The sequence below is a fragment of the Anguilla rostrata genome, chromosome 8, assembly GCF_018555375.3.
Source record: "Anguilla rostrata isolate EN2019 chromosome 8, ASM1855537v3, whole genome shotgun sequence".
In the NCBI taxonomy this organism is placed as follows: domain Eukaryota; kingdom Metazoa; phylum Chordata; class Actinopteri; order Anguilliformes; family Anguillidae; genus Anguilla; species Anguilla rostrata.
Window position 1 is genome coordinate 38,396,580 of NC_057940.1, and position 288,358 is coordinate 38,684,937.

The 288,358-nt window shown below is 47.0% G+C and overlaps 3 protein-coding genes across 5 annotated transcripts; 1 reads left to right on the top strand and 2 right to left on the bottom strand.

Annotated features, from left to right (window-relative positions):
• Positions 1 to 500: 500 nt before the first annotated feature.
• Positions 501 to 19,391, bottom strand: mylipa (myosin regulatory light chain interacting protein a). The gene is made up of 7 exons (XM_064348184.1): positions 19,136 to 19,391; positions 17,694 to 17,884; positions 8,583 to 8,768; positions 6,294 to 6,491; positions 5,664 to 5,828; positions 4,423 to 4,831; positions 501 to 2,046 (listed from the first exon to the last, which is right to left on the bottom strand). The coding sequence occupies exons 1-7, from the start codon at positions 19,220 to 19,222 to the stop codon at positions 1,867 to 1,869; spliced, it is 1,416 nt and encodes a 471-aa protein (XP_064204254.1). The 5' UTR covers positions 19,223 to 19,391; the 3' UTR covers positions 501 to 1,866.
• Positions 19,392 to 32,113: 12,722 nt separating this feature from the next.
• LOC135261677 (dysbindin-A-like) lies at positions 32,114 to 101,497 on the top strand. 2 transcript variants are annotated; one of them, XM_064348188.1, is made up of 10 exons: positions 32,114 to 32,352; positions 33,408 to 33,437; positions 33,786 to 33,836; positions 38,686 to 38,746; positions 45,050 to 45,182; positions 52,378 to 52,510; positions 59,803 to 59,825; positions 93,456 to 93,611; positions 98,364 to 98,498; positions 99,041 to 101,497. In XM_064348188.1, exons 1-10 carry the CDS (start codon positions 32,297 to 32,299, stop codon positions 99,292 to 99,294), a joined length of 1,032 nt encoding a protein of 343 aa, XP_064204258.1. In that variant the 5' UTR covers positions 32,114 to 32,296; the 3' UTR covers positions 99,295 to 101,497. The 2 variants fall into 2 exon arrangements, with proteins under 2 accessions (XP_064204258.1, XP_064204257.1); XM_064348187.1 differs by having other exon boundaries at positions 32,116 to 32,352; positions 98,355 to 98,498.
• jarid2b (jumonji and AT-rich interaction domain containing 2b) lies at positions 101,409 to 237,272 on the bottom strand. 2 transcript variants are annotated; one of them, XM_064348185.1, is made up of 19 exons: positions 236,710 to 237,272; positions 169,479 to 169,614; positions 161,851 to 161,980; positions 143,097 to 143,266; positions 135,327 to 135,350; positions 132,986 to 133,162; positions 127,796 to 127,974; positions 121,300 to 122,476; positions 117,323 to 117,840; positions 114,380 to 114,472; positions 113,741 to 113,859; positions 112,724 to 112,794; positions 111,471 to 111,585; positions 109,415 to 109,520; positions 108,260 to 108,442; positions 105,889 to 106,019; positions 105,228 to 105,411; positions 104,159 to 104,266; positions 101,409 to 103,580 (listed from the first exon to the last, which is right to left on the bottom strand). In XM_064348185.1, the coding sequence occupies exons 1-19, from the start codon at positions 236,752 to 236,754 to the stop codon at positions 103,386 to 103,388; spliced, it is 3,861 nt and encodes a 1,286-aa protein (XP_064204255.1). In that variant the 5' UTR covers positions 236,755 to 237,272; the 3' UTR covers positions 101,409 to 103,385. The 2 variants fall into 2 exon arrangements, with proteins under 2 accessions (XP_064204255.1, XP_064204256.1); XM_064348186.1 differs by lacking the exon at positions 135,327 to 135,350.
• Between the last annotated feature and the right edge of the window lie 51,086 nt (positions 237,273 to 288,358).

Sequence of the window (288,358 nt, forward strand, 5' to 3'; positions counted from 1 at the left end):
GGACAAAGCAGGGACAGGGCCAGGAAATAAAGGAGTGCATTCATCACTCCGGCATTTCCTCTGAAGACGTGGCAGCAGCCGAGGCCGTTCCAAACCTCCCCCGACCCCTGGCACCGACGTCCTCGGCGTGCACTTCAATAAAATCCATTTCAAAACAAAGGTTCCCATCTGCCGATTACCCGCTCTCAGACCGCTGACCAGATGCATTTAGATAGCACAACACAACGAAATCAACCTGCGGTGCATTTATTGTATGTTGTTCCAGATAAATGCCAACGCAACGCACTTTGGATTTACCACGTGGAACCCATTTTCTCCATGCCCACTCGCCAAACCCTAATGGCGTGTGTGCCATCGCACGTTTAGCTTATGACCTCAATCCATCTCTCCCCAGCCACCCGTGAACTCCTCAGCATGAGGGAGCCAGAGGAAGTGAGTGAAAGGGAAGGCCAATCAGTGCACAGCCACACTGTAAACAAATAAATGTGACGCCAGCCATATTTGTTTTTATTTTAAAAAAACATCCTTTATTGATACGTTCTTGTCAAAGAAATATAAAATATCTTAAGTTATTTCTACATTTACAGAGCATAGGTTTCGCTTTCAACAGAAAAAACCCTAGTTGCCTAGTTATACAAATAGGAAAAAAACATCCCCTGCAGTAACAGTGCTGAAACTTGTCATTAAAAAATCCTATTATTTTACTTTTTTAGACAAATAGCTGTGCAAAGAACAAGAATGCATACAGAACACATTGTGTTGCTACATTAAGGCAAACCCTATGGATAATACACTTGGGAACCTTTGTGGTAAAGTGACAGTGTTGATTTTTTAAATATAGTTTTCCTACCCACCCAAAACTCTTGCTTTCCACGAAAGCTAATATTGCACTGGCAGATCGTCTAGTACTCTTAAAGAACACACTAGCTGATCTCATTAAAGTAAAAGTGGCTTAAAAAGCACGAACTGATAGGTGGGGCATTAAGGTCTAATCACTAATTGTCCAAATTAGGGTAATTATGTACATACAAATCCAACTGCTTTCATGTCAGACTTGTGTATATGATCAAAAAGGACAACAGCCTCTCAGACCATTTCAAGCTTTCACCCCTCTACCAGATACTGAAGCCAACTCATAGAGAAACCTCTGACTTGCTGAAGAAAGTTTATTCATGCATTATGGGTTATTTTTGTCAGCTGGTGGGAGTGTCTGTCAGCCATTTACGCCTTTGGAGAGTTGGAGACATTTCCAGAATGCTCAGATCTGCGTGTGAGCAAACAGCCGCCACAGAAATAATGACACATCCCTCATCTTTTCGTGATTTAGTGCTAGACCATGTTTGTGCTCTCTTGCCCAAAAAATACCTTATCATTGGCAAAAAACCAACACACATACAATTAAAAGAACATACCATGTTCCATGTTAAACTGTAAATGAGTTTGGGATGAGAAAACACGATTAAAAGAAAGCTAAAAATGTGAAATGAGTAAAGGAGTATGAATATGGGTTTTTACGTAATAAAATACAGCATCGTTTTCCTCCCCGTACAAAAGTTTCAGGCTTCGTGCCAAAAATAGTTATGCAGAAAAATATGGAGGGAAAACAACGACAAACACACAAACGAATCCCTACTGCTAATGCTCACACCAGGTCAACTGATACGTTTATATATATATATATTAAAAAATTACTGGTATACTGAAATTAAATAAAAAATGAAAGAAAACACATACTCATTGGCTTTTTAAAAAGAATTTCGCAACGACGGATCGAAAGTCCTATCGGAGTAGCAAGTAAGCGACACGGAACACGGACGGACGGACGGACGGACGAAGACGGATACAATCCGGGAGGAGCGGGCTCCTTTACGTCTGACACATCTTCTCATTGGCGGGGTAGTCCTTGGTGTGGCAGTTGCTGGGGGCCGTGGGCCGGTGGATGGGCGAGGGGGCGCTGTCCGTCGCCGCCAGGCTCAGCAGGCTGGCGCAGGTGGGCAGGTAGACGTGCTGCACGTGCTCCACCTCCGACCGGCACACGGGACACAACTGCGGAGGGAAACACGCGAGGTTTAGCGGGATGCTCCACGGATAACCTTCACATTTACACAGAAGCATTTACAGGGACTGTTTCAGGGAGGCTTCCCTGAAAATTCTCAGCAGATCTCTTTCCGTTTTAACACGGACAGACAAACATAAATATGACATTTCGTGGAATAAGCATTTGAAAGAAGGCGTTTGGGTTGAATGTACGCATTAAATCGACGCCCGTTATGAAGCTTAAGTGCTGAAAAGCTCATAATTTGTTTTATTCTTTTCTCATAGAATCGTGAATCTTGAACAGCCAATACAATTTCACGCTTTTTTGTCATTGCTAAGCTTCTCTCGATAGCAGCCCGAACACAACCACCACAACTGAACTGCAAAGGGAGGGCTGTCGACTACCCGACTGCTGGCTGCACAGAAAGCCCGCCTGTTAAAATTCTCTTTTTGGATCAGGTAAGCACAGGCTAAGTCCCCCTGAGCTAAATAACCTTAAAATCTCATCTGCTGACAAAGTCGGCCGCACTGCATAATTCACGAGGACCTCCGGTTCCGAGCCCTCGCGCAGGCAGTGAAACGTGTAATGCAGGAAGTAATCGTGGGCATCAAACGCGCGACACTGATATTTTCCCCTCCCCCCCCTCCCCCCCGCGCTGACTCGTGCGATAAGAAATCTCATTTTTCACTGTGAAATCACTGGCAAATCGCTTGAATGGGTTAATTCTCCGGTTTTGAATTTTCCACCTGAAGCAATTTAGCAGAATATTACGCGCTACTTTGGGGATCAGGGGACCACTGCGGTTCCAGCAGAGCTCCATAAAGAGAGTTGATTTGCTGGAGTTGGCCGGGAACTGCGAAGAGGTGCAAGAGTGCGGGAGGTGGCGTAGGCTGTTGCTATGATACCAGGGTCGGCGCTGTTTGAGGTTCCTGAAATGGCAAATGAATCTGCTCCAGCGCGAGCAGGATGCAAAACCACTTACAGTGCCCGTCGAGCGCTACAAACAATTGTCTTCGTACGGATTTTAGATCAAGTCGAAATAGCAAAACTAATATGGCCTATACTTAAAACCACAGAGAATGTATGACTTACAACTGACAAACAATGACATTTATGTATAACTCAAAATAAGCCAGTGTTTTTTCCATTAGAGTAAACACTGGGTAACAAGAACCAGATGTATGTAGGACATAAGTTTTTAATTCTTCAATGAGGAAAATAATGGATAGGAAAAGTTTCACAGCGGTACACACAACACACACGCTGTTAGCGAACGGAAACCACCCGCAGTCTCGCTCCACGTTCTCAATCGCTCCCAGGCCTCCACAGTCCCAGGGTGCTCGCTGTCTAATCTAGAAGAGCCAGACGATCGCTCCCCTCTCTCGTTCGTTAACTGACCCCGCGGGAGCGTTCTCTCATTTGCGAACGGCGGGGGGTCACGAAGGCGTCCGCGTCGGTCGCCGGGACAACCGAGCTGTTCTCTCTCGCCGTTTAGCGCGGAGCTGGAGGCCAGGCGGAGCCGTGGCTGAGGGGGCCTCAGGACGGAGGGCCGCGTGATTCGCGCTGCGTGTTCCCGCGCGGCTGCCGCCCAGTTAAGCAGCAGAAAAACGTCTGCAAGACGGCGAAGCACGACAACAGCGGCGCGCGAACTTTTGTTTTCGTTCCGCACCACTTTTTAAACCAATGTTTAATCTGCCGTATCAGAAAGATTTCAGTTGCGCAATGCGGCTTGCTTATCCGCGCCGTAGTCAATATGTCTGTCAGCAAAAGCTTTCCTCTCCCGCTGTTTTTTCCATTGTATGTCAGATAGTCGGCCCCGCCCTTTTGTTCTGTACATAAACACCTGCCTTTCCCCGCATAGCTCAAATACTGCGCTGGCCTCCCGCTGCCCTTGGCAGACGAGCTCCACTATGACCGCCATTTTACACAGCAGCTCGAGCTGGAGCAGAAAGAAATATGTAAGAGCTGGCGGCGTAACAGCAAATGCTGCACTACTGCTTCGTAGGAACGACATAAACAGAGGGCAGAAACACTCCTGATCTGGTTTTTTTTTTTTAAACGGTTTCCTGGTTTGCATTTTTGAACTCTAAGATGTTGGTCCAAATCTGTTCCTCTTTTAAATATTTTTGTATATTCAATGCACCTAAAACCTATTGTAACTGAACCTGTTAACCAAGGAAGTCATACTCTAGTCTTAGAGCACCGCAGTCTGCAGGTTTTTTTTGTGTGGCTACTTTCACCTTGGAAACAGTGCGTGGACTCTTTAGCCAATCAGCGACTTCAATCGGCTCGACGCACCAAAGAGCAGCAGAAACCGCTGCGCTCCAGGGCCCGAACCCGAGACCCCGTGCTCTAAAACGGACTCTCCAGTAGAGGGCGCTCACCTGTAGCTGGGCGGCGCAGGTCCGGCAGCAGACCATGTGACCGCAGGGGCAGAAGGCGGAGTCGATCTCCTCCTCGCAGCACAGCACGCACAGGAGCGCCTCCCGCAGCTTCTGCAGCTTCTCCTGCAGGGCGAGGCTCTGCCGGCAGCTGCCGCAGTCCTGCCGCCCGTCCGACGCCCGGAGGGGCGAGCGCGAGGGCGAGCGTTCGCCCGCGCGCGTCATCAGGTCCACCACGCCCGCGTTGTAGAGCGCCCGCCGGGCGTGGTCGTACACCTCCTTGGACGTGCGGCGGATGTCGAAGACGTACTTCTTGCCCAGGTTGATGTTCTCGTTGAGGAACAGCGAGGCCAGGTGGCCCTTGAAGTCGCGGCTGTACTGCATCATGACCGCGTTCGTCACCGTGTCGCACCTGGGGCGGTCGCAGAGAACGCACTCGGTTAGACTGGGGTCGCCATGGTTTAAAAATCAAACGCTGTCCTCTCAGCCACTGCGTTCAGCACTGTACTTAGTTCTGTGAATGCGTACAAGATAGACCCAGTCAAAACAGCTTGCACTTGGTGAATGTGTGACTAAATTTTCTGATCAAAGACATTCATTAACGCTAATACGTCCCCAGCAAGGCCGCTGCAGATGTGAGATTGTAACAAATTCTCCGCTTTGCGGTTTACGATTTTACGGCCCAAAAAGCGGACCCGTCTCCTTCAGAACACGCAAGCCATCTGTTCCTCAAGGCTAAAAAACAGCCGCAGCTGCTTTAATCAATCTCTTTAAAGGCAGCTTCTCTTTTAAAAAAAAACTCAATCAAAACCGTGATTATGTCAAACCGCTTTCCACGATAAAAAACATCCTCAGAAAGCCATCGAATAAATATAAGCCTGTGGCCATCTCGAGTGAGCATATTCCACCTGACCCACAACAGGGGACACATCAGAGGGAGAGAGAACTTAAAACCTGCATTATTGGCAATTACTGCGCGAGTTCCAGGGAACAATACGCGAGCAAAGTGCTCCCCGGTGGCATTCGGAAAAGCTTTGTGCCAGGAGTGGCAAACTCCATGCACGACTGGTTTGGGGAATTATCTAACGCATAAAGCCGCAGGATCAATTCACGACAAAAGGCCATTAACAACTGCTTTTCTTCCAACTGCACTTTTTTTATTTTATTCATCACCTCAGAAAAAATTAGGTTCCACGTGGACACGTTCCCCAGCCACACACAGGTACGAGCGGACGGACCCTCACCTGTAGAAGGCGTGCGTCTCCGTGATCGCCCGGTACAGTCCGCTGGCTGCTCGGGTGCTGATCAGCTTGAAGAACAGCACCACGCTGTCTCCGGTTTCCTTTGTGATGGTCAGGTACACACTCTTTCCCGATTGGGTTGCTATTTGTATAATTGGATACGAAATCCTTGAATAAAAAGAACATAGGTTTTGTCAGTGAATGCATGAAATTGAGCCATGGTGCGTGCTAACAAAACATCTCAAATTAAATGATATTGAATTTTAATAAAATGGCAAGGCTTAATCTCTCTATTCTTAACAGTACAGATTCAACCTTGTCAACTTTGTCTTTCAGTAGTAAAAGATTTTAACATGGCTGCCCCAGTTGTATCATCAAAGCAGATGGAATTAGCACTCCACTGCATAGAACTCTGAGCAGTTTCAGGTCTTACTAGAAGCACGTTAGCGTAGACACCTGTTGGTGACCTCCACGTGGCCTCCTTTGCCAGTATGATTCAGCATAGCGAGCGTGCATTGCGCATACTATGCATGCTGCACATTGTGCATACCATGCGTGCTGCATAGCCGCAAGGCTCCAGGGCTGCATAGCACGCTTTGTTGTCCTTGCCGCGTGGAGCCGCGCCCTGCTTACCTGTTCACCAGGGTGAAGTCCTGCTTGCAGATGGCGATGCCCTCGGGCCCCACGCCGACCGCCAGCCGCTGGCCCTCGGCGTCTCGGGTCCAGTGCCACTCCACGCCGTAGTGCTCCAGGGAGGACACCAGCTGCAGGGCCTGGTACTCCACCGAGGCCTGGCTCAGCCCCTCCAGCTCCTTGTGTTTCGCGATGATGCTGCCGACGGGAAAACAAACACGCGCGGTTCGTCAGTCCGGATGCAAACGCTGCACAGAACCCGTGTTTCACGATGCACACGCTCTGCCGGGATTGGCCCACGTGTTCATGCGAGGCCCCCCGGCCAATCGCGGGACAGGACATGCTGAGCGCATATAAAAGCAGCAAAAAAGCCAAAATTGCAAGGTTGTCTCAGCCCCCCCCCCACACACAGGTGCCTGGAATTTCCTCATCCACCCACCGCCCCGAGGCCCAGCTATCTGACAGATGGTGCTAGTCACTCATACAGCGCTCAGTGGTTTTACAGGGCCGCGGTGCTCTGTGTTTACAGGCATTCTGTAGCCTCTCCAATGCTCAGCGGATTTTTTAATACAGTTGTTAGTGTGGATGAAAGAACAGAATGAAAATATACCATTCAGGAATGGTAAAAAAAAAAAAAAAAGCACAGAAAGGTGTGAGAAAGACAGAAACAGAGACAGACAGTGAGAAAGAGCTCAAAGGGGAGAGAGAGCGTTAGAGAGGGGGGGAGGAGAGGGAGAGGTAGAGAAAGAGGGCGAGGGGGACAGCTCTTTTCCAAACTCCTTCCGACCTAATGAGGGGATTTTCAGATCTTCTGAAACTCGCCTGAAAATCCATTAATTGGATGGAAAAAGTAGCGCACCCAGTTACCAAATCTAATTTCAGCAAATGCTTCCTCAAGCTGCACTGTGGCAGGAACAGAAAAACAAATCTGGTGACCTGACCCACCGTAGTATCATGAGAAGCCAGAGTCTGGATAATGCCTGAACTTTCCTTTCAAATGTCAACCAACCGCGCTACCCTTTCTTCGTGGAAAACAAATTACGTTTGGGAAAACAAATGCCTCAGATCTTATACATGAAAAAAAGGCTAATTTGGCAGGCAGGCTATTAGGCTAAAACTATTATGCAGTAATAGCTTTTTCATAACCATTTATTTTGCATTTGCAACACGGAGTTTATGTACATCAAAATTTATCGTACTGATTGGGTACAGACTGGGTTGCATGCAAGTCACCTTCTGAACCATTTTGTAAGGGAGCTGAATGTGTAGCAACCTCACAGTTAATCTAAAATGAAATGCCTTTAAACCAGTTTTAGAAACAGTGTTTCCTCATGTTAGGGAGCCATACTTAATGTTTTTAAGCTTGTCTATTTTTATTTGTAGTAAAGGTACTGTTCACTTTATGCGTACAATAACACCAAAGGTTAGCCTAACCGAAACAGTAAACAAAATAACCGATCTAACCAATGACTCACTTTAAACAACCGGTCTTTGGTCTAAGCTCATACACCATATCGTCCTCATAATAAATTCCGATTTAACGAGCCTGGCAAATCTTTAAACGTTTTTGGAAGCGAGGTGGCATTTACTTCAAAGTTAGGATGTCAAGGTACGGTAGAAAACAGGCCACCGTTACAAAGTCTCGGCGATAAATGATTGACGCTCCGGGGACATGATGACAGACCGCGGGAGGCGCAACAACATGTTTTGTTGATTCTCGGGAAAAACAAGCGGCCCGTTCCAAGGAGCGCCGGGGAGAGGGAGAGGAGCGAGAGCACCAGCACCGTGCCACACGCTTCGCCGGCTGTCTCCGCTCTCGCTCTGGCTCGCGCGTTCACACAGTCAGTGATGCTATTTTTACTGGGACCATGAGTTCTTGTTTTTAAATGCCAACCTGCCGGTTGCAAAAAAAAAAGAACGGTTTTAGCGTCAGCTAGAAAAACAGATTCAGCCCCGCGGAAGCTTAATTAAGGTGCGTATCGGGCCTCGTCACCTCGACAACAACTGCGCTCGACACTTTTTCGGTTGCTAGACTTTTTAAGGACAAGTGCCAACTGCTTGGCTTCGGACCAAAAGTAAAGCAAGATTTACATATGAAGGCCTAAGAGTCAATGTTGCTGCAATTTGCCTTCATTTTAAAAACAAAACGCTAGAACTAAGCTTCACATGTTCTCAGAACATGGCGCAACAGAAAGAAAAAAACATTTAAAAATAGCTCACTGGCAGGTTTTGAGGAATGCGTGTTCTGAGCGCAGGTCGGAGGTCGACGCAGGCGTTTATTGGTCTTACCTGTTGACAGTGGCGGGGCTGGGCTCCGTCCCGCACAGCTCTGTGTACCAGTACTTGGCTGTGTTCTGGTTGTAGTCCCCGAACTCGGCCTGGGCGAGCAGAGCGCTCAGCTCCTCGGCCTGCTCGGAGCCCATGTGCAGGTGGCCACAGTGGAGGTCCTCCTTGACGTGCGTGAAGAACAGGTGCCTGAGGAGGAGGAGGAGGAGGAGGAGGAAGAGTCACATCCGCTGCTCAGAGCAGGAGTCACGCACAGGGGAACAGGAATCGAAAGTACAGTAGAACAGACGTCCGAGGGGAGGTTCACAGAGCAAGCGTTCGTCTCTCATTTTCTCACACAAACACGCATACACGTACACACACCTGAGGAGAGAGAGTGAAAAAAAGCACCTCTTACACTCCCTTACAAACAGACACATCATCAAAGCATCGGCACTACAAAAGAATACACCAACAACGCAGAAATTTATTATGCCCAAAGATTCATTTTTGTCAGCAGGGGAAAAGAGGGCTTCAACACACAAGTTGAAAAAGGGGCTTTAAAGATTTGCCTCTTTACATAACGGCCTCAGACAGACTTTACAGCGGCTTTCGTCTGCCGGCGTAGGGAGTTCAGCTCTTATCAAAGCGCGGTGTGATGTCGCAGCCAGCGCTGCTGCCGCACTGCCGGGCATTCGTGACCCCGGCAGCGTGCTTCCAAGCGATAAGCCGAGCCTGTGAGCCGCGTGCGATAGCTGCACCGGAGCCAAAATGGCCCCCTTTCCGTTCAGCGACACAAGCACAGGCAAAGAAACGGGGGAAAAAATCCCTAAAGCAACAACAAGGTTCTCATTCTGTCTTTTTGTAAATTGATGGTGGTTTATCTCAATCCTGACTGGGTCAAATCCCTTTGGTTGCCACTCTCTTCTCCTGTGTCAGACCCACCAGTGGAATCAAAGCTATATGATACCGAGTTCCACAATGCTTATGTAATTGCACGTGCAGACCCATATGCGCAATCCCTCTATACCAATTCTTTTCATCAAAAGTTCTTTGTATTTTTACCAAGGCCGACAGGGAGTACAACAGAATATACGTTCCAATGACCTTTGGTATGCACTTACTGTACATCGCTTTGGATAAAAGCGCAAATAAACCTAATGTAATGTAAGACGTCTGGTTAGAAGAGCCATTCAGACATAATCTGATGCAAGAGATGAACATGTGCTTTAAAAGAAAAAGATATTTTCAAGAAAGATACCACTACCCTCAGGAAATCTAACCATAAATTAAACAAAAGACCATAAGTTGACATTCTGTGTACATGTCCACATTTGTTTGGAAATGTCGAATCAAACCATACTATTCTTGCCTGACAGAAACAGTTTGAGACAGATGAATAATGTACTGTACAGGCTCAGGAAAGACAACACACAAAAAAACATCCAGACATGTTAGCCTTAAGCTATCATTGTTCAATACGACAACTGGTGGCCACTTGTCCTGCAAGTGAAACCCACAGAAACTGCCAGAACGTCTCTTGTAAGATGGGCACCCGTCACCCTCCCTCCCTTGCTTGTAGCTCAGTACAAAGAGAAGGCAATGAATCGTGTGTCTTCCACTGTTAGACGGAACATTCTGGAGTCACAGATTGCCCTTTGTTTTTTCTGATCAGACTTCCCCTCAGCCTTGCCAGTAAGCGAAAACTCCCCTCTCAAGTCTACAGCAAGAACTATTAAAGAAAAACTATCAAAGCGAAAACCAAAGGGCAGTGGCGTTTGTTCGTGTTATGCAAATAAACACTTAAATCACACAGCCCATCGCATCCTTCAATCGGGGAACTTTTAGTATCACAAAAGAAAAGTGGAAGTGCAAGGAGGAGGAGATCAGAAGACAACAGTCACAGCTTCAGCAGAGCGAGCCTCGGGCATGACGTGGGTCCCCAGTTCGCATGCCTCTCTTGCAGATCAGATTAGCGGCAACAATGCCCCTTTGTGTCAGTCCCTGCCGCGAGATAAACGAACCCCCGCAGCAAACAGTCGAGCTACCTGGCAGGCGAACGCAGGACACGCCCCAAAGGTTACTATCGGACACTCCACGTCCCCCTGGAGCAAGAACGCACGACGCCAAACAAAACCCTGTTTGTGCGGGCAGTCCGCAACGCTCAAAACGTGAAAATTAACTCGGATTCCCACTAAACAAAAAAAAAAAACATGGCACAATCGTAGAAATGCTCGAGATCTACCGTAATTCGGCTGTGAGGGGGAGGCGCATCGCCACGTTTCCCGGCAGGCCAGCTGACCCGGCCCGAAAGGGCACTGGCAGCAATAAAGCCGGAAGCCAAGCTTTTCATCAAAATGGCGGAGATATTAGCTCCGGGGTGGCGCAGATGCAATTGCCAAGGCCGGGTCACGCACAGCCGCCATCTGGAGGATGTGTGCGGCCTTACCGGTGAACGTTTGGTTCTGGCTGCGTACATACGGTGGCCTGACAGAGGGCCAGGTGCCACCATCACTCTGCCAGGGTTCATAGGTCATCTAACAGTGGTGGTCATGTGGGTGGGGAGTCATTGTGCAAAAGGGGAATACTCAGCGCTTCTCGAGCCTTAGGTCTCTGTTATTCACATACACACACCACCCCCCACCCCGAATACAAAACCGTACGCAGGGCCCACTCAAAGCAGCTGGCCGGCGACTCCATGATGCCTCGGCGTAAGATGATCTGTCCCAGACCAACTGCAGGGGCGGCTTCCCAAGAACACCCAGTCCGGGCCGGGGGAAAGAAACGAAAGAGAAATGAGAGACGAGGTTTATTTTCCCTGCTTTACGACCCGCATCCCTTCCAGGGTGCTGATTTATGGGGATACGGGGAGGGGCCCCGGAATGGTGCGCACGGCTAGCCTGTAAAGAACTCATCGAAAGGGAAATGGAAAAGAGCGAAGGTCTTTCTCGACGAGCCCGTCGAGCGGGGAGAGGGAAACGTCGAGGGCCGCGAAGCTGCACTGCATCGATCAGCAGCGCGAAAGACGAGCTGTACCGACGCGCAGTTTCAACACTTAAATTAATGTCAGGGCAAAACTGTACGAAGAGGTGTGATTCAACCGTGCCTCAAAGCAGAAACAGCTCAAATGATACAACCGCAAATGTTTTGCCAATTTCACAAACTGCGTTATTGAAAAACAGGTTCAGAACATAGGCCTAATACAAACTCGCTTCTCCTCCCAAGCCTGGTCTCTGTACATGTTTTGGCAAGCACGCCTGGTGTTTTATTTTTATTTTATTCTTGCCCGGAGGCAAATGGACCAGATTCGAATGTTCTGTTCCTGACTTTGGCTGCGTGTAAACAGACTCGATGCTGATCAACACAAGATGGCTGGCGGTAAGGCCACTGAACCTCTTTGCTTTTTGCTACCTCTGACAAGACACCCGTATCAGGCCTGGCTGCCCCCAGACAGAGACGCTGGACTCAAAATCCATCTTTTCACATGAAGAGCTCCGTTATAATTCACTTGCGAAGCTCAAACACTTATTGCCATAGGAAATAGGTCACTGCTTTGGACCTGAGAGAAGAGGAGAATGTTCTAGAACTGTTAACCCAACATTTCAGTCACTGTTTCACACACTAGCCTATCCCATTTTCACTTAAGAAAGAGTGAAAATTAAAAAACAAAAACCACAATTTTCCATTCAGAAAGTTGGCATGATGTCAGCCCTCCAGCTGAGAGCAAAATATAGGCCTATAGCTAGCGTATAATAGCTTTCAATGTTCTCATCTGCTTAACAGTTAGAAAATTACTCCTGAAACTCCAGCTTTGTCCTTGTAAAGTGGTACTGGGCCCTGAAGCCATTTTACATTTTATCACCCCCAGGGCTAATGATTTCTGCCAGGAGATAACTTTAATATGCAATCTAGTCCGACCATAATGATTTTCTTTGGACCTGACAGAGACATATAGTCAGAGAGTTATGTGCTTTGCGTCATTTCGCACACATTTTTAGAAGCACGCCTTAAGAACAGACATTAAAGCCGAAGCCCTCACAGTTAACGTTAAAGTGCGGGGGATGAACCGAAAGGACTGATCTTTCTTGATCGTGACCGTTTACCCTCTCGATATCAACAGCTGCCATCGAACCATATCCCCAGACTGCCCGATTTCAGCGATAAACACGAAAAAAGAAAGTTCCTGCGAAATGAAACCCAGAAGTGTCTGCCTAGCGACAGAAACCGCAGGCCAATCAGAACAGGAGTCGTTTTTTTTCGTTGGACACCGGCTCCGGCAGCAACAATGTGGTTTCTGAGCTGACGAGTGACATGGCTTGAGGCTATACACTGAAGGTTATTCTGAGTCAATGACCTGAAGTAACACCAGAGCCTGACGCGGTGGGCACGCCCACTTCCAGCAAACAAGCCTGTCACGCTCTAGCTAATGCTAGAAACAATCGGCATTAACCACTTTGTTTTTTTTTTTGTTGTTTTTTTTCATTCCACGCGATCTGCATTTATCACATGCTCTTGTTTACCACGCTGAAGTCTTTACTAGCCAATTTCCTGGTTTGGCTGTCTGTTCGAAAACAGTGAATGACAGTAACACGAAAACAGTACACACGCCTCAGGCGAACCTCGCTGTGAACCCTAATGGCACGGCAACATCCCTAAAAGAACAGCTGGCAGTTTGAACCCGACACCGCGTAACGAACCGCGTCTGAAAGAAGGACTGGGGCCGTTTGCTGAGAAAGACAAAGCTCGCCGCAGTTACTTAGTTACTTTATAAACAGAAATGTACTGTTGCTTTGAATACTAAGTCTATGCTCCTTTTTGAAACCGAACTGGTTTAGGTTACGTCGCCTATTTTCCGAGCCAAAGCCAGCCGGATTGGCCGCCGCGGCGCTGGCGGCGCGAAGTCAAGCGTGAGTGATCGGCCGCGTCATTAAGACTGCAGAAACGTCAAGGTTAGAACACCGAGACGCTAAAGCGGTCATAAAAGGAAAAGAGAGCTGGCAGTTGCCAAGACCGCCATCGAGGCCTGACACACAAACTGCCGTAATTAACTCACAAACTGGCACCAAAAAGTGACCAGCGATTATTCAGACGCGGAGTGGAAAGTGGAAAAACAATCACAGGGCAAAAGACTACTTTGGGAAGGGAAAAAAAGCTAAAAAGAAAACAGACTGTGAAAAGTGCAACTGCGGTCAGGACACCGAGTGACGGAAATGACCGTCTAATTCCGTAAATCGTTCCAGTTCGAAAAGCGGCTGACAATGGATTCAAGCGGAGCAGAGAAATTGTAATTAGTGAAACCTGTCGTCCCGGCGGCCTGTTCTGCAGTGCCACACAGAGGAGCGGGCCCTTTTGTCTGGCCGCCCGCCCCTCACAAGGAACGGGAATAACTGAATCCCATCATGCCACTCTAAAAATTCACCCCCACTGTCTGATTAGGGAGATGAGTGACAGGGCAAGGTGGGGAAGGGGGGGGGTGGTATTCACTGGTGCAAGCAAGCATGTGCCCATCTACACTAGCTACTAGGACTGTTCCCTCGTCGATTTCTCCTTATGCCTGCAAAGCGTCCTCAGCCTCAAACACACTCTTTTACCTCAGCGAAGTCCCCCCCATTCTAAGTTATAACACGGGGAGAAAAGCAAGCACAAAGCGCCAGGCCCAGGCTGTAAGATGGAGGCCGTCTGCTGTGCTGTGGCAGATTAGTAATTAGAAGCGGGCCTTTTCAGACGTATTCACTGCGGATGGAGGCGGCATTAACCGCGCGCCCTCGCCGGATAACCCCCCCGGCAACCTGACCTGAATTTCAAACGGCCGGCCGGTGACGGGGACGATGACGGGGACGGGACGGGTGATTTTCGCGGCCTTGGCACACGCGCCCGGGCGCAGCGGGGCAGGCCGGCCCGGGGCAACCGCTAGTTTTCTGCCACGTCCCATCCCCCCACCCCCCCCGTGCCGTTCCCCTCCTCGCCCCGTCCCGCCTCCGTGGGCGCTGGGCACGTTCAGGGTACAGCGCTGTGCGCTGGGGCGGGGGGGCTGCGGTGCATGCTGGGAAACGCTGGTGTCTGTCCAACTGGGCAGGGAGACAAACATCCCACAAAGGGGCCCAGGCTGAGCCTGCTCCGAGACTGGGGTTTCAAATCCCCCAAATAACAGGGGAGCAGCTCCAGGCCCATGTTATTACACTTCTCCACTTATAAACACAAAACTATTAACCTCAGAATACTTGTGTGTCTGTGGCATGTTTGGTTAATGCGGAGTTTGGTCTACCGGGCCCAGGCAGTGTAGGAACGCAAGGACTGATTCTGGCGAGACAGAACTGGACCTTTTGAGAGGGTGTGTACCCAAGATTGCACTGCAGGGGGCTGGAACAACTTTGGCCTGGATGCCTGGGAGGTAATGGGATCCAGGAGTGCTTGAATTTCCAGTATGTTTAAACAAATATTTTAAATGACTTTGTGGAGCTGTGTCAGTAAACAGCAATGCACGTGGGCTGTAAGCCAACTGGCCTTGCAGATGAAATGACGCAAACACAGCCCTGCCTGACAAGCGCTCTGAGGTGTTCAGAAGCATGTTTGCAGTGCGGCAGAAAGCATATTGACTTTAGGTCAGGCCCGTTTAATGTTTGCACCACACAGGCTTGCGCAACCCCCCCCCTCCGAAACCCTGCGCAGACCAACGGGGGCTTACGTAACCGTCCGCGCCGACAGAAACCTGTCAGCGCGGCGCTCTGCGTCAGCGCCGCGAGGGCCCGTCCGCGCCCGCGTCAACGTGCCCCGACCCCACGTGCCCGTTCGGGCGCGGGCGAAGGGCTCGCAACGGGGCGCGCTCTTGCCTCGCCAGCCCGGGCTCACTTGGCCCAGCAGCACCCCCACTACACTTTGCTGCACGTCGCTCTGGATAAAGAGCGTCTGCCAAATGACTGACTGACCTCCGGACCCCTTGCTGAGCCACTTTCATTAATGGCCAACAGGTGTGAACAGGAAAGGCACTGAAAGCCCTTTCAAAAGAGAGACTGCAAAAGCCCATCAAGACCGACTTCAGATGGTCCTGTTTCACATTCCTTTGTTCTTGTTCCTGCACAATTACATGTGGAAAAACTATGTAAATATTAATGTGATCACACACATGTAATCACATTAAACTTTGCGTTTTTGACATGCCAATAAGCAGTGTGTGACAGTGTACATTAAATAAAAGTAATCGGTTATGAAATTCCATTACTTTACAAAAAACGAAGCAAAAAAAACTCAAAGCCTGTTATGAACTTAAGTTCCATAGTAAAGTTGTGGTACACTGAAGCCTGCACAGCACAATGGAAAGATTCAGAGCCCAGGTTTCACACGGGTAGTGAAAGTCGCCCTTGGCACACCCTGAGACGCAGGGGCCCCTCACACACAAACCACAGCGTGGCGACCGATAAGAGGGCCTTTCCTCAGGCGGAAGCTTCGCCCCCTCAGCCTTCCAGTCAGGACTGAGTCACAGCCGCCAAACGGCAGAGCCCGCCATTTTTGCCGCTTCTAAACTTTCGTCGACGAAGATCACGCGCCTTCTGAAAGCCCGTTACTCACCGCGAAAGCATTTTTTTAACAGTCAGGCACCAGCGTGCCCTAGCCTTCCTAGCAACTGGATAAAACTGTGGAATTGTGCCTGCATGCTCTCGCATTCGCAAACCGCACTCGAGAACAAAAAGAGCATTATGAAGCGTTAAAAAGGGAGCCATATAAATTAGCTCACTTCGTCTCCTTTGTTTTCCGTCGGCGGGGCCACCTCGACGCGGAATCAATACACTTATCCGAGCGACCGAAATAAGACCGCGGCGGCCTTGGGCCAGCTCTACTTTTAACATTTCATTCCAGAAATGATAAGAACTGGAGAGGCCGGCGGACAAAGCTCTTTTTCCCCGCTCGGCTTTCTTTCCACGCCGGCTCTGAAAAGCGGCGGCTTCGATTGGGCCAGTTTCCGCGACACTGGGCGCGGGCGTCTGGCCTTCGGAGTGAGAGACCGGAGCCTGTTAGCGCGCCCCCCCCCCCCCCCAGAAACGTGCGCGTGCTTAATTAGCAACCCGAGCCTTCGTCCCTCCCAGCCCTTGGCCCTAATTCCCTCCACCATATGCTTATGACCAGTGTTAAGCTCTCAGAGGTCGGAGCCAGACCGGGCGTCCTCCAAAGGAGAACTGGGGAGCGGTCTCCGGTTCCCCTCGCCCTTCCAAATTCACGAACCGAATAAAGGGATGCTATCCGGTAACCGTGCCACTTAAAGAAGTCTTGCTTCGTCTGGCTGTAGGGGCTGTCGCACAAGGGACGTGAAGCAGGGGCCGTTCGACATGAGCTGTTTAGAAAGCGGATCTTAAGCAAATTTAAGCACTGAGCGACAAACCACAAACTCAAATTAACCCATGATAGCGGGGCGTCGCAAACGGTTTAACTGAACTTCATCTCCGTTAAGCTGTCCGTGTGTTGCATGCAGAGGGACAGGATACTGGCAGACTTTTGAGGGGGACTGGGGGAAGCTCTTCGCCCGAGCACAAGAATGGAAAAAGAGTGACAAATCGAGTCTTGCCAGGACCTGATGATAAGTACGAAACAGAGAAAACTCCTAGAACATGTGAAACCGGGAGGCGTAAAAATATCTCACACCCCTGATTAACTGTGTGTGGAACTGGTAAAGACTCCTCTTTGCACAATAGTGATTATGACTCAAAGAATGATTCAAACCGTCTCAAGATGAACAGTAAAAAATGTTTTTTTTTTTAAGCCAAATTACCTCTGAGTAAAGCTAGTAGTTGTAATGTGCCAAGCTCTGAAGCCCTGGGGGGGAGGAGTGTGAAGAGTGAGGTCACGTTTCCTGATGCCTTTCTTATTACAACGAATGACCTACAGTAACACCGAGTGACAGAGGTTACCACAGGGCATTCTGGTGTGTAGTATCATTACAGTGAAACAGGTCGGCTGGTTTGCATTACATTCCTCCCGCCTCTAGGTCCAATTCACCACAACAGAAACTGAAACTGTACGATACTGTATCCAGTGCAGCAGCGTGAATATTTAATTGGGCCCAGATTTCGCCACTGCTGGCCCGCGATCGATCGACGGGTGTGGTAAATCAGGCATTAGCTAGCAGTCAGGCTAGCAACGTACCTCGTCTGCTCCTGGAGTATGAGGTGAGGCTCAACGAAAAACTTGACTCGCAGCCTCAGTCTGCATGGAGTCAGGCTGTCCATCTGCTGGGAGATCCTGTTTCTCAAATTCAGCCATAAGTTCTCTCCTTTGCTGCCAGAGTACTGTAGCCCAAAGTAATCCACTTCTATTATTCCCAACTTCCTACAAACCTGTTGGGGGGGGGGGGGGGTAACAAGAAAAAACATTGAATAACCACTGAAATGTAAATATAGCCTTTAAAAAGTTATTTCATTTTGTGGAAGCATAATTTTATGGACCACAGTAAAAAGTTAATTAAATGTGATAACTGAAATTCAGCTGAAGAGCTTCTAGAACAGTACCATCCACGTCCAGCATGGCTTATGAGTAGGCTACTATCATTCTAAACTAGTAAAACCGACAACAATGTCAAGAGACGTGTTGGCACATCCCTTCCCCTAAAAAGGCTGCATACCCACTCCTCACCAACGACAGGAAGGGGGATATTATGCAACCACGAGTGTGTCTTCATAAGCGGCCAAGATGAATGAAATCTGATGCCATGGCAATTTCACACGTGGGTACTATTTTTTACTTTGAAGTTCTCGTGATGAAAGCGTATTAAATTAAAATGCAAATAGTGCTGAGGATGACAAACGGCATAAAATTGGACGCACGTTGCAATCTCGAATCCGCACGTCATTTAAACAATTTCCTCGCGTGGGCTATAGCATAATGTTGGATTAAGCACGAATCCTCAAACGTTTAATTTGTTATATGCCGCAATTTCCGTTTGCCTTTTACACCACACAAATAAAAGAAATGCAAACTCCCACTTGTAGGTCGTTTCTTGTTGACAAAGCATATGCATTTACCGGGAGTAGGTTGACAAAACATCTGCGGGTGGCGCATATGAACTATAGTAACCTCGCCTATCGCACAAGCGATCTCCACGGCTTCAATGCAAATTAGGCTGCTTTAAGTTTCACTTAACTCTGTGAATATTTTTAGTTGTAATTTTTTTTACATTGCACTCGCAGAATCGTGACATAAATACAAAGTATGTTCTGTTTAATTAAACGAATGTGTGCTGCAGCGATACGAATTATGTTTCACGAGTCACTTCGAGTGTTTCGATTTCGAATGGCAAATTTAAGCAGACTGTACACATTAGGTTAAACGAGATGTCTTTCGAACGCAGTAATGAATAATTACACACACATGCTGATAAACTAGAAGGTTAGAACCCATTTCGATTATTTCATTTGCATGCCAAACTACAATTATTTGTCAAAATTAAAGTTGTGGTCGTGATTCTGACTCAGTATTGCAAAAATAAGAAATTAAAAATGGGCCAATAAAAACGCGTAGCATATCTTATTAATAATAACAAAATAGAACATAATGCTAATAAATGCTAAAAGCAGAAAAGGATGCATCACCTTATTCAGACAGTCTTCGCCGTTTGCCTTCGTATCAACCTCCACCTCCATCACCACCGAATCCGGTCGTGTAACATGGCAAAGCATTTTGGCTTGCAATATCTTTGGTCTGACCTTCCTTTTTGGAAAATAACAAGATAATCTTTCTCTTTCCCCTTTGAATCCCTACATCAAGCCCTCATTCACTTCCTCAGCCTTCCTCTCTGTCCGGTGTTAACTGTCTCCCAGCTGTGTATCAATGAACTAGTAGGCAAGAAATGCCTTCCCTGAAACGCTAGCAGGTAACCAATGACAGCCCGTGTACCATATGGGCTTGAATAAGCAGACCAACGGCAAGTACTGTCTCATACAGGCGAAACCAAACAGAGGTAAAGTGAGCAAGGCTCATGTGGAGCCCCCCTCTGTCTGGTTTTTTTTTACATTGTTTTTACTTGTCGCAGTCGCAGCACTTCTCGTGGAAGATGTTTTGAGGACACTTTGGCTAATTTATTTCAGACAGAAATCTTAGTTCGCTGATTGTTTCTGGAAGAGCATGTAGGGAAACGAGGAGGATATTTTGTTGAAAAGATTTTGTTAGAATTATTTACATTTTTTAAAATATGCAATAGTTCCAAATAGTTTACAAATGTATGTACAGTATGTATATTTTACTTGTCTGCTCCAGGATTGCTATTATTGATTTTTTTCCTGTAAATTATTTGGCCCAATTTGTAAATAATTTATCTTGTCAAATTCAATTCAGATTCAATCCCGGTCATACAATGATACAATTCTTTCACTGAGCCACATTGCGTTCTGGAATAATTTTGAAACATTCTATAATGTATCTCTCTGTCACTAATTATGAATGTGACTTCTGTTTGGCCCAGTGTCACTTGTCATGAATGCTTTGGACCTTAAGAGTGGATGTCCACCTTACTGAATGACATACACTCACAATTTGTGAGAAAGCAACGGCAGGGTTTATGTGAAGTTAATGTAAATATGCCGCCTATGGACCAATTTGAACCATTTAATTTTGCTTGCTACTTGAGTAATTTAGAGTGAGGTGAGTCAAGTGAACCCAGTTACATTTTGCAGAGTTTAGGCTGCGGAACAATCTATGAGGACTTATGAAGACGTTGCTGGCTCTGCCACTTCCTAGCTTTCTGCATCTGAGCTTAAAAGTACTTCCCTTATAGTATGTAGGTAGTTACAGTTAATGGGCTGCTGGATGTGGATTGGCAGTCTTTAAACCAAGGTAATTCACACAGGGGTTATACAACAGTTAGAAACAGTGAATTTATAAAATGCCTTCTTGCAGAGCAAATTAATCAGCAGAACTGCAATAATTCATCATTTGGTAAAGTAAGTCAGTTGGATATCACATTTTTCATAATCATGAAATATTCACGTCATATTTTGCCTGGTCAAATAAATTAAAATCTCAATTTGTGAACCAGACCTACACAAGGGATGACACAAGTAGGCTTGCTTTCACAATCTTTTAAATATTTTTGTACAAAGTATACATTTTCATGAAGATATATTAGGCATCAACGAACCTACATCATATTCCTTCTCTGTGAAGACATTTCATTGTTCAAATAGCTGAACGGCCTTTTTCCAGTCTTGAGCGACTTAATCATTTTAAAGATAGTTGATTACTTGGGTGGGATGGATTACAAGTGACATGCTGTCATAATTAACAGATTTAGTATTGGATTCATTCAAATGAAGGCTAATTTAGCAACTATTATTTTTTAACCATTGCAAATGACACAATAACCAAAGGTTTCTCTGATTAGTATCATTTAGACAGCTAAGCATGTGCAAATTTAAATTTTTTTTTTGAAACATCAACCATAATTTATTGATTTGCTTTGAAAGTCGACACCTGACAAACATGGGCATCGTGTTAATCTCTCCATTGTTGCTACAAGATTGTGTGGCTTTGAACTGCTGCATAAAGTACAACGAGAAATTATTCATTTCTCTTTATGCCTTATTTATGGATGCAAGCAGCTTGTATAGCTTGCTTGCATCAGAAGTTCTAATTAAGATGCACCTGAAGACAGCTTTGAGGCACCCCGGAGTGCCAAGATTTATTTCCGCTCGCTCACTCCCTGATGCCGGATGGGGCTCAGTTCAAATAGGCTTTTTATTTTAAAGTGGACCTCTTTGTGTAATGAGGAATAGGTCACTTTTATAAAGTGACTCTAACCTTTTGCCTGGAATAGTGTAATGGCCCCACGGACAAGTGTTGCCAATTACGCATTGTAATAGCTTAGCATAAAATTGTTCGTTTTTATGTGTCATGGATATCTCATCTACATACCTTTTTTTAAGTGTCTTTAAAAGTGTTTTTAAAGACAAAAATGATATGCGTGGATGCTGCAGCCAAAGGCTATTTTGAGATCCATTAAAGCATACTGACTCATAAGGACAGTGCATGTAAATTATGTAATATAATAAGTTAGAAAGGGTAGGAAGCTTGTTCTTGAAATAAAGAGCAGGGATCCTGTTCATGCTGGTCTTTAAAAGCACTTTAAATTTTAATGCTATCAGATACGTTGCTCCAATTTTTCTCAGAGGACTGTGAAACGTATTTTCATCCTCCACTCTCCACTCTCCATTCCCTGTTCATATCTACGTCTTGTGTCCAGTTCTCTGTTTAATCCAAGCAACTGCTTCCAAATGACCTGACTCGTTCAAAGGGCTGTACTGTCGAAGGGTTTTAGAGGCTCAAGGCCTTGTCATGAATCACGCTTTTGTAGATTATTTCAATTAGTATGAGTGATAGTAACATTGGGTATGATGAGGCAGTCAGACAGAAATTCCTGCTTCATTCAGTCTGTGGAACAGAGGTTCTCTGTTCTATGAGTGCTCGAAATCATCTATTCTTAGACCATTTAACTACATGAGTCGCAAACTCATCTGATCAAATTGCATTGTGCTGACCACTCAAATATAAGAATTAGGTACAGTGTAGCCTCCAAATGGAGGCTACACTGTTTTGTAAACAGCGCATCTGAGATGGATAATGCAAGATCAGGGGGTATCACCCCATACATCCATATTTACATCCAAATGGGGGGACTATGTATAAAAAAGGGCTGTAGTTCCTACATGGTGCAGCTAATATGGGTGTAATTACCCACAAATTAAAGCTGGCAGTTTGCACTTCAAACTCATATTCATTGTCTCATTTCTTGTGCTGGAGTAGAAACCACCCCCCCCCCCCAAAAAAAAAGATTGTATGGCTATCCAAATACTTCCAGACTGCACTGTGCCCTGTTGCATTTTTTAAGACTGTCATCTCATTGGCAGTCTCAGAGATGAATGGACTGGCAGTTTGACGTGGAAGAGCTGAGCCAGCTTGTACACAGTGTCCTCTGCTCCTCATGGGAAGGGCAGCGAGGGTAATCCTCTCATCGTGCTCTGAAAGCGAACAGGACACCGTCTGAGGGGGCCAAGTCAAAACACGGGATCATCTCGCAGAATTCTCATATTGTCCCGCGCAGGCTAGCGTTTGTTTTAAACCAGCCAGATTCTACTGGTGCAGATGACCATATTTGTTGTGTGATACTTGGTGCTGTTATTCCTGTTTATTTTTTGTTGTCCATTTTTCAGTTTGGATTGCACAATCGCAGCTTTAGGCCTGTTTTAGTTGCAGTTATTTAAAAAGACTTCAGTAATTACAGTGTAAAAGAAAAATTACAGGAAGCTACAGTTGTGATGGTTTGAAGTAATACATGTAATCAAGCCTAACTGGGGGGGTTGGAGTAGACATGGTACGGTGAAGAGTGTGGGAGAAGCAAGACTGAAGTAAACTGTGCCACAAGTGAACAAAGAGCAGACATACCCCACCTCTCATTGGACAAGGATCTCAGCATGTGCCAGCCCCTCCCTTTCTCAAACAAACGCTGAAGAAGGAACATGAAGAAGAAGTACTGTCAGCCCAAAATCTCATAGATGCATAGCAACACAGATGCTCTAAAAAAACAATTACCAGATGTTTTTTCTTAGCATTCAAAGTTGAAATTTGAAAGTCTCTACTGTTATTCAAATGAAAACCTTCCAATTGTACGCCTCATTATGAATATTCATGAACGGATGTGAACAAAAACACCCACTGCAAGCCTCCTCATGACTATTTTTATTTTGTGTCATGTCAGCCACACTATTGGAGGAAGTGGCGCTTGATGTGAATCCTGTTTCTCGGAAAGGATGCTTGTGGAATAATAGTATGGGATGTTTTATGTAAGAAAGTGATTATTTTCCTCTTATTGTGTATATAATCATCCCACAGCCAGGCTTATAACAACCATTCCATGTTAACGACTTGCTCTGTTATCATGTAAATAGTCTGCTCAAACTGTTGTTTGGCAATAGGGCAAGCCATTCACTCTCTGGATACAAGTGTCTGCTAAATGCCTGTAATGCCTTACATTACAGGCATTTAGCTGACACTCTCATCCAGAGTGACTTCCACAACTTTTTACTTAACATTTATATTGCATCCATTTATACAGCTGGATATATACTGAAGCAATGCAGGTTAAGTACCTCGCTCAAGGGTACAACAGCAGTGTCCTCCCAGGAATCTAACCTATTACCTTTTGGTTACAAGCCCAGTTCCTTACCCGCTATGTTACACTGCTGCACAAGTAGACAATCCGCATAAATGAAATGTGAGTGGTAGACGAACAAGCTCTTCAAGACCAGTTCCTTTTACTTGTTGCTTATGAAGTGGCCAGAGTACTATGGCCCCCTTTTTTCAAATGGTGATTTTTCAGACATCTTTTAGTTTGTGACTTTGGTCAGCCCTGTTAGACACGTCGACAGGACCCTATCAGCAAGCCGGCTTGTTCTGATCAAAGCACTCTGTCTTATCACGGTTCCTCTCAAGTTCAGTCTGAGGGAATTTTAAATCTGCTTTGTGAAAGTCACAGCCTTCTGAATCAAAGACCTCCTGAGTCTCAGCTATGGCGAGTGCCTCAAAGGGAAGGATTCTCCTTTAATGGCAGAAATAATGGCTGATAGTGAACCTTGGGCAGAAGCAGAGCTAATGCACTTCCATCTCATTATGGTCCCTGTTGAACACATGCAAAGGCATAAGCCTTTGTGTGAATCCAGGGCACACATCAGAATCAATTCTGTATCACAAGATAGCATCCGAAGTTAATTCCCATTTCTCTTATATGTAAGTGTCCTGTTTGAGAATTGGCTGTGTAGGCAGTTCCTGATGGAAAGGCGGTGGTTTCTGCTCCCAGTATTTGAAAAGAATCTAGGCAGTGGAGGAGAACTCCACTGCAGTGCAGAGACTCTACTCAGTAGTGTCTCCTAAATATAGACATAACATCACTAGATTAATTGAAGGTTTTACTTGATTTTAAGCCATAGGCAAGACATAGGGTCTTGGATAGTCATACAGGCTAACCATAGCTGGTTGTTCTCAAACCAATATGACTTCTGCATTGGAATTTGAACAATCATTCTACCTACCTGGCTCTCACATGCCTCATATCACTGCAATAAAGTGTAAAACTATTCTAGTAATTCTATTTCTTTATGCTTGGCTGTACCTTTTGCTGACATGACAGGCTCATTGAAACAAGCTCCTGAAATGGATATCAGAACAGAACAGAAAAGTCACAAACCCAGCGTCAGACCCTCATGACCATTCTCCAATAGCAATCCATCATTTATGACAGAACAGCTTTTAATCTATAAATGTAACAAGGTCTGCAGAACAACTTAGTGAACACGTAGTAAACAATGTACTGCAGTGTTTAATCTCTGTAATACGAGTCCCTGCATAAACCACATAGAGCATTGAATATGACCAGGCCCCCACATAGACCACACAGAATCTGCACTGTTAGGCTTTCACTTGCAGTGGCTTGTTTACCATGGCTAGTGTTCCATCAGATCATCTGGTGTAAGTAATCTGTACAGTACAACCCTCACTAGCGTTACATAATCTTGTTTGTGTCTCAGTGCGGATATATTTGGTGCTGTGCATGCACTGGCATGTGACATGTGACACAAGATGGATGACAGCCGGAACCATCTGTACCCTGTCTTGAAGATCCACTATGCCTGCCCAGGTGGGTAGCTGGTGGGAGAGGCGTACACAAAATCAGGGTTATGCTTCTATATGAGGGGTCAGAGCTTCCCCCTCAGCTGTGCCTATGCCTCTGTAGGGAGAGGAAGATTGACATTATTCGGAGACCACTCTGGTTCTGACAGGAAAACACAAGATCAGCAGATCTCCTCCTCCATGATGTGATGGAGACAAATGCACAAGGTAGTCCTATGAAAAGAAATGGCACTGAGTTTATGCTGAGGAAAGGAAAGGTAGTACAGCAGGCTGACTGTTCCACTGCAATAGCACTTCCAATTTGGATTTGCATGTTCTGATGCACCTAGTTATGTATAGAGTTAGTATATCAATTGTACTTTCAGTTTCAACTTCATTTAGATAGTTTGAGTTGCATTTATAAAACTTAAATCTGTCCTCCACACGTGTATCTGTATACTCTTTAATCCACCTGGAGTGAGGTGATCTGAAAAATACACATAAACATATAAAGTTCTAACTCACAATAGCCCCAGCAAACAGAGAAGAGAAATGTTTAGAAAGATTACACTTGCCTCATGCTTCGCCCATCCTTGTGACAGATGTGACAGATAGCGACATTTTCACTTTACTGTAGGGTAACTGTCCCCCACTGATAACCATCAGTGGCCTGAGTACAATGATCAATATGAAAGGCTATGCCCTAAATGTATCAACAAAGCTTTCCATCAACAGGGCAAAGCTAGAAATGCATATCAGAATATATTTGTCATATACTTGATTCCCAACTTTTTCCCAGAAAGCACTGAAGGCACTCCATGTTCAGACCAGGTTTCTTATATCCAGGAATGATTGTCATGTAAGTAACAGTTCACCCTTTTCTCCCGGAGTGTACTGTTATCTGGGCAAGGCTGCAGGGCCCACAGTAGTGTTTACTGTCCACTGTAATGATGAGTGGCCGGGTAAAAGGTCCATGCTAGGGCTGTGTACGCGCTGTTCAATAACACTCATTAATCTGCTGCAGAGACCTCGGCCACCCGAGCCCCCGTTTATCTCGCTAGGCACCCAGCGCGCCATTTTCTGCTTTTTATCATCCCAGACAGAGAACCTCCACGAATAAATGCCGCACTGCTTGCGAGCGCTACAGAGGGTTTTATACAAAAGAAGGGCCGTGCGCTAGCTGTGTCATCATCTGACTGGGAAAGGGAATCATCAGCTGTGGGACTCATTTGGCCAGGGGTGAGACCGGGGTAAGTAGCCCAGGGTTTTTTTTAGGTTGCTGCTACATTAGATTCTCCCAACATCATGCCAAGCACTCATAAGCTATCAGTCATCATCAGCGAGCGATATGCCTCTCCTCTGAGCTAGCTCTCTAAAATAGTCCAGCCTGGTATTTTTTTAACCTTTGGTACTGATTACATAATATATACAGGTCATAGGTTTTGTTTTTAAATTTAAGAAAGCAGTCCAGATCATGCGTGACTTGGTCTTGAGTACTGCTCATTTTAGCAGCAGGCCGCATAGTTTGCTGAAAACACGGGCAATTTTTGTTTGTTTGATTTAGGCAGCAAACTAGTTATTTAAAAATATCTCTGAACAAGGATTTGCTTACTCAACTGTGACTTAATACAATGTCATTATCAGCTTTTATTTTGCTAACTACCACAGCCATTATTTGTTAGTAGACTGGCATACTCATATCTTTGTACATTGTTTGATTAAAGTTAATTGTCCAAAAACCATAGTCTTGTCACTGCTAATTAACTGGCAAGATTGCATGTCAAAGGCCTAAATCACATCCAACAGGCCTCTGACATGCAACCTTGCCAACTAATGTGGCTGACAGGACTACCCAGTTGGTGTGCTGTATGATGATACAATGGAAATAGCTATAGTGATGCTTTAAACATGCCTCAGACCTAAATTTTGGAAATTTTTTGAGCTGTGGCTTTGGAATCAGCATACCAGTCCAGTTATATACTGGTCTTAGCTCAAAGATCATAGGAATGGATCTTGGTATCAATTTGTTTCTAGTATTAGCAAGGCACTTTATTGGAATTTCAAAAAGAAAGCCTGCATAGTTGGATATGTTTATGTTTTGCAGATTTGTAGATTTTTTTGTTGTAGATTTCTCTGAATCAAATGGTCTGCTATGTAAAAAGCATGAAAATAAACCCTAATATCAAATGAAAATGTCATTTAAAAGTTCACTTCCATTCATTATGGAAATTTAATGAAGAGCATTGACTCCCAAGCGCATAATATAAAATAATATGTAACCTTGATTTAACTACACAGCACAATGTCTCTCACTTCATTGGTATGAAATATGCCTGTATCTTCATGTCTTAAAGACTTACAAGGACATTTGAAATAAATAATTGTTTTTGGATCCTATTCAAGGAATCTCCTCACATTTATCTCCCATATATTTTGTATTTTCGTCATATAAATGCATGTGCCTGCGAAGGAGTCAGCCATGTATTTTAGAGGGTTGTGTTTCGCGGTCCTTTTTGGTTCATAATGTCCCTGTTATGCTACAAGGCGTTCCTGTTCATCATCACCGAACACACAGTGTGTCCTTGGCTTCAGGCTCAGACTTGGAATTAATACAGCAAATTCTCTGCTTACTTTCATAAAGAGGAACATATTCAGGGTGATAAAAATATGACGTACATGGATACTGTGGACCTATCATGTGTTCAGCTCAGTAATATTTCCAGATGAACTGTTTGTATCGAGGAAGAGGAATTTGAATGGTGGAGTTCAGCTCTGCAGTGCTTTCAGATACAGTTTGTATCTGGCAGGGAATGTTTGACAGGATGGTGTTCAGGAAGTTATTCCACCTTTCACCCTCCGGAATCAAATCTGAAAAATGACGTGTGCTGTTTTCTACAAGTCAGGGAGTACTTGCAGTGCAGCAGAAAGAAAACATACTTAGAGGGAACTGTCATGGAAATAGACAGGAAACAAAGTGCCATAGGCAGCGCCACCGGTTTTTCATGCAGAGCACAGAGAGCTGTCTCACCAATCTGTCGCTACCAAACAAGTTATTTTATTTGGGGTAGATCAGAAGTGAGAATGAAAGTGCGATGCTACAGACCAAAAAAAATGTTCACCTAGATGTCAGAATTATTAAAGAAGATTTGTCTCTCTACAGGACTTTTGGTGAAAATGATCAAGTTCCTGAGACTGCAACCATCACTCCAGGCGAAAGATGGCCAGTAAATTAGGGAGCATCTCTGTGTCTCTGCTATAGCACGCTGACATAATACAATTTCACAAGCTAATATGTCTCAGTGTGCTTGGTTGAACTGTGACAGCCTTACTGGAGAATGGGTTGATTAAGGTAACAATGAACATACATACAGTCAGTAAATAAATAAGAGCATATGGATGAGATAGTGTTGACACGCAATTTATCATAAGTTGCAGAACCAGTAGGCTCACCTGTTGTTCAGTTGTCTTTCACATAATACACTAGGCTTATGCAGCATAATTATTCAGTCATTCAAGCATTTATTTATGTCACTGTTCAGTTATTTTAGTCAATTCTCCATTCCGCAACCTTGAGGTGACTGGATCGCCCTTCCTGTTGTGAACGTAGTTCCTGTCTGTACTGGCCCCACTGTGGTGGAACAGACTTCCCGAAGGGGTCAGGGATGCAGAATGATTGGCTATCATCCAATGCAAACTAAAGACCCGCCTCTTTTGCTTGCATCATCATCTCCCCTCCCATCCCCACCACATAGCATTCTCTCCTTTTGTACAAATTTAGAATATGGTATTTTTATGGTTTTAGGTTATATGTTTTGTTATGGATGTACCATGTATGCATTTCTACTCTGGTCCTTGAGTAGCACAGTTAACTTGTGCAGGTGCATTAGTGATGTTGCATCTTTACTCACTGCTCTAGGAATGTTTTTGGCTGGACCGCAACAGCGGGGCCAGCCCTATAAATGCAAATGTCTGTGAGTGACTGACTGACTGAGTGATGAAGTTACACCATTGGTCGGCCGAGTTATGACGTTACACCATTAGTCGGCCGGTCCAGTCATATACTATGTTTTGACCTGGTCTTGTTTAGCCAGGTCTGGTATTATTGTTCATATTAATTAAGTCAATGCTTTTCTGTTTCTCCTATATTGTAAGTTGCTCTGGATAAGGGCACAAGGGCTCAAATACAGGCTTGAAAGCAATTGAATCTACATTTGAAGTACACAGTACAGAAAAACTCATCTGAGTTCATTTAATTAAGAGTCAATGCGTAAAACATGTTTACACAGACAAGTATTTGGAAATAAAATGGATGGTAAACACTGATGTGGTGCTTGTAGAAGACAGAGGGGTTTTAATATACAAACATAATGTGGACCATTGAAGTGTTCAATTTCAGCTGAGAGAACAGATGCATATTGCTGCATAACACTTTGAGTTATAGATTATGATTATGAGTGTCAGGCTTGCCCATAATAATAACCCGTGGAACACAGCGGGAGTGAAGCAGAGAGTGCAATAGGTCTTCCCTGCTGCTGATAAGACGTCTCGTTTATCTTTTCATCATGACAAAAGGCTGCGCTTCACAGAAGGGAACTCTGAGCAAATTGAGTCACTAAATCTCAGGCATTGTAAATGATGCATTGTCAACCTGGAATTAAATGTTAGACATATTACACAGGGGTATTGCGCAAACATGTGCACTGTAGGTACGCTGTGAGTTCGTGTATATTCATGAAGATGCGTACAGCTTAAAGAGAGAGGAAATCTGAAAACTGCATTGAAACCAACAGCGTGTCAATGGAAATTGAATTTGTTCCCATGAAATAAATACGTGCATTGCTGTTTTTGGTATGCTGGTCTACACGAGCTTGTAGGCAGTGGCTATATCATCCCAGGTACCAGAGAATGATGGAAACGTCTGGTCGCACTCTTTGTAGAACTGCAAAATTTGTTCCCATGAAATAAATAAGTGCACTGCTGTTTTTGGTACGCCAATCATGAGCTACATGAGCTTGCAGGCTGTAGTGGCTAAAGCATCCCAGGTACCGGAGAAGGATGCTGTGGAGAGTGACGCGGATTTCTCCTGGCAGGCCGAACGGAATCGCTTGCAAATGAGTAACGGGAGGGCAAGTGAGGTTCAGAGCTCCGGTTGCCAGATGCTTTAATCAGGGCTCGGTAAACACAGCACACAAAGGGGCTCGGGGCGCTCGCCGCAGTCTGAATGATTCATTGGCGCCCGAGCCGGGGGGTGGGGGGGAAGGGGGGGCAGCCGCCACATCGCTCCGCACAGCTGGCAGCGGCGCAGCGCGAGGTCGGGGCTGGTGAGCTACTCAAGGTGCGCTTCAAGGGTGAGAGCAGGAAGTACTCGGAGCTGCAGACCGCAAACAGAGCGCGAGTTCCTCTCTGACATCACTCTGTGTGCGTGTCACCGGCCGGCCTTGCCTGCACCGTGCGCTTCTCAATGATAAAGACAATTCAACAGCAAGAGGAAGAGGAAGAGAACCCAAATATTTTTGTCGTCCATTGTCCACGAAGAAGGCTTTTTTTGAAAATAAAACCATGGTAGTATTGTATTGCATTAAGCACTTAGAAATGCACTGTAATAGATTTGGTGTCTGTCTGGTATGTTCAACTAAGCACTCTCTAGAAATAATTTGCAAGTACTTGGAGACTTCTCAGAAACTTACACTTAAGTACAATTTTGACACGTTTGAAGAGAACAGCCCCGGGCTTGCCTTATTTAATCTGGAACTGTCATCTATATTCCTATTAAGCTTAATCAGTGCATGAATTATGTTGCATTATGTGTGGGAGTTTAAATGCGTCTACTTGTTGGCAAATTGCTTTGGTGAACCACTGTTCATGTATTAATGTGATGCATAATGCATAAAATGTATTAAATAAATCCCGAGATTAAGTCAGAAAATAATGCATAAATTCAAATGAAATAGTCAGTCTGAGTTTTTTTTGAACTGATGAGTGTTTTAGGAAGTCACTTTGAATGCTAAGCTAATTTGTAGTTCTCAGGATGTATTAAATTGTTAAATGACTAAAATGATATGCTTCCCCTGTAAGCATATTTCCTGTTCACTCTGAATTGTTATCAGGGTACACTTATGCTTTGTACTTTTGAGTGCCAGGTTTTGCAGGAAGCCTCTTAACATTGTGATGACTGCTCTGTAATACTGTTCCTATGATGACTCGCTGCTATAATTACATGTGGCCTATTTAATCTTGCCTGTTAGGGGGGGGAACAAAGGGCAAGTGATGGAAGTTGTCACTGACTGAAGTGCTTATTCAGATAGTCAGAAACTAAGCCTACGTTTGTTCAGAAAATTTAAATGTGAACATTTCTAGTCCACATCTTTTTAACACAGATTAAACAGTTATATTCCATCAATTGGGCTAGGATATAGGCTATTTTTCTATTATGTGAGTGGAAGTTTTGGCTATTGTAAAAATATCATGTGTTAGTGCTGAAATCTGTCAATGGGAGCGCCATATTGATCTGTAGAACAAATATCATCATATAATAAAATGTTCCTGACAGGGGAACTGGCCTCTAATTGTAGGCTGTCATTAAGGTTTGGGCTGTAGGCTATTAAAAAAACAGCATTTCAAATTTCAGCCAGAGAAAACATTTGGTTTACTTCTGCAATGGCAAATGAACTGAGTAGCAGAACAGTTTTAAGTAATTTTCATCTCAGATAACGAAAATATGATCTCTTCCAAAGAAGGATATCATCCATAGCACACAATGGCCACCGTCGTGTTTTTGACGGTCATAATTAGGCCAATGTGATACGCAGGAATATTTTGTCAAATATATATCATTTTGGGACAGAAACAACGCACAAATCACAGAAAATGGTAAACACGTGAAGGAAGCAGGAAGTGAACTGATGCTGGCTGCTGACACTGAGCGCGGAATTGAGCTCGGCTTGAAAGGGCTGAACACTTACAGCAAGGCACAGCGTCCACCAGAGAGTATTGAAAAGGAGCTGCCTGGGGACTGGTCGCCAAAGACGGAATAAATCAGTATAGAATAACTGTTTCATATATACTATATACGTGACACGAATAAATAAAATACGGAAATGTTTGAGAATTTCAGAGAAAGATTGCATACGGTGCAGCAAGACTTTTCAACTGGGTTTGTATTTTGTTTCGCAATTAGCCGGGCTTTACTAATCCGTACGTTTGTTAGCGAGCTTGCTAACGTTAACAGAATTGAGACTTTTTTTTCTCGTTATGCATTGCGAAAGATAGTCTAATATGATCACAGCCCAAATGGCAGCTATTTGGTTAACTGTGGAATGATCTCACTACTGGTGATGCGATTTTTGTTGACAGTGACAACTTGTTCTAAAAACTGCCGGGGCATGTTATTTAAATGCTAGATTCGCGCTGGTCTGTATTTCTGTTAAATATTATTTCGGTGGTTCCATCACATACCGAAATTTTGTAAAGGAATTGTCGTTTATGAATAGTATCAGGTGCGACTGGGCTAAAATCATGGAACGACCTTTGTACATATTCCTTGACATTCAGCTGACTGTCATGTGGTTTCAGGAAAGTCACACCCACACAATTAATCGGGCCACCAGCTAGTGGTTACAAAGACAGTATCCTGTTCAGATAGCTATCATCTGCTAGAGTTCCCTTTAACTCCAGGAAGAGTACAACGAATTTAGTTGTAAACAGAAAATAAGGTCATATGGATTTTTTTTTTTAGTTTTAGTGGCCTATTTTAGTTTGACATGTTGTTCAGTTACAGCATCCCGGAGTTAACAGCTCTCCAAACTGAAACTGACACGCCTACTTTTTACATGACGTTATTTTCGTTTTTTTTAATAAAATATGTTTAGGCATTGACTCTGAAGGACCTTAAATGACGTGAAATCCAACAAAAACGATAATTTAAACGGCAAGTTTATTGATACTGGTATTTTTTTCAATCCAATGATATAAAATAATAAATAAATACATAAATAAACACAACGGTTTTAATTAATACATTTTAGAAATATCTTTTTCCAGAGCCCCAACATGACCTCTTTAGATTAAGTTGAAACCAGTTTTGGGACCCGGGCAAAGAAAGTTTTTGGAATTATGCTGTAACTTTAACAGGAACGCTTAACCTAGCTAAAATTTTCTTACGAGCATTATGTTTTTAATTCATGCTTTGCATTATTTTGGCCCTTTCAGGATGAAAACTCTGAGCAACAAATCAAAGAGGTAGGTTATTTGGCTTTCACCAGACAAATTCCATCTTATTCCCCCTCTTCATTTGTTAATTAGCTGTACACCCAAACACTCTTTAATTCCTTTATTGACCTCAAGAACTTTAGCTAAATATACACATTTCTGATCTTATAACATTATTAGGAAAATACCTGTGGAAATTAAACAATGAAAAGCAGAACCTGGAATGGAATTCAGAAATGCATTAGCTCTCCTTAGTGTACCTTAGACATTAGAGACATTAGACATTTTGATGGTTTTAATATGATAACGTTGCATCCTCATTCCATTCCATTTCAAGCCTGTCTGTACTCTTGTGTATCCAATGTTGCTTTACCACAGGAGAGATGGCACTCTCCCAGAGTTCTCTGCAGGTGGGGAGATTCTCAACCGGTAAGGTCATTAAAAAAATTTACCCGGGGACTTTGTAAATCCCAGAAAAAGGGCCTAATTATAAAGATGATTATAAATACTTAATAGATCAATACGTCCTTGAACTTTAGCATTTTGATACAATGATACAATACAAAGTGATACAATAAAAAGTGGAACGCTAACAAATAGCACAGGAACGTGTGGACTTGGAAATAAGATAAACATAAAAATCCTTTAAAGGCAATCATACTCAGGTATGATTTTTTTGACTGTGGTGTGACGTGTGTCTGATCTGCTAGATGAATGGGGCATTGCACTGTTAACATATATAAAAACTAAGGAAGCCTCTCCTCTTCTGTTGGAATGCACTTTTGGAATATCAAGAAGAGCAGCTTTTGCAGATATTGAGGGAACATTGGGGAAGGAAGTTTACTGAAAGGTCAGGGATATATTCTGTTATTAAGCCATTTCATGCTTTAAAAGCAAGTAAAACAGTGCTAAAAATCTATTCTACTACTCACTGGTTATCAGTGCAATTACTTCAGTAATTCTTTTTATTTATTTTTTCATAAACCATGTGCCATGTCATTCTGAAGTTGCAGCTGATCAATGTTTTGTTGCTGTTGTTGTTGTTCTGACCAGTAAAAAGAACATTTGAGTAGTCAGGTCTACTATAGGCATACACAGGGATATCAGGTATTGGTTTCAGCCTACAAAAGCTTAAAACAAATTTATCAGTATCAGCCAGATTCTGATACCCTAAAAAGTAGCCTAATCGTGATAATCTGAACCCCTTATTTATTTTTTTTAATAAAAAATTATTAGGCTCAATGCTCTCTGCTTAATAATAAAATAAGCAGAGTAAGTGAACAGCCCATTCCGTACCATGCATCCCTAGTCTGCTCATAATCAAACACGCTTTAGCCTTTCAGTTACCACCTGTGTGAGAAATGGATAAACTTGCAGTGTTTCAAAGGTGCTAAACAGCAGCTTTGTTTACATTCTTTTTATGAGACTTAGTCACTAGAAAGTATTTAAACGAATCGGTATCTGAAGTAACAGTAAGTTCGTAGCTTCGCATGTGATGTTTAATACCAGTGGCCCCAAATGTGTGGCTTATTATTATTATTTTTTTAAATCTTTGCTTAGCTTGGTTTATCTTGGTTTAGAGAAACTGGTCCAACATTTAGAATTGTGGTGGTCAGTCAAGCCAAAAGAAAAAGACTGTTAAAGTCATTTCTAGAAATATTTAAAGTCAAAAGTTATGCTGGGAAACACAAAGGATCAGATGTATTGGTTTTGTGTCATTTGGGTATCTGTGGTGTTACATACCCACTCTCTTTCAGTCTATTCACATGGGGGTTGCCACATACTGAACTGTAATTGGTCTTGTGGGAGCTATTAGCACCCTGGCCAACAACAGATGCTGTCTTGTTTTAATTTGCAGCCGAGATATAACATGACTTTGTGGATGCAAGAATTTTGAATCACTCCATGATGACTACTTACTTAGCATCAAATAGAAACTGCTGTATTATGTTTATATAATATCTAGATTTATATATTTATTTTTCTAGTAAATACGGGTCAATATCAGATTTGAATGCAGGGACATATCTTGTCTAGGGTAAAGAGCAAATGAACCGGAGTCATATTACAGAGTGCTTCACGTCCCCTTTAAGCTCCGTATTTGTGCTTTGTTTTTTAGAACCCACCCCTTGTTCTGAGCCGCTAACAGTAGCCTGTGTGAAATCGCGGCTGCGGAGCGCGTGTTCCGGCTCGTGGGGTGCTGCCCTGACATGTCCCCGCCTGCCCGAATCCGTCAGGCGACGGGCGTCGCCCGGCCACCTGCGCTCGAAGGAATGCCGGGACATGTCTGGCGCTGGCCGTTCTTGTCGCGACCTGTTTCCCCCCGTCCCCAGCCTCTCTGTCTGCAGGGCCCCGCCGGGCCGGCCTCCTCTCGCCTTTGGACTGCCGCTGCCTGTTCATGCCCGCTCCGCGCGCGGGCGTGTCCTCACACGTCCAGACCTGTTCGCCCCGGTGTTTTCACACCTGCCCGAGTCTCGCGTTCCTCTGTTCTAAATCCTGCCCTTTTATTAAGTGGTTTTTAGGCCTTTTCTATGGCTGAAGCATGAGCTGTCGGGCATATCAATGCAAAGTCAGTTGCTGTGGATTATTAAAAAACGACCTTATCTGTGCCAAAATGGTTGGCTTTTGGCGATGAAAGAAATGGTTGGTAAAGCTGTATGTTCGCGGCCTCATAATCAAGCGTCGCGTACCTTTAACATGCCTGGAGCAGGTGGCTGTTGAGTGGTGGGTTCTGTGAAAGTGCTGTGATGTGTCACACAATTGAGAGCTGAACCCTGACTGTATCAGTACTGACATTGGCTGCCAGAGCCTGCTGGAATTCTTGCTCTTGAGTATAGCAGCGCCCACGGTGTTGAGTCTTAAATTGGTAGGGTTATCCTCTGGTTATTTGGTTGCTTGCCATGTGCGGAAAGTGTGTTTGAAATGTACATCTCTGACACAGGGATCTGGGAGAGATGGAAATAATTCTGGATAACATTAGGAAAATAATGTTAACAAGGGTATATAATTTTTGTCACTGTTTTTGGAACCTACAGGGATCACCTACAGGGTGATGCTTACTCTGACCTTGCAGTTACCCAATGATCCATTTCTAGGTAGATCCGGCAACCTTTGGGTAAAGACAATTTGATGTTCACAAGGCTGTAATAAAACACAATACCTACATGAGTACAAAATTGATGCTTCAGAAGCCTTTAAGAAACAGTTGTGGAGTCATGGAGTATGTTGTGGGGACATGGGGATGTAGAGTGGGGAGTTGGGGATGCAGGGATGTGGAGTTTTGGGAATGTGGGGACGTAGAATTGTGCAGACGCGGGGATGTGGAGTTGTGGAGTTGTGGAGTTGTGAGCGTCCGGACATCTTCTACGCAGCCCCCACTTTTGAGACTAAGCCTTTTTGACTGTGTGATCATTTACTTTATGAATTTTCTGTGTTCTAATAGTCTCATTATGAATATGTTATTAGAATAGCTCCCGTAAGACAGAAACACTCGCGAGTGTCCTTAACCTGACAGCAGACATCGGGGCCCTGTTTGCCTCTCTGGCTGACTGAGTTCAGACGCGCTGTAAACATGAGACCTCTTTGTAATTTGGACTGATCAATTGAAACGGTGATGTTGAGCCCTGGGGGCCACAGTCCTCCATTCCGTGTTCCAGCTTAATTCCGGCGTCTCGCATCGACCAGGTTATACGCTCAGTTAATTTGTTAGTCCTACCTTTCACCCTCACAGCTCATGCGTGGAGTATAGATCAACCGTTTAGATACAGATTAGAATACACAGGAATCCGTTTGAAAAGCGTATGTGGCAAATGCGTCTAAATGAGTATAGATCCACGGACAGCCATTTTTCAGGTACCCCAGTGAGACGGGAAGCCATTTGAGGCCACAATAAGATTGAGATTAATGTTTGAAAAAACTAGCAGATGTCTGTTTGGATTTTGTTTAAAATGATCATTTGGGGGTGTGAATAAACGTCAGATCTTTTTGGAAAAATATGACTTGTCTTACAAAATATCTTTTAACAAATGAGCACATAGAATTTTACATGTACAGTACATTTTGAGTATACAATATAGGTAATAGCCTGTATTGTTTATTTTATACAACATTCTGTGCTTATCTTTATCAAGGGCGTGAATGATTTTGGAGGGCTCTGTAGAACTCCCACAGAGCTAACAGCCAGTGCTAGCACAAGGAGCACTGGGCCACAGGCTACATCACTGCACTGCATAAGTGCCTAAGCTGAAGGCTGAGCATTGCACTCAGGAGCCCCAGGAATGTACTGTACTGTTGGGTGGTGGGGGTGCGGTTCTGTTCTGTCCTAAGCTGCATCATGTGGTCTTTAGAGCGCTTAAGTAAATGATTTGTGTATTGTTCCTAATGGGGCAGAACAACTGCAATCTCTGTCTGTCAATAGTGTGTATTTCCTGCTCTTCAAAATTAATGGATTGCCTACTTGTATGCATCTTGCAAAGGAAACCGCTCGCAAATGTGTGTTTATGCTAACCAAGAGTTTCCAGGTGGCATAGACAGAGAATTATCTGAAGCGTGCGGAGCAGGGCAGAGTGAAAGAATGTAGCATATTATTTGACAGTGTTGAAGTATGAGCAGAGATAACAGACTGAAGTGGATTAATTAGCAGAATAAGCCTTGGCAGACAGAAGATTCTTTGGCTGCTTTGACTTTAAGTGACATAAAACCCTGTTTCCACCTATTTTTGTTATTTTGTTGCAGTCTAAATTATATGTTTTTAATGTAGCTACATTCAATAGAATGTTGAAAGATATTTAATAATGACAAAATAGAACTTCAAACATCAATCCCTCCTGGACAGTCTATATGAGTCAATTAGTGTCTTTTTTACTGAATATTTGAGGAGAAAGTTCTATGTCATTATTTCCACTGTATGAATTTCAGAAATCGCTCCAATACTGTGCTGAATTTGGAGGATGTGTCATCTGAAAAGCAAGGGATTTTACTGCAGTCGAGAGACTAATTAAAAAAAAACACCTGCCAGCAAAAGTGAATGAAACACAGCAGATCTGCAGAATTTCTACCAACAAATAGCCTACCATGCCCATGATATATTTTTGATTATCTTTCATAAGTAAAAAAATCTGCCTTGTGAAAACCATGCATAGTTTCCTTTCTGGTTTATAATCTTCTTGAATCCTTCGGTCATGCTTCGCTGTTCTGTGCAGACGTGTCGAAACTAAAACGAGTGAACGTGTTCGTTTGCGACGGGCTTGGAGTGACACGTTCCTGTTGTGCGTTGCAGGTATGAAGACATGTGGGTGGCCCTGCACGAAGGAGGGAGTGAGTGCGCTAGAGGCGCAGAGGTGGGTGTGCTTTTCACCGCTCGGCTGCAGAGCATGTTTCAACTGTACCGCAAAAATACACCAACGCCAGCCAGAGGAGAGGCATATCTTTCACTGATAGCCACTGACCTGCGGTTGCCTTATAAGAAATGACATTACACAACTTTTTACATAGCATTTACACTGCATCCATTTATACAGCTGGATATATGCTGAAGCAATGCAGGTCAAGTACCTTGCTCAAGGGTACAACGGCAATGTCCGTACCTGGGAATCGAACCTGCAACCTTTAGGTTACAAGACCAGCTCTTTACCCAATATACTACACTGCCGCCCCATATAATAATGCAGTGGCACCCGATGGAGGCCAGATGGGCTAAAACCCACCCCTAAGGTGACGGGACAGAGCCGCTGTTCGAACCCAGGCTCAAGCGTGCACTGTGAGTGCTGTATGTGGTGCTTATGGCTAGCACCTTTACCAACAGGACCACTTGGGGGCTGACTGATTTTCAGTCTCATCCACACTATTGCCTTTCCAGGCCTACTGCAATACTTAGTAAAAACCACCTTCATTTTGTTGCTGATGCCCATATACTGTGCCTATGGTTGGGTAGTGTTGTAGCGTGATTGTACACAGTACAGAACTGGGAGACTTGTTTTGCTGTCTGGTATATAATCTAAGACGTGTTGGTGACAGATTCATCCTGTTGTGAATGTGGCATTTGACAATATTCAGCTTCCCAAGACTGCTCTTGCAGGGCAGATGCCTCCTGGATGAGCAGCTTTAATATGTTACAGAGAAAGACAGATGTGTCTGCCTAACAATGACAAATCAAGGACATTTTCTGTGAAATACAAAAGAAATGCCGGTTTGGAAACAGAATGTTAGATTGAGAAAGTGCAGACGGAGAACAAAACACTGATTAAAAGATATGGAAATTGGAAATAAACAGGCTTTGAGATTGCAAACTACTTTTAATGGGTAAGTAATTATAAAAGGCCTTAAATGAAGCACTGTAATTACACTGGCCCCATCTATAGTTCTAGAGTTTTTGTGCATCGCCTACTGTAAGCTGTAAACTAGTTAAATATAAGAAGTTGAGTCTTTTTAGGCGGCCATGTTGACAGTAAGTTACAGCTTTCTTTGTCAGCTCTTCCCCAAATCGAATGGGATAATACAAATATAAGATGCTGTGATTTCACTTTGGTTCAAGGGTTTGAAGGCTTCATTTGTTGATCAGAGAGATAGCCATTGCAGCAATCTTCTCAACCGAGTGGTTGTCTTGCCGCTACACAACACAATCCTGAAGCGTATACGTGCTGTGATTGGTTGGAGTAATGTGGGCATTGAATGAAATGAATTTCCTGTTTTGTTCTTTGCCACTTCTTCCACTCCCTGTTCGCTAGCTTATAGTACCCTTAATTTATGTCAAGACGTTTTCTAGAGGCTGTTTATTTCTATACTGTTTCTCACAAGTATACACAAGCAACACATTTTAAATCACAATGGCTCACCATATTTGTTGACCTAAGGACAACTTTAATGCTGTTTTATTTTTTTCTGGGGAAGACAAGTAACTAAGGGGAAAAACGGCCTGTTTGCATCAGTGTCTGTATTCAACCCTTTGAAGAGTAGGCTTTTTGGAATAAGTTTTCAAAATTTTAAGTCAGTGTTCTAGAACTCCGTGGCTTGCAGTTACCAGTAATTGTTACTACATAAGCATGAGAATGTTCAGTTAAGAACATTCTAATCACATATTTGAGATCTTATACCTTTTAGACCTTTTAGGGTTAAATGGTGAATTAAGATGGCTTTTGTAAAGATTTGACTTTGTCCTAGAAAGAATCTCAAGGGCCAGCTGGGCTTATGCAACTCTGGTTTGTTTACAGTTTGGGTTCTTTAATTCTGTTGAAAAACAGCCTGTTCTTGGGTTGAGGTTGTGTTTGAGGTGGAGGCGGAGGGGGGGTCGGTAAATCTCTCAACACCCCACTGGGAAACGCTCATCATTATTATCATTTTGACTTTCCAGTTAATTCCAACCTTCTTTTTTCCGAGCAGTTCCCTTATAATTTGGACAGCAGTGCTTTTTATTGGCACCGACGCTGAGGTTACTATCAGTCATGACTGCCTCAGTCCACACCTCCCTCTGTTCCTGTCACACCTGTTCTATTTGTAGTGTCCCGGTTAGGTCATCTCCACTATCGGGATGTCATCTCTTATGTGTGTACTTGAGTACAGTGTATCCAGCCAGCTCTCTGCACGCTCACAGTGCATCGCTAACCAGCTCCAACCAATGAGATGCTCTAAAGCCTCAAAGCGATGACCTGCATAATCATTTTGGCAAACCTGCTGTGTCAGTGAAAAACTCCTGAGCGCTTCCTTATAGACCGCTTCTGGTGGTCGTAGCTTATACTGAAATGCCTTAATCGTGGCATAGATTCATCTGACTCCCATTTTTCCTTATAACTATATTAAGAAAGAGATCATCTATTTTCCTTGGAAGACCCCTCTGCATATTTCCATCACATCTGCATCGCATTGTTTGTAAATGAAAGAGTAAATGTGCGCGTTCCTGCAAGTTCCTGCGCTTCTAACTCTGGGTATAATGTGCAGGAGAAAGCATTAATAAGACATTTTTAAAAGTGGCGTAATTACCACAAAATCCCAGTCCGGACTCTATTGAAATGCTCAGGGCAAGAATGTTACTATCAGAGCTACCAGATAATGAACACATTAATGATAATATCATGCTTCTATTAGTGAGACATTGACCTATTATAAGCTTATGGCTCCCCTGCACCAGATCAGAATATCAATTTTAGATAATGTATCAGGCACGCACATGTTCCTCCATCTCAAATAAGACAGGAGCACAGTCAGACAGCAGGACGTCGCCATGTTCACCACGTTTGCTCTCGCACGGTAAGACAACGACTTGTGAGCGTGTCCTGCATGCCGAGCTGCTGGCCCGGTGCTGCGTTTGTAGTTTAGGGCAGTGCAGCGGAATAGGATTTCGCAGAGAGATAGACATCAGGATCAGTTATATCGATGGCAAGCCGGTCACGGTCACTGATAGTCAATTGCGCCCAGTGGAGGACACACAAGATACAGTATCCCTCCTCAGGAAATGGATCTCATTACTTAGCGTCCCTTGATTTGATAATGGTGCTGCTTATTGTGTGGTAAGTACTCTAACGTTACAGGGCCCGGTTTTTCTGCCTGACAAAGGGAGTAACGGGAGTCAGTTCCCCCAGTTGGAGTTCTGTTCATTTGTTGCGTAATCAAGGCCTGTGGATTCTACCCCCACAGCTCGGTTTTGATGAAGTAGGTGTTTACAGCTGCCCCCGTGCGCGTCGTTCAAGGGCACGACAGCCGTGCCCCATCTGCGGTGCGTACCCGCCCGCGGCTCGGAGGTCAGAGCGCCAGTTTCGCCTCGTTTCGCTGCGCTCTTTGTCGGCTGGCCTGCTCGCGTTTTGCGACCGGAAAAGTGATGCGCGTGACTGAAAGCAGCGCCGGTTCCGGACGCGCGGCAAACCACAGAAAAGGAATCGGTTAGCCGTGCGGTGACCCCCGCGCTCTTTCCCTCAGGGGGAGAAGAGAACGGTTTCGTTTCTGAAATACCATTTTTTTTTGGTTTTCGCGCAGCCGATTGCATCATGCTCCTACGGCCTTTGTTTATTATTTCGTTTTGGAACGAACCGCTTGTCCCCTGGGTCTGTCAGTTGTATTCGGAAAAGGAATTTGTTCATTGAGAAGCAGTGTGTCATGTAAGCGGTACTGCCTAACAATGGCTTCAGCAGCCAACAGGCAGCAAAAGAGGTTGAAGAAATTCAGTTTGGTTCCAGTGTGTAGTCACATGGAGGAGCTGGGTTCTGCCTGAGGTGTTCTACTGTGGATCTGGCTCGTCGCTGGTGGTTTTCTGAGTTAAGCCCCTCCCCCAGACCCCTCCCCTATTGTCTGGTGCACCCAAATTGTTTTGGGATCCTTCAGGGTCAGTCAGGGGTTGCATTCAATTCATTATTGTATGATTGTCCTTACCATTGTTCTGTATTCAAGTTGTTAGTAGGTGTATCTATGAAATCACAAGGAATTTCTGTGGTCTGAATTTTCTTTTTTTTACAACTGAATATTTTGAAGTATTGTCTTAATTTCCAGTTGTGGACGAAGCTATTTATTCTACTGTCTATTATTTTTACTCTATCTATTATGACTCCTACATTGTCTGGTATCAGGGGAAAAGGATTTCAGCTTCCAGTTGGGAAGCAAATTATATCTTCTTTTCTTTTGTAGTTGTAAAATTGCATAAAACCTTGGCACTGAAATGTAGAATAAAACAAGTGATGTTTTTAGACGATGTCCAAAAAGAAAGCTATGAAGATATAGGTGCAATACAAAAAATGAACTTTGAACATGATATCTGTTCTGCACAGTTACAGCACTTGGAATGAACTCTGTGGCTTAATTTTTAAAATGGTTTTAGTTTAGTATCTGTTAAACCGTGAAAGAAAAGATGAATTAGGTACGTGTTATATTCATTCACCACCGCAACATTAGTAATATGAACAACATGCACGATACTGTACTGTTCTAGAGAAATTGTGAAACTCAGAAACAGAACATATTAGTTAGATAAACATCTGGATTTCTGCATATGCACCATCTGTTACTTGTTCTCTGATTAGCAAGTGTTAGTACCTGATGAGTACACTATCTGTCTAAGCCTCTCTTGCACCGTAATTAGAGTCTGTGAATTTTTTCAGTTTGCCTTTCTATTTATAAGTTACGCCTATGAATTTAATTAATTCCTGTAAAGACTCCTGAAGCCGAGGTTATTAGTAGTAAATCTGTCTCTCTTTAAAATGAAATTTTAAATATGTCTCTCGGGATATGTTACTATCCGTTGTCCTAAGCCATTTTCAATTACTCTGTTCAATAAACTGTGGTTGTGTCTGTGTATTCAGCCTGTCAATAGAAGCGGTTGCTGTGAAATGGAAAGACAGGAGTGTGTTTTTGCTGTGTTTCAGAGGACACTGTTTAGAGCTGCATTGTAAAAATATTGGGAAGATCAGCTCAGTATAAATAGGTATCGGATGGTGTTGATCATGGAGTATGAGGTAATTAGAAATTTGCGTGTTTGTCATATGCATTTATGCACAGGATATGCTTATGGTTAGGCTTAGGGTGGCCTGGGTGGAAATACATGCAAGTTAGTTATAGGGAAGTCTTAGAGCAATTTTTGTGGTGCACTGTATAGATGCCCTAATTGCAGATGTGACTGTGGTCCTGTCGGTGTTGGATGGGGACGTGGTGGTGCTCTGTATGGATGCCCTGATTGCAGATGTGACTGTGCTCCTGTAGGTGTTGGATGGAGACGTGGTGGTGCTCTGTATGGATGCCCTGATTGCAGATGTGACTGTGCTCCCGTAGGTGTTGGATGGAGATGGGGTGGTGCTCTGTATGGATGCCCTGATTGCAGATGTGACTGTGCTTCTGTAGGTGATGGATGGAGATGTGGTGGTGCTCTGTATGGATGCCCTGATTGCAGATGTGACTGTGCTCCTGTAGGTGTTGGATGGGGATGTGGTGGTGCTCTGTATGGATGCCCTGATTGCAGATGTGACTGTGCTCCTGTAGGTGTTGGATGGAGATGTGGTGGTGCTCTGTATGGATGCCCTGATTGCAGATGTCACTGTGCTCCTGTAGGTGTTGGATGGAGATGTGGTGGTGCTCTGTATGGATGCCCTGATTGCAGATGTGACTGTGCTCCTGCAGGTGTTGGATGGAGATGGGTGATGCTCTGTATGGATGCCCTGATTGCAGGTGTGACTGTGCTCCTGCAGGTGTTGGATGGAGATGTGGTGGTGCTCTGTATGGATGCCCTGATTGCAGGTGTGACTGTGCTCCTGTAGGTGTTGGATGGAGATGTGGTGGTGCTCTGTATGGATGCCCTGATTGCAGGTGTGACTGTGCTCCTGCAGGTGTTGGATGGAGATGGGGTGATGCTCTGTATGGATGCCCTGATTGCAGGTGTGACTGTGCTCCTGTAGGTGTTGGATGGGGACGTGGTGGTGCTCTGTATGGGTGCCCTGATTGCAGGTGTGACTGTGCTCCTGCAGGTGTTGGATGGAGATGTGGTGGTGCTCTGTATGGATGCCCTGATTGCAGGTGTGACTGTGCTCCTGTAGGTGTTGGATGGAGATGTGGTGGTGCTCTGTATGGATGCCCTGATTGCAGGTGTGACTGTGCTCCTGCAGGTGTTGGATGGAGATGGGGTGGTGCTCTGTATGGATGCCCTGATTGCAGATGTGACTGTGCTCCTGCAGGTGTTGGATGGAGATGTGGCGGTGCTCTTGGCGCACTGGGAGAAGAGGAGGGCGGTGCTGATAGAGCTCCAGGAACAGCTCAGAGAGGTCCCCAACTTTCTCAGCGACCTGGCATCCATCACCTCCCACATTGGTGAGTGTGAACCTCTGACCACCAGGGGGCAGGGGTGAGGGGCACAGATAATGGCTTCAGCCCTCTCGAGCCACTTAGTAGAGGCTCTGGGTTCTGTTGTCGAGTCATCATAAGTTTGAGACTACTACTACTATAGAAATTATATTTCCATTATATTGCTCAAACAATATGTATGGTATAGCTAAGCTTAGGTTCTCTGATAAGGGTGATCCTAATCTAGTGCTATTTATGCATGAATGCAAGTATGGAGTGTGCAGTGTAAGGGTTAAGAACGAAACTAAAACTAACCAGAAAGTCCACAGGCCCATGCTGGCAGGCAGGAGGTTGGCTCACCCGCTCCTCCAGTGTGTTTAAATATAGAAAATGTCTGTATTTAATAATCCGAAAAATAAAGGTTGGAAAAAATAAAAACGTGGGGCCAAAACATTCTGCGATGCTATCTTAACAGGGTGACGTAGACCAAGAGTAAACACTTTACAGCCAACCTTGCCCTGCTGCCAGTGCTATCAAGCTCCATAACTCCTAAAACCATATGTTTATGAGGTTGTGAGTTCACCTTAAAAGAACCCCGGGAAGTACCTATGTAGATCTTAACATAACCAATACCAATGCAAAGAATCCTTGATTTGTTTTCGTGATATTTTAGAATTGTCTGCATATCGGTTTATATATTAACCTTTATTTAGGCAGTGTCCTACTAAGAGCGCCTCTTTTGTTGAGAAGCCCTGCAGGCCACAGAGTTTCAGACTTGCACAAAGACCTTATACATGTAAAGTGTCTGAACAGAATACACAGTTCATTTGCCTCTATATATATCGAGGCAAATGGGCCGAAGACTTCTAATTACTTCATTTTAAAAAGTGTAAGGAAAAAAACATTTGAAATACTGTGCCTCTTTGGCTACTCAGAGTGAGGCCTAGTAGCCTAGCAGTTATGTTCAGTGCATAGTCATTTATCCAATGAACATTATTAGAAAAACTGGTTACGCTGCAAGTTCAGCAATATGTCAAATGGGGGTTTGACTATAAAACCCTGGACAGGTATTAGCCTGGGAGAGAACCTAGCCTGATGTCTACCAGACACCGAGCTGCTGATGTCTTCCGGATTAACTTTAGCTGAGGAGTGCTTAGTCAGCTCTGAGGCATGTAGACTGTATATAGAACCTCTTTGGTGAGTGTACACTGAAGATGTAGTTGTCACAGTGGTTTCCAGAATAGATGAAGTGTCACTGCTTCTGCTAAGTCAGTTGAACTATTCTAGTCGATCTATTTCTACGGGAAGGGTTTGGTTAACCTCAAGTGACCCTCTTGTTATGCGCTAAATTGCCTGGTGCCAAACTCGGCCGGTCTGGTGGGTTGGTTTGGAAAGTACCCGCAAAGTCTGAGCCAGCTGGGCCTGGGGGTTTGTGAATATTTTGGCTCTCTGCAAAGCGGTCTTTATGTCCTGTAATTTTATACTCTAATAATCAAAGCTTACATTGGAATCCAGCACTCTGAACTAATTTCACACATTAATGCAATGGCCCTTTTTGCTGTTTTTGTGTATGTGGTATAGATGCTTCTGGAATTTAAGACTAAACAGAAGCTTGCCTGGTTATCAAAAAAAAAAGCTTGAACGAACCTCGGGGTTCAGACATGCCCGGAAAGGGCTGCCCCCAGCCGCCAATCACCCCGTGGTGTTGGGCCTCGTTTGCGGCCTGAAGAGCCCGCGTGTCCCCCTGCTGACAGGCCAGATGTCCGCCAGGCTGTGGAGCACCAGTGTGAGGGATCCGAGATGGACAGCCGCTGAATAATTGCTATGAATAGCGACCTCTCAGCTTGTCATCGTGATTATCATCATCGCCATCATCATCATCATCATCATAAATCATATGAGAATGTAGTATCATAACAGAGATGTAATTTGCGCACTGGGCATATGAAAATCAGGCTGATATTATTATTATTATTATTATTATTATTATTATTAGATGACTGAAAGATTGAACTGAGTGGACAGCTGGAAATAGGAGTCTGATCATTCTTTCAGCTTCCATTGCTAGACTTTACCTCCTCTGTTATAGCAGTGCCTTGATTTGTGGTTGTTTATTTTTTCATATTTCTGGATATGTACTTAAGCAAAGCCATAGGTTTTGGGCTCCATTGTAACAAGGGGCATGGCTCTTCAACATGACCGTGATCTACGACCTTCAGTCTACATTTCCAGTGATTGTTTGTATTTGAGTATAGCATTGTACTGTTATCTGTAGTTGCTTCATTATTGGAAAGAAAAAAGAATGCGCTACATTCATTTAGCATGGAACTCAAGGGGCATAGTTTCACATTAGACCACTTCTGGCAACCAACATGGGGAAGAGATCAGTCAAGGCCTCAGACAGGGGACGTGATAGCAAATCGGGAGACAGTATGTAACAGGAAATTGAACATTGCATGTTATCTGTCATACAATTGCTCGGCATCCCTGATAAACGAAAGAAAAAGGAACAAAACAAACCCTTTCGCCAGACACTTACGAGAGCCATCTTAGTTAATGTTTACGGATTCCACTCCCTTTTTTAGGTCAGCGAGAACAAGCCTGTTGTTTCATCACGTCGGCCTTGGAGCCGCCGCGGTTCGGTTTGCCTCGCCGTGAGACTCAAGCAGGGTCATCCTTTATTCAAGAGGGGCGAGGGCCGATCGCGCCGTGGAAGATTGTGTTTGCTTCCTCCGCCCCAAAGCCGTCTCTTATTCACAGCAGCTTGGCTCAGCGGAGGTCGGACGGTAGCTCCGCCCCTGACGGTCGCTCGGCGTCTCGCCCGCCTAAGTGGGTACAGTAAACACTCCAAAGTGTTTTCAGAATCTCTGTTCATTTATAGATAATGACTGCAAATTTTGCAGCGCGGTGCGGAAGCAACACTTATGCTTCGTAGCGTGCGTACCATTACCCTTAATGTTAGAGACCTTTGCGATCTTGGAGTTTGCAAAAAGCATCCCTTGTTTTTCAGCCAAACTTTGCCGCAGCATTCTCTGCCGGTTGCCACGCCAGATTTGGAACCACCGTTTGTGACTGTTGAGTCACCCCTCTACCGCACACGCCCAAGCAAGGGTCACTGTAGCTGAAGCGTGTGCTTTAGTTCAGTGTTACCGTATGTGAGCTAGCGGCTTGCTATTTCACTCTCCGCAGGCCTAGCAGTGCTATGGGAAACCTAGCCGTGATCAAAGAAGGCCCGCTCTCACTGAGTGACAGCCGTTAGCACATTAGCGCTAGCTGCACCGTTGGAAAGATTTGACGTAACAGTAACCATCAAGAACTCAAACCCATTCTATCTGCTGGCGGGACAAAGCCAATTGTGCCCGTGCACTATGGGATCCCAGTCATAGCTGGTTAATGACCCGATCCAGACTTGAACATGAACCCAAGCCGCACTTGTGGCAAACGCCTTTGGCCTTACCCACTTTGGACCCCAGCTGTGTGCCTTTTTTAGAAGCTTGGCAAAGGCTGCCTGACCGTTGTAAAATTTATCCGCAGTTACCACACGGTGTCCTTGAGGTGTGGAATGCTCGTGTTTAATGCTGTTTACATAAGATTACGTAAGATTGCATTGTGTGGAACAATCGTAAGATGTAATAAAAACACGTCTGTGAGTCAGAGTAGTAGGTCATTAATACGTGTTCTGCTCTGTGTTCACTTTGCCATGTTGCGTGAGACCTTTCTTTGAATGTGTGCTGCCCCCTTCTGACTGTTCATACTCACTACCGTTTATATACCGGTTTCAGGTTAATTTTGAACTGCACCATGCTGTAGCAGTTTTGAGCCCCTTCACGGCCTGTTCTGCAGAGTGTATATAGTTTCTTAATGACAAAACATTTAAATTCTCATTTGCCTCTAAAACCCTGCCCCCCGCCCCCACCACCCTTATCACACATTATTATGGCATTTTAAGTTGGTTAGTATTCACTCTGTACTCATGGTGCCTTACAGTAATGGCTGAAAGTCAACTGGAGTTGACAGAGCTCCCGAACACTGTGTTCCCCTGAGTCATAATCCCTTCCCCCACGACTGTCTGAAGAGACATTAAATTTTAGAGCACCAGGAGGCGTCATTGTGTTCCGAGCAAATGAGAATGAGCCTGGCTTTATTTGAAACAGACTTGATTCAGGCTAGCAGCGCTGTGCGCTACTCCAGCACGTTTCCTATTGTTTACGCGCCCTGTAGCGACAGCACTGGAGAAGCGAGGGCCTGAACCCCATTGGCCAGGCCCCCCAGGACCCCGGTAATACATGCAGGGAAATTGTGGGGAATATAAAAAGAGGGGGGCTCTTTTGTGTAGCTGGTAATTGGACCCCATTAATCCGTATTACTGACAGGCTAAGCGTCGTCCTTGGCCGTCTCAGCACACAGGGTTTATCTAATCCTTGCTAATAAGCCCGTGTTTCGCCATAGAAACGGTAGTGCACCTAAGTGACAGGCTGACAGGCTTGCTTCCCCCAAGGAATCAGCAGTACCTGTTTTGTGCCACTAGATGGCCACCTGTGAACAGTTCTGGTTTCTTCAGTATTATTGCAGTTTTGCTTAAAATATAGTATATAAAATATATATAACTCTTCTTCAGAGGATGATTAAAACAGACAACAGTGCCATGTTCCCCAGTATTGGAGCTAAGTAGTGCTGTAAACTGTAACGTCAGGTTGATAGTTTAAAAAGCTGTAACTGTAATGAAGGTGGGTATGGATGTCAACGGATCAGGGGATGATTAAAAGATCCCACCTCCCATGTCTGTGGCTGTAAATTGAGAGATTCTAACTATCATTTCTTAGAATTTAATTGCTGCCTGAAGAAGAGAGGTTGGTCTCAAAATGCATCACCAGTACATAGTCAGCAATACAGTTAGCCTCCTTTGCTTCACGGCTAGTCATTCGCTTTGTGCATTAAAAGCCCAATAAATTAAGATTTTTTTCAGCATCTATGTGCTTTCCCAACTTTTGGAACAAACTAAATTCCAAATGGCTACAAATGAGCAAGTGACACACTATTCTCTTATCTACAGTTGACACAATCTGTCTGTTGCAAGAGAAGTCTAATGCAGACACAGTTCTATGGAATTCAACCAAATCTTTCTGTAGAATTCAATAAAATCTTTGTTAATAATCATTTACTGGTCTGGCAGTTGTAGGACTGATTTACTGTTTTTTCATTTAAATTGTTCTATATAACCATATTATGCTGTACAAGAAATTGCTTATTAGGTCAGGTCTGCAATATAACCACTAGGTGGCAGCATGTGCTTGCATTTCCCTCAGACCAATCCTGGAACTAGGTTTTCAATAAGTACAGCTTTTAGTTTTTGAAAGGCTAGCAGATATGTCACATAGTATTTGGCCTAGCAGATCTGATTTCTTCATTTAAACATTCATTTAGTGAAAGACTATGGTACATTCTATGGCAAAGATGTACATCTGCATGATAAAACAATCAAGATACCTAACAAAAGAGTACCTAAAACTCCCAACAATATGTGTGACAAAAAGTCTCATTTGAGCGGTGATTCCCACACCAGCATTCCCGTTAATGTTAATGTCTTCTTCCCATAACACTTATTTTGTAACATGCCAAATTAACTCTGCAAATGTCTGTTGCATAAATGTGATATAATAACCATAAGGGCACACCTGACCTGATAATCTGATATATCACAATATGACCGCTGGTCCACAGTAGTTTGCTGGTGTTTGGTGTGTGGTTAGAGGAGTGCTCTGTTATCCACCAGTATTGCTGTGGGAGCTAATGAAGCCTCTGCAGGTCAGTGCTAGGCCTGACTGACCTGGGATCAGCGGTAAGATGGCACCGTGCCCGCCCAGTATGAAAGCAGCCCTAGAAGGGGCAGCACAAGGGACCTGATTGTGGTGCCCATCAATGGGCTTGTTTTCATGCGGTGGCGCGCTCATGGCAGACTGGGCCCTGCTGACCTGGCAGTGCTAGGCGCGGGCCTGCTTCTGAATGAGGTCGCTTCACGGACACGGCCAGGGGACCGGGAGCTTTCTGCGTCCCCCTGGCCAGCGGCCCGATGCGCCCGACTCTCTCTCCATTAATAATCTGGCTTTGTCACTAGAGGGTGGGGTGCAGTGATTGCAAATGTCTGTGCATTAGGTTTTATATTATGTGTGGAATTTAAAGTTTCTCTCTCTCACACACTCTCTCTCTCTCTTTCTCTCTCTCTCTCCCTCCCTCGCCCTTTCCATCCAACCCGGACACACGCAGTCTTCTGTTTATACTTCAGCCCTCCCGGATTTTAGCGTTTTTGAGTGTTTAACTCATTGATGTGTCACTCGCACAGCCAATCAGTGTTGTTCATGTTGACGGGAGGGAAGAATTCCTTCAGTTTGGCCTGCTGCCATTGGGCCTTTGAAGACACTGTGCAGCGTCGACACTGGCGAGCCGGAGACCACTGCGGTTCCCGTGGATCTCTGATCACTGGGGGAGTGGGAGGACGAGCGAGATCAATGGTCTGAATGTGTTTCCATTTTAGTATCAGAGAGCTCTCACTGTGTCCAGATGAAACTAACAGTACCGGGCTAAAAATTTTACCAGCTCCGTCGCTATTGACTGTAGATATTTAAATAGTAATATACAGATTATGTTGTATATGTTGCTGTTTCTTGTTAAGTGGAATATATGAAGAAACTATAAGAATGATCTTGCATGCTAAATGTTTGCCAGTAAAAAGTGATTTTGAATGGAATAAAATAGGGTTGTATTGGGTTAAACTCAGATTCAAGCACTTTATGGTTTGTGGAGAAATGTTGCAAGTCAAACGCTGTAACTAATCTCCTGTTGAAAACCGCATAAGGAGTATGTGCTTTGCAGGACTGACAGTAATCAGCTTTGGTAATGGAAGGTTATGTTTTGCAGAAACGTGCTTGAAAAAAAAAATCATCCAAGCGAATGTTTACCAGAAATAAAATGTGTTTTAAAACTGATAAAAGGTTCACTGCTGAGCTTCAAAGAGGGCCTTTTCGTTTTTACAATGTGGGTGGGAGAGCTAATTCGTGCCAAAACAGCGAGCCCCAGAAAATGTTTGCCAGATTGAGCTGTGCGGCAGGCGGACCGTGTGAGCCGCTGGCCGGGTCGGAGCTGGGGCGCCGATCGGGTGACCTTTAGCCGCTGACCTCTGACCGATGACCTATGACCCCTGACCCCATGTGCCGCTCTTCTGCAGCGCACATGGAGGCCGACTTCGAGGAGATGGAGAGTCTCCTGATGCATCTGGAGAACCTGTGCGGTCAGTGTGAGCTGCAGCGTGCCAAGCACCACCAGGACGCGCAGCTGGAAGGCTACAAGAAGAAGAAGAGGTAACGTCGCGCCACCTGACGCACGCCTCATCTGCAGGGATTCTGGGAAAGCTTTAACGGCACAGACAGCTGCATTTCAGTGTTATTTTTGCTTCAATCCTAAATCTCTTTCCTGTTAATTTAAAGAACCACACTCTGCGTACAGTGAGGGAGCGTACATTAAAGATTGCTATGTTAAAACTTTTTAACCATATCATAACCACTGAGCTGTGAAATGGCAACTAGTAGATTTTTTTTTTTTTTTTCACTCCTCTTTTGGCTGGATTTGGGATTTGGGATTGGCAGCATACCGCTTGATTGAATGCTATGCTTTCAGCATCTCCTTCTGGAAGTTCTGAGCAGGGCGTGTCCACTGCCCTGATAGATTCGCCCATGACTCCAACGGCCAGTTGTCACACTGCAAGGTTGACTTGAGCCAGTTTATATCACAGCTTTTGCGGGCTCTGCCATTTTGATTATGTACAGGGACGGACAGCAAAATAGCTACAAATGAAAGACATTTGCTAATATTTGGAAGAGCTGAATCGAAATGGTTAATAATGCGCATGTACTAAGCGCTATTTATTTTGGTATGTGACCCTCATTTCAGTAATCAGATTAATTAAGAGGATTACCGTCCGCTGAACGCACGCCATTCACGGCATGCCCCAATAATTGTTTTTGATTTATCTTTGAGCACTTCTGCAATGCCACTGAACGGTAATGAGAGCTGGCACTCATCGTCACTCGTGTGAAACCGCAGTGCTCTTTGTCACCAGGAGAGTTCCTCACAACTGCGTAGACAAGGCACATAGTAGGACAGACACGTTTGCATTCCCATATTAGCATACTCAGTTAAGGGTTGGGAGGAGCCAATCACAGGGGCCAAATGATAACAGAATTCAGAGAGGTTAGGGCTAAAGGTGCCCAGCTGAGAAAGCCGGTGTTAGTTTGTTCTATCAGTCACTCTGTCAATCAAATTTTATTTATATAGCACATTTTACATAGTCTTTAGGTTTAGCACTGCTAGCTGGCACTGTAGAGCTGCGCGTGTTGTTCCTCTGTGAAGGTAATACGAGGTGTAAAGTGAAGGGGAGTAGGTAGAGGAGTGGGTTTGGCTGTAGTATCGATGAAGAGGCACAGGAGCCCCAAGGTTAATCTCCCTAATCCCCTTATTGACTGACTACTGTCGCCAACGTGTCAGTGTGCACTAACCTGTGGGAGAAGGACTCCTGTTCCTTTGCTTCACAGCGGGAGGGAGAGACAGCCCACTGCATTCTAAGCTGCTTATCCCCTCTGTCTCAGTCATTCTTTCATACTTTGGCTCACAGTGACCTCTCTCTCTCTCTCACTCTCGCTCGCTGTGTCTTTCTCCCTTCCTCTCACTGTCTCTTGCTTGCTCCTTTTCTCGCTGTCTCTCACTTGCTTTCTCACTCTCTTGCTTGCTGTTTCTCTCAAGATCTCTCATTTGCTCTTTCTATCCGTTGCTTCCTGTCTTTCTCACTACTTCTCATTTGCCCTCTCTCTCTCCCTCTCTCTCTCTCACACACACACTCTCTCTCTCTCTCTCACACACACTCTCTCTCTCTCTCTCTCTCTCTCTCACACACTCTCTCTCTCTCTCTCCTCTTCCTCCTGGTCACATTGTAATGTAAGGAAGCAGTGACTGATCTGAAAATGTGCAGAATTAAGATGATGTAAACCGAACGCTTAAAGAGGACAGGAGTGGAGCGGGGTGGAGGGGTGTGGAGGAGGCAGCGGCGGTCAGGAGTTTCCCGTGGCTACGCATCAAAGCGTTTCGCTAGCGAAGCCGCGAGCCGCTGTCGGGTCAGGATGAAAAGGCTGCCCCCCCCCCCGGAGGCTATTTGTCAACAGCAGTGAAGGCAGCCACGTTGACTTATCTGATCTGGTTCCCCTTACAATCGCAGGGTCGCGTGCAGAGACCCCCGCCCCCTTTCTTTTTTTAAGCGCTAGCCGTATTTTCCTGGGTTGCCGGGCAGAATCCGCGGTTTAAAAGAGTGCTCCCACTGTCAGGAAACAAGGCTGCAGCTTCAAGCGGTTACTTAGGAGAACTGGGTCGCGCGCTCGCGTTACCGCCGAAAATCAAAGCGGGCCCAGCGCGGCGTAAAACTTACATGTGTAATATTTATATTTGGTTTGCCGAAGGTAAATACAGTCACGGTTCATCCGGCTGCTCTGTGTCAGTTCCCTTCGTGGCGCTTTAATCACAATCAAAGGGCTGGTGCGCTTCGAGAGATTCCCCATTTTTTTGGCAGAAGCGCGCTTTCATCCGAGTCCCACATGTTTACAGGACCGGGGCGCGCGACCCTTTCCGAAGCAGGAACAGCTGCTCTCGGAGTTGGCCGTGCCCACCGTCGGTTTTTACTGTGGACAGTTTGAAAATGTAATCGGGGATGGATGGTAAACAAAGGACTCATCACTTCATTTTGGGTCTGAAGACATGATCTTGTTTATGTCAGAATACGGCACTGAAAAAAGTGTCCGATAATCTATTCTCTTGGGCTAAATTATAATTTATATTATGTCACACAATGTTATCTGTTTGCCTTGCGAGCCGCTGCTTATTTTCAGGTTTTGTACCGAGTCCTTGATCTCGGTTGAAGTTAATTTTTGGTTCTTGCGTGAACGCTTTAAACGTTTGAGGACATTAAGATGCCGAGCTCCAGTTATTTCCTTTGTCACTGAGAGACTCCAGGCTCATGTTGTGTTCTGTGCTTTGAACAGATACGCGGTCTTACAATCCTCTGAAGCTTTTGTGTGTGGTTAAAAAAAGTCAGGAACATCCAATGACCATGTTCCAGTGATGGTCCATTAGTCGTTCTGGCTGCAGATCAATGAAACCACTGTTTCATTGTTTGCATATGTTCATATAATTTTGGGGAAAAAAAGAAAGCTTACACAGCATGTTCAAAGCAAGTGTCCCACCATGTACTGAAACATTTAATCAAGGGGTGTCAAACTCAAGTCCTGGAGGGCCTGCAGGTTTTTGGTGGTTTCTTTTTAATCAGTAGCAAATTCAGGCCTTGGGAACAAGACGTGTGGACTCTTCAGCCAATCAGCGAGTTAAATGTGGACTTTTCAGCCAATCAGTGGGTTAAGCAAATCGCCGTGGCCCAAACACACTGCAAACCAGCAGACACTGAGGCTACACAGGTGGAGTCTTACACCAGTGTGCAGACCACCAAGGGGAGCAACAGCAACATTATTCCCAGGATTCAAACTCACAGCCCCTCTGGCACCAACCAAGCCTAATAGAACTTTATATAGCTGCCTTTTTTCATTTTACTATGATCTTTCCTATTAGTAAAAACACACCACAACTCAGTATTAATCGTGTGATTGTTGTCGACAGCATGATTATTATTATTATTTTTGTAGTAATAAGCCTTGTTTGACCTGCCATCTCTGCGATTTATTAATGTTCTCCCAACAGCCAGCCGCTAGGCAAATATGTTCGTCCCCGCAAATTATTGCAAATTGAGCGAGAGTCACTGAACTGCACGCTCAACTATTACCGTTAATTAAGAGCAAGCTGTATTAGACATGGAAGCAATAAACACGACGACGTTCCGTCAGAGAAGGGAAACGCGTTCCCTCGTTCAGCGCGCTCTCGTTCGTTAGCCCTGAATTATTTTACACCGGTCAACGGGAGGATGTACATTGCTACAATTCCTTTACGTTGTCCTTCTATGACAGTCGAGGTAGAGGATGATGAATTTCATGGTGTGAACTTGATTTGACAGGTCTGAACATGCGTGTGTGGCTTTGGTTTTTTTGTGGGTGAGCTCAGCAGGGACCGACTGTGTTTCTGATGGAGGAAGCGGTTCTGACAGTGGAGTCGCTGTGTGCTCTTTATGTTCGTATTGTGAAGAGCCTCCGTGTATGACTGCCTTTGGGAGACTTAAAGCTAAGGTTAACCAAAAGCCATGAATTCACAATGATACACATCTTTGGGGCACTGATGGCAACAGCATTACCGCAAAGCAATATTAACAATAACTCTGGAGGACTTCCTGTTTAAAACCCTTCCCAAACTTTTTTGTCATTTGTACCGCCGCCCAGCAGGCAGTTTCAGCCAACCTGACTTTTGTACGTCTGTAGAAAGGGCCCTCCTAGCTACATCGGCTACAGGGATATGTAGTGTTCATCCGAGCAACCACAGCCATGTCCGCTTGTTTTTGTATGATGTCTTTAGCTCATTTGCATATCAGTGGAATGCCCACAACATCTTGTTAATGTCTGAACATTGATCGATTTTTTGCTCATGCTGTGTCACATAATTGATAGAACACATGCCTCTAGTATGGCATGAAAATGAAAATATTTAGGATCAGGTTTCGTTTAGCTTTGAGTTAGGTGTAGTGTTAGCTCTACAGGCCTTTTAACAAGTACGCTATAGGCACCCAGTGAAAAATCGGATAAAAAAATGAAAAAGTACATATCATTGGCATGGGGTTAAAGGGGTCGTCGTTTATAATGTATGCATAAAACAACTTGGTTGGAACTTATTACGACTTGGTAATTATTACAACTTGGCTGTAATAAGCATGATTTAATTGTCATCTGCTGTAACTGATAGCACACTGGCTTCATTTAAAACAGCTTACTGCATGGAAATAATACTTGTACATTGGCAATCAACTTTTGAATTTGACAGTTGTCCTCAACTGAATAACTGTCATCTCATTTCATGAGCAGATAAGTATTCTACGCACAAAAACAGTCCCAAAAATTAACCAGTTATTCTTATACATTACATTACATTACATTATAGGCATTTAGCTGACGCTCTTATCCAGAGCGACTTACAACAGTGTAACCAAACTCAGGATCAAGTCCACTTAAGTCCATTGAATAAAATGTAGATAAAAAGCCTTTACTATAGTAGCATACAGTAAGGAGACACAAGATAGTCTGAACCAAAATTTTTTTTTAATTTTTTTTTTATACCTATTGTGACTTCATTTGTTAGCAGTAATATAATTTTTGTATCCTTAGAAAAGTGGGGAGTGCAAAACTATTACATAATACTGGTAGTGTTGAGCATCTGTGAGAGTGTAAACAGCTATGTGAATGGAGTGTAAGAAACAGTACATCACTTTAACAGAACGTGTGAATTGCCTTGCACAGTCATGCCCAAGCACACAAAAACCCCTCTGTTTGCATTTCTTTCTTTTCAAAGTCATGGTAGTTTTTGTTATCCATTCCTTTCTAAAGGCAATGCATCATAAATGGCTGACATTGAACCCATCTAAAACTGAGGTCTGCGATGTCATCTTCACGCTTGTTTCTTATGAATATACTCCCCGTGTGCCATTCGTCTTCATTGGACCTCTCCAGAAAAGTGTGTTTGGGTGACTTGGTGTTATATTGCAGTTTGTTAGAATGAAAATGTTGCTGTTGTTTCACTGTGTGGCAAAAAATATGGTGGAGCAAAATAATAAGGATTCCTCTATTTCAAATTTAGAGGAATGCATAATGTTACTGCCGTTGAAAACCATAAACTAGACTTTTTGGAAACCTTATTTCAAACAGAAAGACTTCTTGTTTTGCTTAGTTTTCCTTATCTGTTACTCTTTTCAGAGCTTAATTGAAAGAATTATTCCTCTGTAGAATGCTAATAAATCATCTTCTCCCATATCTCGCCCACAAACTCATTTCAATTTGAAACGCTAAACTGCCACAGACCATATTGCATTCTTAATGAACAGACATCAGTGCCTCTAGAAATGGATTTAGAACGACAGATGTTACGTGAGTTTCACACCTATCTATTTCCGTTTGTATTTTGTGGCGCGCCATCCTCTTAATAAACCAGTACCGGGGGGTCGCCTGTGTCTGATGCTGGTGCGTGGCAACCCAAACACCTACTCTCCCGATCTCGGTGCTTATCGGAGCGTTCCTGGTATTTATGCTCTCCGAAAAGAGTCGTTACACAAGTAGTCACGATTAAAGTAGGCATGTTGCTATGGAAAAAAAAACTCAACAGCTGGAAAAACAAGCACCTGGCAGGGTTTGACGTGGCTGAGGACTCCAGCCGAGTGCAATCTCCCGTGAATTTATCGCTCTGTTATCTTGCGATCTTGTCAGATCTGTGTTCTTTTTTTTTTTTTGGTAGCTCCTCCGCCCGGCAGTTAGGCCGAGGCTCTGAACAAACAGAGCTGCCTGTTGCGCCCGAGGAGCCCGCGATTCGACGACAGAAAGCGCCCGCGGCACGGGCCGCCGTCGCCTAGCAACAGCCTCCTGCCACCCCTGGAATTAGCCTCTGGGAGGGCTCCGGCGAGCCGGGCTTACTGCGGGCCGGCTTACCTGCCGACCCCCCCCTCGGTCCACTGTCTGCCTTTCCGATTTCTCTCTGATGAGTTGAAGGGAAGTTGAAGTTGTGGGGGGCATTGCTGTGGCGGGCATTGCTTTGAAAAGCCGACCTCACCTTTAGTCTCGCTGCTGTTCACTGTCAGGTGAATTGCACGTTAATTGCTGAAGCTAGTCCACACTGCCTGTTAGGGTCTTCTCCATTCATCCAGTTTATTTTTCCTTTTGTAGAATTTGGTAAAGTACACTGCTTTCTGACTGGGTGGGCGAGTGTGCTGATTGCATGTTGTAATGCATGTTGTGTGTGTGTTCGATGGCCTTCCTTTCACCTGTGTGTCCAAATTCAGCCCTGAGCAAATGCAGTTATGTTAGTACTGCTGCCTGTGAGTGAGGTGGTGAGACATCAGCATAATTCTGTCACAAGAGTGGACAGGCGAGTCTGTCTTGTGTTTGATTGTTTTTAATAAAAATCTGGTCATGGTAGCCTGTGTGAGATCCCAGAAGCTCTGAGCAGCCGAGAAATCATGAATAAGAAATCATTAATAACATTAATAAGGGCTTGAAAGCATTGCATATGTAACAAGGATCCTTAGATTTTGAGGGATCCTAAGATCTGAAGGATCCTTGGATTTTTTTTTTTGTCTATTCCTGATACATGGAGGTTCGGTTTGTAAAATCCACCCCAAACAGAATATTTGATTTGATCTAATTATCCCGTAATTTCATACGAACATCTCTTGTACTGAAAGAAATGCTGGAGGCTCTGATTGTCTATTTGCGCCCTTTAATGATACAGTCATAAGACACGGTGAAGGTAGTGAACTTTGACCTCCCCCATATAATCACCCTCCTCATTCATGTGAGGAAGATTGCGTATTTGCATCTTTAATGCTATCCGTTATTATGCTATTCACTTAGAGCGCATGAATAATTTCTCTCTGGTATGCTAATATTAATACTTTGCCTTGTCTCCTCCGCAGGAAAGATCTGGAACACCTCAAAGGTAAGAGCCCGGCTTAAGCCTCTGTTTGTGCGGGCAGTAATTGGTGGCTGGTGACATTCTGCGCAGCTCTCGCACAGCGAAGAAACCCTTAATCAGCCCGTTCCCTGTCCTGGTAATGAAAGGCTATCGCTAGCATTCGGCTGTGAAGACGCGCGATTGTAGTGCTTGGAGCTGTCTGCTCTCCGCCAGTCTCTGCCTGTCTGCTTGGCTTTAGAAGCTGGACGTCGGCTCAGAAGCAATTGCAAGTGAGCTGTTTCTGTTAGCAGGTACCTTACTGTTTTAGGGTCTACAATGCAGGCCCTGGTTTTCGGAAAACATTTCCGACCAATGGCATGAGCTGACAGGACTGTATTTTCTCCATTAGAAAGCAAGTATGTGTAACACTGCGCTGTAAACTTGATTGGGTGTGTCGTCACCAAATGTAATACCAATCGGAGAAGAATGGAGGCTCCATGCAGTGCGCCAATAGATTCCGTAAATTCGCAATAGTGTCAATAGACTTCATACTTGAGTACTTTGCACATGTTTCAGTGTCAGCCTTTCTTCAGTGTGAACATATGACAATGAAATGACCTATATATACAGTATATATATGTATGTGTATATATATATATATATATATATATATATACACACAGCACCATAATGTTTTGGACAAAGACATGTATTTTCGTCTTGATTTGGCTTTGTACTTCACATTATTACCACTTCGGTTTCACCATGTACAGTAGAAATTGCAGCACTTTTTGTACGTGGCGCCCCTCCATTTCAGGGCACCATAATGTTTGGGACATATTAGTGCTGTGTAAATGAAAGTAGTCATGTTTAGAACTTTGTTGCAATCAAGGAGGGAAAAAGTCTTTGTCCTAAACATTGTGGAGCTCACTGTACACAAAGCAAGTATGTGGACACTGACTCAATGCAGGAATTTCAAATGCTATGCCAGTCATTGAACTTGTTTTAAAATTTTAAAATCGTATGTATATAAATGAGTGGCTTTTCATATTCCTCATTAATTGGTAGGTCTTCATCCTGATGACTTTATATAGCAAAAGAACATTTGAAAGGTGCAAGTTGTCATTGCATAAAGGCTAGTGGGCTGTTCTGTGCAAACCTGCCTCTGAAGCACCTGTTTTAACAACTGCTTCGCTTAATTCATTTGGCTCTGTCTGCGATGCGTGCCAGATGACAACTGGCACACATTTACTGATATTTCCGTCTTATGAAAATGTACTTAATCCAAGCCTCTCTGCTGGGAAATATGCAGAAATTTCCATTTAAATAAACGGGAATGAGATAAACCAAGCTTCAGAAGCATTTTCATTTTGCACAGAATGCCTATTTCCCTATTTGCACAGAGGGATTGTGTTGCGATTTATTGAAGCGCTGATGGTTTGAAATGTGTGCGGAATGATTTCCTTAAATAATTTCAATTAAATGGCTCCCGTTTGATTTCCGTGGTCCAAGTGCAGATTTAAAATGCTTGTGCATTTAGTCAAATACCAGCAGAGTTTGTCAACCTCTAGTGCATGTGGGTTGGAACAGCCCTGAAATGACCACTTTTGGGTTTATAAACCTAGGCTCCTTTTTTGCAATTTGGCTGGATGAAAAAGTAAGGAAGATGGGTTGAAGGTTCAAGATGCAACTATTGAACAGTCAATCAAACTGAGCCACAAAAAGTAGTAAGATGTGTTGAAGGACTGGTGAAAGTTACCACTACAAAGTGTAGGTGGGTTCTGTTTATTTTCTCCTCACACACTATACCCACCCTCTGTACGATAGAGGATGCAGCAGTGGAAACTGCATTCCGTTAACTGCAATGCTATTAAAAAGATACCTCAAAACAGACTTCCGCCCCTTGTCCCACCAACACCGCTAGGTAATAAACATCAATTACACTTATGTGCTGTCTGCAGTGTTTGCGCCCTGCGGACTTCTTTACATTTAAAACCGCAAGAACAGTGACTGCACTTAGACCGGCTTCGCTATGAAACTATGGCTTTAGTTTAATGGCAATTATTTGTAACTAAATTTCAGTTATTTCATATATATATATATATAGTTATTTCAGTCAGGTGTGGATTGGCCATGCAGAAGAGTTGGTTGGTGGCTTTTACTGGCGAGATTGCGCGATTGGTTGTTTAAGCGTGCCGTATTTCACGCACGTCCCCTCTGGCCATTCCACCGCTTTCTGTTTATCTCACATTTTGCCCTCCCTTTATTTCTTCCTCCATCATCCTTCCCGGGTTTTATCCCCCCTCCGTTATTTGCTACCATAGTTACGGAGTTATTTGAGTGCGCTGCTAAATGGAATTTGGAATTACAGTGATGACGCACCATTTGAGAAGATTGCAGCAGGAAGGGAGAGCAGCTGTTGGCAGTCCGACTCTCCGTGATAAAAGCTGCATCCCTTTTACTTCCTGTGCAATTTATAACTCCGGCTTTTGCAGTGAACTGTTTAAGCAAGCAACCCCGCAATAGTATACACATTTTTAGTATACTATAAAACAAGTATGGGTAATTATCCCTAAAAGTTAGATTCTGCTGTTAAGATCAGATAATAGTTCCAAGTTGCTACTAGAGTGGTACCATGTTAGAGAATACTTTTTCCCCTCTGAACTGAATTGAAATCAATGTGACATCCCAAGTCCCGCAGAGTAAATTCTTTTGATGTTGATCAAAGGGTGCTGAATATGTCTTCATTTCTCTGTGAAACAGAACTGATGGATAAGAATGATGGGAACCAGCACTATTGTGCGTGTGTGTTTTCATCGGGTCAAGTGGGTTCCCTGTAAGTTCCCTGTAATGGAAGTGAACTCTTTGGCATGTTCTGCGACGTCTTACTATTGAGGAGAGCTAAATGAATCATCGATTGGCCCTCTGATTGCATGATGCGTCACTGCTGCGGCATGTATTTTTAATTTTCTGTGAGTTCAGCTGCATGGAGGCAGACTGTTTAATGGACCTTGAGACTGTCGTTTTATCTCTGTGGAACAAAAGGGCCGAAATTAAAATGCAGCATGGTACTTCTCTTTAACATCATTATTAGTTTTAAGCTAAGCAAAAAAATTTGATTAATCTGCAACTTGACTATAGCCAGTTCAAGCAAGTGTTAAATTTCAGCTTCAGGTACATTTGCTGGTTACAGAAAAGCATTACACTTACAGTATATGAATTAAAGTCCTATTGTAATTTGCATTAAGATAATGCAGTTATTTTTACTTAAAATTGAAATGTTAATATTACCACTGTGAGTAAATAAGCTTGTCTTGCTGTAGAATGCGGGTAAAACACACATAAGCACACCTAATCTAAATATATTTTGTTCACTGAAGTACTGAGGGCCATGGTCATTTATAAATTAGGGGTTGATGCCCATTTCACTGTCTGTGAGGGAAAAAAAAAAAAAAACTATTATGACAACATGGAAAACTATGAGTGCTCATATTTTCAGTGCCAGTGGAGTATGGATGTGCCTTGTTACATCTGGAAACTGTATTTAATAACTGTATTTAATTTTCAGTATGGGAAGAAATGGCACGGAACAGGCCAGTTGGAATAACATGTACAAATAAAATGTGAGTGACAGGTCTTAGACCTCCTGTGGTGCTAAGAAACAGGCCTTTCGGCATTAACTTAGACAGCCGATGACAGATCTCAGATCGGCAGTGGGGTAAAGAAACAGGCCTTTCGGCATTAACCTAGACAGCCGATGACTGATCTCAGATCAGCAGTGGGCTAAAGAAACCTGCCTTCGGGATGAGGTGCACAGCTGGGAATGTCTGCTCTCAGACCGGCTGTACGAAGAGAAGGATGAGTTCATTCTCCCGTTCCCCGTACCGTACCGAGGGTCGGACGCTCTGCGAGCTTGTTATGATACCAGCGTGTCAGGGAAGTGCTTTGAGGTAAAAGCCTGGTCCCAATGAATAATAAATCACCCATTCAATTCAATAACAGCTTCCCTGCTTATGGGAAATACCCAGCAAAACCCCTACTGTGAGTTGCAATCCCAGGCTATAAATATTAATAGCCAATCGATACAAATCAGGACGGTTTGCCTTTTATAGACGCTGGGTTGCGTTTGGGGAGAAAAAAGAACACGCTGTAGGATTTTTTTTTCTTCTTTTGAGTGTAGGAATCCTCTGAATGAACCCGTCTTTGCTCCTGTGTACGGGACAGCGAATGCCTCCATGCGCTGCCTTCTTTGTTGTGTGGCGGAATATTTAAATGGGATAAGGAGGCCAGGTTTATAAAATAGCTGGAGCAGAAAGGGTTTGCCCCGGAGCGATAGGCTTTGAAATCCCCCGCGATGGCCCTCCCCAAGGACGTTACCCCCCACCCCCCCAGCCCCCCCCCCCTCCCCTCCGCAGACGCGGTGAGCGCAGATGCCGTTTTACGCTCCGTGTCATTCCGATTTTTGGCGCAAATTCTCCGGTGCATTAGCTACACCCTGGATTATGGTCGCGCGGTGGCATTATGATATACGGTACTCTCCTCGTATCATAATACGTATCTGTGGGCAGGGGGAAAATTTGAATATACAGGGGCCCCTTTTGACAAGGGAGGAATTCGATCAAATATTTAGCCGTGCACCGCGTAAGAAGCTTTTCAGAATTTCTGGGTTTAAAGCTGTGCTCTGCTATTATTTATAATTCATCCAGATCGGTTTGCCAGTAAGTAATGTATCTTTGCTTTAGACCTTTCAAAGTTCTCAAAAGGGCAAATGTGCTGAACAATTTCAGTTGGCAAATTCCACAAGGGCTTAATTATAAGAGTTTGAAGTGCATTTAGGAGGAGCGATTCGATAAGAATACGTTCTCAGCTGGCCCAAGCTGAGCTCTTTTATGTGCTGTGTGAGGGGGCTGCTCTGAGCCAGCCATAAATCAAGGCAGTTAAACAATTTTTACCGTAGTTTTTCTTTTGCGATCTGTGCGTTCAGATGGATCGTGACATCATGATGACCAAGTCTTTGTGGATTTATCATTATCGTCAACTATTTGGAATTTTCAACTATTGCTACAAAGCCTTTTTCGGAAAAGTGCTGGACCCTGTGGCCCCTGAAACACTTTGTAATTGCTGTGCAGTCACTACAGCAGTTGTGTGGCATTGAGTAGTTGGTTAGGTACTTTGCCAGTTACCTCATTAGTGAAGTTAAGCAGTTTAGTCTGGTTTTTTTAGTCATTCATGCAGTGTTATTTTGTCCTTCTCCCATAATGTAATTTGTTTTACATTATATACAGGAATATATGAGCGACCTCCACAAAAAAATGCTCTCTGTCCAAATTTCGCCCTGTCTGTGCAATGCGCTTTTTCAGCAGTTCCCTGACATTGCCTGACACTGCATCTCCCATGAGCCTTTGAGGAGCATCACAGAGCCAGCCAACTAAGCACACAAACATCTGATTTATGTTTCTTTATGTTTGCTCTAAATATCTTTGTATGCTTGCTGCTTAACCCGGGAACGTCAGATGTGCGACAACGAATATCAACTAAAAACCAAGGCAGCTGAGGGCTTTCAGGATAAACAGATATTGCTCTTGCTTATCCTCGAGACAACCTTAATTACTCTCTGTGGTGAAGATGGCAGCTTACACTGGTAAACAGTAGGAATGTGTATGTAATAGAATTTATATTCAGTAGATTGTGAGCAGTAATAAATGTCTGTCAGCTTGAGTTGAACAGCTGTGTTTGGCAGTTACAGATATATGATTTTTGTAGATTAAAGGTTTCCATGTACTGACTTGATAGAGTTCTCTAAAAAAAGGATAAATTTATCTGTACATTTTCCTAAACTGTAGCTTGTATGTGAGTGTTAATTGTTGCTAGTTAGAATGCACATTCTTTCCGGAAACAGCTTTGGCTCATGTAAGGCATCGGTTGACCTTTATGGGACAAATAATTTATTTTCAAATAGATTTAATGTATAATGCCCAGATCTTCTCATTTTTGAGAGTGGTATTTGAGATGTCTGTCCAGTATATTATTATTGAGATTGTTTAAAGTTTGTACGATTCATTGTGCTAAGTTTCCCAGTTTAAATAAAATGTTTCAAATCCCCCCCCCCTTTTCAGGGCATCATAATATTTCAGACAAATGTCTTCACAGATGTTCCTGATTAGTCAGGTGTGTTAAATTGCTTCTTTTGTGCAGGTATAAGAGAGCTTTCAGTATCTAGTCTTTATTTCTAGGATTCTGATGGTCTTCAGAGTCTCTTATGAGTGTTTGGCAGCATAAGGACCAGAGTTATGCCAGTGAAAGTCAAGGAAGCCAGTATAATGCTTGGAAATCTGAAGAACAAAAACAAAAACAGTCAGAGACATAGACCAAACCATAGGCTTACCAAAATCTACTGTTTGAAACATCATTAAGAATAGGGAGAGCACTGGTGAGCTTGGTAATTGCAAAGGGCCTGGTAGGCTAAGTCAATTATTGTCCTCCTTGCCCAGCTACACGCTCTTATTAAAAATATTAATTAACTCAGCAGAATATGGTTATTTGCCTTCATTTCAAGTAGACAGAAACAATTTGTTAATTTCCAGACACCAAAGCCCATCCAGTGGAGCCAGGCTAAATGCTCCAGTAAAACACACAAAGGAACATCTGCTTGTTAAACCAATGTCCATCGCGCCTGGACGTCATGTTACTGTGTTTGTATCTTTTGCTCCTTTGCTTTGTGCTAAGGTCACGGCATTGACTGAAACTGCTCAAAGACTGTGTCAGCCTTCAGAGTGCTTTTAGCATCTATACTGCATACATCCCTGCTCATCCAAGATGATAAATCGAAACAAAGCGCATTGAAAACAGAAGGACGTCTCTCAAGAGAACAGTGAGACGTAGCCTACAGGAGTGTCGAAACCTACCAAAGTCAATTTCTTCTGTATCCCTTCTGCGTTTATGCTGGAATATAAGGATGAGTGGAAGCTGCTCGCGTATTTTGCTTTCTGTGCAGTGTTTTTTTGATTGGATTGTATTCCTGTGGAAACTGGCTCTTCCTCCATTGGGAAATAAAGATGCACAGCTGGTTGGAAATTGGACCGATCGTCTCAGAAACCTGCTAATGATCCTGATTTTGGTACATACACTTGCAGTGAGCACGTGGAAGGGGAGGGGCATTAGGGCATTAGCGAAGGCACACTGCACCCCCCCTGCGAGACTCCGCCCAGAGGGGCAGTGATCGAACCTCCTGCTCCTGTAGCCCCCCTCCTTCCCTTGCATCATTTCCCCCAGGCCGTTTGTCATCATCTCTCAGTGTAGAGCCTGAGGGGCTTTCCTGGAAGATTTCGGAGCACCTGTCTCTGGGAGCAAAGGTCAAGGAAAAAAAATAAATTGAGTTTGGTGGGGGTGTGCTGGGAGGAATTATTGAATGCACATAGCCGCACATTGCCCCCTGGTCTCAGTGATGTTAAGCATTATTGGGTGGGACAGGATTACCCGTCAGTGTAATGCACCTATCACATGGAATGGCATTACTGTCGGGCTGGGGCTTGTGTTTGTTTTTGCTCAGTCTGATCGAAGCCCCCCCCCCCCTTCAGCGGGGCCGGTAAGTGGTACGTTCCAGCTACTACTAGCACTGGCTCCCCTGCCAGCATCTCCACAGTGTTGTCGGTCCACAGTCAGCTGCACACCGAGCCCTGAGAGCGCGTGTGTGCGTGCGTGTGTGTGTGCGCGCGAGGCAGCGTGGGGGGAGAGCATCGGCATCGGCACCGGCGAGAGCGCGACTGTGACCGCGTGCGTGTGTGTGTGTGTGCGTGCGTACGTGTGTGTGTGTGTGTGTGTGTGTGTGCGCGCGCGCCTCCGGCTCCTCCTGGGCGCTCCCTCCCCAGCCCTCGGAGGATGAGCGGCGGGCCAGCGCCGCTGTAGACCGGAGCTCCTCTGCGCCTCCTCTCCAGCACGGCTCCGCGCTCCCGTCTGCTCCCCCCTCCCCCCCGTCGGCGCAGGGATGTCTTCTCCGGGATCCGCCGACGGCAGCCAGCAGGAGTCCCGTAGGTCCTCCGCCGCGCCTCCTCTGTGAAATCTACACGTTTACTTTTACTGTTCCTTAAACGCTTTCTCCGAGTTGCGTCTTCGCGTGTTTTTCCGTGCGGAGCGGATTGGTCCGGTTCGTGTGCTGATGGTTCTTTCTGTGAACAGTGGCTGCGGACGGCACGTTAGGTCTGCGCTGTGATCCGGCTCCCTCAGTGGGCAGAGAGTTTTTTTGTTAAGCCCCGGGTGGACTGTGGTGTTGCAGCTTGGCCTTGCCGGCAGTTGTCACAGAAACGGTTGCCGTTGGGATTGAGAGAGACAGGCTGACTCTCGCTCTCCTCCTCTCCTTTGCTTCAAACTGCAGCTGCTCCTGCTGTCTGTGCTGAGCTCGGAAGGTTGTTGCATTAAACTTACAGTACACTAGACTTACCTTGAACTGTACATTAGTGTGATTCTGCTGGAAGTGTATCAATCTATATCAGATGTTGCTTCGGTACTTTGAACAGCTAGTCCTTATGTGTGATGGCAACAACGATGATGGCTGTGATAAAATGATAATGATGATGCTGATGATAATGGTTGTGGATGATAGCGACAGTATCTCTTTGTTTTTATTCTGGTGTGAAAGTTCTGAAGCTAACAGGAGCGATAGCAGGTGCACTAGTGGACGGCCAGGTGCGCGGTCTCTGAAGGTGTGAGATCCTCAGCATGTCCCGGTAGCTCTTTCCTGTTTGGCTGTCCTCCCTTAAAGAGATGAACAGTCAGGGTGTATTAGAACAGGTTCTGATCTGAACAGGGACAACTGACGAACTGCTGTGTCTCTCTCCATCTCGTTCTGCTGCATGGGACCCTGGGATAGGGCGAGATTGTGCGGGGTGCTTGTCGATCAGGCCTGAGGAAGGAGGCTGCCGTTCTGTTGGCCCCCTGAGACCCTGGACGTGATTTACCGCTCCCCCCCCCCCCCTTGTCCCAGCGGAGCTCCTGTTCCCGTTCTCCCCACCCATCCGAGAACTCTCACACAGACTTTTAATTAACTCAATGGACCCTGCGCTCGCCCCAAACAGGGAGAAACAATTAATTCACCCAGGCCAAAAATCAAAGATGGAGGACGTGCCGGCCGTCGGCCTGAGCCGGGTTAAGTAGCAACAGCGAACTGAATTGGCAAAAGTACCGATCGCGTGAGGAGCTGCCTCTGCTTCTCTGGCTGGAAAGGCCAAATATTGAACACTGCTCGTGATCACGTCGAGCGGACGCAGTGAGCTACATTTTGGGTTAAACTCCTCTACATTTTTGTTTTTCTTCTGTTCGCGATCGACGCTCTCAGAGCCGCGGAGGTCAGGATTGACACGGAGACGCGGCGGGATCCCGGTGGGCGGAAGCTCAGGGAACGTTCTGTAAGAGCAGCAGCAGCCCACGCCGAAGACTGACTGCGCAGCGTTCGCCGACCGCGCCGTCGTGCTTCTCGCTCCCGCTCCTCCCGACCCCCGTGGCTCTCTGTGTTCTCAGCGAGCGGGTCGCCAGAAAGATCAGCCTTAACTGAGCCCGCGTTAAATATTAATCGCTATTAAAGCGGACCGGCGCAGGAGCGGTTAGCCTCTGCTCCATGTTAACGAGAGACCGCATCCTACGGGGCACGTCTTCTGGTCACTTTGCGGTGCGGAAGGTCAATGGTGGGCTTTCAGGATGTTGGACGGGTTTGTGAAGTTGCAGGTTTGTGTGAGGTTTTGATTGATTTGATTTTGTTTTTGGGTTACAATATGTATACATTGTACAGCCCGGAGGATAGCATGGTAAAGTGTTCAACACCTGTTTCTAACATCGGTCCCCGATGTTGATATTAAAAAACCGTCAAGGTAACGAGGGTTACCTTGGAGGCCGGAGGGTGTAAGGCAGGGGCACCTTCTGGAAGTGAGAGATGAGAAGGTTCCTGATTATAAATGTGTGGGCTGAAAATTTCTGAGAGAAAAGAGTGTGATATTGAATGTTACTGAACGTATTATTGCCAGATATATTGTTTGAGGCATTAATGGATGCCACATCTTGGGTTCAGTGGGTAGCCCTACAATTGGCAGTTTAGAACAAGACCGTGGAGAGAGGGTGTGCTGCGTTCGCTGTGGAGCAGTGTCATTACACTGAGGCCTGGATCTAGCCTGCAAGCACCCGCCTGCAGTTCATTTGTGAAGTGAATGATGAACTTCAATTAACATATTGGGCAAAACACTTGCTGAAATATTGTATTTGCTAAGCATTAGTCAGGATGCTGCTTCAGAGCTGTTGGATGAAGGAAGTACACCACAGGGGCTGGTTGCTTGCTGCTTAAAAATGCTCCTTCTTGCTGACCTCTGATATGAATTAATAAAAACTGGGAAGCTTTGGGTGAGAATTTATTCTGCATTGTTAACCATAGTTTTCTGCAGCTGACCCGTACGGCCCTGGTAGCTGTGCAGATCTCCCCTCTCCCCGCTGTTATTGATGGCCTCTCGCTCAATGAGCTGCTTGTTACTGAACTTGGGCATGTTGTGTGCACTGGAGCGTACTCCTGACAGACTTGCAGGCGGAGAGTGTCAGTGCACGAAAGAGAGGGGGAGGGGGGGTGTCTGCATGCGCATGAGAGAGGGGGAGGGCTCTGCACGTGCATGAGAGAGAGCTAGTGAGAAAAAGGGACAGAAATGGAGAGTGACAGAGAGAGAAAGAGTGAGAGAGAGAGAGAGGGAGAGAGAGAGAGAGAGAGCTCATCTGCAGTTAATTGGCAGGCTAAGCCTTCCAGACCAGAGGAGGAAACTGCCATGAAAGTTGGGTGCCTGCATGTCAGCGGCACAGCCGTTCATGGGGCAGTAGTGGGGCTGGAGGTTAATTCCATCTGTGACGAAACAAGAAAGAGGACTTTGAGTGACGGCCATTAAGCACTGCAGGAGCAGGTTTCTTTGAGGCTGCTGCCCCGTGCTTTGAGCTCCTAGCCCCGCCCCCCAGGCTCCATTGGGCCGTTAGAAGCTGGCGAGCGGCGCGCTGCTTTTCTGGACCCGTTCCAGAGCGCGGCCGGCCGCCGCTCGATGGGACGCTTTTCCGCGAGCCGAAATGAGATTCGATCCCCATCTCGGGATCGGCTCGCCGCGCATTGATCGCCTCCATCCATCTCTGTTCCGGCAGCTTCTGCTCCTCAGTTCCAGGAGATATCCTCCCGGCCTCAAAGGAAGCTCTGCTGTTGGGTGACATTTTGCATTCAGATGATTTTTGAGGGGAAAGGCGATTGGAAAATCTCAATTGCGATATCTGAACGATCGCTCTCGCTTGCTCCTCTGTCAGGCCAGAGGTTTAGCTCGTTAACGGTAATCAGCGTGCTGAAGCTAACGATCGGCTTGTGCGTTTCTTTTCTTTCTTTCTCGTGTTTGAAAGCGGGAAAGCGGATGCGACAGCCCGTCGGAGGCGTTCCGTCCGAAAGCATCGCGGCCTGTCGGCGCTGGCGTCCCCGCCGAAGCGCGGGCGGTAACGAGATTGCACGCTCGGGCCGATAACGTGACGCGGCGGTGGCAGCCGTGGAGAGATGAGCGCCGTGCCGAACCGCTAGCGGGAACCCTCCGAATCCCCCCGCTGGGGACCAAAGAGGCGCTCCGTGCCCAGGGGATACCATACCTAACCCTAAATAAGAGTCATCTGGCATTAGACCAGTTCACACATTCTCACATCTGCGTGTGGTGATTGGACTGCAGAATTCCTCCATCACTCCTCACATTTATTACTACTGAAAATAAGAAGCTTGTTGACAGTCATGGCCAAAGATTTACCACAGGGTTATTCCTCAGTGAACAACAGCAGTGACAGTATTGTGAATGTGCAGGTATTGGGCAGGGGACCGGTCAACCAAAGAGTGCAGTAAAAAGACCCGCGATGAACCGGCAACAGATCTATTGAGTTTTTCACTACAGCTGGTGTGGGGTTGAGTGTGGCTTTGAAACGGTTCGCTCCTTTTCAAAGCCAGAAGGGCAAAGAGTCCTGTCTTCACAAAAGAAAGGGAGGAGAATGAAACCAGTACGTGTTGGAGGATTGTAAACTCTCGCCTCCCGTGCTGCTTGCCCTTTACGGTCAACGGTCGCGCCACTTACCCCGGAGAGCGCGTCCGCGAACCGCGCGCTTGTTTTTCCGTTAACCGTGTCATCGTGTTTTAATAATTCAGTCACGGCTGGCTCCGCCGCCCTCGTCTTTAATGGCAGCCGTGTGATAGATACGCCCCCCCCCCCCCTCCCCCCCCAACCTGCCCCGTCCGCCAAGAGAGAGCGAGGAGCCGGGACGCGCGCGGTGAGCACCGGCGAAATGATGCGCTACGCCGCCTAATTGCTTCTGAAGTAGCGCTCCTTCAGAGCTCTGCCAGGAGAAGAAGAATAATGGATACGCGAGGGTTAAATTTCACGGTCAGTTTTTTTTTATAACTGACTGCCTGCCTGGTAGAACCTATTTGGCTTTGCCAGAGTTCTGTATTGTAGCCCGTGCGTGTTTGCGGGAAACGATGCGAACGGCTCGCGCCGCGGTCAGCTGATCCAGTCGGAGGGCGCTCTGTTGTAAATCCGCTCACGTTGTCTCGTAAAAGAAAATGAACAGAATTACGTGCTGCCGTTTGCTTCCCATGCTAAGTACAGTACGTAAAAGAGTAAATTAAGGTTTCAGCACATGTAGCTTGGTTGTGAAGACGAGGCTCAAGGTGAGTAAAAAGGTGAGGCTCGATGTAAATACATATTTGAATTTAAACGAACCCATTATCCTGGAGGCGGAGGGCCAACCACGTATCTGCATATTAGCATGTGCTCTGAATTTGGATATATTTCCTTTTTTTTTTTAGCATGTTTTCATTCTTTTTCTTTTTTTCCCCCACAATTTGGAATGCCCAATCCTGACTATAAGTCAGTCCTGTACCAGCCATATCCTCTGTCAGTTTGCATTAGGATGTGTGCCCCCCCCCCCTAAAGTGAGTGCAACCAGCCCCCCCACTGCTGTTCACTATGCAGTCCACCAGCAGAGTTGGGCAGTTAGGGTGACAGAGAAACTAGACAGTTGGTGCAAGCGCAGTGGTTTTGCCCAATTCACCGCAGGGGGTTGCTATTGGCAGAAGACACAGAAAATCCACTTCTGATCTAATCCCTCCCTCCCTCCCGGGGGATAAGACTATTTATGAGTCAGGACGGACTCCTGGCCACAGTCAGCACTGTATTGGCCCAAATTCCCCTCATTCCTTGGCAGCGACACACGATGAGCTGTCGTCCGAGGAGAGTTTCTGCAGTACCGTCCGCATTTAGTTTAGTCCTCTGTGTCTTTGTATCTCGCTGATGGCTGTGATATAAGGGGCTGGAACCACTCCCATCAGTTCTTACCTCATCATCCCCAAAGTGTACTGCTGCTGAACTGGCCTTTTCTATTGAAGAACCGCCTGGCCACAAACCTTTATCTCAAGGGTTTGTGACATCGTGATGTGTGATGTGCTGACCATCCATGCTTAAGAGATGAATATTAATGCGCCTTCTGGTCTTCCCTGTGACACATTCTGACTGGTCTGAAGTGTCATGCATTTTATTTAAATTTCTACTGCAGTAAAATCCCTGTGGGTCAAATTGTTGAATATGGTATCACAGTATTTCCCAAAAAGTATAGAAACGCTATCAGAAGTCTTTAATTCAGTAACCTCTATCAGTAATAGTTTACCACAGATGGATGGGAGGTTGCTCACTGGTGCGCAGTAGGCATGATGTCTGTGTCGCGTGCATTTCTGTGAGTCCAGCTGTATGGATGTGTAAATGAGTGCTTAGAGCTCTGATGGGCCTCGGCCCAGTTGAGAAGCACGTCACCCTGTGCATAATCAAATCTGAAGTGACGTGTGGGCCACAGACCCTCAAAGCGGGCGTCCTATTTTTAAAAACACACTTCCCTTTTCAGGTTGTGTCATGCTTTGGGGCCTCTTGAGTCCGCTTTAATGTGCTTCACAAAACTATGTGGGAACAAACATCTTTTTAAAATGAGAACTTTGAGAACCGGTCAGTGAATGAAGAAATGCACTGCTCACTCTGAATAATTGTGTTTTTTCCGCAAAACAAAATCTATGCATATTGTCCTAGATTCAGTTTCACCCTCTCCTTTTGCACATTACGGTTTCCATTTTCAATCAGTCAATCAATCGACCTGTTTGACACTGTACCAATATTTTGAGCTCAAATGGGCAGCAAGTCATATGGTTAAATAGTAATGTTGGGTGGGGACTGATTGACAGAATGGACACGCTTGGCAATAGCATCCACAAATAAAGTAACAATTCACGCTTTCATCTTGAGTGCGTAAAGCCAGCCGCTGCTTTTCTCCCACTCTGCGTTCCTCTGTCTGGTCTACGTGGTCGTTGCTTTAAGGCGGTGTATTCCACAGCTGGTGCAGACAGGATGAAGGCTCTGACTGACCTGAGGAGTTGCTTTTGCATATTGAGTGCAGGGAGCATCATTCAGACTGAAAACGTCTCTCCCCTGTGCAGTGCTGTGGTCAGTTATTCCCCGCCCAGTGAGACTCGCTTGCTGAAAAATCCAGCTAAAACCAGCTGGGGATCTGAGCTAGTTCAAGAATTGTGTTTTCAACACTTCTATCTGGTCACAGCTGGTCTGTGGCTGGTCAAAGCTGGTTAAAGATGATTAAGCTGGTGGAGCACGCTGGTAGTAAAACTAGCGAGTATAGGATGCTCAGCTAGTGAACAGCTGGTTAACCAGCTAAAAACCAGGCAGAAGTGTTGAAAACAGCCTAGGCTGGTTTAAGCTGGAATTTTCACCCGGGTCACAGTATGGCTCAGTCTTGTGGGTCACTCGTTCCACAGCTAGTGCTTTAGCTGGACGAGCTAACCCAAGAAGTGTGTGTTAGCATTTTTCCATTGTCCTCCAGTGGGTGTGATACTTTATCTGAAAGAAACAGATACTGTTTGCACCTAGACCTTCCTCCCTGGCTGTAATGAATTGTGCAGCTTCAGTGGGTATTCTTACACTGTCAGGCACAGCAGAGTAATTTTCTACAGCTGCCTCAAGACAAACAAATCTTTATTGTTTACAGTAAAATCATTTATTGCCAGGAAAATTGCCTGCAGCAGTATGGGTCATATCGTGTTATCCCATCGATGGTTATTAGGGAGTTTTTTTAATACCGTTTTTTGGTTGTTTTTTTGGTAGCCTTGAGTTTTATTGTTCTCATTTAGTTTGAGGCAGTAGCACTTTTACTGTGAAATTCTGTTGAGATAATGGGCTCGCAGAGCCATCCTGCGAATATTAATGTGTTACATTGTATCAGCCTGCCCATTAAATTTAAGCTGGCATAAATGATTTAGTGGTAGGAGAACCTTTGGTTTGTAAATGCTTTCAGAGTATTGGATTTACGAGTGCTGTAGCCCTCAGCAATAGCCTGTGTAAAATTCAAAGAAATTTGATGGGTTTTTGATAAGAGGAGCGTCTGCTAGATATATACTCTCGCTCCTGTTCTCTCTCCGAAGAAAAGCTCTGCATTTCTCTCTGCCAGTTTGTCTAGTGTTTTTAGAGCAACATTTAGAATACACTGACACATCTCATCAGTAAACCCAGTACCCTGTCCGCTCATTAAGAACAAAGCACACACACACACACACACACACACACACACATATACACGCATACACACACACACACAAACGCACACACAGACACAAACACTCATATGCACACACAGCGCAGCCACACACACACACACACACACACAAACACACAGCTGACATGGCTCTCACACTCACACACGCACACACACACACACATTCAAATATGCCGATCTCCCACAGTGTAGGTCCACGTTCTTTTCACAATGTGTACTGCTGCTCAGTAGACCAACACCCTTTGGTGTTTCTGATGGTATGTGAAGCTCCGTTTGCACTGAGTGATGGTATCTAAATATATTTAGGGGTTCAGAAGGTATTTTATGTTCAGTTGTGCTTTTTGGAGAGGTGTGTATTGCTGATCCCATATCTGACACTGTGCATGTCACTGTTGTCTGCAGTGCTGGCCCCAAACTGATATATCCTCCTAGTCAAACACCGCTTTCTCAGCTTGTTGATGGCCTGTATTGGGGGGGATCCCTCTTTAGTGTCCCCCTTTCTAAATTTGCGCCTCCTCTTACGTTTGCAGCGACCTCCGCAGCCGGCCGCTTCTTTCTTGCGGAGATGAGGTGGTGAAGTCCTCCCCCCCGTGTGTGTGTGTGATCTCGGGGCGCTTGAGTGAATGTGACAGGGAGCCCCGGGCTGTGTTCAGCCCATGTGTAACGCTCTGCTGCTATTCAAAGGGCAGAAGAATTGGGGAGGGGCGGGGGGGGGGGCGGATCCTGCTGACACAAACGCGAGCCGACAGGGGCTTGTGAGCGCCGGTCACTCAGGCCCTATAGCGCATTAGCCTTCTCTCGCTGCGCACGCGTTCACCGCACCGGGAGCAGGTCAGAGCGCGTAACGCGTGGGGACGGGCCTTATTCCCAGAGCGGTCAGGAACGTTTCGGCGGCGCCACGCGTCCGTGTTTGCATCGCGTGTTTCTGTTTCTCGCGTAAGATGCGAGGGATGGGCGAGGCAGTGATGAGAGAGCGGCGTGTCTCTTGAGGTTGTGGTGCGTTTCTCTCTGGGGGTTGGGGTGGGGGTGGGCTCGGGGGGGTGGGGGTGAGGCCTCGGTGCAAAGGCCGAGCGTAGCTGCCGGCCAATCCACGTCACAGCGAGCTGGTCGAGCCAGTCAGGCTCTTTCACCTCCACCAGCCCAGAGGGTGGAGGCCGGCGCCTGTCAACCCTACAGACGCACTAGCGGGAGCACGATCACACGCTCCGCTATCTGCTGGGACGCTGCTCGACTGGCTGAGTTCTGTAATAAAGGCTTTCTCTCTTTTTGTTGATATTCACGCCACATACAGTTCTTCAGAGCACAATGTTCCTTTTCACTGTGCTGTTCTTCAGATTAGCTGTTGCTCCGCCAGGGAACAGCACAGCTGACACAACCAGCACAGGCAGTTTGCAGTCACCCTGTAGGTCTGAGTGGTCACCATTGTGTGAGGTGCAAGATCTCACCTCCCTCCCTTACCCATACTCTGGCCAAAAAAATCTTCAAAACGCAAGCTTGTGTATTTCTTTTGGGTCCAAGATACCTTCACTGTGTCCTTGGTTTTTGATTCGACATAATTTTGATAGTCTATGAGAAAGAATTCTCTTCTGTAATCTTAATCTTAATGTATTTGTCTAATATCTCCCAAAAAGCACAATAGGGAGTGGTTTCTACAGTGTGCTCTGTCAGTCAAAGTTTAACTCAACGCAGGTTTTTCTTTGAGTACATTTCTATCATTGTTTGGGAATTTTGGAGTGAAAATGAGCATTGAGGAACGTCGTAAATGAAGACAGTTATAAGCATGTGTGGGAAATATTTTACACCTATTTTTTCACATTCTATGTGAATGTTTTACACATTTTACCTCTGTTGTTTTGTCACACATATACAGTATTTATGTAGGAGGATACTTACTGAAGCAAAATTGAGGGCCGTAATTAGCATTTTGGCTCTTGCTCAGCATAGTTAATTCACAGTCGTGCTTAATGATGTTATTTGCTAGTCTGGGAAAGTTGTTAGCCAGGTCTGGCACTATTACTCATACCCTAAATCAGGTGAGTGCGCTCGTGTTCTCTTACCTTGTAAATCGATCTGGATGAGAGCATCTGCTAAATGACTGTAATACAATGGAATGTAGCTCAAGCCAAGCCAAATCAAACACACCGTTGATAGTCTTATTGCATCGCCAGACCACATTGCCAGCAGACTAAAGTGGTTAGCATTATTTATGTGTACCGCCTCTGGTTTGTACCGTGTCTGTGTACTTTTGGGCTGCGCATTCAGTTTGTTTTTTTAAAATCATTTTTCAAAATTATTTAATGAATTATTTATCTGGGCAAGACCCAGCGAGAAGAAAAGTGAATTATGCCGTTCTCAGCGGAGGCCTGGATATTCGTGAGTAGCGAAGGCAGCCGGGCGTGCGCGTCAGACGCCAGGCTGCGGCCGTGTCCTCGGCGCGAATTTAATCCGACGTGGAAGCGCGGTGGCCTGGAGCAGCCTGCGTTCTGTCTCAGAGCGGGATCTGTTTATCCGCTCTGAAGCGTCAGCTGCTCGCGGCCTCTGTCTGTCTGAGGCTCGGAGCAGAAGACGCGCGTCGGTTCGAAATGACTGGACGGGGCCCGGAGGTGCTCGGCCGCACGGGGCCCCTGTATTAAATAATGCATCGCTCTGCATGCGTAAGCAGCGTGCCACGCCCTTTCTTTGGGCTGCGGAGAAAGGAGTGTTTAAGAGGCCTGTCCCGTATGATAGAGCGTCGGTGGAGCACATAAACTCTCTGTTCCGTCTGTCAGAAATGTACTTTGCTTCCCTCAGTCTGTCTCTGAGATTTGTGGACAGTCTTCTTTTTCTTTTCTTACGTCTTTCATCGAAAGCAGAGGCTGCCAAGTCCGTAATGTTGAATGCGGTCCAAAAACATGTGACATCCACTGAATGTGCTCTCAAATTTATGTACGAAAGTGCAGGATGGGTAGATTGAGTGCCTTTGTACAAGGTTTAACTTTAAAAAATACCGTCTATTGGTTTTCCACAGTTTGGGCTGTGTCACCTTAATTCAGCCAATGGACACTGACCCTGGGATTTCTATATTTCTAAGAAAAAATGTTCAAATAAAAAGTAAAAAAGATTTGCTTCACAGAACATAGAGTACCTGCTGTGAAACAGAACAGAAATGATGACTTTTTCTGACAAGAGTTGAGGAATGACTGGGATGAGAAATGGATGCTACAACCTTTGGACGTTGCAAGGGTACAGGGCAGACGAGCGGGTTCTGCTTTACCGAGAGCCACTGTTATTTTCTGCTTCGGTTCCCATTTTCCGGTTTGATTTATTCTGTAGACCTCACTGGCCTTCACCCAGAGCCCTGTCCCAGGCAGTTTCTGTAGCGATGGAGATGGCCCCATGCTGGTGTATCAGGGGAGTCTTGGTACGAGTGCAGGCTCATCTAGCACATGTCCTCTTTCCCAGAAACACCAAACACCATAATGACGCTCAGTGCCACCAAGCTGGTACAGGAGGACCCTTTTCATCACCAATGCTCTGTGTGAGACCATGCAGGAGCATCCCCCCCCTCTTGTGCCAGAGATGGTATGCTCCGACCGTGTTCCCCTGTCTCCTGAAATGATTGGCTATGCTCAGACCTGACAGCTTTGATTTTCTCCTCCTTGGGAAATCACAATGGGATTGGCAGGGCTTTGCTGCGGGAGATGAAGAGTGACAGCCCGATGTCCTTATAATGCCGGTAATATGGGAAACAGGAGAACGTGTCTGCGGGTTTTCTGCGCTAAGATGCGCTTAACAAACAGAGCCCAAGTGCTCGTGCTGATCACGCTGTTGATTTGTAAAATATTTATTATTGGATGCATTTTGGAAGATGTGTTCAAATGAAGTTTTTATTGATATGTAAATCATAGTTATATTGGCATTATTTTAGCGGTATATTTACAGTGTTGTGACAAGTACTGGGCTCAGTTAAATGGATTAGTAAGGATGTCTATTTTGAGCCGTTATGTTGTGTGCCTTTGTGTGTGTGACTTTGTGTGTGTGTGTGCGTACATTTGCATGTACATGTAAATGGGTCTGTGCTTGTGCTCGCGTATTTTAATAAGACTACTAGAAAGTATTAGCTGCCCCCAGACACACCTTTTGATATGCCTTATAATCACTGAATCAAATTTTGAATCACGAAGGCAAATTAAAATACAGATCCAGGTGGGTGTCTGTGCCTGCTGTAGAATTTCAATTGATGATATCTCGCAGCTATAAGCCTGTTTTTCAGAAAGTGACAGAGTTCAGTGACACTGATTGATGAGACAGTTTTGTGGAAACCATACACACGTGTGTGTGCAAAACGAATGTAACATCTCAAAGTCATGGATTGTGCCAAAGCAGTGGATTGTATAATTCACTGTTCCGGAATTTGTAGAATTGTATGATTCCAGATGTTCATTGTGTTTATGCATGTAGAGTGAAAGTGTTCTGACAGCCAGGGTTACTCATGATTGCCAGGCCTTGCTAGGGGATTAATGAGTTACTATTGAAATATTCAGGGTTCCGATGTTCCCTGAAAGATCCTTGAAAATGTTTTCATTCCGGCAAGTCATTGAAAAGTGATTGAAAACAGCGAAATAGCCGTGTGTCCTTGGAAGTTTCACAAACGATAAATAAAAAAAAAATCGTCCTGGATCGCTTGCCTGGCGAATTTCATCAACAATCACGTAATGGCACTGTTGCTACCCCTCAGGATTGTACATTAAAGCCTGGTTTGTAAGTCCCCCAGAGTCTTCTATATACATTTATCCTTGAGCTTTATACCTTTTGAAGTGGTCGACTTAATCTGTGCTTGCTGCTAGGGCATCTATTTTTTGAGTTTATATCTTGAAACCTCATTTATAAGTAATGGAAAATCTGCTTTGAGTGGGACTGCTGAATGTCATTTTTCTTGATGGATGTTATTTCTACAGTGTGACTGATCCTTCTAGCTGCTACTCCTCGTGTGTCCTGTTATTAATTTACGGCTGTGTTTCTGTTCTGTGTCCGTTAAAGTGAGATAACTGCCCATTGGCAAACAGGGTCAGGATCCTACCCACGATTCAAACATATGTGGATATCACATTAGTAATGTGTACGGATTCATTGGTTGTCTTCTTTATCCAAGAACAGTCGTCTTTGGAAGATGCCTGTTTGAATATTGGTTCCCAATCAGTGAGCCCCCGTGGTTGTTAAGGTTATATTCCACATTAGAATATGATTAAGCTACATCTATTAATGGGTGGTTCACAATAAATGTTTTTTGGTCATTAAGGGGGTTATAGGTTTGCAAAGCAGGGGAACACGTATGTTTAAGAGGCAGTTTGGGAAAGGAACTGGGACACGGAAATGTCCACTGTCATCGAGTGCTAGAACTTTCAGCATCAGATGTGAATCATTCACTCAGCTGTATCTGTGAATAACAGGCGTAATTTTGAGTTTAATCTAGAGGAAATTACACATAGAAATATTCTGCTGCTGTTGGACATAGTTCTTGTATCGTCCCCTCTGTGGTCTCTTCTTCTTTATGGGAGCAACTTTCCAAAAGACCCTTCTGAAAAACCTTCCAGTGCTGTGGGGAGTATTAAAAAATGTCTGACCTGGATGGATCCCTTTGAATGCAAAAACCTTCTGCTTTTGCCGGAAAGTTCCGGGGTCAGTTTTTATCAGCAGAGGCTACTCCTCTGGAATGTTGATTTTATTTTCCTCAGAATAGTTGATGGGGTAAACAGCAGACAGAGGCAGAGCAGGGCTCTGTTGACTGTTTAATGAGCAAGTCACACGCCCATAGGAGACCAGTGAGCAAGCAAGGGACACTTTAGAAAATCCAGGGTGTTCACATGTAAATGTGGGGAACAAGAATTTAAACCGTGGATTGTAGCACAGGGACCCAGAAAGAGCTACTTTGCTTCGGAAGGTCATTTACTGTTTGTAAGCAAGCCTTTTCGAAAGAAAGATTAATGTATGCACATATTTCCAAATGGGAAGAAAATGTCTCCATATGCTTTAAATGAATGGAGCTTTATTTTATGTCAAGTGGAGCGCCTCACATTGGGCCTCATTCACAAAACATTTCTTAAATTATTCTTGCTTTTGTCCTTAAAAATGTTGCTACGAAAGAACAGTGTGGGATTAATGACACATGTGCAGGCCTTTGTTTTTGTGCATGTCCCTGGTGTATGAGAGGATGAATGCTGGCTGTTTGTAAGTGTTAGGCTATGTGCAATTCTGTTCATGTGATTTGCATGAGGAAAAAGCCATGACCAAATACAGATAAGAAAACAATGCTGAATGCCGAAATGTTCTTGGAAACGTTCTTACATGCAGTTTATGATCAAATGTGATTGTATGCATGTTTCGCGAACAAGGCCCACTGACTGCACTGAAATCAACTGCAGTGTTCTTGTACAACAGAATGTGAAAATGTACGTTGTAGACTCATATGGTACCAACCTAGCACCCTCAAACATCTGATCCTGATCTTAAAAAAATCAATTATGTATGTTTTATGAGTACACAAATCACTCCTGTGATTAATCAATATTTGTTTTTGTTCTGTTACGCATCGCATGGAGTTTCGTGGAGTTCAGGTCGGAGGTCGGTCTGATTTGGAAGCATTGCTGTGTCCATCTGAATGGTGGGGCGAGACTGAGATCTGAATCGGGTGGCCTTGTGTACTCAGACTCCATTCAATCATTCCACCTGCTGGCTTGCATTAGTACCACACGTGTTCCCATCTCAATATACCACCATTCACACCAGCCATTGTTTAACAATTCGCTGCAGATAGTATTACATGAGTATCGTCATCGTTTACACAGTTGTAAATCTGTCAAAAAATGAGTCAGAAATGACGGTGTCACCCTTTTATATCAACGGGCTCATTATTCATTAAGATTTATTAGCTTAGCACAACACTACAGACTTCATACATTCTCAACTGCTGTACGTAACAGTATTATCAAAGCTAATGTACACAGATACATATGTACCCGCTGTCAGTACAAGGAAGGGCAGTCCTGTTTGCGTCTGCCGGGACCCTTTCACAAAGCAGTGGCCTAATAATGAATTCTCTTTAAATTGCTGATTAAGTTTGTCTGGGGACTTGAAACAGAATAAATGATGTTGGATTACATGTGAAGTGCTGAGGGTGATTATGAGATGAAGGATGTGCCAAGTCATTACAGGGCTCTTCCCCTAAGACAGTTTTTGCTTGTGTCTGCAGTAGTGCCGGGCACTTACCCAGTAACAATGCAGTTGGCCATCGCAGATTTGGCCCATGTCCCCTGTAGGGGCGGGACATTTTATGATGTTGTCGACACGATGACAAGCTGATTTGTCGTTACGATTACTTGAGTACTGTTTTTTTTGGGTTCCTAAAGCCCGTTTTACAGTAGCAGACCCATTTAAAGGCGGCATAGAGCATTTTCTCTGGCTTCACACACAACACCGGGGCGGGAATAAGTGAATGAGCTCCTGACTGCTATCGGTCTCCATTTGAATGATTATTAGGCTTTCATAGACTAATAGGCTAAAGACATTGTATGATGTTTGTTTAGTTATTCTGTGAAATTAAGACAAAAAAATATCTGAAAATAGAATAAGCTAGGCTCCATCTTAGAAATCATGGCCGAAGATGGCAAAACATTTGGCCATAGGCCTGCAGGTTTTTGTGTCTCTGGTTGCACTGCACTCAAGGGGACGGAGGTTGATAACAATAAAATATGAGGCATTGTGGAAAATAAATTTGCTAAATAATGGTAACCATCTCTTAAAAACCAAAACAATTAACAAACAGAGAGAGGGTGGCAAGTAGTCTCCCGCACTATGTAACTGGCATATGCAACTTTCTTTGGCTTGAATTAATATTTTCTGAAAGAGATTGGCTATTGATGATTTGCTGGCTATCATATCATATTCTGACATCATTGTGACATTGCTGTGAGCTACTTTCAGACTTTAAAGGCTATAAGCTTACGTCTTGAATAACCTACGAGCAGCTTCCTGATTGAGCTTTGTCTCTCTACAATAGCTTCGGCCTCACTGGTTACCTAGCCTATATAAAAATTCTTGGTTTTAGGTCAGAATGGTCTCACAGCATGCTTGTTATCCCGGCTAGCTAGTTAGCTGACTTAAATGCGGAACATCTATTCTACTATCCAAATAAGGGATGATTCTGATTTGCGAGATGGTTGGCAACTGTAGGATAAATAAAGCTAGCAACAGTAACTAGAAATGTGATTCAACGTTGCCATCAATTGTGAAATTGGACATTGAAAAGGGGAGGGGATGTAAGAACAATTCAAAAGCGAAAGAATAATGTTGCTGTTCATGGGGAGGCACCACCCCTTAATAGGAAAAAAAAATCCTTTACTCATATCAAAATGAAAAAAAAAAGCCTGGACTGGAAGAAGAAAAACTGGACTGGAAGAAGAAAAAAAAAACCTGGACTGGAAGAAAAAAAAAAACTGGACTGGAAGAAAAAAAAACCTGGACTGGAAGGGGAAAAAACCTGGACTGGAAGAAAAAAAAACCTGGACTGGAAGGGGAAAAAACCTGGACTGGAAGCAAAAAAAACTGGACTGGAAGAAAAAAAAAACCTGGACTGAAAAAAAAAAAACATGGACTGGAAGAAAAAAAAAACCTGGACTGCAAGAAAAAAAAACCTGGACTGCAAGAAAAAAAAAAACCTGGACTGGATGAAAAAAATACGGAGCCCCCTAAGGGTCATGGTGGGAATTTTTTTTTTTTTAGCTACTTTTGCGGCCCCTCACAATGATTTAGCATTACCTCGCAACGTTTGACATTCACAACAGTTACACGCAGGCTACTTTTCTGTGCAGCTCTGGTAATTCATCTTGCCCTGGCTCTACATTTTGGACGGTGCAGTGGCATGCGCCCTTTTGTAATGTCTAATGTTGATAAAAACGGAATGTCATCGCTTGCAGTGATTTGTTAACGTCATTTTGTTAACGGTGTTATGTACGGAATAAACATGACGGGCTGTCCCGTTATTGGAAATTATACAACGGCTTGGCTGAATACTCGATTCTGATTGGTCCAAGGGTGGGCATTATTTCTCAGTAAAGGGACACCTCCGCCTTTTAACAGTTCTAAAATCAATGCGCTACAAAATCCAGCATTCTAAAGCAGTTTAAACAGCCATTCTTGATGGCAACGTTGAATCACATTTCTAGTTGCTGTTGCTAGCTTTATTTACGCATCCCGTAAATTGGAATCGTCCCTTATTTGGACAATAGAACAGGCGTTGTGCATTTAACTCGGGACGCATTTTCATCATATATATATCATATATATATATATACATCACATATTCATATATATATATTGTTTTAACAGTTATTATTATGTTATATTGTAAAGATTTTTACAAAGGTAGCCTTGTCCTTTTGTAGGCTTTTTGCTGTGTTCTCTTCCAGACCTTGAGTGGTGGAGATGTAAGGCCTTGAGTCAGCCTGTTTGCAGGTTTGTGTGCCCACGCTGTGTATGTGTGTGTGTGTGTGTGTGTGTGTGTGTGTGTGGGGGGGGTGTGTGTGGGGGGGGTGTGTGTGTGGGTGTGTGTGTGTGGGCGGGGTTTAGGAGCACACTCGTCAGGTCGCATCGCAGTCGAGCGGCCGAGCTGGAACAGAGTAGGCCTCTCGGATGTGGAAGATTCCGGCAAATGCAACTAACGCCTGACTGCAGTGCCTTGAACAAAAACGCTGCATAAAAACTCCTCCACACGTAAACTTGTGTTCATCTCAAGGGGTGGAGGGGGGGAGGTTGTGTTTGGATCTCCTTGCGTTTCAACTGTGGGGTTCACACTGCCTTACATAGAAATGCTTCTTTGATGTGAAGTGCAGCTGCTTTTAAGATATTTTCAGAGCGCATTCACACTTCTTTGTTTTTCACGCAGAGCATGAATGGATGGTTCGATAAATGGTGTGTATGTCTAAGTCAAAGTATGCCTAAAATGGCAAGCCCATCTAAACTACCCAAGTGCGCTTGCAAGTTTGGGCATTGTCTGTTTGAAAAGGGAACTCAGTATGCTCTATTTTTTAAATGTTCTTAATGAACAGAAGAAGGTTTTTACAGTGCAGAAACCACATCAATTGGCTTTTAATGGGGTAGCTGACAAGGGTAACCAGTGAACTTTTTCAAAGATTCAGTCACCATATCTTTCCATTAACATGAGTGGACAGGCGCATACACATTAACTCCCATTAAGACCCATCTACTAGCTGGGAACTTGGCATACCCTGCCATTTCACGCAGTAGCCCACTTACATAATTTGCTTAATGTATAACCATGTTAACATGAGTTATGACTACTCACGTTATATCAGCAGATCGGATACTAGCTTCTACGTTCCCTATTGAGAAGCCATTCTGAGTCCCTGGTTATTTAACCAGGCACAGTGATGTGATCAGGACTGACACTCTGATGACGGATGGTAATAATGAGGGAGACACAGCACGCCTAGGCCCTGAGGCTGTTCCTGACTCATGTGGTACCACCGGCGAAGTTTAATCCACTATCAAACTAAGCATAGCATTGCTGTTAATCAGGCAATGCTCCCAATACAGAAATTGTAGACATTTTAAAAAAAAAGTAGAGGGGCAGTCACTGATTTTCAGCTGGCCAGAAAAGTAAGGTGTCATTTTTTTCTACTGTGGAAAAGCCCAAGCCGCCCATCTGTTGTTGTGTGAATACAGGTAGCACAAAATCTCTTGTGTGAGATTTGTGAATACAGACCGGTTGATTAAATTCATGGAATAATGGCAGCTGCCCCTCATTAAATGACTCACGCGGTGCCATTTTGTTGGTAAGTACTCATCGGTTCTGTTGTCATGCGGCACCTGATAAGTGATTGCCGTTAATCCTGGTGAAATCTCATTTCCAGATGACTGTGGCCATGCCGTGATAATTCTCTGTGTGCTCGGAGCAGTTTTTTTAATACCGTTCTGTGGACGCTATTATTTACTTCATGCAAATTACACAGCCTACAGGCAAACCGCATTTCCCACCGGACGCGTTCTTGTATATATCTACGTGGTCTGAAAACAGTCCGAGCAGAATTTGCTTGAGGTTTGACAGGCATTTTGTAAACAGATCAAGACCTCAATAGGGATGAAGTATATCGGTACCATTTGAAAAGTAAGAATTATGTTGCCTTAGCACAACAGAATGCATTTGCTGAACCTGCCTATCAGATTGACTTGAAAATGATGCACAGTATTGGAACTGCACTTTATTTTCCCAATGAAATGGTCCCTTGCTTTGGCCTGGTCCTGGATGGCTTGCTACTCAGAGAATAAGAGAATGTCCATGCTAGTCTGTGATTTCCTGAAGTGGCCCAGCGCATTCCAAACTGGAGATGAAAGAAAATTGTGATGAAAAGCTGCAAAACACAACCAATTGTTATAAACGTCCTTTCCTATTGTGTGTATTCAGGTGTAGGAGTGGCCCTTTTGTTGTAATAAGCGTGAAAATGAATTGCACATTGTTCACAAAAGCATCCTTTTCTGTTAATTCATGTTCGAATTGAAGTCGATGCTCCCTTACTTCACATCAGCTAGATTTGTCTGTAGCAGCTGTGTCCTGCATTGTTGATAACCTGAAGAAAAATGAAATCGACAGAAAGGGGTGGAGGTGTGGATGCAGTCAGCAATGCCCCTTGAGCAGCAAGTGGCTCCGTGTATAAGGGAATGCGTGCGAGAGAGCTCATTATTTTGCCCCGAAACGTTTCCTCTGACTCTATCATTCCTTCGTGGGGCTAATCATCACACACACAGGCCACGCTCGGCTTGCTGTTCGGACATTGTGTGCGTTGCGTCTGTGCAGTGTTGCGTTTTGTAGCTGAAGCGGGATGTGTTGGGGCCGAGGGGCGGGCTGGTGGGCGTGTGGGCGTGCGAGCTCAGTGCACCACTGTGGGTTTTCCTGTGGGGAGGATGCACGAAGGGCATCACAGAGATCGGCAGGGAAAGGGGGTCTACAGGTACCGTGCCATACCCTGGTAGCCAAGGGCGTTCTTTACGTATGTGCAGGAAGAACTTACACTGCCATCTGTGCCACCTGCAAACTCCTTCATCTGCACATGGTTTGCATTGCATTGCTTCATGAAATCATCTTGCCATCTTCTGGATCCGTGTGGCGATACTGAAACCCCAGAATCCCCCCTACCCTGTTCTGCACGTGCTCTGACTGAACCTGAGTTGATCTGCCTGCTGGGTGACTGTTTCCGCATTGCTGCCAGTCTTTGGGCTGACGGAATGTGAATCATTTGCCGCAGTTGCCATTGTGAGCAAGACTGACCTTCCTTTCCAAGAAAAACAAGTGAAGTGAAGTGAAGACCGATCGCCCCACTGTCCTTGGGGTTGTTGGTATTTCTCTGAAAAATGTTTCTTTTCATTTCGAAAGGAAGGATCTCTGGTTTGTCGCAGCCAACTGTCAGATGTTGACGGAACTCTAATACGACAGAAGCTGGGGAAAATCTATTTGCTGTCAGTGTAAATCTAATCAGTTAATGTTATTGGAGGCTCTCTTATTCCCGTAAGCAGCAGAGCTACATTTTCACCTTGCCTGTAGATATAATCTTTTTTTTTTTATAATGGCATTTAGAGTGAACATTTACTGTTTATGTGCGTTGATTTGTTTTGTTACTTTAGTGATTGTTCATCGCCAGTCACACTTCTTTCGCACAAAAGGTCGGATGTTACATGAAACGGCAGTAAATCAACACCATTATTGTACATTTGACACTGTGAAATCTATGCTGCCGTAGTGAGTGTGTGTGTGTGTGTGTGTGTGTGTGTGTATGTGTGTGCTAGGTCTCAGTTTTATACAGGCAGGGATCTATTGTGTTTTTGTACTGATGGATGAATGGTTTTATAGACGGTTTTTTATTTTTAAATGGGAGGGAACTCAGATGGAAAAATTGAATTGGTTTATGTCCTACAGACATAATACACTCAAGCTTGCATATTTTTAGCATGTTTAAGTATTTAATTGATGAAGATGGGAAACAAATATGGAAGACACTGCGGGCAGTGACCTCTAACTCCACATCAGCCAATCAGGATCAGCATCTTCCCACACAGCCCCTGCAGGGGGATGTATCTATAAGGCTGCAGAGAGAGGTTTACAGTTAAATTGAGTTGGTGAATTAAAGGAGAGTTAAAGGTAGAATTATTTCATTTTGTGGTGGTTCATTGGTTTGTGATATTCCTGTTTACATTATTACCTCCTTTGTTTATGACCCGTTGATCTGAAGTTGGAAGTTGGAGTCATTCTGTTGCAAGGTTTGGTTTACTGGTCCATCTTTCTCACTTCATGTCTGCTTTTTAATTAATTATAATTAGTGAGCTGTTAGTATATGAATATTTATTTTGTTTCTCACCGCCTCTATTGTACTCTTGTTAATTTCTGTTTAATTTTAAAACCAGATGGGTGGTGGTTTTGACGTTTGTTGATTTGTTGATTCCTCCAGTCTACCATTTGATTAACCAGTCTGCAAATTAGGAAATTCAAATGAGTTATTATCTGTAATAAATTAATTATTTATATTTTTAAAATATTTTAATCCGTGTATGTCATTTACTGTTGCTGCTCCCCAATGCATGTCTTTCACCAGGCTAATCCGCTATAACAGGATTATTCCTTTTCGACCGTAGCCTCATTCAGAGCTGCCACACCGCACCTTTGACAAACTCCTGCTTGGCTGAAGGTGCCTTCTCCTCCGTGATGCAGTGTTGTTCGCACTGTCAAACCCCATCAGCGGGGTCCCCTCACACACTGCCGGTGTCACCGGGTGTTAAGCTGACTGCCGCAGAGCAGGTTATATTAACGCTGCGCCTCAGCACTAGGCGTTCAGTTCACCGCAGCAGAGCAGGTTGTGTCAATTCTGTGGCTCCCCAGGAGGTGTTCAGGTGTCAACGCAGCTTGAGTATTGTGACATCGTTTCACTGCTGTGCCTGACTCCTGTTGATTTTCACACCTGTGCGCTGTAGAAAGCTGTACACAAACACACAAACATGCACTCATATAGGAACAGACCCAGGCATGTGTATATGGTTACACACAGTAAAATACTCACATATACACATGGACCTATGGACAAGACACACACACACACAAATACACAAACATGCACTCGTATAGGAACACACTGTAAAATACTCACATATGCACAAGGATCTATGGACAGGGCACACACACACACACACACAAACACACAAAAAACACACATATGCACAAACACGCAAACACACACACACACACACACATACAAGACAATCATACTAACAGCACAACACTCACAGGCATGTGTATATGGTTACACACAGTAAAATACTCACATATGCAGCATGGGCACAACCACCACAGCACAAAAACAACACAACACCACACACACACACACAAACACACAAAAAAACACATACACGTGAACACGCAAACACACACACACACACAAACATGCACTCATATAGGCACACACCCAGGCATGTGTATATGGTTACACACAGTAAAATACTCACATATGCACATGGACCTATGGACAGGACACACACACACACACACACACACACACACAGGTAACAGCGTATGAGAAGAGCCTAGTGATGATCTGTTTGCTTAGCTTCAACAGAACTGTCTTAACAGCCGTTGCGTTGAGTCACAGTTTGTTTCAGACAGCTCATCGCTGTGTGGGATTCACTGGGCCAAGGTGAGATGTACATAGCATACATAATCTGACTCATCACTCTTCCCTTTTCACCTCAGTCAGCGGCACACAGGGCGATTGTCTGTGTGCATATATCTGTGTGCACATGCATCTGCTGTTGCATATATGCATAGCGTAATGTGTGAGTGCGACTGCTGTGTTTGTGCCATCGTTGGATAGCGTTACGCATCGCAGCGATCACTGTAGAAGCGGTTCAGTAGTGTTATCTGGTGAGCTTCTGTGTTTAGGCTGAGCTCTTGTTGTTATCTGGCAACCGCGCTGCTTTCTCACCCAGGGGCTCTAGAATGGGGCTGGTGGTGGTGGGGGGGAAGGGGAAAGGGGGGGCATAATCAAACTGCTGAGGAAGGGGGGGGACACACTCTCTCCGGAGGTCTCCGTGACGATGAAAGGCTCGGTTGGCCTCCCTCGGGAAACCTCGAACCTTTAACTAAATTTAAACGCGGAGAAAACAAAGCGGAGGGGGAAGAAACGGAGGGCGGAGAGAAAGGAAGTCCCCCCTGGGGCCCAAACCTAATAGAGCAGTCTGGGCCTGGCGTTGGGAGCGGGAGTGCGTCGCTCCTCTCAGATGCCTGGCGCAGGAGTGCAGTAGTGCTGGAGGAGGCCTCGGGAGAAATGTCTTTCCCTTTTCAGGTTAGACGCACGCGTCCTCCCCGGAGACGCGACCTTTTAACTTGGTAACAAATGGTTAAAGGCGCTCGCCTACAGATCGCGGGGCCCTTGTGTGCCACTGTTCCTTTCCTTTCCTGCTGCAGTGTGTGATTCAGTGTGTGTGTGTGTGTGTGTGTGTGCATGTGTGTGTATACATGCACACTCTTTTCTAAAGATAGGGCCCCATGTGTTTTATAATGAGGAAACATTACCTGCTACCTGCACAAGTTGCTTTCTCTGGTAACTAAGGCTACAGGATGGCATATGTCTCTTGTGGGCTGGTCCGTGTTTGCGCGTTTTTCAAGGCTGTGGGTCATATTTGTTAATGTTTGTGGAGAGTCAATGGCACAGACAGCGCAGATGACCCCACAAAGGTGCTTGATAGCACCGTGATCTTCATCTTAAACATCTCTGTTTACTGGTTTACGGAGCGATCCTGGAAACCCGACCCCTTAGAGTCTAGTTATCTAGCTGCCCTCAGGCTGTTTTCCTCCAAGCTTGTGTGTGTATGTGTTAAGGGGGAACTAGATTAAAGTCTAGACAAACTAACTGACAATCAGTTACTCCCCCCCTGGTGTTCTATCTCCTCCACTGAACACACTCATCTTTTTGAGAGGCAGGCAGGAAGAAGAAAGCAGGTCAGGAAAGAGAGGAATAGCTCATACAGATATATAGCCAGCACACAGTATCTGAAGCCTTGAGACTATAGTTACATGAAATATGTAGGTCATGCACACCCGTTAAGAGAAATGGTAAAATGTATATGTGCTGGCCTGTCAGATTAGTTGTGTACAGTGCACATGTAAATAGGGCCCATGTAATAATCTTGTTTTATCAGTTTTGTAACTTTTTAAATGTACACAATTTTAGTAGCTCAATACCAATTTGTGGCACAAGGGTCTCTATTGACCTTGTTGCCAAAGCTTGTTAACATGGAATGTTAAGAACAATGGAACATGGACACTACAGGACCATACTGTTGCCACTCAACTGCATGATGATGACTGCAGTCAAATTGCAGTGTTTTCTGTTATTTCATTTCTAAAGGGAGAGATCACATTTCGATTTTTTATCATTTCGGTTTAGTGTAAGTTTTTAAGTTGATGGTCTAGAGCAAGAAAACAGACTTCAGGCGCAGAGCAGCTTCTACAGTGATGTAATGCCACTAGAGGTTGTACGTATCTATATTACGCAATAATTTTAAACTGACTGACATGTTGGTCACCAGTCGGGCCCCTGAGCCGACCAGAGGAGGATGGGTTTCCCCCTTGAGCCTGGTTCCTTCCAAGGTTTCTTCCCATCTGCCACAGGGAGTTTTTCCTTGCCACTGTTGCCTTAGGCTTGCTCCTGTGGGGGTTTAGGCTCCTGGGTTGTCTGTAAAGTGTATTGTGACAACTGCTGTAAAATATGCTATACAAATTAAATTTGATTGATTTATTTATTGATTGATTGATTGATTATTTTTCAAACATTATTTTTGGTCAGGAAAGACCTCTGCGTCTGATGGAAGATGCACTGGAATCATGTTTATGTTTTTGATTCTGAAAAAAAATTCAAATCATTAATGTTTCTAATTCTGAATAAATGCTGTAGAAATTTAAATTATTTATGTTTTTAATTCTGAATAAAGGTTGTAAAAATAACCTGTTTGTATGTACGGCCTCTGGAATTAAAAGCGGTTTTACGTTGGAGATGACTCAAGTTTTGGAACAAAATGTGGAAAGCGACACCTTTCCTTATTCCCCCCCCAAAAAACAGTAAATCCATTCGTCAGCCTCCTGCTGTCTCGCAGGGCTGTTGGGGGGGGCTGGCGCAGTGACTGTGACAGACGATGACACTAATGTGGAGTAATTGAGCCCGGAGTGAGATTTGTGGAAATCCGCACTGGCAGAGCGTGTCCCCAGAGATGCCTCTTCCTCCGTGTCCCACACGCCTCCTGTTCGGCGTCCTGTAAACGAGACTTCTGCTTCTGCGCAGGGTACAGGTGCTGAAATCCCACAGCACAGCACTGTGCTGCTTTACATGTGTTTACATTTAACGTATTTAAATAAAGTAATCCTAGGTGTTTAACCTCTTGTATAGAATAAGGAAGTAATAAAGGGATTATGCTTTTGACAAAGCCATCAGACAAAACCCACATTTCTAAGCTTTTTTTTTTGCATGTACTGTATGGCAGCAGGGGAAGGAACAGCCACATTTACTTAATTATATATTTTTAATAGGTTTATTTATTTTGATATATAAACTTGATTGTCTTCTACCAGGCATTCCACTGAACTGTGTTTTCAAACATATTTTTTCTAAAACATATTTTCTATTTTTTCAATTTTGTAAGCTGCTATGATTCGCTACATAATAATCTTTTACCAGGAAAAGAGGTGTGGGACCCATGTCAGAACCACTAATAATACAGTGATTAGGAAAACAAATATTAATGCATTGCTATTTTAAGATACATATTCTTATTATATGAAATATGACAGGCTACCTTCTGATGAAATATGACAGGCTACCTTCTGTATGATAGCTGATATATAATGCATTCAATATAAATGAACAATGAGTTTTTCCATTTTTAATCATTTTAAAATATATGTCTTTAATTGTTGGCACTCACCATCGCTCCCCGTCTTCCCCCTGGCAGCGGAGCTGGATTCTGAGCATGCTCAGAAGGTTGTGGAGACGGAGCACGCTCAGCAGGTGAAGCTGAAGGAGAGGCAGAAGTTTTTTGAGGAGGCTTTCCAGCAGGACATGGAGCAGTACCTGTCCACGGGGTACCTGCAGATCGCCGAAAGGAGAGGTGAGAGGGAGCCAGCGTGCGGTGTCTTCGCTCTACTGGCGACAGAGCTCACAGTGGCATATACACTGCATTCATAATCGCCATTTTCCTCGTAGTGTCCGTAAGACCGGGAATAACACTTTATTACTTACTGCTCGAGTACTTTCAGTGATTTTTCAGTGGTTTTCCTTTAGGCACTACCAAGTTAAAAATATTCCATCCGTTTAAAAATAATAATAATAATAGCGTGTTCAGTTCATGGATGTCGGAAAATCTAAAAACCCTTGGATGATTCGCTATGGAATGATTCATTTCTCTATTTTAGTAAGCACCCTTCATCTCCCCGAAAATGTCACGCTTGCAAAGAAAGGATGGAGTCTGAGGAGGAAAGATGAGTGCCATCTCACTACTCGAGAACAGTGTCATTTTTTGTGTCGCGGAAGACAAAGTCAATCAAAGTTCTGTCATCAGAGACCGAGCATCCTCGTAGTTCAATTACCACGCATGGGAGAGATGGGGTAGAAACACTGGGCTATTTATGTGAGGTCACAGAGGGCCAGATAATGATTTTTGTAGGTCAGCTGAAAGTCATGTGGTTGTCATGGGAATGGCGATGGCTGCTCTAATAGAATCTGCAGTTCTTCCGTCTGAAGTTAACACAAAGAACGACTGTTGCTGAAACTGTCAGTCAGTCCACCAGAGCCTCAGCCGGTCCACGTTCTCTGGGAAAGGGGTGGTGTTCAGAAACGAACCTTTTCATATTTAAACACCCCCATTTTAGCTGCATAAGCACCACATTTATAAGGTCCTCTGTAAAATGCTGCAAAAAACCAGAGAATGTCCCAGCAGCCAATGGGATTTCGCCTTGCAGACTCAATCCACACTTCTCCGGACCAAACTGCAGGTAGTAGCTTTTTGCAGTTCTTAAATCAGTGTTTATCTGATGGGTCAGGACACAGGATAAGAGATAAGCTTTTTTACAAGTGCTTGCGCTGCATTGTCTAGAACCAGTGACTCTACCTTGACATCTAGGGCCTTCACATTCTCCCTCAATTAGTTCCATAGCTTAGATGGAATGGGTAAAGTCATTTCAAGCATAATAACAAAATCCTCTCCGGCATGTACTTTGTACAGCAGTAGTTCTCAAACTCGGTCCTGGAGTCCCCCTTTTGTGTACTGGTTTTCCAACCACAATTGCAATCCCAGAATGTAAACAAGCTGTTAATGTTTCTCAGTTGGGTGCTTTTTTTAATTTACCCTTTAAAGCCACATTATGTCAGCAATAGCTATGCATGCCATGAAGGATAAAAGTCCCATGTTTACATTGCGCTTATTGTGCTACGGTATATTGCAAACAAGCATATAAAGAAGCAACAGATCTTGTAATTGAGCAAATTGAGTGAGATGAATCAATAGGCTCCTAATTAAGTTGTTGAACACGTGTTTAAGTGCTTTCATCATTTTTCTTTAATCATATTAGCACAATGCAGCTTTGGCTTGTTGTCATTTGCTTTGTCTTGCAATTCTTCTTCATCTATAAAATGGTTAGTATCCACATGTACACCAATTATGAGCCTATTGATAAACCTCTTTATTTCAATCGGTCAAAAAATGTGTTACCTCTTTTTACGTAATTGTTTGTAATATAGCACAATAATGCACATTGTGAACATGCCACATATAGCTATTTCTGGCATAAATGTGACTTTAAGAGGTTAAATAATCCCTCTAAATATGAAAAGCACCTATTTAAGAAAAATTAACAGCTTGTTGTTGCTTGTAAGTTTGGGATAGAAGTTGTGGTTGGAATGAAAACCAGCGCACATAGTAGTCCCCCAGGACCAAGTTTAGGAACCTCTGCTAAACGGTATACGCTTGGCCTAACAGACTGAATCAGTTAGGCGACGATTGGTAAGTATGGCTTTATTTTATGATCTGCCGTACTGTGAGCCATCCTGGCTGTGCACTGATCACATATTGTAAGATCTCCCATTCTTATCTTTTTGCGGCTATATATCTGTGAATATAGTTGGTCTGCTTCTTGGCCTTGGTCATATTTCACACATCTTCATGCAGAGCTGAGATCTTCCTGTGTGTCACTTCATCACTGCTGATGTATTTTATTTATCGGTTCCATATTTTAGTTCTCAGGATTCTGATGGCACTGTTTGAATGCATTTTCACTGAGCTTGCCACAGTGGGCAGTTGCAGGTTGGTCCTAAAACCTTGACAACCCACGTTTAACTTTTCCCCCCAAAGGGAAAAACGTTGACATCCTCTCGACTTTTCTTAGTCCAACAGGACTCCCAAAATGATCTGGGTGTTTTGAAGAGTTTTGACTCACTCAGTGTTCAATTATTATTTTCCACCTAAACAACCTACAAATCACTAAAATGTTTTTGTGGGTTATCAAGTTTTTCAGGACAGTTGTTCCTGAAAAGGCGTTTACATCAATTTCTGCATTTACAGATGTACTGTTATGAAATTGGGCCTTCCATCTCTGGAAAGTTATTTAGGGATATTTTCTTAAAACTGAGCTTAAAACAATTAGTTCATCCATTATGCAATCTTCCTGCTTTTACATTAATAGTTTGCCCTAATAACTAAAGCCTTTTAACTTGACGTTCTAGTCAGCGCAGGGCATTTTAGAAAACAAGAAATTAGTTGAGTGTACATCCCCTTCGCAAAATGTGAACGGTCCCCATAAGGAGGTTTAACTATTCAAAATCCCAGCTTGTCAAAAAAACAAATAAAACCAATTCCTAATGGAACAACCCAGGTACTTTTTAGAAACACCTGAAATATTCAGAATACTGTCGATCTTAGGGTAGTGGGAATAGTTCTCTGTAGTGCCACTGATACGCTCTATCGTAGCCAATAGATGAAAAATCAATAGATTCAACATGTAGTAGGTTCGTATAGCAGCAGATTCATAAGCTGTGTTGGCCGTAGTTTCTCCCAGGCGCTGGACAGGAAGGAAGCCTGCACCACTCATTGCTGATCACCGCCGCAGCCTGCAGAGATCAAACACTCGCCTGCATGACCTCATGCTCACTGACTGAGTTTCAGTGCTGGGCGCCTCACAGTGGCACGGACGCCAGCGATGTTTGCCTTGCGATGGATTGATTCGGCTCCCGCGCGTACAAACAGTTCAGGCCCGCTAAACATCCTGGGGGGTCGCTGTGAGAGGCTCGCGTCACTGTGAGGTGTGTGTGTGTGTGTGTGTGTGTGTGTGGGACGGTGTCTTTGTGGGGACACCACGTGGGGCGAACAGTGGGAAGTCGCCGTTCTCTCCGAAAGGGACATTAACGGTGTCCTCTCTTTCCTTACTGCGCCTCGCTGGCCCCCCCCCCCTGCGCTCACAACACCTGAGGTACGCAGCCTTTAAATAAGTGAACACTAGAAATGACATCGAATGCACACTAATGACCGCAATGGAACTCTAGAGCGAAAATCACAGTTAAGCTTAATTAAAAGTCATGACAAAAATCTGCAAGGGAAAGATTCCAGGAGTTTTAGGAGGAGAAAACTAGTTTTCAGCTGAACAGCAAGACTGAAGGCCAGTTTTTTTTATTTTATTTTTTTTACAAAGGGAACTGGCTGTACTAACACAGATATTATTTTAGACTAACCAGATGGTCAGCTCCATACTCCTGACGCTGAAAGTTCTGTCTTTATTTTATTGAAGCCAAAACATTGAATTTTGAACATTAATTAAGAAGCAAGTACAAATGAATTACCTGAGCCTGGTACCGTGCATCTTCAGAGGATGGCCTGAAGCACCAGAAACTGTTACTAATCCTGTAAAGAAAAAAGGGAGAATGGGGAGAACATAGGAGAGTGCCATCAGCAAGGACCCTAATGTCCACATTGATGTTAGGATCACGGATAATATAGACTAACCAGATGGTCAGCATCTGGTCAGTCTGTATTATCCGTGATCCTAACATCAGTGTGGACATTAGGATCCTTGCTGATGCTACTCTTCCTGAAGGTGTGATGGGAAATTTACATGGGCCAAAGTTTCTAAGATTTTTTTTATTTTTTATTTTGTAACCTCGGAGGAACGGATGGGTACCAACTGACCATCCACCTCACGGAGAGGACAACTGGCAAAGTAGATAAACTTCAGCTGCTCTGGAAAGGCTTTGGCTGAACCTGTGGCCAAGTTACAGATTTAGAGCAGGCTTTGCTTGGTTAATGTATAACTGAGGGAGCTCCAAGCATGTCTGAAAACCTGGGCCACAGGTTGCAATGGCACTCTGAACTTACAGGAAAGTATGACTGATCTAATCCTTTGTGCCATCAGCAATTCTGCGGCCAAACCTTAACCAAAGTTTGGCTTCACAATCGTCTGTAGTCGGCAATTGACCAAAAGTCAGCATATTTTACTAGTTGTTTCAGATTGATTCTTAAAAATGTTATTTTGTGTTGCATATTTCCAATTGTGTTTGAATAAGCTCAGTTGAACTGAATTACTGTACTACACCCGATTACCAGTTCTGGCTAAATACAGTGGCTAAGTTCCTGGATTTTTATCTTTGCCATTGTGGGGCATTGTGGTTAATGGTGTCATGAAAAGGCAGTGATGGTACTACAACCCTGATCCATCCATCCTACTCAGTCTTAATTTCTCCAAAGATCTACACCCAAAAACATCAAAGGCCGGGACCCAATTCCTGGATTTTGATCCTTGCCGTTGTAAGCATTGTGGGTAATGGTATCACGAAAAGGCAGTGACGGTTCTTCTTTTGTCATGGTCAGAGCCAATAGGAAGCATGTCTTCGATGGAGGTGAACGTGGACATGTTGGAGCAGATGGACCTCATGGACATGTCGGACCACGAGGCCCTGGACGTCTTCCTCAACTCCGGGGGAGACGATAACAGCGTAGCCTCACCAATGCTGGGTATGGCTCCTTTCACACACTCAGGAGAGTGAAGCAGCTCTGCTGTCGACTACGTTCAGTCAGTCATTGTTTGTGGATTAAAATCCTTTCATTGATTTGGCATCAGGTTCCCTGTGACTCCAGTTGTGAATTCTTTAACGATACCGTGTTATCGATCGTGAGGGGGTTGTCGCTCTGCGCAGTAGTGGACTGCGTACCTGCAGTTGTCAGCATGTTCAGGTACCAGAAATTGCTGTAATCAGCAGTGACACTCTTCCAAGTCTCAATGAAATCTAACTGCCTTTGACATTTACCTCAGAGCACTTAGTTGGTGTTTCCGTAATGTTAACCATTCCGGAAATAGGCTTGCGCTCAAATAAATCCGATGGGGGAGTCAGTTTTTAAATGGCTTTTTGTGCTTAGCAGAACATGAATTACACAGATTTAATTAAGGAAAGCGGTGGCTAGGATGAACGCTGCTTCGCTGTGCAGAGGTCAGGTGTGGAGTCTTTAACCTCACGCAGTGGCTCATCCTCCCCCCTCCCCCCTCCTCCCCCCTCCAGGCCCGGATTCGGAGCCCTTCCCCGCGGAGATCACGCTGAGGGTGCCCACGCAGGCGGAGCTGAGGCAGAAGCTCTCCTCCCTCTCCTCCACCTGCACCGACTCCGCCAGCCCGGAGACGGAGGGGGGCGAGGAGGCCGAGCCCCCGCTCGTCCAGCCGGACGAGGAGGAGGTCCAGGCCGACGCGGCGCTGGCGGCGCTGCCCGAAGGCCGGCCGCCCAAGGACTCGGACGACAGCGACTCGCCGGCCACATAGAGCCTGGGCAAAGGACCGGACCGCCATTTAAAAAAAAAAAAAAACTACAACGTGCGCTCGCCACGCAAGGAGTCTTCAATCATCTGTGTTCTCTGCTTATTATTTTTGTAAAGAAACTCTGTCTGGTAATGCCCAACAGTACTGTGTGGTAATGCGATCTCCCCCTCTCTTCCCCTCACAAAATATGAACCTTCTCTGTCCCCCTGAACACTAGCCCAGTATCAATTAATTTAATGAGCTAAGCAAACATCACTTACATGGTCTTCAATGAAAGCTAAAAAATGCTTAAATGGTCTTCAGTGGCCACATTTTTTCACTACATAAGACAGCAATTTAAAAGTTGAAAGCTACTTTTGGGTTTCTGGGTTATATTACTTGTTAAAACTGTGCATAAATTGTGTTGTTCATTTTTGATGCCCTTCAATAATATATTATTTTCTACGGACAGTAGAAAGACCAAAAACTCTGGTTTACTCTTGACTGAGCATCCATAGCCTACTGCCGAGTTGCTTTTAAGATGTGATGGTCATTAAAACAGTTGTGCCGTTCCTTACAATTGACACAAAGAAACTGAGGCCTCGTGTACTACAAACGCGTCAAGCTACAAACTTGTGACTCTTTCATTTGAACCAATCGGCCATGTCTTGACAAGAAGAGCAGCTTTTATTGGTTAATAAACCCTAGCAACTTACAGCACATAACTCCACCCATTAACGGGTTTGTGTAGCTTTGATAACTATATAAGATACCTGACCTACAAGAGACCGTAAAAACTGTAGCAGTTTGGAAATACAGGTTCTCCGGCAGATGTCTAATGCATTGTTGAATTATGCAAATCCTATGCAGAAAAATATAAATTTAATGCTTATGTTTTGTGAATATGTTGTTGGTGAGACTACTGTATGGGTCCCAAGAGCCTCAGCCAATACAGGTGCTTGCCGGGAGTTCAGGGCGGGGGCTCCGTCGAAAAGGTTGAACGGTTTGCCGACTTACCAGGAGACTGCAGCGATGGGGCTCCACCCAGGGTTCCTTGGCTTTCTGCTGCAGTAGTTCCTCCAAATGGTACAGCATACACCCACAGGCTACCAGCTGTCTGCTATAGCAGTGTGCATTTCCTCCTCTCAGGACTGGCCTCTTTGGAATGCTTGTGGTCTGTGTAAAACAGTGTTACCCACACTTTTGTCTACTTAAGTGCGTGTTCATGCAGCGTGAGTAAGTGTGCAAGACTGTCCCATGTCTAAAAAACGACAACACGCAGTACACTCAGCCCACACTTAATGCACCCTTACCCTAATGTTGCTTGGGACTGGTATTTGGAGCCAGGTGTATCTCACAATTCACCAAGTTCAAAGAGTCTTCCCAAATGGAGGTGTCCCCAAGATGACAGGGAAGAAAATATTCCTATTTAAGTTTCCACTGTAGCACATATTATTGGTCCATATATACAGTATGTCCACATGTCTAGTATAAATTAGAATGAATTTCAATTTATCTTTACAGAGGTTAGCCTCCTGTTGCTATAACAGCATCCAGCACAATTTCATGCTGTAGTAAATTACCCCACATTTTTTGCATGTGCAGTGACCATCCTCCGCACAGGTAACCAAGTAGCCCCCTGACTGAGTGCAAAGCCTACAAGTGTGAGGGATGGGACAGGGCCAGTAACCGGCTTGGAGGAAAGCACACTAACAATGCCCGACATCCAGGCATAACTGGGTTAAGGACTGGGCACAACTCACGTTTCTAAATAAGGGGGAGAAATTGGGGATTTTTTCCCTTCCAACAAAATGACAGCAATGCAGCACAAGTTTGAGAATTCTTGAAAAAACAAGCCGTTGTAACTGATTTTGTAAATATCTGATATTGGCAAAAATATTTGGATCCCCCATTTCTTAAATTCCCCTAATGATCTCTAATTTGGAACTGACAGTTGGCTCTTGATAAAACAAATTGTTCAGATTAAGCTAAACAGAGCAAACTGTAATGGCCATTAAATTAATTTCAGCGAAAGAAAGCAGTGTTTGTAGAGAGCAAAGAATAAAAACTACAACAGTGACAGCCACACAGACACTGGAGGCACAAACCTGCTCCAAGAAAGAAGAAAGAACACAGAGAAATGTCTGTAAGTTTTTATTAAACCTTAAAAGTACAAACTCGAAAAGTAAAAAAACAAAAAAAAAAACAAAAACAAAAAAAAATAAAACCTGGCAAAAGCCGGTATGAACCTTTCCACATGGCAAGAAAAGGCCAGAGGGTCAAAGCCAATAAATAAAAGGTCAGACTGTAAGCAATAGTTTTACTGTAGAAAAAGGAAAACAACTCAGAGTACACCGTAAGGTCATAAAAACTCGACAACCACGTTTTGTTTTTTTGTGTATTTTTTCAGGTTTTTTTGAAAACACTCAACTCGGGTTTTCATTAAATACTCCTAAAACAGTTCAGTCTTCTGTGAAGGACAACAACCAACAAACTGGATTATAGGTGGTCTTGACAGTCACCTCCAACAAGCTCAGTGCAACATGAGTAGCTACTACGTTGTTGAATTTTCAGTAATGAAAATGTAAAAACCTTTTTTCGTGAATGAATTTTTCCCTTTTATTTAAAAAAGTAAAGCTAAAAAAACTAAGGGGCCCCCGCTACTCGATATCTTTTTTTTTCAGTGATGTAAGCAGCACTTATTTATAAATGTTACAAGAGCAACCCTGTAGCATCAAACGCACACAGATGAAGAAACAAAAAATGTAAGGCTTTTTCTTCATCTATCTTTCCACCCCCCACCCCCCCACTCTCACTCCCACCCCCACCCCCCCACAAAAAAGGCTCAAGTATTTAAAGAAATTTACAGGAATATGTACAAAAGTTGTTTTTAGTTGATTTCGTGGTTTTGTATTTAATCATTCATAGTACATCTGGAAAAGTGAAAACTCAAAAGGGGGATGGGGGGGAAAGCAAAAAACTTGGATTTTCACATTTTACAACCTTTGACTAGTGGCTCTACTTGTGATAGCACATCAGACCAAAAAAATATGGATCAAAAACACAGAAAATAATATAATAATAATAATTAATGCTTACTGGTACAAATGAAACGACAGGATGAGGAATATGGAATGTCAATACGATTGCACATCTGGAACGGAACAGGCCTCGCGGCCTTCCCGTCCCGTTGAAAAGAAACGCTAGAAATCCGCGTTTCTCTTTTTTTGTCATTTGATATACAGTAATACCCAACAGCACCAAAAACAATGTGGATTTTCCTACTAAGAATCAGGCACAGTTTTCACACACTAGGAAAGGAGGCATACATCAGCCCCTCTCTCCCTTCATTCCTAACCGGTGCGGAGGCGAGCACGGGTCACCTCCCCCCGTCCTACACAGAGATATTCTGAACTCGACAGCCCTGGTCTTCTCTCCACCTCCGCCCCCCCCGAGGGAAGAAAATGGAGAATGAGAACACTTCCGCTTGGTTAAAATCAAGAATAAAAAAATCAAGCTGGTAAAAACGCAGGTGAACCAAAATGTCTTCTCTCCCGACCGCCACCGTGCTCCCACAAAAATAGCTGCTTGCTTGCTTACAGAGATTAAAATCAACCAATCGAGAAATAAAACTAATTAAAAATTAAAAAAAAAAAAAAACATTAAAAATTTTTTTCCTGCTGATCGGGAGTTTTCCTTTCCTCCGTTGGCTCACGGATCCAGACGACCGTGCGTGCAGTCATAGGGGCTGATGAGGGAGGGAGGGAGGGAGGCGGGGCTAAACTGAAGGAAGTCACCTTTGACCTCACAGAGCAGCGTCAGTTCAGCAGGTGTAGGACGCGTTTACACGTGCGAACGTTTCGTTTTAATGCTAAGACGGACACGAAAACAAAACAAACAAAAAAAAAACCTCTAAAAAAAAAAAACAAAACAAAAACAAAAATCTTCTCTCGAGCTAGTGCAAAAAAAAAGAACCCGCTTTCTACAGCGGGCTCTTCATACTAAGGGGGAAGGTAGAGGACGTGGGGAAGCGGGGCGATAAAATGAAACCAAAAGTTATTTAAAAAATGAAATAAAATAAAAAAGGTTTAAAAGCGGGGACTTTCTTGGCATCTTCATGAGGAGCTCATAGCGCTTTTGGACAGGTGGGCGGAGGAGAGGCGGGACAGCGACACCTCCACGGTGGCGCGCTTGCGAGGCCCGCGCTTGGCGGGCGCTCGGCCGATGCTCACGCCGTTGCAGTGCTCGCCGCCGCCGCCCCTCACCGCGGCTCGCCCGCACACCTGGCTCACCAGACTGTTGATCTGCTCCTGAGTCCGGCGAGCGGAGAGAAAAACATGCAGGAAAAAAAACAACAAATAAAAAAATCAGGAGAAAGCCTTCAAAATTCTGCCGTCAAAAACAGTTTTTCCCCCCTTTTTATCTAGAAATGATTTACATATGATTAAACACAATGTCTCGTGTGGCTCATGTTTTTATATGTTTATTCCCCCCTTTATTTCAAGAAACTATAAAATGGAAATGGAAAAACAAATAAAATTATCCTTTGTCAAATTGAGTCAGGCCTGTAAATGTTACACTTTAATGAGATGATATAGTATAGAATACAAAATAGAATTCAAATTCCAAATTTAAATTCAAAGATCATTGACAAGGAAATATTTTATATTTTCACAATAAAGAGAAGATGCTGAGGATTCTTAGGAGTGGACATGACTGTGTCTAGGCCTGCATACTCTAAGTAACTATCACCCGCTGTGACATGTCCCTGATGCAGGGCTGGGTGTGGATCCAGACTTAACACACACTGCTGGGGAAGAGCCGCGCTATAGTTCTCCGTCTCAACGGCGCCCCCTCTATGGTCGGCTGAGGAACTGGCCAGCCTTACCTCATCGTAGCGATACATCATCTTGAGCCCGCGGCAAGACTTGTGTTTCTCCACGTAGCGCAGCGCGCACTCCAAGCAGAAGACCACGTTCTCGTTCTCCTGGACCACCTGCCGGACACAGGAAGAGAGAAATGTCAGAGTGGGGAACCGCGTTAATTTATGTTTGCATTGCTAATCTATAATATTAGCTTTGGCTTAGCCCCTGTGTTTACATTGCTCATGTGCGAGATTTCTCCTCTTTAACCCCATCATGTCAAATGGGGAGATCAAAGTGAAAGCTTCATCCACATGATATTTATCATGCACCACGTTTAGAAGCCAATTTTTAAGTGCTGGTCAGGGGACTGTCCAGATGCAGCACGTTAAATGAACAGAAATCAGTACAAAGGCTGCCTGTGTCCTCTGAAACATCATGCTGTTGACTGCCAGCAATATTCACAGTCCCAACACACACATCTTCACAACCACTGCTCTGCTACAGTCTTTGACACTAGTGTAACATCGAAAAAGCTGTTTCTGATTGGCTGTACCAAGCACTTATTAATCACTTTCTAATCACAATATTTAAAATACATTTCGAGCTTCAATTAGGAAGAAATCATAAATGAATGCAAAGAAAATATTTTTTCTTCAGAACGCCCATAATTGTTTAAGTGAAAAAAGCCTTAAGGTAACAACTATAGAGCAACAGCTATAAACGGACTTCTCTGTCTGAAGGTACCATAATTACAGCTGTTCTGTACACTACAGCCATACATTATAGTGCCAAGCGCAGACTTAAAAACGTATGGTATATCAGCCCAACTCCCCTGAAATAGTCTACCACGGTATAATTGTAATGTATGTCACTTTACCTCACAACAACCTCTTGTAGGTTTCCAGAATAGTATAGTGTATACAAAGCTGTAGCGTTTGACTGACGGTAACATACAATGAAAGGCTTTAAAAGTTTCTTGCCCCACAGCAAAGCTCAGGACCGTAATGTTACACAGAGCTCACAGTCACATGACCCTGTGCCCCGGCGCTGCACACGGGCGTTAGCGGTGCCCGCGCCGCGGCGGGCGCTCACCATGGAGAGGTAACAGAGGTGCTGGCAGATTTGGCAGCGGCGCTCGGACGACTCCAGGGCCAGCCACTTGCGCGGCTTCTTCCTGCCCTCGCCGGGCGGCTGGCTGGCGTCGTGCGTGCCGTAGCGGGCGGAGGACAGCAGCCCGGCCTGGTACAGCTCCTGCCGCTGTCTCATCTCCATATCCCTGTTGGGGGGGGAAGAGGGTCGGAACGTTCTGCTCTGTGCTGCCATGGAAACTCCCGCTGACTCCGCCCCCTCTGTGAGCTCAAGAGCCTTTACACTTCGTGTATTTCAATACATAAGCAGGATCAGAATGCATACGTACTGCAACGCTTCACTATATATGGAAAATGTAGCTTACTGCCACTTTAAGATACATATTTTTAAATACACTGCTGTGAAATATATTTCTCATAATTTTTTTCCCCCCAAAAGTACACAGTGCAGTATATTGCATTGATATAAGGTTTATTTTCAATATCCTTGGATATCTGCAGTGGTATAAGACTGAATTCCATTCAGTCACAGAATGGTCACAAGAGATACTGTGTTTAGTTTTACAAATCTACCAATACGGGTCTCGAAATTCATGATATCATGCTACCGGTTGCTTCTGCGGGGGACACTACGTATCGATTGTGTGTGTTGCTAGGCGACGCACCTGAGATCTTTGAGAAGAGCGGAGATTGTACTCAGAACGTGTCCGTTCTCGCGTTTGGATTCGGCGGTGGCGATCTGGTACAGCAGCTTCTCCATGGAAAAGGGCTTCGCAATGCGCCGCCATTTTAGGTCCTGGGGAGTCGAGTGGGAAAATCACACGATTAGAATTCTATTAAAACCCCCTATGCTGAGCCCCCTTTTTTTTTAAACACAAGCCTGAAAATGACACACCCAATATAAAACGGTTACTATTCTTGAACCCTTTCGCCCATTAATCCTGGTCTCTTTTGAAAGGTAACCCGTGGGAGTTTGTTTTCCAAGAGCCAGAATTACTCCAACTATCACTGAAACAATGTAACAGATGCTCAAACACAATGGAGGAGGAAGTTTTTTTTCTCGCCTGAAAGATTTATTTCTTTGAGCGGATACAGATGCTCGTGGATGTGCCTGGTCTGCTTAGAAACACAATGGAGCTGCAGCCACAACACTGGACCAATGCTGGTTCAAATTTGATAACAATAGCACCAAAAATGAGTATTCTGCATTGCTTTTTTTCCCCAAAGCTATGTCTAAGGGAGTTTCCAAAAAGGAAAGGACAAAAAAGGACTCCAAAAGGACACTTGGGAACCATATGATATTATGAGTCCTTAGAGGTGAAAAATACTACATTATTGTATACTGTACGCTCATGGAAGAAGTGCGCTGAAATTAGCTCCCTTTCCCCCTGTCTGCCACCCTCCCCCTCCCTCTGGCAGCAGCAAGTCTGCAAGATTGTAGAAAACAACTACATTAGCAATACAGTCACTAATCCATTTATTGAGGTCCATTGATGCACATTTTTGTCAAACACCCCACCCCCATAAAAATGTCACATACATATCCCACGATTTCACATGCCGCATTTATAATTCACGCCCACTCCTTATTTATAAGCATACCGAATAATAAAGAAACACATTTTGTGGATGCATTTACATGCTCACCAACATAAAACAGGATCGAGTCCTTCGCAGAACATGCCCTCTGCTTTGAAGTCAAAGCCAAGATTTCACTGTCCTCCTCAGAAGTATTCACTCAGACGAGCGATTTCCTTCAAGGCCTCTTATGTTTAGACTTAGGCAGTGCAGGATATTTATTTTGTTGCGAAACCATTAGGTACAAAGCCTCAAGAACCTTTTTTTGCTGCTGCGTAGTTCTTCGTGTGTGTACTGAAAAAGTTTGATTTGGCAAGCTGAACAATCTATAGGCTACAACGTTAGAAACATGATTTCATTGGCTAAAACAAGGCTGCTGCCATCAGTATTGCCAGTATTGTAATGGCAATTTAAGTATTTCACAGCAATACTAGTTCTCAGAGCAGCAAATATTGATTATTTTGTGATTCACTGAGGAAAGTAATTTTCACAAACAAGTCATTCTGTAAGTGCTCTTTTTTGCCACTACATGCCTCTGAAAAATGCCTCTCAGGTAAGGTAGGCACGTTCAAAAAATCTTTTTTCAATTTAATTTGATATTGCTGATACAGAATGACTTCATTAAAAAAGCTTTTTAAAAAAAAATCTACATCAACATCAATGTGATTTGTGGATTTCCAAAATGCATAGGTGAAGACCCCCTCAAGCCTGTTTGGCCTCCCCACATTACAAAATAAGTAATGGGGGTCACTAAAACATTGGCATCATAAAATAGTTTATAGAGAGAACTGTGAGTTTTATCACTTTCAAACGGTATATATTGTCTGAACAGATTGGTTGAAAATTTCACTGTAAACGGAATCAATACAAATAAACTCACTACTCACACCAGTGCATCTTAAGGGGTTAAACAGACAAGAAGGATGCAAAGGGAAGGAAGAGTAAACTGAAAGACGATGCATTTTCAGAGGGGTTGAAAAGGCCAGAATGAATAAATGCAGCCACCTGCTGGAAAGGAGGGCTAGGGCGACAGCACCACCAACCAAAGGCAATCTCACAAGGCTGTCTAACAGCCCCAATCAACAACTATCAGAGAACTGCTGACAGACAAAATGGAACCAGGATCATGTTAATAATCACAAACATGTAATAATTACAATTGCTAAATTGGATCTCAGAACACGCTCATTGCAGATTAAAATTAAACTGAGAGCTGTAAATTTTAGGATGAAAATTTCCATCTGATTTTGGCTACATTTATTATGCTGTTCTAATGGGGAAACAGGCAGAAAGCTCTTCGGCTGTGTCTGATTGTCACCTTCCTGAAAAAATACTCCTCCCACCTATCCCACCCATCCCCCGTGTGACTGAGGGGGGGGGGGGGACAGTCAGGGCCCGATGCCCTCTCGTGGCGTTTTAGGGTGGGGGCAGTGCCCGACAGGAGAGATGTGGGCTCACCTTAGCAGCCTCGTATCCCAGGTCCATCCACTGGGTGGTAGCAAAGTGCACGGTCTCCGACACGCTGTACCCGCAGCACACCTTGGACACGAAGGTCCCCGGGAAGCAGACGACGAACTGGCCGCTCTTCTGCACCGTGCGGTGCACCTTGATCCCCTCGCGGCTCAGAAGCTCCGGCGAGATCTGGGGGGGGGGGGGGGGGGGGGGGAGTGGCAGGCGGCACGTCGTAAACTCTTTCTTTACCTGGAGACCCACGCGCTGCGTTCGGGCCAATCACGCGGCACGGTTTTCACCGCCGCAGACGAGGTTCGGCATTTCGGCCGAGGGTATTCCGACTGTGTCGATTTTGGGATTCAAACCTGCATCCCTTCTGGTGACGAGCTGTGTTCCCTAGCGTGTAAAAGCTGTGTTTCCATGTGTGCAAAAGCTGTGTTCTAGTCTACCGTACATGCAAAGGCTGGGCCTCCTTTAACTGCAGCAGTTTAAGTTGCTACAGTGTCACCCCAGGGACTCTACCCAGAACATTCAGATGAACGGTCCTGTTTAGTGTAATGGCTTTGTTCCATTCTGCACTGCTTTATATTAAGTGCAGCCTTACAGCCACATCTGCAGCGATATATACTGTCCACATTATGCGCATTTATACAGCTGGACTTTAACTGCTGAAGGAACAATAAAACAACAAAGAATAGCAGTTAACTTTTATAGAAAAATTCTGCCTCCAACCAAGTCCAAACCTTCAGGGGAAAAAGAAAGGCAGGAATCTCTACTGTTAGAGTCTCTCACAAGACATCTCATGAGTCTCAACAGTGAGTGACCCTTATGGCTCCGCCCCCATGACCCAGCGCTGCTGGCAGACACCTCACAGGTGTGGCTGCTGCATGGAGCTGGTGGGGAGCGACCTCCCGGTACTGTGGGGAAACGTTCTGTGAGTGGCGGCCGGGAAAGGGGGCGGGGGCAGGGGGAGGTGTGAGAGAGGTGGGAGGGGGTGAGGGAAGCGGGTGTGAGAGGTGGGAGGGAGAGGGGGCCGGGGAAGGGGTGGAGAGGTCAGAGGGGGCGGGGAAAGGGGTGGGAGAGGTGGGAGTGGGCGGGGGTAGCGGTGGGACAGGTGGGAGGGGACGGGGGAAGGCGGGTGAGAGGTGGGAGGGGTCTCACCATGATGTTCTTCTCCAGCATCTCCAGGCCCGGGGTCCCGTTGGCCTGGAGCAGCGTGTGCACCACTTTATCAAGCTTACTTTTCTCCTCAGCAGGAACACAATACCTAATGCGTGAAGGAAGGGGCGTGGTCAGCCTCCAACACAATGTCAGCAAACCCCTTATTTGGGGAATTAAGACAGATATCCCCCCATCTTAATTACCCAAATATGAACACTTCATGGTAAGCAAGCCTGACTCATCGCTGCAATGTCCTCTACCGATTGGGCAGAGTCGCATCGTAGCGCTCTGGTATAAACACGCACCCGAGCACCACTTCATTTCACGCTGCAGTGTGGGGAGCAGAGTCACACTCTGGCCAACTGTGCACTGGCCAACCTGACTCCTAACCACGGCTACCACTGGGACGGTCAGGATTGGTGCCCCAAACCAGGCGGCGCACCAGAGCGCCACAAACCGCCGCCCCAGAGTCCTCTGGCGTCAGATCTGACAGAGCAGCCCCTTCGAAGCGGGAGGCGCGTGGGGTGAAGTTTGAAGCGAGGAGGATAACGAAGGGGGAACTAATTCATTCCGCGGGATAACTCCAAACGGGAGGAGCCGCGCCCCCCCCCCCCACGCAAAACAACGAATAGGCGGCTCCCCGCGTTATTTCTGGAGCCCGCGGGGAGAGCCGCGGGGGGCCTCCTAAAGCGAGCTAATAAAATGGCGCGTTCACAAATCAGCTTCAGTTCGCTCCTCCGCGCACCGCAGGGAAGAGCTGCTCCAGCGAGACCTGCCGTCAGAAAGTTTGCCTTCCTGTCCCAGAACACAAAATGGCAGTGACTGGAGCATCGTTCCTGAGCCTGACTGAGCGCTTCTGCTGTGTTCACACAGTCTGTACAAGCACTGAGTGTTTTATTTAGTAAAGCATATAATTCAATATATGACGCCCAATAATGGCATTATTATTACAAGAAAAATGCCCTTAACAGTCAAAAATGTAGAGTGGAACTCATCCGTATCTGTTCCAATGTCAGGCGAACATGAATGATTCACCATAAACTGTAATGCTTCAAATTATGCAGCCATCTTGGCTCAGCATTTTAAACTGGCCAAAAGGGTTTCGGGACAGGGAAGCAAGCATGTTGCTACGACGTCACTGCAGCTAGGCAGAAGCCACTGGGCACAGTAATTATGGAATAAAATGGGAGGGGCCACACAGACACAGATCACACCATGCCCCGAATGACAAACATTGGACTGTGCCGACCTGGAACACCTCAAACCATAACTGCGGCTACGCGGCAAAGCCTCGGCTCAGTGACGTCAAACTGGCATTCTGGCAGCCGCCAAACCATCCTTTGAAAAGGTAACAGCCTCTCCACTTCCTGTTGGCGACTCGAGTAGGATCCTAATCTACTCCAATATAAAAGAGCTGTGTTCACCAGCACACAATAGTCAATGGTCTCAGTGCTTTCATCCCAGGTTTCTCTGTCCTGTAAAACCAGCGCTGTAGTTTCTCAGTCGGGCTGATGCTAGGGCTGCTCGCGCGATTCTTTTGTCTGTTTCTTTGTCTGGGTGTCTTTTTTTTACCCGGCTCTTATCTTACGCCAGTTTTTTTTTTTTTTACATAAATGAATAACACTTACGAGCCCATTATCTCCTCTAAGCAGATCGGCTTTGCGATCTTTCACGGCGCACTAAAAAATTTACAGCTCTCAGCAGCGTCGTGCTTTCCATCTAAGAGGCACCTAGCATCGCCCGGTGAGAAATAAAAAAACCCTGGAAGTGCTTGGTTGGATGTTCTGAGCATGTATAAATCTGCCTTTTCAAGCCAGTTTATTTGGTGCTGTGTTTGTAATTCCAATTAAAACATCTCCCTGGGGTTCGTGCTCACAGCCTTTCAAGAGAACTTAAAAACTTATCCCGAGCTCCGATTAGACACAAGCGTTAAATGGTAATTAAACAACAATCCTGGTGCCACATTTGCAGCACGTGACCTGTGACATCACTGCTCCTTTGTGACCTCAGGAGATCTGCGAGGACAGCTATCTACCGGACGATGGAGAGTACCTACCAAACGCAGTCAGCACCAGTGTGTAAGTAATCAATGTATGGAAGGCGGTTTTGGTCACGGGACCAGCATGAGGTAGAGAACACCATGCCAATGTTCAGCCAGGGAATGGTCACTCCTGGAGAGAGAGAGAGAGAGAGGGAGAGAAAGAGAGACAGACGCACAGACAGGGAGGAAAGAAACAGAGACTTAAAATGAGAACACCGAGGACAGCATACAGTAGCAGCAGTAAGAAACCTGGGAACATTAAATGGGCCTTTGTGTTTCCTTCAGTGCCATGTGTGTACATGGGTGGAGCCTGCTTACAAGCATACAGCAGTCTCATTTACTGCCACAAGGAAGAATACCATTTCTTCTATTAGGATGAATTGTGCACTTGTCTTTCAGTCCACCTTGTTGATATGCAGGCACGGAACAGCCCACGCAACACACTCTGGTGGGGGATGGGGCTTTAAAAGAGAATGCGCAGCACGGTCTCTAAACCCTGAGCGAACGAGAAGAGCTCTCTGAGTGGGCATGGCGGACGTGGGAGAGGGCAGCGGCTGCCAGGGAGCGCTGAATGGCGGCTTATTCCGCGCCCCCTGGCACCGCCGCTCGCGGCTTGAACCCGCGCCGCGCTCGCCGGCTGCCGGGGGAGGGCTCGTTTCGAGCGCCGCTCTCGGCCTGAGCTCCGGGCTTCCTCCCTTCTGGAGGGGCCAGTTCGCCGCGGGTCCCGCGGGTTTTGGCGGGAATTCGAACCCGCGGCCCGGGCGACCTACAGGGCGCACGGCCGCCTCTTTCCAGCCGCTGGGTTCCAGCCGCCTCGCCTGGCTGAATTTAGGATCGCTTTTCCCCCCCCAAAGGGCTGAGAAATGATTTAACATAAAATTCCAGACAGTATGGTTTCTGCCTTCAATTAAGAGCCATTAGAGCATGTTAGAGGACCCTGGTGTCAGGCTGGGGCAGGTCCCCTAAGATGGCTGAACCCATCGAAACAGCTAGCGCCCGCATTAATGACTGCGCTCCTGCCAGACAGCCCAATTCGCATTAAGAATGTTCCCGCGGCCGATGCGCGTTTTACTGCACTGCCATGGAGGGAGCTCAGGTGCTGACTCAGAGCACAGCTTGTGCTTTATGCGGTACACACTCTATTTGCACATTTCACGCCATTTCAGTGTTATTTGCTTCAGAAAATAAACCGCATTCAAACCGCACCGAGAGGGCCGGGGGGCTGGGTCGGGCGGAGTCGGGCTAGAGCATGCTGGGAAGCGGCTTACCCGGCACAGCACCAAGATGACGCAGGATGGATCCGGAGTTATTGGGAAGGACCGTGAGATTCCATCCATGCCTGCGGAGGAGAAGAGGGGTCGCGGTTATTAATGAGGTCACGCGTGAAGTGCAACGGACCACGAATCTCAGCGCGGAGGCTGACCCAGGGGCGGGGCGGGGGCGGAGTCACGCTGAGACTGAGATGCACCTCATGCAGAGCCCCTGCAGTTTAAGAGCTGAGGTCAGAAAATCTTCACTGTTAGGTACAGCGAGCAGCCAGTACTATTTGTATGAAAAGCACAAGGGGAAAAAAAGAAGAGTAGCATGCTTTTCTGCCCAACAACACTGTGCCTAACACCACTGTGCCTTTGGAACTCACTTACATGAGAGTAAATCAACCTATTTATCATTCAAAACAATGATCAAAAGCTTTGACTAGACTGTATAATAAAAATGTTTATCTTATTAAAAGTGCACATATTCAACCCTTGCAACCAAAGCCAAAAAATATTTGCCTGAGGCCTTTTTGCCTGACTGAAGAATGAGAGCGTGTTCTAAAATCTAAAGTCTCAGCTGCCTACTCAGGAATGATGCCAAACCGTCTGACAAAGAGAAATCAAGCCACTTTGTCTGAGAACACACTCGCTACTTGCTATTTGTCTGACAAATGAGGCATGAAGTCTTTTAGGCTTAGGGAAGAAGCCAAATTGGATGACAGACATACTGCAATGATTGATGGTTTGGCAGCTGAATAATGATAACTTTGCAGCAGAAGGTTAGACGATTGACAGCTGAGATTTGACGATATCTCAAAATGGATTCCTCAACGGTCCACCGCGTGGCCCGGATTGGTCACGCTTCCTTTACAGGAAGTCTGAAAGCCGGGACACGCGATAGTTGGTTTCGTGAGATGTGGGTCTCATCCAAGCAGAAATACCCAACATTAAGCATACGTAGGTTAAATAAATAAAATTTAAAAAGAGGCGTTTCCTTTTTGAAAACGCAGGTGCGACGTCGGTCCTTACTTTGAGAACGGCTCCGACTTCCCCACGGGGAAGCCGCTTCCGTGCGTGTTCGTGTCCACTTTCCCACAATGCACTGCCACATGGCAGTCCTTCTGCTCCACTATTCGCCAGTACTCTTGCTGCGGTCGGGGAAGGAAATCAGAAAGGACACAGAGAAAGACAGGGAGGAAGAGCGAGAGGGAGAGCGAGAGAGAACAAATTTAAATATTTACGGCACGCTGATGCTCCGATACACGGACAGAAAAAAAACACGACAAGTTCACTGTGAAATTCACTCGTTCAAACAAGAGAAATCTTTCAGTTGTTACCAAGATGATGGGTATTAATAAAGCATTTTAAATACAGCTAAATCCAGAACCACATCCAAAACAGACATATATGAATTCTTCCTAGAAATATCGTAATTTATTGTACATGTGTTTATCAGTGTTCACCATTGGCAGCCTTTGCACATTCCCCTGGAGCGGTGCCACAAGCATTTGACTATGAAACCCGAGGAAAACGTTTGCTTGGATTAACACAGATGGTCTTCGCTATGCAGAGCAGTACATCCAACAAAACAAAATGTGCCTGAATCTCAGATATTTATTCTCCCCAGACCGGCGACGCGCCATTGCGTTAGCGCAGGGGGAAGCGTACCTCGACTTCAGCGGCGCTGGGCTCCTTGTTAAAGCACATGTTCATGGTATTCCTGGCAGTCCTGAAGAAGGTCGTCAGAGACACCGATCTCCCCTGAAAGACAGCGAGAGCACAGCGGCGGCGTGAGCGAGGTTCGAGCGGTCGCCTCTCGACGCCCCCGCGTCTCCGCGAGGTGACGCCGGCCCACGCCCTTAAAGATCAAGGCGGTATAGAAGGACTGATCGTTTGTGGGGGGGGGGGGTGAGGGATGGGCCAATTTGAAAAGCTGATGGAGAAACGGTGGGTGCCGAGCGACCCCGTGACCCTCCTCGTCTCTCCCGGGCTCGGCCTCGGAAAATCCGCCCTCAGCGCAGAACTTCCCGGGATCTCCGTGGAAGAGGAGCTTTTTTTGAAGCCGCCCATTAATCAAGGCCTGGAGAGGCCTGGCTTTGACGGCCCGCTGAAACACGCTGGCGGCCGTCGTCTTCGCCAGAAGCGCCGAAGTTACCGCATTCTTTACGCGGCCGAAAAGTCATTCGTCACGGGCCTGTCCGCGTGGATATTCAATTACAAACTAAGAGCTCCCCGAGGGCCCCGTGCTAGAATGGGGCTCAGACAGGTGAGCCTGCTCAATGTCGTAACGCGGAACGCCCGGGGCAGCGTCTTCACACACACACGAGATTTAAAACGGGCAGATGGAATGTAGGGTAAAGCATAATCATTTATGAAATTCTGGTTGGAAAAGAAATAATACCTTAGTTTAAGTGGGTCTTGTGTAGCTTTCATTATACACTACTACGTGCCCCATGATGCATCTTACCAGTCGCCACCATCATACAAGTATAAACATTACAACCAGCTCACAGAGGCTCATTTTCGTACGATGTGTAATATACAAAGTTGCCGTTCCTCTCATAGTCATAACTAACCTCACAGGCTTTCAAAATAAATTTGTAAGCTAGCTGTAATGTTTATAAACATGCTTATGGCAAAGGTCATCGCTGTTGAAGATCAAATTCACGTAAAGCATTACCCAGAGAAACGTTTTTAAATGACTCACACGGAATTACTTTCGCTACTGCTCTTCGTACAACTTTCTCAGCACAAGTGTGGGTTTGATTTCACAGCTCAGTAAGGCGTCTGCACCTGTCTGTTTGTGTGTTGGGGGGGAGTGGAGTGGGCCCACACAGGAAGGCAGAGACAGAGAGAGACCGAGGAGGAGCGCTCAGGGTGTCCGTCTCGGGCGGCCCTGCGGTGACCTACATAACGGCACACCCGACTGTGTGGTCAAGAGGTGAGCAGGGCCTCGCTTTGAGATGGGGCGGCTCTCCTACGCAGGCCACTTCCTTCCCTCACACACACACGCACACACACACACACTCACACACTCGTACACACACACAGACACGCACAGACACAAACACACTCACACACACACACACACACACACACACACACACACAAGGCACATAACCTGACAAAACACCTGCACTGCTTCCAGCTAACCATTTCCAGTACACAGAGAAAGCTAACAAGCTATCAAATTACAGCATGCAAAGCTAACGCTCTCCTTCTCCGGCTCAGAGAGACCAAACAGAGGCCAAGCAAACGCGCTGCTAGCCTAATAGCAGCAAGACCAAAGCGTGACAGCTTTCAGCAAACATCCTCCCGTCACCTCGCAGAGGATCAAGAACACAAACGCGCAATGTACCGCACACGCACTAACACACAAGCACTGCACAAATGCACACGCCACACGGCCTTCTCACACGCTGGCGAAGCATATGGCCGCAGGGCAGGAGCAGCCAACGGCGGAAGCTCTACCGGTCCTGTCACAAACACAACCGCTAGGGCCAAGCAAACAGAGGGCCAAGGTCCTGCAGAAACCCATGCTCCCCACGTGGGTGACGCACAGCGAGGCTCCCCTCTCTAGATGGCTCGGTTTCCAGGAGTACGGTCGATGGAGATCAAGGACAATGCTAGAGAGCTTCGGTCACTGACCGCAGAGCCTGCAGGCGGGCTATCGGTCGCCCTGTTCTGTTTCTGAGAGCACACTGCTGCTCTAACAGAATGACAGAGAAGCATTCCTGGTGGTCCACACCCCACAGAACACGATTCTAAGCTGACCGTCACTATCCACTTGCGACCCAGCGGTCAGCCGGTAATTCATGGCTGTAATAATGAAGGCTGGGTTGAGTGGACACAGGCAGCACAGCTCATGATTTAGGCCGAGGTATGGGACACAAGCTGAGTAAGGCTCTAATGCAGGCTGGTGTAGAGGACACAGGGTGAGAGACTGAGACTGGTGATAATGCAGGGTGGTGTATGGAACACAGGGAGAGTGACTGAGACTGGAGATAATGCAGGCTGGTGTAGAGGACACAGGGCAGGTGATGAACTGGATAATGCAGGGTGGACTGAACCAGGAGTGACTGAGAGATAAATGCAGGGTGGTGTATGGAACTCAGGTGGTGACGAGATGGTAATCAGGTGGGATGAGACACAGGGTGGGTATGAGACTGAATAATCAGGGTGTTAACACAGGGGAGTGATGAGATGGTGATAAGCAGGTGTAGAGCACAGGGTGGGACTGAGACTACTAGTGCAAAAGTTTAGCCAGGTGAGAGCTGAGACTTGAATGCAGGTGGTGGGACCAGAAGACTGGACTGAGATACGCAGGTGTGTGACGGGAGAGTGATAGACTGAGATACCAGGTGTGTAGGACACAGGAGAGGACTGAGACTGGAGATATGCGGCTGTGTAGAGGACACAGGGAGGGAGAGACTGAGATAACGCAGGTGGTATGAACCGGAGGTGCTGAGACTGAGATATGCAGGCTGGTAGAGGACACAGGGCAGGTGACGAGACGAAAGCAGGGGGGCTACACAAGAGAGTGATGAATGTATAATCAGGGGGACCGGTCACAGTAGGTGGGCGGTAGCGGACCCACGATAAAGCGATCGTCTTGTATATACACTTGTGCTGGTCGCTGAGAACTCCCCTGTCTTCGTCCTCCTCCCCCTCCTCCTCCTCCCCCTCCTCCGCCTCCTTGCGTTCCTGAGCAAACAGCCTCCGGCGGCCGGCCGCGAGCTGCGAGCCCAGCTCCTTCAGCCGGCCGCGGAAGCCGTTCCGGTGCACCACGCCGTTGACCAGGCCGTTCTTGGGCTCGTAGCGCGGCAGCGACAGGGAGCGCTGGGCGCTCTCCGAGTGGCCCTCCAGGGGCCCCTTGCGCCGCTCCAGGCCCTCCTTCTCGGCCAGCACCTCCCTCTCCAGGCGCCGGTGCTCCTCGGGCGACAGGGAGTCGTAGGAGAGCAGGTACTGGCAGTAGGCCTCCTGCAGCTTGGCCAGCCGGTCCTGGGCGGACTTGGGCACGCGCAGCAGGTCCGCCAGCTTGCTCCACTTCTTGAGGTCCGTCACCTGCTGCATGCCGCCCATGTCGTTGATGAGCTGGAAGAAGCGGGCCAGGTCCAGCTCGCAGCCTCCTGAGGGAGAGGAGGAGGGAGGGAGGGGATCAGAGAGAGAGTGTGTGTGAGCGTACGAGTGTGTATGTGTGCATGCGTGCATGTATGAGTGGGTTTCTGTGTGTGGACGTGAATGTGAGTGTATGTGTGTGTGAGTGTGTGTGAGCATGAGTGCAAGCATGTGTGCGAGTATCAATGTGCACGTTTGTGTGTGTTTGAGTGTGCGTGAGAATGTGTGTGTGTGTGTGTGTGTGTGTGTGTGCGAGTGCGAGTGTATGAGTGTGAGTATGCGTGAGTGTGAGTGCGTGCGTGTGCCAGTGTGAGCAAGTGCAGCTGATATCTCCTCACCACACCACATGTCAAGCAGAAACCTGAGATCAGGCTTCTCCGTGCATATGGACTCAATCTGATTCATGTTAAGTATCTTCGTGTGGAAGAATGGAACAACGTTTTTGTCTGTGCTCACCTATCATCAGTATCATGGATTAAATAAAAGCGTTAGCGAACGAGCTAAAATGTCACTGATTGGTTTACGTAAAGCACAGACCGTGACACTGTTTGAGGGTCGGGGGGCTCAGACTCCTGCCTGAGAAAACACGGTCACGGTCACGGCAGAACTCGGGGCCCGTCCCCACAGCGGGAAGAGCCCCAGCATCTCTCCTTTCTGCTTTTCTTCCATCCCCCCTTCATTTTCACTCAAACTCCCGCTGCTGCCTTTGAAACCTCCCGGCAGACATTGTCCATTCGTCACAGGACTCTGCTCACAGAGAGACCCCGCGCTGAGCCAAAGGCACGGCCGGGTGACGCCGGCACTGATCTCAGGTCAGTTATCCTGACACCGTTTCCACACAAAGCAGAGCGGAGCAGCGCCTGGCGCTGACTCCAGATCAGGAGCTTGCATTCACGGTCGGCTGCGTGATCTCATCAGGGCCGTCCTCTCAGTGGCCTGAGGGTGATCCCTCTTTAGCGGGGAGTCCAGACTGTCCAGCTCTCTCTAACCCGCTTCACGGGCAGCGGTCAGCCACAGAGGCCAGGGCTGGGTACAGGAATAGCAGACCTGTAGGCCTTCTGAGCGCTGTGCCTCTCAACACAGCCTGTGTTCAAAGTACCAGTGAGGTTTAAACAGAGAGGTATGTATGCTATATCCTTCCAGACCAAAATTCCCAGTTACAGAACTTATTGAGGGAACTATCTTGCTGCTTAAAAGACCTCCAGTCCTGAGACAAAGAAGCAGATGAGGAATGACTGTTCAGGCTCTGTACTAGGGGTGCAAAATGCTATTCGATTCTCATCGGCGTCAGCCAATAATACCCTGAAACCAACTCATCGGTATCAGCCGATAACTGATGGTGAGTATTTTCAATTCATCATTTTTACCAGACAAATTCACAAAGCTACGCAGAAACCAAGTAGCTCTCAAGATTCTGATTAATATAGCTATCTTATTAACACAGCATTTGTATATTTGTATAACATTTTGTGATACAACTAAAATTTGTAAAATTTTTCTTTCCTGAGTTTACATATGTGCTCGTCCGTTTCTTTGGTGAATGCGGAAACATAGCTGCTGTTTGCATTTGTGCTATAAATGTACCTGTATTGATATTTTCTCCAAAATATTCCCATCATGCACCCCTGTATTATGCCTGTCATGTGACCTGATAGCAGCCTGGTGCTGCATAGTCTGTCACGTCACATACGGCTGAAACAGATCACAGCTAGCGATTTTGGTAAAGTACTGCCATCGAATCCTCCCTGGCCCTTGGAAAGCCCTCTAAAAGATGAGTTATTGATGTGTTAAGCTAGGCGGATAAGGCTGCTTGATAGCGATTGTGTAATGCTGCCCCTTGGTCTGTATTGTATAAGAGGGATCTGCAGGCAGAACAGAAGCTAGGCAGCTAAGGCTGATAGCGATTGGTTACTATAGTATAAGAGGGATCTGCAGGCAGAACAGAAGCTAGGCAGCTAAGCCTGATAGCGATTGGTCTGTATTGTATAAGAGGGATCTGCAGGTGGAACAGAAGCTAGGCAGCTAAGGCTGATAGCGATTGGTTACTATAGTATAAGAGGGATCTGCAGGCAGTACAGAAGCTAGGCAGCTAAGGCTGATAGCGATTGGTCTGTATTGTATAAGAGGGATCTGCAGGCAGAACAGAAGCTAGGCAGCTAAGCCTGATAGCGATTTGTCTGTATTGTATAAGAGGGATCTGCAGGCAGAACAGAAGCTAGGCAGCTAAGCCTGACAGCGATTGGTCTGTAGTGTATAAGAGGGATCTGCAGGCAGAACAGAAGCTAGGCAGCTAAGGCTGATAGCGATTGGTCTGTATTGTATAAGAGGGATCTGCAGGCAGAACAGAAGCTAGGTAGCTAAGGCTGATAGCGATTGGTCTGTAGTGTATAAGAGGGATCTGCAGGTGGAACAGAAGCTAGGCAGCTAAGGCTGATAGTGATTGGTCTGTATTGTATAAGAGGGATCTGCAGGCAGAACAGAAGCTAGGCAGCTAAGGCTGATAGCGATTGGTCTGTATTGTATAAGAGGGATCTGCAGGCAGTACAGAAGCTAGGCAGCTAAGGCTGATAGCGATTTGTCACTATTGTATAAGAGGGATCTGCAGGCAGAACAGAAGCTAGGCAGCTAGCCGACGGCGATTGGTCTGTATTGTATAGAGGGATCTGCATGGCAGAACGAGAGCTGAGCAGGCTAAGGCTGATAGCGATTGGTCTGTATTGTATAAGAGGGATCTGCAGGTGGAACAGAAGCTAGGCAGCTAAGGCTGATAGCGATTGGTCTGTATTGTATAAGAGGGATCTGCAGGCAGAACAGAAGCTAGGCAGCTAAGCCTGATAGCGATTGGTCTGTATTGTATAAGAGGGATCTGCAGGCAGAACAGAAGCTAGGCAGCTAAGCCTGACAGCGATTGGTCTGTAGTGTATAAGAGGGATCTGCAGGCAGAACAGAAGCTAGGCAGCTAAGGCTGATAGCGATTGGTCTGTATTGTATAAGAGGGATCTGCAGGCAGAACAGAAGCTAGGCAGCTAAGGCTGATAGCGATTGGTCTGTATTGTATAAGAGGGATCTGCAGGCAGAACAAAAGCTAGGCAGCTAAGGCTGATAGCGATTGGTCTGTATTGTATAAGAGGGATCTGCAGGCAGAACAGAAGCTAGGCAGCTAAGGCTGATAGTGATTGGTCTGTATTGTATAAGAGGGATCTGCAGGTGGAACAGAAGCTAGGCAGCTAAGGCTGATGGCGATTGGTCTGTATTGTATAAGAGGGATCTGCAGGTGGAACAGAAGCTAGGCAGCTAAGGCTGATAGCGATTGGTCTGTATTGTATAAGAGGGATCTGCAGGTGGAACAGAAGCTAGGCAGCTAAGGCTGATAGCGATTGGTCTGTATTGTATAAGAGGGATCTGCAGGCAGAACAGAAGCTAGCGGGAGAGGAGCGGGGGCGCGGAGTCCGACGGGCCGGCAAGCTCACCGATGAGGGGGGGCTCCTCCATGGCGATGCCCTGAGATTGGAGGTGCTTCCTGATGCAGGCCAGCCGCTGGACGTTGGGGCCCCAGCGCCGGCCCAGCTTGTGGACGTGCTGCACCTGGGTGACGAAGCGCATCTCGTCCTTCAGCTTGCACTCGGGCCGCCAGTCCGCCGGCGGCACCACCCGGCACAGCCCGTACGGCTCCGCCTGCGCCCGCACCGAGTCCAAGTAGGCCAGGGGGTCCTGGAACTCCCGCGAGCCGGGCCGGAAGGCCGGCACCTCCGTCAGGGAGGCCCAGCCCGCCCTGCTCCTCTCCCTCTCGGCCTTAGGCTCTGCTGGTCTGTGCGGGGCGGGGGCGGGGGCGGGCTCGCTGGCTGAGGTAGTGAGGCGGCTCTCCGCCGGGGGCGGGCCGGGGGCGGGGGCGGGGGGGGCGGCGGCCGGCGCGCGGTGCTGCTGTGCTTGTCTGTTGAACATCAGCCTGCCGGCTGTGGACCGCCGGGGACGCTGGTGCAGAGGGGCAGGGCTAGGGGCGGAGTTAGGGACAGTCTGAGAGGCGGGGTTAGGGGCGATTTGAGGGGCAGGCGGAGGCGTCGGCGGGACGACGTGCCCGTTGGACATGGCGGCCGCCCTCTCCTGGACGACCTTCTTGCTCCGCGTCTCCACGGGGACGGCCTGGACCTTGGCCTTCTTGGCGCTGACGGCCGGGAGGGGGAGGGGCTTCCCCTTGGACCCGCACTCCGCCGCCTCCGGGCGCCGTTTGGAGTTTCGGAGGCCCTCCCGCCCCCGCCGGCCCGGCTCCTCCTCCTCCTCCTTGGCACGCGGCCGGCCGTTCAGCCTGCCGTTGACCCGCACGCCGGCCCCGTCGGCCATCTTGTGCACCCCGTTGGACAATAGCACCTGTTTGCGAGTTTTTGCATTGCTACTCTGGGCTTTTCCTGAGTTGGAGAGGTGGAGGCGATGGGGGGCGCTGCTGTTTGGGTGGAGGTGGTGGCCGCTGTGGTGCTTGCCGTGGATGAGTTTGGTTTTCTTGACCAGCTTTGCTTTGGTGTAGGTGACGTGGCCCTTGGTCACGGTGGCTGTGTACTTCACAGTTTTGGACGGCAGTCGGAAGTCTTTCGTTTTTTTGGCACTGGGCGCGTGCGCGGACGACGCCCGCGTGAGTCCGTTCACTTTCGAGACCTGCCAGGTAGAGAAAAAAAAAAGAGAGAGAAAAAAGCGATAAATGTAAATTCTTCAGAGGTTTGTGCCACACTGCTCACTACCTGGTAATACGCATGCTAAAAAAAAAACATTTTTCATAACACATTATTTGATAAGGAGCTCCCTGTTATTCTCACATCATTCTGCAGTAGAGATCGGCTCCATTTAAAAACAGGTATAAAGTGCGATGAAAACCTCACACCAATCTGCCACCCGTTTTTACTGCCAAGGACAGGGAGAGATATCCTGGCTCCTCAATTAGACCAGATGTACAAGCGCAGATCCGATCGTTAGGAAGAACCCGTGCCCTAATTAAAACTCCACTGATTCCTACGCTCAGAGAATTACGGTCCTTATGATCGTTTAATTGCCTTGGATCTGCAGCTACGCTTACAAAAGCGAAAAGCCACTTTATGTGGAAGCGGAGAGCAGTACAGCCCCACTCAATAAACCAGCGATGTACTTCTAAACTGATAGAGTTCTAAAAGACGTAGTTATAAAAGCAGAGAAATGGGGGGCTGGGGAGGGAGGACATCAATGACTTTAGTCACTCATTAACACAGCTGTCAAAGAATACACTCATACAGAAAATAATCCATACAAAAAAAACTGTGTGTGTACAGTATTTCTGACAGCGTATGTGTGTGTGCGTGTGTGTGTGTGTGTGTGCGTGCAACAGCTACACATTTAAAAAAATATGTTTTTACAATACCAACATTGAAAAAATGTTTGAAACTGTACTACGTCATGTTTTACAAATGAAATCCTTTGCCCTTTTCTCTGTGGTTTTCTGGAGCTTTCTAACTGACTTCAGCTTGCCAAATCAAAGGCCTGTTTTTCCTGAAGACCAGAGAACCACTCAAGCTTGCGTTGCAGCTATGCTTTCATGAAGCATCTTGTCACTTAATGGTATTTGAAGGTGGGATTTGAGCCATTAAAAAAAAAAAAAAAACCTTTTTGACCAATTTTGCAATTCATGGTGTGAAAATGGCAGAAACGCAGCTCTCCCAAGGATGTGAAAAGAGGAGTCAACTTTGCCATCACACTTCTGAAAGCATTCAGGGAACTTTTGCTATGCAGTGCATCAACTGTTAGGATGTCTATCACATTCACTGAAAGTGCTACTTGACCTTTTCCTAGAAGTGTCTCCTGAATCCTGTTCAACATATAATTAGCACTGTAGAGCGACATCCACAGTATGAAAACACGGCAGCGACAAAATGAGTCTTATTTATTCTGTCTTCTGCCAATCTTAGGCCTGAGCTGGGTGAAGCCCACAATTAATCAAATATCCTTTCGGTTATTTTTATATTCATAGTATTTTCATTTTTTGATGGCAAAAGTTGCAGGAGATGGGTGTGCCACCCTGAACAGTCAGCAGGAGAAAAAAATATCAAAAAAAGTAAATCAATTGGGGGAGGAAAAAAATAGCAGGTGGAAATGGTCAGTCTACTACTGAACATTCAATTCAAAGGTAAAGGGAGTAAACTGTCTGTCATCATTACTGGTCAGTAGAAAAAAAACAAAGAGAAAAAAGCCCTGATACCAGCACAGGCTCTACTGACCACAGATCCAGGATGTAAACCTTTCTCTTTTAAGCAAAGCTTCCTCTGCTCCCATTTCAACACTTCTCCTGAGTCCTGTCTCCAGCCTCCACTCTTCAGACGCGTGCAGGCCGCACACATGGATGTGTTGCTAACAGTGTGCTGCTGCTACACTACCTTTCAGACAGTGGGGCACATATAATATTCCCTGAAAGTAGGCCAGAGGCTCCTATGATGTCAGAAGAACGTACAGTGTTGAGCTTCAGACCCATCTCCAAGGCTCTCCCATCCACATGGGAGAAGAAGCTCACAGTACTTGCATTACTGCCACTGACACAGAGAGGTTTTACTGAAGGGTTAAGCCTCCCTGTACTCATTATTGACTGTTATATTATTTTTTATTGACTATGTCATTTCCCAGAAGATTTGCATAACCCACAGAAAAACATCATAATTCCACAACTAATCTCACACTAAGCAAAGTAGAACATCCAAGAAGCATGGAAACACAAATGGAACAAAAACAGGTTAACCTGTTTGAACCACCTCACAATTCTTTAATGGGGCTGGTATCTCCTCTGTGTTCAGCGGAATACTGAAATAAACTCTGGTGCCATTGCGTAAGATAGCAGTATTTCACTGTTGAATCCACACCTTTTGAACAAGCCAGATAGAACAGTGAAACTCTACATGAGAAGGTCACTTCAAAGGAAATTACACTGATAAATTTTCCAGGTTTGAAAATAAAAACAGGACATTTTACTGTTTTAAACAGGCCAGTTTTACTCCTCGTTGCGAGTGACATCGCGAGCCTGTGGATTAGCACGCTGTGTAGGTCACAAATCGGGCCTGTATGCAGCTCAGGTACATCAGCAGAGCGAGGAGCCGACGCGTTTCAGCCACTAGAGGGCTCACTGGCATCATCCTACAGCTCTCCTGAGAGTTGGCACACGTGAGCTCAGTCTCGCGTCGCAGTTGTTTGGTCTACTGGAAGCGGTGGGGGGGGGGGGGGGGGGGGGGGGCAGGACGCGAGATCCCTCCCAGCTGCGGTGCTTGTCACAAGCCTGTGCCCAGGCAAGCTTGCATGGAAGACACGCCCACCATGCCCCACCCCCCAATCACAGAGAGAGCAGCACGGGGTGAACAAGGACGCGTGGGGGGGGGGGGGGCACACTGGCTGGAGGCAGGTTACAAAGACGTGGGGTACGAATGCTGCCACAGATGACTGACTGAGAAAAATGTACACATGTACAGGACGGAGGGGAGGGGAGGGGGGGTGTTTAAAAAAGAAGAAGAAGAAGAAGAAGAAGAAGAAAGCAGGCAGGGCTCTGGAGCGGAATGGGCTGCACGTGAGCCCGGGGAGAAGATGAGCCGAGATGACATCATGTGTTGCTATAGCCCAGCTGCAGGATAGCGGGGAGGCTAACTCCAAACATCTGCAGCGCCCGCGGGCCCAGAGGAAGAGCCGGCGGGGGCCGGCGGGCTTAACCCTTCCGCTGCAGCCGCGGCAACCCCGCAGCCGTGGCAACCCGGGCCCTTCCGCGCGCGCTCCGCCGACCCCGCCCCGCCTCGGTCGCGCTCCGTACGAATCGCGGCCGCGTCGACGCCGCGTTCGGGGATCTCTGCGCTGCTGCCCCCCACTCCCGCCCTGCCCTTCGCACGCTCCCACAGAAACACGCCTCACGCTCTCCGAACACAGCCTACGTCCGCTCTTTAAAAGGAGCAAAATATAGGTCAACACATGCCTTGCAGATTTAACATGTTAACTGCACTACATTCTTCTATTTTTAGGATTATGAGTTTTAGTGTTATGGCTCACGGATAATATTGTCCTCCTCAGTCTTACCTCTGTTGTTATTATTTATTATAATTCTAATTATTATTATTATTATTATTATATAATGAATAGTAATTAAGAAAGATTAGCAGTGAACTGGCAGATAAGATCATTTGTGTGGAATATAATACTGCAAACAGAAGCAATTATGATATCGGAGTTATCCATTTATGGCTCTATGCAGGCGATATGATAACGTAGCGGAGATAACGCGCGTGTGCGTCCCGCATCGCTCCGGCGTTACCGCCGCGTTCTCAGAGTCCAGGCCTCCCCCAGCCGCTGAAAGACGGTAATCCCGCCAAACGACCGGAGGCCCCGTTGCCGACGACGGGCCCGCCGACAACGAGGGAGGAGTCCAGCCAGGCCGCCGCGTCGCCGGGGAAAGGGGAGAAGCCGCCGCTCTCTCTTCCTCCGATTAGCTAATGAGATTTTTTGCCAAGAACGCCGCACGCTTTTTTTCAGCGATGCCAAAACTTCTTTGCCCTCGTCCTTCTCCACCCCCCCTCACTCAGCCTTGGACCGGGAGGCCCTTTTCACAGCTGGGCTAAATTTATCTGGGCTTGGCCTGTAAACGCGAGCGCCCGTCCAGCGCGGTGCGGGGGAGTGGGGGAGCAGGGGAGACCCCGCTTTGAACCCTGCGGTTTCGGGCCAAATCGCCCCCCCGCACCGCTGACCTGAGATAAACACGGATTTGTCTCCTTGATTTTCACGCTGTCATCAGAGTACTTGCATCTTTCAGTTTTCACACCAGTGTAAGCGCATAGCTGTGCAGTACTCAGATACAACGGGTAATGTGACTACAGTGACTATAAAAATTTGGTTCCTTGATGTTTCTTGTGTTTTTGTTTTAAAATAAAGTTAGTGTACACAATATGCTATTTTGCATTACTCACAAAATGGGACGTGATGGCCGAGATGTAAAAATCATTATCAAATTCGGTGCCAAATGAAAGCTATAGATTGGCAGTGAAGATAGAGAGTCACTAACAGCATTTAAACTACTTTAATATAACTCACAGGACCTAATGTTCCAATCTATCTGTGTAGTGCTTGGTGTGTGTGTGTGTGTGTGTGTGTGTGTGTCTGTGTGTGTGCGCTCATGGTCTACTGTATTTCTGAGGTGCTTGGGATGTGTATACATGCACATGGCCTACTGTACTTGTGGGGTGCTTGGTGTGTGTGCATGTCTGTATGTGCACATGGCCTACGGTACTTTGGAGGTGCTTCGTGTGTGTATAGGTGCACATGGCCTACTGTACCTCAGACGTGTTTGGTGCACATGAACATGCAGAACCTACTGTACCTGTGAGGTACTTGGTGTGTACATAGTTGCACAGGACCTACTTTATGCAGGCGGTGCTTGGTGCATGTGAACTCATACAGCGAACTATACTGAGATGCTTGGTGTGTCTATATGTGCACATGGCCTATTATACATGCGGGGAGTTTTGTGTGCGTATAGGTGCACTTGGCTAACTGTAGCTCTGGTGTACATGGTGCACATTAACATGCAGAGCCTTCTTTACCTGAGAGGAACTTGGTGTGTGTATAGTTGCACAAGGTCTACAGTACGCAGGGATGTTTGGTGCACATAAACACGCAGAGCCCACTACCTGTGAGGTGCTCTGTGTGTGTGTAAGTGCACAGAGCCCACTGTACCCGTGAGGTGCTCAGTGTGTGTGTAAGTGCTCTGTGTGTTTACGTGCACATGGCCCACTGTACCTGAGATGTGCTCAGTGTGTGTACGTGCACATGGCCCACTGTACCTGAGATGTGCTCAGTGTGTGTACGTGCACGTGGCCCACTGTACCTGAGATGTGCTCAGTGTGTGTACGTGCACATGGCCCACTGTACCTGAGATGTGCTCAGTGTGTGTGTAGTTGCTCAGTGTGTGTACGTGCACATGGCCCACTGTACCTGTTTGCGGAGCTCCTCTGCGGACCGCCTGTAGGGGAAGCTGCTGGCTGTGGCGTTGACGGACTGCTCCCTCCGCCCCTCCGCTCTGTCGCTCCTCTCCTTCCCCGGAGTGGCCTCCTTGCCCCTGTGCCTGGGGGCGGAGTCCCTCTCCCGCACCGCTTTGCTGTGGCCGTTGAAAACTGAAGAGGACAGAGAGTGGGGGGGGGGGGTGTGAATCACACCTCAGCACGTGACAGGCAAAGAGCAGGCAGCCCAACTGTAACAGGAAGCCGACACAGAGAGCCGTGACACAGCGATGCGCCCTGCGGTCTGGTACCGAATCCTCATTGGGTCTGAGGCCAACTGTGGCCACACGGGTCATACGGTAGCACCGCCGCAAAGGGGTTTCAGGAGGCGGGACCGTCCTCGCCTCATCGTGCAAAACCGAGCCCTCTGGTTGGTCGGGTACCTGTAGCTCACACGCGAGCTGAGCTCACAGTTCTGAGCGAGAAGCAGCAGCTGCTAGAATGCTAATGTTCGTTTTACAGAGGACCCTGCAGTGCTTAGTCAGGCCTGTCAATCTATACAAGCTCGCCGAACGCACAGAAAATCAGGCACAATGCTATGTCATGAGTTCTGACTAGCACGAAAGCTTGATATCTCAAAAACTGCACAATGTTCAGTTTTTTTTTCCCACAACGATTTCATTTCGAGTGAAAAAAGTTTGTCCGGTAACATACACCTCAGCTTGCCTGCGCCAATATCCCTCTACTTTTCAATTGGACTCCAAATGCATGTTAGATAAACATTAAAAAGTTATGTGCGTTTACCACCTATTCAAACATCTTCGATGTTGTGTCAAGTTTCAACGTTTCAATAATTCACTGGCAGTACATGTATGTGGAAGCATCTTCCAAGGACCAAACCAAATAAAAACAGATAAAATACAGACATAAAAACGCACTCCCGGGTAGAGGTATTTTTTAAGGTTTCATTTCAAATGAGAGTAACCCTCTGCAGCCAGGCAGAGAGCCTGTGGAGGGTGTGCAGACCTGCTGGCCTTCCGGCCAGCTCAGCGCATTAAAGTTTCATGGCCGACGGGCCGATGTTCAGAAAAGCCTGTGGCTTCGTTTGGGAAAAGGTGGGGTTTTTTTGCCACACACCACCGAGCGCCCCGGCCTACAGAGAGGCAGTAGGCTGCATCCTCGCCGCTCAGGGGTGTACAGACCCCTTCAGCTTTCGCAGCACAAAGCAGGCCGTTCTGGTCGCTTGGTAAAGAGAGGGGCTACTCGCACGCACAGCTGGGTCATACACAAGGGGGCCCACGGATGTTTTTTTAAACCTGACTGTGGGCATCGCTGGGTCTGCTTTTCCAATAGTTCTCCAGCTTAGCAGGAATCAGTCAATATGAGAAAATGGCTTCCTGCTCCCTTCACTGCTGAGTTTTCACGACAGGATTGTTTTATTCGTCGCTGGTGACTGGTGACCTTGCCTGCATGCGGAAAGCATGGAATATTTAAAAAAACTGCCTTTTTTTTTGTTGTTGTTTTTTTGTACCACCAGATGGTCTTCTCTAAATCATAGAGACGTTTGTCAAGTTTCAAATTTCAAATTGATTTGTCTTCAAAACAAAACTTTCCAAAATGTTATTTCTGCCATTTCCTGAGTAGCTCTTTCACTAAAGACCAAAAAAAATAAATTTAAGAAGACACAGTGTATGTAATTATATATATAATATATAATGCGCATTCAATAAGATGGGTATTATAGTGGAGCAAAGGTGTGAGAGATGTGAAACCCACAGCCTCTTGGTTACAAGACCAGGTCTTTAATCTCTTCTGTGGGTCAGCAGGAAGGACCCCTCGGTGACCTCACACACCTGCGTGCGGCTGAAGCGGGGCTGGCTGCCAGAGCGCCTGACTCAGCGGCACCGCTCTGAGCCTCGAAGCGAGCGCAGAGACGACGCGCGGGCAGCGAACCGGCGCGGCGGGGCGGGTCAGGTGACACCGGCGGGCGGGCCGGGGGGGTTCCGGTTGCAGCTTCCCTCCCGGACGCCCCGCTCTGGTTTCGGGGACTCGGGGCGATTCGGTTACGCCGCGGTCGGCCGAGCACGATGGACCTGCGGGGTTAGCGGGTTTTGCCTGCGCCGTCGGCACAGGGCTCGGGTGCCGTGAGAGGGCGGGGCTCCCCCGGGTGAAGACGAGGGAGAGGCTGCGCTTAGGCAAGGAGAGCGGGCTTCAACCTCACTCACGTGCCCATCCCTCTTAGTATGGACTTTATAGGCTGTCTTTTTGAAGTGCCCTGGCATGCATGCATTAGAAGTGCTATATAAGACCTTATTATTACTATTACTATTACCGTCATCATCATCGTTATCATTAGCCGTTGAGGGCGGGGCTCCAGACTGGGGGCCGTCCAGTTAGTGGCCAGTCTGAACTGTGAGGAACTGAGGGCAGGAGAGAGAGGACGTGAGCAGTTCCTCCGGTGAGAGAGCACTGCGTGCGTCCATAACCGAAGCGCACTGAAGACTGGAGCAGATTACCCTAAATGCTCCCCGCTTAGCACCAAAGTTAAAGGAATATCAGTCATACCCCTGTGAAGTAAGTCGGCGCTGGGCGAGGAAGTAAATCCAATCCCCCGGCAAATCAATAGCTGTTGTTCCGCTAGCAGTACAAAGCTTCTGAGCCACAGAGCGGAGGGGGGGGGGGGGGGGGAAGTGGTTTGAACTTGCCTCCAACGCCGGTGGGTGGATCTGTGTGTCTTTTGTGCAGGTCAGCCAGTGTGCATTCGCATATGTATGCATACACGCACATGTGCGAGGGTGGGTATGTGCGCATGGTTAAGGGGGGGTGGGGGGTGGTATGAAGCGGCGGGCGTGCGGTCTACGAGCTCGACCAGCGGCTGGTCTTCCTCACCTCGGGCGGGCCGAGACTGACATGCTGATGACAGAGAGGCAGACGAGCGCGGCTCGGGGGGATGCTGTTCTGGAGACGCTCTCGCCTCTCGTTTTGTTTCCCATAATCCCGCAGGATGAGGAGCTCCTGGGGCATGTGATCAACCTGACGGCGCAAGACTCCGCCGCTCCTCCGTGGCGTGCGGGCGCGGTGCGTAAAGTAAAGGTCCAGCCACAAGTGGCCCAACCCCAACGTACAAGAATGGGGTCTGAGCCGACCCAAACTCCGGTTCTGGTTGTGTTTTATTGGGTTCGGGTGAAAATGACGAGCTCTAAATCCAGGTGGCAGCTTCAGTGCTGAAGAGCGTGCTCTAAATGCGACAGTCGACACCTCCGACTGTTTGAAACCTTGTCTCTGGAGTGATGCGTATTAACACCACCTCCAAAACCCGATACCCCATCCGCAGAGAAACCCAGCGAACCACGCGCAGACCCAGCCGCAGATCTGCTTCCATTACCGCCGACAGATCATTTTGTTTTTTTAACGTGACGTGTTGAATAAGCAAACTCCCCTGACACACCTGCTAACCCACGCTGAAATTTTCCACACGTGAAGCTGTCTTATCCGAGCCCCTTCTGCGGCGCGCGTCGTCAGAAGAACCGCGTCTCCCAGCAGCCCTCCTCCCCCTCACCCGCCGCAGCTGCGCGCCCAAATCAGGAACACCTCGTTACCGCGCTCCCCGCTAAGCGCTAATTGGAGTGGAAAGGCGGAGTCGGCTCCTCGCGCTCCGGTGAGGTCTGCAGTCTCAGCGTGGAAGGGGTACGCGCGTGGCGGGGGGATGGGGGGGGGGAGGACGGCCAGGGCCAATCTTTGTCGTTGTGAACACCTCTGCCGAGCGATTCGATTCGCTTCTCGGACGTCATCTCTGCGTGCGTTACGACCGTTGTGAACGTTAACCTGCGTGTGTTTAACGTGGCTGCGTATCGTCAGAGACACAGTATCTCTATCCGGAAGGACATGTCTGGGTAGCTGAGGGATGCAACCCAGAGGATGCTTGGGTGCCCCGGACCAATGGGCTGTGGCTTCAGTAACGATGCGTGCAGAGTAGGCCCCGCCCATAAGAGGCTGTTTTATAGGCTGGGATCATTAGCAGTCTGCTGGGGCGAGTGACACAGTCAAAACTCTAAAGATGTTGCGCTGGGGCTCTTAATGTGGACCAATATATATACCTCAGCCACTATGTGAGGCCTCTCCCAGGTTTTGTAAAGGTAGGGGGACTAGTCCAAAATGTATGTTCAAGAGAGAAAAGAAAGAATGTGATCACACAATTTTTTTCCAGAGATTTACAGATTGCGTATTTCAAATTCAGACTAGAATTCTGCCTCTACACCTACAACCTGGCAACCGGGAGCAAGAAAACATCCCGGATATCCAGCCTGTGTATGCAGTGCTCGTGACCTCACGTCCCACCAGTTCACTGCTGGAGCCCTCACTGAATGACACAGCTGCATACTAAAGTTACTCTGCATACTGAAGTTAGGATGCATACTGAAGTTAGGCTGCATACTGAAGTTAGGATGCATACTGAAGTTAGGATGCATACTGAAGTTAGGATGCATACTGAAGTTAGGATGCATACTGAAGTTAGGCTGCATACTGAAGTTAGGATGCATACTGAAGTTAGGCTGCATACTGAAGTTAGGCTGCATACTGAAGTTAGGCTGCATACTGAAGTTAGGATGCATACTGAAGTTAGGCTGCATACTGAATGACACAGCTGCATACTGAAGTTAGGATGCATACTGAAGTTAGGATGCATACTGAAGTTAGGCTGCATACTGAAGTTAGGATGCATACTGAAGTTAGGCTGCATACTGAAGTTAGGATGCATACTGAAGTTAGGCTGCATACTGAAGTTAGGATGCATACTGAAGTTAGGATGCATACTGAAGTTAGGCTGCATACTGAAGTTAGGACGCATACTGAAGTTAGGCTGCATGCTGAAGTCAGGCTGCATACTGAAGTTAGGCTGCATACTGAAGTTAGGCTGCATACTGAAGTTAGGATGCATACTGAAGTTAGGCTGCATACTGAAGTTAGGCTGCATACTGAAGTTAGGATGCATACTGAAGTTAGGCTGCATACTGAAGTTAGGATGCATACTGAAGTTAGGCTGCATACTGAAGTTAGGATGCATACTGAAGTTAGGGTGCATACTGAAGTTAGGATGCATAGTGAAGTTAGGCTGCATACTGAAGTTAGGATGCATACTGAAGTTAGGAGAGCAGCTGTGTGAGCGGCTCGGTGCGTAGCGTACCGTGTCCGTTAACGGTCGGCCTCCCCGGGGGCTTGCCCTTCCGCGGCGTGGACTGGCACGACGTGGACGCCACGCTGGCCGCGGCCTTCACCTCCTCGCACTCCTCCTCGTCCTCCAGCTCGTCTTCGTCCTGGGAGCTCCCGAAGTACGCCATGTTGCTGGGCAACGCCGGCGAGCCTGTAAACGAGCAGGGGAGAGATGGGAGTCGAAGGGGGGCCGTGCGTGTGGGGGGGGGGCGGGGGGGTGAAGAAAAGAGAAGGAGAACGGATTTGGAACAGGGAGAACAAGAGAGAGAAGGAGGGGGAGGGTTGGAGGGAGGGAGAAAGAGGAACACCTTAAAAACAAAAATAACAGACAGGAACACCCTGACGGGGGTGGAGAGGGGACACGGCTGCTCATCTGACAGAACGAGCGCTTGAGCTGCAGTGCGCTGGAATCCTAATCCCCCCCCACCCCCCCCCCAAATCTGCAACTTTATAACTTAAACGGGATTACGCACTCTCCCAAATAAAAGACACCGCTTTCACGGAGCGAGATCCTCCGACGCTCCCTTTTTCTCTATCGCTCGCACAACGGACTCCGCCAAGGGCGTGCTCTGCTTCAGCCGCAACACGCTCGACGCGTAGACCCCGGCCAAGCTGACGCTCGCGGTAATAAACACCACCCGTGCGCGTTACGACCCCACGGGGGGGAATACATCGGAAGAAATATAACGCGTTATTTGAACCCGGCTCCGCGACGTGACGTTACTTTGGAACGTTCCACGCGCCGCAAATCAGGCTTGACTTTTTTCTGTCAAACACGATCAGAACTCAAATCTGAAACGTTAAAGACCGGGTTTTTATTTTTTCTTTTTTTTTTTTTTTAAAGGAGGTTGGCGTTCAGCCGCGAAACTCGTTTTCACCTCGGTTAATCCGTTTATCAGGTTAGCGGGTAATAATCCAATCGTGTTGCACCTCTCGCCGCGGTTCCCGGAGCCGCGTAGAACGATGCCAATGTGCTACCCGCGCGGCGGGGCCAAAACCTAGGCTTATGATGCGGGGGTATCTAGAGGGGTAGGAGCAGTCTTTTCAGCAGTCACTTGTGTAGCAGCATGTTGTGCTGGCTGCAGACGCAGTGGATCTGTGCATCTGTCTTTTCTGTAGCGGGAAAAGGCTGTTCATAGAGCAGGGGTACGGGTTTTTCTGGGGAGCCTGGTGGGGACGTCTGACCCTGACAGGCAAAGCGAGGGAGTCGCTCTCTTTTCCCGCAACCTCTCTCTCCGCCTCGATACTGAGAGCTCCGCGGAGCGCTATCGTCAGTCTGGCTGTGGTCTTATGGGTCTAAACGTCTCTAAACCCTTTGAAGAGGAGGTTTTTTGTAATTTTTTTTTAGTCAGTGTTCTAGAACTCCGCTGCTTTCAATTACCTGTAGCGATTGTGACATCAGCATTAGAATGTTCAGATAAGAACATTCCAATCACATATTTGTGATCTTACACCTCAGTTTAAATAGTGGGCAATAGCGGTCTGATTTGCGAAATGCACACAGGGCCGTGCCTTCCACAGCTGGGCGTAGCGGAAATGGCGGGAAGGCGGGTCGTATGACTGGCGGTTTAGGCCGTCGGGTCCACCCCCTGACCCCTGCGTTGGCGTGTGACCTATTAATCAGAGGGGGACCCAGAGAGGTCGTGACACCCCGGGCTATGGAGGGGGGGGGTGCAGGAAATCCAGGTAACAGAGAAGTCTTCTTTGTCAGACGGCCAATAGGGACCTTCAATACGATACCATCCGTCTGAGACCCCGCCCCCTGGTATCAGGACTTCATCACTCCCTTAACTTTGGGAATGCATTCTTAAACTTAAGGGGGGGGGTCATTTAAGGGCTTAAATTAGGCAACTCAACAGGGCTCTGTTACACGGCCAAAGGCAAAGTCCTTAAGGCTCAAGAGACCGGCACTTTCCACTGCTAACATTTCAAATTCTGTCATGGTACAGAGACCTGCATCTAGGCAACCATATAACCTTCAAATAAAATATTAACATCATGTTTACACTGTATTCAACATTTTTGGCAAGAGCACAAAAAACAGTCAAAGGGCTGGCAAACACAATGTGAATATGAGGCATATTTCATTAGAAATAGGTTTTGAACTACAGCAAAGGCATAAACTACACGGACCAGAAAGGTGGTCTTTGCTGTGGTCCAAAACAAGGTCATTCTTTCACAAGTGAAAACACAACCTAAATTTACAAATAATAAAACGTTTCACGTTTAAAATGCATAAATGTGCTAATTACTACCAGTGTATTATCTACTGTCTACGCTAAAGTTCTATTCAAAAGTGGATAAATTTAACTAACCTTCATTGAGCCACGTACAGTAACCTGAAATTAAACGTACAGTAAAGCTAGAATTAGTTTCACAGTGACCACACGGGAGAATTCAGAATGAAAAAAACGACTGAAGAGAAGACTGTGCAAAGATGGATGAACTTTCACATTCGAATTAATGACCAGACCTGTATTTAAATCACACGGATGCTAATGGAGGAGTCCTTTTGTCAACTCAAGGACACGTATGGGGAGGAGAAATGGAAGCCGATGGTTAATGCTATTCAAATGCAGTAATGGATTTGAATGACGGGTGTAGCACCTCTCCAGCTGCAGAGCGCGACTCACGAGTGTAAATGTGTGTGCGTGTGTGTGTGTGTGTGTGTGTGTGTGTGCGTGTGTGTGTGGAGGTGTAAAGGCACATGCGCAGCAGTCTGCTAACTGAGCACAAATCCCACGCGCTCAAAGGCGACTATCGCATCCGAAGAGGAGGGATTAACAATAAAAAAACAAATCACACGCAAAGCTGTGCATGTGTGTATGTGTCTGTGTGTGAGCGTGCGTGTGTATACGTGCATGCGTGCGTAAGGAACCAGGACAGAGAAACAAGCGCAAGCTTGACAGTAAACAACTACTCCATAAATGAGAGACTACAGAGGACGCCTCGGTACGCAGTAAAAATAGCCCAGCGTCGGTGCGGAGCACAAGCAGTAAAACGCGTAATATACAGCGTTCGCTTCAGACGGGCCGGGGAGACATTCAATTCAGACCTAATAAAAATCCGTTTATTTTACGCGGAGCCGCGCGCGGCGGCGTAGCAACCAGGCCGCGCCGGACTGCAGCCGCACCAAACAGGGAGCGCAAACGTTTTATCTCAGCCTTTATATCCTTCAGCGCGCCGCTGCGCGTCTTAGGGAAAAGCGCTCTGGCGCACGTCCGCGCCAGCCCTCCGAAAGCCGGCGGCGAAATTCCTGAGACGGACAAGGAAAAAAAAAAAAAAAAAAGCCTGGGTCGATTTCTAAAACAAACAAACAATGGCCGCCGGTAATCAACTTTGAAAATGACCCAGTTAATTGAGAAAATGTCTGCAATTACTCCGCTCTCATGCGGGGGGGGGGGGGGGGGAGGAAGGTCAGGGACCAAATGGGAAACAGGCACAGGGGCATTTGAGCCTCCAGCCCTCGGGCAGGGAGGGGGGGTTTGGGGGGTAAAGGCTCCTAACCGGACCTCCGGAGGGAGAGGGCGTCTATTCGAAAGGCGCGGTTTGACCGTTCACGGCTGGAGACCCAAAACCAGTAAAAGTGCCCGTAATCTTTTCCTGGACTTGAAAATAAGACCCTCGCTTTGTTATGACTTCGTCATTACAGGCTCCGAGAGAGAGCGCGAGAGCAAGACAGGGAGATGGAGAGAGAGAGACAGAGACATACAGTACAGAGGGAGAGAGATAGACAGAGAGTGAGAGGGTACAGACAGAGAGAGACACAGAGAGAGATCTGACAGACGTCCAAGTTGGAGGCGTCCCTTCAGCGCAGCGCTCTCTGAGAGCAGAGCATGCTGGGGGTTTATGAGGGAGCTGCAGTGTGACTCGTGGCTTGGGCTCCGGCCCAGGAACAGCTGGGCCTCTAGACTCGGGCCAAGCGCTCAACCAGAGGGCTTTCACAATCACCAATTACAAGTCCTTTTTTTAGACGGAAACCAATCATAATTAAGGCAGAACACACCCATTATATTACTTAAATAAAATATATACTGCGAGTCCGACTGTGTGCTGACACAAAATCAAAACACTTAAGACTCCCCTTACAATGGCTATACAGTACTGAACAGAGATGATTCCAGTGGTTAGCGTAGCTGCCGCAGAGGGTCTGAAACAGAGGACGACCCCCACAAAGTAGGCTAGCCGTTCGGTTAGAGTCAGTCTAAGCATTATTCAGCCGCCATTCCCACCATTACAGGAGGCGCCAGGGCGCTAAAGTGAGGAGCAGCTGCGGGCGCTAACGTGCGGAGTGGCTGTGGGCGCTAACGCGAGGAGTGGCTGAGGGAGCTAACGTGAGGAGCGGCTGCGGGCGCTAACGTGCGGAGTGGCTGTGGGCGCTAACGCGAGGAGCGGCTGTGGGCGCTAACGCGAGGAGCGGCTGCGGGCGCTAATGCGAGGAGCGGCTGCGGGCGCTAACGTGAGGAGCGGCTGTGGGTGCTAACGCGAGGAGCGGCTGCGGGCGCTAACGTGAGCTAACGTGAGGAGCGGCTGTGGGCGCTAACGTGAGGAGCGGCTGTGGGAGCTAACGTGAGGAGCGGCTGTGGGCGCTAATGTGAGGAGCGGCTGTGGGCGCTAATGTGAGGAGCGGCTGTGGGCGCTAACGTGAGGAGCGGCTGTGGGCGCTAACGTGAGGAGCGGCTGTGGGCGCTAACGCGAGGAGCGGCTGTGGGCGCTAACGTGAGGAGCGGCTGTGGGCGCTAACGCGAGGAGCGGCTGTGGGCGCTAATGTGCGGAGCGGCTGTGGGCGCTAACGTGAGGAGCGGCTGTGGGAGCTAATGTGAGGAGCGGCTGTGGGCGCTAACGTGAGGAGCGGCTGTGGGCGCTAATGTGAGGAGCGGCTGTGGGCGCTAATGTGAGGAGCGGCTGTGGGCGCTAATGTGAGGAGCGGCTGTGGGCGCTAACGTGAGGAGCGGCTGTGGGAGCTAATGTGAGGAGCGGCTGTGGGCGCTAACGTGAGGAGCGGCTGTGGGCGCTAACGTGAGGAGCGGCTGTGGGCGCTAACGTGAGGAGCGGCTGTGGGCGCTAACGTGCGGAGCGGCTGTGGGCGCTAACGTGAGGAGCGGCTGCGGGCGCTAACGTGCGGAGCGGCTGTGGGCGGGAGCGCACCTGAACGCGCCTCCCCTCTGTCACCACGCATCGGAGGAGGAGGGGGGAACGGAACGAGGAGGCAGAGTCTTTTCATAATAACACTGTCGGAACACTGCGGCAAGAGAACGCAAGAGGATTACGGATTATATCTCCTCCGATTTACATTCCTGAATGTCTGGAAATCCATTAACCCAGTTTGCCCTCCGCCGCAGAGTCACAGGCAAATTTAATCAGTCTGTTCCCCGCCACGGCGCAGCCCCCGAGCGTGGTTAATTGAATTGAGAGCGGCCATCTTGTTTTGCCGGCTCCGAGCCGCTTCCTGAGGAAGAGAAAGACGCGAGCGTGCGCGAACGAGGGGCGGAAACAGGAGAGAGGGCGGGGCGAGGCGGGGCGGGGCGAACGCGAGCTCCGGAACCCGAGCGGCGGGGGGGGTCCTTCGGGGGGGGGAGCGAGCCGAGAAAGCCTCTCGCCCGTTTCCGGGTACGGTCCCTGACGGAAGGGGGCGGGAAATCTACCGCCAACATGGCTGGTGCAAAGGTAAAAGGCGGCCTGCCCCGGAGAGTTCCGGAAACGGCCTGTTATGTAAAGCGAGCCTCGTAAAAGTCATTCGTTTACTACAGCGTGCGGAGACTGAGCCGGAGCCTGCACAACGCGGCTCTGAGCGCTGACTAGGCCCATGCTACAGAGCCCTCTGTGTAACAGCGGCCAACAATAACCCCTCTATCCAGCGCCCAACTCCACTCCCCAATGCCGCTCCACAGTGCCATCCACTCCTCGTTCCCGCCGTCGCTTTGAGGGGGGAGAAAGAGAGAGAATGAAGAAGCAGCTACATTTGAACTCAAGAACAGAGTTTCCACAGGAGAAAAAAACAAAAAAAAAAACAACGCGATAAAAATAGGATTTGAATGAACGGCATTAGTGCCGAACTGTATTTCCTTTCATGTTTTCGTGGACAGCATAGATTACTCTTACATTGCATCAGAGATTGAACAATCCCCAAGAGGGATTTAAAAAATATATCCGTAGCGTGAAAACAAAAAGAAAAAGAAAAAAAAAAGTTGTTATGCTGTCGAAATCCCATCTGAATACGCACTGGAGACTACAAACCCATCACTGATGGGACAGAACAAAAAAGAACATCATAAAAACACAAAGTCGCTACAAAAAAAAACTAAAAAATAATAAAAAAATTATAAACAAAGGACGCATTCAAGACTAGGTGCCGCTTTTCGCCAATAGTTGATTATTTTGTCTCGTTATTCATGGTTTTTATCGTCCTGTCAGCCCAGGCCGAGCACGTTCGGCAGGTTCTGTCAGATAAGATACGTTTCATTGAGAGCGAGCCCCAACGGAGCCGGCGAACAAACAACCCCCCTGACCTCCCGGTTCTTACAGGGAAGGCCATTGATCTCTTTCAGAACCAGAATAAACGGTTCAACCAGCTTCCTGGCTTCCATTCCCTGAAACGATCGATCAAAAAAAAAAAGGGGGGGGAAAGAAAAAATAAATTCGCCGCACAATAATCTTTAAAGGGACCGAGTCGTCGTGTTCACAAACGCCCAGAAGGGGTTATTTTTCCGCTTGTCATTCCCTTCACCGGGCTGACCGACAAACGAAGAGAGACCTTTAGGAGGCTACAAAGGCAGCGGACCCTTTGAAATATGAAAAGTGAGCATTGAAACAGCAGTGATCCCGCTCCCCTCCCTCCCTCCCTCCTCCACTGGACCGTGCACCCCCCTGTACAAGAGCTGACATTCTACCACCTATCCCTCATCGCAAGGGTCCGCTGAACATCGTTCATTAGAACTGGGGGGGGGGGGGGGCAAAGTGTTCGTGTATGAAAACGCCATTAGCGTTTCGCGGTTATCAAGGGGGAAACGCGCCAGATCTCCGTAGGGGAGCATCATCTATAAATAATCCTGCCGGTGGGAATGACAGACCGGAGGTCGGAAGGGCGGGGGCGGACGTTCTGAACCCCTGGAAACGTCGGCGAAACGGATTGGCCGCGAAAATCAGAGGGCGCCGGGGCCGCGTCCGTGCCAGCGCGCTCAGACGTCTGGAAAAGGCTCGCCGTCTCAACTCCGCGAAAAACACCGCAAGTCTGAGGTTTACACCGAACCACAATTACCAGCAGCGCACCGTCATTCTGCTCTGCGCTCGGAAAACGACCAGGAACACGAGGACCGGTTAAAATAACTTAATAAACACTGAAAACAAAGACGAGACAAAACAATTCCATTACCTCCGTTCTACTGCGATGCGATAATGAACGCTCGTGGGTCCTTTACGAAACAGCCAAAAGTAGGCCTGCGTGTAGGCGGTATTTCACACGCAGCGCTGATGCTATCTCGTTGCGAGCTCCGCCGGATTAAAGAGCCGCGTGTCGTAACGGGGAAGCCTCCCGGAACGTGTTCCCATTCCCCACAAAACACCTCCCGTACCTCTTTAACCTACTTTCAAAAAGCCAGCCAAGGTTAATGGAAATGCGAAATTAATCTAATTGAAGCATTCGTCTTCTTAACGGCCAATTCTGTTTGCGATCTTGTCAGGCCGTTCGTAAAAAGGCGCCGGCCGCGGCTACGCTAAATTTTCTGAGGCTTAAACACAGATTTACACATGCTGTAAAAAATAAAAACAAATAAATAAATAAATAAACTCCGCTCGGCTGTAAAGAGCATTAAAGGAGCGCAATGATAGAGAGAAGCATGCTGGCTTTCACCCAGAATTTTATTTTTACATTTCCTTTCATTGGGAAGAAAGTGGGGAGAAAAAAAAAACAAGGGATACACTTCCTGTGAATAGAATCAAGCTCCGATTCCTTCCCAGTACCAGGAGCCTGGAACCCCTGAGGGCGTAAAACACTATCTGAGGCAATGTGTCATCTTACAATATCCTCCGCGCTTTAGCAGAGCGACAATAAACAAAGTAGGACAAACAATGAGGCACTTTCTTCCCCCGCCTCAGCCAGTGGCGTAGCTGAAACCCAAACGACGAGCCGCCGTGAACTTGGCACGCCGCCCGGGCGAATACTACCCTGAACCGACGCCCGTCAGCCCGCTTCTCAGAAAAGGTCAACCCGGGAAAGGCTGGGGCTTTTCTAGCGAAGCTCGATACTGAACTCCCAAACAGCGCTGACCGCGTTTGCGTTTGCGTTGGCAGGCGAAGTGCGAGCCCGTTCGGCCGCCCCCCCCCGAGGTGGACTTTCTAGGAGGGGCGGCTTTATCTGGCGCTTTGTAGGGGACCCTTTGTGTGGACACAGCGCAGCGGCTGCAGGCTGATAATGTGCTTTTTTTTTTGCAGAACGCTGCGCTGATAGCAGTTGCGCCATTTGGGAGAGATTAGAAGCTTGTTTGCACACAGACCTGACGCTGGCCGAATAGGGGGACAAGCGTTTTCCTTGTGTGACCGTTGTGCCAAGGGACTGCCTCAGCACAGGCAAAGTAACCCCTTCCAGTCCAGCAGGAGGGAGTGAAACAGTTTTTTAAAATTTATTTTCTACATCTGTTAGCAGCCTTAATACTATAAAACTGCACCAAGAATTATCCAACTGAAAACCATCAAGCCCGTCCTCTTTTTTTTAAAGCCACCGCAACCAACAACATTTTTATTGTAATGTTTTGTTGCAAAACTTCTTTTAAAAGCTTTCCGCATGGCTATTATGCTGCACGCTGAGCAAGCCAAGGAAAAAAGTTATTTCTAACACCACCAATTTTGGAAAACGGTTTCTATTTAAATTACAAACAAATCTTGTCCACAAAGATTAAAATGAGCACGCCACTGGTGTCCATTGTGTGCACCTTAAATATGTATTGTCACATATAAAAAAAAAACCAACAACTTGCACCGCCAAGTACTCGCACCACTCGAATGCAATTTTAGACCAGAGTAAAAATGTATTCCTGGCACAGCTAGAGAAGTCGGCTAAACGTCTTGTTCTGTGCTTCAGTGCTCGTATGTTCCTATGCTTGGATGTTCGTATTTCAGCGAGTTCGCTCTTGAATTGAGCTTGCGGTGGGAGGACAAGAACAAATGGAGTCTATCGGCAACCGAAAGTGAATGTTTGCGCGCGGTGCGTAGAAACGAAAACTATATATATATATACGTGCTTCCATGAGATTCCTGAAGAGGGAACCCACCCAGCATTACGGGCATCTCTATGGTCAACTTGCTTTAAGCTCTCAAAGGAAAGAGAAAATGAATTTGTCTGCTTCTGTCTTTCTGCGTTTCGTTACTGGGCCGGTTAACAGGTCTGCCATTGTGAAAGGGAGCAAGCTATGACAATTTACTCAGCTGTGACAAAAGGACCTTCAAGCAACAGAACACGCCGAATCAAAATGAGCGGGCACTGCTTGTTGCGGTTTATTTGGGGATGTCAGGCCGGTTTTGAACTGCCTTACGCTGAGCCCTTTAGAGGGATCGGATTCCCTCTAAAACGGGGCTCGAGTGGACTGATACTAGAGCTTACAGATCAGCAGCCCAGCTCCTCTAATCAAAATGGCTCCTCTGGCACATAATGGAACACTATCCGCCCAATTCATAATCGTGTTTGATGAGATAAAATCATAACGTGCCTACTTTTTCCATTTCCACTTCTCAGTCTTAAAGCACGGAGACTTAATCTCAGTAGGACAGCTACGCTAAAGCTGCAGTATGCGTAGCGTGTGCATGTGCGCGAACGTGCGTGCATGTGCACGTGTGTGAGCCTGTGTGTGTGTGCGTGAGTGTGAGTGCACACGCGCCTGTGCACATGCGTACGAGTGTGAGTGCGCGTGAAAGTGCGCGCGTGTGTGTGTATGAGTGCGCGTGAGAGCGCGTGTACGTGTGTGCGTAGAGCCCTCGCGGCGGCTGATGAAGAGGAGCATGCCGTTAGAATGACGGAGCGTGCAGCGGCGCGTGGGTGGGACACTACGCCGTGGGGACGGCGGCGGCGGCGGCAGCAGGGGGCGCTCTCTGACCTCGCAGGCACAGGAAGCTCAGGAAGTCCTCGGTCTTGGGCTTGCGCTTGGAGAGGTCCGTGATCTGGGAGGCCGGGGCGGGCAGCGCCGCGTCCGCCACCTTCACCGGGGTGGTGCTGGGCGAGTTGGGCTGCGACTGGGCGAACTTCCTCTGGGCCTGCAGCCGGGGCCTGTGGGACAGGAGCGGGGAAACAGGGGCTGAAGCGTGGGCGTACTGCACAGGAGCAGCTCCAAACGCACTGAAGGACATCAGTGGATAAAACCTCATTTTAAAAAGTACCTGCCCTCTCTGATCGTTTAGGTTAATGTTCTATGGTTAGTCAACGTGCTGTTTCCTGTTCTGTACAAATCCCTTTGTCCTGGTCACTCTAATGATGAACACTTTACCATGGCACTATTCAATGTATCAATGGCACGGTCAAATAAATCAGAAAATTACATAAAATTAAAGAAATGAAAAATTATATTAAGAATCTTCACCATCATAAATATTATGATCCTATATCATGATGACGATGGTGAAGATAATCATCACTACCATCCCCATCTTTCCTTCAGCCCTAAAGCTGAATCTGAGGTTCATATTTTCAAAGCAGAATCCCCATTAATCACTGCGACATTCAACATGTAGAAGTGCACATTTATGTTCAGTAGATGCGTGATCACACTTTGGCTGCATGCTGTTTATAAGCCTTCCATTAAACAGAAATATCATGAAAACATGTTTGAGTGACAGGGGCTGCTCTGTATCCAGTAGTCTGCTGCAGTCCTTCGTATGAGCTAGCCACAGCCCGACAACATGTCAAACAAAATCAATCACTATCAAACCAAGTAAAGCAATCAAAAGACTGTGCTTTTACCCACTACCCATAATGCTGCTTACACATTGTATAAAAGATTTCAATTTTTTTTTTTTTAAACAGGAAAACATTGTCTTATAAAATCCTTGACTGAAATTATTATGCGAGGCACAAACAAGGACGCGCGGAATGTTTGTTCCGTCACTCTCCCGCGCCACCTTCCCATCTCATAATTGCCAACTTTTGATTCATGTTGAGTCCATGAAATGTAATTAAGTTCTCTATTAGACGCTGCCGAGACCTTTGTGGCGGCTGACAGCTGATAAAAGTACAAAAGGACGTGTCTATTCGCCGGCAAGACTCAAGGCCGGCTTTGTCAGGCTTCCCCCCCCCCACCCCCCCGCCCCTTTTAAGATCTTCCGTTCTTCTCCTCCGTAAGACGAACCTTTTAGATTCCGTCAACGTTCCCCCGAGCCGACAGGCTGGAATACTAAAAAAATCCGCACACCCCGCCATCCCGCTGGATCGAGGCCCACCGGACGTCTTAATAATACATTCCTCCCGCGCGTCTAACGACGTTTACAGAACGAGCGCCAAACGTGATTTAATTATGTTACTCCAGCGACGGGACCCTCGCGTTCCGGTTTATTTCATACGCTGGGAGTCCGGCTGGTGGGCCGCTGCCCGTTCGAGACGTTCTCCCCCGCGAGCACACCCCCCCCCTCCTCCCGCTCGAGAGAGAGAGAAAGAGAACGCAAGAACCAATTTCGGATTCAAACAGATGTCTGTTCCAGGGACTTTTCATCCATTACCGGAGGTTAAACAAATGCAGACAGCGTTACCAATCAATTCAGACCCCGGCAGGATTGTTAAGAAAGCAGGGCCCGGCTCTCTCTCATTTTAAATAAAGCCGGAGAGTCTCGTGTTTATCTGTTCCATTACAGCGTTTACCCAATTCCCCTGCAAAATGGGCAAGTGGTTCCCCTCTGCCGTCTAACACACTTCCAACTCCAGATTCTGGAGCCCTTGAATCACAGCCAAATCACTGCACTGGGAGAACCTGCTGAGCCTCAAAACGACTGTACCTGACATCAAAAGGCTGTGATTTCTATCGCAGCAGCCAGCAAGGAGTATTTAAGGTTTTTCTTAAACTCTTGATGTCTCTCTCTTGCGCTCTGAATTTCTCTCCCTCTGTCTCTCCCTCACGAACCCAGACATACACACAGTCTACCGGACTCCTGCGCGCACGCACGCACGCACGCACACACGCACACACACACACACACACGCTCACAGGCTCACATACGTGCCAAAAGGGGAAACACAGCTGCACGTATGGACGGCTCAGCAAGTGCTCACTAATGCCTCACAGGCAGAATCGCTCACGAGAGCGGTGTAGCCACACACTGAAGAACACAACCTCACATTGTGGTTGTCCCCTCGCCACCTGATGCGGAACTCGAGGAAATTACCGGGCAGAACACGGGGCGCTCTGAAAAACGCCAGTCAATTTATGCAATGCGCACTAAACACTATAATCAACCCCCGCCCCGATAGGCTCTGACTGACGCCGCCTCGACCTCAGCGACTCGCGTGCGAAAAGCCGCGCCGTTAAACGGCAATTCGCCGATTCGAGCACTTCCGCGCGACTCCGTTCTCCCGGACGCTGGCTGCGGTCGGCCCGTCAGCCTCGCTGCTCGTGCAGAAGAGGGGGGGCTGGGGGTGCGGTAACGGCGACGTCCGCGGAACTGAAACCCGTCTACCCTTTCATCTTCCCGATTGGCCGCTGAAGAGGAAGAGGGGACGGTTTCCAGGCAGAGAGTAATACCGGTCTTTGGGCTGAACGGCCCAAATAATGGGCGTCACGGCGAGAGTCCTGTTGGCGGCTTCGTTGCCTGGGACGCACGTGCACCCCGCACCGCCGTCACAATGCCATCTGTCACAACGCCATCTGTGAATATGGGGTCAATTTCCAGAAAAGGGGACCAAAGCTATCATTTATATATTGATGAATTTATATAGGGAATTTATATTGGGTGCATTGTAACACACAATGCCAATGTGATTGTTTGACTTGTTTACATATTTTTTTTCTTCATGAAAATCTGCACATGGATGTGGAAATGTCGATGAGTTGAGCATACGTTGCATCACTTTGAGATGCAGCTGGATTAGAACGTTATCACTAGGGTGGCTGAACCAATGGGCAGTTAGCACATTTGAATATCTGTTTGTGCTTCCGGGTATTGACTGGCTCTGTTAGCTCCATCATACCCAGACCAGGGCCAGATCGCTGAAATGTGACAGACAGCCGACTGCATTATTCAGAAATAAGCGTGCCATTCTTTTCAAACTCGCCTGGTCCTCCCCTTTTTTTATTTACAGAAGTAATGGACCACTTCCAAAAAGAAACTTGATTTAAACTGTGGAGTTTGACTACTTGATACTCAAATGAATGCAAAAGGAAAGAATCCACAGAAAACCCACATAATGAGCACAAAAAAATTCACAAAACGGGAAAAGGTGTTTTTAAAAAAAAGCAATCAAATTACTGCTATTTAAATTGGTGCCGAGCTGATGAAACATCTGTGCAACCATTTACACTCCAAATAGGTTCACGGCAAAGTGAAACCCTAACACCGCTATACGTTCTGAAATCAGGCAACATTAATCCATTGCCATGACTAATCTGCTCTAAGCTTGTTGTTTACAAAAAAAGACTGACACACATTGATGGGTGTCACATCCTGCTAAGGCGCTGTGTCTAAGTGCACAGAGGGGCCCCACGTCGTGCTATCAAACCTCAACTGTGCCACTGCCGACGGTGGCCTGCAGGCCTAAAGGGCTGTGCACACTGGCTCTAGCGTCGCCCGCAGACGGGAGGGGTTCTGTCTGCGGGGACTATGGCATCGGATTGCTCACTAGCAATCCTCTATCCCCGCTGGTGGATGGAGGAACTGCGAGCCAGACCGTCGAGCAGCACGTGAAGCGCGGTTTCCTGACTCGGGTCTACGAGAGCGGGATGTGAGAAAATGCGGCGGCTGACATCACACGCCTCTGAGGAGAGCACATGACTGTCCGAAACCGTAGCAGAGGCGGTGGCGCTAAGCGCTGATAATCAGGACCGGGCATTCAAATTTGGGGGAAAAAAAAGGGGGGGGGCAGGGGGCAGGTGGCAGCAAAACAATAACAAAGCATTAAAATACAGCAATACTTTTTATTTTTTAAATGTGACATACACCCACGCATTGCACTGTGTTCTTAACTTCTGACCACAGCTCAACTTGGCAGTGATAGTTTGACCGGCTGGCAGTCAGGTCCTTTTCTGATTCTAATTTTAAAGCAAATATGACACTCCACGTTTAGTTACAGTTGAACATTCCAGAAGCCTGCGTGATTTACAGGACTGTACTGCAGAACTGTGAAGCCCCTCGATTGAGTGGCCATTGGGATCCTGTTACAGATGCTAATGTAATGGCTTTTCTCGGCCTCGTTTTATTTCTGTTGACTAAGGTCCAACACAGTGCTGCAGCACTTTAACAGTAGCTACAAAGGACGGCCAGCAAAGCAGGCATTTAAAAAGATGTTAGAGAGCGTTTTGCGGTCAGTGGTTTGGAGAAGTCTGCGCGATGCCGTATAAAAAAAGAAAAATCTTACTAAAAACAGATACTTTGTTTTTAATCTTCCTCTGGAAAGAAAAGATAAAAACTAACTCTCTTGTCCAAATTCTGAAAGTGAAAGTTTGAAAAGCTTACTACTGATCTGAATTAACAGTTCAATTCCCCAACCGCCCCCCCCCCCCCATTCTGCAGCAACAACATGAATGGCTCCAGTCAATCTACAAAAGGCTTTTAAATAATTGCGCAATTTAATTGGACAAAAGGAGAAAAGGGCCAATAAAAACAATGGGGGACTGCAGTGGTGTGTAAAAATCCTGTCTAGACAGTTTAAGACTATGATGACCACCTTTACTGGACTGTTTTTATCTGTTGCCCATTCATAAGCAGGCTACTTAATTATAAAGCTCCTGGTAACGAAAGAAGAGATTTAATAGGTTTCACATCCGATACACTGCATTAGCTGCGAGAGACGCTTGATATTCTCCAAGCCCCTTCAACATTTGGACAAATATCTCGGACTCAATCTATCAGCAAAGCCCGCAAGTCGAAAACATCTCCATTATTTGAAACAGATGAGGTGCTCAGTAAACAGGAAAAATAAACAGATCACAGAAAGTGTCCGAGCTTGTTAAAACCTGATGTTTAGTGGAAACACTACACCCTTGGTTTTTCAACAATGCGTCAAAATGATTAATAAGAGTTTTTTTGGCAAAAGAAAGGAAGAGAGCTTGCAACGCGATAGCCTGGGAGGACGGCGGTGATTCAGTCAGCCCGAAGGCACGGTTCGACACTGGAGTTTGTCACGTTCAGCGGCGTTTATTGGCCGCGAGCGCTGGGTACTTTAGCTTGCATTGAAAGGCAGGAAGCGTTAGCGTCGTCAGAAAGCGTTTTTGGAGGAATGGAATGGAGAAGAGGGTTAGGGAAGAGCGAAAGCGTGCCCTGGGTTCAAGTGCTCCGCTCGGCTGCCTCGCGCAGACGCGACCGCGGGAAGGTTTTCGCCGTGGAAACGGGCAGAACCCCGGCTCCTTCGCTCCCCTTATCGGCGGGGTCGGCTCGGCCTGCTTGCTGTTTTTGTTTTGTAGGGGAGGGGTCCAGACTTGCGGGGGTGGCGCAGGATGTGAGGAGCCTCACAGCGAGTCTCTCTCTGATCCCTGCCGCCTGTGTGTGAGAGTGTGTGTGTGGGTGTCTGCATGTGTGTCTGTGTGTGTGTGCGCGCGTGTGTGTGTGTGTGTGTGTGTGTGTGTGTGTGTGTGTGTGTGTGTGTGTGTCTGTGTGTGTGTGCGTGCACGTGTGTCTGTGTGTGTGTGTGTCTGTGTGTGTCTGTGTGTGTGTGCGTGTGTCTGTGTGCATGTGTGTGCGTGCACGTGCGTCTGTGTGTTTTTGTCTGTGTGTGCGTGTGCGCATGCGTGTGTGTGTGTGTGCGTGTGTGTGTATGTCTCTGTTTGTGTGTGTGTGTGTGTGTGTGTGCGTCTGTGGGCGTGTGTGTGTGTGTGTGTGCGTGTGGGCGTGTGTGTGTGTGTGTGTGCGTCTGTGGGCGTGTGTGCCTGTGGGCGTGTGTGTGTGCATGTGAGTGTGTTGGGGAGGGGCTGTACCCTGTAGAGTTTAGGGCCCTAGAGCAATCTTAATGGGACAGATACAGGCCTTCCGACAATGGGGCTTTTATATCAACACACAACAGACCTGCATAATTTATAACGCACAATTAAAACAGTAAAACAAACATAGTACAAGTATTGCCACCAACAAATAGAAAGGGAAAAACCCTCAGCTATAGTACCCAAAACTAAACACTAAAGCACTACAATCCCTATTTACCAAACAAAATATGTAGGCATTATGTAGTCCTTGTATTCTTTACTAATCATTAAAAGCTGCTGAATGAGGGTAGGAATTCCAGGTAGGAAACCAGACAACTGTAAAAATACAAAATATACATCACACCTGTACAAGAAGGATCAAGACAAAATACACATTACTCATTATGTTCCATTTCCAGGTCTCCATGTTACTACAGGGTCCTCCTCATCTAGTACAAATATTCTGTATCAAAGAGTGAAAGAAGCGTCTCCTTAATTGCACGTTATTAAGTTAGCAAAGCGGCCCATCGCACGACTCAGCCGGCTGGCCACATCGACTGCAACAGCAGCGCACCTGCAACCGCCTCCACAGACCCCCCCAAGTATTCCGGAAGGTTCCCCCGTTCATCCCGCCTTTAATCCCAGGTTCCCCCAGCTCACAGGAGGCCCGCCTCTGAAGCCACAGCTCATTAAGCACCGGGCCTTTGATAATCCAGGAAGCGCTTTGTTATGAACAGAGGACCTGTTGCCGCTCGGAAGACAACAGTGGTGGAATTTAAGCCCGAATTCACGCACCGAAGCGCTCGAGAGCGCTCCGGTAATTTCCGTAGCCGCGGCGCCTTCGTGGAACGGGTTCCTGCTCCTACGCGCAGAGCCGAAATTACAGGCCAAACGTACGCAACAATGCCGCCGCCGCGCGCTACAATGCCGTCCCTTATAATTTCAGCGTTCAAAGAGAGCCGGTGTCACTTTCACAAAGAGGCACATTAACCCACATGTACACGCCGAGTCTGGCTGAACTGCTGCTTAACCCAAACACCGGCCTGTCACCGCGCCAATCACAATACTATCCTTCAAAAAAAAAAAAAAATCAAGGCTATCTGTTTTTTTTTCCCCCTCATTTTTCAGCGGATGCGAACAATTACCGACGCAGCACAGACACGCGGTTTGCACGCACGTCAGGAGCGCGGCTCATACACTTACTGTCCGCCTTCGATGAAACGCTAACCGCGGCCTGGCGTCTTTCGTGAAAACAGAAATGACAGGGTTACGCTTTGCGGACGCGTTCCTTTCGGCCTGACGGACAGGAAGCTAATGTGAGGTAACAGCAGTGGGGCCCCCCCCTGCGCGCGCGCGGACCTGGCTGTCGGGTTTCGCGGCCGCGTCGCGGGGGCCAGGTGCGAAGCGCGCTTAGCGGCCGTCTCGCGAATCCCTCCGCCGGGACACGGGCTGCCGTTCGGCCTTCAAACGCTCGGGGGAAAACGGCGGGAAAAACGCACGTCCCGTGCTTCGGTTCCCGCGAGTGGACGGAAGAACGGGGCTGTTCTCCTTTCGCCGTTGCCGAAACCGGACTTGACCGACGCCCCCCCCCTTCCCCCCCTTCCCCCCCTCGTCCTCTCCTGTCTGCGGCTGCCGTTTCGGCTCGGGGGAAGAACGGCTCTCCGCGAGCGAAGCGCTCTGGCGCCGCAGGTAAACGTCCGCCCCCTCGCCCCCCCCAGCTCCGGGCCCGATGCAAGGACTCGGCACATCAAAGGCATTCCAGGGGTCGCTGGAGTCTCCCCTAATCTCCACGCCAGGTCCCCTTTGTGCACGGGACAGCCGGGGGCCTCCAGCAGACCCTTTGCACTGAGGCCCGCATTGTTTACGAGCCTGCTGACCCACAATCAGAGGATCAGGCCCAGACTGCTGACAGACCTGCTTACCACGGGCTTAAAACTTACTTCAGACTCCATTAACACAAAGATGCCCAATTACAACCAAGATAACCTGACGACAACTTTCCAGTGAGGAACCCCGAAGAGAACTTTAAGTTTAATATCACACAGAAGGCAATAGGTATGTTTTCTGTTCGGACATTAGTTCTACGAAACTGCAGAAATACCACGTGACGTCTGAAATAACCACGTTATGAAAATGTTATGTTGTGAAGTCATAATATATTATGCGTGCCATTTTTCACACTGAACGATCGCCGCTCTTTTCTCTGTACATCTCATTTCCTCCAATTCATACTACGCCGCGCACAAAAGATGGATTTCACAGCTTAAGTCCGCACAATTAATAGGCACATTAATTACAAAAATGTAATGGGAACATTAATCACCCATACATATGTGAACTGAATTAATTAACTGACTTTCCATCATTGCCAAACCGAAGTTCGTAAGAGTCTGCTACACCTTGCGGTTGACATTTCTGCCCGCGAACTCCTGGCACCTGCCCACTGCTTTCACCTGTGTGTGGTTATTCATTCCAACACATTGATACATCAACAAACACACACGATACAGTGGGGTCTTCAACTTCCACAGTCTGCATGCAGGGACACTCCGTGCAGAAGATGGATTTGAAATCGGTTTGTAAGTGAACAGCAAGGACTAAATTAGGGAAATACAAAAGTCCTTGGCTGTACACCATGTCATACAAGCCTGAAGGTCAAACCGAAGAACACAAGACTGGAGATACTGAACCCCACAGACCTCAGAAAGCACACTTCAACCTCAGGGCAGATACGCCATCTGCAGAAAAGCTGAGAGTAGATTTACTTCCTGGTTCTCAGTAAAGCATCTTTGTCACAGTGTCTTTGTAAGACGTAAAATAAACATCAATAAAATCGAACAGAATTTCATTAGTTTTGTTTTAAAAACTGCATGACAATTTTGGGTGTCTAAAAAGTGTTTTTTTTGTGTTCTTGTCCTCTGTGGCAGGACGGGCTCATAATTGGTGCAGATTCGGTTCATGATAAAAACGTGGCCATGGAAACACAGACTGGCTCCCGCGTCCTTCCCATGAGCCACTGCGGTGGGAGCTCCCAGCGGGGGATACGCGCCCGGCTCCCAACGTAAACAGAGGCGAGTAGACGCACTCTGCTTAATGTGTTTATTGCTCTCTGTCTGAGAGCGCCCGGCGCACTGGTGACAGGGTTCGATGAATAGCCCCGCGTGGCGCTGACCCTTAAACCCGCTGACCCGCCCGCCCGCCCCCCTCCCACTACCACTCCCCCGCCCCCGCCCCTCCCCCCAGTCATTATTCAGGACACACAGGTGTAAACATGTGGAGAGGGGCCGCGGGCGGATGCCCAAGGTTAAACAGGATAAATATTTGAGGAGTCTCAGATTCTGGAGGGGAGTTATCCGTGTTTGGAATGCGTAGTGTTTTATCCAGGACGGAGGTTAGCGGGTCAGCGGTTTGCAAATAATGCTGTCCTGTGTAACCCTTACCTGGAACTTACAATACTCTACATTCCCCCCCCCCCCACAACTTTACTAAAAATCCATGCAACACGATAACTTCCGTGAAAATGGTGAACATTCCAAAGCTTCGCAGTGCGACGACCGCGTGAAAAGCTTTCAAATTATGGCGCACACACCCGTTAAAATTTTTTTAAAGGACACTCACGGGAGTGAGAGCAGCTGACACTTCCTAATTTTTTATAAAACACAGATAAACACGTGAATAAAGTAGTGAATATAACACGCCATTACACAAATGAATCCAAGCATATTCCGGATGCATCCGGACCACATCACGCTCTGAACCAAAGTGTCAATCGAACAGCGCGCTTCAATCATTAGAGGGCGGTGCTTTCTATTGGCTGATATCTGCACTTCCTGGTTATGTCGCTGTTTCCAAACCCCTCCCTTTTGTACTTTGTCGATCGATAGTCGAAGGCCCCCAGTTCAGACCCCCGTTGCCGGTCTCATTCAGGCTGCTGTGCTCCTGTGACACTAATGCACTCAACGTTCCCCACTTCAGCTTCACAGCCCAGCACATCCTCACACTGCCACACTGAAGCACATCATTCAAATGCAAATGCGCCGCTCCGCTTTTCATTTCATTCTCTCCATGGCGACAGATCTTTTTTTTTGTCGGAACGAGATGGATAAGCGGCGTTGCGTCTGTGAAGACGTGCGCCACCGCTAGCTGTACACGGGGGCAATTTTTTCTCCCCTGTGATCGGAACGATAGGGCGATGGGACGGAAAGGCGAGGCGCACGGGCGTAAGCAAATTAACCAATCAAATTTAGGAGGGGTAAAATATCACCCTGCCTTGTTGCTATGAAGGAATCGGATTAGAGAGCGGGTGGGGCTGACTGAGCGTTTCCGAAACAAGGCGATGGATTCCTGAACGGGGCCTACGCCGTTCTGCGCATCCTGTCACCACAGTGGACTGCAGCCCTTTCTGCTGTGGAACGCACTGACTGAACCCGTCAGGCCAGCTAATGGCATGAACCCGGCCTGGCGGTGTTTCCTACACTCTCTCTGAGGCCGTCCGTCAGTCTTTACAGCCCTGACCGGCCTGCGCGCGCCTCCGGAGTGGAGAGCAAGGTCAGACGCCCGACTCAAACCGCCGACCCTGGCACGGTAACGGACGCGCCCGCGATGACGTCATCCTCTGAAGGATCGTAACAGACCTCCCCTCGCAGTGCGAGCGCTTCGTCGGGCACTTGGGCTCGCTGCAGAAAACGGCTAAAAATTCCAGCGCGGCGAGGGGCCGTCGGGTCTCGGCCCCGGCCAATCAGAACAGCGCGTGTCTGCGAGCAGACTGTGACGACCCTTTTCTACTTTGTGTCATTCTAGGTTGGGAGGCGGCTCGTCAGAGCTGAGGGCGTACACCTGGATTGGGGCGTGTCCTCCAGCATAACGGCTGCTGCCAGTTCCCAGTGCGGCCTCTCTCCAGTCCGCTCCGCACTTAATTCGTTTGGTTATTGTTTGGTTCACACCTTGCAACACACACAACATATTCCACACACACACTCACTCACACCGCTGATTCTACTGACGCTCATATACACAACTTATGTTACGTAGTTCATTCCATTACCTTTGTTAATAAATTATTTGATTATTTAACGGTTTCGCGTGTCCCCCATTCTTTGTTGCAACCCGAGAAGCCAGGGGTTGTAACGCAGACGCACGCGTGAGAGCGCGCCCCCGCCCCAGTCCCCGTCCTCGCCTCCGGGGCCCCATCCGCGCGGCGCGCGGCTTTAAATTGCGTTTCAAACACCCGCCGAGTCAGTCACGGCCTTCGCCGCGACGCTCTGGACGGAACCGGGTTTCTGTCAGACTGATATCGCGGTGAAGCTAGCCGTCCTGGCGCGGTTAGCTCATCCGGTCCCAGCTGCACGCCTACCCAAAAGTCTGTGAGCCAGTAAACATGCGCGCGGTTTGCAACGTCGAACCGAATGAAAATCTGGCGAAACAAAACTGAAAAAAACTCTTTTATATTACAATTTGTCGCTTAACGCTCCCCGGGACGATTTCCCAAACACCCCGTTCTCGTCGTAAAAGGAGAAGCTTCTGCATCGGTAACTCTGAGGCACAGACTGAAAAACTTACAGTGAAAAGCAGCCTCTTTATCTCGAACAAATAAATTGAAGTATCACGAGATGCGTGAAGGTAAATACATGTTTTCCTCCCCTTCCACTCCAATCACCATAAAAAACTTTTACCTCATTATCCGCTGGCAGAGACAATGTTTTTACACGCAGGTAATTTGAAGTCCTGGAAAGAACGGCGCAGTTGTTTCGTAGGCCGTGCAAACGAGCTTCAGTGATGAGGCTCTGTTGCCTGCTGCAGTTTGTCAGCTTTCATTTGTTTTTACACAAATCCTAACAACAGTTTGGGCCCAGACTGCGTGTTCCCTGAACATTATCCAGGATAACGGTTTCCGCAGATGTTGGGAGAGGGCAGAGACCAAGCGCTTTACTTTCATTTCAAACAACAGTGATTGCAACTGACTGTGTTCACCACACACTCCCACCACCCAGCAATTGTTTTCATTGTTTTCATACTTCTTGTTTTTTTTGCTGACTAATTATAACCACCATTGCCAACACCAACATACACAAGTCACAAGCAATTCTTATTATCATTACAGGAATATGTTGTGATGCTTGTGCAAAAATTTATGGAAACTTGGGGAAAGAGCACAGAAACAATGTCGAGAAGTAAAAAAACTTTTTTTGCATTTTACATTTTACTTTAATAGCAGAACTAACAGTTTTTTATTTTTATTTTATTTTTATAAAACCTATATATAATGCATAGATTTATTTGGTTCACTGACAAAAAGGCTGATGTTTTGGAATACATATCCTACACAGGATAATATTGCTTTTAGAATACTAGCCATTTCGACATATAAAAAAAACAACAATAGACCCAAGAGATACAAGTTTGTTTAGATTTATCTTTCAGCAAAGTTATTACGACTGCGACGATACCATCGCCTGCATTTTCGATCTTCATAAATTTTGCCCGCGGACAAATTGCAGCCTTACGAGAGCAGGCCGGATCAAATCAAACACTCCGTCTTTGATTCACGATGAATAATGCGATGTGATTCCTGCACGGCTAGCTGTCAGTACCTTTTCTTTGCGTGTTATGACTGTCCTAACGCAAATGGGATCTCGGCTGCTGGGACGTCGTGCGATCAGAGTACCGCACGTCGCCCACGCCAGCTTTTGAGACGCCCCCTTCGGTCTGGAACCGAAGCCCGTCCGCGCAGGCTGAAAAGAGGAGGAGTTAAAGGCGCTGGCCACCGGCAGTCCATCGCTGGCTGACGTCGCGGTTTGTTTTGTGGCTTTTTCCCCGAAACGGGGGGCGGTGATCCACGCACCGCTCGCATCGCTGCAACCCCCCTCCCCTCTCGAGCCACGGGGCTCTGGCACCACCCCTCGACACCCCCCCCCTTTTCGCTGCCGGCGGTCCGGGCTGGCGCTGCCCAGTCCCGCCCCGATCCCAGCCCGTGACAGAGAAAGGGCTTTGATCGAGCGCTGAGTCAGCGCAAAGAAAACATTCCTGCCCAGTGACTCAGGCCCCGCCGCGGCCCCGGCTCGGCCTACCCGCCACGCCTCCTCGCACGCGAGAGCGCCGGACCGCGGCGGAACAAAGGGACGCCAGCCGCGCCTCACGCGATAAAAAACCGCTTCCCCGAAACGCACGCGCACCAAACGCAGAGTCGTTAAAAACGATCTGTCAGTCTCAGCCCGTTTGGAGTCATAGTACTCCACACACTCTCACACGCACAGACAGACCTATGCCTACGCATCCAGTTGCAGTTAAAGATAAATACACATTCAAATTTTGGCGAATGAGCCCATTAGATTGCAATGTTATTGATGGCAATGATGCCAATCAACCTAAGAGCAGCTTCAAGGCTGGGGTCAGGGGTCAAACTCTGGGGACATAAAAGCTGAACACAATGCTGTGAGCGCTTCAGCACACTGCAGGCAGCATTCTAAGCTGGTTTCAACAGGCTGACACAGGCCCAGGGGTTCCACTACATGACCACAAGAAGGCCATCCATATTAGCATTGTTTAGATTTATGAACATTTTCGTGTCATTTGAAATGAGTGACCACCATAAAAATCAGTAAAACAGTTTCCACAGAGTTATTTGTTTTGAATGCCTCAGTCACTAAGATGTTCATTTACGTAACAACTTGTTTATATTTTAATCCGTATTTTATTCATTCAGGAAAGCAGATTCACTGGCTATATAAATACAAATAAATAAACGTTTCTGCTTCTTGTAGGTCTTGAGGTATGCACATTCATGCTGGCACTGATTTGATTGTAGCCTTTGCAGTTCTAGCTGCACTACTGTTTGATTACTGTGTCAAGTGCTAAAAGCATCTGGCAAACATCTTAATTGTAATTTGTACAGTAACTAATTTTTTTTTTGCTCTTTTGCACGTTTCCTCACACCAATACTGGAATCTGTGACTAGTGACACTCGTTCTCTGGCAGTCACGCGGGAGAGAGACGTGTGATGTATGCGCACTTCCATCCTGACAAACATGCCGTTCCCCTGCCAGGCTATAAAGATGGGGGATAAGGCGAAGGACAGCGTGGGCCCTGCCAGGACCCCGGTCGCAGGGACCGTCTAAAGGAAAGCCGGTCCCAGCTCTTTCACCCTGGACGAACCTGGCGGACCCTCCAACAGGCCCCCCTCCAGCCCGCCCCCTGTTTCCTCGTAAGGGCGGAGGGGAGGGGAGGGGAGGGGGAGCGAGTCAGACTGGGCGGGAGGGAAGCGCTCTTTCCCGCTTGGCAGCCGTGCCGGTTCCGCAGGCTTTCACGGCCCTGGGAACGCAAACACCCCCTCGCTCTCAAGAGCCGCCCTGGAGCCGCCCCAAAGCCGCGGTTTTTAGCGCCGCAGCGGGATGTCAAATCCCGAAGCTCGCGCCCCTCCCACCTCTCGTTTCGGGAAGGCCAGGTGCGAGGGCCGACGCCCAGACGCCTCCCTCTCCTCCCCCAGCTGGCCGGCGCTCCCGTCCGCTCCCCGGCGCTCTGCGGTAACCGTCACCCTCCAAAACCCCGTCTGCGCTGCTCTCGCCCCCTCCAGCCCACAGCCAGACCCTCTTCTCTTTATTTCTTCCTGTTAAGCGACTGCGCCCGTGGCCGCCCGGTCTCCCAGACGGCGCTCTGCTCACAGGCCGCGGAGCGGGGCGGAGTTTAATGACAGGTACCGCGGCGGCAGGTGCTGCGGCACGGGCGCGGTTGTGTTATGAGGCGGGAATAATGCGGGAGGTTTGTTTTCTGGCCTCTCCCCCCCCCCCCGGGGACACTCTAAACCCTTTGGACTGGGGCGCTGTGGGACGGGCGCGGCGGGTTGGAAACGGACATCTGCTGCGGGCTGGCTGGCGGTCAGGACGCCGCTCACACAGACGCTTTAATGAGGGGCTGCTTCTTTTCTGGTTTTTTTTTTTCTGTTCCGACGCAGAAGGCAAAGTTTTGATTCGCCGGCTTTGAGCGGCTCACACAAGCAGCTCCTTCTGCTCTCGCACACAGAGAGAGAGAGACACGGAGAGAGAGAGAGAGAGAGACAGAGAGAGAGAGAGAGAGAGAGAGAGAGAGAGAGAGAGAGAGAGAGAGAGAGAGAGAGAGAGAGAGAGAGAGAGAGAGGGGGGATCAAGGAGGAGGAGGTAAGAAGGAACATGACATATCATATTCATTCCCTCATTTTCTGCTTAAAACATCTTAATCTGCTTTTCTGCTTGAAAACCCTAAAAACAACCAGTTTCTTCTGAAATACATGAATAAAATAAAAAAGGATTTTATTTATTTTCCTCCCAAAGGAACGCTTTGGTAATCACAAACATCTGCACGGAATTCAAGATACGAAAGACTTCAAACTAACCAGAATGCAAACCTACACAAGAGACATCCAGTCAGAATGTAAATACTTGTGTAATCCAAATTGAACATTAACGCGGGGAATTGCTAGCCTGAACCAGTGCATCGGCTGGCCTCCTGTTAATGAACAATCCGACATGTCGGCTCGGAGTGCGGGCAATAACAACGACAGAATGTTAATGAGCCTTGCTACAGCGCAATTTATACTTTAAAAGGCCTGTAAACTGGGCCTGAGGTAAACTCTCCCTGCGCATACATTACAAAGGTGTGACTCGCCAAGGGCATCTAAGTTCCCATGTACAAAAATGCAATTCTGAGACAACTGCAATGTAGCCAATAACCAACTGCAAGAGCTCAGAGAGTTCTAGAGCTTGATTTGGCCCCGCCTGTCACGGAGAAACGGCAAATGTTTATTTCCTGTAACGAATGAAACGCACGTTGGCAGGAGCCCTTTACTGTGTCAGGCCTTTCGCCGTGCACTACCGCCTACTTTAAAATCTCTCCGCATTCAATTTTCCTCGACTCTGCAGTCATTAGACCTCGATAGAGAGACTGCACGACCAACAACCCTTTCAGTACATCCCATTAGTGTTTCTCAGGAGACGGCACCTAATAAATAACCCTTTTAATACATACGCAACAGGATTTCTTCACCTTTTTAACACTGCTGGGGTTAAATACGTTGATTATATAAATTGGAGTTTGGATACCTGCAGTAAAACAGGAAACGTGTCTACGCTTCGATCCACAACAGGAAGTAAGCGGAGCATTGTGGGTATGCCCAGTGAAGTGAAAAGAGCTTGTTCCGCATTACCAGCGTGGCACAAACGCCTTCCCATCACCATCCCCTGACCTCCTTTCCACAAAAGATCGGACCGGAAATAACGGTCGCAATTCACAGAGCGCACCGTTCCAACTTCTCAGTCACAACTCAAGGGCGCGGCTTTTGACGAGAACTCAAAAACTGCGTTCGTTCAGAAGCCCATCGCAAATATTTATGAGATCCATGACTGCTGGAATGTGTTCTGCTATAAGCATTACATGGACATAAAACGAGGATAAGTTTCCATAATAAACCCACCCCAGGAAACGTCCGGAGGCATGACGGGTAATTTTGGGTGTCTCCAGTGGGGGGCACGCACGAGTCTTTCGAACCCGTATGGATTGTGTTTTGATGAAGCTCCTGTGCTGGCCCGTGGAGACACGCCATGCAGAGAGCCCATTCATTACAGATGCAGACCCAGACAGACTGTTCAGACTTTAATGGGAATTGATGACCCCGCAGTGCCTCCTGGGTAATGATGGAGACACAGCCCTCAGCACTGCCGGTCCCACAAGTCCAGCACTTCCTCACCACTCTCATTGCTTTTCTGTTTAGGAGGCGGGTAAGACAAGAACATTCTGTGCTGCTTTTCTCCTGAGAAACTCCTGATGAGAGACTGCAGACGAGTACTGTGTGTGTGTGTGTGTGTGTGTGTGCGTGTCTGTGTGCATAGGCGTGCATGTGTGCGTGTGCACGCATAGCTCTGTGTGTGTGTGTGTGTGTATGTGTATGCGTGTGTGTGTGTGTGTGTGTGTGTGTGTGTGCATAGGCGTGCATGTGTGTGTGTGTGCACGCATAGCTCTGTGTGTGTGTGTGTGTGTATGTGTATGCGTGTGTGTGTGTGTGTATGTGTGTGTGTATGTGTATGCGTGTGTGTGGTCTTGCATACACCCACATACACACTTGTACATACATACACGCATAAAACACATCTTTCATCGGTCCAGAAGCTGGTGAGAAGTTTGGTAAGTAGACCAGGCCAACAGTTGCCCGTTTGTGCCCAGGCTTGACGGATGAGGGTCCGGAGCAGCACCCCCCCCCCCTCCACTAATTTAGCACTTCCTTCTTCAACCGTCATTACTGAACAAACAGCACTTTTACCAGGGTCCCTAAGCTCGGCCCTCAGTGGGCTCTCCCGCGTTCCAAACCTCTAGGCAGCACCGCGAGCTCCCGCACGCCCCCACCCCCCCCCAGGAACCACGAAAAACGCATCGCCTCACATAAGGCCGAGTGCGGGACTGCGACACAAGCCTTTTCACACGCTGTTCCCTCCCGCTACGGATCACAGCGATTCCTCCACACCCCCAGCGTTCAGACGCATCAAGAACAGCTACTCCGAGTTTAAAAATCAAACAAAATGTCCACCAGGTTTAACTGAGAGGTAACGATGAGGGAAAAAAAGTTGCCATAATGCACATTCCCATTTATCTTCCTGCTTTTCTCTATGCCGTACTTTGCCTGAGGGTCTGGGCTGGCAGAATCTGTCATCCAATTGAAGCCCTTAATTTCCTTAAGCCTTGTTTACAGAACGCAGATTGAGAATCGCTCGGAAAATTGATATGGCAACAAGATAATTTCACATTGCACTTGAATGCATTAACTTTGGCGTGAATTATTAATCGGAGATGCATTTTAACTTATTGTGAGGCGCTAATTAAAAACGACTAACACGGCAGTTCTGCTTTAAAAATTAATACTCATTAAAGCCCCTGCATTCTTTTAAATAAAACACTGTTTGCCATTAATATTTCATGCGGCCTTGTTTGACTATTATCTTCATAAGCTTCTTCCCTTTCCTCCTCAAGACACTGACTACAATGAGGATGGCATGTAACACATCAATCATGGCACGGTACTTATGTGATTTTGAAGGCAATTTTGCGGACAATTCACAATAAACAAATAATTGCTGGACAGTTCTGCTTTTCTGAACATTTCCACATCCTATAACCACACTACATTTTTCTCTTCCATGTAAACGGTCCCATTTATATACAACACAGTCTATTCACAAAAGGTTTTTCTAATCTAAAACGAAAACAATCCACGCAAAATATATTCAATGAATTCAATTCAATATATTTTAGTCAGGGGTTTTCAACCCTTCAACCAGGGACCCCCACCCAGGCTCAGAGTAATCCAAGGGATCCCAATCATATGTTAAAAATGGTTATATTTAAAGATTTTTTAAAATAATTATAATTAGAAGTTATATATTTAGAAATATCTTTGCAAATATATATATAAACAACATAGCAAGTTTGGGGGTATTGTCACTCTGAAACAGGGAAGGGCCTTCCCCAAACTGTTGGGGAAGCACAGAATCATCTAGAATGTGGTTGTGTGGAGTAGCATTAAGATTTGCCTTCCCTGGAACAAAGGGGCCAAGCCAAAAGCATGAAAAACAGCCCCAGACCAAGGGGTGTCCAGATACTTTTGCTCATGAAGTGCGTAATAACAGCATATGAAGCCTAAGCTAGGGCCCCACAGGGGGTCTGCGGGCGCCCTGCACCAGGCTTCATGTGAACCAGAGACCCCCCCCCATCCCCCATCCATTCGGCGCGGCGGACTCACCTCTTCTTGACCGGTCCCTCCTCGGAGCAGTCGCTGCTGCCGTCGGTGCTCTGCGACGACCCTCGCGACCCCCCGTCTTTGCCGTCTCCTTTGGGCCCGGATCCGTTCAGCTGGCCGTTCGCCAGGGAACCTGCGGGCCAGGGGGGAGAGACGGCGTGAGGCCCGCGAAACAAACCAGCCCTGGGTGGAACTAACCGCCGCGGGGGGAGGGCAATTTGGGAGAGAAAACAACGTGAACATGCACGCACACGCACCTGGCTCCTCAAACTACCAATCGCTCATGCTGTCACTCACAAACGCTCTCTCCCATTCACTAAACCCACTGACTCAGTCGCAGATCAATTTAGCTTCAAGGTAAGGAAAAAAAAAGAAATTCTTGAAAAACAATGACAGATTTGGCAGGAGGGAGCGTTGCAAATTCTTCTCCTTCGCGCTCAGCGAGACGCGCGATCCTTCGGAACGCCGCGGCCCGCGTTTAAAACAGCAGGCCCCCCCGAATGACTCAGCTCGACGGGCGCCTAAAACTCAAGTGAAAGCAGGCCTTCTGCGTCCCGGCAGCCATCGCAACAACTGCGGTCACGCCAACCCCAGGCCCGGTTTTACGAGGGAGGGGTGGGGGTGGGGGGGTCACGTCACTCAACCCCCCCACACAAAGCCGCGGGACGCCAACGTTTCTCCCGCTCTCCGAGCGACGGCGCCCCCCCCCCGTGGCGCCCCCCATCCCCACCCCACCCCCACGGACTGCAGGAATGAGACCTACATCACAGCGCTTCTGCGTCTGAACCTGAGTCACTCCGCACCCACTCGCCCCGCTAACCGCAAACAGAACAGCGAAAGACGTTTCTGCGACGCGAAGCGCGGCCGACTCATCCCGAAAGCAGTTGGGAGGGCGAGCTCGGGCGCCTTTCGCCCGCGCCCCGCCGACGGGACCCCGCAGGGGCGGCGGGCGAAGCGCGGCGAGGGATTCCGGCGCCGGCTCGGCGGCAGGTACGGAGGAGCCGGAGATTTACAGAGCGGCCGGGAACCTGACGGGCGCTTCGTTATCGAGCGCGTCACTGCGGATCGCCCCCGATGCGCTCTGGGATAATGAGTCATTTAATGATGTTTAACCTCTCTGCAGACAGAAAGAGAGAGCGAGACACAGAGAGAGAGAGAGAGAAAAAGAGAGCGAGACACAGAGAGAGAGAGAGAGAGAGAGAGAGAGAGAGAGAGAGACGCTCGGTCTGCGGCTAACGTGCGTCGAGAATTTCGTTCCCGCTCGGAAGGGCGAAGAACGCGGCCTTGAGAACGTGCCTTCGGTCGCTCTCTCGGATAATGAAACGCAGCGGAAACATCTGGCCGGGCGTACTGAGGGTTTATAAATCTGCCTCGCCGTTTCATTAGACGGCACTTCGCTTGCAGTTCATTTTTAAATGCGTATTTACTTTCTGAAATACATTTGAAGATTAATGCCTTGCTCCATTTAAACCAAATTACAGGGGCGAGCAACATTTTTCAGAGAACAGCCAGAGGTGCCCTTTAATGCAAATTAGAAACCGCTGGGTCATCGTTCGAGCCACCAGAAAAGACGCCACGTCGAGAAAAACGCTTTGTCCCGCTGAGTGGATTAAAGCAAACCGCTGGATTTAAAAACGGCTCGATGCGAACAATAATCGATGTATTAAACGCCATGCACCGCGCTCGAAACCAGCGCCGCTCATTCAAAAGCGAGCGGGAGGGCAGTCTGGGATTGCGAGCGTCGTCCCGCGCTCCGCATACGCCCGTCTCGCTCGACCAGCTCCGGGAGAGGCGCCCGGCGCTGCCCGAACTCCCCGCTAGTTCCGCCAGGGCCCGTTCCTTAAAACATTATGCCGATTCGTCCGCTAGATGCGCTTGGGCCGCTAATCAGATTCATGCGCCTTTAAGTAAGCCAGTCGCCTCCATCTTGCTCCCTCCTCCCTGTTCTCCAGAGGGCTGGCAGGCAGGAAGCAGGCGGGGCCTCAAGTGGAAGCCATTATTGCGGGCACCGTAATCACTAGGGCCGTGTGACCAGAGTAACGCCGAGCGGGAAACCTAACCCAAAACGAGGAGCGTTATATACAGGTCATCATTAACTTTACCAACGGGTCTCCAGTGCAATCATTACTGAATAATACCGTACCTAACAGACCACTGCAAACTATGGCCCCCGCAATAAAAACAAAAACCCGGCACTTATAAATAAATAAAACAGCACTTAGGGTGTACAGCGCGCACAGTCAATTCTGTTTCAAAGAACCACTGCTGTTCACAGCAGAAACGCCTCAATACATATTTCTGTCCATCAAGAACCCGATCTGCACGTTACTCAACACTAATAGTGAAAAGGTGTAAGGTTTATTTTATTTAAGAAAGGGACAGTGCACATTAATAACCATGAGAACTTAGATGCACCATGTAAATGTGCCAGATTTAGCCATACAGACTCATTTTCATCTGTAGTCCCTGGGCAGGTTGATGGTTTAAGGAACATAAAAGAACATGCATAACACAAACAGTAAGCACAGACAAATGAGTAAAGAATATGCAAACATTGACAAGAAGCATTACAAGCGGCATAAAAGAACATACAAAACACATAAGCACAGACAAGTGAGTAAAACTATTGAGCAAAAAAGCCAGTGCTGTAATAATTCTGATGTATGAGCATTTGTGAAGGCGTCATGTTTAGGGTTGAGGGTTGAATTCAATTTAAATTTGTTAAATTCTGCAACATTTACTGAAATTCAATTGAAGAATTGAAATATTGCAATACTATCCTGTGAGGATTTTTTAATTCACTATTTGAATTTCAATGAATTTTCTCAAATTGCCTGAATAGAAATTAAACTGACCCCAACCCCAGTAGGTTGTGCTGCAATAATTTCAATAATTACAATGATGTGCAAGTCTCAATGACAAAGACATTGCATCTCCAGATGCACTAACACTGCTTTTCCTTAGCCAATAGAGATACCTTTGAAAAAGAAAAAATGCAGTTTTGCATAACGTTGCATGGCATCACACGCTCAACACCATTGTGTTGTCTATATCACACCCTATTGTCCATCCACCAGCTCTCTGAACCGATAAAAATTACACAAATCGATCATTTAAAACCTCTTTACACCAACAGTGGGGATAAATGACAAGGGAAACTGTGGCTCAGAAACACCAGTGTTCTGACAAGCTGCCCAACGCCTCCGGACAAACAGTGTACTCAAACCCTCATTTCATTTTGAGCATCCATCTAAAGAGAAATCAATCATAGATCTCCTGGTAAACAGGCACCTGCACCACCTGGGCATTGAGCTTAAACTCAAACACGCCAGGTGGCTTTGCCAATCGCGTATGAAATCACAATAACGGTCGCACAATGATAATGAGGTGATTTCCAGTCACAGGGTCGCTATGTACTGCACTTGCGTTACATCCCCACCCTGCAGCCTCTTAGCTAAAGAAGCAGCGCTGCGTCTGGACAGCATCTCCTCATCCCTCTAAATGGGTAATGGCACATGATAGAGATTAATACAGACAGAGGAAGGGAAAGAATGGGAGGGGGAGAGAGGGAGGGAGAGAGAGTGTCAGAGAGAGAGAGTGAGAGATGGATAGAGACTGAGTAAGGGGAAGAGGTTGGAAGGGAGGGGGAGAGGTGACTAGAGATAGAAAAAGGAAGGGAAAAAAGGAGGAAAGGAGCATGAGAGGAAGATAGAGAGAGGGAGAAAAGGGGAAAGAAGAGGGAGAGAGAAAGAGACAGAGAGAAAAAAGCATGACAGCAGAACTTCCTGACTGGGCAGCAAACAAAACACCAGCGATGCGAGACCTGCCATTGGCGGCAGCTGAAACACCAGCGATGCGGCGGTGGGGGGCGGGGCCTCGCGCCCAGGAGCAAGCCGCGCGGCGGGTGGCGCGGCACAGGGGCAGAATGTCATTGGCTTAATAACACAGGGCGCCGGGGAGGCAGAGCGGGCCGGCGGGGTGGCGGGGCGGGTGATTGCCGGTTACCAGACAGCCCCGCGGAGGGGGCGCGGCGGAGACTGACACACGCGCTCGGTCTAGACGGTCCTGCTCTCCGGTCTGAGGCCGCCACAAACCGCCGACTGCAGGGCGACGGCCGGCCACGCCCCCTTTTAAAGGGGCAGACAGTCCCTCCACGCCACGGGAGGAAGATGACATTCGAGACCCAGCTGCTCTGATTGTAGCCGGCTCCCCCCCGTTCCCCCCTGTGAGAAACGGCACGGGTCAGCTCGCGGGCTGCCACAGGACTACACGTCCACGTGCTCCGCCGCGTTCGTAAAAGGACCGGTTCAGAATAACGGCTGAACGTTTTAACGGAAAGGGGGCGCGTGTTGAGAGAGTGGGCGCAGGCAGTCCGCCCACAAAACCCCCCCAGGTGCTCGGCTGGGCAGCCCGTCCTCCCCGGCGCCCCCTGCTGTGAAGCTGCTGTAATGACTTATTTTTTATTCGGCTGATAAGGTCAGCCCTTCGCCGTGACCAGCAGGGCCCTGGGGGTGCCACGGAAACGGCCGCTCGATCGAAAATAACCCTCTCGAAAGGAAGCGGTGGCCTTAGAGGATTTCAAAAAGAGAGCGAGGGGGTGAAAAAAGAAAACAACCAACATCTAGCCTGACTTCTCTCAGTCCCCCTCAAACTTTCCTGGAGCCTGGAGCCAGACCTCCTGCTCTTTTCCTCAGCCTTCGCTCCCGGCAGCGAAAAGATCTGCTCTGAGGCGGTCTGAGCTTCCGTCTCCTCGTTGACTAGGCACTGAGCAGAGGTGTCAGACGAAGGCCCGGTAGGAAAGGCTTCAGAAACGCTAATTCTTCCTGTTTTTTTTTTTTTAACACCACAGGCAAACGCGCCTGAGCCCTGGAGCTGAGCCCTCTCATCACGCCGGCTCAGATCCGCTCTCTGACACGCACCCAGACGCTGAGCGTTCCCGGTCCCGGGTGCGAAACCAACTCTGCCCCCGTTAAATGTTATATCAACTGTATCAAATCTGCTAGCGCTTCCCACAGTGAATAATACTGCTCACAGGTTTAAAGAAACAGCGCTGCACTTAACATTGGAATAAATTACTTCCGTACATCCATTATCTAACCGGCTTATTCCAGGTCAGGGTTGCATGGGGGCTGGAGTACTCCCTGGACAGGATGTGAATCCATTGCAGGGAAGCATTGGCAAAAATCCTCTTTTTAGATATGTATATGCATTTTAGATATGCTTCCAGAACACGTTTCCTGTCTGTTCTGGCCCAATGATGGTGGAATGACCTCCCCGTGGAGGTCAGAACAGCTGAGACACTGACCCATTTCAAGCGACGACTGAAGACTCACCTCTTCAGGCTGCACCTCTCCCCATCCCTCCCTACCTCCCTGTAATCTCTTAAATGACTGTAAGCTTAGGGTTGTAACTAGGTACCTGTTTCGTAGGTGGCTTAGTTAATGCACCTGTCTTAACTATTGCTTGTATTTTTCCATAGACTGCGTTGTTGCTGTTCTTGTTTGTGTTAGTGTTTATCAGTTTAACCTTCAGGGTCCAAGTCGAACTATGCGGTTGTTCCCTGCACTTGGACTGGTACTTCTCTCTAGGGTTTTCAACACACTTGTTCCTGGTTATGGTTATACACTTTGTTATACGTCGCTCTGGATAAGAGCGTCTGCCAAATGCCTGTAATGTATCAAATAAGGTCAAAGGTAACAAGATAAACCGACAGTAAAGTAGTTATGTTAGCCAGAGTTATCAGCATAATAGGGTGTAGCAATAAAGTTGGCTTCAATTCAAATGATTTGATATGGATAATACAATTTATTAGGACATAGTGCGATCACTATTTCACACATATTACATATAAGGACAGGTTCTAACAGCCAGATCATCTAGAAAACACCTTATGATTATCTGACATCATCTGTCCCTGCTCACCCAATTTAGGACAACCTTGCGGTCGGGGGGCTATTCCATGAAGCAGGATTACAGAGTTAACCGGATAACTGCACTGAGTAAAACCCGGAACAGCTCTTTTCACTCCAGTCCATGTTCCAAATTTGGGAGGGTTCCAGGTTTTACTCAGTGCACTCAGTAAACTCGCTTAATGAAACAGGGCCCAGAAGTTACATCCTGAAACCCTTTATCATTTATATTTGTCAGCTAAAAATGTAAGAGATTCCATTGGAATAACTGCAGTCACATTACCCACAGCACTACAAGGTCATTGGGATAGTTTCGTGTAAATTTAACCTTTTTTTGGATTTAAAGACATGTAAGAGTTTGGGAATTAAGAGGTGAGGTAGAACTGTGGAAAAAACATGACAAACCCCCCCCAAAACCTGTTACAATGAAATATCCCAACACAGTGAAGACATACGACCCACCAGGTTCAAGGCTCTGATTGTAAAGAGCAGCTTAAATCCTATTGAAGGTCAAAGGTGCAATGTAAAGCTTTGTGCACATGTACAGACCAGATTTTTATTTTATCCAAGTTCCACACCTTTACTGGAAGCTGGTCAACCGTGAAGGCTTAACCACATAATTGTTCCTAACCATCAGTTCCCCAGCAACGCTTCCTGCTCGGCCGATGGAGACCGTCTCTCTGTTCTAATCACGGACCTTGTTAAACCTCACACCCTCCCACCCCCATCTTCACAGAGATTTAAAAAGCCGGCACTGAGAGATTTCACACAAGGCCAATACAACCGAAGACCTGCGCGTTTAGAAAAACGATGGAGCAAGCGGTCGTATCTGACCCGATTAAGGACATGGCTTATTTAATAACTGGAGTGCAAAGGCTGGATCAAAAGTCCAGCAGGGAAGTTCTGATTAAAGAGCAGATGTGCAAGCAGGGAACGCCGTATCTCCTTGTCCCCATATCTTCATCCTAATCATCCAGACTTTCAGTTTTATTTGACGTGTTTCCGCTTTTGAAACTGGCTCATTTAAATAGGCCAAGATGTTGAATTTAAAAACATGCACATTTTTTTCATTTTATTAGACCACTTCATATTAGACTGTACATTTTCCCAAGGACTAACCAAAAATGTAAACATCTTTAAAATGTAAAGGTTTTAAAAAAAAAAAAAAAAAAATCAAGGACAAAGAATAAACTTGAATTTGTGTTTGCCTTTACTTCCTACTGAGATGTCCTAACGTCTTTCCCTGTTATTCTTGCCACTTATATGAACTCTTTCGCTAAATTATGAGGCTACAGCTGTGAGAGCAAACTCCAGAGTCGCAACTTTGCAAATGGACTCCAAAACATCCCAGAATTCCATTATACCCCCCCTCTCCCCTACCAGGCCCCAGCATACGGTCTCCCTGCCCTGTAATGGAACCCAGTGCCATATCCTGGCCACGACGCCATTTTAATCAGAAACACAGCGGTGCAATCCCTGCCAACTGCCCTGCTGTCAAGCTCCCCAGCCCTGAAAGCGTTAGAAAAACACACCCGCGGTTATCAGTCCAGAGTGCCCCCCCCCCCTCCCCCCAATACACTGACCCACCCCACACTCCAATATCCACCTTGTGACCGGCACAGAAACTAACCAGTAAACACGAAGCATGGAGGCGAGGGGGCAGAGGAGTTTACTGGAAGACGGTGAAGGTGTACGGGGTGTTTAGGCCGAGCAGCCACTCACCGTTGGCGTTTTTGGTTCCGTCGGAGAGGCCGTCCCCCAGCTGCCTCTTCTGTGCGCTCTTGAACTCTTTGAGGGACAGGTACAGCACCTTGCGCACCACCCGCTCTTCTGACCATGGGATCCCATCGCTGTCATCCTGCACAGGAGACCAAAAGGTCACAGTTAGGCCAGAGCTCAGCGCAGTCCTCAGAGCACCATCCACATACACACATTACACATATCAATAAATACAATTCATGTATTCAACACACCATGCATGGTCCAACTGCCACTGAAACTACGCCAAAACGCAGTACGAAGTACATCAACACAACCTACCAACACAACCCACACTGACAATATGCACCCTACGACACAGTCCAGACACAAAACGCAATGCGCAGTAAATAGAAAAAAAAAAACCCAACATCAAATCCACAACACAATTTATAAAAACTAAACAGCACAGAGCACAATATGCATAATGCAAATCCACGCGACGCACGCACGCGCAGCACAGCGAACCGCTAGGCAGCCACGGCAGAAACCGACGGCGACCGCCAGGCGGTCTGTGACACCGGGGGGGGAGTCGCGGCGACTTCAGTCCCGAGAGGGAAGCCTCGAGCCCGCGCCGAAGAAAGCGAGAGCTTTTCTGCTCCCCCCCCGGGGGAGACGGAGAGGATGTTATTGTTACGAGCGGGTTACGCTGCTCTTCCTAGCGCGCTCTCCCTCTCTTCCCCCTCTTTAATCTCGCGATTGTACAAACATCTGTCTGCGCGGAGGGAAAAAAAAAAAAAAACCGGCGACTGTACTTCTGAGAAGCCGCGAGAGGGCCCGGAGACAGCGGGCTGCGAACTCCCGTCGCCGCCGCCGCCGCCGCTCCTGGAAGAACGGCGTGCCGACTTCTGCGCTCAGTGAAATCGTTCCCTCTTTCCCTCTCCGACGAGCTTGATGAAAAAAAAGCTTCTTCGGCGTAGCGCTCCTCGCTGTGTAAACAGACGCGTTCGACTGCCGCGAGAGTCAAACATCTAACAACAGACGCACCTCAAAAGGAAATTAGCATTCGCCGCTATTTAAACCTACGGGGCCCCCCCCCCCCGACCAGGCAAGTCTGAATCCACAATGAGCGTCTAAACAGGATGCTGGCCCCATTTCCTTTTTTTTTTGCACGCTCGGGGGTTGTGTCGACGGAGGCATTTAGAGGACAGAACGAGATTCCGTCAGTCGCATCACTGCTGTTAATTATCGCCCAAAAAGAAATCCATTTTTTCCCCCCCTCGGTTTGCGCAGTGACACTAAAGGCATGTTGATAACGGGTATCGATCTGCAGGGACTTGAAGCACAAGGGTTTGGAGACGCAAACCATGTTGAACGGAAGGCACGACACCACAGAGCCGATTCTCGATTTCACCTCACCGCAAACTCATTTTGCCAGCTTTGCCAAAACCCATAACCATTTTGCCATACGGGAGACATTCATGGCCAATACGAACAATCCCTTTATTGACATTGAGTATAAATAATGGTTTTAATTCAATAAAACATTTTTATTCCTGAATCACGACAACAGTAGGCTATTCACAGCACAGTAAACGGTCACCTCATCATTAATGTGTGAGCGCATGTTTTTGAAATGTTTATGGACACCGTTCAGTATCACCCCTGTAGTAACTGTCAACACCTCTTCAGCTCACCAAGGTGAAACGGTAATAAAACGGACAAGAAATTACTCAACGCCCCATACCAAAAACGCATCGTAACAGGAGCACCAGGGACGCCAAAGTTACACGCAGGAGCGGTGCAGTCGCGGTTCAGACTGCTGTTTTCGGACGGCGAATAGAAGCCGATTTTAAACGACACCCCTTCTGTCAGGGGACGCCCCTGGGGAAGGTTTCAGCAGGTTGTGACTGCAGGAGGAGGGACAGCAGAGTGGATATTAGGCTCACTAGTGCTTTTTAAAAAGGGAGAGGCACAACAGATTTGTATTCTTTACACCGCAAAGGGTTGAGCCTGAGATATGCAAAAAGAAGTGCCCTCAGTTATTTTCTTTGGCAAATCATAAAGTATATAAACAGACAAAAAATAATAATAATTCCCAGACAGCATATTGTGTTGTCAAACACAATGTTGACTCAAACACTCTACAGATGTGAAAAGATGGAGTCTGGCAAGCGATCGCTTGTTCTGGAATGGTCTGTCGGTGCGAAGCGGGCTCACGGCGTGATCGGGGCGGGGAAGCGCTACCGGCAGCACGCGCCACAGTCGTACAACGTGACGGCGAGAGAGCAGACTCTGCGGCGTGAGTCCATGACTGTATAAACAAACTATCATAAACAAACAGGTGCTGCTTACAGAGAGGGGTTAAACTCAGAGAGGGCGGGATTAAACTCAGAGAGGGTGGGATTAAACTCAGAGAGGGCGGGATTAAACTCAGAGAGGGCGGGATTAAACTCAGAGAGGGCGGGATTAAACTCAGAGAGGGCGGGATTAAACTCAGCCCTGTTTGCCATGCGACCGCGAGGCGGTTTGCCTATATGCGGGCGACTGAGTCTACACCGGACTGCTGAGCATGTTGTTTTTGTGAGGATAATGGCAGCCTTTAAGCCACATAAAGGTACCGTAATGTGCATGCGGCAAAGTTCTGGTGAAGGACGGCCTCTGGCGTTCTCTGGCTCGCAATTCAAAACAGCCATTTCACATCTTACGGCGAAGCTAACAAGGAGCTCTAGATTTACACACGCCTCACGTCAGACGTAAAAGCTCAATAAGTGCTTCGCCGAAATAAGCAAGGGCAAGGAAATGAAGATGTGCGCGTACACGTCTTTTTTCCCCCACACAGTTCCTGCCCCAGAACTCTCCCCGGTCGGTACGTGTTTTTCTGATGTTCCGACCCGTTTTGAGCAGCGACGGGCGGGAGCGCGCGGGGCGTGCAGAGTCTCCCTGGAGACGGCAGGCTTCCGGCTCGGGGGCGGGGGAAACGGAAGGCGGCGCATTGGTTTGAGGACGCTGACGGGGGAGCGAGGCGGCGTCGCCGGCTGGCAGACACGCCACCGCGCCGACATGCCGACAGGCGCTCCGGTGCTCTGCGGCGCCGACGGCGTGTCACTCCCGGGTGCGTGCGGCGCGCAAAGCCGCCAGATCAACCCCGTTACGCGCACATCAGCCGCACTCATCCTAACACGCTCCAGGGGTGCATCCGTGAGAAAATAAGACCAAGCGGAAATGCCTGGCTGGACACACCACATACCCATAAACCCATCGTGTAGTGGGCCGTCATTTTAAACTCAAATTAGACGTGGCTTTTCGGTTTTGGTGGGGTAAAATACACACACGCAGATGTGGTGTCATCTAAATAGCCAATTAGAGCACAGCTTCCCCTCCACTGAAAGATAAAATCACATTCAGAACACAGAACGCCTTTGTCTTCTATATGCAAAAGAGAAAAGGGAAAAGAAAAAAAACCTTGGGACACTTTGCATGTCAGGTTTGAGGTGGGGCCGACATCACAGATGAACAGTAACAGCGGCCCACGCTGACAGGACAGGCAGGTGACACAAAGAGGGGCAGTTAATGGTCTTTGGGGAAATGGCGTGGAGCACGGCTGGCGTGGCTGACAGAGAGAACAATGGGGGACGAGCGACGCAGGAGGTCCACGAAACCCCCCGAAAAGGGGCGAGGAGGCGTCCTCGTTCCGTTCACCGCCGCCGCCGCTGCGCTAGCGCTCGCTAGGCGAAGAACAATTAGGCAGACACCGGTATCGTTTCCCGCCCCCCCCCGTGCAGCCTGGCTCTCCGCCAGACTGAGACAGAAGGGTGTAAACCCCGAGTTGTTACATGTGCTGCTGTTCCAAGCCCTTTGCTTTGAACTCGGGAGAAACAACCAGGAATTTGCCGGGGTTTCTCAGAACTTTGGCAACGGGCCCAAACGGTTTCCTTTTCTCGCTCTCTCATTCTCTCACTCTCTATCGCTCTCTCACACGCACACACGCACGCACACACACACGCACACACGCACACACGCACACACACAGCGTTAAAAATCTAGTACTGTGTACTAAAAATATAACATATCTGAAGTACAGTTTTTGAATTTAAAAGACAGCTGCAGTGTGCTCATATGTTGAATGAAATATTTCCAAATTACCCACGGTAAAATGTTCACACAATTTAAGCAAATGTGTCAAGATTCATTTGTTAGAAAATAGGTCAGAAATCGCCTTGTCGTCAGCTTAATGTGAAAGAGTCCAGGAACGATGTCTTACGTGGCACTGAGGCTGGTGCCAAGTACTGAAGAGTCAGTCCCCTCTCGACATAGCTTTCTTTGTCTCTTCCAGAGTTAGCTAGTTATCATTCTTAATTTGTGTTTTGTTGAGGTGGGGCTATGGGTCATTAACTATGATTAGCAGCTCCACTTTCAAAAAATAAACAACTAATCATTTTGGTCTGACAGTGAGGAGAGTGTGGTGATCAAACAGTAATGAAAAAAAAAGAAATAAAAACAAATTGAGATTAACTCTAACACACACACACACACACACACACACACACATTTAGACCATCAAGAACCGAAGCAAGCTAATTACTAAGTAGCACTGGGACTGAACATATGGCAAAAATACACAGACATCAAACTCACCTCTCCCCCCCAAGCAGTTTCCTGTGTCATAAATCACAGTAGTTTAACCTCCCAGCTGCCATTTTCAATAGTATTTATTTGTTCAGGGAAGGATAAATGGGTTAGAATCAATTAATTTAACAAACGAAAGAGAAAAGGCGCAAGAAGCAAAAATCAGCCTCATTATTTTTATATATAAATACATATTGAATAAAAAAATATTCAATATATATTCAAAATATTTATTAAATATTTTTCTCACCCATAATTCTCAATCCATTCTCTCTCTGACTCACAATCCCACGCTCTGTCTCTCACTGCCTCTCAAAATGCACTCACTGCAAAAAGTGTCTTAAACGTTTGTAATGAGACTTAAAATCTTGTGTTTTCTCTCAAGTAATAAACATTAGCTTGTTATTGTTCATTCTGTTATTTTGTCTGTAAGTTATTGTTTGCTTGTCAAGTTAAATTTTCTTACCCCATTGGCAAATCTTGAAATTAATCACTTGACTTTAACTGTCTCACTGCATTGTCATTTTTTGTCTTCTTTAGCAAAAACATAATAGAAAAATAAGATTTATTACATTATTATAAGTCCAAATACAAGAATAAAACACTTGTTGCGATGGTCTTATTTTCTGTTTTTTTGCAGCGTTCCCTTGCCAAACGTCAGGCCCTTGCTTGTTCCAGAAGGCCGTCTTTCCGCGCTGGTGTGGCGCACCCGAAGCACAGCCCCTGTCCCAGAATCCCCGAGGGAGCAGGCGGCCCCCGCTAATGAGCGCCGGGGCCCTTCCTCACACCGCGCGCGGCACGCTCCGTTTGCCCAGCGCCGCTCCCACAAGCCCGGCTGGGTTCCAGAGGGACGCGAACATCCTCACTTCAGCATGACCGCGCCATCGTCACAACACGCATAGACATGTTCGCTCTCCTGCGCACACACACACACACACACACACACACACACACACACACACACACACACACACACACACACACACACACACACACCACACACACACACACACACACACACACATACGCACACACACACACACACACACACACACACACACACACACACACACACACACACACACACACACACACACACACACAGACAAACTGCTATCACTGTGAGGACAAATCGCTTCAAATAACGCGGAATGAGAGGGAAGGTGGGTGTTCTTAATGAGCAACGGTTTTCTTGCGACAACACAGAACACTGACTGGCTCACTGCTACGGAAACCAATGCCCCTGACATCCAGCACAATCAACTCAAATGTGCACCAGTGTCATCATAAGAGATAAAAAAAAAGAGAAAAAAGGAAGGGGCTGTGGGATTTAAGAGCCTTCGTTATAATCAGGCCAATCGAACGCCTTGTAGATCACCAAGAGAACTATTTGTGAATCAAGTCTTCACTTGACAGGAATGTGCTCACGTACTTTGATGAAAACAAGAATTGGCCCACGTCACAACAACGGACAAGACGTCAGCCAGAAGAGAAAGCTGAATGTCTCTGAGATAGGGAGATAAATATTTTTCTCTTATCACGCTCAGCCCAAGGCTTGCAGTGCGTATATCCGACGGGGGCAGAGTCAAACATGAGAGAGTATCTAGGTACGTGTTTTTTTCAAACAAAAATCAGATGAGTAGACCGCTGCTCGTCGGTAGCGAGGCCGTATACATTCAGAAAACGGGCCAAAGTTGACTGCACATCCAGTAGCACATGCAGTGCGAATACCTCTCTCTGTCACAGACGCTTCGATCGGTTTAAGTCAGCATACCTGGCGTGGCGGTGTCCTGACACACAAACCTGCGTGCGAATCCCGAGCAGGTGACAGAACCTGTAAATCGCAGCGGTGCCCCGGTGCGTCTGGGGACGGGCTCGCGCCGTGGCAACGTCTCGTGCGTCACTGAACGAAAGCGCGCCGCCAAACCCTTCATCCGCGGCCCCTCGGGGCCCGCCGCCGCGTGCTATCGGGCCAGAGGCAAGATCACGCGCTCCACTTACAACAATAACAAGAACAAAAATAAAAACGACCGTCCCAAAAAACGCAAGGGCGAGACGTGCCGAGCAGAGCTGTGGTGACGCCCTCGTTCACGTGAAAGAGGGAAGTGAGAAGTAAAGAGCGTGTGAAAGATCGCCGCGGAAACGCACGACCAGACCCAGACCTGCAGGCCAACGCGTAGGGCTACTCAGAAAAAATCCACCCTCTCCAGATATTTCAGTTTCCAGGCTAGCAGAACTACGAAAATGTCCACATGCTGAGATTGGTCCTCCACGTTCCACATCTGCAAGCAATAAGATACAACACGGCGATGCAGGTGGGGGTATAAGGAGGATTAGGAGCCATTGAGTAGGAGCTGGGGGGAGAGGAGGTGGGGGTGGTAAAGGAGCACGGGGGGTAAAGAGGTGTAAGATGAGGAGGGTAGAGGAAGGTGGCCTGGGGGGAGGGGGGGGGGGTGAGCAGAGCGAAGGGCGGCAGGTCTGACCCAGCGCCAGACTGGAGCGCGGTTATTTGGGCCGGCTGTCACCGGGGGCCTGGGAGTGAAGGCTGAGAGGCCCGGCGGGTCACCCAGGCCCGACCCCCAAACGGCGCTACCTGGAGGCCTCCCACAGAGAGGGGTCAGAGGTCTGACGCGCCCCCGCGCTGGGACCCGGCCACGCCCACGCCCCGGTGTCAGCCTGAGACGGACCAGACCCGACCCGACCCCGACCCCGACCCCGGCGACGGCGTTCAGCGGGCAGCAGGGGAGGGGGGGAGGCCCGGTAACCACGGCGCCCGTTTGAAGGAACGCACGGCGAGGAGAGACGTGCGGCGCGGGCGTTTCCGGCAATCCTTCTGGAGAACGTCGCCTTTTTCTGTTTTCACAGGTTGAAAGTCCAGAACAAGCATTTTATTCCTCTGTAAACCCCCCGGCCATCAAATCCAATAACACCAGAACACGCGCTGGTAATTAAATTTCATTTGTCTCCTTTAACACTGCTTTCTTGCAGCAATAAAATGCTTTATTTGTCATTGGTTTTGAAAGCACAGCAGCACCGTATACCTTTCTTGTGTGATGACTGTATGAGGAATCTTTGTGACCAACCCAACAATGTTTGGTGCAGGCTTAGTTACAAAGGTCTTTTTAGTCGATGTCAGTCAAGGTTATTCAGTGGAACAGACTGGCCTCAAAAAATGATTTATGTAGGAAAAGGAAATTCGCCCTTTTTTCTGATGAACATGCAGCACAATAGAAGCGCTGCAGTGAAAAAGTCAACCACTTAAAGAGGGATTCCGGTTTGAAAACAGCAGGCATTCACACGTACGGCTATAAAAAGAGCTGTCGGTAATTGTCTGAATTTCATCGGCAAAGAACGTCGGCACCGTGCCAAAAAACGCTCCTTTTTACGAGCCGAATTCTGTTATTACAACACACATTCACTGAAACTTGTGTTTGTGTAGCACACATTCTTCCCCCAGTAGCTGCGCGAGTTCCTCTCCACCATTCCATGTGTGTGCCAGCTGTACAGTTAGCCTCCGAGCAGTTTAGTGTACGCTGAACGTTGAACCAGCGCAACTGTAAAACCTAACCCCCGAATAAGCTGATATTTTGAAAGCGATTCGCATAAAAATAGAGCCGTGAAGTCGTCTGCAGGGGTCCAGCTAAAGGAGAGAGCAAGCTCTTTCTTTCGGCGGAGTTGTTTACAGTACAGCATGCACCTGAAGTTGCTGGCACGAATAGTCTGAGGACAAGTTCTGCATGAGCAGCCCGAACGTCAGGCCAGCAGCTGCCTTTACTTACCGCCCGTCCCGACTATATTGAAGCGACCATGGCGAGTCTCAGGTCTAAGAGACCTCTTCTTTCGGTGTTACAGTCAGGCCTGGGCTGAGAATGTCGAGACAAGGAGCGAACGCAGCAGAGCCTTTTCCGCCGTCGACGACGTCGTTCCACGAGCCGAGATGACGGCACGACGAGCACTGAATACGACTGCTATTATCGCTCCATCAACAAAGAACGCGATACGCTAGTGAAGCCAGTGGGCGGCGGCAGGAGGAAGACGGCGGTAGAAATTCCATTTAATTTCAAATACATTCCACAGTGAATAACAGGTTATTCTGGAGCTGTTAAGAGATCCAAAAAGCCTCAATGGAGAGGACTTTCAAGGGCAGAACACCCAGTTTGGGCCCCTGTCCTGTCGTCTAGCCTCTGCAGTGTTTGTGCCAGGTCAGCTCTCCCGCGCAACCCGCCATCTCTCACCGCTGACAGAGCAGCTGGACCCCAGCGCCCGGGACCAACCCCCTGTCAGCGACACTAACGAACAAACAGACTTCCCCGACTCCGGGCGACGCTCACTCGCTCCCTTGCACTCCGGGCTCATCCCAAAACTTCCAGCCGCATCGGGCTCCGTCACGCTGTGCGAACGACCAGCAAAGCCGGAAAAGCCCGAGGAATTTCCAGAACCGGCCGAGGAAAATTTCCTCAAACTTCAATCGTCGAAAGAAAGGACTTTTTTAAACGTTGCTCGACTTCTGGTGTCACGCTCACACAACCCCACAACTTCCAACCTGAGTCGGGTTTTTTGTGGGAAATATCTTCCTTGGGCATTTAAAGATAAAGTACCGGACAACCGTAGACTAGCGAAATGACCTTGCGTGTAATTCGAGCCGCACTCTCTCCGGTAACGTCATTGGTCGGGGCTATTTTACCACGCTCTACGGGGGCAGCTGAGCCTCCTCTGCGATGCCCGCTGCATTTCAATGACCCGCTCGCGGTCAGAAAGCTTGCCGGCTCACCCGGGCCGTACGGCACGCGCTCAGGTGAGCGCGTTCGCTGGCTTTCCACTCGTCACATTATTCGGACTTGCGCCTCGTACCCTTGTCGTTCCCGCAGGGACTGAGCTGTCCAGCCCTTATTTAATACATGAATTATGTTGAACTTTTGATCCCCCCCCCTGAAATACCAATATATTTATAACCTTGGTAACCCCCCAAAGTCATCACGGAACAGAACATGCACCAAGTTCACTTCTTTCCAGCGCAGCTGTCTTCGGGAAACATATGGCACGCATAAACTTCTCTCCGCTGGCTAATTCCAGCACGGAAAATAATTAGCCTTTCAGAAGCGTCCTCACTACCACTCCCCCTTCAAAGCAAGCCTTAAAGCCTAATCTAATCTTTCACCAAACTTACATTTCCTGTTCCAGGTGGGACTGGAATGCTGGTTTCCAAAGAGTACGAACACGCCCTGCTATCGTATGATGGGCCATGGCCACTATATCTCTTGGGGCTCAGCTGTTGGGCTGTATTGTACTTCAGCTGAAGTCATCATGTGGAAAAACATTTGGGGGAAAGAATCCAGTTGAAATGATGCCAAATAGTTTCACTCATGAGCGTTCACAATAATGCGAATCAGTTGCGGCGGTGGTGGTTTAGCTAGTTTTTTTGGTTTCTGTGAAGGTCACAGTCTTCACGTTGCAGAGGTCTGAACTCAGAGGTGCCGCAGAGGTGTGCTGGGGGTGACCCGCTGTTTCTGGAAAGGGCCGACCAAAGCGCAAAGTCTAAAAGGCTCTGTCAGGGCCAGCTGTCACACTTACGATAGGTAAAACAACATGGCTTATGCTTAAAGAGAAGACTTCAGCCCAGATGTGGAGGCAGGCCAGTATAAACTGGGCATAGCCTGAACAGCAGTCCAGCAGGCACCGTCTTTATTTAAAAACGTTAATCTTCAACTGCAGGTGTCGGTGACACACATACAGCAACAGAGTGCAGATCTGGGGGAGATTTGCTTCGCCTGAAAAAAAGCATGTGTTTAAAAAAAATTAAAAAATTAAAAAAAAGTAAAGGGAGTAGACTGAATTTAATGAATGCCATAACATATAGCTTAACATTCAATAAAGAATAGCTCCTCTCCATTAGGAATACCCACCAGCTGCCTGACCTTCGACCCCTCGCCCCTCGACTCTTCTGCATTACCTAGCACTTTTGGAAGGCCCCAGGTTTAAAAAAAGGAATCGGAGCAGACGCGTTCAGGTTTTTAGAGAGCGGACGCGTTCAGGTTTTTAGAGAGCGGACGCGTTCAGGTTTTTAGAGAGCGGACGCGTTCAGGTTTTTAGAGAGCGGACGCGTTCAGGTTTTTAGAGAGCGGACGCGTTCAGGTTTTTAGGGAGCGGACGCGTTCAGGTTTTTAGAGAGCGGACGCGTTCAGGTTTTTAGGGAGCGGACGCGTTCAGGTTTTTAGAGAGCGGACGCGTTCAGGTTTCTATGGAGCAGACGCGTTCAGGTTTTTAGAGAGCGGACGCGTTCAGGTTTTTAGAGAGCGGACGTGTTTAGGTTTTTAGGGAGCAGACGCGTTCAGGTTTTTAGGGAGCGGACGCGTTCAGGTTTTTAGAGCGCGGACGCGTTCAGGTTTTTAGAGAGCGGACGCGTTTAGGTTTTTAGAGAGCGGACGCGTTTAGGTTTTTAGAGAGCGGACGCGTTCAGGTTTTTACGGGGCAGGATGCTCAGGCCGCTAACGTGACGAGCCGGACGAGCGAGGTTCAGGAGGCCGGGCGGCCCGATGACCTCGCCCAACGGCCACCTGGTAATCATCACCGCCAGAGCGGGCCGTGAGATCACAGGCCCCGGCGCGGCGCGGCCTAGCCAGAGACAGGAAGTGGCCGGGGGGCACGGCAGCAATTCCCCTCATTACTGCAACGTCCCCCCCAGCCGAGTGGAAATTTCCGGATTCCATATGTTCCCCCAACAGGGACGCGCAGCCCAAACACAGGCTGCAGGAAAAAAAAAAGCCCCGATAGTTCTCTCTCCTGAAGGACAAGTATAAACTAAGCGAGACTTGCTCATTGTCAGGGCAAACAAGGGCCTCTACACTACTAAACCAAAGCATGAAACATTTATGCATTTAAGTGCAAGCGGTTGTTTTATTCCGACTTTATTTTCATTTTTTACGTCGGCTGTGAACGTGCAGCTCTGCAGCCGACTCGAAATATGCAGCCGAAGGGTATCCAGCTGTTCGGCTGAACCGCCGGAGATCACGTGACCGGAGAGCGTTTCCAAAAGCGGACCGCAGCCCTGGAGCGGGGGCTGTGTAGCGTGGCGAGGGCCTGAGATAAACCCGTCTCCAAAAAACTGCTCGTCCTCAGCGACGGTTCAACCGTCCCGTCTAAGCACCGGGGGCAGAACCAAGCGACCCGGCCCAGGCCGGAACCGGCCGAGCCCCCGAGGCGAAGGCCTGTTCCTCGTCCGTCTCACGCGGCCCCCTGGGTGAGTGTGGGAGCGGAAGGGTTAAAAGCGCGGGGGGGGGGGCGCTGACAGGCCCGGCCTGATTTTGTCATCCTTAATGAAACCGGATCGTTCCGGTCAGCACGGCGCGGGGCCGCCGCGGAGCTCGATAAAAGTTTACAGAGGAGCGGAAAACGCGCGAGCTAAGGCGGAACAGATGGCGGGGTGCGCGTCTCTCTCCCTCTCTCTCTCTCTCTCTCACCTCCTCCTCCTCTCTCTCCCTCTCTCTCTCTCACCTCCTCTCTCTCTCTCTCTCCCTCTCTCTCTCTATCGCTCTCTCGTTCTCTCTCCCTTTCTCCCCTGGCTGAGCAGCGATAGCCGTAATGGATTTGACAGTTTCTTCCACAGCTTTGGTAAGCCTTTAATAAATAAACGGGGGACCGCGGAGGCCCCAGAGCTGCCGGGGCACAAGCCGAGAGCGAAGCGAGACCCCGCCTTCAGCGCGGAAGGCCCCGGACGGAGCCGCGGCGTTTTTAACGCGTCTCCCGGGCGGGGGCCCACACGCGGCCCGCGCCGAACGCAAACAGATGCCGGGTTTTGGCCGAAGGCTCCCCTTTGTCTCGCTGACAGGCAGGCGTTCTCTAATAGTTCTCTAATGAGGAAGTGCAATATGACGGCATCATACGCGTCGGGCATTAGGCCGGATGACTAAATTATCTGCAGCGGGACGCGCGGTCCCCCGGAACGCCCGTGTTTCCATAGCGCCGACCGCAATATCCTTTGGTCCCCGTTTCTTAGGAGTTCTACCCACATCCTAAATTCCTGCTTTGCCCTCCCTGAGCCCCGTGTGAAAGTCCCCTCTGTGCCGTGAGCAGCGGAAGCCCCCGCGCTGGCCAACCAGGATCCCAGGATGGAAGGAGCCCCACGGAACTCTGGTTAGTCATGTAGAACCAGAAGGAAATGGAGTGGGGGGTGCGGGGGGGAGAGAGCAGTCTTTCCCACACTGTACCAGAATTCCCAGCAGCCACAAGGGCACACGCTGCAGCCTGGACTGCCCAACACAAGAGGGGCCTGTTCCCAGGGCCTGACACACATGCACAGACACACAGATGTACAGACACACAGACATTACAATTCTTCACTTGAGACCACAGATAAACATAAGTCACAAAGGGCCTCACATGTGAATTTGCGTCTAGCCAATGCCAACAACACACACACACACACATTAGATACACATGTGAAAAACACAAGTATCACACGCAAGCACATAACAGAGATACACATATAAAAGCCACACATACAGACATATAGGCACAGACACAGACAGACACACACACAAACACGTCCCCTACTGCCCACCTGATTTAACTGCTGCACAGCGCGAGGGGAAAAGACAGAGAGGAAGACCTCCATTAGGCAGAACGCGAGTGCGTACCGAAGCTCCGCGCGCACAGCCTACATCTCACGAATAATTCATCGGGGCGGAGTGGTGCGCGGGCGGAGCGGTGCGCGGGCGGAGCAGGAGTGCAGCGGGGTGTCCAGGAGGGGTCTCGCTGCGACGGGGGGTCTCTATTCGCCCGTTACGAGGTCCTCCGGAAAATCGATGGGTAAACACATCTTTATCGTCCCAGTGGGCAGTTTCCCATGCCCCGAATGCAAATAAAAAAACAGGGCAATAAATACTGAACGGGGGATTGTTCTGCTCACGCGGGAGGTGCGTGGCGACAATGCAACGGAGGACCCGCCATCTAACGGCCAGCAAACCCCCCCCCCGACGAATAAAACCAAAAGAGCAGGAAGGAGCTGAGAGCCTCTCAGGCCCGCGACGCGTTAGCAGTGGGCCCCAGCCACACCCGGTCCCTCAGCGCAAAACCCAGCCGGTCCAGGCACTGACCGTCCACCAAACCGGTCCAGGCACTGACCGCCCCCCGAACCGGTCCAGGCACTGACCGTCCACCGAGCCGGTCCAGGCACTGACCGTCCACCGAGCCGGTCCAGGCACTGACCGTCCGCGGCAGCTCACCGAGGGAACCCCGCGCAGGACGCCCGTTGGACCGCGCCCACGTCCGTCCGCGGCCGCTCGGGGTTAAGAGGCAGGCGTGCGGACTGTGAGCGTTCGCGGAACGACGCGGGGAGAGCTCGCGCTCTCGGGCCCTGCGCTGAAGAAGGGGGTGGCGGTTTCGTTTACCCAAGGTCTCCTGAGGCGAAGGCTTTAAATAGCGGCCTGATTCGGTGCGGTCCCACAGCCCCATTTCCACAGGACCCTCCAGCACGCGCTGTGGGGGACAGAGCCCGCCCAAATCCCGCTGTCAGTGAAGATCAGCCAGGGAATCCGGGGGCTACGCGGTATTTATGTCAAGAGGTGAAATACTAATAGTCATGCGCCCAAGTTATATAAACTTAGAACCAACTTATATGCACACACACATGTATTATACGCATAAACACACACACACACACACACACACACACACACACAGGTAGAAACATACATATAAATAAGTATATTTACATATATATATATATATATATATATATATATATATATATATATGTATGTATGTAAATATAAATACACACACACACATATAAATACATACACACATACATAGGGCCTCATTCACAAATCCTTTCTTAAATTCTTCTTACTTTTGTAACAAAAAACCAAGGTGGGATTTGTGAAACATGCACAGAATTCAGACTTTGTGCGTATCACAGGTGCATCAGAACATGAATGTCAATTGTTCATAAAATGAATGTGCATGTTCATGTTGATTTGCATAAGGAAACACCCTAAAAACCCCACAAAAGGCATGCCACCTGCAGGGTCGTGTGCAAACATCAGCCATTCATCGCTCTCCGCAAACATAACTGCGTCTCATATGCACGGTCCCTAAAGACGCGTTGTATCCCCAAGGCACGATTAGCCAAGTAATCCAAAATGAACAAATACTCCATTGCTAAGAGTTGGGTTTGGCTGCGTGCTTGTGGGTCTTTATCATCATCAATCATTATAAATCACTTTTATTAATAAACAAAATTAGCCTAATTACAAGTGTTTCCCACCAAGGATATTATCGTAAAATAAAACTAAGACGAAAAGCGTGCGAGCAGAAAAGAAAATATCATAAACTGAAATAAAAATAAAAAATGTATTTTTGAAAAAATGAACCTAAACTAAAACTACCAAACGTACTAAAGCTAAATTTAAAAGAAAATCTAGTGAAGATAAGATAAGTAGGCAATGTAATTAAAAAAATTAATAGCATATTTAATATGAATATTTTACATTAATTAAATAATTGTATTAATAAACATTTGTTGTTAACATGAAGTCTTGAACTACTTCAAATAGGCTAATTCTAAATAGAAACATTTGCTTATGCCTTTACGCGGTTCCAAACACACATAGATCTAGATCTTACTAAAGTACAAATTCAGATAAGAAAAAAATGATGAATGCCAAAACGTCCATAAGCACAAACGACGATAAAAATGAATCGTATGCACACTTTGTGAATGAGGCCCATTGCGAGAGGCAGCATGAATGACTGACTCGCCTTTGCTTTTGACCTAGACTTTTTCTTCGTCTTTGTCCCTCTCCCCTCTCTCTCTCTCTCTCTCTCTCTCTCGAGGAATTGCACAAGGTTATTGTGACTTGTTACCTCACTAGAGGAGTCAGCCAGCAGGAACAGAGCCAAGAATTGCGCGCGTGTGTGTGTGTGTGTGTGCGTGTAGGCCTTTCGGTGTGCAAATACAACATTTGCATGCATATGCGTGTGTGTGTGTGTGTGTGTGTGTGTGTGTGTGCGTGTGTGTGTGTGTGCGCTTTTAGGTGTATGTGTGCAAATACAACATTTGCATGCATATGCGTGTGTGTGTGTGTGTGTGTGTGTGTGCGTGTGTGAGCGCATGTTAGGTGTAGGCTGTGTGTGCAAATGCAACATTTGCATGTGTGTGCGTGCGTGTGCGTGATACACAAGAAGACAGGGAAGGAGTCAGGCCCTTGACCAGAGTGAGCAGGTAACAGACACACCACTGTCCATCAAACATCACTCAGACTCATTTCACAACTCAGGTTTACATCTCACAATAATGGGACCCCTTGTCCAGTGGACCGGACTTCTCCGGCACCACTGTGTGGTGTAAACACACAATGCTCCAAAAACATCAAAAAGAAAAACATCTCTGCCCTTCAAAAGTTTCACTATCTAATAGCCTGAAAGAAAGCCTCTCTCATGATGATAAAGATGGATACTTTAAAGAGAGATGTTGGCACGGAGCACAACCCGTTTCATTTCCTTACAATAGTAGCATTCATTTCCTCACAGTGCAACGCGAAAGGCCACAGGGTACAAGTGATTTGCACTGAAGAGCGGACCAGATCAGCCGACAAAATAACCTTTCAAAAGACCCGCACTCCCTTTGGTCCGAGTCCCAAACAACCCTGCGGAACATTCTGGATTATCGAGAGCCAATGACACCTTGAGAACACCAGGCAAATTCAAGGGTACATGCCAATGCGGGCATTAAAGTGCAGACCCTCGCTCACCTGTGTAAAGCCTGACACTCCAGCTGGGGAAATGGCAGCCCCCTCAGACAGCAACCAATGAAACCAATGAGCAGGAAAGGCGACCAGCTCGTCACAGAGAGGGACAGCCAATCAGCTCCTCACAGAGAGGGACAGCTCTCGTCGGTTCGTCCGTCCAGGAGGAGGCTGCCAGGGACCGGCACGAAGTTACAAAGTGACAGGACAGTCCAGGACAGATGCTCCACAAAGTGTTGCGTCCCTCCCCCAAAAGACATGATGCGTTTTCATTTAAATGAACTGAAGAGGCTTGCAGATTTAAAGCTCCTTAAATGGCCTCATTTGTCACCCGCAGCCCCGGCGGACAGCCTGGAAACGCTGCCCGGTCCGGTTCAGAGCACGGCTCCACCGCAAGCCCTCTGCTCCGACCAGCGCCCGGTTCTGACTCTGAACCTGGCTGAACCATGGTTCGACTCTTCAACCACAGCAGCAATGTAACAGACCTTGCTAATACGCTGCCACAAAAGTGTGAAGTCACAGGCTTTCGATAATTAAGAAAGCTTCGAAAGTAACAGTTCAACTGTTACTTTAAATTCAATTCAATTCTGTTTACCCATCTTAAATAGTTTAAAATTAAATGGCTATGTCTACAAACATACCGTAAATTTAGCTCTAGTCAAATCCTACTCCAGAAACCAACTAAAAATTATCATTAGCATCTGTAATGAGCTTAGCCAAGTACTCTGAGGTAATTCCTTTTTCCTACAAGCGCAACTGAAGGGGAAAAAGTCAGGGACAGAATGATTGATGCCATTCAATTTTCCAAACAGAAGCCACAGATGTGCACAGAAGTAGGAGAAGAAAAAAAAAACAATAGCAGCACGCTGAAAATGGCAGGCACTTCAGACGACCGGTAAAGAAATCACCGGTGAAGGAATTTGGACGTTTTGAGTGGGAGGGGCCGAGAGGAGGCGCCTGACCTCCCGCTGAAGGGAGGCTCGGGCAGGGCCCCGCCCAGAGAGGTCATTTCTCACGCGCGGTGTAAATATTTCTCGGGCTGTTGGCAGGCGGGCGGGCGCTGCAGACGTGAGGAGAGGCGCTGCTTCGCGCCTCGGGCTTCACGGTGCCGGGTGTCAGAAACGCAGAGGCCTAGAGAGGCGGGCCGATGTCCTCGCGTGCCCTGCTGACCAGGGGGCCGGGCCAGCCCACTTCCTGCCTTTTCTCTGGTGCGTGGAGAAAATAGTACTGCCGTGTGTTTACAGCGCCGAGCAACGAGGAGCGCGGTGTTTACGCACCGAGGGCCCCGGGGGGAGGCCTTCGGGCCCTCCCGGAGCGGGACGCGCCAAGTGTAGCAGCGTGCCACGGCGTGGAATTCGGGGGCGGGCCGTTACCGTGGCGAACAGTTTGAGTGGCAGGATTCACCCAGCCAGAGTTCACCCTTTCCCCGTCCGCTTGAAACCAGTTAATCAAACGGCAAACGCGTGACATAGCACTGCTTATAAGTGCATCCGAGGCATTTCTTTGAAAAGCGTTCGCAAGTTCACGGCGTTATTATGTACATTAATTTTCAATTCATACTTTTCACTGGCACGTAATTTGAATAAGTGCTAAGCAATATAAATCAAAGACGGAGATTAGATTAGATATACTATGCATGGACGGGTAGATTGGTTTTATGGGGCAGATTTATAAGTGCTTAGCGTATCCAGGCAAACAGTTGCGTTGCCCCCCCCCCCACCATTCCCCACCCAAAGTGCCCTTTAAGGTCTAATTCCTCCAATCACATTACCAACTTCATAATTTACAACGGGATCAGCCTTTAGGCAGTTGTGCAAGAAACTTTGTAACAAGGAGCATCGATCAAATAATTCTGGATTACTTTGCATCGTAAACTTAGGACTTCAATAAAGGTACCAGGATCGGAAAACTCCATAAATTAATCGCTTGGAAGAGCAATGTGCAGGCCTACTCTAAAAGGTGCACTTCACACAACTATGGTGGACAGCATTTAAAGGAGGAAGACTCTGTTTTGTGTCCACGAAGAAAAAAAAGTAATAAAAACACTTCTAATGCAAACTGACTACACTTCTCCACAAACACGTTAATACAAAAAAACATATAAATATCAGAAACACGAGGCCCTATCATTCTGGGTCCTGAAAGCAGTTAAAGTTATGAGTTACTGTCCTGAGAGAAAAGGCTAAGCAGACCCTGCACCCTGAACACTTTCCCCAAGCCTTAACGATATGATTAACTGTGCTAATAATCATCTCCAGGCCATCTTACAAGTGCCATCCCTTCCGCGTATGCTAATCGGTCTCCTTTACGCCCGGACAGGCTAATACGCGACGCTGAGAGGCTCCTGTGCTCTGCGGCAGCTGGGGGGCTCGTGTCTGCAGAGTCTTTAACAGAAAGTCAATAGTTAGGAGGCCATTCTGCTTTTTACGGCCCGGGGTCAGGAGGAGGAGGAGCGCGGCACGGGCCCCCGGGTCTGTCACCCTCCGTCCCTTTTTGTCGCTGCGCGCACGTGACGTCGTTAAATTCGCCGCGCGGAGGCTGCCGACGTCCACCCCCCCACCCCCCCCACGCTACGCGTTAGGTCAGACCAACGCCGCAGCGCGGTCAACGCGCGGCAGAGCGGCGCAGACGTCGGCAGCGCTACTCTCCGCCGTGTTCCTCCTCCCTCCCTCCCAAGGCCTCCATCACGGGCGCGGGATCCATATGGGCGGCGGTTAATTGAGAGCGGCGGGGGTCACGGGGAACATATGTCGGCCGCGACACACTTTCGCGGCTTCGCGCTGCGGCAGGGGTTCCCCCCCCCCCGTCTTCCTCAAAACCAGCGTGCCTGAGATTGACAGCACGCGAGACCAACGGTTGCAAAGCGAAGAAACGTGGGCTCTGCACCACAGAACGCTGGCGCTACTACTGTGAAGTTCTCTTTTTCTTTCTTTCAAAATAATCAGAAACTTCTGCTTTGGTAAAGATGGCACTCAACGAAACATCGACATTTCATTCGCGTGTGAATGATGTGTGCACCAGTAGATCAGTTTGTTTTCAGGTTTTAAAATAGCCATCAAGAATTCAGCACCAGGGCAAGCTTTAGGCAAGACTCCATAAGGATCATATCAAAGATAACCTGCAGACCACTGCACTACAGCCTAAGGTAGGCACCCATTAAAACGCACGCCTATTGAGCAAAAAAGTGTTTGAGCAGAATTCTTGCTTTGAAAACTTCCCAAGATTACAAGTAAGCTTGGACAGGGTGAGATGACTTCCACTGACCCTTGACGAATTCACGGTCATGTGTTTTGCCCCCTCTCTCCCTCAAACGGGGTCTTTTTTTAAAAGAAAAGGAGTTCAAATGCTCGCACGAATCTGTTCGTATTTTCCGTTTAATAAGCAGCTATTTAACAGTCGCAGTCAGTGGCCATTTACATGACAAAGCCAAATGATTTCACCAGGGCTCGCCCCAAAAAATAACATTCGGCAGGGAACGGGCCAATGTACGGAGGGAACAGGAACGGACCGGGCACACAGCGGCGGTGCAATAGCGGCGGCCATTTTGCGCATCCGATTTACTGATCATATCTTAGTGCAGCCTGCGGCTACATTTTTCTTGCACTTTCAGATTTTCAAAAAAGGGTTTTACATTATGAAACCACAGAGCTGCACGTGTCCTGCAGTCAGAAACTCGGGCTCTGACACCATCAAACCAGGACACCGAAACCGAGACTCTGACTTCTCATTCAAAGACCCATTAACTTAACGTTTGCATGTTTCCGTAATAGCGGTTTAATAAAGCTGAGGGCTATTCTGCTACTCGTGTCGTCACCCTAAAAGGGCCTTTTTTAAAAAAGCTCAATCACGTGAATCTGTTCATATTTTCCGTTTAATAGGCAGCTATTTAAAAGCCGCAGTCAGTGGTCATTTACATGAAAAAAAAAACAAAATTATGTAAATCGGGGCTTGCCCCAAAATCCGAAAAATAACATTCAGCAGGGAACGGGCAATGTACAAGTAACAATTTGCAAAAATGGACATAAATTGGAAAGAGCTTCCCTGGGGCAATTTAGACACTTCCAGAATTGCTACTTGGCTGGCTGCTAGATTTAGCACGTATCACAGTTTAATTATGCCCGACTGCATACAATAACACCAAGTGTCATATTTGCCCTGATAATTTGCAGCTTTTCTCCATCTTCTCCATCAAGACAGGATCCTGACCGTTATTATTACTCTGCCTACTAATGGATGCCACCATACGTTATATGAAGTAGTAACGGTCCCATAATTTCGTCCCACTACATTTGATCAAGTGATCTTCAATTGAGGTCAACTATCATTTGCAACTGTGCTCGTGTCTATTTAAGGTCAAGATTGCTTGGCGCAAACACCAGTGAGAGCTTGGATGCTTTTATTGCAGCTGTTCTTCATATTGCTTACATTTTTATACAAAAAAGAAAAAAAATTGACATTTTGAAAATATATTCAGAAAAATCTTTTTCAAGAGTTCTGAAGCCATTTCCGTAACAGCTGTGTCGGAATTTCTTTTCACCCCCGGCTTGTTTATCGTCAAATACTGCAGCGGCCATTACCGTCCAGAAGCTTAAACTTTATGTTTTCTCAGGAGGTAAAATATTCATGAGACTCGAACAAGCCTGCCTCTAAAACTAATTTCAGATAATGTAGTCTCTCACACACTCAAGTGTACACTCTACGTCGGCCATGTTCCAGCCTCAAAACACTGATTCGCATCTGTCTCAGGACAAGTTAACCTTCCAGCGCCGGGCTGTGGACACAAGACGGAAATAACTCCCAACAAGGCCCATGATTAAAGCGCCACGAAATCCGCTCTTCCACGATAACTACGCACACATGAGCCTCCGAAGACGCGAATCCTTTCGGAACCACAATTGGCGATGAGCGGGTAATCCCATTGTTTAAATTCTGCGGAAATCAGGACTGATCAAAACGTTTTTGCACTGTAGACCTCAGACAAAACAAAAAAAACAAAAAAACGAACCCTTTGTCCCGGAGAAACCCGGGAGCTATGACATCGTGTGTCACTCGGGATTTGGGGCGGGATCACGGGGTGAAAACGGGAACCAAAGACAGAGGGGCCTTGTCCGGAGAGGTGTCAGAGGTTGCGGCGAGCAGGTGGCCCCAGAGGTCGGGGGGTCAACGCCCGCCAGACATCTCCCTGCAATGGGTGAGCTGCTCCGCTCAAAACACCCGTCAATCAGCGTGGATTATCCGCACTTAGCGGAGTCCACCCCCCGGCTCGGCCCTGCTTTTCCCCCCCCCTTCAACTCCGGCCGAATAAAAGGGACCCTTTGCATGACAAAATGGCAGGAATTCCTGAAGAAAAACTAAAATGCAAAACAAAGAAAAACCTTTTCAACCTCTGGGCTCCAGAAGCCCCCCACCCCCCAGCCATGCTCTCTTCTCCACTGGTCTTTCATGCGAGCTGTATGTTTGACCCCCTCCTCACAAACCCCCCCGTAAGCATGTGCACCTTAGACTTTCCACACCATAACGAACGATATCATGCTGCTCAGCACCTACTGATTCATAAATCTTTATCGATTAATTAGCCTACTCTTTACTCTCGTAAGCAAAATTACCTTCAGATATAGCTATCCTTTCTATGGGTTTTTTTCTAATCACAAGGTTATTACTGATAACAAACCAAGGTTATTAGTTTAAAGGCAGAAGGGTAACCACAAGATCTGGAAAGCTTGTGTACCCAAAACAGAAAAGTGACTGAGCATGTGCCGTGTAATGCAGGAAATGCGTCAATTCAGCAGGTCACCAAATAAATAATAATAAAAAAAATGTATATATCTTATTTGAAGTATCCATTTAAATAAATGGTCACACTCTTAAAAGTGCAGGCTACATCTTTCCAGGTTGCTGCCAGGATAGTTTTGCGAAGGATTATTAAAAGTTCTTTAAACTGATAATTATGTCATGTTTGGTAACAGCCCACAGGCTGCACTGAGAGACGTGAAGGAAAGAGATAGAGGTAAAACTGAATCCCTTAAAGGGGAGCAAAGGAAAGAGAAAAAAAACAGAGGTTTTTTGGAGGACCTGTAATTAGCGTCTGGCACACACTCCACGCTGGACCTTTCCAAACCGACCCCCCACCCCCCCCCACCCCCACCCCCAGCAATTCCACCGCCATTTAGGCTAAACAACAAACCAATTACAGGTCTGACGTGAAATAGCACAGCTTTAAAACCTACGCTCCATTCTCGCTGACAAGAACAATCAACGTTCACCCTGTTCAAACCCGGACCCTTAATTAATGCAAATGTGCGACAGGAAAACAACTGTTCAAACCTTTTTTTCCCCCCTTCCTTCAAGTAGCAGTCAGCAAGTTTCGCATTCAAATTGGTTCAATTAAAAGTCTAGTTTAATCATGTTAAAATAATAAAAATCAAATAATGCTGTCGAAGAGTAGCAGGTGGTGTTCTTGTTAATGACACCGACAATACAAGCTTGTATTTTTTTTGGGTTTTGCTTTTTTTTCTTGTGTTGTTTTGTTTTCTCATGCCAAACCCACCTGTCTATATTGTGGTAAGCTGGAAAGTCATTACATTTGTCTGCTAGACACCTTCCCTGCAGCGAAAATAAACACGGTTCACTTTAAATGGTTAAGCTGCTCTTAATGCAGTCCCTACCTCTGGAAAGCACTTCTCTGGGACTGACACAGAGATGCAATTTTAAATATAGAATTACTTTCTCCGAATTCCGCCTTCCACTCGAAGGGAAGGGATGGGATGGCTGGGGAGTCTCGTTTACGCGAGCGGGGGCGGCTTATGTGGATCTGAGAGGCGAGCTTTCGGAGTCCACACAGAGGAAGGGGATAAGCTGTCCATTCAGGCTGGGGGGACGCAGCCGGACTGAGCTTCAGTGGAGCTCCTCCTCCTCCACCAGCGAACAGCCACCTCTGCAGGGCTCTCCTGCACCGCGTCTCAGTGAAGCCGTCGGCCGTGTCGCGCTCGCCGTGAGTCGCCTCACTTACCTGCACAGCGCCACGCCCCGGTGATGACAGCGCTCTTAACTGAAATCTGCCGGACCACTAGGGGGCAGTGGGCCATGGGGCGACATAGCTCAGGAGGTAAGACCGATTGTCTGGCAGTCGGAGGGTTGCCGGTTCAAACCCCGCCCTGGGCATGTCGAAGTGTCCTTGAGCAAGACACCTAACCCCTAACTGCTCTGGCGAATGAGAGGCATCAATTGTAAAGTGCTTTGGATAAAAGCGCTATATAAATGCAGTCCATTTACCATTTACCATTCACCCAATACACCTGTACTGTTTCTTGTGTTTTTCAAGTGGGTAACAGGCGACGTAGTTATAAGTGTAAGTAGGCTACACGTTCGCAACCAGACGTAGACGAGGCCGGGAGAAAGAGGGAGGACCGAACCACGGCCGGGACGCGCACCGTTCTCGACGCCTCCGCCGATCGCCCGGGAGGTACGTGTCCGTTTTGGGGCCTGTCGGTCCCGGCCGACCGCCCCGCCCGACAGCCCTCCCCCCCCAGCCCTCACTGATGACAATGAAGGTGTAACCTGGCGAGACTGCACCGGCACAAAAGAAGGAAGAAGAAAAGAAAGAAAGAGACGTCTAGTCACCTGTCCCTTTTCATCTCTTCGTTCCTGGAGGGTAAAACTAGAGACTGCGCTGCAGGTTTGTCTGGCCCAGACAACTTCTAACCCAGATTATCAGCAAATAGTCACATGACGTGTCACGTTCGGGATTGCAATGGAATACTGCTACCCTGTAACATGCATGTGGTTCACTGAAGGCCTAAAAAAACTAGACACATTTTCTGAACGATAATTTCAATAGAAACTAATGGCACCTATGAATTTGACCCTTATACCTTAACACGTTTGAAAAGGACTGTTCTTTCTACAGATACTGCTTTCAAAAACTTTCAAAACAAATGTCCAGAAGTCTCTTAGTCTTGACCTTCGCATAATTAGTCAGTCTTTTCTGAGTGCCCTGCAAGAAAAAGGATCATGTGACACAGGGAAAGCATTTCAAAGGCTTATACTGTGAAAAATATAGGCTAGTTACAAAAAGGCTAAACATAGCAAAGATTGCCTGCGTAAGTTTCCTACAGCTATGACTGACGCACTATGTGTCCAAACTAAGATCTCAGTGAATTTAGGGGTGCGTGCAGTTCTTGACCCATGATGAATTTTGTTAAGGAGACAAAGCAAATCAAACTAGCCGGGAGCTAGCATCACGGGAAAGCGACATGTGATGACAACGGGGGAACTGTGGAAGACAACACTGACCATGAAGGAACAAAACTATTTTAAAAACCCAGCGGAATACAGCACGGCACGTGACACATCTGGACACAGGCCCACGTCTTTCAACAGCACGGGGCTTCATTCCAAAACCGAGTGAAAAGCAAAGAAGCGCCTAGCATGTGGTTTCATTTCCAAGCGAGTCCCTTTCTAAACGAGCAGATGTTGCAGTGGAAGAACAAGCAGACTGGACAGGCCGCAGCAGCCAGAGGATTAAGAGGCAGTGTAGGGAAATGGCCGGAGAGAAACATCTCCACAAAGCGCTCTTTCACGTTAAGGAAAGACACGCGACAGGTGCTTTAGGAGGGCAGGCTCTGGTCCTCCTCCAACAGTGTGGGAGGAACTCAAGGAACTCTGAGCCTAAAGTGCACACTCAGAAACCTTTTCACACAGAGAAGGAACACGCCCCTCTCTGTTCAACACGAGATAGCACACCCCACCCCAACACCAACCCTCCAGCCCTAGATGAGGAGAACTCCCTTTATAGAGCAAGGTCCATTCTCCTTTCACCTTACAACACAAACGCACATACGCACACACACACAACAAAGCGTATGATATAAATATAAATATATACTTTTTAAAATGAAATCTCTTTAAATGTGACAAACTGTCTGCTTCAGGATGCTGGCGTCCGTATGAAATTAGTCAGGAGCAGAGAGGCTTCGGGGTCTGGACTGAATTTGCTGAAGACAAATTACAGTTTCTAAATGTGATTTACAAGGCAAACAGCTCTTGTCTTTTAAGAAAATAGCTTGTAATGCTGGACTCTTTCCCTTCTTCCAGAAGTTGGTGAACAGGATGTACTGTACACTAAGGGCGTGTGTGTGTGTGTGCGTGTGTGTGTAGGGCTAGAGGTGCCAAGACAAGCTCTTCCTCAGAGAACAGATCTGGATTTCCAGGTAACATTTCCAGGTTGAAAACCTGTTTCAGGCAACGCAAAGAAAATACAGCTATGCAGTTTAAGCAATAAATATATGAATGCATAAACTCTCCTTCCATTTTTTTTTGGTCACTCAACCCGTCCTACAGTAACCTCCCTCCCTCCTCTCTCCGACCCACAGATCTGTTTTTCTCACCCTCCTTCCAAAGTGTGGCCCCCCCCGAATCCTCCCTTGCATGTGCTGGTTTTATGGTGCAGGACAACAAGCACATTCTTGAAATCCATTAGCCTGAACTGCCCTCCCCGCTCCCTCCCCCTTGCCCATATCCCATACACCGCTCCCCCCCCCGCCGCCCCCACTCACCCACCCTTCACGCTCGTACTGCCGAGCCAATGTCGGTCAGCTGTTTAAACACAGGCTCGGCCGCTTTCGAAAACACACAACCGCAAAACAATGCCCTCGGCCAATGAGGCGACAGGAACGCTGCCCGGCGAATCACGGGACGGGCGCGGACGACGGCGAGCGAGGGCCGTCCTCGAGCTCGACGCCGCTCTCAGGGAAAAGCGAGACATCGGGGAGCTTTCGCCACGGCCGGAACATTCTCAGTTCATTACCGGGGGGGTTTCATTTGTCCTGAAGGTTTATCCCACCCCCCCATTAGTTTGAAGACACACTGCCAGGCTCGTACCCCTCCCTCACGGAGGGGTCTGGCGGCCCTCCTGCCTCCCTGCGTTTCACAGCCATGCTAAATTCATTCCTTTCATATGAAGACTTAATAACGTGCCCCCCCAGCGCTGTGCAGACTCCCCGGGCGGGGAGGGGACGGGGGGACGGGGACTTCAAAGAGCTGGAGCTGGCGCTGCTCACCCCTCGAGTTCTGGGGCGCTCGTGTTTGGCCAGCTGCAGTCTCCCAACCAAAATAAAACCAAAGAGAAAACTCTCCCCCCAAACAACTCCTGCTGGACACCAGCCGCCCGGGACCCTTGCTGCCACGGGCAGCCACAACGAATGTCTGTGAGTGAAGAGTTACCATTGTGCGTCCACCATACTAGTTGCCTGGTCTTGTTGCCAGGGGAACTGGCTCGCGCTTCGCGGAGGAAAGGACAGGCCGAGGCTCCAGTCTAATCCGGACCCCGGACCCTTCGGGGCCTCCCGCGATTCCTCAGGCCCGCCCCATCCCACCAGCGCATGAAGAGGGGGTTTCGCAGCTTTAGGACGGGTCTCGGAGCCCAAACAGGCTTGGCGGCGCGACCGCAGGCTAACGGAAGCTCGGGAGCTCGCCGTGTCCGCGCAGGTCGGGGCCTGTGCCGAAATACCGGCCGGTCCGGACGCCGGGGGCCACGCCCTCCCCCTCGCCCACACCCCCGTAGTTTCGGTCTGCGGCAAAGAGCAGGAGATGCCAAACAAGGTTTACAAGACAGGCCTGACCGGCAACTCTGCGCCTCCACCTTCAAAAAACAGACAGAAACACGCAGCCCACCCGCAGGCTGAAGGGGAAGTGGACGTGCTCCAAGAGTAAATTGCTTCCGGAAAAAAAAAAATCTTTTGGGAGAACTGGATGTTCACTTTAAAGCAGGCACATTCAAAACAGTATCGCACGAAGCCAGAATGAAAGGCTCAGCCAAGTCAGGCACTAGGTTAACCGTCGAACAGTTACTGCCACTCTTAAAAGCGTTTATGTCGTTTGCATTCCTGAGCTAGCCACGCAGCACAGATCTACGCCTCCTACAGCTTTATGAGTCGACTGCTTCCACAACGCATTCACAGCCTCCTTTATTTTCTCAGCTGAGAACAAAAACATGCCCAGAAAACATAGTTGTTTCCTTACTAATATTCACACTGTTGAAGATTAGGGCCTTGTCATTGGCTGAGAAAAATAAAAAAAGGGATCTGGATTACAAGAAATGATTCTGGTGGGGAAACCAGTGAAACCGCAAACTCAAATCATTCGTAGATCGCGTGAGCGTGAAGATGGCCGATGGCTCTCCTCAGGACGGTGTACTAACAGGGGTCGGCTTAGCGGCCCGGCAGTGGGGCGACCCCAAACTCCAGGGGGCGCATTAACGCACACGGCTGCTTCGCCACGCAGATAGCAGGAGATGACCTGCCCCACCCCAGCCCCCCCCCGCCCCCTCACCCCCTCCCCATGAGCTGCCAAATTCTTAAACCTCGCTGAGGAGGGCAGGGCTCAAAAATAACCCGGTCCAAAATGGAAAATGGCGCTGGAAGACAGCTGAGGCCTTCGGACGCGAACGAGCGGATCAGGGGAACAAGGCTTTTTTACGAGCGGGATCAGAGGGGGGGGGGGCTCTGGTCAGCGGCCGGCTTTGTGACAGCACCCCCCCCCTTCAGCTTTTGTTTTACGTCTCTGGCGGACGCACCGGTCGACGCCGCGACGCCAAACCCGCGCGGGTTCCCGGGGTAATCCCGTCGGCCCGGGCGGAACGCGGGTCGCAGCGAGACCCCCCTGTGGTGAAACGCGGTGCTGAAGGGCGCTGCGCGGATGCCACCCCAAACTCGAACCCTCGGGCTCGGCGGGTCTCAGGAAACTGACCGTTTGGGCGGGCGGCGATGTAGTCACTGCATACCTGTTACCGCGGGATACAGTGTCGTCCATCACTGCTCATCAGTTTGACTGTTACCATCGTGATTGGCCGGGCCCTCCCTGGCAAACGCACAGAGTGAGCGCGGGACCACCTCCACCTGTCCTTCACACTGCCGAGGTCCCTCCCATGCACTGGTCAGATACTCTTCTCATAAGTTTAACATTATCGAAGCTCAAAGCGCTCATTATGAATATTCATGAGTGGGCGGGGGCTGAGCGGAACATCCACACCCCGCAGCGCAACAAAGACAGCGGACCTCCCGTCGCCGCTCGGAATGCCCTCGATCCAGCGGGAGACGGACGGCCAATGGGAAGAAAGGGTACCTGCTGGTTTCCGTTCGCGCAAAGCTGCTACTCGCGTGCAGGCGGACGGGTCGTGCCGGATCTGGGCCGATTTGCGTTTGTGTCACCGCTGTATTTACGCTGCCGCCCGGCCCACTTAGCAACACACATCAAACAGCACGGAGTAAAGCCAGAGTAAACAAGCCTGTAGCGCTAGCCTACTGTCACACCCTACCGCATTCACCTCTAGGATATCCTGGAAGACTGGCACGCTGTTATTTATTCATTTTTCTTGCCTTCGGTCACGTTTAAGTCTGTGGGAAACGCACCTCGGTGCTTTCCTTGGCCTGGAGTTAGCGTGTTTTAGATAACCCCGCGGAAACGCGCAGCCTAATCGCAGGGGTTCCCACCGGCGAGCGATCGGAGACCACGGGAAACGCGACAGAGCCGCCGGGCGTGTCTACGCCCCCTGTGCGTTTGACGTCTGGTCCCGCACCCACCACCCCCCCCGCCTCCATTCCACGTTTACACCACCCATCCTTCTGTATGACTAAAATGGCATAAAATAATAAAACTGGGCATGCTCAGATACATAGTCAAATAAATGGGGGAAGGCAGCAGCACTAACAGCAGCAGTAGCAGCAGCAGCAGCAGTAGCCCTTTAACTGATGCATCTCCACGTCTCCTTGTTTGCGAGCGTTCCATTACCTCTGCAGCAATCCATGTTATTAACGGCTCTATTTAACCTAGATTGTACACCGAGTCCTGTAGCTATTCAGTTCAGGTTGTTGCCAGTGTCATGTTGATATAGAGGCCTCTTAATTTTACGATGACTACGGCACAATATACACAGTGTACCGAGGGCGGATAGCACTGGAACTGCACATGCTTGGCAAGGGCGTGCGCTAGCCCAAACGCAGGGTGCTAATAATGTACGTGTACGCCTATATATTTAGCAGACTTTTCCTGTCTGCTTAGCCAGCTTCACGGAGCATCAATTGAAGCCGTTTAATTGCACAATTCAGGGCTTTTTAACCAATCCGTACATTTTAAAAGCACAACAGCGGCTCGTATACATTTCACGTGATTTATGAGACTTCGTAAAATTTCATTTAATTTGACCAATTTGAAGTCGGTGAAATTGACAAAACGTTCTCTGTGCTCGCTCACTGGAGGTATTCACCGTCGCATTTGGGCTTTTTAATGGCGCACTGGAAAAACGCACGGAAATAGACAATGACATAATTGCACGCCGACAGCCACCATTGTGAGCAAAGCCCGCCGGCAGTTAAAAATAGACTTCACTGCGCCAAACATTCGAGATATGGGATTAATTCAAATCCTGTACAGTAATGCATTTACAGTCTGGGAAATTGTTAACTCCTATTACGGGGAATTAGTACTTAGCGCCAGCGTTGCTTACACTGAAACTTTTGTTTATTGGAGAAAATCTAATCAGGGAAAATATAATACATGGAAAAATCTGAGCGCATGTACTTAACATTGATTACACTCCCGGTCCTTTGAAATCAGTAGGAATAATCACACCACCAGCAGGTCTCTGAAGACCTTGCCTACATGTCTGCATATTCAGCTCTGCCAGTGGAAAGCAAAATTAGCATCAGTCAACAGGGGAAATGCATTTCAAAGGCTAAAGCAAGAAGGATATGAAATTCGCATGTACAAGAAACTGACCCAGTACACAAAGAGATTTCTCAGGGTACACAAACTCAAACCCATGAGCTCGTGCTCATTGCTTCCTTCACAGAAGTATCAACCATCATCTCTGAAGCCATCTTTGGTTATTGAAGGGGCACAGATGAAGACTGACATTTTGCATAAGATCCACACTTATTTTGGAAGATTTCATGATAAGTTCTAGAAATACAGGTAGGGAAAAACAGGAGTGCACCGACCACAGTAAGGGGATTTAATTATAAGGGCGAGGGTGAAAAATGCCTCGCCACATCTGCAAAGTAAGGACAGTATGCAGCTATAAGCCGCGAGGCTCCATGCTGAGTTATACAGTGGCTTGTATGCTTGAGACTTTTCATACAAATTTTGCTCTATAAAAATTTTTAAAAAACGAAACGAAATAAAGACATACGAAAGGGGTGGGATCACTGAAGACAGAATAACTAGCATGACCAGAGCAGGCACTGACTGAAAAGGTTTTGAGGTTTGTAAACAGTCAGGGGACCGAATTCTGAAGGAGCCCGGCCTTTTCGTTTTACGCATCGAGAGCCTCCATACGCTCACATCTCATCAGTTACCGAACGGCAGGTGCCCTCCGTTTCCTTCCCGTTAAATTTCTGCGGCTCAGAAAAAAAAAACGTCCCGATCCTCGCAGTTGAAGAATTCGTAAAATGAACTAATTTACGAACCTTAATCTGAAAATCGCTCGCTGTCTGAGCAATACCCGTGGAGTGATTCGGGAGAGTTAAGCGGCATTTTAAGAGTGAGTGAATCACAGGGCATGGCAGAAAAAATGGGCCAGGCATTTGTAGGAAATTCTGTAAGCTGCACTTTACAGAGCGCGGCATGTGTTCATTACATCAGAGAGCACACAGCCAACGACCCAAGTACATCTTACACAAATAAGCACGTTGGGAAAAAAAAGCATGCTTGTGTCCCGGGAAAAAAAAAAAACCCTTCTTGAAGTGGTGCTCGTTAAAACAGTCTTGTGCTTTTCAAAGGGAAAGCCACAATATCTCGGTATCAAAAAAAATGAGCAAACAAAATTGAAGCGCTACTAAATCAATTACTACTAAATTACTACTGAAGTACTGAATCAATTTTGACATTCATACAAAGTGGACTGAAGTGGGACAAATTTGGGCCGGTTATTTTTTGACAAGTTGCCGGTGCAAGACAAGCGCAAGGCTCAGTTAAGTCTTTACGCTGCATCGCTACCAAAATGCTCTGTCGCGCGACTGACTTCACCCAGCTTACGGATATGCCATTCCAGGGAAGTAAAATGCAAACACGGTCTAACCCTGCATGTTGATCACACCGTGCGGTCAATGCCAACGCTCGTGAACAAACATCCTGGTGTTTAGACAAACGTGTTTTGTCCAAATGTTTAAAGAAAAACAGGAATTTCATGTCGCGCGAGGAAACAGAGCGCACCCTTTTGCGCGGAATGGCGAAGAGAGGCCGGGGATCGGCAGGGGGAAGGGGGGGGAATCGCGGCTGTTCGCCGACCGGCACGGTCGTTACGAAACGCAGAGAGACGACCCGACTCCCGGTGATGAAATAACCGATGCTCTCGCCGGCAGATGAAGACAATAACCGCACAGAGACAGCAGGTAAAGAGCTCGTGAGGCTTCATTAACCACAGGCCCGAGTCTGCCAGCCGGGCAGATTTATTCCATTTAATGGGAAATGACAAGACGTGGGCTCGGAGCGAGGAGAGCGGCGCGCGAGGCCGGCCTCGAGCGCGGCGTTAGTGGGCAGGAGCTCCCGGCGCTAACCGAATTACCGCTGCCCCTCACGACGGGAGGACACGGACGAACGCAGCAGACGTTAATGTAATTACATTAACGCGGGGGGAGCGGGGGTGGGGGGGGGGGGAGAGGGCCGACGGGCTCCCCGTTAGGCCGAAGCCGTGTCGGAAAACCCGGGCCTCGTTCCTGAAGCGGGGGGTCGGGGCGGTTCAGCAGCCAGGGCCGAACCCGGATCGGGGGGGTTCGCTGAACGCGGCGCGGTCGCGGGAGGGGGCGGAGCGGAGCCCGGGACGGGTCGATAGCGCATTAAGAGAAGACAAACTGCGCTGCGAGCAACCTTTCCTGTACGGTTAGGGCTTTGCTGAGCCTATTACAATTCTTAAAATAGCCGCATTGTGGCACAACACCAAGGGCTCACTCTTTCATACCCGATTGTCCTCGTGTCCGACTTCACCTCCGACCAACCTTTTTCAACGGGAGCGCATCGATTTTATTAGGAGCCAACACTTACAATACGACAGTAACTCGCCCTTTCTGATCAATGACCACAGGCATCCAGCAGGATTAGGGAAATCCCCTTTTAAATACAAAAGACCACAAACGTTTGATAATCTACTATTGATTATTCCAGATAACATCCCGATCCTAAGGGACCGTGTCAGCAAAGCCCTCCCCTAATGCAAACGGCACAAATTGAACGGCGGTAAAATGCAATCAGCTCGTCTACGAACGCAGGGCCAATCTCAGGCAAGTGTTTATGGACTTTAAGCACTGTCAGATGTAGGCTATTATTTTCCATTCGCTGCGTCGTTTAGGCGCAATGTGAAAATGTCCAGTAATGAGATCTTTTTTTTTTTGTCAATGCGACATCGGCTATGAAAATAGCTAAATGAAATGTAAACGTTCCTGCCTACAGTTAAATAAAGAGACCCAAGGAACTAGCCTGAACATAAATGCTTATGTAAGCACCGTGTCACTTAAACCAAACTATACCTGCCTTACACAATGTACAGTGTTAAGGTAAAACATTTTAACCACCCCAACCCTCCCCCCACCCCCCCCAAAAAAAAAAACCAAATACAAATTCGACCAGATAGCTAAATAGCTGGCAATCCATTTCAACTGTTTGCGAGCTGGCATGATACACAGTTAAGCACCCAATTGCACATCTAGTGTAATAGTGTCACGGAAGGGTTCCTTTTATGTTTCAATATCACGCCTGAGAAAGCAGATCGTGCAATCACTTCCATTTCCGCCGCGGCAAAATTACAGTCGCAGAAGGGCTGCGGAGGCGAGCGCGATCCCCCCGCGAAAAAACAAACGGAATATTTATCCCAGAAAACCCTTCGGTCGGGCAATTAGCAGTATGCGCGCGTAACGACCACGAGCACCTATGATTAAACAGCGACAGACGAGCATCGGCGCAAACGCAGCGGTGAATCATGTGACTCATCGCGGCCAAAGACCGCGGGGGTTAATGTGAACAGACGCGGGCAAAGAAAATAGAAATTTAAGAACGTGCCGGGGCCGCGAACTCGGCTCGGTCTTGGCGCGCCGCGAGGGTGACCCGGCAGTTACCCCTCCCTTTGTTTTGGCAACATTGAGCCAAACAGGCAGCGTCAGCCAGCCGCAGATCCTTAGCGGAGCGGAGCGGTAAGGGGGGGGGGAGAATGCGAGCTGGCAGGCTTAAAGGGAGCACATGTGCCGGTCCAGCCGCCATCGGCGACACATGGCGCGCATGGGAGCCCGGAGGGCTGCGAGTTTGAAACCCACGCGAGGGGCACAGCCATTGCGAGATCGATCCAGCGGCTTCACCTCGGCTGCAAAAACAAGCAAAAGCAAAAACATTGAGATACAGACTGCTGAACTTGCACAGGCTGCCTAATGAGCACTGCAAGCAGTAGAAAGGAAACAGGAGTGGGCTAAAGCAGAACCCAAATTCCTGCCTGACCATAAGGTATTCAGAAGAGATGAACTGCCAACCACACACAACCATTATTCAGAAGAGATGAACATGCACGACCACAAACATTTTCAGAAGAGATGAACATGCACGACCACAAACATTTTCAGAAGAGATGAACATGAAAGACCTAGAGCTTATTCAGAAGAGATAACCACACCTATTTCATCTTCAGCATCACAGCACAGCATCTACAAAACTTCCATCCATCTTTAGTGAAAGATTATCCAGTCTCTAGCTCCCATTTGAGCAGCATTTGCTCCTGAAATGGGATGTGTGCAATATCAATGTGAATACATTAGTGTGCTCCTAAATTTTTCTTTAAAAAAAAAACATTTTCAGTTAAAATATTAGCGTAGCGCCCGGCACGTGTGCAGCGCCTACTGAACACGTTAGCGACGGCTCCAGTTCCCAGCTAGCAGGCAAGCCGCGGCGACAGCTGGACCGCAGGGCTGGAGACCAAGCAGAGCAAGCCAGGGCTTTTTTCTGCGAGGGATCCAAGTCCGGGAGCGACGGGCTCCAGCAGGAGCCTTCTTTCCCTCCAGCGCCATTCCCCCCGGCTCTGCCTGCGCTCGCGCCAGCTGGGAGCCATTTCGGCTCCGCCGCATCAACAAACTGGCACGTTTGGGGAAGAGCTCGGTAATTGCAGACATGCTTGCTCACATGTGTTTCTGAATAACGAATGATGTCTTGAGGGGGGTGTGTATGTGTATGTGTGTGTATGTGTTTGGGGAGGGGTGGGGGGGGGTGCGTTGAAGGGGGCATGTAAACGCTGACATCCGAGCCGAAAAACAGATGTTCGCTGACTACGGGGAAACTAAATGCGGAGCGACGAGAAGAATCCGCGGCGGAGGCGGGGGGGCAGATACCGCGTCGCGTCGGTCCGGGGGGCACGCCGGGGTGAGGGGCGTCTGCGAGACGCCGCGCGAACGCGCCGCTTTCCGTCACCCGCCGGGAAGCGATTCCGTGGAACTCGGCGGCGGCGGCGGCCGCTCCGGTACGAGCGGAGATTCCAGCGACGCGCGTGCCGCGGTAATGCGTGCGGTTCCAGCGCTCGCTCGCGAAAACAAGAAATAATGAAATCCGCCGCTCGGATCCGAGCGCACCTGAGCGCGGAACGCCGACTGCAGCGAGGAGCTAACGCGAGAGACACACCTCGTAATTACGATCAGATTTACGCGTCTCGCTCGGCTCTGGCGTGTTCTACAGACGGGCGGTGGGCGTTCTGGATACGGGAAACATTACCACAATTATCCCTCGCTTTCTCTCGCGTTCCCGCTCCCTCGTTCTCCCTCTCTCCCTCTCCCTCTCATGGTTCGCACAGACTAGGACTGCAGCAGACGGCGCTGGCTAACCTCTCCCTCCGACTCAACCTGCAGACGCATCCACCACACGGCAAGCGCAGCCGAATATATCCTGAATCTCCACGCTGCCGGGTCAAATGTGGCTTTCTGGAATACTCTGCACTGAAAGAGGTTGTGCTGGCCTGCTGCCCACTTGCATGTGAGTGCAGCCACGGCGCCAGCTACGCTGCAGCGTCACCCTCCTCATCCTCACCCATCGTTAGGAGCGTCGCGAAATCGATATTTAATGAAAATTTAAATATCCAAACAAACGTTTTGGAATGGTTTTAACCTGGAAACCAGCCTTCGACTGCAGACGCCAGCGGGGTTTCGCGGTCACATGGTGTCAGATGGCGATCCGTGACCTACGAAAATCCAGGAGAGCTTAGTCCTGGTTAAGAGCGTGACCATCGAAACAATGAGGCGCTCGGCTGAAACAGAGCTCTTTGGAGAGGCCGTCCTGCTGGGATGGATTTATGGACGCTTTGGGGGCGCGGCGGTAGGTTGGAGGGGAAGGGGCCCCTGGCCGCTTCGGCCACGAGCCTCTACGGAGCCGACCAGCGTGGCCGCGTCCGTGTAAAAGCACCCCCCCCCCCACCCCCCAGTACGTCCGCTGCGTCTCTGCTCGTATTTCCCAGCATTCACATGGGCACAGATGAGGTGACGGCCGTACGTTCCTTTACCCAAGCAGATCGGCTCGGGACAGAAAAACGTCTTCCGTATTTCTGCTGGCCTAAAGCACTAGGGTCTCCAAACCGGGCGTGGCACACCGTTACCCGGGTACCATTTAGCCGGTGTGTGTAATGGACTCCGGCTTCGGCGCCGCGGAACGAGCGGCATAAATACTTACGATGCCGGTGCATTAGAGCAGTTAAGAGCGTCCTTCCTCCGGGCAGTGCGGCTAAAGCTACTCAGCTCTGGAGTGGAGCTCGGTGCGGAGCGGCACAGCCTGTTACCGGGCGGAGGCGGAACCGAAAGAAACGCAGTTCGCGAACACGAAAGCTTCACGAAGCATTTCCTGCTTCAGCGGAAAGCTTCAGCGAACCCCTCCTCAAGCGAAACGGCAGCTGGCGGGCGGAGACCGACGGCGACTGTTTATTCAGATTTCCCAAAACCGGAGGGTACGCTCGGCGGTACCTGCGAGGGGGGGGGGGGGGGGGGCGCTGCGGCTACGGAGCGCGCTCGCCGGAATGATGAAGGGAAAACGCGCTCAGGTGACAGAGGGGAAGATGGCGTGATACGGAGTCGCTCTCGCGCGACTGATTAAAACACTGGGGAGTCCGCATTTCAGTGCAAGGATCGCGCCGGCAGGAGAAGGGAGGGGGGGCCAAGGGGGAAGAGAGACCGGCTTTAACGCATCAGATCGAACCGCCCAAACCCCGGAACGTCCGACGCCGTGACGGCAGCCGGCTTTCAAACGCCTCCTCTTTCCGACGCCTCCTCTTTCAGACGCCCGCCTCCCGTCTGATTAGCCGACGGAGTGGAGAGGGGAGTGAGGGAGGGAGGAGAACGAGGCGGAACGGAGGGAAGGCACGGAGCCCTGCGCCTCTCCCACCGGGGGCAGCCACACCCCCCGCCCGGCGCGCGCTTCCTGCAGGCGCTGCGGCCGCTCGGATTACGGCCGACGCCAGCCCTTCCGCCGGCCGGCCCGGCACGTTCCGCAAGAGGATATTAATCATCCGATGAATTATACATCACGCTTCCTAATACCACCAAAATATTCCTTTCGCAGGGAACGTGTCAGCTTATGAGTGTAGGAGAAAGGGAAATTAATCAGCGAGATCGGTTTAGAACAAAAAAAAAACCTAACCGAAATTCTCCTCTTTTTCTTTGCGGCCTTATGGTTTAGGGCAATAGTCTAAACGCAGTCCTGCGTTCGTTTCGTCTGGAGCGGACTTGGATGCGGCCTTAAATTTAACACAGCCTCCGTGTCCAAGAAATTACCGGTCCTTGAATGCTTAACGAGCATGAAAGGGAAGAATCTTTGTTCTCGCCACAATACACAAGAGGACCAAAAATATCAATATGCATAAGAGCACGCGTTTCAAATCCACGGCAAAAATGAAAACACCCTTGTTTTCCCCAAATATATAAAAACAATAAGACTGTGAGTACAGGTAATGATTTTTTAATGCGAGCTAGTTTCCTGTTACCATCTAAGGGGTAATAAGAAACGTGTGTTTCACATTCTGAGGGCTGGGGCCTAATGTTAGGACAGAACCGGAGACGGTGTTTAAAATGTAACTCGATTCCTGATGAATGAAATACCAGTGGAATTAGAAAATGTGATAAATTCTGACGCATTTGTCTGTTGATTTTTTAATATATTTTTCTTTCACAAATTAGCAATGATTTTATCTAAAAGAAGGATATAACTTATTGTGAAACCTATTACACTGACCAAATTACCCGTGGCCTACACCAACTTCTTCATACGGGTAATTGGAGGAAAAAAACTCCAATTCCCATACACTGTGAAGACGTGGGACTCCATTTCCCATGTGGCATTCTCCCATTCCTCTGACAACACGGATCCCTGCAACTCAACCCAGTCTGTGCTCACCACCGGCAAGAGCACCAGGATAAATCAACAAGCTGAGGACTTTTAAAACAACCAGCAAGAGCTATGCTGGCCACACAAGTAGAGGGGAAAAAACGAAAGAGATCCAATCCCCTCCGCTCCCTCACTGCTAGCCCTCACCACCCTGCCTCCTCGCTCCCTTCTTCTCCAAACTCAGCTCTGCGAACAGATGGAGGTCCTTTCAGAGGGAGGTCTATGGAGCGGCGATCAGGCTGTCCCTAGGGAAGCCTCCTGGTCTGCAACTAAGGGAACAGTGGGGGGGGGGTAAGGGGGGGGGGGTACTACTGCTGAACTACCGCATAATCAAATTCACCCCCTCCTCTCAGCACTGTGCAACAGAACTGTCCCGGACGTGACATCAAAGCTTTCCTCAACCTTGGACGTCAACTGTATTTGGACACAATGTCCCAACCGTTCTTTGAGACAAAATCCCTCGACCCTCGTCACTTCCGCGTGAGTTTAATGCGCATCAGTGAGCAGCGGGTAATCCAGCGGGATGGCTGGCCTCCCGCGCAGAGCGCAGCGGGACCCCGAAACGCTTGTAGCCCAGCGAAAACGTCTCATGGACTCGATTCTGAGTCGTCAAGCCAGATGGGGAACGTGCGCGAATTAAGGGCTCGTTTCGCCGACAACATTCCTGAGAAGCGAAGTCAGTCGCCAACGTCTTTCCCGATTCTCCCCGCGAAAAAAACCGGCACGCGCGCTACGATCGCGGAGCCGACGCACAACGGGCGGGTCGGACGGCGGTTTTGGGCGGGGGGGGTCGTAGCGAAAACCTGGCTGTAGGCACGACGCGTCCTCGCTCCTGGGACTGCAGAAAAGGAGAACCTCTCCAGCGCCTGTATTCACTCCTTACATCTCCTCATCTGCTGAAGCAGGTTCCGGCCGCTATAATTACAACATGTACCCCCGCTGTCTGCTCCCCCCCCCCACCCCACCCCACCCCAAATCCCTCCCGCCCCACCCACAGAGACAATCTCCTTCCGCACCCCACGTGCAGAACCGATTTCCTACACCAGCCGTTTGACCTTTTTTTAATTATCGGCTGTGCTCTGGAAGCAGCGAGAGATCAAAGGGACAGCCGGTAAACCAAACGCGGCTCTCTAAAGCGCGGCCAAACAAACCGGGGAAGTCCGTTTTCCACCGGCCCCGTTTCGCTTCGGCGTCGGCGAGGAGGGAGGCAATCGGGGCGGGGGGGCAGCTTCCATAAATCCTCAGGCAGTAAAAAAAAAAGAGAGAGAGAGAGAGAGGAGGATTTCAGCAACTGTTTTGAGTTACTCTTCTTGGATGTTTCTCAGGGCATCCCCCCCCCACACCCCCCACAACCCCACCTCTGGCCAAGTCTCCCCATAATTCAAACGGTGGTAAGGAAGTGCCTTTTTGCGTGTTCGCATGTAATGATTCCCCTGAAAGAAAAACAGCAAGCCCTCCAAGCGGATGCCTGCCGGTCACCACCGGCTAACCGGGCCAGAGGTTCGGTCACGTGTGGAGACGTGTGTGTGACGCGCGGGTGAGTAAATCTCCGGCTCAGTCTCCGGTCCAGCCGGGCCTTCGCGTCCCGTTAGTCAGCCTGACCGCGGTCTGCTGCGGCTCCTGCCGGACCCAGGGGCCCACCCACATCACACGCGTCGGGTCCGGACGCGTCTCCGCTTTCATGTGAAGTTAGGTCACTGCTGCGGGACCCACGAGCCCTGCCAGCACCTTAAATAACGGAAGCAGGGAAGTTTCTCCAAACCACAACACAGGCCTGAGTTTCAATCCCAGCGGAGGCTTAAACCCCCCACGGCGATTTTACAAAGTCCCCCATGCTTTTTTTGATGGTTTCTGTGGTAGGAAGCACCTTCTGGTCCTCAGACACTGAAGTGCGTTGACTTGTTCCTCTCTCCCTTTGATCTTTCCGGAAACTCTGGATCATCCCGGGAGGGTACAGAGGGAGCCGACAAAGGCGCGGTAATACCTGACATCCGAACAGCCGCCGCCTGCTCGCGCGAAGACGCACGCGACGCGTTCTGTAAAAACCGCTTGCGTGTGGGTCGCGATCAGCGTGGCGGGGTCAATGTGGTGTCAGTGCAGCAGCAGCAGCCCTGCGCGTCGGAGTGCTGAGGCTGCACCTCTGACTCAGAGTTTCTCAGCCACGTAATCGTTACTCTGCGGAAGCCTCAGTTCCCACAGAAAGCGGTTCTCACCCGTGTCTGCCGGGCAGGGGAGAAAAGTCGGCGAGTCAGCTGTGGAATCAGACGTCAGGAGAGGAACGCGCCGACGTCACCGCAGCCCCGCGCGAGAAACGGGCCAGGTCTTCTTTCCCGTAGGCCGGGCCGGACCGTACCGTTCCGGTCGCCAGACCCCATGTGACCTTTCACGCCGGACGGGCCGACTAGGGGAGGGGGATTCGATGGGACGTCGCAACAATCCAACGGTCGCCGTCGGTTCCTACCACTTCCTCGTCAAAAACTAAACCTCTACCCCCCTCCCATCTTTTTTTTAAAATCCCCCGACCAGCCTCGCGTTCCCCTTTTGACGGTTTGGGAGACTGCCAGCGGGCTGAGTTACGCGCAGGTTGGGAACTCCGAGCCGTACAGCGCTCCTTCCAGATTTTACTTTCCGACAAGGTCTACGCCACGTGTCGCTCAAAACGGCCTCTGAGAGCAGCAGAGATGAGTTCGGAGCCGGCCTGGCTTTCCCTGCACCGCACGAACGCATACACACACAAAGAGACACAGACAGGGCCTGTCTAAAGGGCTCCCTGCCATTTTGAATACGAGCAGCGACAACAGGCCAGGATTCAGGGTCAGTAGCCAGCTCAGTGGGGGCCCTGAGACAGCACATCTGCCCAAAAGGGGGACACACTGCCCTCTGTGTTCCCCTGTTCTAATCCAAACACAACCTTACAGGCCAGCACTTGTGTTTTCTGGCAAAATCTGGAAACAAAACTGAAGATGTTTTTAGAGAGAGAGAGCGAGAGAGACATTTGGACACAGACAAACCATTTGCTCATCCTCCCTCAGCTGTGAAGGACATAACCGAGGGGAAATCTTGGCATGGATGAATTCTGCTGCTGGGATACAGGGCACAGCTGCACACGACCAGCAGTAAAACACACAGAGGACAAGCAACAGGCGCCCCGAAGCCAGTACGGCATGTCTCCGCCGGTTAAAACCGGTCGCCAGCAGCGATTTGCCCACGATGACCTTCGCTGCGCGCGTCCGCGTAAAAGAACCCCTTGCCCCCGTCGGGGTGGGTGAGCGGGTTTGCCCACGAGAACCAGTTCCTGCTCTGGCAGAGCTTTGGAGCGGAAACCAGAGCCGGGCCAAAATTCGGCGTGGAGACAGAGGGGGTGCCGCGGAACACCGAAAACTGATGGGCCTGCCGTTTAGCGCACGCGGTGAAAATCAGCGTGGACCGCGCCGGCGGGCGAGCCCGAGGAGAGCGAGTCACCGCGCGGTTGCCACGGTATCCCCGTAAACGCGCCGCGGCGCACGCTAACTGGGCGCCGCCGCCGCCCCACAGAAGGCCTCACCTTTGCACACACAGACTCTCGCCAGGCTTATCTCTCCTCCGTTTACTCAGGGAGGTTTCAGAATGCCGGGACTCCCACGCTCCGGCCCGCCCCCTCTGTTACAACGCGCCCCGCTCGTAAAACGCGCGTTCAGAAGTCACGCTCGCCGGGACGGAAAAAACCGCGCCGAGCGCCGGTTACGCTGCGGTACGGGGAGCTCGTGTGACCGCTGCGCAGAGAGGGGGCGAAACAGAACACAAACGAACCCCACTCCAGTCACCCGGCTACCCCACACTGAACACACCCCTTTCGCTGCGGCACCCAACCCCAGGACCTCCTTCACCATCAGACAGACAATGGCATTTAATGTCTCAGACTTTTGTTTATTGTCCCTTTAATGTTGCCCAAGAGGAACCTGTCAGTCAAAAGCACATTTAAGTATTAAGTAGCGTATTAAAGAAGTTAATCCTTCAGGTTGGCCTTAAATTGCATTCCTGCCATTCCTGCGGTTGCGAGCGTCGTCTGAAAGGGAGCGTGACTGGAAGGAACGCGCCGCAGTGACGTTCTGAGAGCGCCGGCCCCTCCCCGCCAGGCGAGGAAGGGCGAGTCCGCACCGCGGGCCAAAAGGGCCCCGCGAGCATCCGTAAGGGCGACGCAGAGCGGTCACGTCCGCGAGACTGAAGCGCCAGCGCACGCAGGCGGCCATCTTGAGGAGGCGAATGAGGGCGGAGGAGCACAGCAGGTCGGTGGGACGCCGAGCTGCGTGCACACCCGGGGGGGGGCGGCGGGAGGCACCGTCCCTCAGACGCCCGAAACCGTGGCTGTCGGCGGCAGCTAGCGCGGCTTATTGGGCGGCGTCTCCGGTGGGCCCGGGTTCTAATGACCCGGCTGAGAACACAGCAACGGGAGAGCATGAAATCAGAAAGGGGGAGGCAGGGGGAGAGAGAGAGAGAGAGAAAGAGAGAGAGAGGGAGAGAGCGGTGTGAAGGCTGGTCCTGTCGTCCGCCTGTCTGGGAAGCCTCCCGGGGCACCAGCAGGCCGGAGCAGACGGGGGGGGGCTGGAGACAGGTTAACTACTGCTGTCTCCACACACAGGAAGGAGGCTGGCGGAAACAGGGCCCAAACATCCGCTATTTATAGAGAATCCATTGATCTCTCTCTCTCTCTCGCATTGGCTCTGACCGGAGAGAGGGCCTGCAGACACACAACGCCCCCCCCAAACCCCCGACCCACGCCCCCACAGGTTTAAACAGGGGGAAGAAAAGCACAATTAAAGCATTGTGGTCACATGGTCGCGGCCCGGACCGAAACCCTCGCCGCTTATTTTTATTCCCCCCCCCGGCGGCGGCTCTAATTCCTGGTTAATCCCCGTGTTTGGGGCCAGAACCCCCCGCGGGCCGGCGCTACCCAGCCAGCCAGCAGAAAAGGGTCCAGCGCGGAATGACTGCGATTGTGAACCCGGCTTCGTTTTAACAAGCTAAGTCAGCACACGGACCATACTCAGCCATTAGGCCCTTCTCAAATACCGTCCTTTTAGCCGAGAGACCAGATCAACATTTAAAAGTAAAATGCCTGGAACAGCATACTTGTCAACAGTACAGTTTAATGCTGTGAAAGTGTCAGACACAGAAGGCTTGTTAAATACATATTTTGCTAATAATTTTGGAGGTAGTCATACAGGAATGGGGAACCATATGGATGGTTGCAGTAGCGTTATCCTTCCAAAAGTGAGGATGCACACTGGACCCAGGGGTGCCAATAATTCCTTTCGTAAAATAAAATTATATCTGGTTAAAACTTTTTACTGAGCATTTTTTTATGAGAATTAAAAAAATATCAGATTTTTGAACACAAAATTTAATAACTTTTATTGTTTATTTCACAGCCTTATTTCTTTACCAAAGGTGACAATGATTTGACACCCTTAATAAAGATGGGCAAAGGAAAAATACTAATTACATGTGGAAAAAAGTTACATTTAACAGACATTACTGGGATGCACTCAAACTTATACAACATCATTTAGGTCTCTCAAAGTTTCATTAGCAAAAGGTAGAGCAAAATGGCTGAGCTGAGAACGCACAATATTGGAAGCAGAGCAAATTTTCCCGTAACAGACCTACATGGTGGCGTTAAAAAAAGGGGAATTGAAGGCAAGGCGAAGGCAGAGAAAGTGAGTGTGAGGTGCTGTAATCCAGTAAGCATACACAAGTGTCTCATTTTCACTACACTCCCCCCCACCCCCCCATTTACTGATCAAAAGTGGAGCTGACTGTCATATGGCAGTTAACCACGTGGAGGAAATGCACACAATCTTCCATGAAACGGAGCAAAACCATTCCCGCCCACACCTTTTCCTCACACACGTACAAGAGCAAACAAACATCTGCAAGCGCACACACAGACACGCACACGCACACACAAGTGCACTCATGCACACACACAAGTGCACGCACGCACACAGGCCTGGGAAGGCAGCTCTAAGAAAAACAGACTACAGAATAGAAAACCAAAAAGAGAGTGGGAGGCGTGTACAGTTTCTCCACTTTATCACTCTCTCTCTATCTCTCTCACACACACACACACGTACACAGGCACACTCGCATACACACACACACACACAGGCACACTTACACTCACACACTCACACACACAGTCTCTCTCCCAGGCAAGAGAACAGGGGTGCTGTGCCAACACACACGACCACATGGTCTCCCGCTGCAGGCAAGCGCCCAGAGCTGGCTCACAGCACACTGGGGCGTAAAAAAGAATAATGGATCAGATCTACCAGATTTATTTTCTCACAGAAACTGAAGCGTTCAGTGGCAAAAAAAAAAAAAAAAGTGTCCCCCTCTACATTTTCACAGAACGTTCATTTTTCTGCAGCGTAGACTAGACCCAAAGCATCAAACTGTCACAGCAAGGAATAATGCTGAAAATAACAAGAATATTGGGGGGATTTTAGATTTTCATCATCATAATGTGAACTGTTAATGACAGCCCACCAGATGAATTTCCAAGATGGTGGTTCAGCCTCATGAGCAAATATGAGAGAGGGGTGGCTGTCACCTCAATCATACACACCTCCTTCCTTGAGCTCATCTTCCCAGAAGCTGATATTTTGATATCTGAATTATTATCTGTCCGCAAGACGTAGAACATTCTAAAAACGCAACCCAGACGCTACCCAAGCCTCCCCTTTTAAAAAGGGGGGGGGGGGGGGCAAGGAAAGTCGACAGCTGCAAAATTCATTTCGGCTCTAAGCTCTGGCACGCCTCCAAGCAAGCGGTCGCATTTTTAAAGCAGAGCCTGCTGACGGCACAATCGGAGGAAGTTTGAGACGACCATTAACACCTAGCAGACAAGCTGTGAATGCAGGGGGGGGTTCAGGAGAGGGGAGATCTTTCACTTCACGGACCAGGACATCGGAGAAACATCCCCGGCACCCAGAAGGCCCGGCGGGTGGAGATCGGAAGGGGATCCCCCTGACGACCGGGCGCGGCCTCCAGACCGAGGCGAAGCCGTCCCCTCGGCAACCCGGACGTCTCCGTTACAGCGGCGGGGGGGGGCCCTGGAGCCCCGCCCCCCAAAGCGCCGGATTCGCTCGTGGAGACAGCGGAGGTTGCCGGGTTACAGAAACACCAGGCCGGGGGTTGACGGAAACGCGCGGCCGACGCGGAGGTGACGCGTGTGAGAAGAGGAGAAGAGAAGAAAAGAAAAGAAAAAGAAAAGAAAAAGAAAAGAAAAGAAAAAAAGCGGCAGCGGGGTGAAGCAGCAGTTCCTGCACGCCGACGCAGTTCACTTCCTCACCGTGACGCGCCTGAGTAATTAAAAAGAAAATAAAAAAAAAGCCGACCGGGGCATCTGGAAACAATGCGACCGCGCTTTTCCGCGTTCCCCGTTTCCGCGGCCGCGCGGGCCCGCAGGCCCCGCCCCAGCGGATTTGGGGCACGGTCACATGGGGGGGGGGGGGGGGGAGTCCCCCACACAGTCACACAGAGAGGAAAAACTCCTGTGCGCTGATGCGTCGCCGGCTGCACTCATTCTGCGACGCCCGCGAGGCTCGGCGAAGGACTTTTTTTTTCGCCGTCTGGTGAACACGCTAAAACCCTAAAACCATGAAACACGGAGTCTGGGGAAATTTGTTGACTCGTCCCGCGCGTATCGATTCCGGTAACAGCGGCAAAAGTACTCTCCACTCAATTTCGGAAAAAAAAAAGAAAAACGACTAATATTGGGCACTTTCCCTGAGACGGCAGGAAGCAGAACATTCTAGAAGGGCTAATAATAGAGAGGCAGCAGGGTTCCCCGCCGGCAGAGCAGATTAGCATGGGGCCGGCCGGGGGGGGGGGGGCGATGGCTATCGCGGCCGCGGCACAAAGACATTCCACGCTCGGCCCCGGGTCCCCCGCCAAGGTCCCCCGCCAGGCTCGCCGCGAGGCCCCGCCAGAGCCGCGCCCCGACGAGGAACAGGAACCAAACGAAACGAAAAAAGAGCCGCTCCAGCCCCCTCTCAGCGCCCGGCTACCCCCGGCACCCCCGCCTGGCCGCTCGACTTCTCGTCTGCTCCACTTTCGTAGTCCGACGGCGAAATGATTTCACGTTTAACCCATTCAGCGCGTTATACAGGCAAGGCTTAAAAGCGTGAGGGCAAACAGCTGTCAGCTGGGAAAAGTAAACCTCCCTTTCGAGGCATTCTGAGGTAGCTGTAGCAGATGTGCCAGTTGTTCAGGCCCTACGGGTACGCTAGCCCATAATTAGCGTCAATGAGCATTAGCAGCAGCGGCGTCATTTCGCCATATTTCCCCTCCTACTGGAAGTCACCTGACATTTCTGAACTTTCGTGAAATGCAAATACAATTAACTCGGCACAAGAACTATCAAAAGCCAGATGCACTGTTTGACCGGCAAAGTGGGCGTATGTGGAAAACTGTTATTTAAAAAAAAAAATGTCAGAAATGTCCACAAAGCCAGTTTACTTGCAAAACACGAAGAACATAGATCATGCTGGACTGCCTGAGCAAAAGCACACTGGAAGACTCAAGCTCTCGGAGGCCCCCCCCCAAGTGGGACTTGGCAATAGCGGTGCCACGGGACACCGAGAGGCGGGTCTATAAGCAGGCCGACTAGACCGACTTCCACTCCGGCCCAGGCGCGGAAGCGCGTTTGACTTGAAAGCACATAACGATTCCAGCCACACAAAAAAAAGAGAGAGTGAGAGAGTGAGAGAGCGAGACAGAGAGAGAGAGAGAATGCCTCCAGGACCCGCCTGCGATCCTGATCAATATTTTATTGATGGAGAGCATTATAACTCCATTTCCGTTGTAGTGCCATCGATTTTATTACACACTGATCTCTATTCATGTCCTCCCGGTCCGGGGCGAGCGGGCCTTCAGACCGCAGCCAGCCCAGATAAGGGGAGAGATCACTTATGAGCTTTAACGCGGATACGAAAAGGAGGAGAGGGGAGAAACAGATGGCCGTGTCTCGTCGTGCCTATCTGGAGCGGCGCGGCGGTATCCCGGGCTCCCGCTCCTGCTCTTATTAGCCATTTAAACGGCAGACAATGCTCCGGGGAGACCCCCAGAGTCCGATTACACTGCTAAAGGATTCGCAATTCGCTCATCAAAAGCACTTTGTTCCCCACAACAGGGCCCGTCCAATCAGACGGCCGGGAGCCAAGACAGGAGGCTTTGGTCTGGGCCAAGGAGACCCGGTGCTCCGCCTTCTACTCCCCCCCACCCCCCACCCCCACAAAACAACAGCAGCATGCTGTTCGCTCTCCCCCGGCAGAGCAAGCGCTGAACTCTCTCTCTCTCTCTCTCTCTCTCTCTCTCTCTCTCGCTCTCTCTCTCTCTCTCTCTCTCTCTCTCGCTCTCTCTCGCTCTCTCTCGCTCTCTCTCGCTCTCCCCCTGCAGTTTCAGGTTTAACTCTTTAAAGACACGCTGCAATCGTTACTTCTCCATTTTCTTGAGTTCGCCCCAGTCGATTGCCTGCACAGAAGTGTGTCAAGGAGATGGTCTCCTGGGCAATTCCCACCCTGAACTTAAATAGAAACCAAACACAGACATGCAGACACAGACACGCACACATACACGTGCAGATGCGCATGCGCACACACACACGCACGCAGACACACACAAAAGCACGCACGTATACATACACACAGACGCACACACACACACACACACGTGAACGCACACACAGACACACACACGCACGCACACACTCAGGCACGCAGACACGCACACACACACAAAAGCACGCACGTATACATACACACAGACACGCACACACACACGCACATGCACGCACACACACGCACACACACACACACACACACTCACGCCCCACCCCTCCAGGAGGCGGACCCTTGCGAGGGCCCCTGGCCGCTGACCCCGCGCCGGTGGGAGGGCAGTCTGCGTTTCTGCCGGAAGGAAACGACCAGTAAAAGAGCGAAGCCCCAGCCAGCCGAGGCTGCTGCAACAAAGGGAAGAACACGACACGCACACGCATTTAAAACACATACACACGACACACACACACACACATTTAAAACACACATGCATTTAAAACACATACACACACATATACACACGCACACACGCATTAACAACACATACACACGCACACACGCATTTAAAACACATACACACACACACGCATTTAAAACACATACACACGCATTTAAAACACATACACACGCGCACACACACACACATTTAAAACACATACACACGCACACCCATTTAAAACACATACACACACACACACATTTAAAACACATACACACGCACACACACACACACATTTAAAACACATACACACGCGCACACACACACACATTTACAACACACACACACGACACGCACACATTTAAAACACATACACACACGCACACATTTAAAACACATACACACACACATTTACAACACACACACACACACACACACACACACACACAACACATACACACACACACACACACACATTTACAACACATACACACGCACACATTTACAACACACAGACAGACACACACCAAAGAGGATTGACTTCAGAAGAACAGAACTAGAGCTGGCACACTTTTCCGGGCCACACGTGACTCGTTTTGTTCGAGCACGCACACACAGCCCCGTCCCCACAAAGATCCTTCTGTTTTGAAACACTGTCTTCGCGCGCACAGATAAAATAAATCAGGGAGACTGCAAGTGTGGTGTTGGGACTACATCCTCCATTTGTCTCCTTTTCTCGTTTTGGCTGCCACCAGACCACCTCTGGGTGTGACCGATGCCGTGTTTTTAGTTCACCTTTTTTGTTTTCTGCTGGACCGGTTCCTCACTCTAGTGCACTGGTCCCTGCTTCGCTCTTACGGGGTCAGGGCAAGGGATGGTGGTGGGGGGGTGTGGGGCGGGATCAAGGATCACCCCCGCCCTTTTTTTAACACTCATTGCTTCAGGCCTGCTGTCCCACCCACCCCCCACCCCCGCCCCCCATATGCGTAGCGACAAAACCGAGAGAGAGGGGCCCCCTTCAGAAAGCGGAGGTGTTAGCAGGAGCCCGGCAGAGCCGCGCGTCTCGCGGCCCACCGTCCGCCGCGCGAACGCGGGGCGTCTAAAAACCACACGACTGTGAGCCTGGCCTCCGCGCGCCCGAAATAGCGCTAAGCAGCGAGGGCCCCTTCGCTCGATAGCGGTTTGGTGTTCAGAAGCCCGCGCGAGCGTCGGGGACGTGCGGAGCAGACCGTAGCGTATGTACGTCGCGTCGGGCGCGATTCTCCCGCGCAAGGCACGGGTTCAAATTCCCGCCGTGTCAGTTAGGCTACCCTCTCTCTGCTCTCAACCCGGCCCGAACAACACAAAAAACATGGAAGGAGGGGCAGACTTTCCTGGTCCCGTTTAAAAAAAAAAAAAATTTATATTCGTTGGGCTACACTTTTCGCGATGGCTTTTCATCCTGTCTTTGGATGTCCCGCTTTATTAGGACACGCATAAACGTGGCTGAGATTTACGTTCTTCCACTTTAACAGCCGCTGTTCCTGTCCAGCTCAGAGCAGAACACTGAAAACGTTTGAAGCCAGCAAAAAAAATCCTCTCTATAAACAAAATACCTCTACCATAAAAAGCCAGCAAAAACTCCTCTCCATTTCAGTTCATTTCAGTTCTCACGTCCACTGACATCATCAAAGTGCCGTTTCTGTGCTGTCTGACAATTTAAAGAAATTCTAACACTTCTGTGCCACTGCATTAAACAGGTTAATGCATTAATGTAAACGGTGTTTGGGTCGTGGTTAAAACACAAAGCGGAGGCAAATTTTTTAAGTAAAGCCAAGAACAAATATATTGGCTTTTTTACACAAAATTAGATGATGTTCCATCTAGCGTCACGATCCTTCACGAGAAAGCGGCAAACTGCTGACAAAAGCACTCGAGGCTGTCAGTCAAACGCAGTTCGCTTCGCAGAACACTACAGAGAGCTTACTCAAAGATTCTGATGGCTATCCTTTAGCTCTCTCTCTCTCTCTCTCTCTCTCTCACAGTTATACGCAGAATCGTCGCTGATGAAAACCCAGTGTTTGCTCAGTATCGTCTCTGCGCTCCGCACGTCGACGCTTAGCAGCCGGCGCCTGAGCGCGGGCAGGATAAAGAGCGGAGGAGAGCGAGCGGCTGGAAACGGAGACGGAGGTGTGACGGCGAACATAATCACCGCCTCGGCAGAAGCGTCCTCCAGTTAGCTCGCTTTCCAGATTCAATTACAGGCCCCGCCGTAGCCATGGAGATATAAAATCAAAGTTACAGTACTGCGCAGCCTACCCGGCACGTTACTTCTTCATCGTCAGCCCGGAATCAAATCACGACCCGCAACGTTGTTTACATTAAACCGTACTGCTGTAGCTAAAAAAAAAAAATTAAATTTTTATTTTTTTTAAATGACAATTGATTTACTGAGGATTTCACTGCTCTAAAAAGAAATCAAAACAAAAGCTAAAAAAAACCCCCATAAACACTTATGCGTAGGTATGCAAATTGCGAACACAGACGCACGACCAAGCAAGTACGCCGCACACACGCACGCGCACACACACACACACACACACACACACGTGCACATACGCACACACGCACACACACGCGGTTAATAACTAACATGGATGAATCCAGGCTCAGCAACGTAGCTTCGCGGCTTCACGGGTGACCCTGCGGGCGCTAGCTAGCCGCCGCTCAGGGCAGCCAGCGTTTCGGGCTGCAGCGACCCCGCGCCGTCTCCCTCGCGGCCCCCGGGTCAGGTTTCGGCCCGAGAGCGCGCCCCGCAGCTCCGCGGCCTTTCGGTTTCAGTTTCCCCGGCAGAGAAGGAGCGCGCGACGCGACAGCCGTCAGTAATCCCGCTACCGGTGAGCGACAACAGCGCGAAAAACCTCGATCTAGGAATTAATATCCCGCAGAAGCGAAAGGTAGCGCGGCCGTACTCCCCTCCCCCCCCCACACCCCACCGTGACTGTGCGGCGGGGCTGACTGTCTGTGAACTTGGCGTTATCTCTCTCTCTCTCTCGAGCGCACGCTGGCGAGGGGGAGGGACGCGTAACTCAAGGTGATGGGCTCACATTACTGCGCGCGCCCAGGATACGCATGGGTGACCTGACCGTTTGGCCAAACACCTGCAGCGCCCAACGCCGCGACTGTGCCCAAACGGGTTCGCCTGGTGCGGGCTGAGACACCAGGGCATGACGGGGGGGGGGTTAAACTGAGGTCAAGGTCTATGGAAAACAGAACTGCCTTGACCCACTCAAATACATGGGGGTTGGGGGGGGGGGGGGAGAGAGAGAGAGACAGGAACAGATTGAGAGACAGAGAGAGTATATGAGAGAGAGAGAGAGAGAGAGAGAGAGAGAGAGACAGAGAGAGCTAGAGACAGAGAGAAGTGAGAGAGAGTGTGAGAGACTGAGTGAGTGAGTGTGAGAGAGAAACAGACACAGAGACAGAGACATTTGCCAAATGTATATCTCTTTTTTTGTAGGGTAATCTTGCTCTTTACCAGCACAGCGCTACACGCTGGACGTCCTAACTCGGCTTCCTCAAACAGCTCCCCCCCCCCGTTTGGCTATCAGTCAGAGCAGACTGAGGCAGCCTTTGTGTGCTTCAGTGGAGTACAACGGGACACGTTTCCAGCTTTCAGCATCAATCAATCTCTGACAGGTTATTTAAATATTAATACGCTCAGTTTGGGAAAGCCTCACTGGAATTTATGCACCATAGGGACCAGAACAAAAATTTCCATTAGCTCACTTCACAAAATGTAACTTGTTGAACGAATGCTGGAATGACCAGTTTTTCTTGTTCGAAGAAGAACATGGAATTTGACCAGCCTGAAAAGGACAAGCGTGCTATACGCCATGAGGACAGCACATTCCCAACATTACTGTGAGAAATTAAGTAATGTTAAAACTAAAAAAACATTTTAAAACATACTGATCACAATTAAATTTCCATTTCAAGGCAACAGGGCCAAGATGGTTTTGACTAGCTACCCGCACTGCGAGATAATAAGCGGTTAAAAACAGTATAATCCCTAAGGGTAACACGCACACAAGGTGCAAGACGATCCTGCACAAAGAACACGGCTTTAAAAATATACATACATTTAAAAAAAAAAATATTTCAAGAGCCGTGTGAAAATGACAAAGAAGGGTTCGGCGCACGAGCTGGGGAGGTTGGGGAGCGTGGGGAGCTCAGGAAGGGCTTTTTGATTCAGCTTGGCAGGCGGCTTCACGGTCCAGGCCGAGGCTGGCTGGCAGAGCCTGCGAAGCCGTGCCCTCTAACACAGGGGCATCCGGCAACCGGGAGCACGCGGGGCGCCATTACGGCTCTGTTCTATGGGCGCTCATACAGGGCCGTGCCCTCTAACACAGGGGCATCCGGCAACCGGGAGCACGCGGGGCGCCATTACGGCTCTGTTCTATGGGCGCTCATACAGGGCCGTGCCCTCTAACACAGGGGCATCCGGAAACCGGAGCACGCGGGCGCCATTACGGCCCTGTTCTATGGGCGCTCATACAGGGCCGTGCCTCTAACACAGGGGCATCCGGCAACCGGGAGCACGCGGTGCGCCATTACGGCTCTGTTCTAGGGCATCATACAGGGCCGTGCCCTGTAACACAGGGGCATCCGCAACCGGAGCACGCGGGCGCCATTGCGGCTCTGTTCTATGGGCGCTCATACAGGGCCGTGCCTCTAACAAGGGGCATCCGCAACCGGGAGCAGCGGCGCCATTACGGCTTGTTCTATGGGCGCTCATACAGGGCCGTGCCCTGTAACACAGGGGCATCCGGCAACCGGGAGCACGCGGTGCGCCATTACGGCTCTGTTCTATGGGCGCTCATACAGGGCCGTGCCCTCTAACACAGGGGCATCCGGCAACCGGGAGCACGCGGGGCGCCATTACGGCTCTGTTTTATGGGCGCTCACACAGGCACGCGAGGCCGCGGGGGGGTGGTCTGCTGGCAGCCTTACAGAGCACCATGTCGGGTTTGAGGGGGGTTTGAGGGGGTGGTCCTCACTGTGCAGCTCCACTCTCGAGCTGAAAATGCACGAATGGGGTGCCGGTGGGCTCAGAGGTCCCGAACGCCGCGCTTCGCGGCGACTGACGCACTGGCGAAGGCTCGTGGGCTGTTGTGGGTTCGCGGCCTGGCAAACAGCCTAGCGGCAGTACTTAAGGGTTTTTTTTTTCCTTTTTGAACAGAGTAGGGCCCATAAAGTTTCTGTTAAGGCTAAGGTGTGTGTGTGTGTGTGTGTGTGTGTATGTGTGTGTGTGCGTGTGTGTGTGAGCTCCGCGCTGGAATCATTTCCTGTCATAACCTGCAGTGAAAGCAGAAATGCCTTTCGCCCCTACTGCCAAACCACAAGAGCAGATATAAACAGAACACACGTCCTGGAGACCCACAGTGTGCACACACTGACAAGAGAACAGTTCCCACGGCGGCCAGCTTCTCCACGGCCCTGCTGCAGCCGAGCAGGGCGCGGCCGGGCAGGAGAGGATGACGTGAAAAGCCGCGGCGGCAGGAGCTCGGGAGCGAAGCGAGGTGAGAGCGGCGAGCGCAAACGCAACGCAAACAGACGCGGAGATAAGATTAGGAGCCCGGTCCGGGGGGGGGGACGATAAATTCGGCCGCCGAATTAAAGGCACAGCCGGCCGGACGCGGGAGCCGAGCGGAGAGGCCTCCCCGGGCTTTCCGTTGGTCCGAGGCGCGGTGGGCACAGGCCGGTCCCAAACTGGACTCTTTACCTGAAGCTTTCATGGGGAGGCGGGGAGGGGGGAGAAAGGTTTGCGAGGCAAAATTAGGGAGCTTTGTCCTCAACCTGAATTTGAATGCAAAAGGCTGCCGTGACAGGATGCCATAAGACAGAGAAAAGCATCGGGCTGCTACAATAGCCAGTTTAACGAGCGCCATCACACAGCGACGCGATATAAAGGGAGAGGGAGGGACGATGGAAAGCCCTGCATCCTGCCGCGCTATCGCAGTCCGCTATCGCAGCCGGGTGTGAAAACCGTTTGCCTGAGGAAAGTTTCTCACGCGCCAGACGCTTGGAAATCGGCCGGGGGCGAAAGTGACGCTCACGCCTGACCCTTGAACCTTCGGCGCGGCAAACAAAGAGAGAAAGATTAGCGCTCGGGCCACGTCGGCCCCGCCTGCTGTTCCGAGAAAGGTGCTGAGAAGGAACTCCCAGGTACAGAAGAAACTGGCACCGACGGGGAGGAGGGGGGCGGGGAGGCTTCCTGCCAGCCAGTTGTGAATTAAAGGCCATTAACACATCTGCTTGGCTTCAAAGGGAGGCCGCGTCTCATCGTTTTCCCACAGCGCTAATCCTAGTGGGGGGGGGGGGGGGCTGAAACGGGGAGGAGGAAGAGGACGGATAAAGAGCGAAGACCCGCGCGGCTGCGTCCGGAACGAGGAAGCCGACGGCGACGCGGGAGAAACCGTTAAGTCAGACCCGAAGGAAGGAAGACGGAGGGGAAACAAAGAGCAGAAGACGAATTCATCCGCTCCACGCCCCCCACGCGCCCCTGCTCCACCCGCCCCCCCCGCTCCACCGCCCCCTGCCTCCCCCGCCCCCCCCCGCCTCAAAGAGAGCTCAGAGGAGACACAGGAAGCGGCTCTGAAACGGAATCCGTCCACTTAACCGCCACTCTACCTGTCCGCCTCAGACGCGCAAGGCTTTAATGTACCGGGAGGCACTCTGCAGAGCGAGACAATACTCAAGACGTCTCACACACACACACCAACCACACACACACACACACACACACACTAAAGCTGCACCATCAACTGTGGGATGAGCGCCAACAACCTTCCCGTCTTGACATTTTGCTGTGACCATCTTGGAATGTTTTTTTTTTTTTTTTTTCCCTTACAACAAGCACCGACAGCTCTGAGATGGACAAAGGTGCGCCTTCTCCGGTGGAGAGTCCGCCTCCGGCGAGCCGGACGCGCTCCATAACAAAGCCGGGTGAAGAGAGGAAGCCGACCGTGTTTTTCTTTCCCCCTCGCTCTTTCCGCCTGCCCACACAGTACCAAGAACGAGCGTGGCGGCAAAAAAAAAAACAAAAAAAAAATGTCTGAAATGACATTTCGAGAAGCACCGTGACGCCGAGCGATTTCAGCCGAACCCGGGGTTACAGTATGACACATCTGGAGTTTCTGTATTCTTGGAAAAAAAAGTCACCAGTTCTCTGCCACTCACAATAAGCGGGCAGAAAAAAAGTCTAAATCCTTCAAAAGGCCTTCCGAGTAACACCCAGGGTGCTGACAGGGCAGCCGATGCTAACTGTAGCACGACAGCGCTCGTCCCCCGGGGCTACCTGATACCGCCGAAACCGCGGGGACTACAGGCCACCTTAATCTCTTTTCACACCTTAAATCCACCTCACTAGTGTCCTCTCATACCCTGTGTCTAAAACACAGATTAGGAGAGGCTGGACAGATCTCACTCGCTGATACTGGCCCGCTTCAAAATGCTAGCCTGAGAGATATTCATATTGTTAATAGATATTCATAAGTAGCTACATTTCAGATCCATGTTGCATCAACTCCGTAGAGTCTGCATTAATTTGCTGACCGCCTATTCACCAATGTATCAGGTGCCTTGTAAAACGTGGCAATTTTGTCACAATGAGAAAAATTTGGCCGACATAAGTAAAAAGTTTGCTCTCTTTCTGAATTCTACAGGGGGGGGAAAAACCAGCAGCAAAAAAAAAAAACCCCTTCAAGGTTCCTTCCCTGTGATCAAAGATAGCTTTGATGCTCGCAGAAGGAAAATATTTAAGCTATGCGTTAGGGGTTCCTAGGTTAAGCAAAGGCATTTTAAAAAAAAAAAACCTTTAAAACAAAAAAAATAAATAAAAACTTATACAGCACCTTGTAAAAGCATATTTATTAAATAACGCAAGGGAAAAGTAACAGAAGAGCCACAGATTAGATTACTGAGCAGGTAGGCCTGCACGGCGGGCCTAGTCAAACTATTCCACCTCGCCTTCCGCGCAGACTGCCTACACACGCACAGCTCTTTTCTTTCCAGAGCGGCCACGTGACGCTAGCGCATGTCGCTGCACTTCTGGGTAGCGAGCGAAAGCTTTGAAGTCCCCGGGGTCTCTCAGTCCAATAAAGTTTTGTCTGTCGAGCGACGCGCCAGCAAAGCGGCTGGAATCGCGTGCAGCTGCACAGAGGCGAAACGGCCTGACCTTGGTGCCGAGAGAGAGAGAGAGAGAGAGAGAGAGCAGAAAAAAGGTGGCATAACTCACGCCGCGTCTGGTAGACACAAAGGCCGAGGCAGAGCAGGAAGAGTCCGCGGCAAAACAAATTACCTTGGCAGCAGCCCGACTTATCAGGACCAAACACTCTCCGTGCTGATTTGGGGCTCCGACTTTTTTTTTTTTGTTACAAAAACATCATTAGGGTAACAGGAGCGATCCATCAAGCCAAGGGCAGGGGCCAGATTATAATTATATGCTTAGTCATGATTTTAAAAAAAAATGTTTTCAGCGTGTGTGTGTGTGTTGGGGGACAGAACTGGACGTCACAAACCTGCTGTACGCAACAATAAATCATCCTGTTTTTTTTTTTAAATCTGTTATACTCAGACAATCTTGGGGATCCCAAGTTCATAAGTGAGCAACTGCATTGTTTTTTTTTTCTTTTTATTCTAACCCAAAACAGTCAAATTTTCTTACCATTTCAATGCTCCACTATGTTGAGACACTTGAAGTGCCGAATCTGAAAAGCCTGAAAGACACTCCATTCTGGTGCTACAGCAGTTGCTATGGAAACAGGGTGGCTAGGCCCCACTGATGACACGGTGCTTTAAAAAGCACATTTTGGTCACTATAGCAACCTTTTTCTTTAGGCAATTTAAAAAAATTTATTTGCCCACAAAAGCCATGTTTCTTTTTATCGACTAAAAAAAGGGTTATTTAAATTTCATGTCACTAGAGCTTAGCGCCTATAACTTCCTTCTCATTTTTATTATGAACTATAAAAAAAAGTTTGTTTGATAGCTCTGCATGGTGACTATAAAAATGTGCATTTCCCTGTCCTGGGACACGAACCCAGCCACCTGAATCTGAGAGCACGCGAACGCTGCTGTAGAAAGTGATTACATTTTGGGTCGCTTTACAAAACCTTCTCCAACATCAGCCAAGACCAAGGAAGGGCTCGAGAGGGTGAAATTCCACCCGGGCCATGCGTTTGATTTAATTATTTCTATCCGCTTAAGTCTGTCCGGGACACGGCCCCAGGTTTGCTGCGAGCGCTCCACTCAGACCTGCCACTTGATCCAGGGCCAGAAGCAGCTTTGCAAGCTGGGCCTTGGCTCCTGTCCCTGGGTTTACAAGGTACCAGACTCCCCGGCTGTGTGGCCCAGTGAGACTCAGACGGAGCACCGTTCGATGCGCCCTTCCCCCCACCCCCCACCCCCCACACCCCCCACACCCCACACCCCACACACACACGCTGGGCTGGGCCGAGAGGAGTCTGGCTCAGGGTCTGCAGATGTTGTTAATCGAGTGCTCGTGCTCCCAATTACAAACTGGAACCTGGTGCCACATTAGCTATGGGGCGACATAGCTCAGGAGGTAAGACCGATTGATAAAAGCGCTATATAAATGCAGTCCATTTACCATTACCATTAGCCCACAATACAAAGTCAACCGGCAAAAACCCCCTCAGCAAAACCACAACCAAAAAGATCATTCGGCTGCAAAATGATTGGTTCCCCCAGTGAGCGGCAGACGGCCTGGCGCTTGTAGAATTATGAGTCAAGTGCAGAGGTGTGACACCTGCAAGGATGGAGAGCGATCACGCAGAGATATTTAGCCAAAAAAGATAACCTGCTGCGACCCAGCTTCCGCCACATCGCCATGTCGGCATACAGCGAGAACGCTAACGGATTCTTGCAGACGAGTCGTCAACAGGAACGCTGGCAGGCTTCAACACAGGACCGGTTACCGAAACGACTGTCACAGCAGTCAAAAATGGCACACCGCTCAGGGCACCGTTTAATCTAACAATGACCAACATCGTCCCAGGCGCTGCCATCGAACGGAAGGCTTGCGGCTGCCCTGCTGGCTCATCCTGTTAAGGCGCTATTCTGGTGAGCGGAGTCTGGACCGTGGCCGTGTCGGCTGTGGGAGGAAGGGATCTGTCAGCAGGATGCTCGTGTCTTATCATGCACCAGAAACCCCCCTCTGGTCAAACGGGCTTCCTGCGTAAACTGCACAAGCGACATCTTCCTCCGACCTGATGCTCGAGAACTTAACTGGAGGAGTGGGGGGTGGGGGGTGGGGGGGGGTGTCTGACAAGAGCGTGTGCTTGTCTGCACTCTTCCAATTTGACAGAGCAGGCCACAGTGACGAGCGCAAACAAAAATAGTCAGACATTCAAAATTAGGAAAAAAAAATAGGGGTAAAATTGAAAGAAGACTTGACACTTAGTTCTGGACAAAACACAAGTCAGCTAGATTAGACTGTAGACTTTCACTAGGGAAAAAAAAGGTTACCCAGAGTGTGTCTTTCAGGTAAACTAAAATCAAAAGAGCCACACGTAATACTAAGAAGAGATGCATGTGCCACATCCTAGGTTCACAATGAGCTCATGAAAAGGTGACTATTATTCACGAGAACTTCTGCAGAAGCAATGTGATACCATGTATGCGTTTTTATTTTATACTTTCTGTAGGAAACCTATAATTGCACAGAATGCTTCATCTTTATGTTTAAAGGAAACTGCAGTGACGACCAAGCTCCAGGATACCGCCGCTGAACGTCTACCTGCCTAAGCATTAGATAACAAGATGTTGCCATCGGGAAGGAGCACGGTACGCTCATCCCACACGATACCGTCGGTCCTATTCATTAGCGTGGTCAGACATTTGTGAAGGAGGCTAGGCGGAATGCAACCCCGCCCCAGTCTCAGAACGAAGGGCCTAAAAAAAAAGCACGTTTACGGGCAGGCACAGCTATAGCCGCCCTACTTCTGGATCCGTCCGCAGCACAGATAACCAGGGGAGAGCGCTACGTTTCCGATGGCGCTCTGGGAAAAAATACTAAAAAAAAAAAAAAAGCGAGCGGCGGCGAACGTCGGACGGGGGTCCGTTCCTCCCGGCCCGGGGGGGGTGGGGGGTTTTTTACAATAAATACGCTCGCGGCAAAGCCGGCGGAAATCCCGCCGAATCAACTCTCTCCCGCCGGTTTAAGAGCTTTGCTACCGGGAGACGGGGCGAAACGTAGCGCTTCCGTTCGCGCGCGCCGCCGACAGGCGATTGGTATCCCCTCGGCCCCCGGGCCCCGCAGTATAACGGGGTGAGTGATGACATTGATTGTGTGCCGAACACAGCGGCACTCTTTCAGCGCGGACAGGGCCGCCGCGAGATGGGCCCGGGAATCAATAATCCTCTGCTGGTGTATCCAGCCCCACCGCCATTACTATAAATCAAAATATCAAACACAAAATGTACACAAGAGATGTCCCTTTATTGGTCTGACTTCTGAGATATCGATCCGGAGAGGTTATAGGGTGCTCGCTATTAATTAGTCAGTCTGGTCGTCCTATTTCTTCATTATTTCGGTTTTAAAGAAATCGACAGCGTAGTTGCCCAGCAGCAGTACCCCTTTTCCATTACTATTCATAAAGAGTAGTTTAAACATATTTATTTCGTTAACCTTTATGTTTTTTTTCTTCCTGCTTACCTAGTTAAATAGAATGAACTATATAAAGCTCAATTTTCACACACACACACACACACACCCACACACACACACACACACACACACAATTGTTACGTGTCCCTCGACTGGACCATTTCTATTATCTACCCAGCACACACAGCAATGCTGCTGACAAGCGGAGTCTTCCCGAAGAGCCCAGCTTAAGTAAGGCTCCTCCTCCTGTTAATGCTGTTTTGCAACTTGGCCGGTTTGGTTAAGGTGGCCGAGACGCTGCCGTACCACTCGAAAGGGGAAGTCCGCGTTCACACAACACGTGGATCACAGGCACGTACTGTACAGCCATCATTAAGACAACACATCAGAGCAAATAAGCAAACACCTTAAGTGAACAGGCAGGAGCAAAATGTACCAAACAGAGAACTAGAGTAACGGTGTGGCGTAATCAGGTCAGCTGCGTGGCATGCCGCAGAGGCGAGGCGTCACCTGACCGCCTGTGGACCGCTAGCTGTGTTCCAGTACTGGGAACGCGTTCGCGCATCTGCGGGGCGGACGCTGGACTGCGGCGGCTCCCTCCGCAACAACCGTAAAAAACGGTCAGCCGAGAGGAAGGCGGGCGCCACGGAGCCGCGTCGGCGTCTTCCCCGCTCCTCTCCGGAAGCGGGCGGCGATAATCCCTGACGCGAGTCCTCGTGAGCGAGACCTTTCGGGTCCCGCTCAGCGCTGGCGGCGGGTTCTCAGTTCCCTCCAGCGACCGGAGCGGTTTGATTCAGTTCCGCGTGACGATTTTTTCTTTTTTCCGCTGATCCATGCGCAGTTTCGTTCGGTCGGTCTTTTGTTCGAGAATGACTCAGCGGGACAGACGCGCGGACCGCGGTTTCGTTCACTGTTTCCTTGCGGCGGCAGAGCCTGTGCTGCCAGCCAGATGATGTGCAGCACGGTTACATTTCAAAACCCACTTCTCACTTTGTGACCTCAACTGTGCTCTGTTTAATGCTCAGGCCTGACTCCCTGCACAGGTCTGCACACTGAGACAAGTTTTTAAATCTCTAGGCAATATGTATCTTATCTGACCTGATTTTTCAAAGTATCCTCCATCTTATTTTGATTATATTAAGATTATATTTATTTTATTAAAATTTAATTACGCAATCAAATGGAGAATTCTCTCTCTGAATTTTTATGTTGCATATCATGTCTTTATCATGAGATACATTGGCAACAATAAAACTTTTCAGTCCACTAGATTACATTTATTTAAAATGAAACATTTTTTGACAGTATCAAAAAGGCTGAAGTTGAATATGAATAAATATTTGCACGACACACGGAGCATAAAAACCAAGTAACTCGTTAAATGCAGGTGAAGCGGTTCATTCTGTTTACCCAAAAGATTTGCACAAACAGAAGAAATAGTTTGCAATTAACCCACTGCTAGTGTTGCATAAGCGACTCCAGGGCCTTATGAAGCCCAAGGCCGTGTGAGGTCTTGCTCATAGGAGGTATGTTGTTGTGGGATCCATTTCCTTCGGATACCAAGAGGGTTATCAAAATGCTAAACATGAACAACCCCCCTAGCCTCTGGGTGTTTACCTCTGGCTGTTTACCCAGTGCGGGGGAACACGTAAACCTCGCCTCGCAAAAGATTAGCCAGCAGAAAACGCGACGCGAGCGCGTGTGCGCGTGTCTCACGTGCGCGCAGAATAGAAACGAGCGAGCCTCTCTCCCCGGGCCGTCCGCGCGACCGCCGCGCTGGCACGGCGCGCTCGGCCTCCTTCCAGGCCGTTCCCCCCCGAGCCGGACGGCCGCGCGCGAGACTCGAGCTTGTGCAATAATAAATGCTGACGGCTAAAAGGGTGAATTGCATAACGAACGCGAGGCAGTAAAACAATAAAGGGAAAAGCTGCAGTCGCCGCGGATTAGCACGGGCCTAACTGGACTCCGCAGCGTGGTCGGTCACGCCGCGAAGAGGAACGTCGTCTTCCTGCAGACACGGGAAAGCAGCGAGAAACTATAGCGCGAAAAAAAAAGCGGTAAAAGCATATGCTGTGTCTGTCTCTTTCTCCGTGGACCAAACCAGCAGTTCCTATACTGTGGTCTGTGGGGGGGGGGGGGGTCGAGCTGGGTCACAGAACAACTTAACGCCAACTTGCACCTCACAGGCCAAAATATGTTATTGCAATTTTAAAACACCCTAGAAAATAACCAAACTAGCATGAGCATGAGATCGGCTAAAGAAGAAATAAAAAGGTTAATTTCCTGTAGTAACATTATTTCAAAGGCTCGTCCAAACAACCACTTCCCTTGTTCGACCCGTGGTGCTTAACACAGCACGCATGGTCTGTGGAACTGGTACGCCTTAAGGAACTGAGGATGTCATCACGAATCAAATAAACGTATAGCTTGTTTTTATTCCTGCTACTTCATGGTCTTGTAAACGAAAATCTCCCAATTTCTTTCTTCAGTGATGATAAAATGCATTATGTGGGTAGGACAGTTCTATAAAATAATGGGGACGCTTACGGTTTGTCTTACCCGTGGCCTTTTCAAAATGATTACTTAAATTAAAGAATACAATGAAGAAAACCTACTGCTGTTCGGTTTTGCTGAATTTTCTAATGTTGATAAATTAATTTATCCTACTATATAGTAGCCTTTAGAATTTTTCCCCTCGAGAGATCGGCTATCCCACAATTGTACTGCTGACTTAAGTCCTCTGCAGCCTTTTTCTCACATGCTGAAATACAGACTGCTTCTGAAACAGCTCACACACAGAGCCACCCTAAACTGGATAATTCTTTATCACCCACAACATAAAAATCCAGTCATTTTCAGTTAGGCTGCCATGAGTACAGTCAACTCCTGATAACTGGACTGTTGCGACACTGCACAGTTCACCAGAATAGCCACAAAACTGTAACGAGTATTTTGTGAGATTAGAGGGAAGCCAGCTGCACACTACGCAATGTTATGCAATTATCTGACAGGCATTTGTAGGAAGCTGTCTGCACTTGACAAACCGAATCCAAAACGAAGTTGCCCCCTAGCCCTGGACTCATTTTATCAGAATGCTGCTCCAAACATTGCAGTGTGTCCTTCGGGGAGACCGGAGATGAACTCAAACAGATCTTTAAACCCCCCCCCAAAAATAAAAAACAATCTTGTCAAGCAACTCCAACGCGGGTCCTCCTGAGGACTAAATTCTGCCGTGTCACACAAAAAAAACATTTTAAAGACCATTTGCATTAAAACATGAGGTTAAATGAAGCGCAGTCGAGCTCCGGCGTAAAACGCAACAGCATCCACAAGGCCCGGCAAAGGGACCCGCATTTAAATTTTAAAGCCGCAGGACTGGGCCGGCCTTCACGAGGCCTCAGCCGCACGCTATTTTGTTTCTGGTTTCTTTTTTTTTTTTTTTCTTCTTCTTTTTTTTGTTCGCCACACACTGCAGTGGATTTCTGGACTGGGGCTCATCAGTTGTACGCCTGATGAAACAAACACTGACAGCTTCTTTACATTTGTAAAGGCCCCCAGAGCAGCTGTGCTTATCCCACCATACAGCGATGAATTAGAGTCGAACCCCAGCTGGGCCCGAGCAGGAGACCGCGCCGCACAAAATGGCAATATTACCCATGTTAACTCCGCTCTCATTGTCACATTCGGTTAAACTAAACAACAACAACAACAACAATAATAATAATAATAAATACCGCAGCCGCCATTACCCTCACCTTTCGCTCCAGACACCGCACCGCACAAATAAACCACCACGGCGAATCATTTATTTTGTCGTTAAAGGAAGACGTGCTCTCCGAATTATCCAGCAAGTCGGCGTCAGAAAGAAAAGCCATTAATATCGAACCACGCAGAGAATGTCAAAGTGGCGATTCTTCCTCTCCTTGGCCATTTTTACGTTTGCGTCTATCAATTGGGGGCAACGTAATTACATTTTCTTGTTTTGCTTTTATTAACATTTTTTTCCCTCCACTGATGAATTTTAATAACATCCCTGGTGCATGAGGAAAAACAACTCCCACTCTTGTTCCAGGGGAAATGGTTAAGCCAAGCATGTATAATTGTCTTACGCTAATTAAGGAGAGGTTAAATTAGAAGGGCAAGAGTTCTGGTCTAAGTGGAGGCCCCCGGGACCTCTCCTCCAGGTTGTTTTTGTTGTTTTCCGGGTTTGGTTTTGACCAGATTTCACCCACAGCTGCCAAGTTTCAGCAGATGTGACAGGCCCGGTGATGTTCTGCACGGGCCAGCTCGGAACAAAGACAGCCAAGACACAGCACACTGTCGAAGCAGGAGGGGGATGGAGTGGCACACACATTATATTGCCTGACTAAACAAAGATGATGTATACTTTGCTCTGCGTGATTGTGCAAAATAGCTGCCGTGCATGCAATCCAAATCCATTTCGTTTGTTATCGTTACAAATATGAAATGCACGTTTAATTTGCAATGTTTTACTCTGTTGTGCATATTTAGGTTAATCAATGTAGCACTGTATGTTTAATTCCAACAAATGTAAATGCAAATATGTTGACTAGAAAGCATTCAGAAGTGCAAATCTATTGGATAATTTTCATTTTCCCTTTAAGGAATTCTCCGAACAGTGGCAGACTCTCTGGTCTAATTAATTTTGGAGAGAAAGAGCATTAACATTGTGAAGGGATTTCCTGTAATCAGTGTGGACTACTGCTATTCTGGAGCACAAAATTGCACAGCCCGCACTCTTCACATGTCAAAGAGAGAGACAAATTATTCAGACAAGGAGTTTAGGGAGGTTACGGGGGAAGAAAAGAGAAGGCAGGAGAAAGCCACATTGTGTGCGGTGGGCTCCCCGATTAAAACTTCTACTCTGCGCGGTCCAACGGGCCTACAAAATATGCACCTGGAGTGGGAGACTTTTTCAGGCCTTGCCAAATCCTGTCCCAGAGGTTTCCCGGTGACAGTTTGATTCCCGTGAGGCAGCATTTATGCTTTGCTGTCCAATTAGCGAAGGGAAAACAGTTAAGGCATTGAGTTAAAGGGAGTATTTTATGTTTGCTAAATGAAAATCTGCCATCAACACTCCCTCCCCCACACAAAAAAAAAACACACACACACAAAAGAAATGTAGGCATGACAAATGGAAAGTATCCAACATAAAATCTTTAAAATAATCAGACAAATACTTGATTGCTATTAGAATAATTCTTAAAGACAAAAGTATTGAAATGAATGGCTACATTTCTTTGCTTGTGTTCCGAAGAAACACATAAGGTTGGGAAGTGGGTAGAAATGTTTCAGGTTCAAATCTCAGTTAATGTAATTGTATTATACCAGTGCTTTTTCAGTATCCAGCGGTATAAATTAAAAACATAAGCAAGTGTATGCAAGTAACCCGTCTGTTGCGCAAATGCAAAGCCTATGTGAAGTTCACGCCAGTTCAGGTTCAGTGCCGTCATAAGGAGCCCACTAAAACGATTTCTGTTCACATTTGCATGAGTAATTTGATCCAACTTTCGTCAAACAATTAGGCCTGCTTAAAGCAATTAACAAGTATGCGGAATGCCTTACTACGCACTTACGTTCGCACTATTAAGAATTTACAGAGAACAGTAAAATAACATTCGTTTAAAAAGAAATAAAAAACAGAATTTTTACACTGCGGATTCCATACAAGGCAAGTTTCCATAAAGACCTCACACTCTAAATATGGAAAAGCCCGAGACTGGCATTTACTCATGCTTTTTAAAGGTTTTAAAATTGTACTCAATGGCGCTTAAAACTGAAAAAAATGTAACTGGAATCCGGCATCAAGCTCACAGTCACATTTAACATATTAAAATGCAAGTAGCTTAGTCTAGGCTACGACTTCTGAAAATCAAAACGAACGATATTTGCTACGTTTTACGGCAAAGCTCAGGTAGCCTATGACGCGCTTCCAATGTGAATATAAAAATGCCAACACGCTGTTATGCGTTGTTTATTATTTTGTTAGAGGAAAAAAACAAACATACGTGTGCGTCATAGTGAAACGGAAATCTGGGGGTTCGACTACGATGTAACCTGTTGCTCTTCGGTTCAAATAAGAAAAAATTCTACGGGCTGTCTGTCATCACCCATACACGCCTCTGCTTGCTAATGCTCGAAATTAAAAATGTTTTTAATGGTTCCTCGACTAGCCTATTTAAACATCATGAACACGCGATCACTACACAGTATCTCAAATTGTTGCTAGAGCTAACCCTTTCCGAACAGGGCATCCGCACGTACTGTGATAATTTACAATTCAAATAATATTAATGCAATTAACCGCAGGCATGCTGTACAAAACGAAGCACCGGGAAATGCTGCTCGCGACCAGTAAATCCAACTCAGAAATCACTCATACAAGAGAATGATCAGTAATTTCAAGGTTTGATGCTAAATAAGGTTGCACATAAATGTGCTGAGTGACTCAGTTTCAGTTAAAATCTTTGTTTAGCTAGCACTTCTTAGAATCCACTAGCGTAAAAGCTAACAACGAGAAACATCTACACAATGTTTACTTCAAGAACGTTCGTGGATTTTAGACCCATTACGACAAACTCGTTGCTTTTAATATTTCTTGCAAAGATAAAATGGTTGCTGTTCTTTCACACATGAACCCCTGCAATGCGACTCCAATTACTCCCTTCTTAAAACGATCTCCAATTCTAGATCCTTGCGTTTAATCAAATCTTCTACTTTACATTCATGTGTGCACTGTGGACACGAGCTCTCATAAAACGATTAACCGCAAATCCCCCATCGTTCAAAAACGCGGAGAATATCTGAAATAATCGCTCAAGCAGCCAACCCTGGCTGCTGCAATATCTCCCATCCGTCCACTCAGAGGTCATACACACGGAGACGTACAACACAAGACAAATACCACTCGCACTCTGTATTCAGCGGCAATAATAAACTAGGCTACAAAACACATGTTTGCAAACAAGTCGTTCCGGCTACAAGTGCATGAAAGAAATAAAAATGTAAAACGCATGACCCGTTTTCTCTCTCTTCGCAGCTAGTGATAAAACGAGAGATCAAACACCCCTTTCTCCATACATCACGGTAGTGTCCGATTTCTGCAAACGTGCAAGTGCTCGGTCGAACCAAAATAACAAGTTGGGATCAGTCGTGATGTTCATATAATCAGGAAAACGTGTTCGTATCGATGACAATGACTATAGTGTTTTTTCTTCTTTTTTTACGAAGAGGTTTTGCATCGGGAAATGGAACCCGGAAAAAGCCAGAGGCGATATGGCTGTCTGCACGGCTTTAAATAGGATCGCTATGAAGAGCAAACAAAGCCATTCAGATTACAAATTACTCAGGAAATTCGGTTTATTTGACGCAAATAATGTGTTTGATCAAAAAAGTCAACACTTACATCTTATATCGCGGTATCTAAAATGAGTCTTTGAGACTCATTCGTAGGAATATCGGTAGCTTGCCAAGTGATCAAATAAATTTGATTTGACGTTGAAGGGGAGCCCAGACAGCACGAGTATCGTTTAAAATGAGTTCCAATTTAGCAGAGCAATCAATTCAATACATGATCTAAAAGGAATTTTCAATATTTACAAGACAGAAAATGTGCAAACTGCCTTCGCAAGCTTTAGCTACATTATGCATGAGCGGCCCGTGATGAAAGTTTTATGCATTTTCATGAAAACAAACCAAACGGACGTACAAACTTGTTTAAGGTAATTTTTCTTGGGATTATAACGCATAGAAATACAAATCCACTTACGTATTTCTTTTGGATGATATTCCTCTTGGGTCTTTCTTTGCTCATTCTGCAATCCAAAACTGTATTTGTTAAAGAGAGAATCGCCACATGAATTTTTCTTCCTTTCTGTTTTCTTGGAGCACACCAAACACGATTTAAATCCCCGGTTTATAGTTAAGCGTGCGTTCTTCCCGTCCTGTATTTCCTTCACGGAGAACCGCCTTGATTTGTTGGTAAATCCCAAATCAAAGATCCACGATGAATAGAAAAAAACAAAACAAAAAATCACTTCGGCGTAACATACTCGAAATAATTCACAATACCTTCCATTAGCAAAACAGCGTGTCATTCACGCTCCCGATTTATAAAAAATGGACGAGTATTCTCAAAAGAGTGTTTACGTACTGTAGCTAGTGAGTTACATCTTGTTCGGGAAGGGGATTCAAATGTAGCTAGCTATCTAACGAAATAAATAAAAGGTTTGCAGTCACGTTCTGGCTGGAGCAAGCAGACGGCGAGAACTCTCCAGCACCACTGATAATCCGCACTATAGGCAAGCTTCTTTCTTCCACGGCATCCGCCTATCACAACCAAGACCAAGCACAGCGGTAACTTTAAAAGGACTGCTCTCTTAGGGACCGAGTACAAATACAAAACCAGTTTCTCCACCGGGAGCACAAACTCGCCGACTTGAAGACTGTAAAAACTAACAAGGCCTTACTGTCGGTTTGTCATTTGGAGTCCCGTACGCTTTATACAATAGTAAATATTTTATCCTAATGAGTGTGCGAGATTCTAAAACGTGTAAAATAACAGTAGGCCTAGGTAAAGCAAATGTCACAACTGTACCGAGCGCCCGCTTTATTCCTCTTGCTCGCATATAGATAGCTTGACATTATTTCCTGGGGGAAACAGCGCTAACAGCCGATTTCTTGTAGTTGTGAAAGCGCAACTAAATGTTTATTTAAATGTATTTGGAAGTCGGTGATACATACACGGTGAAACAGAATGGCATTTAGATTGGTTACATCTGTCAAATGAATGATATAATAAGCATCAATGCAAGGACTATAAAAAACAGGATAATATGGTTGAAAATGTCCGAGGCACGTGCTGATGTCTGGCCGGCCAACCTACTCATAGTGGTACCACAGTTTCAAGCAGAAAATTGGGAATAAAAACATTCAGTCAGAGTCGTTTTCCAAGTTGCCATGGATTATTTGATAGCGATTTCTCATATATGAATTTGATAAATGAGTTTACAGAAGTGTTAAAATAGGATTACTATAAGGCCACTATAAATACTTTTAAAAAATCAGCGATTCAATGCGGTTGTCCCTCAATGTTCCAAGATTTCACAGTGCTAGCCAGATGTTTGTTAATATTGGCGTACCTACGTGTCAAGGCATAGGCGCCGATGCCGTGGGTGCTTCCGGGCCCGAGCAACCACGGAGAAGGCCGAGCACCCACGGGAAAAATGCACTTGATAGGCCTACTGTATATGACAGTCAAGCAGTTATAAGAAATCTCATGTAGAAATTTATGTGTTGACTGGTCGAATAAAAGAATAGGATAACTGAGGTACTAATCCGTCCTGTGAAGAACTGAGTTCTGTGTTCGATTCCAGTCAAACATGTGGTGGCACTGGCGTAGGGGCCTTTATATAAACATTTCAGATAGGCTATAAATGAAGCCTGTGTAATTTATTGCAATTTATTGTGACCTGTCTGTCATTGTTGGTTTTCTTTTTCTTATTTTCCTGCTCTGGACCTCATTTTAGATTAGTCTGAAATAAAAAGCTGAATGGAAAATTGCCATACTGAATTTTTCTCCTTAGTTCCAAGTAAACGTAATAGTGAAAAAGAAATATAGTTGATGGCTTGCATTTGACCATTCTATTTGACTGAATTATAATGAAACCCTCTCAGAACGTTAGGAAAATGTGTGTGTGTGTGTGCGTGCGTGCGTGCGTGTGTGTGTTTGTGTTTGTGCGCTAGGAAAAGAAGTGAATAGCATGTTGGCAAGTGGGAAAAGGGATGAATCACTTAAAGTGGTGTGACACTTCAACTAGAGGCCTCTTGTGACATTTCCACCCCCTATCCTGTGTAGTGAAAGAAAATAAGTTCATCCCCTTCTTTGTGAGAACGCATGACTCAGCAGAGTTCTGAAAGACAGTAAGTTTTGCCTCTCTTTTGTGTGAACCCACTAAGGCCCAGCCGTCACTGAAGTGGGTGTTTGCCATCATTCGCTGTTTCGTCAGATCAGGAGGATGCTGTCAAGAGGCGTGTCAGTGTGTGGATGGCTACAGTTTTGCAATCAAGTATATGACTGTATATGACTGGATCATCTTCCTCCACACTGACACAGCTGTAGGGGAGTACTGAGTGCATTTACTGAATTGGAAGCTAATTCTGCCTACTGCTGTTTCTACATGTCTTCTCTCTGGTATTTTGACAATAGATCATGATAGGTAGAAAACATACCTCTCACCCCTATGTTATTAATCTTTAAGGTGAAACTGCTAATGAAACTCACTAGTGTATGAAACAATTATTTTATCTTCATTCCAGTCCTCAGGAATGTCTTCGGGAGTGTCTTGCTGGCCTTTATTGGAGCCATTAAATTGCTTTACATTTAATGTAGGCCACTTTTTTGTGTTCAATACATATAAGCCCAGATTCGACATGATTGTGAGGTAGTTTCTCCTTAACTTTAGGTATCTTAAAGAACTTCAGCCACAGTCACTTGGAGAGCAACCCAAAATTTATCTATATTTGTGGAACAGAATTTGAATCTAGGCTTTACTGTTTTTTCTGACAAGAGGTTTTTTTTACGTTGTGTACAAAATGAATCGGAAACATAACAGAGTTATCGGGGATTATGTGTTCTAATCCAGGCTGTACACTGATCAGTGATTCCTCAAACTCTTGTCCTTTGTTAGACCCAACAGGATGAGCATTGCTGTTTCAGGCACATTTTCTAAAACTTTCTAGCGTTGTTAAAACATTGTGACAGAAAACAGTTTAGGAAACTAATTTTTTTTTTTTTTGGAGTGGTCACTTCTGTGAAACTTGGCAGCAAGGGAAAATATAACAGATAGCTGACACAGCCTCATATTTACGAGGAGCCTTTGTCTGCAGTTCATATAATCCTGTAAGTCAGAGAAAGGTCACGTCGTTCTCAATTTGAAGTGGGTAAATTCATGTTGTAGCATAAAACATTTCTGTAAGAATGAACATTAACATGCTTGGTCAGGCAAGTGGACTGAAATGTTACAAGTGTACTTGTACACAGTATGCACTATATATGCACAGTACTTGTCTACTTGCCAATCACAAAGTTGTGCAAGTTCACCCAAAACAAATGATTTGGTTGGCACAGATGTGACACAATAGAAGAAATGACCCAAAAACATAATTTGTCCTCATGGATTGCCTGAGAATTTGAAGTAATTTACATTTCAGGGGCTGAAGAATGCTAGATAAATGCAATAGACCTTAATTTTTATGCGTTTTCATGCATTATTTGATAAACATTTTCATATTTAATATTCAGATTTTAGGTTAATTCTATATATATCCCATTGAACTGTGTTGTTTCTAAAGTATAATTTCAGATTTGACTAGAGGCAGCTATGTTTAGCTCTGTTCAAGGAGTTATGGAATTCCCAAGAGACCACAATGTACTGTAATTAGTTTGGTTACTTTTGATTAAGAGCGACAGAAGTTAGGCATGAAACGACTGCTGCCAAAGTTGTTCAGCCGCAGTAGGGTTGTCTTTGACACAGCCTCCGTCTTCTCCACGTGTTTTCCTATTGGTGGATAAATTCACAGTGTGCATTTTGATGCAAATTAAGGGAGCTGTTGAGCAGAGCACAGAACGAGTAGCAGGCAGATATCACCATGCTAAAACAATAGATCTGCACACATGACCTGTAATCATCATTGATATTGTATGCGTACCTAACTGCAATTTACATTTTGACCCAGATCAAAAAAAGCTGTTTTGCATATTCAAACTGTCTGACTCCATTTTTAAATACCGTGTTCAGCAATGAGACTGGCGGTCTCTTCCGGCATGCTGTGAGTGACATTTACGTCCAAATCAATCATGGAGGCAAACTGGGCTGAGACTCCCAAGTACTGCTGAGCTAGCTCCATTTATTCTGGATATATTTATATACTCACCGCATGATGTGAATGCGCTAGCAATATAGCAATGTACCCCCAGCAATGGAAACATGACCGGAGGACATCACTTCATTTTAAATGTTTGGAAAATGCAAAAGAGTGTAAATTCTTACACGCTAGGTGTGTGTGTTTAAGTGAGTGACTACTAAAAACTATTTTCTTGCATCATATTTAAATGACTACATATTCCATTGGATGATGATGGGTCAGTTTGTGTTCTGGGCCATAATTTTGTATCTAGTGATGGTATTATTATCATGAATACATTTGATTGCTCACTAAACTTATCCTGTACAACATACAGGTGGAAATAAGTAGGTTTATTAGTTTGTATGCAGGAAGCATTTATAGGCATTTTATTAAAAATGAACAAAAACAGAATATAAGCTTTCAATTAATAAAAAATTTGTATACAACTGTCAAGGCATATTGCAAATGAAACCTGAACTATCTTATTAAATGCTATATCAATACGCAGATGCTGGGACACTCAGGTCACATTTGTCTGTAAATCTCAATGATAAAGCCTTCATATTGTCTGAAATATTTGCATTGTTAATTTTGTAAAAAGCCATGATTAAAACATTTTGTTGTATCATTCTTCCAAAAATCCACACACCATATTTATTTAATCGTGGTGAAAAAAATCTCAGTTGAAAAAAAGAATAGTGTTTCATATTGGGCCCCCTTGCAGAGGGTCAGACTGAGACAGAGCAAGTTTAGTTTAACATTAGAAGCTGTGAGCAGTTACATTAAAGTCACATTCCCTGCCCCCAGCCCTACTGAGACCAGCCGCGCACACAAACACAATTTATTCTACGCCTCTCACCTCATGCGGTGGGGACTGGGGGACTCAGTTTCTTACCGGGGATAATTGAGCACCTTGAGTCTGGAAGTCCCCCCTGAAATGAAACTCATACTGTGTAATTGCATCATGTAAACCGAGTGTAAAACAGTACCAACAGTATGGCACACTCGATTCATGAACGATAAGTATCACAATTTGGCCGGCGTGCGGTGACAACCAAACATTTGAGCAATTACTTGTTCGAGTCGTACATGGTGTTTCTGAAGACAGCCTATATGTGACTCTGTGAGGCTGGCACCTCTTTCTCACATGGGAGGCTAACGTTCGCTACCTGCATGGGCTCGGGAGCTATACAGCTTCTGTCACCTGGAAACCTAGTAAGCACTGCAGGTCATGTGATGATGTCTCGACCATAACAAGAAAGGAAAGACAAAGACTGTTCATTGTCAGAACTCCTTAGCAGGGAAAAAAAAAGGCTGCCAGTTGAGAGCATTTTCAGAATTAAAGGCCTGCCTTTCTTTACACCTTTTCATTTTGTATTTGAATTAACAATGAAATTCCCTTGTCACTTGAGTTAAAGCAGAGAACAGGCAGTCAAGCCTTTTGCCCTTTTGTAATCTTGACATGGAGAAAAAAACAGAATACAAAACAGTCAAGGGATTCTGCCTCTCCTGCGCGACGACGGGAAAACTGGCTGTCGAAAGAGATGCATTCATGCGGCCGGTTTAATGAGTCATCCGGGGCAGGTTACTGTACGGGGGAGTGAACCTATCCCAGCCTGGTGTTTTGGTCCATGGGCCTTTCACTCAGGGACACCTGCACCAGGCACAAAAGCTGCCCCTGTGCCTCATTGTGGGTGTGAGGAGAGAGCAGGGCCAGTAGCGCTGACCTTCGTCTCGTGGAAACAAAGTAACACAAATGGCCGTGGCTCCAGAACAGCTGTAGAGCTGGGCAACCACAGCTTGGGTGGTCTTGGTGTGGGAGAGGAGGGAAGCGGGAGGGGTTGGGGGGGGGGGGAGCTGAGCTCTGTGAAGCAGCAGGCAGGGGAACCACCAAAGTACCTGATCGGAAACAGGCCAAGGGTTTATTTGCCAGGTTGGGGTTTAAAAGGGATTCACTATTTATGTGAACTTGGGAAAGATTCTGGAATAATTTTCATTTGGACTTCTAAAAAAATCAACTTTTCTTGGAATATTTACCCCCCACCACCACTACTGAATTCTCATTTAGTTATGGTTCCAGGGATTGTGCTAGCATTGCTGTGCTTGTCTGAGTAAATTTGTGTGGTTTGAATAGCAGTTTATTACAAGAATAGACAACAAAAACTGCAAAATGTTTAGCCCCTGAATTATGTAAAGCTTTATTTGCTGTGTCACCATATGGGTAGAATGACTGATTGGACTTTTCAAGTCAGTTGTGTTTAAGGACTAGACGCTGCCAAAGACTTGCTGGATGTTTCCTTTTGCGTACAAGTGATTTAAAAGCAGTTTTAATTTAATTGCCGCATAATAGTATTAAGAGCAGTCATTTTAATTAATCTTCCAGGATTATTAATGATGGGTCAATTGAGTCTGTTCTCAAAGAATGCATAATAGCCTTTTCAGAATAGCGCATTTACGCAGAGTGTAATATTCCTTGTGTTTTATTCTTAATACAGAGCTTATATTAAGCAGCATGGTTTGCATGATAAAAAAGTAGGCAATTCTTGAGGGAGGCCAAGCTGTTTTACATTTCCCCTGGGCCCGTGTAATTTAGCTACATGTGTCTCTTTTCTAATAGGTTGTCTTTTTTTCTGTGAGGGTTGCTTTTTTTTTGGGGGGGGGGGGATTGTTTGTCTTTTCTCATTCTTCTCCAGCCCGATTTGCAAATGAAAAGACGTAATTGTACTCAAACTAACTGAATAATAACTAGGTGGGAAGAGGGGAGCGAGCGGCGGAGAAAGGTTCAGCGTATTTTTATTAGTTCAAATTGGCCCGATAATCCCGCATGGTTTCTCCCCATTAGCATGAGCAATAATGAAGCTAATGGTAATCGCAAACGCACTCCAGGAAAAACAATCACGCCGTATATGTACCAAGGGGATTCGCTGGATGACTGGACCGTTATATGGCGCTCCGAAAGAAACCTCAAATCGGAACAAATCGCATCTGGTGAGATTTGGTGCACATTCCTTCTTTCTTTGTTTAATACAAGGCTCTAGGTAATCTCCCCTATTGTTGTTAACTGTATTGATGAGGTTACATGCAATGATTGTCCGTTTATATACTTCCCCAAAGCCAGTTCATGGGCCCCTTGAGATATATTATAAACAGGGCACACCACTGATTTTCACATTAGTTCCAAAATTACTATAATGCAAGGCATTTTTAGTTTTAATAACCCCTTAACCCTCAACTAATTTGTAAACTAAAATAATTTCTTGATTAAATTAAAGTATTTTAGTACTGTGAGATGTGCGCCTTCAAAGCCTGGTCCAGCATTTGAGGTTACGTGCAGCAACGTTGTCACTCAGCACTGTGTCTGTTCACCTGCATTATACAGACATGAAATGTGACCAAAGTGGGACTGGAAATTTCTGGGATTTGCCTGGACAAGTGATATATCAAGGCTATTCCCACAAATGTGGTGTTTTGACTGTTTTTATTTTATTTTATTTTTTTGAAGATGGCGATTGAGCTACCATGTACTTCAGAGATGTACCATTTTCTACTCAAATATCTCTCAGGTCAATTTAAAGGGGCAAAGATCAAAAGCTAAGGATACAAGATTAGCTGATGCTGCACGAATGCCATCACTTAACTATCTCCACACTATGTCCTTGCTACTACAGTGTGTGGTCTACAGAGGGGCTGATGGTCTGAATTTTTTTACTGCACGATGGGATTTTGAATAGTGTGGTAGTATATTAAACACATTTTGCAAATGTCTTCATAATTGTTTTCAGTGAATAGCCTGGTAAACACAAACTTCTGCAGGCGCATTCTTTCACAATATTCTGTTATTCTTTGGCAGTTTTGGTAAATGATCTTCTTTGAGCGTAGGTAGTGGCCAAATTGGGATACCAACATATCTCATTTGACCCCTCAGTTTTGATCTCACAGGTATTTTCTCTGAAATGGTGGAAAGATCCATTTGGAGCCCAGTAGCCTACTGCTGCCATTTAACCCTTTAAAATGATAGTCTGCTTTTTGTTTAATATACATTTGACTTCAGTTTTAGTGTATGTTATTACTTGAACCAGATAGTTTTTGTGTGTGATGAAGGACATTTTAGAAGAAGTTTCCCGAAATCAGTATAATGGCTGGTAGGCCTGTAGCCTACATCATTTAAGGGTTGGTGGCCTAAAAAAAGAAAATATAATTCTTCAGGTAACATCCAAACAGTGTGTACAATGATATTACACCTCGAGAAATTGCAGTATGCATATTACCCAATTTTTTAAATTAAAAATTATGTTTAAGTTCAATATAATTTTTTGTTGGAACTTTTTCCAATGGCCCATGTGACCTAAGACCACTGCACAGGAAAGAAGCGCTAGGACAATATATAGAAGATGGATTCTTATTGCATTACATTGCATTCACTTAACAGACTTATCTAGAGTGACTTACCTAAGTGGAAAACATATTTTCTTTTTATAATTGTGATTAAATTCTCTACAGTGAATGTGTTCATGTATACAGCCTCTGGAAACATAGTGTTGCTGTACAAGATGCTATAGAGAAATCTATACCTAAAATGTATTTTCTTTTTATGTTGACCACAAACGCACTAATGCCATGTACTTGCCATTATAAAGGTAATCAGACACTTCTGGAAATATCTTAAATATCCTTCATTGCACATAAAATCTTGAACGTGTTCACTAGAAATGGAAATAATATATACATTTTTTTAAACAAACCTGGAAATTTAACTATTCCTACCTCAATCTGACCAAATCATAATCAGCATCTCTGTAATTATTCAAATAGAATTAAAATTCAAAGAAATAAAAGCTGTAGCTGTGCTAGTTGCTTTAACTTGTCAGCTGCTGGTGATCAAGAGCATGTTATTGTGGTCATACACACAACAGATTTGGTTTGGGCGTGTACTGTAAATTTTTGTGCTTTTTCTCAGCTTCTAATTTGCAGAGCTTGTGCATATCTAACATTTTTATACACTATCAAACCATATAATAATAATAATAATAATAATAATAATAATAATAATAATAATAATAATAATGATACCCTTTTAACATGTATTGTTTTTTTTATCCAAAACAACATAAGCATCCATGATAACAAAGTGTGATTATGATTTTATTAATTATCATTGCTTTCAATTACAATATCCAGCCAGGCCCATCCATTACCAAGCCAGCTCCTTGTGGAGACTGGGGGATCTTGGTTGCTTCATTAGTCGAGCGTGATTGCACTGTGGTTTCTCTGTGTGCTCATTTACAACTAATCAACTTCTTAAGTCCATTAATGCGAGCGATACTAAATAAAACTGAACAACGGGTCTCGGCGTAACCGACGAGACAGAAGTTATTGTGTCCTATTATGTCTCTTGTCTGTGAGTTGTGTGAGATTTAAAAAATTCTACTTCATAGAAAAGCGCACATAACCCTTCCAGAGTGCCTCAACTCTTAGGATACGTTTAGACACCGAAGTAATAATCACATTAGCCTCCTTTTTATGCAGTTAAGTGGAAAAGACAGACCCGCGCGTGCGCTCAAGGAATAAAATATATCCCACATATTCCTTTCAGAAAATGAAAACCAATAAATCACTTTATTTAACAAGACTGTTGTTTTTAATTAATTAACGGCAAAAGACCTTCACGTCAAGAACACCCACCACAGGCCATTTTACTTAACCTACGTGCCGTCTTGAGGCAGAGATGCGAATGCGCTCCTGCGTAATCACACTGAAGAACATTCCGCCCGGGAGGTAGATTGCTGCTCTCTATTGTGAGTGCGTATAGGAGGGGGAGGAGGAGGAGGAGGAGGAGGAGGAGGCCTGTTTAGTCAGTCAGCGGTCAGGACCACTTCATGGGAAAATCATCACAAATTTTACCCGGGCTGATAAGCACCCACTTACTGCGAGGCGTCAGCGACTAAGCCATCCGGCACATGGGCGCTGTATCATTAGGAGAACACGCAAGTACCGCCACATCATTAAGATTTGTTTTATATTGACAACTAATGTGAGGCCCTATGGTATATTATATATATAACCTTGTCTTCCACAACCTTTATTGTCTATAATTTTGTTTTTATATTGTCTTCTGCAACCATGTTTTATGTGCTGCTACCTGTCTTGGCAAGAACATTCTTGAAAAAGATTCTTTAAAATCAATTACGTTTTCCTGGTTAAATAAAGGTTTAATAACCATTAAAAAAAAAAAAAAAAAAACCTGTTTAAAAATGGCACCTGTGGTTGTTAATTGAAGAAAGTATTTTATCTTAAAAAGAATCAATTTATGTATCTCATACATCGATTCTTTATTAAGAGCTAGATCAATGCGGTAGTAAATATAGCACATCGTTAAAACAAAATGACAAATATCTGATTGACTGTTTCAAAAAAGCACTTCTGCATTCCAAGAAGCATTCCCCTGTCAGGCAGGCTTTTGATTGCGGAAGCCATGTTGCAACCACATCTGCTGTGTCCATTTCTCTGAAACCGTGCTTCGGTGTTTCAGATGGACGCACTGCGAGGGACAGTTTGCTGCAGTTCCCTCATTAGTTCCTGTTCAACATGCTTTGGAAGCTCTGCGATGACATCTGTGGGAACTTCAAATGTTTCCAATTGGGGAAGAGATCTGAAACCTGAAGGGAACGCGTAGGCTGTGAACAATTAGCAGAGAAAATAAGCAAATATTTCACACGGTCCCTGCTGGATTTCTGTGAGATTTTGTCTGGGCGGTCAGGTGTTCCCAGTATTCTGCCATTGCTTACTGAAGGTATTGTTTCCTTTTTTATTTTCTTTGACTGTATACATTTGACTAATTAATGTTCGTCAGTGATGGGAAATCCTTATAACATATATCATCTTTAGCTCATCTAAATAACAGACTGTTTAGGAACCACTAAACACGAATTACAATTAAATCAAAGGATACCATTTTCCTAGCTTTCTCTTTTATGTCAAACAATAGCTGACAAAAAATGTCATATCAAACCTAAAGGTAGGGATGTTTAAATTTATATTGTGCAAATCTTTGATTTAAGTCAAGATGTGAAAGTAAAAAAAAAAAAGTAAACTAAATAAAAACTAAGACAGCCTTGAACTGTTCCTGTGGGCCGGTGCAAGGAAGCCTGTATTAGTCACTTCTGATGAACAATGAGAGCGGGAACTAAGGTTCGTAGGGCTCTGTAGCACTGTTGGCCCATTCAAAGAGTGTGCTCTATCTGAGTGACAATGGGCCTATACAGCCCAAGGCAGGAGACAGGCAGGCTGTCCCACGGAGAATCAGCACATATCTAAAATGTAAAACAAGCTTGCCTTAAGAAGGGTGTCTCCATAGAAAACAAATTTTACGACAAGAGAAAACAGCTGCTTGAAGCGGGTGTCTCCTGACATATCCACAGCAAAAGGCTCACGTATACTGTGCTGAAATAGTAAATAAAGCAGAAAAAAAAAGATTACACGCAATTTGCAAGTATGCACATGTCAAAAACAGCGGGTCTGACAGCTCTGATGCTACAGCTGACACGGAATCACATAAGATGACATGTTTGTTGCTAGTCTGAACCTACGCTTTCGAAGGAAAGCGTGCGACAGCGCTAACAAGCTCAATGAAGCATCCCTGGAGTTAACAGTCATCTGAACCGTATAGAAATTGTTTCATGCAGGGAACAGTTCTCACTAAGAAATGAGGATGTAACCTCTATTACAACAAAGGGAATGTTTCACATCAGCCATGTAATACCGATAGCAAGGCTTGCAAAACATTTAACTTTATACATCAGTGAAACCCAGCAAATATCCTCTTATTGAGCTCAGATAAGACTGCATTATTGGTAGTATGCCTCAAATCTCTGAGAGATTAATTCTTAAACTTTTTGTGTCAGCCAATGCAATGGTTAAAAACCTTGGTGTGACTACTGATTCGGTTCTGTCCTTTCAGACCCACATTAATAGTATCACAAGAATGGCCTTCTTTCACCTGAGGAACATATCTAAATTGAGAAAGATGTCCCTGCAGGATGCTAAAAAAAACTGGCTACATGCCTTTCTAACCTCTCGATTGAATTACTGTAGTGCTTTTTTGTCTGGTTGCACTAATTCAGCCTTGAAATGTCTCCAAATTGCACAGAATGTGGCTGCTAGGATACTTAAGAGAACTAAAATGTGAGCATATTCATCCGTTAAATTTTGAATTGACTATAAAATTCTTCTCCTACTGTAGAAGGGTTTAAATGGTTTGGCTCCAAAGAATATTAGGGAGATACTTGCCCTCTATTCTCCTACAAGTTTGCTTCACTCACACGGTATCTGGCTATTTGGAAATTCCAAGTAAATCTAAAATTACAATGGGAGGCAGAGCCTTCTCTCATATAGCTCCAGACTCATGGAATAAACTCCCTTTGCCTGCTTTGGCTTCAGACACACTCACACTCTTTTCTTTAAGGTAGGCACAAAACTTACCTCTTTAGTCAGTCCTTTTGTTAAAGACATCTGGGAAGGGTTAAATCAGGATCATTGAACTGTTGTGTGATTTGAGCTGACTGTGCTGTTGCCCTGCCACTGCATTGCATGCAAATGCTCAGGTTCGCTATTCTGTGCCTTGTTTGGATACTGTCTGTTCAGGATCACTCTCATGCTTACGCATAGTCCATTTCTTCACGTCTTTTAGATATCCTGCCATAGCATAGCAGACAGGGCTTTTCTATATTTCACCCAGGCCTCTACATATGCAGCAGTTAATGCCCTAATTGTACAGTGTCTAATCCTTCTCCTCCGCCCTAGAGTTTGCAGACCACTCCAGCCTTGTCCCTCTCCTGGTTGAAGCTCACGCCATACAGAACCTGGACCATACAACCTGGAGGCCTAGGATGCATCACCACTGGCCTCTGATTTGCATATTACTATACATCCTCCTGCTTGGCATGCCTATTTTAGTAGCTAATTTAACTACCTCTGACTGTAACCTTCCCAACCCATGTTATTGCTTGAGTGGTTTTTTTGTCTTATTGTTTAGGACAGCTACTTGCTTTTTGGGGGCTCAGACCTTTTTTTTGGCCAATTTTGTATTACCACTGTAAAGCATCTTTGTGTCTCTGAAAAACACTAAATAATATTTAATAAACATTTCCACATAAAGATGAATCACATGCATGCGCATACGCACACACACACACAAATACAAATATACCAGTGCTTATTTCCTGTACTGAGACAGGCCAATACTTTTGTACCCTATATATAGACGTGACAGTATAGGCCTGAATATAGGCATATTCATACATAAATACACACTGTATATTTTCTGGTAAGCGTCAGTAAAGTTTGAATATAAAGTCTTTGGGGAAAGTTGGACACGCCAACTATACACAGGGTCAATGACCACATATAAAGGATGTATAAATTATTCACGGATATGTTATATAGATTTATGGGCACATAAATATCCTGTAAAGTCAGCCAAAGACTTTTGACTCAGCCTCATATATCTATTCTCATAGAATCACTAAAGCTGGCTTTTAAATTATGAGTTGGCTAAATAATTGATTTTTAGAATCGCTCAGCAGGTTCAGTAATATAGTACAACTGAGGCAAATCTGTCTGGTTAGCGATCAAACAAGGTTTTCCCTGTTTGTATTTGAATTGGAGAGCGTGTGTGGGGTGAGAGTAGAGAGACACGCGGCTGTACTTTCGTCTGATGAGGCAGACGGGCAGTAGCTCCATTAACACCGGTGGTTTGGGCACAGAGGTTTCCAGGCGCCCTTTACTGCTGGGTGGAGGTCAGGCTTAGCTTTGAGCTCCACCCGACGCGAGCTGCCACCCTGAGATTAGCTCTCCTACACAGGGCGGATTCCTGTCGTGACCACACATACGCACACACCTCTTCTATCCTGTCAGAATTCGAGGCATCTGTTCAAGCTATCTGTTGTACGTGTATCCCTGGGAACGCGTGTGCTAGCGTGTAAGCTTCAACAGAAGGCTTCATGGCTTTTCCAGCGTCTCTCAAGCTGAAGTGCTGTGTGTTTCCCTTTGTCTCTTGTGGGATGCAGATTCACAGCAGTCAATGAGTACACCGCTCACTCCCTGGGTGTAATTTGGAGAGTTGCCACTGCAGTATGAAAAGCCCCTGCTGCAGAACACTTCTCAGCCACGTTACCTCGTATAACAGGCTCCGCACTGTACTATGAAAGTTTAATGACAAGGACAGGCCATTCAGCCTATCTAGAGCTACCATTTTGACAACAGCCTATTAAATTCAAATTCATATTCATCTGTCCCAGCAGGGGTGGCCCGCCAATACTATTGAATGAAATGGGGAAATTCCGTGAGACCTCTGTATGGAATGAAAGGGCGAAACCTTATAATGTGCCCTGTAATAAGTGTCCCTTGTCTTAATGTAGATCTGAAGAATCATGAATGGTTAACTCACAAGCACCCTGACCCGTGGAAGTCAGGCCAATGTAACAGAGGGCTTTTTGATAAGCAGCTGAATCCCATTGCATGAAAAGGGGTGAAGGGATACCCTCTTCTCGCTGGGCTCAGGGTACACATTTACCATCTAATATCCTCACTGGGCTTAAAACCGATCCAAAGTCGTGCGAGGCGTTGTGGAATTTCTGCAAGAAACGCCAGAATATTGCCTTGTGTGGGGGAAAACTTCCACCAATAATTTTATTGCTTTTGTGACTAACACAACATGATTTTGTCATTTTTCCTGCCTTGCGGAAACACTAACAGATGGATTACAGAGCTCCTAATCAACTTCACGTGTCACACGGGAACAGGCCGATGAAGAGGTCCCGAAACAATTACCGATAACATTTATTAGCTCTTCACAAGTGAAGTGAAGAATCTTCTGTTTGTGTCATATGTAAGCTTCCCACTATCTCCTTCTCTCTCTCTAATACTGAAACGTGAGGAACTGAGATAAGAGCTATTATTGCTCAGGCTAGTAGCTCAAACAAATGCTAACAGTTGCCTGTTGTCAAAGCCAGCTATGTTGCTTACTCTTGCTGTCAAAAATATTTCTATGAGAAGATGAATTTTTGACTTCCATTAGCATACACATTCTGTAATGGCAACAGAACACATTGTTTTTCCACAGAGTGTGCAGACACATTTTTATGTACATTAATGCATACGTTATTTGTGCTACATGCTGAGTTGGAGCCACACAGTGAAGTTACTAAATGTTGTTTAATCAGTCAAGGCTGAATTGGACACCCAATTGTACTTGTACTGTCTTTTGTTAAATGTAATATTCAACTGCCAATTGTATATCTCAAATAGCTCACTGAAAGCTGAAATCAAATTTTGCATGCTTTTTTCAGACAGCTTTATGAATCTTCTGGGTTCAGGGGATGCCAATTACTGAGTCTTTGACATATTCTGGCTGTGTACCTGGAGGTATGTGGTGTTATTTCAATGTGTTGCTGCTGAATTCTACGTATTTTTGCTTGGTGAATGCCTGAAATGCAGAGAGACCCTGTTAAATTCACAACTGTTCAAAAAAAAACAAGCCAGGGAACCACAGAAGGTTTGAAGATCGTCACCAAATTCTTAGAGTGAATAAATTGAAATAAATTAGATCCGAATTTGCCATCTGAAGATAGTATTTTCCTCTTGTTCAGACATTCTGGTAGCGCTGGATTAATTCCTCCCAGCCTGCCTGTTGTTCCTTCTCTCTGTTGTTGCGCTGTCTGCGTTCTGAAAGTGTCGAGCATCACCATACCATGCGCTTGTGTGCTTTCTTCCCTTGAGTTCACTTCATGGCAATGAATTCTTGAGCAAACAAGCAGCAGGGCAAAACCAGCTCCGCCTCGGCCTCCGCACCTCTGTGGATCATATGCGTTTTTAATCAGCCCGGGCATAATTACCTCAATCTTAGGAAGTGATTCCGGGGTTAAAAAAAAAAAAAACAAAGAATGAAAAGAAAATGGTTTGAATTGTTATAGAAACACCGGTGGAAAATAAATCCCGGAGCCTGGTAATTGTCTCATTGTGGATCTGTCATTTGCAAACAATGAATGAAATATAAATGTTATTTGATGCATTAAAAAAGAAATCCCTGCCCCAATGGGCAGGCCTACTGGGAGCCCGGGCTGTACAGTTTCTATTTCAATCCAAATGAGGCCATGCGGAACGGAGAGGGAAACGAGAGGGAGGCCACGCGGCGCTTCCTGTTCTGGTTCCACTGCCGCTGCCCACTCTTCTGTATTTTTGGAGGAGATCCTCCTTATCAGGGACACCGAAACAATACGAAGAGACGTAACGGGACCCCCAAGAATTGTACGCGCCGCCCCCCCCCCCCCCCCCCCCCCGCCGTGTGAGTCATTTTTTACGTGGCCTTCGTAACGCAGTCAGATCCAGCGCGGGTGTGACACACAGCCTTGCCTTCGCCAGAAACGGAGTAGGCACTGTAGCGCCAAAAAAAAAGAAAAGGTGTGGGTTAATCGTGCCTCAGTTTGATGAATCCTTAATAAATACAGTACAAGGATGAGGGAGCAGGCGTGACTCAACAAGGGAAATGGGATGCTGAGACATCTGTGAGAGCCCCACACTACAGCGGGCAGAGACGCTCTACTTGAATACTTCCCCAGACAAACAAGAACAACGACCACCGGTTCCATAGTACTTCCTGTGTCTGTGTCTATTTGCACGTTCGTGCCTTGCTTTGGAATTATGTGGCACAAGATGGCCTATTTGGCATATTCTATTCCGCCATAATAAAGGAACAAAGAGCACTTTCGCTTTGTCACGCACGCACACACACACACACACACACACACACGTACACCTATGCACACACACACACACACACACACACACACACACCTATGCACACACACACACACACACGTACACCTATGCACACACACACACTCACACACACACACACGTACACCTATGCACACACACACACACACACACACACGTACACCTATGCACACACACACACACACACACCAATGCACACATAAACACACACACACACACTTAGCAAACCAAACACAGAAACATGAGCGATCGTGTGGTCTGTTGGAGGATGTGAGTGGCAGTTCATTTTTTTTAGCCTTTTTTTTAGCGGTTAAGCTACTGAACTATATTTGCCTGTATTTAGCAACATGCACTCAGTAGCCCGCCTAGGTGAAAATCAAACCCTGAGCGAAATCTCTCATTGTGCAATGTTGTTTTTACTTTTTATACTGATTGTGTACAGTATAATGATTGTGTACTGATTGCTGGTATTATGCAAGGTAATGTTGCTCTTACAGTTTTCCGCTTTGCACATGTGCATACTATGGTGTTTTATAATTGCGCATTTTGGAATGAATCGAAAGCATTATGTTTCAACTGTAAAACAACATAATCCTTAATCAGTATGTTTCTGGCATTTCTGTACATTTTCATGTTTTTCTTTCTGCTTCTCCATTATGCATTGAATATTACTTGCCACGATAGCTTGGAATTGGACAGATAAGAAATATGAAAATAAATGCAAAAACAAAAATATCGATTTTTACAATGTCAATATTATAGCTAGAAATATCAAAAAACACATGGCTTTGGTAAATATTTAGCATTACGCTGCAACCTATATTCAATACACCCACACAAAAATCTGCCTATGCTGATAGCTCAGAAACACTGCCCCAATTAATTCATTTATTTATTTTGCTGCTTTAAAAAATTGAATGCATACCAAACATGCACAGTAAGGCTGGGACTAACCCTGGCAACCCAGGAGACGGTGGTGATTTACAAATGATTCCCTCCTGCTCGTTGGAGGGTAAATCAAGCTTGCTGTTTAAACGTAAAAGTATAAGGGTTACCACTTAACCCCTCCACCCCCTGCAGCGAGACAGAAGATTTCCAGCGTTTTCATGCAAATGAGGGCGCGTCACGTGTCCCAGGAGCCCCCTGTCTGCGCCCTGAGGGCCCCGGCCCTCTCTCGCCAGAAGAGCCTCCGCGCTTCTCCCATAGCCTGGATAAAAACACCTCTCCCCGCCCGGCGTCTGCCGGGCTCGGCGGGAGCAGGGCCTGTCCAGCGCCTTTCACCGCTCTTTCCGCGATCGCCCAGCTGCGAGAAACCCGGCTGGAGAACCCAGGAGGACGCGTCCCAGGTTCGTCTTTCAGGAAGCCCCTTTGATGCTGGAAGGGTCCTTGTTCGTGGGCACTCTAAAAATCTATGAACCGCGAAATGAAGCGCGAGGGTGGCGAATGAGCCCGGAGGCGGATTGATGGATGGCCGCCGGAGGAGAGACCGGGTCGCGGACGCGGAGCCCGAGCGAGCAGTACCGCTGTATCCGGGTGAACCTGCGTCATCGTCGCGGCGACGCTTTTTTTAAAATAAAGGAGCGGTGAAGACAGGCATTTGGCATTCCTGAACTTTTTCGCTTTCGAGTTTGGTGATCCCGAATTTAACACGAGCGGAAAGCGAGCGGCTCTCTTTCTCTGGCTCCTCGGCTCCTTCCCACAACCTGATCTCCGTGAAAACGGGCCGGTTATCGGGATCGCCTTTAGGCACCGCCGGCTTCGATCGCGTAATTACCGCCTCGCGAGCCCACGCAACGGGCAGACAGACAGATCCAGCACAGCCCCTTCCCCCGCAAACAGCGACCAAAGCCCTCGTGCTGTTTATACTTAATCAGAAGAGGAAGGAGAGGGACGAGATCCAAGAACGCGGCATCAAACCGTAAACATAACATTTTCCCAACTACGGCTTCCTGTTTTCCCAAGCGATCAGGTCATAACACAGGCTTACGGAGTCAGGCTGAGGTCAGCCTTTCCTCCGGGATTTTCTTTTCTTTAAAGTGGATAATACCGGCAGGCTGTGCTGTTTAAGAACACATTGTTTCACTTACTGCTGTGTTATGCATCGCCCTGTCATAAGACTGCTATTGCCCGAGTGTTCGCTGCTTTGAGCTCCAAGCCACAGCATTTGTGAAAGTGCATCGAAACTGACCAGCAGCATACTTCAGTGCGATCGTTTAGTATGTAGGTTTTGCAACAGGAAAGACCTTTAAAGTTTTTCCCAGAGGAGCAAAAAAAACTTAATTGAAGAATTTAACCTCAGTGCTTGGCTGGACATACTGTGCATACAAAAATTCAACATCCCTGCAGGGCTAGTTCATAAGTGCTTGAATTGTCCTATTGAAACTGCATATTTAATGTCCCAGTTGTTTGACCTCTGACTTAGGTCAGATGCACAGGGGCCTCAAAGTGGAGATGAGACATATGGGTGTTTCTCTTCATTCTGAACTGCTGTGTAAATTATATAGTTTCGAATGGGGAAAGCATTTGTCATCTGCATTAATTTTTTAAAAATAATTAACTTTCTGGTACCAGTCATGCTACAAATAACAGAAGTCCTATGTTTTGCCAACAACATGCAATTTTTTTATATTGTCTATTGGAACCTAATTATGCTACTTATGTTCCACTAAAACTGTTTTTTCACTGTGTCATTTTTTTTCTCTTAACCAATGTGTTGTATGGGTAATCTACTGTGTGAATAGAACAATAGCCAAACATTTTCAAGACACCCACACAAATTAATTTTCATATAGTTAATTACATTTGGGCAAATGTTACAATTGAGATGGCATATTAAAGTGAAATTCAACAGTAATGTTTTTATATGTAGTTTCTCTTTCCCCAGTCCATCAGAAAATTTAAGGGAGTGCAGATGTGCAAATGTGTCGCATATGCAGCAATATTTTTCCTGAAAAATAATAGAAAAATAACACAAAGCATTAATATTCAATGTCAGAAATAGTTGTATTGCAAGCTACTTAATTTGATTCATTCATTCATTTTATTCAGTCTTTACTGAAGACAGAGAAATTAAACATGTATTTCTTTTCATTTGTATTTTGTAGTCCCCACCGGTTACCTAAATTTATTTTTTCTTTGCCTTAAATGAGTAATTTTTCCAACATTGTTCGCAGTTCAGAATGGAGTGCTTCCCTTCCTCCAGCTCTTTAAGTTGTCATGGAGATGTAACCTTTCCCAAAGTAAAAGACCCGTTAGAAGGCCGATCATTATGAACACACATTTGGAAAATTGGAACGCTCCTTCTAAAAGGATTAATTTGTTATTCAAATTGAACAAAAAAAAAATTGTGCCGAGGTGCTTTATGTTTTTAGTGCTCATTAATGCAGCAGAATATTACATTTTTATTAGATTTGAATGAAACAAAATTTGGTTCAGTCCTTTTTGTACAGGTCCTTCACTTATCGCCTTGAAAGGATAGCCATACCTGCCTGCTGGTACAAGTACGCGTAACTATACCACTGTTGGCCATTCTGCTATTTGCATTGTTTGGTGTATATTTATTGTAGAATAAAATATTATCTTTGTGGTGATAAAATGTTATCTTTGTGGTGATGGAGTTTTGTGATGGTTGAAAATGATAGATTATAGTATAGATTTCCAACAAGGAAGTACAATTTGACTCAATGTTTGTAGGAAACTGTACTTTCTTCAACAAGTCTGCTAGCCAAGATGGGCCTCATGATTTATTAGAAAATGTCTGTGTGAAAATATGTGTATAAAATTGTGTGTGACAAAAGAATAATATGTTTGTGACTAAATCTAAGTGGTATAGTGTTGTCCCACAAAATGTGAGATGCATTGTAATTATGCTATTATGTTCCAACAGACAATTATACGGAAGAAAAACTATAATATGAATGTCATTAATTTCAGTGGCCTGAACGAATATACTACTGTCACTCAGAAAAATCTTCCCAGAATGAATGTGATTTTTACGGCCAGTTTAGTTTAGAACTTGGGCCATTTTTTGGTGCACCACTTCTTTCCAGTTTTTGTGCGATGTGTCGAAAAATGAGCTCAGTTTTTCAGTGTTGTTCTCCTGAGCGTACCCTGCTCACTTTTCTCCCAGGGACGGGAGCTGATGTCTCCCTTACACGTGTTCTGTTTCTCAGCCCGTCTGCTCGGCCTGCTCCTGCCATCCAGCTGAGTGTGAGAGATGGAGGAGGGAAGGGGAGTGCGAGGCAGCTAAGAGGGAACAGGGGGGAACACGACATCGCTCCCCACTCTCCTGTGTTTACAGTCCCCCATTGTGGAGGGTAATGGGCAGGAGGCGTGAAAATTTGGCCCCTTGACAAAGCGGGGAGAGCGCTGACCCCCCCCGCCCCCCGCCTCCACCCCCCAACCCCCCTTCCCCTCGTGCACAGGCCAGGAAGAAAAGCAGGAGCGAGGGAGCGAGATAAAGGAGAGAAAGCCCAGCTGTAAGCGCACAATGCAAACGAGCGCTTGGCAGGGGCTCAAAGCCGCTCCAAACGAGCGCTTCAATTTTTATTTCCAAATTAAAAGCGGGTCCGCGCTGCAAGGCTTGTGCCCGTGAGGGGGCGGGGGAGAGGATTATAAATAATCCCAATGATTACACCAAAATAAATAGATTTTAGGCCCATTTCATCTTCTCAATTTAAGTCGGCGCACAGATGCCGGCAAGTTTGTTCGGTGGAAAACCGTATAATACCACAGGTACATATTCTGAGCGAATAATGGCGGCCTTTTATGGAGCCGTGCGGTAAGAAATATTAGCGGAGATGGCGCTTGAATACCAAATTAGTAATGAGGGCCCACAAAGACGCGGAGTGGAGGACCGCTGTTATGTAAACCTGACTGATGCAGAACGGGAGGACCCTGGGCCTGTGGGGCAGAGAGAGAGGTGGCGGGTCGCCCGCACTGGTGAATGTGGTGCTGTGCTCCGTCCAAAAATGGGACACAGTACAGGGGTGTGTGCGTTTCCTCTGTTCTGTGAAGCGCCGTAGCTACGCTGTGTTGTCAAAGCACCAAATTAATGTTTAGCTAAAATAAAAACCCGTCGAAGCTGTGGCCTCATGTTGTCGAGGGGGGCATTGTGCGAGAGGTCTAATCCAGACCAGGCCTGAGGCCTTGCCTGGCGGATTTAATTATGTCGCTACTTTCTTGGCTGAGAGGGACGCAAGATGGGCCAGCCTATGCCAAGGCCTTGCGTTGCGTACTGTCACATTACTTTGGTATTAAAGCAACATTATGTTCTTTAACAGAAAACCCCCGGTAATATAATTGTTTATTTTGGGATCCTTTTCAGAGTTCAGACTCACAGCTGTAGATTGCCTACTAAAGATATAACAATGTTATAAAAGTAACAGCAATATATTTATTATAATACAACATTTTATAAGACACATACAAAAAAATGCTTTTGTTGAAATCCCACTGTATTTGGCCAAATGTAATAATTTTGTTACATTTGTAACCTTTTGGAATGACAAAATGCGAACTGATGATGATGATGCTGGTGATGGTGATGATCATTATCATCATGAAAATGATCATTATTATTATTAACATTGTTGTTTTTGTTGGTGCTGTTATTAAAAGTATATCTAAACACCTTTAAAATATAAATCACTGTTTTTAATTTCTTCATACCAAGGAGTGTATGCGGGAGGGTTTCTCTTTAATACAAACAAAACTTAATCTTCAGGGAGGTCTCCAGTGGGTGTTACTCTTCATTTTTGCCTGTAGTTTAGTTTTGTCAGCATCCCCTGCTGATATGATGTTTAGGACTACTCCCATACAAGTATGCCAGACAAACCAGGGCCCTACCACACCGCTTATGTACTGTACAGCTTATGTCTGTATGCAGGTCTGTTCCCAAGGCAAAATCGTAATGCAAATTGGAGCACACTTCACCCTCCTCACAGCCCTCCCCCCCCCAGAAGTTTATTGTGCTCCCCCACAAACGTGACCCCAAAGGTCATGGGGCCCCTTCCTAGAGTTAGGGGGCCGATGGCAGGCGAAAGCGTGGTGGCTTATTTGTTTCCTGCAGGGGTGAGTAACTGCCCCCCCCCCCCACCGCACCCCCCCCCCTCGTCAGTGTGCATGTTCTGGCCTCCATCCTCATTTTCGACACCGTAGCAGCCAGGTGGTGGTGTGGATCACAGAGGTCCTTAATATCTGACCCGGCCATCTGCCATTACAGTGAAACAAAGTCTTCTGGTTCCAGTTACTACAAGTGACAGGGACACGGTGCCCCAGGAACCAATACCTGAACCTCCCCCGCCCCACCCAAAACACTCATTCACCATAAGGAATGAGACACCGGAGATTTCGGTTGGCTCGGGACCGGTGAGTTTGAACTGACCATGGTTTGCTCACACTTGTTGGCGATTCCCCAAAGCTAATTTAAGCTTAGTCCATTGAGTCTAATCTATCAGGTGCAGCTCACCCTACAAAGCTCACTTGACTAATTTCCATGATACACCTCATTGAACCGACCTAGAACAAGATGTGTTGCACATAATGGGGTGGAAGTAATGGTGAACTAATGAATTTTGTTTCACATGCAAAGCATACGGTTTTTCTTTTTTGGTGTGGTCTGTGAAAACCAGCCAGACTTCTTCAATCCAAATGAATGACAATTAAAAATGATTTTTGTCAACCTGTTTCCTAATTATTTCACTCATGTCCTCACTTTAGTTTTTTTGGAAAAAAAAAAGAAGACATTTTGCATCTGAAGAAACATATTCTCTACTCATGTTTCACTGGTGTGTATTTTGAGAAAGGTCGGTTTTATAGCGCAGCTAATTAAACAGTGTGACCAGTTGAGACAGATTAATTAGCTGGAGAAATTAAACAGTATATCCACTGGACCTCCGGAGTTGGATGCCCCCACTGTGACTGTAGGCTTGTAAATGTCTTCAGAAAACCTGTGGGAGGTCGGGTCGGCGCACACGCCGTTAGCCGTTAGCCGCTAGTTGGTGTTCGGGCCTGTCCGCTGGAGTGAGCCAATAAAACTGAAACGCGGATATCTGTTGAACAGCGTGAGTCAGACGAGGAGCCGTCCTTCTCCCGCTTTGCCATTTTAGCTCAAAGGGTTTCGAAGGCACGAGGAGGACGGCGGCGTAACTGAGCCTGACGCCGCCGTCTCCGAGCGCGCTCCGCGCCTCTGAGCTCCAGGTGTACGCGAGGAAGCCCCGCGTCACCACGGCTGGGGAGAGGAACAATCCCTGCTCCAGCTATCATGTGCGGAATGATGTCTCAGCGGCCAAGAAGCTCCAGGAGGTGGGCAGGTCGCCAGGTAACCCCCCTCCCCAACTGCTCTTCGCCAGCTCAAAGCCCCTTCGTATGCATTTAGTACTTGGAGAAAATAGCTGTTCCTTCCTTGCTAAGCTCCGCTCTTACTGAGCACTTCATAAAAGAGCCGCGCTCTCACTGACTGTTTTCAATTTCAGACGACGCTAAAGAAAATGAAATGCCGCTACTGTGCTGATGGTACTCTGGATCTAAAATGCCGCTATGAGTACACAAGCTAACCTGAGAGGAAATGAAAATACTGTGAGCGCACGTAATAACTTGAGCACATCCAAAAAGGAATATATAATTTAAATATGCATTTTCAGTCCACTTGTACTGAGTGAGTTTAAAACCATTACCCACTGGCAGTGGGCCACTGCTGTCTGTTTAGTTTAATTTTATTATAATACATGGGTGATGTTACGATGCTTTAGCTAAGGAACATGACTTGAAACAAGACGTCTGAAAGCCCTCCTACAGTAGCATTTGGCAAGAAATAGGCCTAGACCATATTCTGAATTGTTTCTGCAATATTTAAAGAAAGAATTGAAAAATGTCAATCACAAGCCAGGTGGATTACAACAGACACAAACATATAGACTCCTGTTATCAAATTAAAACATGGATAAACAATATGTAGCTGCGCATCAAACTAAAAGGAAGAATCAATCATTGCTAAATTGAAATGGCATCGCTCTGTCGGTGTGCCGTCACTACACTGGCTGGTGGGAAACAAAGACGTAGCTGCTCCATAATTCATAAAACAATATGGCACAGCACAGGCAATGCGGCGCAGCAGCGCAGACTCAAATCGCTTTGGGCTGGGGAACTTCATGTTATGTCATGATTGTACCGATGTTCTGACGATGCGTCTCATATCAACACTTGTCATAAAATCAGGGAAATAGAGCAGATTTTTTTACGGCACACTTCCTGCTAATGTTTCATTTTGCCGTACCCCCGCACAGCACAGAGCTCGTTTCGCGTTCTTTAATAAGCGGTTAATGAACTCTGGGCCTGCATCAGAGGAGCATTGGTCACTCTGGGGACAGAGATGTGAAATAACAAAGATAAGGATTTAAAAAAAAACGGAAAAAATCTAATGGAAAAGGGAGTTTTTGGAGCTCACCTCATGCAGCGGGTGACACGCGCGGCTGCATAGCAGATGGTGTCTTAGCAACAGCCTCGACACCTGGTGGAAATGCACTCCGGAGCCCCACACCCCCCAGGGGACCAATTAAACTGTGAGCCCTTAGGTAAAACTAAAAAAGGGGGCGTCTATCACGCGTCTGCAGCGAGGAAATAAAAATTCAACCCCTCGCCGTATATGAGATTCACATATTTGTTGTGGTACTCGCAGGATCGCTGCTGTTTTGATCTGTCAGCATGACTTGCTTCGGCTCATAATTGAAATCCCCATGTCAGTTCAGAGGCATGTTCAGAAACTCATAATCAACTGTTGTGGCATGCGATCTTGAACAATAGGTACGAACCTGGCAACCCCTCGGCAAATTCGAATCCCAGGTGTTGTACCCGCAGCTGTTGTACCCCTGAGCTCGCCACTTAACCTGAACATCTTCAGCAAATATCCGCCTCCGACGGACAGCATGTACAATGAAAGCTGTGCAGCTTCCCGTTATTAAACATGTCCGCCAAGCGATAAATAATGAAACGTAATGCAATTATGGCCTTTTAGGGTAAACCAAGAAGGGCACTGGCTGTTTAGCGGTCTGTGCCCGATGCTACCGAGAGCTTTGTGACACCGGTGCCTTTGTCAGCAGCGAAACGGGATACCTGTTCGCAGAATGAGAGACACATTCCTTTATTGCACGCGACAGGGCCTGTTCCCCGCCAGCCCCAGAGTCAGGCTTCGGCTTGGGTTTCATTGAGGGAGAATATTACTTTTTTTGGCCAGGGGTCAAAAACTTACCATAACCAGGACAACCTTCAGATCAAACCTGATTGGCACAATGAGCATGTCCGTGAGCCGTGCTGGAGTCGTTCCAGCGCAACGACACAACAGCATCAGCGCTTCTGTTTTCCCCAATTATACGAGGCCATGTGACGAGTCACACCAGCTGCTATATCTCTAGATCTGTGTGACGGGCGCCTTGTCTTCATTGTTTTAGTGGGGCTGGTGGCTCCAGTTGCACGTCCCTGTGATTATATCTGCTGGTTGATTTCTTCAATGGTATCTAGCAAGAACTACCTTTGTGGCAGGGTGACATACAATGCCAATTACGAATGGAGTTGTGGACACATTATCATGCAGTCAGTTTTATTAAGCGTTGAATCTGTGTAATTGTTTGGATACGTTTGCTTCATTGTGTAATTTAGCCTGTCTGTACTTGTTGGGTCTATTTGGATGTTTCTGGATAAGATTTCTATTTTAAATGTCCTTCATCTATTACGCTTTTGGCAACATAAATATTGCTTTTGTCGTAACAATAAAGCAAACGGAATTCAATGGAATTGAATTGAAAATTGATAGTCGCCCCTTCCATTCAAACGATTTGATCGATTGTTTCATTTAGCCTTTCTGCCTGGCGTAATATAATATCGCACGCGTGTCAGTGACACGCGCCTGTGCCCGCTGGCTCTGTCAGACTCCATTAATCCGCTCCGGTGTCTGTGGGAGCGCGGAGGCGCTGCCTCGAAGGCGCTCTTTTCCCAATCGCTGTCCCCGAGCTCCGACCTCCATCGAGGGCCATCGGCGCATCAAAGGCACCGATATTTAGCGGCTTTGTGTGTCACCTTGAACGGGGCTCAGACGTTCGGTGAGAGATTCCCCCTTAAGCCTGCTTATTTCCCTTGAAACTCGAGGCATCCCGACTATCCAATTTGTGGACAGGAATTTGAAAGGTTGCACTGGAAATGGCGTATCATTCCCCCTCTCTCTCTCCCAATTCCCATTTCAGCTGTATTAATTGGATTCCTTAATTAGTTCCAGCAATAATTGTTAAACCAATATAACAGAGCAGTGTGAAATTTTATTACTCATCTCGCCTCTAATTCCTGGTATTAATGAAGTGGGTCATTAAACAAAGCCATCCTGGATTTATATCATCGAGGGCCACCACTCCGGAATGCCAGTTGGATGACTTTCAGAGACAAAACACGTACACGCGCGCAAAAAGAAACATTTCTCCCGCAACGATTAGCCGGTGACCTTTGAGGCAGATGTGTAAATATGTGAAAGGGACACACGGAGTTTTAATTAGCTCATTAAAGCTGCCCAATGAAGCAAACTGCGCTCACAGAGGGGCTACTTTAGAGCGGTAGAAAAACAACACCGTTATTGAAAATGATAACAGAGGGATCCCACATGCTGCGGTCTGTAGGGTGGCTGACTCTCAGCCCGTATAAGAACCTCCCCCCCGTGCGGCTTCCGAGGTGGGTGGACTGTCTGCTCTCTGTTTATTAATTAAAAAGATAATGATACGTGTGAGTGATGCGTGAGTGTCTTCTATATTGTGTCGAGAAATGAAACTCTGTGTATCTGGCCATTCACACCATTGTTTTCTTTCTCCTCCACATTCCATCTTTCGCGTGGATTTCTCCAAGGTTGTTCTTTGATTGCTTCAGCTAAAATAAAACCTGCCTTTCCTGATAAACATGTAATGTCAATTACAAATGCCCTGCATTGCGTGTGTGCATTACGCGTTGTGACGCACGAGAACAATATGTGAAACTCAGTCCAAGCAGAGCAAAAGAACGCTAACTCCAAAAACGCTAACTCATCATAAGCCGTCTGAGGAAGACTGGTTTGTTGAAACACAGAAGAGCCTTGGTCCCAGTATGTCCTGTTTTTTGTGTACTTCTTTTATTGTATCGAACGCTTACGCCCTGCAGTAAATTGCCTGTTCTCCCTCCCTGGCCTTTCCTGTATGTAATAGAAACCAGAACTGACATACATGCATAATGAATGCTTCACAGTGATATCATTCCTCTGTATTACAACAAGGAGCATTAAGGAAGTCCTCGGTGGTTTTGTGAGCGGTGCTGGCTTGGTGAAGGGGGTTGTGGGTTATCAAAATCTCGGAATGTCCATTTAATGGTAGGACCAGACGCAGAGGAGTCCCCGAAGAGGCGTGTCTCTGAGAACGCTCGCCCACAAGTGGCGGCGGGGGCTTGCGGCGGCTCTTCCACCGCGATGGTTCTGTGGGGTCAGCAGTGCCGCTGGGCTGCCCTCGTGGAGCCGCACAAGCAATAATGCTCCCACAGGCGGGTGTCAGATTAAAGAGCTTCAGTCAAAGCCCTCGTCCTATGAAATGCTACGTGCTTCAGCACAAACTTTGAGCCAAGATGTTATCTGACTTTTTAAACATTAAACACAAAAGTCGAAAATGTTTTCAGTTCAATATCTACCTTTTTAAATATTAAACACAAAAGTTACTAAAATTGTGCAAAAATACTGCAGAGAAAATATTTTTTGAAAAGAAGATATATTTTACTTTTGTTATATTTCTTACAGACTTTCTTGAAATTGAACAGGATGTCATGTCTGTTTCAATTTGTCAATCAATTTCAGGTCAACATACAATGTGGTTGGATTGCATTCACTCCCAGAAACTTAGCAAAGGTGATCACTAATCTGAGAATTTCTAATTCAGTTCCTAACCCAAATTAGATTCTTTTTCCTATGACATTGAATATGACGCTCTAAATAAATTATTTAATATACCTGGTTTTGTCTCATGTGTAACATGAGTGGGACTATAAACCTAGTCTACAAATCATGCATCAGTATGCACTGAATCCTACAAAATGTAGGAATAAAAATAAAAATAGAAATAGCAATAGAAATTACTGCAGATGAACCTGTCTGTGGCATCTATGGTGTTGGGCTGCTAGCAGTAACTGAAGTGGTGACCCAAAGGGTTTTTGAGAGGAAAGGCTGCTGCTTCCAAAGTTAAGCAGAGTTGAACCAGGGTATGGCAATGAGAATTTCTCATTGGCATCTGGCATGTGCGACGGAACAGCGATTTCTCTGTTCACTCTAAGTGTGAGACTTCCTTGAATTTTAGAGTCGGAAAGTGGGGCGTTCTTAACCAGTGAGCAAAATCGGCAGTGTTCAATTTTTTATGTTTGTTTTTTTTTTTTGGAAAAAAAATCACGCATGCATGTATTTAATATTCAAATTCATTTCTGCTCCATATAACCACACAGAAACAGATGGAAACGAAAAGACAGGTTGTACAGAATTATGCTCACAACACTGATAACCTGTTTTCATGAATGTTTACCAACTTAAAATTAATTTGAGAATAATATCACACAGCTGAAATAGTACATATATATATATATATATATATATATATATATATATATATATTGTTTGTAACTGACAAACACAGCTATACTTTCACATAACACCCTCGGAAATACTATTTTCAAACTGTCTCTCGTACAGGTAGTGAATAAAAAATAGAATCAGCCAGCATGGCTTGCATGCGCTTTGGTGTTTAGAATTCTGCAGGCGGAACGCAACACCTCTCTTCCATGACAAAGTCAATCGACACACCTTTAGTTGAGAGACGTGGAAACCACTGTGTCATGTCTCTGTCTCATACAATACTCGCTGTCTGCTTTGTAAACAGAGCTTTTCACATAAGGATAGTGTGATTAGCTTACAGTATCACCTGCAAGCAAAGAAGCCTTTCATAGCTATTGTTTCATAGCTGTTGTCAGCCAGCTAAAGCAAACGGACGATGGGCAAGCTTCCAATGACCCATCTGACTCAGCTAGGCTGGCAGCACGCAACATTAAGCAAACAGCTGTAGGTTTCATGTCAATGGCGTCGAGTGCATCAAAAAGAAAAGTACTTTCCAACTCAATTACAGTCTGGTAGCATCAAATGGCCAGCCAATTAAAATGGTTGAGAACAGTGAGTTATATTATATTACAAGAAGTCCCACGGCTAACAGTTTATTCCAAGGAATATTTATAGTCATATTTAATTAACGGGTTTACAGATTCTCAGTTAATCTACTGGTAAATTCAATGAAAAAGAATGAACCAACTTGTTTATTTTATCAGCTGACAGCCCTATAAAAATATTTAATGCTACTCTATTCATTTTCCTACCTATGCATATTTAATTTACTTTCCAGCCCAAACACAGCTAGAAGAGTTATAAAGCTGAAGGTGGCTTTTTCGTTTAAACCTCAAATTGAGTTGACAGTGACAATCATATTTTGTCAGTGAAGTTACGTATACATATTAAATATGTATGTAAGTATTATTTTTTTTAAATGACATGTTTAAGTTATGTTATTGTTTATGTTATTGCACTATGTTTATTTTATTTTATTTCATTTTATTTATTTTATTTTATGTTCACTGTTATGCATCAACAGACCGAAACAAATTCCTTGTATGTGTAAACCTACTTGGCAATAAAACCTGATTCTGATTCTGACTCTGAAGTTTGGGTCTTCAGTATAGCAGAATGAAAGTCTATTCTAGAATACAATGTTAAGGTACAAATCCACATTGAAGAAATGCACAGCAAATATATTGCATAATAGCTGTATATGGAAATACACTTTTGGCCAAAGTTGCTCCACAAATATAAAAAACATTGTAATTTTGCAGTGAATTCTTCCAGAGCAGCCAATCACGAGCCACAGCAGACCACAGCTCACTTACAATCTACCATGCTCTTTAATTAAAAACAGACAAACCTGTAAGGCAGTCCTATCCGGGGTGACAGACTCAATCAATTGCCATCAGTTCATTTTCACTCAGAAGTGGGAAGATATACAGTGATTCGTGTGACTAGAAGTTCCTACAACTGAGATAGCATTAGAAAAATCAACACAACATGGCTCCTTATAAGAAAGCAAAACTTTGCCAGCAACTCTACTGCTCCCACAGATTAAAGATTATACAATAAATGCTACTCAGACAATAAATAGAAATGATGATTTGTAACCTATGATACACACAATGCAATGTCTGTCTCACTGGGAGAAATCAATAGTTTTGGCCCCAGCCGGGAGATCTAGGTGGAATTGCTGGATGACAAATCACATTTAATGGAGTCCAGCCGGTCGGAGAGGGGGATCTGGAATGCAGCTCAGTATCTGATGGCCAGCGCAGGGAAGGCAAGCCAAATGAGGGCTGCTTTACGGGCTCTCTCTCGTGGGCCGTTATCGGTTAGGCTGCTGGCCGGAGGCGGCGGAGACGGCCATCCCAACCCCGCCGCTGACTTTGATGGGCGCCCAGTCGCGGAGAAACGAGCGCGAGAGGGAGCCCGGCGGAGGGGCGAGGCACGGGAACCTGGCGCCTGCCTGCGGCGGGGAGATACGGAAGAGGCGGGGGGGCGAGGGGGTCCTCGGTGATGTTCGACGAGCCGGTTTTGATGGAGGCGGTGGTCAGGAAAGGGAAAGTCGGTGCAGGTCCAGCAGGGGAGCTGAAGAATGACGATGAAGATTTAAGATGGAGGGCAGCTTGGGATGCTGTGATGTCCTGCATTTCTCAGCACATTCCTGGGTATCCCTTCCTTCTGAAAAATAGACAATTTGTTCTAATTTTTTTTTGTTCAAATTTAAGGTCAAAGCACACTATGATCTCAGCATATCAGTTCTTGAAAGACTGAAGGCACAAAGTGGTAGAAAGACTGACTATAGAGGAGTCAGCAGTTTCTATCATGTTAATACCAATCAATCAATCGTCCTTCATTTATATAGCACATTTCATACAACTTAGTACAACACAAAGTGCTTCACAATAAATTAAAAGAACAAATTCATTTTAAAAACAATTTTAAGGGTATTAAATACAACAAAATGTAAAAGAGTAAAATAAAATACAAATTGAAATAAAATGAAATAAAAAATAAATAAAATAAAATATTTAAAATGGGAACAGTAAGAATTAAAGTAAAAGCAATGCTGACAAGGTGCTAGAAATGTTAAATAAAAGCCTGAGATTAGAGGGCCTGTCATTCAGTTTGTCAGGGACATGTTGGGTCATTTCCACTCACACGGACCTTGCTGTAGCTCAGCTTTGCCATTGACCGGCACACCATGGGGATACAAACTCAGCCATGCCAGCGCCATGTGGGCCCAGCTCAGGTGTAACAGTGGGGTCTTCCTGATCCCAGGGGAGTCAAGATGAAGGCTAAGTATAATAACCAGAGAGCAAGTTTAACATATTTACCTAGCATATGTACCTTGTGGTACAAACTAGTTTGTGAATTATAAGTAGCTCATGCTAGAAAACTAAAATTTGCTGTGGTCTTCAAAGCAGGGACAACAGAAGATCAAGCATCAGGATTACTTCTTCCAGCATAAGTTTACGACCGAATGGATATATATCTGGCAAGCAGTTTCGCTCATTTACTCACAAAGAATTCTGATACATGCGTGGGTGTAGCCAGCATCAGGAAGGTTCAACATTTAGAATCTTCCACCGCCAGCTGTACTCAAGACTCCGCCGGCTGAAACGCGAACACTATATTGGCTCGCATTAGAGTAGCGCACGCACAGCTGAGGGGTCAGACGAAAGCACGGTAAAGATTCAAGCGCCGCGCGGCGCATTCAAATGTGCAGTTTGCGTTCCCCTTCGGATCTAATTTGAGTTGAATTTGAATGCTCAGCCAGACAAAAGAGACCAGATTGACACCTTTATAAGTTCCTCGCGTGCACTGGAGAGACCATGACCATCCTGACCACCGCTGCCTGCAGTAATGAGGACCCGCTGTGGTCTCCAGCATGTGGGGCTTTTACGAAACAGCATTTCACTTGTTGTGACCATTTCATTATTTCAATGCAAAGTGGCCAAAACAAAAACCAAATTAAACATTTCGAGATACAGCCTCCATTTGTTCAAGCATATTTCACAAGAAACCATGTTATAACAAAACAGTCACAGTTATAGCTGCAATGCATGCAGAATAGCAATGTTTTTGTTGTTCACTGAAAACATTAGCTTATGTGTTTTTATCTAGGTATTCCAGTCAAGGTTATTGGAATCTATTCAGGTTTCATGCTTCCGTAGTACTTATTGTGCAAGCAAGCACAATATGTTCTGCAGAAATTATATGTTGCAGAAAAATTAGTTGTTGTTTAAAAAAAAAAAAACAAATAACAGCAATGTAAATGAGAAACATATGGCTATGTCTGGCAACTATGCACATCTGATCTTTACTTCAAGTTCTTTAAGTAACCAATACGCCATGGTAATACGCTACACATTTTTATATATGCAGACTTATAAATATGTACAATACATAAACCCTGCTTGCATTCACCAACCGTGTTCTAGCTTTTGAAGTTTAAGTGCAGAGTTCATTTAAGTTATAGGTAAATAATTAGTCGGTCGTAAACTTGAAGGTTTTATTACAACTTTAAATGAGCCGGCCATAAAAATGTGGAATTGCAGTGTTTTTATAAGTGGGGCTTTAAGTGGATTTTGTTTTGTGGAGTCTGTGTTGGGGGCTGGGAGGGGGGTAGGGAGCGTTATTATCCCTGTGTTCCGTACAACAGCGGGGGCGAGAGGCAGTCTGGGAGACACGCCAGGCAACATAAACACAACATGGCCTGTTATCTCCTACAGCGATCATCTGCAAAGGACGACCCAAATCTCTGCCTCAGGACAAGCCGATCTTAATTTAGCACGTAGGCTACGCTATGGACTGTAGGAAGTTCTCTCAGTTGTGGGATTCGTCGCGAGCCATAATTTGGACGTGACACGATGTGAGTGTTCCCTTTCAGTGCTTCCTTCCTGACCGTTACTGTAGTCACTGGTGGTTTCATCGTGTGCAGACGTCCGGGAGAAAAATCGTTTGAGCCGTTTTTGCTTTTAATTCGTCAGCTAATTTGTGGGGGAATCAGCTTGTGTGTGTGTGTGCTGAGTCAGAAACGGTCACCGGGCTTGACTGTGCTCGATGTACGTGAGCAGTCGTGCGTGCGTGTGTGTCATTTCGACCGCAGTTGCGCCAGACGTGACGTTCCCGTGATGTGAAAGCGGTTCTGACCGCCGTTGCTGGCCACAGTGCCCACTTCAGCCTTTTGTGAGGAGAGGCCCCCTAGATGAAGCTATTTGGGGCAGAGAATGAGGGGGCGGGAGATGGACAATGAGGTCTTGGGTCTGTTGTTTCCTCTCCTCTTGGCTGCAGATGAGGTTTTTTGGATACAGTCCACAGGGCATCTGTCTGCATGACTCTAAGAGGCCTTCCCTGCTTTTGTGTGCTCAGGGGAGACCAAATCACTCTTATTTTAGTTCATGCTTTTCAAATTAAAACTACTACAAACAGTGATAAATTATAAGCTTCTGAATATAGTGTCCAGTTTAATATCTTAGCTAGCCTACGTAGCTCACTTTACGGTTGACTTTCATTTTGACTGGACAATATAAAACTATAAATTTCCTCCCTACAAGCTAAAAGGAATACAGCCCATGCATATATTTATGTGCACACAAAACGTATTTTGTTCTATTTTTAATTTTCTAACGTAAATGTTCACTAACTAACAGTATGGTCAAAAGCATTGTGTAGCTCTGTCCCAAAAGAATGCTTTCTGCACCAATTCCCCCTTTAGTTCTTGCTCACTCAATCACAATTTGGATGATAACCAAAAGGCAACATGGCCTCTTTATCAGCACAAGTGAGACATATGTGATACGGCTTTATGTGTTTATCTTATAAATTTATGGATGGAAATTTATAACAGTTTTGTAATCTTTATTACTAAAATACGAAAACATTCCAGGGGTCTAGGGATTCTGGCGATAAGCGAAACTCTGTAACTTGCTTACAATCCTTCCTTTATATTAATGTTGCCATATTTTGTGCTAAAGCACATTCATTTATTCTTCTGTATTCATCAGTGTAAAACTGATTAAAACTGCAAGGTACTCTGCGTAGTAGGCACAGCAGACAACTAGTTCTCCATGTAGAAACAGAACCACAATATGACGTGCGTGAAGGGTTCCCTGGATTGCTTTTCTAATTAAGACCTCAATCAGGCTTCCTAATTTCTTGAAATGGAGATCACAGCCTGTCAGACTCTTCTCTTCCAATCTCACCTGTTCTGATAGAGGACAATTGTTTCAGGTTAACATTGGAGAAGTGCAAGTATTCAAACATTTAAAATTCCAATTTCAGTTCTATTTTTGAAGTAGCATCACAGACTTTCACTGACTGACTTTCATGAAACATGAGGCCAGCACCTTTATCAGGACAAAGATGCCAGATTGCAAACATGTGTTAATGGTTGGAAACTCAGAACTAACATTTCAGGGAGACACCACCTGAACCTCCTATTACCAACTGGAACCCCATAGACGGGGTCCCCAGTCTTATCCAAGAAGGGCTTTTGGGGGTCCTGTTTTTTGTTTAGGCCCAGGACAAAACTACTAATTTGACTAATGGGGGTCTTGAATAAAGATTATGCGATTAGCTGATTAGTTGAATAAGTGTTTACTACTGGGCTAGAACAAAAGCTTGTACTCATTGCAGCCCTTCTAGGATCATATTTCGAACCTGTCCTTGAATAAGGAAGTACAGATGACAGAAGGAACTTAGCAGTCCATATGGTTTATATAGAACATCTGTGGTAATGCTTCACATTCCAATGCTATTTTAAGAGTGGAAAGGTGAGCTTGAAAGAAATGCATTCTATTTGGAAATATAGGCACGCATATGCACCATAATGTGCTAGAAACCACACCACTTCCTTTACGGTGCACATCTTTTGCAGAGTTAATTAGCTGGTAAACATACAAATCTGTGTGGCAATCAATCATTAGGCACATTCATTCCTTCTTTATTTTCAATGCCTTAGTCTGGTGTCTGTGTCCAGTTTGTCTAAATGGATGAAATATATCAAATGTAAGCATAAATATAGTAAGTTTTATCAATAAATGTTTTTTTTTTTTTTTCTCTTCTATAACATTGATGACAAAAAGATAATCCTCCAGAGTCAGTATTGATTTTGTTAGATAATAGTACTCGTATCCCTCATCACAAATAAAGAAAAGAGCAACATTCTTTAGACATGATCTCTTTTCATAAAAGTGTAATAAAATACTTTTGTGCTTGACTGGGTATCTTTAAAATAGCATTCAATTCAACAAGGAAATGTTTAACATTCACAATACTCTCAGGCTGACCACGCAGAGCAATGCTAGCTTGGTCAAAGCTAAAAACAGACTCAGCTTTAGCTGGGCGCTCCGTAATGAACTTTGGATGAGCTTCGGACGGGCCTCCAGGCTTCACGGCTCCATATTTAGCAATCCCCCATGTTCCAGTGTCTCCGGGTTCACGGGGAGACAAACTTAAATGTGTCACAAGAGCATGCTTGAAATCCCAGACGACCTGTTAATATGTCCGCTATCAGAAACCCAGAATCTGCTTAGCATAATAGCCAGCTTCCCTGAGGGGAGGGGAGGGTTGGTTCTGGAGGGTGGGGGCGGGGGTGGGAAGGGCAGCCCCTTCAGATTAGAGGGGGCACTTAGGGAGCATAGTTGTTGCAGTGTTTTCCCATGCAGCGATGACAGACGGCGTATTGAACTGACAGCCATTGCCTCTGACGAAAGCACATCCACATGTTCAGTTCAAGGGAACCAAGCTGGTCACAACATGGTCTTTTTCAGTGTTCATTTTCAGGAACAGATCTCGTGATCCAGAGTGCACTTACTCAAATGTATCCCTAATCCCCCACCACAAAGCTCCCTTCAAAGTACAGTGCAAAACGCTGAACTGGCTGTACTGGTCACACCACGTGCGCAGGATTAGTCCTCGGTTTCAGTGTCCCAATACGACCCTGATGGTATGTCGTCTGCTTCCCCTCTGCCGTGTCCTCACTGGACCCGTGTCACCTCAACCAGCCGTTCTAGGTGAAGCAGCTGACTCACCTTGAGTGACTGAACCATACAGTAAGGGCACATTGTATAGCAACAGCATCTACTGAACATGGTTTAGATTTGCATGACAGAAAGAGATAAAACACTCTAACCTGCAAGGCCGCATTCCCGAAGCCGTAAGGTTTTACTGCCAAGCTGTGTTTGATTTTATTGGTACGTTTCCAGAAGGAGCATTTTCATTATCCTGCTGAAAATATAGATGTGGATTATAAAGGCGACCACAAGTCTCTGTCATTGTCTCTTTTGAGGATGCAGTTTAATAGCTGCTTGGTCAAAATTTATAATGAATAATAATAATAATAATAATTATAACACTGCTTTCTCTTTCTCTCTCTCTGTCTCTCTCTCTCTTTCTCTCTTTTGCTCTCTCTTTCAAAAAATCAAAACCACAGCAGCCATGTTTCACTCACTGAAAAGTCTTGTTCGTCACTGCTTTCAAATTTATGATTTTACATGACTGATTAAAAATGGTTAAAAAGCTTCCGTCATTGGGGTTGAAAATAAACACCAGCCCTCCAGTCCATGAATTATTTCAGCTTGGCTTCGTTTGAGGAGATATACAGAGGAGGAACTCAGCAGGCCCCGTGCCAGAGCCCATTAAACTGCCACCAATGCCAGCATACTTGGCACAGTGTCAACTGGCATGGCACTGTACTCACTGAATTGCATTACCGTCAATGTGCAAATTACAAAACCTAACACAGACCATTTCTATTCAAATTACGCCTCAATTTAGACAATCTAACATGAGTTGTTTGTTTTATATGGATCTGATAGATTGGTACACAATGTTTTTTTTCTCCCCACCACAAGTGAGAGAACTACAATTCCATCCAATGGGGAATTGTGAAGCACAGATTCAGTCCTTTTACTGAAAAATGAATTTGTGTTGGTGCACTCAATTATCATACACAGACTACTGGTGTAAAAAATCACACTTATTGACTTATCACGCTTATCACACTTGTCAATATATTTAAATGCTATATTTAGTATGCTTCTGTATGTTGATTTGCATTTAACTCCAGTTCATGCAGAAGGGAATGATAGATAAATAGACTATGACTGCATTTCTCATCATGTGCTGGATAAAGAGAACATCAAGCTGTGGAAGAAAGGAGCAGTGTGGAGCAGTAGACCTGAAACATGAGAGCATTTCAGCTGGAAAACTTTCACTTTTCAACCAAATGCACCTGAATGCCCGGTTTTCACCTGAATGCCCAGACTGCGTTTCGCTGACTTTTCATCAACTTTTCACCACAAAAATGCTCACTGGGACACATGCGTTTCTGTGTCCAACAATGAAACAATTCCAAAAATGAGGCTGTAAGGTTCTCACACTTACCAGATATTGAAAAATACCCAAACGCTAACACAACATTAGTGTGAACTATGCTAGGCAGTCCATTGCTTTTTTTCCCCCCTCTTATCCTCTTCATTCCTAAACAAAATAATTGGGAAGAGAACGTCTCCAGGTCTTTCATATTGAAAGCAGCCTGTGGCTCACAGATGTTTGGTTTCGGATCATTAGGCCCATAGAGCCGGGCCAGTGAGCGGAGGGGTCTGGAGGAGCCCGCGGCTCTGCCGTGTGTGTGTGTGTGTGGAATCCACAGGTGCACCTCAGAGCCCTGCCTGGTCCGGACGGAAGGGGAGCGTTCGCCTCGGGGCCACGGAGGCAGGGCCGGCTGTTTCAAATGCTAATTCGGCTGCCCCGTTCCGGAGAGGCTCCTCTGTTTGAGCACGTCAGATATCCACACCCTGTGACTCCATTCACAAAATGGAGCTCAAAGCGGAGTTGCTCGATACTGGGAGGGTCTTAAAGGAAACCGCACCCCGTCAGGACACTGTGTTTGTGCGAGTGGCGCAAACAGTAGAAACAAGAGGGTGTGTGGGCTTCTGATATTTCAAACAAAATATAAATAAATAAATAAATAAATCTAGACTAACAACCAGACTGTTCCACACCTTATTGCATTACACTAAATATTTTCAGAAAACATACACTGCATGTCTCAATTACATCTGAAGTAATTAATGAATCATTTACGATTGCAAACACGTCTCTGGAAGTGCAACTAGAAAGCTTGGCTAATAAATACAGACCAAATTACCTTGGAGTACACTGTGATTCCAAATTGATTTTTTCCCTTTTTCCCCACTGTAGTCAATTTTCGGTTCTAGTAGGACACCTTCTCATCTATCCTCCACAATTCCGGAGTACGAAGAGCGCTATCAGTCTCCTCTGATGCTAGTGAATCCAATCACCCTTTTTTTCCTCTGATTTGTTGTGACTGTAACTAGGCAACATAAAATGCGAGAGTCCTATTTTGCCTGTCACAGGTACACCTCATAGAGGTGCCAGTAGAGCTTGGTAGAGGTTGACAAGAGGAGAGAACAACGAGAATAACGCCGGTAACGTATCCTTCCAATGGGGAGCAGTCCAATTGTGTCCCCGTCGGCACCCCGTCACTAGTCAACAAATGAGGCAGCAAGATTTAAACCTACAATGGGCTGGTCCGCTCTACACCTGTGCCTTTACTGGCTGCGCCACCAGGCCATCCTTCTCAAACTGATTATTGATGTTCTGGCCACAAGCTGTCTGAAATCCTTTCTGCAGATTTGTGGATGCATTTCCGCATACGTTTGTGCGTATGGGTGTGAGTACCTGTTGGACTCATATGTGCTCTATTAGAGTTGAATTAACACTGTGCACATTTCATGCATGTTAAGCAGTAGCAACAGATGGTGGTAGTTTCTCACAGGGTCCAGGACACCAGCATTACATGAGTTCTGCGAAAAAGCCGGCTAGCCTGTTCAGGGCTGAAAACTCAGTGTGTCTGGTTGTGATTGAGTTAACAGATGCTGTCCATGGAGGCCTGTGTCCCTGGCATGCTGTACAAGATTCAGAGAGTGCAGTCTGCATGGCCCTCAACACAGAACACATGTGAAGTCACCAGCAGCGACAGCTTAAGAACATTAATAGCACGGGCATTGCACTGAAGGCCTTGTACACGCTTCGCAGTGAAGCTCTTAACAGTATTCATTTCAATGACCGTTATTTTACATGTTAAATTCCTGGCTCAAAAACACAGTGCCCCAGCCTTCAGTTTTGCCCAATGCCATTTTTGTAGAGAGAGAGTCCTGAACACTGGAGAATAAGGGTTTTCACACACTGCCTTTCAAATAGAGTTCTGTATGAACCATATTACAGTTGCTAAAAAGTCACGGAGTCTTCCCACAATATTAATTAGATTCTGCTCCCTAATTATTGAAAAATAAAGGTGCCCTTTCTCAAGCGCTACTCAAGTGGACATTGGTCAAAATGGGAGTTTAGGCCCAACAGGGCTCCCGACAGAGGGCTCATTGTGTGGCGCTTTAAATGCTGTTGGCTCAAACAGTGTCATGGGACTCTCTTATAAATGCTCTCCTGTATACGTCGCATGCCCTGATTTCTAGAGAGCCGTAGACTTCGCTCAGAATGTCTGAATTATCTTTAATCCGCTGCCCAGCTGGGACAGGCTCGCAGACTTGGTGGCATGCAATCTCTCCATTGGAGTGAAAATGCCAACATCCTGTATGCTGCGAGCATGGCCTGTCGGGATGACGGGTCATAATGTCCCGGAGCCTGTTCCTAAACGTCCAAAGCAAAGCTCTAAGCACACTTTCTTCTGAAAATGCAGCAGAGGCAGTTTATTTATTGAATGGTCGGGCGCCAAATGTTGTCATTTGCAAACACCTGCAAGTGTCTGAAGCCGCAAGCTTTTCGTTAAGAAATGCATTTCTTTCCCTCACTACACGCCCAGGCGCTGACATTTATAATATAATTTATCCTTTTTGTGCTGCATAGTAGAAGCAGTGTGTTTAGACTTCCTTCTGTTAAGATTCCAAACAGTTGGTCACATGATTAATAATACTTCTCCGCTTCTTCTCCTAATCCTTGCCTCCCGTCTCTGAACGAAGCAGCCAGACATGTGCGTGGCTCCATTTTGTGAGCTCCTCGCGGACAGATGTGAACAGTCAAGCTCTGAGCCGACACGGGCAGTTGATCAACGACCTCTGTCAGCACGTGATTAATCTATATTCTGGAGGAGAGAGAAAAAAAGACCAAATAATGGATGAGAAGGGAACAGGGGGAATAAAGAAAGAAAAACAGTCAGCACATGTGGCACGCGGTACTGGGTTACCTACCGCTAACATCGGTCCTGAGGTGTGAATACTGGGTGAAGAGAAGTCGCTCTGTGCCTCTCAGCCTTCATGCCACCAGATCCGAGCGCCATTTCTCCTGCCCGAGCACGTTTCAGAAGGCACGCAGGGGACAGCCAGAGACAAAAAAGGCAACAAGCCACAAACGCGTGGTTGAACTTTTTCAAGCGTGAATGAGTCACCTTTCAAAAGTAGTGCCGTGAACATCTTCATTCGCAGAGCAAATGCGCTGCATCCACCGTGTGATTTGAAACAGGCACAGTCATACCCAGCTCACCCCTTATCGTGATGGCTTGCATACTTTTTTTTGTGCACCCTGGAGGAAATGCACAGGAGTAATGCAATCATGCGACCACTTAACATGTGGCTCGGGGCAGATGGGCTGGGTTTAATTGGGACAGAGTTATAAATAAACTGAATAACTTACTGGGGGTAAAGCCCGGACTGAACGGACGTTTCTTTACGGCAAGATCTCCACAGTGAGAGTGCAGGAAAGAGCCTGGCTGGGATTGAGAGAGAGAGAGAGAGAGAGAGGGGGGGGGGGAGAAAGAGAGAAACAGAGACAGAGAGATCAACAGACAGACAGACAGAGAGAGAGTGAGAGAGAAATGAAGAGAGAGAGAAAGAGACAGAGCGAGAGAGAGATTAAGAATTGCCACCCTACTTTTCCTGTTTCTGAAATGCAGGCTGAAAGTAGAAGCTTTTGTGGTTTTTTTTTCTAGAGCTAAATATAAACGATGGCTTTGACCTGCAAATGCTTAGCCAAATGTGTTCATTCACAGTACATTTTTTTTTTGTCATTTGCAATAACAGTCACTTAGCTGAAAGACAAAGGAAGAGGAAGTGCTAACTGAAGCAAAGGGAGGCAAACGAGGCAGGCCTTTACAAACTACTCTGTGGTTTCCCTGTTACTGCTGTCCAATAAATTGCCTTCAAATGGACTCCCCCGAGGCAGGTCCCGTATGCTCACTCTCCCACGGAAAGTGAATTAACATGCATGATCCAAAATCTATGACTTATTCTTACTCAGAAAATATGCATAAGACTTGAACTTTTTATTTTTCTGTAGAAGAACTGAGACAGGAGGCTAGCTTACTGCAACCTGTGGCTGACTGAATCCACAGTGTCTGATAATACCAGTTATTACCGCATTGTGGGACTTCTCTGCAGTGTATTAATATAGCTAGGACTATGTAGCAAATTAAGTAGGGTAAAGTTCAAGAGACAATGTTTAATTTGCAACTATATGATTCCTGACAAAGTTCTGAGTTATATGCATGGAACTCAAGGATAGCCACATGCTAGGGATGCTGCAACTTCGCAGCTGACTTTAGATTTTATCTTATGGCATTAACATATTGAACTGTACCCCTGACTAAGGCTCAGTACAATCCCAGTACATTAGAGTGAGTAAAGCTAATGAACCAGTGCCATCACTGAATGCTTATTCTACTCAAGAGTTCTTTCACAAACCCACAGCATTCATATGCTCATCAGCTCCATAATTCCTCTGTATGCAATTGTTGAAGCAAAGCAGATGCTTTACAATACTTTCTAAAGGAGTGTTTTTTAAAGGGATATTTCAAACAAGGCAAAACATTTTTTGGAGCATGATATATCCCCATTGCAAGGAGGACTAGACAAATCAATTCTACAGCAAATGCATTCAGGGCAGTAAATAAAGTAGACCAAGGCCTTTCGACAGTGAGCAAGGTTTACAGTGAACACACTCATTTTATGTTACAATGGATTAACAGCATAATTCTACAATGACATTTGTACATAGTGTAGCTGACAAATAAATTCTTGTTGCACTGTTAAAATCAGAACATTGTAAATTCATCGGAATGGCAGTCTTATACTGAAGTAATGTCTGGACCTACTTCCCATAAATTTATTTGGTTCTAATACATTGATTTATGTGCCACAGCATCTCCTGCAAGTTTTTTAAACATGGTTGCCAATTGCAATGATTTTAAGATATTTAAGATTTATAAAAGAACAAAGAGAAGAGAAAGGTTTCAGCTAGAATTAACACCCTTTTTTTGGTACATGAATTAGTAATTTGGGCGAGGACTACCATTAAATGTATGACAGCTGTCATCCACCTATTGCTGTGTGTGTGTGCGCACCCATCTGCGTGCGTGCATGTATTCTCTAAAGTAGGATAATAGCTGCATTGAAAAAGCTCTGAATATATTTTGTCACAGAATTTAAATAAAATATCTACTGATATTTTGTAAGGACACCAGTGCATTGTTGCCATCATGCACAAGTTTTATAACGAAAGAAAGCAACTGGACTGGAAGTCCGTATTAAAGTGCCTGGCCCACAAAAGGGCATTTGCTTGGAAAGAACATACTTCAGTGCATGCAACCATATACCGTCCATTTAACAAATTAGACAGAGCTTTTATTTCACCTTACAATAGACATATATCGTATACACCAAAATAACACAAAGTGTAATGCGTGCAACAATTGCTTAGTGGTTCAAGTACTGTAAGAACGTCCTCCTTAGTCAACCATACGCTGAAGGCAAGATTGAATTCCCTCTCCTCCATGACTGGACTGACATTTTAAAGTGTGGACTTTGCTAGCGTACATGCTAATACAGTGCCCCTGAATTTCTTTCATCGACAGAGTTCCCTTCTCCCTTAAGCTCCTGAACTGATGTCTTTCCTATAATGACAGACGAAGTCAGTTGTCCCTTGCCCATCGTGTGGCTTAATGTTCACACTGACCTTTATTCACTCAGAGAGTCTGATTTCTGTGCCCCCTGTTTTCAGGTCTTGCTCCTGAACTGCTATGGTATGTCCTTTGTGTTTCGTCAGCACTTTTAAATGTGTACTTAAAATCTGCGAGACATTTTCCAGCGCAAGATACTGAGCCTTATCAACCCCCAAATTATTTAAAATTTAACTAGCAGTGACAGCATGTAATAAATAGTAACTGGTTCAATTAATACTTGTCATATTATTATATTGGAAGTAGTAACTTTCCAAGTCTAACAGGCATTTGTGTAAACACCCCACCAAAAACACACACTCACACACTTACGTGCGCACACACACACACACACACACACGTTGCAGCGTAAAGGTCAGACTTTGAAGTGCAGGAGGCCATTAAATTTCACTGAACCAAATGAAACCAGAAGGCATTTTGACAAAGACAGCTCGGAGCGAAATTCCTTTGCCAAACCGTTCAATGAAAGGCAAGCCTTAATTGTAATCGAATCAATATGTCATTCTAATTTTCTGCGTTATATCAAGACTTTCGGCTGACCTTGTCCTCTTTCAGTGAGGAAAGATTTTGGGGAGGGGAGGGGAGGGGAGGGGAGGGGAGGAGATTTTAGCAGAGGTAATTTGCATTAATTTTCCTTTGCATCTAAATCCTAAGTACTGGCTTTTTATTATGAAGGTTAAGAGGCTTTGAGGCCAAAATTAGTCAACGTAGTTTCCTGTTTTACTCTTAAATCGAAAAGCACTGGTACATTCTCAGTCTCTCAGCTACTGAAGAGGGAAAATTCACACTACTGCAGATTCTAATACAAGTTTTGGCTTCATCACATTTTTTGGACAACTGAAAATATATCACACAAACAAGCACCACAAATTCAGTAAAGTAATATGAGTGACTGCATTTTTGTGCTTTCTCCAGTATTAAAATAAAAATTATAATTTAGATATTTGACTCCTTGATTCAGAGTGACTTACAGAGGTGTGGAAAATTACAGGCTCTAAATTGTCCATTAGTGTGTTCTGGAGAAAAGGCGAATGTACCGTTGATATTGAACGCTTTTGTGAGTCTAGTAGAGGGTGTCAGGGTGGTGTTTCAGATGTACTGTAGGCAAACCTAAAATGGTAAATTCCCCTTTTCTAAAGTTTCCTGTGGTAAGTGAATGGTGACATACACAGCTACTTTCTGCACAATCTTCTGCAAAGTAGCTGGAGGCCTGTGGTAAGAGCTCCAGCCTCCCCTTCAGACCCCCCTGGTGATGAGCTGCATCAATCAGAGAGCCCTGTCTGTCATTCTCTCAAGTGACTGTCTGCTTTCCAGCCAGCACAGCTGACTGTTAAAACCTGCCTAGACCAGGGCCCAGTGCTGGATTATTCTCAATAAAAAGTTTGATTTTCTTTTGTTTTTGACTGTCTCAACACTGTGCCATATTGGCAGTATGGAACAAATACATTACTGTGTTATGGCGTATGAAAAATTAATCTCCCTTGTTTTTACAGTCATTCAGAGATTCAGAGTTCTGCAATCTGATCTTTTTTTTTTGGGGGGGTGGGGGATATAGTAAATGTCACAGCATAATAAAATAACAGCAACACGTTATTCCCAGGAAATCCTGTTTTTCGGAAGTGGTGAAATGTGAATGAAAACCATTTCATCAACATGCTATTTTTTTGAAAAATGGCAACACTACCTCAAGGCTCTAATCTAATTCAGTCTCATCATCCAGCCAGCAAGGGTGCCAGCTTTGCAGAAGGAGAGCATCAGAGGCCCATGGTCAGAAATACAGCAGCAGTGGAGTTCTGACACATCAACGTGTGTGTTCGCTAGCGAAAGTGACATCACCCCACAAGTTTCAATTAGAGTATGATAAGTTCATTTTGCCGTGGACCTTGCTGTTCAGCCTTGCAAACTAATTGTGTCTCTTGTCATATACTGTGACTGACCAGAACTGCATTTCAAATCCCGCAGCAAACATAGTCACACAATATCTTTTTTTATACATACAATACATTTTACAGGGTTGGTCAGTCTGTTGATTCTCTTGCATTAAACTTATTTTGCAACTGGAAGTGGTTAAGATTCGAAACAACGACTGTCAAAAATAGATTCCAACACAGCTCATGAGGCAGTGATGGTGAAAGCATGGTTCATAGTTTTTTTTAAATGTGTCATTTGTCATCATTAGATTTCTCCAATCAGAGAGTTGCCTTGAGCAGGCTTGTATTCTAAGCTCTCTCTCTCTCTCTCTCTCTCTCTCTCACTCACTGTGCTCATAGGCACACAAGACTTGTGTCATCAGTTGGTTTTTCTAGCGAGGTAATGAATTATGACACTGGGTTTTCTGCTTCAATTACAGTTCTCTTCCTTTGAAAAACCAGATTACTCATGAATTTAATATGTATGCTGTCACTGGTGTTTGCAATTGATGTGCTGTCTGCATAAATGTGTGCGTGTGTGTGTGCGCGTATGCATGCGTGCATGCATGTGTGTGTGTTCCTTCACACACACATGTGTTTCTGAATATAAATTATGTAATGGACACCCTGAGATTATCCTCTTCATGAGCATCAATTATTAACGATGTGTTTCTCACCTCAATGAACAAAATAAAAAGCACTGATGTAACCTCGCAAGTCGTGTCATTTGCAATCTAACCAACATTTTGCTCATACAATGAAAGTCATTATAGCCAATCAAAAGCATTCCTGAGACAGGGCAATTTTACGGTCCAATCACAGGTGGAAATTCAACAGCACTCTGACCAGTACCCTTCTTCACCTACAACATGTCTAATAAATACCTATCCTACAGGACACATTTTTTTATTCAAAATAGTAGATTTGGCAAAAAATGTTGGCAATTTAGTTTGATTTGGAAGTCAGGAGAGACACAATTGGACGGCTGTCTCATTATAGTGGCTTCCTGATAAAAGCCCTATGCTCTAATGATATGGCTTTTTTTCCCCCCCCTCGCTGTATATCTAAATATGAGACAACCCTGACACTGTGTGCAATGGGGGGAGAGCCTTTCCTGGCACACCGTGGGGAGGGCAGAGAAGTGAAGTTTATGGCCCCACATTGTGTGGGTGCCTATTAAGGCGCTGGCGTTTTTACAGTCTCGTTCTACTTAAGTGGCCTTATACAAGGGGCCGTGCAAACACTCCTCTAATTTCCTCTGTCTGGCTCCGCTGCCCGCTTCGCAGTCGTGATCTCCGCCTGGACAGGAAGCCGGCTCTCCAAAGGCCGTGAGCGGGGGGCGGGGGGGGGTGGGGGGGATGAATGGCGGGGCCGGGGTCACGGGTTCTTGTGACACACATTTTAAAATGAGGACGTTGCAAAAAAAAAATAGAGTCCCACAAAAGGACGGTCCGGGACTTCAGTTTTACACCGCGGTGATAACGGCGTCCAGCTGGGATTCGTGGTTGTGAAAACAGCACTGCGTCGTCCCTATTGGAATTGCTGCAAATTACCAAAAAAGAAAAAAAAAGAGCGGCCAGACACTATTTATATGCTGAAATCCTTTAAAGGGAGATTTACGGCTGTGTTTGAGGAATGAAAATATGCGCCAATGGAACGATCATGGATTTGTGTGTGTTGTGCCATTCTGTGTATTTGGAAATTTGGAGAGAAAAAAAATGACTTGGAATGCCTCAGCAGCGTTTTCTGGTTCCTCAGCAGTTAAGCTCTGTGCTCCCACAGGAAGAATTAGATTCAGAATGTTCACTCTCCTTGGCTCCCTCAGACAAGCTTAGCAATATCTGTGCAAAGCTAACAATGTAGCCCTGAGGCAAATGTGTTCACTCACCAGGTGGGGTGGACCGGCGGTGGTGGGGTGGTGGGGGGGTTGGCGGAGTGAGGGGGCAGACGGCTGTTCAAAGTCTTCAAATCGCCCGAGCCAGAAGTGGCCCATTCGTCCTACCCCTGCTGCACCTTACTGACTCCTGGCCTGGGCGCGCTCCCTCCCGCAGATGACCTTGGAGGGAGACTCCATTTTACGACTTGTGACTACATTGCGCTAATTAAAGCGGCTCTGCTTACAAGCAGGATCCAGATGCCAAAACAAAGGAGGGGAGGGAGGGAGGGGGTGTAGATTGGGTAAAGGGGGAGTGAGAGAAAGGGAGGGAGGGAGGGGGTGTGGATTGGGTAAAGGGGGAGTGAGAGGGAGGGAGGGGGGTGTGGATTGGGGAAAGGGGGAGTTGGAGAGAGGGAGGGGAGGTGGGGTGGGGGGGGTTTATTGACCGACTTCACACTGGGCAGGCCTCAGATGAAAGGATGCTCCTCGAGTGCTTGTGGCACATCTAAAGGGAAAGAGAGAGGAATGAAAGAGGACCGGGCCCCCCCCCGATACGGCCCCCTCCGCGGGCGCTTCCGCTGTCCGACAACGGCGGCCTCCAGTCAGGCGTGAAACGAGGGAAGGGGTCGGGCCGAGGGCCGCGGCGGGGCCCGCCAGCTGCTGCGTTCTGGCCCGATCGAGTGCGGCGTCTGCCCGTCGTCGCGGGGCCGACTCCGGGTGCCGCGAAATCCGTTCGGGTTCGAGCTCCGGGGCTCCCTCCGGTCGCTCTGGCCCCCGCGGCGAGGAGGTCTGGCTGAGCTCGCCCCACGCCCGGGGACCGCGAGCAGCCAATCGGCCGAGGCCCTCCCGCGGCAGAACGGAGCGATTCTGCCCCATTAACCGAACACAGACCGCTCTGTGTCAGCTCCCATCGTAAAAATGTTCCGCGGCGCCGCGCTAAATGAGCGCTTATTTCTTCTCTCGGCTGCTGATTTACGCAGTTTATTTTTCTCTATGAATTTTTATGTCGTCACTGCGTGCATCAGGAGCGTGTTATAAAGCCTCTGGGTGTTTTGTGAGGTAAATGATCAACTTCTGTGCGCCGGTTTTGTCCAAATAAAAAGAAACTTATTTAAATATAGATACAATACAAAATAATTAAGCACAAGATACTTTCTTTAACAATGAAATAAACATGAAATATGAGCCAATATCCACCCAGCCATCCAAACACACATCAAAATCCCTTTCTACACACCCACAGTCAAACCCCACCCCACCCCACCCCACCCCACCTACCCACCCCCCACACAAACACACAAATTTCCGGCCAGGCTTTTCTGAGTGATGATTCATTATTTATGATACTGTATATGGTTGATCTGGTGGTTGCAAGACCTCAGTTCCTGGATTGGATATCTGTCCCTGTTGAGAATTTTCTTTCAAGCTCTATTTTTTTTTCCCAGCAACCAAAATGCACTCAGACTGCAGTGCCTGTACTTAAGAGTGGCACAGCGGCAATCACATAAGTGCTTTCTTGGAACGTGTTTGCCGAGAGCAAGTTTGACCTACATCCTCTCGCTGCTCATGAATGGCAGCTGAATAATAGGTTCTTAATCTCAATAGGAATGTACAGCCAGGGAAGATAATGGACTGCGCTACAAGGTGATGGATCAATTTTTAATGTTGTATTGCCTGCTGCAAGATCAAGCTTTTTTGTAATATTTTGGCTGTTGGTGAAAAGATAAGTGTCGAAAAATGCTTGAATGAATGGGAAATGCCTGGATGAACCACAAGATACACTGATAGGACAGGCTGTTAGACTCTCACATTCGAACAGATGGAGAGCTGAGTGGCTATTACATAATGTTACAACAACATTGGTAGAAGGTTGTGAGAATGTGACCTGCCAACTGGCCAGATGCTGTGCAAAACCTTCCGTATATTTTTGCACATACACCTGCTTGCAGCTAATTCAGTAATCTAATCAAGGCATTCTACATTCAAGTGTGATTAAATGGTTTGCTAGCCATAAATCAGCAAGCACACCAAGAGCCCTCACTAATGATCATTTCCAGTTCTTTAAATAGTAAAAGGAAATTTATTTTCCAGCCAAATCTTTTGCAGTCTGTAGTTAGACAAGCACATTAGCAATTTAAAGAAAAAATTAACAGTGGCTTATGTTAACCGTGCCAACTTCCCCGCACATTTAAATTTACTAGATAATATTGTAAACTTTTTATGCTTTGCTGAAAGACGTAGAGAATGATTTCAGAGGTGTTGACAGCACGTCTTTGGTAAAGCTTCAATGCCTTCATCCCGACAGACATCGGAAAATCAGATTGTGGTTTTATCTTTAACGAACAGTCAACCTGCTGTATGCCCCACAGTCATCTGAAGTTCTGAGAACTTGGCAGGATAAATGTCAGAAAGTAATTCTGGTAATAAATAACATTCAACCGCAGAGCAGTTATAGAAAAGGAGATACTCAATAAATTAGCATACAGATGGTGTATTGTTCATATATGAAAAATTAACTAAGAATCACCTAGAGCTATCACAGGGCTGTAATTCCTACACAGATCACCTGATATGGCTGACAGTCTGAACTTTAACCTCATTTCATTTAATTCATTTCAATTCATTGTTTCATTTCAAATCCAATGTGCAGGAGTACAGAGCCAAAACAACACAAATTGTGTCACTGCACTGTGTCTGCACTGTAATATATATAGAAAGAATATATGAAGGGTATTTAAATGTATATGCGTGTCTGTGTGTGTGTATGCGTGTGTGTGTGCGTATATATACTGTATGTTTGTGCGTGTGTGGGTTTGTGTGTGTGTCTGTGTGTGTGTGTGTGTGTGTGTGCGTATATATACTGTATGTTTGTGCGTGTGTGGGTTTGTGTGTGTGTCTGTGTGTGTGTGTGTGTGTGTGTGTGTGTGCATTTTTTGCTGACTTCTTCCTCCGCAGGAAAGCCAGAGAAGGCACTCAAGACAGGCCCGGCGCCATGATGAAGGGAGCCCCTTTTCCTGCCGCAGAGACGCAGGTACTGTGTGTCAGGAGCCCATCAGAAACAGCGTGTGGCTTTCTGCGAAGCGGCCCGCCGGCTTCCAGGCGTCCCCCGCTGCTCGCAGTTTGAGCGGCCTGCCAACCGCCGCGCGCCGCCTGCGTTTGATTAGTGCTGTCTGTCTGCGGGGGGAAGGAGAAAAAGGCTCGCACACCCAGTCATGGTGTATTAATTACGGCGTGCACTCGGCAAAATGCAATCAAAACACTGTTTGCAAGAAAAAAAAAGGGTAGAAGAAACTGCGTTGCGTCTACCGGTGATGGCGACGGTGAGGGTGACTTAAAAAATCAGTCCAAACGAGCGGAAAGATTTGAGGCCGCGTGGTTCTTGGTACTGAGTGTGCTCGTAATCTGTACCAGCGGTCCAACGTCTTTTCCAAGCTGCTGCCTTTGAACCCACGGACGGAGTCGAGGTGTTCTCTCTGGCTTCTGGAAACCTTCAGTACTGTCCAGATGGTAATAGGATTATGTTTACGGAGCGTATCCTTCTCTCTTATCATTTCATATTTCTGTGGTTTATTCAGGGTCAGATACCTCTGGTATGGTTTTATGCTGGTTAAGACCTGTTGACCAAAAGAGACTTGAATTTTAAAAAAATGTTTGGTATGTTACTAGACATGGGGCCTCATTTATAAAATGGACTTACTAACAATTTTGATCTTAAGTATGACTTTCGCGGAAAACCACGTATAAGTAGTTATTTATAAAACCTTACTTTGATGTGGAAATGATCTTATC

Coding starts and splice junctions, on each gene's coding strand:
- mylipa (XM_064348184.1), bottom strand. CDS start 19,222: ATGCTTTGCCATGTTACACGACCGGATTCGGTGGTGATGGAGGTGGAG. Junction 17,885..19,135: donor GCGAAGACTGTCTGAATAAG/GTGATGCATCCT, acceptor CCCCCCCAACAG/GTTTGTAGGAAGTTGGGAAT. Junction 6,492..8,582: donor AGCCCCGCCACTGTCAACAG/GTAAGACCAATA, acceptor TCCCGTCGGCAG/CATCATCGCGAAACACAAGG.
- LOC135261677 (XM_064348187.1), top strand. CDS start 32,297: ATGTTTGAGAATTTCAGAGAAAGATTGCATACGGTGCAGCAAGACTTT. Junction 32,353..33,407: donor CAGCAAGACTTTTCAACTGG/GTTTGTATTTTG, acceptor TGGCCCTTTCAG/GATGAAAACTCTGAGCAACA. Junction 33,438..33,785: donor CTGAGCAACAAATCAAAGAG/GTAGGTTATTTG, acceptor GCTTTACCACAG/GAGAGATGGCACTCTCCCAG.
- jarid2b (XM_064348185.1), bottom strand. CDS start 236,754: ATGAGCAAAGAAAGACCCAAGAGGAATATCATCCAAAAGAAATAC. Junction 113,860..114,379: donor CCAGCGCCGCTGAAGTCGAG/GTACGCTTCCCC, acceptor CCCCGACCGCAG/CAAGAGTACTGGCGAATAGT. Junction 106,020..108,259: donor TGGGATACGAGGCTGCTAAG/GTGAGCCCACAT, acceptor TCGACTCCCCAG/GACCTAAAATGGCGGCGCAT.